Source organism: Lagenorhynchus albirostris, chromosome X, assembly GCF_949774975.1.
Source record: "Lagenorhynchus albirostris chromosome X, mLagAlb1.1, whole genome shotgun sequence".
NCBI classification, from domain to species: domain Eukaryota; kingdom Metazoa; phylum Chordata; class Mammalia; order Artiodactyla; family Delphinidae; genus Lagenorhynchus; species Lagenorhynchus albirostris.
This window is the reverse complement of record NC_083116.1, coordinates 129,092,129-129,380,486: the sequence shown is the minus strand read 5'-3', so window position 1 is coordinate 129,380,486 and position 288,358 is coordinate 129,092,129.

The window sequence follows — 288,358 nt, the reverse complement described above, 5'->3', positions numbered from 1 at the left end:
GTGTCTTCTTCATCAGGGTGGAAACCAAGTTTGTCTTTTTTATCTCCCTATGCCTATCTCCAACAATCTATCTGGTCTAAAAAAGACGTCAGGTCAAATTACATGTAGATGGATAGACTGATTAATACTTTGTTGGTGGTGGTGATGAAGGAATCATGTAGATCATTACGAAGACATATAAACCTTATACTCCATTTGAACTGCATCAACTAGAGGCATGGACTTCTAGCTTACAACAAGCTTGCTTCATGACTGGCTGGCAATCAGGTGTTGATATACCTACACTTATCAGACATATATTGAGGTTACTCATGTTTCTGAATTTGGTAAGTATCCAACAGCCTCTTACGTTGAACTTAGCACCTCTAATTAATAGATCATCTGGAGCCTCGGAGATTCTTGGTGAAAACAATTTATAAACAGGATGAGATCATTCACTCACTTCTTAAAAACCGTTGAGCATTCACTCTTCTGCACCAAAGGCATTTGAATTCTAGAATAAAATAAATTCTAGAATAAGAATAAAAAAGATGGCCCAGGTAATAACACAAGGAAGTATCCATGCATTCCTTGATTTAATCATTCCAGAAGTAATTACTTTTCTTACAAGCAGCCACTGAGCTGGGCCCTGGATGCTTAAATGTTAAGTAAATATGGACCTGATCCCTCATCCTGGATGGGAGACAAACATGTAACAAGATACTCAAGACAGAGTAAGAATTATACAGAGTGATCAAACTATGCTCTGAGGAAATAGGCAATCCTATGGAGCCCGGCAGGATTAGGAGATGGTCAGAAGAGGAACAGGTGAGCTGTGTCTTTACTTATTTATGAGATTCTCCAAGGTGAAGAGGGTGAACAGCGTTTGCTTTTATATGGAGTGGGGTCAGCCTCAGCAAAGCCACAGAGCGTAAGTGTACACTTTAAGTACAGCCGTATGAACCCTGTGGGAAGTGGAAAGGCAATAGGCTGGCGCTGTGGGCTTAGTGTCCAGGAGGCTATTAGGAGAGGTAAGTAGGGGCTTAGATCATGAAGGGTCTCGCACCAGTGTAGGCATTCAGCTTCTCCGTAGAGATGGCAAATAGCTACCGATGTATTTTAAGAAGAAAAGCGACAGGGTCAGATAGATAATTCAGATGCCTCTGAGGTTATGCACGTTTTATTGGTCTGATTGAAACATTTTTTTGAGACCTTGGAAAAATGCCGATTGGCCTCAAAACTGTCTGAGATCAAAAGGAGCATGACGGGGCTTCCCTGGTGGTGCAGTGGTTGAGAATCTACCTGCTAATGCAGGGGACACGGGTTCAAGCCCTGGTCTGGGAAGATCCCACATGCCGCGGAGCAACTACGCCCGTGAGCCATGGCCGCTGAGCCTGCGCGTCCGGAGCCTGTGGTCCACAACGGGAGAGGCCACAGCAGTGAGAGGCCCACGCACCGCGATGAAGAGTGGCCCCCGCTCGCCGCAACTAGAGAAAGCCCTCGCACAGAAACGAAGACTCAACACAGCAAAAATAAAGTAAAAAAAAATAAAAAGGAGCATGACATTCTGAAATGGATGTTTTTCCATCTTTATAATCTTTTTTTTTTTTTTTCTTTTTTCTTTTGCGGTACGCGGGCCTCTCACTGCCGGGGCCTCTCCTGTTGCGGAGCACAGGCTCCGGACGCGCAGGCTCAGCGGCCATGGCTCACGGGCGCAGCCGCTCCGCGGCATGTGGGATCTTCCTGGACCGGGGTACGAACCCGTGTCCCCTGAATCGGCAGGCGGACTCTCAGCCACTGCACCACCAGGGAAGCCCCTTTTTTTTTTTTTAATTCAGCATCAAATACCTCTTTTGTCTTCATTTTATCCCTGAACTTCTGTTTCACCCTGTTTCTGACGATTAACTAAAATTAAAAGAATCCTAATAACACCCAAAGTTTAACAGTGTTCTTTGAGTCTGTGTCCAATTTTTCTCACTTTCAGTTGCTGCGCTGAAACAACTGGAACTCATCTCGCCGCTGACTTGTCTCTGACTTTGTAAAAGAATCCCAAGGACTTTGAAGTGCTCTTTTCATGATATTTTGATAAAACTCCGAATCTGCTACTACAGCAGGGCGCTGGCTGGTATTTAATACAATAGGCATAATGATTGCCCTGTACAAAGAGATACCATTCATTTCCTCATCTTACAGCAAATCCTTATACTACGTAATGTGTAAATATATAGGATGTATTTACATAGCCCCGGCATTTATTCTTCAGTTGGCAAAAGAGAACAATTATACAGTGAGCACTACTTCTGGCAAGGTAGGAAAGTATGAGTATAAATGGTCCTACAAGTGTTTAAGGCTGAGAAACATCACTGTTGTTGATGCAGAAAGCAAAAGGTGTCCATTGACAGAGTGGTGAGAGCAACTCTGTGTCTTCCCATCCTTCTTCTGGATAGAAGAGTTAACGGTAGAAAACGACACTCATTCTCCACTGCCTTTCTGTTACCCTGGAAGAAATCTCCTTCCTCTTATCATACGTCATTCCTTACTTACTGATTTATTCCTTATTGATTCTTTCCCTGCAATGTGAATTCTTCCTTCCTATGGTGAAATCCGCAGAAAAATGTCAAGTTTCTGTCACTCTGTGGGCAGGCAGACCAAGAGTATGACTCATTATTGAAAATACACTGCAACTATGCAGCAGAAGCTACCGCCATCCCAGGGATGGTGGTCCTTATCAGAGAAGCCTGCAGTGTGGGCTGCGCCTCCACAATCAAACGAACACCGTACTAGTCCATGCTGCTGACATGCGCTTACGTGGATGTGATCGTCTGCAACTGAGCACCCGCACGTGTGGAGCATCCCTGAGAATGATCCGTGGGGGAAAAGCATATAATTGACGTGGGTAGGGGTTGTCATTAAAAAAAAATAACTTTAAAGAAATAACGTTTCGTTTAAGACTTGAAGGATGAACAAGAGGGATTCAGGCAAAGACTGAGGCAACCCATATTTGAGGAAGAAAATAGGACATGGTGGGTAAGAAACTTGGAGGATGGGGAGGCCTGAGTAGCTGGGGAAGGAAGAGATAAGCTGAGGTGACTGGATTTAGTCCTGAGTTCACTGTGAAGAGATGCACAGTTCTACAGAGTAGAGCAACATAGTCACATAGACACTTTTCAAAGAAATATACTGCTCAAGTTCTGTAAAACACAGATTAGACAACCACCAATCTGTTCTCTGTATCTGTGAGTCTGGGTTTTGTTTGTGTAGATTCCACACATAAGTGAGATCATACAGTATCTGTCTTTCTCTGTCTGACTGATCTCACTAAGCATAATGCCCTCAAAGTCCATCCATGTTGTCACAAATGGCAAGACAGCCTTCTTTTTTTATGCCTGAATAACATTCCAGTGTGTGCACGTATATGTGTGTCTGTGTGTTATAAGTGTGTGTGTGTATATATATATATGTGTGTGTGTGTATATATATATAATCTCCCACATATATACATCTGTATATCACATATATATGCATGTACTTTATATATATGATCACATTTTCTTTATCCATTCATCTTGAGGCAAGGTGGGGCGGTGAGCAAAACAGGTGAATAAAAAGGTACAAACTTCCAATTATGAAACAAATAAGTCCTGGGAATGGAATGCATAGCATAGTGACTATAGCTAATAACACTGTGTTTTTAAATATTTATTTATTTATTTTATTTATTTGGCTGTGCTGGGTCTTACTTGCGGCAGGCATGTGGGATCTAGTTCCCTGACCAGGGATCGAACCCAGGCCCCCTGCATAGGGAGTGTGGAGTCTTAACCACTGGGCCACCAGGGAAGTCCCTAACACTGTGTTTTTATATTTCAAAGTTCCTGAGAGTAGATCTCAAACTTTCTCATCGCCAGAATAAAAAATTTATAACTAGACTTACTGTGGTGATCATTTCACAATGTGCACCAATATCCCATCATTATGTTGCACATACACTAATATAATATGTTAATTATATCTCCATTTTGTAAAAGACAAATCAGGAGGAACTCTGAAAACACCAAACAGACAACACATCCAGACCCCTGGAGATGACACAGACCGGAAATCTGCAATATTTTCTTTTCCAGAAAAGCCAAATAAAAAGTAACTATTTTAGGTTTTGTGGGCCATATGGTTTCCGTCAACAAGTCTCAACACTGGAGCTGTCGCGTGAAAGCTACCGGAGACGTGTAGACAATACAGACACGGATGGTCACGGCTGTGTGCCTAGAGAACGATCTACAGATACACGCAGCTGTCTGGGTACGGATTCTGAGCTGTAGTTCGCCGATCCATCACCTAGATGATGGTGGAGGTCTGGGAGCTGGAGGGATAGAGTTTGAAGGTGAAACTAGCAGGAAGTGATTATATCTACTTCCAACTCTTGGCTGGAGTCCTGACAAATGGAACCCAACTGGGGGTGATTCTGCCCGTAGGGAGATTTGTCAAAGTAGAGAGAGACTCTGGGTCCTCACAGCTCGGTTGGCAGTGCTCTCATGGGAGAAGACCAGGGGTGTTGCTCCACAACCTACAATGCCCAGGACGGCCCCCCATCGGGGTTACCTAGTCCACAATGTGAATAGTGCTGAGATGGGGAAACGGTGCTTGAGACCAATGGGTTACCAAGTGGACTCGTTCTGTGAGCAACATTTAAAAGGAGAGTTCGAGAGGAGAAGAAAAACTGAGATCGTTTCAGAAGCTGGAAGGGAGCTCCCTGGCGGTCCAGTGATTAGGATTCCGTGCTTTCACTGCCGTGGCCTGGGTTTAATCCCTGGTTGGGGAACGAAGATCCTGCAAGCCATGCAGGGCTGCCACAAAATAAAACAATAAGAAGCTTGAAGGAAATGGATAGAGGACACATAAGTGGACTTAAAAATGCAATTCTAAAGAGAGAAAACAAGATACTTGATATAATTTCCTCTATTCCTTAAAATCGCCTTGTGAGATCATGTCCTAATGGTGAGAATCTGGACACAGAAAAGATAAGCATTCTGCCTTGTCCTGTTAAGACCAGACAAATTCAATCTTGTGGAATAAATCTGATGACACAGAGAAAGGACCTGATACAGGATAAACCACCCATGTCCCTGCTGTAGGAGGGGAATTTCACAAGATGGACACGCTTCCACGTAATCTGTCCTTGTTCTGCTAAACGGGATACAACAATATAATGAAAAGCAATCTATCACCTCAAATGGATCTGTCCAATCCCATGTCGATAAACTCCCTAACGTGGCTCTTAATTATGCCCGGACAATGGCTTAGTTGTTTCCTGCAAGCAAATGTCTCCCAGCATGTTCGTCTTAAATGTTTACAATACAAGCAAATGCGATTTAATTGTACTTTGTGTCATATTCTACTTTGTTTTGATGCAACAAGGGATCTTATAATCTGAGAATGGATTGTGTCTTGGGGAAAATTTGGCCAATACTTGTGTACATAACATGCTTTTACTATTTGTTACTGGTGGTGGTGGACAGAGTGACGGTGTGTGTATTTCAGAGGAGGTGGCAGGGTGAATACACTAATCGGTAAAACTTTTAAGAAAAAATAATAATGACATATTTCTGTACCCCAAAATATCATGGTTAGCAACATCTGTGACGTTTAAAACTTACTGCTGAAGTATCTGGAAATGTTCATGGAAATTCTAGAAAGCTGGGGGTGTTTTAGAATCAGTTCAGACATTTCGTAGAAAAAAAATATGGCCAAACAATATATGAAAAATTTACTATCTTCAACATGAGGAATAGAAAATAAAAACTACAGTAAGACATGTTTCCGCCAACAGACTGGAAAGAAATCAAACTGCCCCATGAAAGCAGGTGTTTGTGAGGACATGAAGAGTGGCGTCAAAACACCTTCAGGATATACTGACTGTAAAGTGTATTTCCTGGGACCCAGCACTTCCACTCCGAAGCGTAATACCCAGGACCAGATTCTTAAAAACTTCAGTAGGAGTTCTGGAAAAGAATCCTCAAATCAGCACACATTCAAAAACTAATTTTTTAGGAAAATAAAACAAGGAAGATGTTCAAACACAAGAGAACAGAAAAGGCTTGTTCTCTTCCTATTTTGGAATGTTATATGTTGGTGAAGTTCGCTTAATTGCTATTACATGAGAGTGCATTTGTAAGCATAATGCTGAGTAAGAAACGCAGTTGGCGTAAGTTTCTACACAGTTAAGGCGAATGTATACAAACCCATAGCGAACCTAAGAATATAGTGTTTAAGGATATATACGTATAGCCGAGAGCAAACAGACAGTCAGCAAAAATCCATCACCTTAATAGGCAACAAAGGGATGTTTCTGGAGGTGCCCTAAAATACTGATCAGAGTCTGAGGCTCCATTTTGATTTTAGATATAACATGGTTAATGTTTACTCGTTTTTATGCATGTTATATATGTCATATATAATTTTACATGTATGAATACTTCAGAAATGTTTGGTAGTCATCACATGGATTTTGTCACTTACAGTGAGATGGCTACTGCCTTCACTTATTCAACATCTCGACTTCCAGCAAAACTACTTGAGTTTCCTTTTGATACATGCTCCATCTTTTTTTTTTTTTTTGGAATTGAAGTATGGTTGCTTTACAGTGTTGTGTTAGTTTCTGGTGTACAGTGAAGTGATTACATATCTTCCATGTATATATAGGTGTGTGTATATATGTATATATATATTATTCTTTTTTCAGATTCTTTTCCATTATAGGTTATTATAAGATGTTGAGTATAGTTCCCTGTGCTATACAGTACATCCTTGTTGGTTATCTATTTTATATACAGTACTGTGTATATGTTAATCCCAAACTCCTAATTTATCCCTCCCCCCTCCTTCCCCTTTGGTAACCATAAGATTGTTATCTATGTCTGTGAGTCTATTTCTGTTTTGTACATAGATTCATTTGAACTATTTTTTAGATTCCACATATAAGAGATATCATATGGTATCTGTCTTTCTCTGTCTGACTTACTTTACTTAGTATGGTCCATTCATGTTGCTGCAAATGGCATTACTTCATTCTCTTTTATGGCTGAGTATTATTCCATTGTATGTATGTACCACATCTTCTTTATCCATCCATCTGTCGATGGACATTTAGGTTGCTTCCCTGTCTTTGCTATTGTGAATAGTGCTGCTGTGAACATGGGGGGTTCAGTCTCAGTATCTGACCTTTACTGTAGAGTGATCCTACTTAAGAGATCTTGGGGCTGTTCATATCCCATGGAAGCACCACCACATTCCATCCCATCACTAACAAGTTTAGAGGTGAAGGTGGTCCAAATTAATCCAAGAGCGAATCCTAAGCATTTTACTGAGAAAATGAAGAAAGAAAATCTACAGCCACTGGATCTGCTTCTCTGTGAGCTCCTTCTGAACAATTTGTCTCCACTCCCCAGGAAAGTACCCGATGATTCATGAAGATGATACAAATGAAAGCAGAGTGGCAACTTGAAAGATTCTTGTCCATTTTAATGGATAACCAGCATTGTTCTTGAAATTTCTAACTTTCTAACGTTCTCCCATTTTTAAAATGTTTTTCTTCACTAGTTAGAGTTTAGTTTTTCATACCTACATGAAATATAGCCTTGACTTATACTGAATATTATGTTAAACTTAATGTCTCCACAGCAATGCAATGCTTAAGATCTTGACACTGGATCAATATTATTCAACTGAAGCAATAAGATATTTTAAACACTTTACCTGCTCCATATGGCTTATTCCATAATTGATGAAATTTTTCAAAACCAGTAGAAAGAATTTTAAATATATCTTGCTGTTGGCATGTTTGATAATTCATGCTTGTACTAAAGCAAAAAAAAAAAATTATTTCCCTCTGGAACGCCACATACACTCAGAAGATTCCTTTTAGTGATGACAGGAAATAATCCATGAGGGTATGAGTTTCAGGATCATTAATTCACATCCTGGTGGCACAGAGGATGTTGACACACGTCATAACAGCAGTGCCAGCCCTCTGTGTAGGTCAGGTTTGCTAACTGATTAAACAGTGGCAGAATTCAGGCATAACGTGGGTCCTGTGAATGGCAATAGGAAACTGCTCAAAGACCATAAATGTGTGATCAAATTGGGCAAGTTCATGTAGGCGAATGAAAGAGAATTAAATAAAAAGACTGAGAAGACATAAAGTTGAATTTAGACATCACATTATAAACATTCTTTTCCATATTTTTTTAAAAAGGAAGATTGTTAAGGGTTTATCATAGTGACCATATATCAAAGTGATTGATATGATAGTGGCACATATAGTAATTGTGGCCACTTAAATTACTGATAAGCAAACAGTCATGCCTTCCCACCTGTACTAGTCAGTTTTCCAGAGGAACAGAACCAATAATACGTGTTTATGTAGATAGATAGATATATAGGTAGATAGATAGATAGATAGATAGATTTATTATGAGCCATTGGCTCATCTGATGATGTAGGATGGCGAAATCTGTAGGGTGGTCCAGTGGGCTTGACACCCAAAGGCCAATGGTGCAGATGATGTCCAAAGGCCATCTGCTGGACAATTCCCTCCTGCTTGGGGAGGCCCATCTTTTTGTTCTATGCAGGCCTTCAGCTGATTACACAGGGCCCACCCACATTACGTAGGGCAATCTGCTTTTCTTAAAGTACATCAGTATAGATGTCAATCTCAACGCAAGACAGCCTGCAAGTGGACACATATGATTAACCTTCATGGAACCTCAAAATAAAACCTGCTGCTGGACATAGAGATCAGACTTGTGGTTGCCAAGGAGTCGGGGAGGAAAGTGAGGGACTGGGAGTTTGGGGTTGGTAGATGCACACTATTGTATATAGAATGGATAAACAACAAGGGCCTACTGTATAGCACAGGGAGCTATAATCAATATCCTATGATAAACCATAATGGAAAAAGAATGTACATGTATACATATATATGTGTTATGGAATCACTTTGCTGTACAGCAGAAATTAACACAACATTGTAAATCAACTATACTTAAATTTTTAAAATTATAAAAAATAATTAAACAATTAAAAAATAGCAATGTTTAAAAAAAACAAAACCTGCTGCTGAGGTGTATACTCTCTCATCCCATTAATGCCTGACATGGTCACATGTCTTGCCTTGGCCAACCAGACTACGCAGAGGGTCAGTGTGACAGTTTCTCTTAATAACCTAAAGATTCAATGTAACCCCAATAAAAAATCAGCAGTTTATGGGCAGAAGCCGGCAAGCTGATTTTAAATGTTATTTGTAAAGTCAAAGGACCTAGAATATCCAAAGACACTTGAAAGAAAAAAACAAATGCAGAACTTACACCCAGTGACCTCCAGAACTACTACAGATCAGCAGATGTCAAGCAATGTGGTATCAGCATTAAAGACCACCCACTCACTAGATCAACAGAACACATTACAGAACTCAGAAATAGAACTCTATACCCATTTGGCTTTTGTCTAAGGCTCCAAAATAATCCACTGAAGGTAGGGTGGGTTTACGAATGATGCTGGAATAACTAGTTATCTTTATGGAATTAATGAACCTTAACCCCTGCCTCCCACTGCAAACAAAAGTTTTTAAAAATTAATTTGAGGTGTATTATAGACCTAAACATAAAAGATAAAACAAAGGAGATTACCTCCATGCATTGGGAAAAAGCACGTCATAGGTCACAGAAAACAATAACCATATAAGAAAAAGATGAACAATTTAGACTTCATCAAACTTAAAAAAAAAATCTGATCATCAAAAGTCATCATAAAGAAAATAAGCAGGTGGTCCCCAGAGAGCCTGGGATAAATTTATATATTATGTTGTATGCCATACGCCATGAATTATACTTTAAATATTACATGCTATAAATTATATATGCATTAAATACATTATATATTGTATGTACAGCTCAAGATTGCTTAGAGAGATGAATAGAGTTAGATATGAAATAGATACACTGACAGATGATAAATACATGGATACCTAGGTAGATAGATGATATATAGATAAATAGATACAGATAGAGCTAGACAGAAGATAGGTTTATGGATGGATACACAGATGACAGATACAAAGATTCACAGATAGATACATAGATAGATGTTAGTATACAGATATAGCTAGACAGAAGATAGGTTTATGGATGGATACACAGATGACAGATATAAAGACTCATAGATAGATACATAGATAGATGTTCGTATATAGATAGACAAATGACAGACAGATGCAAAGACAGACAGACATGTGATTTGAAAAAGCGAAGTAAAAATGTTAGTGGTTTAAACCAGGTGGAGTATATAGGTATTTACTGTAGAAATATTTCAATTTGCTGCATGTTTTAAATTTTTCAGAATGAAGTATCAGGGTAGAATAACCCGTTTGAGCACATGCTGCCAGGTAACAGCAAAGGAGTAGATTTCCTAACACTTTTTCATTATCCAGCTTAATTTTGATACCAAACCCATCAAAGGCCAGCATTAAAAAGGAAAATTACAGGCCACAATTTTCCAATACCATAACTGATAAAATTCCATGAAAAACATTTTCTAGAAAATATACCATAATATGGAATTCTAATTTAGGTTATCATTCATTATCAATCAAAATAATTCACCACTTTAGTTTAATAGAGGTAAAAAATCATCATTGAAAATTCTGTATCAATCCCTGATAAATAATGCTATTATATTTCTACTCTGCTTTTTATGAATTGATAAGTAGTACATATTTTTTAAATACCTATAACAAAGTTCCTAGTTATTCGGGAAATATTGGAAACTTTCTCTTTGAATAAGGAACCAGATAGGCATGCAAAAACGTATTCTATTCAGCGCTGTTCTAGAGATTATTTCCTGGGTGATTAGGCAAGGAAGAAATCTGTGACATAAACTAGAACTCCAAAAGCAGCTAGGGATATAGTAATATAATTAATACGGGAGTTTAGCAGCAGCGTTAGGCTCAAAGTCAACGCACGCACAATTTACTGAATTTTTACGTAAGAGAAATAAAAGGGAAAAAAATGGAAAGAAAATACCATTTACCATGGCATGACTGTAATAATTACCTATAACAAATGTAAACAGAATACATTGGAAGAAGTCCTCACAAAAGCAAATTGAAACAATCATAAGGGAAAATAAGAAAGGCCTAAATGAATGAAGGTTCCTGAACTTTTTAATGGTTAAAAGAATCAATATTGTAGAGGTTTGAATTTCCCACCAACCGATCTATCCCTATGGCCAACCACCCAACAGGTTATTAGGGAATCTGGTCAACTAAATCTACAATTTATATTTAACTGCAATTAACAAAGACTAGCGAGACTTTGTCTTGAAGAGGAGAACTCGGGGAGTACGGTGGTGTTTTCTACACCAAGAACAAATTCTCTGAATCCAAAGGTGACCCCCCGCAGGCGATGGGCTCAGTCTCACAGCAATGCCCCCGTTTCAGATACCAGGTGTGAGTCTCTAGGGCCACCTGTACTTTGGATCAACTAGATATAAATTTGAGGGTATCCACAACCCCTACTCAGGCACACCACCCTCCCAGCATTTCCTTGGGTTCACCCACTTCAGGTTCTCCAAATCCTATTATCTATGGGATTTCATGGAGGTTGCGTTACATAGGTATAAATGATCACGTCGTTAGTCGTTGGTCATAGAAATCAATCTCAGGTCTCTCCTCCGTGGAAGTCAGAAGGGAACGCTCCAAGTTGCAACCCTCACATCTCCCGGGTGGCCTTTATGGCAACCGGCCCTCATCCCGAAGCCATCCTGGGCCCCTCTAGCCATCACTCGTTAGCATAAACTCATTAGCATAAACGCAGGTGTCCTTGGAAGGGGCTTGCCGTGAATTACAAGGAAACTCTTATCCCTCAGGAAATTCCAAGGGTTTTAGGAGTTCCCTGCGAGAGTGTTAGCTGTCTTATTGGACATAAAGAGATACTAAATTGTCATTAAAACAGTATGCAAAAAATCAGAAAATAAACCAAGGGAACAGAATGGGGAGGTCAGAAATAGACGCATTTTACACGAATAAATGATTGCTCAACAATGGAAACGCTATGAATGAGAAACGTAAAACCATAAAGCCTCTAGAACGTCACGATTCAGTAAGACACCCAGTGGCCACAGATGCCAATTCAAATGGAACTAACCAAGTTAAAGTTGAAATTCAGTTTCTCAGTGAAACTAGCCCCATCTGTGTGCTCAGAGCCAGCACTGGACGGCAACAATCAGAACATTTCCATCATCTCAGAAAGGGGAAGTGAGCAGTGCAGTGCGGATGTACAAAATAATATTATGGAATATTTTTAGGAGCTCACCGTAAAGTGAGATTTTAAAGCAGGATACACAAGGCCTAAATATTAGAAAGATGTTGGTAAATCAAGGACGTTATGTTTCTGAAGCGCTCCGCATCCAGCGTGAACACAGGGGTAGGAAGCACAGCCGTGCCATCAGGTAAGGACGCTGCAACATACGCAACCACCAAGAGCTCACAAATACCACCTCGGAACCAAGAAGGAAAAAGACACAGGAATCGGAAAAATGTCAAAGAGCTCATCAAGGGCCTCACAAACAAGAACACCGTATTTGAATAACCAATACACATACGAAATGGTAGCCAGTTCAATGTGCCCAAGAAAATACATGTCGTAACACCCATGATGTACATCAAAAGACCCTCCGGCTAAAGAAAAACAGTTTGACAATACCGAGTGCTGTCGGCGACACGGGGGAAGAAGAAACTTCCAGAGACTGATGGTGAAAAGTCAACTGGTACCCAACTTCGAAAAACATTCTTGCATCATCTCATATATCTATGTACCAGAGACTCCATCCGTGGGTGCAGACCCAGTTGAAATGCGGGAATGATTTCTACACTCTATCCATTGCACGTTTCTTATTTTTCATATCCTCCACCTGGATATGATCCAAAGGTCCACCCCCGCGGCTAGCAATGGCCATAACGCTCAGGATACTGTTATTTTTGGAGGGAATGGAAGAGTTGATGTTTGTGAAGCCAGGGGTGCTGTTGAGGTCTTATTTCTTTACTTAGGTGCCCACTCTGTAAGATACCGTTGAGGTCTACGTTTGTGTTTTATGCACTTTTGGAGCCTATGTTATATTTCACAGTAAAAATTCACTTAAAAGACAAGATAAGGATTGATTGTGTTACCAGGCAAGGACTTGTGTGTCCACGGTGCAGAACACCAAACTCGGACAGCAGGGGTTTACAGCAAAGGAAGGGTTTATTTGCAGGGTGTCAAATAAGGCTCAAAAGACCCTAACTCCTTGAGGCTTTCAGGGAAGGAAGGGTTTTGAAAGGCAATATTTGGGGTGAGGGTTTCAGGGGGCATGACTTTCTTTCGACTGGTTGGTGGTGAGGTAACAGGGTGATGTTTTGGGAATTTTCATCATCAACCTTCTGGTTCCAACCAGCCTGGGGTCTACATGCTGGTGGTCAGCACATGGTCACCATCCTCCACCGGGGTAGGGGTCTTAGTTTCTGCAGAAGTACTCAGAGATAGGCATCCGATTATTATCTCTAACCCTTGAGGAGGAACTAGGAGAGCTGTGACTCTGTAATTCTAATCATTAACTGCTTGAGTCTGCTCTTTGGAACATGGGGAAGGCCTAGGACAGAAAGCCTTTTTGTTTTCTATAAACAAGAAAACAGGGAACATGGAGGGGGTTTTTGTATGAGGGAGGTTCCCTGCAGGGTCCTGCTTGGTTCAATCCCCCCTGTTCTTCGATAGTTCTCAATCCCGAGTGGAACAAGGATAGGTCAAGAAAGGGAATAGAGTATTGGATAGAGAGGTTAATCATAAACTCGGGAAGGGAACTCAGTGTTCGGGGGACTCGGTTTCACTTCTTTCTGTAACCCAGAGTGTAAATGTTTCCACATTATGTTCACCTCTAGATTGTGACTGCGAAACACAAAGATCACAGACGCACTGGGGATGGATGTGAACATTAATTCTGGACTGTAAAGCACAGATTTGCAACTAGAAATTCCCAATCATTTTCTTGCATCCCTTACCCTCCTACAAAAAAATTCACACCGAATTACCCCACCTCCCCCCTCTCTTTTTTTCTGTTTTTCCAAATATTAGTGATAAAAGATCTGAATTGAAAGTCCGTGTTTTGAGTTCCACATGGCAATGAAAAACTTTTTGTCATAAGACCTTGGACACATTTCTAGATATCGGTGGGGATCAGTTTTCTCATCTTTAAAACATAGTTAAATAAAATAATCTCTAAGACATAATTTTCCATCTTTAAACTGTTATGCTTTCAATTAAATATATGTGGCTGCCATTGTGTTTAAAGAGAAAAAAACAAGATGCCAGTATTCCCTGGATATTTATTTATAAACATATTTATATTTTCAAGCAATTGTCACAAATCAAGGACATTATGTCCGAGCATCAAGCTTTAAAATTGAATCTTGCCCCACCACCCTGCCCTGCCAGTTCTCATTGTAGCAATGACTTGTACTGTACTGATTGGAATGATTAGTCCAGCATTCAGAGAAAGAGTAAAAATATTATCTAGCTGGACCACAGAGAGGGGTTGCGTCTGATAGGAGAAAACAAGATGAGTGATGTTATCTATTTGAAGATACACATTGAGGAGCTTCTGTTAAGCTGCTGTCCTGTCCTGAGACACGCACTGTTTTTGCATTTTAAACAGACCTGTCCTCCTTACAAAGTAAGTGAAATGCAACTACCGTGACCTTGTTTGTGGGGTTTCAGAAGCTAATTAAAAAGGAGCCTAAAGATATTTCCTAAACACTCCGAGTACGCCCATCTGGCTTGAGGATGTTTCTAGGAGGGTTATTCATCCACTGTCTCCCTAAGTGAGGAAAATGCATTGTCGGTTCTCCATGGAGGGCTTTTGCTAATTAAAATGCTGATTCCACCAGAGATGGCAGCTCCGTATTTTCTGCTTAAAGTAATATCTGGTGAGCCAGCTACACTTGACAGTACTAAGTTATTCAATAAGAGGAAATTCTCTAGGAAGCTGGGGTGAACCAAAGGGAACAGTTCCATTAACTGAGAGTTAATCTTCTCAGCCCTTTAACAAATCTGAAACAAGATCACCATGCAGAAAGCAAACGGGACACGGAGATGAGTCAGGGGAGGTCGGCTGGAATTTCTTTGGAAGGTTTGACAAGAGGATGCAGACACCCAGCTTTGGGTTTCCCAGGACTTGGGTTCCCTTGAGAATGGTTGGATACCCCGAGTGTTACTCCTTCTGCTGTATCTATATGTTTGTATCAAAATTATGTTGCCACATAAAAGAACAAAGTTCTGCTAGATGCTAAAACATAGATGGACCTTGAAAACATGATGCTAGATGCAAAAAGGGTCACAGAGTGTATGATTAACCTTACAGAAGATGTCCAGAACAGGTAAATTCTTAGAGGCTGAAAGCTGAGTAGTGGCTCCAGGGGTGGGGGAAGGAGGGTAGGGGGTCTAGTGCTAATAGGTACAGGGTCTCATTTTGGGGTAATGAAGAAGTTCTAGGACTAGACAGAGGGGATGTTTGCACAATATGGTGAATGTACTAAATACCAATTCCTTGTACTCTTTCAAATGGTTAACATGGTAAAATCGATATCATGCGTATGATGTCACAATTAAAACATATATATTTGTGTAGATAGATATGATGGATGGATAGACAGATATGATGGATGGATAGGTGGGTAGATAGATAGGTAGGTAGACAGATAGATCCATATGCGAAAATAAAAAGGTCTCCAAGTGGATGGCAAGAGTGAACACTGGATGATATTTAATTTTAAAAATGCAGAAGGCGTTCCCAGTGGGATTCCAATATGAAAGAGGGGCATGCTTCTTTCATGCTGTCAATATTCTCACTGTCCAAAATTACGCTCTCGCCCTCAACACAGGACTTGCACGGCAAGGGTAGATTCAACTTTTCGCAAATCAGGGAAACGATATGTTTAAGACAAAACTCCTGACTCTTCCTTTGACGTCTACGCCTCCCAGCTGGCTCCGAATCAATAAAGCTAACATACGCTCCACGCTGGTTTTATTTCTCACTAAATCCACAGGGTTTCGAACATTGCCCAGCACTGAGTAGGAAGTCAATACCTAACTGGTATTGGATGAGTGGGTGGGTTTAGTTCTAAATCATCTATATTTTATGAATATTACTCTTCGCTCAATCACTAAATAAGGAAGAAGACAGCAGTATGTCAGCTTGGCAATATTGCAGGCGATGTTTTATTGATGATTCCCAACCTGGAAAACGTGTTAATCCGAAGTACAAGAAACAGGGGATTTAATTTACTCTTTGTGTTGTTAAAATTCATGTACCTGACAATCATCTTCTGATTTCCAAGTACTTTAAATGTGTTTTCCTCTTATACCGGCATTGTTTTTTTTATCAGAATTTAAAAAACTGAAATAACGCAGACATGATGTTAATAGATAATAATACCACAGGGTGGATGAGATTTTCTGTGCACAGGACCACACATCATCTACTTCCTTGCTCTGCCATCAGACGTTTTTCTCCCCAACCGTCCGGAGGGGCTCAGGCCACAGCACTGTTCTGACTGTCCTTTAAGCAGATGAGCTCTTTCTTGGTTTCTCTAACGCCCTCTGGAAACGTCCCCGAAGTCCAAAGGAGAGCAGATCAGCTCGACAGCCTGGGATCTGCGACAACGCGGGGCGCATCCTGTTAAATGGGAGAGATCTCGCAGGCGGTTCAGAGGTGAGTGTTCGCCCAATTATCAGAAACAGGACCCATGCAGAAAGCTTCTCCAGGTATTCAGAGCCTAGAACCGTAGTTCTTTGGGCAGGTTTTGTGGAAATCATCTCTGCATCCTTTGATCGCGTTAACAAGATGATGCGCCGTGGAAACATACAGGACAGGACGTTACTTTGCGTGCTGCTGAATTGGTCTCATTTCCCTCCATCTTTCCAGGCATGAACTCATTCTACCGTATCTCTGTCATGGGCTTTTCACCTGTTCACCTTTCACAGGAAGACTCTGCGACCATTTTAAGGCAATTCTGCTTTCAGCGCCATTTTCTAGCAATTTATTCAAGATGGGTACATACAGTGACTAAGGACCTGGACCTGTTTTGACCCTCACCGAGACTGGCCAGAACAACTGTTTTAAAAGGACGTTCTATCTTTTGTGTTCGTTTGTTTTTTGAAAGATGCATTTGGAGCAATTCATGATTCATAGGTTGCTTTAAGGCCACTTCTACAGATAGCACCCTTCCTGAAATTGCATGAGTGAATATAGGATATTCATCTATGGGGTCAAGTCCCCACCATGTCTGCAAAACTTGCCTGATTCCAATTCTGATTCAAGCCAGGGAAGTTTTAAGCAAGGGACGGACTGTGGAAGTTTGCGTATCCTGAGTTACACTATCACCCTTTTCTCTGGGAGGGAACACGGTATAATCGTCAACGATTATAGAGTATTTGAATTTCCAAAATAGAAAAACCTAATAGAAACAACAGAGAATGGAAACATTTGGTGTTTGAAGGTAGCAGAGCAGATAGAACAGAAATAAAACAAAAATGAAGAAAAAAATAATCTTGTTATCATCAAGCTTCTCTCTTTTCCTAAATTATTTTCAGTGAAGGAACAATCTCCCTGCTCGTTTTTCCCCATGCTAAGGGAAAATAAAATGCGTGGCACATAATCCCAGTCAAACGTTCACCTTTATCTACCAAGCAGGATCGTATTTAAAACGCGGAATAGGCACCAGGGTTCAAATTAGTTTTGAAGGGTTACCAGGAAACTCAGCATTAGTTTCCTTAGCATCTTAGTGGTAGAGGAAGAACTGTTACTTCCAATAGAATTTATACTTGCAACCTGGGTAGAATTTGCTCGTAGTCTGTCTTGAAAGAAAGGTTTTCCAAGGAAAAGCCTTTAAAAGAAAATAAAACATCATTTTCCCTGAATTTACACAGTTAAATGTCTTCTTCCTTGAAAATTCAATGTGTATAAGAACAATTTGAAACATTATTTGTATTCATATGTAAAATGGGGTTTAATTAGTTTCTGGACTCAGAGAGAGCAATATATATATATACACTGCATGTGTGTGTGTGTGTGTGTATATATATATGTGTGTGTGTATATATATACACACTGTATATATATTTGTACACACAATATATATAGAATGTATATATACATATATACACACACTGTATATATACAGTGTGTGTATATGTATAATATATATGTATATACAGTGTATATATATGTATAATCAGTATACATACGCTATACAATCTGTATATATACAAAATCTCTTTTTTTTTCCACTTACATGTATGTCTGGGAGGACATGTGAAAGTCATGAGGGAAAAGGGACAGTTCTTTGAACAGAACTCTTCTGTATCCTCAAAATGGCTAGCATACCTAGGCCCTGACCACTAACATATCAGAACAGACCTCACAATCCTTGGGTCAACCACCACTGACCCTGAAGGTTTCCAAAATGTTAAATGATTATATGTGATATTTCATTTTTTTCGTTTAAGAAATCTTGACCCTAAAGTACCCCCTTGTATTAGTCAGATGAGTCAGGGTTCCACAGAGAAAGAGAATCAGTAGGAGAAAACTGCATATCTATGTCTGTCTATGTATCTATCTATCCAGTTATTGATCTATTCATTTATGTATGTATGCATATATCTATCTATCTATGTATATATGTATCTATCCATTTATCTATGTATGTATGTGTCTATATATCTATGTATCTATCTATTTATCTATGTATCCATTTATCTATCTATTCATTTATGTGTGTATCTATGTATGTATCTATCTATCTACATCTGTCTCTGTCTCTACATATCCTGTGGAATTGACTCATGATTTTGGAGGCTGACAAGCATCAAAATCTGTGGTTGGCAAGCTAGAGACCCAGGAGACCTGATGGTGTATTTGGAGTCCAAGTTCAAGTGCAAAGGCAGGAAAGGATTGAAAACCAGTTCAAAGAGAGTCAGGCAGAGAGAATGAATCCACCCTTGCCCTTTTTGTTCTGTTCAGGCTCTCTGTGAACTGGGTCATGCCCAGCCACATTAAGTACAGTAATCATGGGCTTGACTCAAATGTGAATCTCTTCCAGAAACACTCTCACTAATACACCCAGAAAGAATGTTTAAACCAACACCTGGGCAACCCCATGGCCCAGTCAACTTGACACAGGAGATAAGCCATCATGCCCCCAAATGAAAACAGATGTCGTTTGTCCACTCCCACCACACTCAGTGGCTAGCTGGGATCTCCAAAGGTGGCTGTCTGTGGGAGTCTGGCACCACCCTGGGGAGGAGTGCTATACCTACCCCATCATCTCAAGCTGACACACGGAGACTGGAAGTGACTGATATTTAGCAACCATGATGTGGAAAGAGCAAAGAAAACATCCATGAAGACACGACGCCTTCTCAAGTCCTTTAGGGGCACAACACGGAAGACATTATTCTGCATTGTTTTACCTAAGACGATAAATTTGAGTGCCTAGGGATAAAAGAATTTGGTCTTCTCTTTGAGGACAGCATTAACAAACATTGATCCAATTCCAACAATCAAATTAACTTTTTTGAGCTGTGAATGTGCTGAGACCCCCCCCCCCCAGTTCAAGGCTAATTCAGAAACAGGTAGTCCGTACAACTATTATTTCCAAGAGCTGGCCTTCTTATGAACACTCACCATCCTTAAGGGGGATCACACGTACTTGGCAAACGATCTTTGTTTATGCTGCAAGAACGAGTTTAAAGAAATGGCATTTTTCACTCTGATCCTGCAGACCTTGGAGAAATACTTTAGAATATTAGATAAGAACAGGTGCTTACATGTCAGCTTACATGTCAGCAGTCGGTACTCAGTCTATTATGGCCTCAATCCACTTAGCTACAAACCCTATGCAGACTGTGGAGGATATACGTTGGAGAATGACCATCGACTTACAAAAAATATGAGGCTAACAAACAAAAGATGAAAAATACATAACACCATTTTTCTATCTTCCCTACTCATTCTACATATTAACGTGACCTTTTTGGTGACCGATCATAGCTAATCTTCCTCGCGCCTCAATATGTAAATAAAAGTGTGTTTCCAAGAACATAATTTTACATCTGCAGTTCCTGTCATAAATGGCAACAAAGTTTAGCTGCAATGAACACTTCTAAAATGGCCACATCTGGCAGAAATCATAAAATAGTCCATTTGCCTTAACTTTTTAAAAATAAAATTGACAGTATAATTATTGGATACAGGAATTCTCTTAATGGAATTTCTTTTAAACCAATTAAAGAGAAAAGAATCTCGTGATAAGAACAATATCAATTACTCATCCATTAATTTAATGTCACTGTGAATCCCAAAGACTTTCTTGGATAGCCTCTATGGGTCATAATTATGTGACAACCTAAAAAGCCCATGTGAGATCGTCCTATAACTTGCATCTGGGAGGGATGTCCAAGTAATTCTATGTCTGGCTTTGGACACAGAAACTCCACTCATTCTTTCTGTGGCCCAATATTTGGATTATTATGTTTCTGAAAGAGATTTATTATGTTTCTCTATAAATACAACCTGATTATACATTATATATAGGTATATATATATATACACACATATGCTTAAATATACTGTATATACTATAAAGATTTTATATATAGATTATATTTATATCACATAGAGATTATACAGATTTTATATGTAAACAGATTATATATACGTATATACAGTATGTACACTGATGATACATATTATATATTCAGTGTATATATATATACATGTATGTATATACACTGTGCATATATGTATATATTATACATATATACATATTATATACATATTATCGATATACACGATGTGTGTGTATATATATTATATACATACAATAAGGTATCTTTGTAATTTCTCAAAATATTAACAGCTATGTTAAGATGGTCTATCCTTACTGGTGTACAGAGGTTTGACTCAAATTTCACATTCTTTGCACCTATATCTGATAGCGAACCTGTTACAAGCAATACATTTTCTTATGACCCATCATAAGCATCCTTCTCTTTCCCACGGTTCAGCTCAGTTGCCTGAACATCTTCTCTGATCTGCATCTAGGGATCGCTGCTTATTTTGAATTTAAAGGTAACATATCCTCTGTAGTTTCCAGAAGACCCTGGCTTATTTTATAGTTAAGCGTGTGCAGCTCTTGCTAATAAGACATCATTGGCTCCCAGGGGCACTTCACCCTGCATCTTGAAACACAAGTGTGTGGACAGGTAAATATATATTTTTATTATGGTTCCACTGTTTGACCATTCGCACCCTGAAAATGAGTTTGCTATGTTGATTTCCTAAGACTTATCCTAGTTTTTTGGTTTTTTTTTTTAAAGTACCTGCATTCTAATATTATTCTCTACATTATATCATCATTTTCTCATGATTAAAGGATCCCTAGTTTACCCTGTGCATCCTGTATTCCATGAATATATTATGAAGGTTGTTTTACTATAATTACACAAAAATACAGTCAAAGTAATATAAATTATAATATTGATGTGGATTACAAATGTTAAGATTGTCTATAATTGTCAAAATTCAAAAAACAAATTCCAGAAGTTTGATAGATGGAATTTCTGAATTTATAAATATGCTCTTTCATAGCAAACACTAATTCACATGCATAACATTTAAAATGTAAATACCTAGTTCATGGAAAATTAGCATCTGAGGGCCAACAATTTCAGTTTCATGTCTGGCCCTGACATTAGCTAGCTGCTTCACCCTTAATAAGCCATTTAATTCTGAAGCTATAAAATGAAGGAATGATAGGGAAAAAAATTTTTTTGGTTTATTCTATTTTGTTTTGTTTTGTTTTCTGTTTCTAGTGAATCTGGAATATAGGCATTACTACATCTTGAGACAGAATCTTATACTACTAAGCAGGTCCAACTGTTGGAAAGTTCTACTTTCAAGGCAGCATGTGAATTGGTTAGAGTGAGCAGATCTGGCTTCAAAATCTGGTCTCCCCATTTCTGACCTATGTATTCCTTCAACAAATATTTAATCACATCAGGTCTATGTTTCTTCATCTGTAAAATTAGGATACAAATTTCTACCTGTTAGTTGATACACGGTAGGAAATTTATTCCCCATACTTAAGGTTATGTGATGAACATATATATTTGTGTTTTTCACATAAAATAACACCTATGACCAATTTTTCCTAATTTACCTTGAGCTGCTATAAAAACAACCCTATTCCATTTTCCTGATCTCTTCATTTGGGAAGAAGCAGAATATACAATATGTAACATAACTCAAAAAATGATGAGCTATGGTGACTGGCTTCAAATTGTACCTTATGTGTGGTCATTTTGTGATGAATCTCAGGAAAGAGAGGAGAGGCATATAATTTAGGAAGTAGAGATTATGCGGTAGGTAAACTGCAGGAACTCATCCGAAAGCAAATTTAATGGTATAATTTTATAGTGATATTGACAATGTCATTTAGACATCACTTCAATGAAAGTCATTTTGTTCAAAGAGGCTTCCTAAATAGAAAAAAAAAAAGAAAAGAAAAGAAAAGAAAGAAACTAGAAAAGCTTTCCTAAAAAGCACACTCTTTGTATTTCAGTTATTGGATGTTTCAGGGTAGAGTTCACATTTTTCCTTTCCTGGTAGGCAATTAATCTCTAGTTGCTTCATTTCAATCTCTGAACTCATCTGTGTTCATTCTCTAGCATCTACTTCTTAAATCTTTTGGTACCTGCAGTTCTTCAAGTTGAGATCTTTAAAAGCAAAGCATGTCTAGAGTCAGAACTCACTGAACACAAATGTTCATCTCTGACAGGATAAAACGTTTAAACTTTTAGAACTGTGTATGTACAAGCGTATATACACACATGTATGCATAGCTACATACGTACATGTATGTGTATGCATGTGTGTATGCATGTGTGTATATGTGTTTGGACACCTACACATATGTAAATGTGGGTTTATCCTGTTGTTTACAGATTTATGAATTTGTTATAAGAGCATCATACTCTGTTTTCTCTTAGGAATATTTTTTAATCGATACACATGCTTACTCATGGGCATTCATGTTTGCAAGCAGGCAAGTAGTTAAGATGATTTATGTTCAAGGCTCTATAATATTCCATGATGTGAGTATAATATACTCTTTATATCTATCTTTTTTCCAGTGTGCCTTTCTGGGTTTTGTACCACTTTGCAAGGCTGCTAAAAACATTTTTGTGTTACTCTCCTGGTACACATGACCAGAAGTTTCTCATGCATGTATAGCTCGGTCCTAAATATGACACCTGGATTCATCATGAACAGAAGAATGCAATGGAATGACATTTTCGAAGTGAAGAAAGTTATATTTTCTGGAACCAGTAAACATATCTTTCAAAAAATGAACGTTGACACAAAGCAGCTCTCATATAAAGGCTGATGGAATTTCTCACGAGCAGAATACTAAGAAGGATTCTTCTTAATAATTATAATGGACACGGAAAAGCAGCAGGATATGAAGAACCAGCAAAGGGCTAATATATTCATATATGTCAATAAATATCAACCACAAAACAATAACTCTGGTTGTCCTTGGACTTCAAATTTTATTTAAACCAAAAAGTGGAGGGAAGTAGTAACCCAAAGAAAGAGGGTATGTGGGTAAATATGTTTGTAGCTTCTAAGGTTTTAGCTGCATTGGGGAATTAGTAATATTGTAACATTTTATATTAGAGTGTTATAAGTCTCAGTTGTGTGTTACCTTCTTTGCATTCATTCTAGACCATTAAAATCTATAAAATGTTAAAAGAAGGAACAAATAAAATAATAAAACAGTGTCAATCGATCTCACATATGTTAAGAAAGAGGAAATAAAACAACATGCAATAGATGGGCCAAATAGGGGAGAAAAAAATATATATATATATATTTGTATTATTGTAAAGGAAAAAATTAGCATTTACATAAAATGTAAATGAAGTAACAACTCCAAATAACATATCAAGCTTGTCAACTTGGATGAAAAAGAACAACAAACAATCACAACAGTAACAACAACAAATATATTATACTGACTACAAGTTGTACATTATATATGATACTGACTGAAACATGAGGACAGAGGAAGTTTGAAAACAAAAGGGTGGAAAGATATACCATTAAATCCATAACCACAAGCTGGTATGTAATAGGAAATTAAAGTCATCCCATATTTGCATATTTGCACCCACTAATACAGCTTCAAAATACATGCCTAGTGAATATTAAAACAAATTTCAAAAGTTGCAAATGTACACTCCATTCAGAGAGGACACATGAAGTGCTCAGAGTTATGCAGGTGCATAGGAAACACTTAACACATGATCACTATGTTCGTTTTGGTAACTAGGCTTCCCTTCTGAGAGGGGACAGACCCCCTGCGTAATGGCTCCACAGGGACTGTAAGAGGCTAGACCTACGAATCAGAGACGTGAAATGATTTAGAAGAAACACGCACACAAACACCAATGAAACAAAACACAAACGACTTTTGAAGAGACAGAACAGTTCTGGGAGAGACTTCACAGTACACAAGCTGCACATGGCAATACGACAGGACGTATTACATCCTGAATTCTCTCTCTCCCCCGTCAGTATTTAAGCTGGGTTGACCCCATTGAAAGTTAACTCTTTCATAGGGGGAACACATGGACACCTGCTTGGATGGCCTGACATGCTAGATCTCTATGCTACTACAAGTTTATTTTTAAAGATTGGATATTTTTAGAGTAGTTTTAGGTCCACAGCAAATTTGAGGAAAAGGTACAGAGAGTTCCCACGTATCCCCTGTCCCGCACACACGCACAGCCTCCCCTATTATCCACATTCCCCTCCAGATGATACATTCTTTATGAGCGATGAACCTCCATGGACACATCGTCATCAGCCAAAGTCCATAGTCGACATTAGGGTTCACTCTTGGTGTTGTACTTTCCATGGGTTTGGACAATGTATCCATCATTATGGTGTCATACAGAGAAGTTTAACTGCCCGAAATTCCCTCTCCTCCATCCATTCATCCATCCCTCCCTCCCCGCTGACCACAGGTCATTTTACTGTCTCCATAGTTTTCCCTTTTCCAGGATGTCACAGAATTGGATTCATAGAGTATCGAGCCCTTTCAGGTTGACTTTTTCCCATTACAATTATTTTTTACATGAAAAAAAAATGTGACAAAATTTACCTGCTGGAAGTAGGTCGATAATTTATATATCCTCACCTGATTCAACATTACTTAATGTCTCGTCACCTGGATATCTGGAGTTGGAGATAGCAGGGAATTTACGTAACAGAGCTAAAATAAATATTCATCCTTCATTACCAAGCACTAGAGTTTAATGAAATTGCAGGACAGTATGAGAGAGAGAGAGACGAGGTCATTGAATGTGAATAACGGATTACATTCTTGCAATGAAAACATGAATGAGGTAAAGAAGAATTTAAAAAATAATGTTTAAATAATTGTAGGTAATTTTATTTTGCGATTTTAGTTAGTCTTCTTTATGATACTAGGAGAGGTACTGGTGGTCCCCTATTGCCTATGAGCTTGTTGGAGCTTAGAAAATGTTACCATGGAATTTACACCCAATTCTGTCTGCTTTTATGAAAGACGTCTTTCTGTGGATTTGTCAGTTAGCCCCTGTAAAGTATATGGAAAAGGTCCTTATGTTCAAGAGTATTTTTCTGTAGAGAGAAAATCTGGAGATTTTTTTACCCTCCACCATAAATATGAATATTTAGTTGTCTATCACAAATTACAAATTCTGCTTTACGGAAGGGGATCCAGTAGCAGGGAATACTGAATTGGCTTAATTTTAAAACAGTTTAACCACTAAAACATCAAAACCTAATAGGACTTTGAAAAGATACATGCACCCCAATGTTCATAGCAGCATTACCTACAATAGCCAAGACATGAAAACAACCTAAATGTCGACTGACAGATGAATGGATAAAGAAGATGTGGTACATATATACGATGGAATACTACTCAGCCATAAAAAATGAAATAATGTCATTTGCAGCAACATGGATGACTTAGAAATTATCATACTAAGTGAAGTAAGTCAGACAGTGAAAGACAAATATATGATATCGCTCATAGGTGGAATGTACAAAAACGATGCAAATGAGCTAATTTACAAAACACAAACAGACTCACAGACATAGAAAACAAACTTATGGTTAGCAAAGGGGAAGGGGAGAGGAATAAACTAGTATTTTGGAATTAACAGATACACACTACTGTATATAAAATAAATAACTAATAAGGACCTATTGTATAGCACAGGGAACTATACTCAATATCTTGTAATAACCTATAATAGAAGAAAATGTAAAAAAAAGAATATACAGGGCTTCCCTGGTGGCGCAGTGGTTGAGAGTCCGCCTGCCGATGCAGGGGACGCAGGTTCGTGCCCTGGTCCGGGAGGATCCCACATGCCGCGGAGCGGCTGGGCCCGTGAGCCATGGCCGCTGGGCCTGCACATCTGGAGCCTGTGCTCCGCAACGGGAGAGGCCACAACAGTGAGACCGTGTACTGCAAAAAAACAAAAAAAAACAAAAAAAAACATATATGTATAACTGTATCACTTTGCTGTACACCTGAAACTAACACAACATTGTAAATCAACTATATTTCAATAAAAATATCTGAAAAGGAAAAGAAACAAACAAAAAATGACAGGACTTTAAAGACTCACTAAACGCGAGGCCCTAGTATTTTTCAGGAACTCTATAACCCTTGACTCATTAAGTCAAAATAAGTCATTGTGATCAATCTTCTATAAGAGAATGTTAGCATTAGAATCTCCCACTGTGAAACACGGTTATATTTCACTCTATTTCTATGTTATAAAAAAGTCACAGGGAAATGTTAACCCTGTTGTACAGCTCCACTGGCCTCTCTGTGTGGCATGGAATCTTTTCTGGACCTTCAATCTGTTCTTAAACTTTATATCTGTATGCTAGTGCAGTGTTGGAAGTCTGCATTGAACATATGCCAAACCATCCTATTACCATTCCCTGTGATATGCCACACTACCTGTGCATGCATATGTGCCATTATCCAAGCCAAATTAGTTTGACATAAATAGAAGAACTCTAGCAATCTACCTTCCATGCTAATACCTATTGCTGGCTTCACAGTATCTGCCAGAGATTATATATGGAGACACAGAAACTGTAACTTTGCTGTTTAATGCTTCAATGTTTATACAGATGTCTATTTTCTTATTTAAAAAAAACAGGTAGTTCTACTATTGTCTCATGAAAATATTAAAACACTTATAGTCTTATTTTTATTATTGTGAACTCAAACCAAGATTTTTCTAATTCCAACACCTTAAATCCTTGGTTTATTTCCTTAAGAAATCTTCAGTTCTAATAGCTTCCTTTATGGGGCATCGGTAGTTAGGGTAGAGCTAATCACGGTCTTCTTTATTTTTTATTTTAGGGAAATAAAAGAAAACAAAACAAAAGGAAAATCCTCCTGTGTCCTAAGCTGGACATGAGCATGAGGAAAACGGTCTCTCTTCCAGCTTCCCTTGCAGCTGCGTGGGTAGAGTCTGGATGGTAAGAGGGATGGGAGAGGGATGCCACAAGCTCCAGGGATGCCACTGAACGGATGAGTGTGCCATGTACGGGCCAACTCCTTTCTGGCAGGAATAAACGAAGGTAGGGAGCATGAAGGTCCAATCAAAGCTGAGGGGCAGGGCTTCCCTGGTGGCGCAGCGGTTGAGAGTCCGCCTGCCGATGCAGGGGACACGGGTTCGTGCCCCGGTCCGGGAGGATCCCACATGCCGCGGAGTGGCTGGGCCCGTGAGCCGTGGCCGCTGAGCCTGCGCGTCTGGAGCCTGTGCTCCGCAGCGGGAGGGGCCCCATCAGTGAGAGGCCCGCGTACCGCAAAAAAAAAAAAAGCTCAGGGGCAGGCAGAGCCACAATACAGAAGGAGCCTGGGTTCCAGCACCATGGATCTCCTGCATCAGTGTGGAAACCTTGTTAATGAATAAAAGTCCTCTTATCTTACTCAACTTATTGTGCTCCTGGTGATTATTCAATCAGCAAAACCTGTTCCTAAATCAGTGCTTCTCAAAATTTCCCCTCCCCCTCATCTTGGCACATTAGAGCCAAGAATGCTACTTCTCCAAATCTATGAGCCTGTTGATATCCAGAAGCTTATGAGCTGGAGGCAATGGCTACTCCATACCCTGACTTGTCATTACACAGGCGAAAATGATAAATAACGAATAACAAAGAGGATAAACAATCCCTAATATGCAACAAACAACATTTCGGAAGCTGTGTTCCATGAACAGGATAGCTATTAGAAATACTACACCGCACAATAATTGTGTACACTTAATTAGCTAATCGCAAGATAGGAAAAATAATCAGGATCCAACTAAGAATAAATTTTGTTTTCGAATAATAGAAAAACACTGAATGATTTTCACCAAGAGACTATGATGTGATAAAAGAAAATTTAGGGATATAAAAGTAACAATACTGTGTGGAAATATTAGAGGTCAGAAAGAGGTCTGCTGTGGTAGAGCAGATAAGATTTTACTGTCTAGATTTGAGTAAATATAAGAACAAAAAGACAGATTTGAAAGATATAATAAAAAATTCTGATTAGTAGATTGTAGAAAAATATTAACAAGTTTAAATTTTTCTAATTTTATTCATGAATTAGTAGGAACATGAAAATAAACAAAGGGAGTAGCTTTTTTTAGATGATGACTTCATTTATGAGCAAAATTTTGAGGTGATTTCAGAATTTTAGGTTAGCCTTACCTACAATGGAAATGGAAAAAGAAGTGCTCAAAGAAAAGATGAATAGCAAGATGTGTATTTGCAGAGAATAGAGAGTGAAAAACACTGGGGTGCACTGAACATTAGGACCGTCACGTATTTTTTTTCCTTACACTCCACTGTTACAATTAACAGAAGCTTCAGAGAGAAAGCTGTACTTGAGCTAGTCCACTGAGAATTAGACAGATGATAGATGATAGATAGATAGATAGATAAAAGCTAGCTAGCTATATAGATAGGTAGCTAGCTAACTAGCTAGCTAGCTAAACAGATAGCTAGATGGATGGATAGAAGGATGGATGGATGGATGAATAGATAGATAATAGCTAGCTAGCTAGCTAGCTAGAAGGATGGATGGACAGATAATAATAGCTAGCTAGCTAGATAACAGACAGATAGATAGTAGCTAGCTAGCTAGATACATAAATAGATGAGATAGTGATAGATATATTGATGACATAGACAAGTGATAAGCAGATAAAATACAGGACACTCCACCTGCACTGTTATTTGTCCATGTACGTATTCACAGGAAAGTATGAAAGAAAATCCAATGCAACATTAGCAATGGCTAAACTCTATGTCCTGTGTTATTTGTGAACTTTTTGTTTATGTTATGCGCTCCTACGTTTCTCAAGTTTTCTACACTGAGCATTTATTATTTGGGGCTGACAAATCGATAAAATATTTTTGTTTTGTTTTGTTTTTTTTGCAGTACGCGGGCCTCTCACTGTTGAGGCCTCTCCCATTGCAGAGCACAGGCTCCGGACGCACAGGGTCAGCGGCCACGGCTCACAGGCCCAGCCACTCCGCGGCATGTGGGATCCCCCCGGACCGGGGCACGAACCCGCGTCCCCTGCATCGGCAGGTGGACTCTCAACCACTGCGCCACCAGGGAAGCCACGATAAAATATTTTTAAAGGAACTTTTCTTCCAACCATCTTTCCTCTTTCTAACAATGAAATTCAGCCTTATACAGCCTTGAGTTGTAAGTTGTTTCTAATGACAAGTGGATTATAATTCTTTGGTAAAAAGTGGCGACTGTTTATGCCAGCTACATTGATTTCCTATGTGGGAAACATCCAAGTGATAATGCTCATTGGTTTTTCTAGTCAAGCATTTCCAAATATCATTAACCAACTAACTTTATTTAAAGATTTATCATATTAAGTATGACATTTCATAGGTGCCAAGTTAATATTATTTTTTCAAGGCAGAATCTCCAGTGGGCCTTTTTAAAGAATTATCCATCTTAGTGCATTGTTCATGAGATCACATTTTTTAAGAAGCTTCTTTTTTTCCTACATGTATAACTTCCTTTTACTACTTGCAATCAACCAAAAATATACATTAAAAGATATAATTTTTTCTGGAACAGGTCATATTTCTGATGCCCTTAACTGAAGCAACCTGCAAGAGTAAAGAACACTCTTGGGGCGTCCCTGGTGGCACAGTGGTTGAGAATCTGCCTGCTAATGCAGGGGACACGGGTTCGAGCCCTGGTCTGCGAGGATCCCACATGCCGCGGAGCAACTAGGCCCGTGAGCCACAACTACTGAGTCTGCGCGTCTGGAGCCTGTGCTCTGCAACAAGAGAGGCCGCGATAGTGAGAGGCCCGCACACGGCGATGAAGAGTGGCCCCCGCTGGCCACAACTAGAGAAAGCCCTCGCACAGAAACGAAGACCCAACACAGGAAAAATTAATTAATTAATTAATAAACTCCTACCCCCAACATCTTCTTTTAAAAAAAAAAAAGAACACTCTTACCAGGGCAGCTTGGATTTGAAGGGATATATATGTTATTTTGCTATTTATAGAAGAAAGAATTTTCTCTTAGCACAATTGGCAAACGAATATTTTCTTGTGTAAATTGTGTGACCTTTCCCTAACACCTGGGATTTAGTTCTATGAATCTGAAAAGCCTAGAAGAACAACTGAAGAAACATGAATAACTAATAAGAACCTGCTGTATAAAAAAATAAAATATTCAAAAAATTTTTAAAAAGAGTGCTATAAGTGTTGAGTCCTGAAAATAATACAGTTGAAAAATAATATATTACTATAATTACTATAAATTACATATTTGCTTTGACTTTGTAATAAACCTGAAACCTAACACTCCAAAAAAAAAAAATCAAATCAGGCACTCCTACTTTGCATTCTTTTCACATATTATCCAATATATATTATTTTATAAATCTATATAAAACATATATATAATTCATATATATTTACACAATTTGTACAAGTACATATACAAATGTATATATATACATTCAGTTGTAAAATGGTATAAAGACATGTAATTTATATGTACATATAAATTATATACTGTATACAGTACTTACACAATTTGTATACATATATAAATTTAAATAAATTTAATATAAAATATAAATTGAGTATCAAGTGCATTGTGATTCATTATTAAGAGTTCAAAAAATTTTTTTTAATTTTTATTGTAATATAGTTGATTTACAATGTTGTGTTAGATTCAGGTGTACTCAGAATGTTTTTTTGTTTTTTTTTTTGCAGTACGCAGGCCTCTCACTGTTGTGGCCTCTCCCGTTGCAGGCTCCGGATGCGCGGGCCCAGCGGCCATGGCTCACGGGCCCAGACGCTCCGCGGCATGTGGGATCCTCCCAGACCGGGGCACGAACCCACGTCCCCTGCACTGGCAGGCAGATTCTTAACCACTGAGCCACCAAGGAAGCCCCTCAGAATGTTTTTAATACGTATTTTTTACTGTACTCTAGGGGAGCAAATATTGCCACCCCCAAATGTCTCCTCGGCATGCGGATTATTGTGAACTGAAAATAATCAAGGCCCCCCCAAAATCAGGAAGAATGTGTGACCTTCCCCTAACTGCCTGAGGAATGGAGACAGAGGACCTGCCCCAGGAAGGGAGCCGTCACCCTAGATACCTGTACTGTGAACTGGGCGTGTAGGTGGGGAGGAACCCAGCAAGGTCTGCCTGTCACAATCCCTCCCTGTGTCCCCCTGTCTCTGCAGGCCCAGCAAACACTTGTTTACAAACACTTGCTTCTCCGTCTCCATGGGAACAGCCTTCTTCCCCTTTGAGGTCCCAAATCACTATCCCAACAGGCTCTTCTGTCTTAACTGAAGATGGTATTTAAGGGGAGGGGTTCAGTCATCTTGGTGAGTGACTCAGTTTTCCCGGGTCTCTCCCATGTGTACGTGTGATTAAACGTTGTGTGATTTTCTCCTGTTCATCTGTCTCATGTCCATTTCATTCTTAGACCAGCCAGAAGAGCCTGGAAAGGTAGAGGGAAATTTCTTCTACCCTGACAGTACCTAGTAATAACTTTAGGACATCCCTGCAAAAAACCAAGTGACAGGGCTCTTAGGATGTTTTTAGATAAAGGGAGGATAAATCACACAAAAATGAAGGAAGCAACGTGGAAACCCATTCATGCCGGAATAGAATACTGAAAAGTTTATTAACGTCAAAACGTAAAGCTATCAAAGCCAACGCAACTTATTTTATGTCTAAAATGATAAAGTTTAAATGGTGACCTTGATCACATTCCGGTTTGCCAGGGGGACAGACAGGCATTAAGCTCAAAGAGTTCAAAGCGTAAGGTGATAATCCTGCAGTCAATGTGTCTTAGGCTAAGCACCACAATATTCCGAAGAATGAGATCTAATGGAGGGTGAAATTGTTTCCTGGGGGCAGTGGGCTAAGACCCCCAAGTAAGGCCATTTAAAACAACGGGAACAAGCCCTGGAGAGAACGAGGGGTTAATGACCACTTACGGACAGAAGGGGCAGTTCTGTTCTCTAAATGCCTTGATTAACAAGTCCCAAGCTTTGGGCTATGAAACTGCAGGAAAGGCAGCACAGAGACAGAGCAGAGGAGAGATGCCTGGTAACTTCCTTTAACTCATTACTGACCGGGGTATTATTTGCATCGTCTGAGTCAGAACTATATTCTGAAGCACTATCATCTTCTGAGACACTAGTATATATGGCACTCGGACCATCAGAGAAAGTATCTACCTAAAATTCACCGAAAGATCCTTCTTCACTCAGAATTTCGTCAGTTTTGAAAATTGTCGGAGCAAAATGTGAATGATAACGACAATCATACGTTGTATAATGAACCCTTGATCAACGTTAAGCTCTAGCAACTTCGCACGGTGATGTTAATTGTATCCCTCTCTGAAAACGTACTGATACATAACGTTCGGGTAACGAAGGACATATTAATATGTCTCCGGTCAATAATGAGATGGAAATATTTGAGACGGAAAGACAACATACAAAAAAGATCCATTTTCTTCTTTTCCCCAGCTTTACTGAGGTATAAAGGACAAATAAAAATTGTGTATATTTTACAGGGCACAAGTGGATGTTTTCATAGACGTATACGCGTGAAATGACCACCACAGTCAAGCTAATTAAAGCATCTGTCTCCTCACGTGGAAAGGAAATTCCACACGTCCACTTTCTCATCCACAATGGCTGGTGAGATTTACTGGCTGCAATTATCACTCTTGAGTATTTTAATATCTGGATTTCTGCCATGCGTGGGTTTTTATCATCTTAGCCACAAAGTGGAATCTTATGTTCCCATCCATCCAGTTGGGCTATGGGAACAACTACTTCTCTACTGTCAAGACTTTCATTACATCGTACATGATGTTTCTTAGACTTCTATATCTTTTAGCTTTCTGAATATTCATTTTAATGAAAAATGGAGATCTCTCTGTATATAACCTAGTATACATCTACAGTATAAAGCTATAAAGTCGTACTCATTACTATAATATTTATCAAACACTTGTTAGGTTTGCCATGCCTAAGTAATTTATCTATATTGTTACGTATCTCTCATTACACACCTCTGAGGACAGCAATTGGTTTCTCTATGTCCTGACAGAAGAAAAGAGGTGATGGAGTAATCTAACCACATCACGCAAAATCATCAGAACTGGGGGTGCAACGTTCACAGGCAGAGAATAGCTGGAGATGATATTCTGAATTTAGTACCATCAGTTAGTTGGTAGAAATTCCTGTTGAGAATTGTACCATCTGTACTGTAGATACAGTCTGGAAACCAAGGCATAGTGACTGACAGTGATTCTTGGAAAGAGACCCTGATAACTTAAATATTTCAAGTGTGACAATCTGTGCCATTCGATGAGAGGATTATCCTTCCAGCAGTTCAAGTGGGAAAAAACCTTACTACAAGCTCTTTTGCTAAAGAAGAAATTCTACTCCACTCTGTCAACGCGTAATTTGAAAAAAAAAAAAAAAATACCGGAGAGCAGTCTTGGTTTAAAATTTAGTCCTTGTCATTTTCTAATGAGTACATCTCTGGTTTCGGATCATTTAATTTGTGATGCCCAGGTTCATTTCAATTATAACCTAAACACACTAATAATGATATTTGCCATTTCCATTTCTTGACTTTATGATAATTATTTATTATTTATGCTGACAAAGCATGCACTGAGTTGCTTGCTTTATTCCCACGTCATTTTTTTCTAATAAGTATCTTATGATGGCGGTTCTAAAATGTCATATTTTACAGGTAAAGTAAACAAAGGCTCGAGCCAAAAGGTTTCGTAGAAAGAGCCTGGATTTAAACCTATTTGAGATACACTATTTCCTCTGAATTCAATTCTACATAATTTATACAGCCTCTTCTCCGATATAAAGCAAGGAGATGACTGATGTTGAAACACAGAAGCAAATGCAATGCACGGGTGAGAGGAAACTGTAACTAATGGAATCTAAAGAACTACAGAGTTCAGTGAAAGAAGTAATAAGTGAACTAGGTTCAATGAAGAAAGTAATAAACATATAGAGATACACTATAATAAAAAAATAGAGCTATACACACATAATTAGGAAGTAAAGACAGTGCTGGTCATTTATTGAAATAAATGTCATGGCCCACAGTGTTCAGGTGGATGGTGTAAAATTCTAACGATTAACCCATCAGCGAGCCTAAGAAATTATTTCACTGAGCTAATTTCACTTATATTTGTAAAAAGTGACCATGGAAGAACGGCTACTTCTGAATTTTCAATCACTCCTACGAATTTTTATGTGCCTATTATTAATGCACTTACTGTGTATGTATATCACCATTGAAATAAAAATGCATACCCCACAAATTATCTAAAATTACATTAGATACCTTCACACTGACAACACCCCAAATTAATGCCGATTTCTTCCTCCCTGGGACAAGCTATCGTTGTCTAACTTTCCCAGAAATATCTTATAGCAATCAGTTGTCTCTTTAGGAATTCTTCATTGATTAAAAAAAAAAAAATTTGTTCCTTCTTTACTTTTCCCCTCTTAAACAAAAAAGGATACTTTATGATTATAAAGACAAATGGCTCAATTCTCAAAGCAATAAATGAATTCAGAAAATACACTTGGGTTGATTATTCTAAATTAGAGAACTTCTTTTCTTTTCAAGATGAAGTAGAAAAAATTATTCTGACAGAAAGAGAGACATGTCATCGTGTCAGCCTCTGGCTAAAGTTTTAAGAACTGAACATTTTTATCTTTAATCCAGATAAGAAAGTAAAAAGAGAATGATCTAAATATCAAAGGATTTAGGCTGACAATCATGACTTTGAATATTTCTAGTAATAATCAACAGAATGCAGAATGCAGAATTGGCTCTTACACTATTAACTGTTATCAGCAGTATATATTTTGACAGCAATTAGACCCTGTTCCCCTGCCCTACACTGTGGGACAGGAAAGTTAGATATTATACAAATTCACAATGCAATTATCTACGTGTCCTTGGTTTTTATCTAAAAAATACTACTTTAAACTTTGTACTTCTTTTTGTTTTTTTTTTTTGTGGTACGCGGGCCTCTCACTGTTGTGGCCTCTCCCATTGCGGAGCACAGGCTCCGGACGCGCAGGCTCAGCGGCCATGGCTCACGGGCCCAGCCGCTCCGCGGCATGTGGGATCTTCCCGGACCGGGGCACGAACCCGCGTCCCCTGCATCGGCAGGCGGACTCTCAACCACTGCGCCAACAGGGAAGCCCTGAACTTCGTACTTCTTTACTGGAATACTGACAGCCCTGTACCTGGCACTTGCATTGTCGCTCTGTTTTTCTGCGTTGTATATTATTACGTTAATATGATTCCTATTTATTTTTGTCTATTGTTCAGAAGGTACGTCAGATCACAAAATTCAAACCATTTTTCCTTTTAATGATCTAAAAAGAACTCAATTTAAATAGACATTTCCATTTATCATCCCCAACATAAATGGGAAATGCATTATTTTCATGAATTTAAATATCTTCACAGTATATACGGAAACAATCCTAGCCAAAGCAGTATTTGATTTCTGACTCCAAAAAGTAAACGGCATTATGCACTGGACCTGGATAATGACAGTATCACTAACAATTCATGGTATGTAAAATTCGATCCATTTAATTTTGACGGGAAATTAACATAGGCTTTTCAACACAGTTTCAGTTATAAAGTGCTCTTTTTTTTTCTGTTTCAATTTAATGATTGTTTTTAAGATACAGAACCTGTCATTGGAAATATGTGCAGTCGACAGCCTAAAATAATGTCGGAATTTCAATTAAGGTAAAGCCATCACATTCAAGAACAGGGAACTATCACACAGTTTACTGAAAGCTAGGAGTCAAGCTAAAGGGATGTGAACTGCAGTAGGTTAGAAAACATTGAAGATGCAAGATAACACATCTTTTAAAATGGAAAATTTTTACTTAATGTACTTGTTGGCTTATTTTCTGACCTCTCCCACTGAAATACAATCTCCAAGAATGAAGGGAACTCATAGTATTTATTTCTGTGATCCCCGTTGCTAAGAGAGTGGGTGATGTACTCAAGGCTCCATAAACAATTCTAAGGTGAATGACTAAATTGTTAAAATTACAATGCAATTTACAAAATAGAAATGCCAGTAAGGAATTAACCACCCGGAAAATGAGGGAGCTTTTGTTAGGGCATGGTACAGAAAGCAGCATTTTCTAAAAGCCTACCCTAAGACAGAAGTGATTTAACAGATGCCCAAATCTAACTATGCCTGAAGCAGAATGAAGAGGGTCACCGGGGATATTTTGGTGGTTAAGAGAGAAAGTGGCAACTTTCAAATATGCAAGACAGTGTTATTAACTATAGTCACCATGCTGTACATTAGATCCCCAGGACTTACAACTGGAAGGTTGTGCCTTTTGACCCCCTTCACTCATTTTGACTACCCCTCACCCCCTACCTTTACCAACTGCCCATCTGTTGTCTGTTTCTATAAGCTTATTTTTTTTTAGACTCCACATTTAAGAGAGATCATACAGTATTTGTCTTTCTCTTTCTGACTTATTTCACTAAGCATAATACCCTCCAAGTCCATCCCCGTTGCTGCAAATGGCAACATTTCGTTCTTTTTTATGGCTGAGTAGTATTCCATTGTATATATGTACCACAACTTCTTTATCCATTCGTCTGTGGATGGGCATTTAGGTTGCTTCCATGACCTGGCTATTGTAAATAGTGCTGTAATGAACATTGGGGTACATGTGTCTTTTTGAATTACAGTTTTCTCAGGGTATAAGCCCAGGAGTGGGATTGCTGGGTCATATGGTAGTTCTAGTTTCAATCTTTTGAGAAACTTCCATACTGTTCTCCTTAGTGGCTGCACCAATTTACATTCCCACCAACAGTGTAGGAGGGTTCCCTTTTCTCCACACCGTCTCCAGCATTTATTGTTTGTAGATTTTTTGATGATGGCCATTCTGACAGGTGTGAGGTGATATCCCATTGTGGTTTTGATTTGCATTTCTTACCATTTTTCTCTAAGTCAATTCCTAAGTTGCTGTTTGGTTTATCATCCACTCTTGATTTCTTCTGCCTTTCACAAAAGTAAATTTCTAAACAAATAACGATTGGTGACTTTTTTTTTTCCTCCTCTGAAATTAACAGAATGAAAAGAAAACAGTAAAAGAGAGCTCCAACAGTGGTGTGAAATGGTACCTCTGATTGACATGAAGCCCATCCTCCCTGGGGAAACAGCTGTCCATCACTGACAGACTGGAAGTTGTTAACACACACCTAACCTCCTGGTTCCCCGGCTGGGGTCATTGTGAGCCACACCTACACTGGATACAAGATTTCCACCGAGAGAGGAGTTCTCCATTTCCCCCAAGTGGTAAAGGACAAGAAAAACGGGCCATTATTGGCTTCACTCGTCCTCCAAATGGGGTTTTCTGGGGTGATCTATCAAAGTCCTTGTGAAACTGATGCCTGGACTCAGGATAGTTTTCTGGGACAAGCAAAATAAGACCTTTTCAAAAGACGGTTGCTTTTTTATATTTGTATTGGCAAAAACCAATACCTCGCTTTCACTGAAGCATGGCTTTGTAGGAATAATAATATATCCCACAATATATAGGATTTTATTTTATGGAACATATAAAACTATATATATATATGACTCATTCATATAAGCAGCAAAAATATTGTTTGACATTCTTTATGATTCATCAACATTTTAGTTGCTAAAATGGGAAATATTGGTTTCTACCTTTGGGGAGACACATTCAGTAAAATAATCCTACTTTTAAAACAGAAATACATGAACAAGTAGATACTTGCAATGTCAGCACACAAATATTCATGAGGAAATAAGTTACCCAATCATGGGAGGATGGCAGTGTTTTCTCAGGGCTACAAACAACTTCTTACAGAATTTTCCTTAAAATATTTTTAGTTTCGTATTAAGAGGACAGAGTGCTGGGAAAAAATAACATGTGTGGCCTGGTTGTGTGCATTTGTCAAGTCCTGATATAGATAGATAGATATAGATTTTTTTTACATTGATAAATGCATACATATGATATTGTCATTAAAACATCAAAATAGAATAGCTTAGCCGCAAATATTTGAGAAATGTTATTTACAGACGACACATCAGCCTCTTCAGAATGACCGAGGTTTCCCTAGACTACAGAGCAAAGGTACAGGCACTTGGCTTTAAAGAGGAAGATGCAAATAAGAGACCAGCTTTTGATGTGAAGCAAAATTTGAATGTTAAACAGAAGATGATTTTTTTCGAACTGGTAAGGTCTAGTGTGTACATATTCTGCATTTCAGAAAACTATTTTAATTTCTCTGCATTTAAAAAAATATAATGCAAAAAGTAGGTAAATTTTAAAGTCAGATGTGATAGACGGATTAATTATATCATGAAATAATCTTCTGGGAATGTATTTAGGAAAGCAAGCTTCCCCAGGACATTTAGAATAAGATTAAAATGTTCCAAAATACATCTTATGCGAGCACCCTTACACTCATGTAGAAGTTCTGTGTCAATCGTACCAGTTTTGCTGTCCGTTTAAACTACTAGTTTTTTTGTTTTGTTTTGTTTTTTACACCTAAAGCCATTTCTTTTTAATCGAAGTATAGTTGCTACACAATATTATATAACTTACAGGTGTAGAATACAGTGATTCAATGTTTTTTACAAGTTATACTGCATTTATAGTTGTTATAAAGTATTGGCTGTATTCCCCGTGCTGTACAATATATCTTTGTAGCTTATTTTATACATAATAGTTTGCACCTCTAACGCTCTATCCCTGTCTTGCCCCTCCCCCCCTTCCCACTGGTAACCACGAGTTTGTTTTCTGTATCTGTGAGTTGGCTTCTTTTTTGTTACATTCACTAGTTTTGTTGTATTTTTTAGATTCCACATAAAAATGATATAGTATATGACTTTTTCTGTCTGCCTTATTTTATTTAGCATAATGCCCTCCAAGTCCATCCATGTTGCTGTAAATGGCAAAATTTTGTTCTTTTTTTACAGCTGAGTAGTATTCCATTGCATATATACCAGATCCTCTTAAAGCAATCACCTGCTGATGGGCACTTAGGTTGCTCCCATGTCCTGGCTATTGTAAACAGTGCTGCTATGAACATAGGGGTGCATGACTCTTTTCTAATCAGTATTAAATACTAGTTTAACTGTTCTGTCACAAATGTATGGCCATTTATTTACTTAGCTAAGATGCTTCGATTGCTTTGATTTGCTTGGTTTCCACAAACTTCCCTTTCTAATGATGCTAAATAATGCTTTTTGTTACAATTTTTCATTAGTAGTTTACTGCTGCTTGACAGCATAAGAATAGATACATACAGTCATGGAGTGCATTTTTCAGCAGTTTCCTTGAAATAAGACACAACACAAATTAATATTTCAATTACATCTCAGAGCGCTTATTACTCCATTGATATCGTTTAATGTATCGCTGGGTTTAGTAACCATGTTTCCTGAGGCAAAGTGATTTCCACGCATGAGGATGCTGTTTTCATTTAGCGGTCATTGAGCAGTTACCCAGCTTAAGAAATAAGTAAGTAAAATAAAATAAATTTAAAAAGAAACTAACCAACTTAGGCAGCAAGTTTTTATCTAATAATCCTTGGGATAAATTAATACATTCATGGGAGCCGATGTCATCCTTTTTACTTTAAAAATTATTCGAAATTTAGATTTCCTTTTACTCAACGAGCGGTTCTCAAAATACGGTCTCTGGGCCAACAAGGTCCGCATCACCTGGACACTCGTTTGAAATGCAAATTGTTGGGCACCACCTTAGACCAACTGGCGTTGTTAACTGAGTAGACCATAGAACAGGTCCACCTACTTCAATGAAATTCAGAAAGACTAGGAAGGTTTGAGATCATACACGGTATCTCTGACGTTATCCTAGGGCTTTGCTGCTGCAGGTTAAGTTGCACTGATTTGACGTTTGTCTCATTAGACACGTAAACACAGGTAATAACCATCGGGATCCTGACACAGCAGAGCAGATCACCCTGCAGCTGTGCCCATGAGCAACCAGCAGTGCATATCACGGGCTTTTACCTTTTGGATAGATTTATATCCCAGGTGATACAAGCATCAGGAACGTTCCGGGAATCAACTCAATAGCAATGCAAAGGACAATGTGGGAACAGAGGTAATGATTTCAGAATGGCAATGCTTCTCAGTTTTGAGAAGCAGCTGCTTTGCTGTTCTTCTCTCAGAAGCACCCATGCATAACCCATAACTGTGGCGCTGCAGGGCTTCCCACGTGAAAAGTATCTCTTCCTTAAATCTGCATGGCCAAGTGGAGTACCTGCTGTTACTAGTGGGCTCTGTCCAGCTGGCAGACTTTAGCAGGGCTGCTACTGGAAGGCAAGTAGGGTTCAAGGAAATCCGACGCACGCTGGTAACAGATATTAAATTCCCATGCCTGCACCTAGTGGAATGGGGTATTTTAACTCTCAATACCCTTAGTTGATGGTGTTGTTCTTTTGTCAATATCTGGATTCCAGATATTGATGTCACTATCGTCTGAATGTTTGTCTCCCCCGAAAATTCGTGTATTGAAACCCAACCCCAAGGAGATGGTACTGGGAGATGGGGTTTTTGGGAGGTGATGAGGTCACAGGGGTGGAGCCCCCATGAATGGAATTAGTGCCCTTAGAATAGAGATCCCAGAGAGCTCCCTCACCCCTTCCACATGTAAGGATACAGCAAGAACCAGGAAGCGAGCCCTCAATAGACGCTCCATCTGCTGGTGCCTTGACCTTGGATGTCCAGCCTCCAGGACTGTGAGAGATAAATGTCCATTGTTTAAGGTGCCCAGTCTGTGGGACCTTGTTATGGCACCTCTGACAGACTAAGATAGTAAGATCCTCAGCAACTCTGAACTCTGAGGAATTTGTCCCAGTGTCCCCCACCATGGGGAATGCCCTTTGCCCTCTGGCTCACCTTTTATCAGGGTGAAACCACAGTGACATTCCAAACCCTGAACACGTCAACGGTTCCAGTCTCTATGCACACCAAGTTGGGGGCTGGAACAAAACTTGTATTCTACGCATACGTGGTGATGGTCTTTCACTCAAAAGGCAAACACCACTGGGTGTGCCCTGTCCTTAAAGGTTAGTATAAACAAGAATACCCACTTCAGGGATTCCTGTCGTGTATTTCCCGTAATCGCTGAGCAGGGCTGCAACTCTCCGTGGTCCCTCACCCGTTTCTCACATCCGAATACATCGCCTTGGCCGTCGAGAGAGCTGGTTCTGCTGCTTTGGATTTCAGGCATATTTTACAAACCTTTTACTTTATTTGCACAGAAAACCAGTTTTCTCAAAAGGGTGTAGCTGAGGATTTGCGAGTGAATTTCTTACACAAGAAACTGGTGTATTTTACATGTTATCACCCCAAACATTATTCTGGCCATTTTGATATGAGGTGAGAAAAGACACAGGATAAGCTGCATATGTTTAAAAAAGTAATGTAGGACTTCCCTGGTGGCGCAGTGGTTGGGAGTCCGCCTGCCGATGCAGGGAGCGCGGGTTCGTGCCCCGGTCCGGGAGGATCCCACATGCCGCGGAGCGGCTGGGCCCGTGAGCCATGGTCGCTGTGTCTGCGCGTCCGGAGCCTGTGCTCCGCAGCGGGAGAGGCCACAGCAGTGAGAGGCCCGCGTACCGCAAAAAAAAAAAAAAAAAAAAAAAAGTAATGTATATGTTTCTTCAATATAGGTCTAATAAGGGAAATTGTATACGGCAGATATTTACATTAATAAATTAGCAGCCAGAATATTTAAATTTCAAAAGTACACCAATACATTTTGAAGTAAATCATCCCACCTGTTGACCAGAATTACCTTTTCATTGAAATCACACTGTGGTTTTTGTTAAAGCACTGATTCTCCACAGACCCCCTTAATGTCGTATGTTTAATTTTTTTTACAGTGCATACTTACATATACTTCATGTTTTTATTTGTATGCATGAAATGTCATACGAAACATATTCATTTTTACATACAGATTCACAGACACTTCCAGTGTTACATGAAAATTCCAAACGACCCTTATGTTTATAATATTTCAGAAAACTATGTTAATGGAAAATCTCTTGCATAAATTATCTTGCTTTTCGCGAAATCTTTATGAAAATAATTCCAAATGAAACTGGAGCTCAAAGATACATTGCAGACCTGATGTTATCATCATGCATTCGCCCTGATTTCCAAGCGTCATTTTGTAAATGGGTTCCATCCAAAATGTTATCATTTTAAGCATGTTCACTGTTCTCGCTGCATCTGAGTTTGAGACCCAGAAAATTACACGCCTTTCACTAGGGATTTGGAGATTTGAAAATGTTTACATCGGAACCAAAAGTACACAGGGGGAAAATTACCAAAATCACTACCAATCAAAATACAATAATCGAGACAAGACGCCAGTGGGTTGAAAACTGCTGCCTTTCTCTTCTCCTTTCTTCTGATTCACTCTTTCCAACAGGAACACCTACCCAAACGCACATCTCTCTTCTCTTCTGATGCTTTCAAGCTGTCCAAAATCTAAGCTGAAACCTCGGGCTCCGGTGGGACTAGCCTGTGTCAGGCAGCCCTATTCCTCGAAAATTGCCTTCCAGTTCTGAACATGGAGGAGGTCCAGTCACCACACAAGCTTCTGGCTTCCCAAGAAGCAAGAGGGTCCAGATCTGAAGTGCAGAGGGGAACCCTGGGCAATGGCAGACGGGGACAGGACCCACCTGGGCAGGTGGGTATGCCCTCCTTTCTCCTAACTGGAGACTTGATGGGATATGGATTTGGGGGTGGCTGGAAATACCTGTCTTCTTCCAGAGATGGCCACATGTCCTAATCCCTGGAACCACATGCATGTGTTACCATACATGACGGGTGGATTAAGGCTTCTGAGGTGGGGAGATTATCTCAGATTCTACAGGAGGGTCCAATGGAACCCCAAGGGATTTATAAGGGAAAGAGGGGGGCAGAGATTGGAGGGATGCATCTGCTGCCTGGAAGAGGGCACCTAGCCAAGGAATCTGGGCAGCCTGCCCAAGAAGGAATATCAAACGGAGACAGATGCTCCTCTAGGATCTTATGGAGGGATGCAGCCCTTCTGACACCTTCATTCCGGCCTGGTGACACACATCGTGGAGTCTGACCTCCAGAACTGTAAGGTACTAAGTCTGCATTGTCTTAAGCAACTAAGTGTGGGGCGATCTGTTACAGCAGCCATGGGAAACTCACACGGGGCCCACCTATAGGTGTTGAATAAAGGAACCCGCATGAGTCAGTTTGTCAATCGAGGCCTTCAGACGAACGTCTGCTCTCCTGGAACCTGCAGTCTTATCTGGGAGCGTGGGCAGCCCCTGACCGTGCATCTCCACCACGTTGTATAACCTGGGAGTCATCAGACAGCCTCCAGGTACAGCTGCTGGAGTGAGCGTCAGTCTTGGTTTAAGAAGTCACGTTGATTTTGTGCTCGTTGTTGTTTTGGATGGAGGGTGATTTCCCTTCATCCTTATAGGCATTTCAGAGGGGAATTGGAGACACGTGTCAGGAACGGTAAGAAGGCTTTCCTCTCAGTGAGGAAGAGGTGAGAGGTAGGCAGACTTCCTACCCAGAGGGATGATAAGTACCTGTATCTTGATGGTTAGAGGTCTTCTCTGGGGCTGCTCGGCCCTCTGGGTGTGTGCTGTCCACGCGGTCACTGGTTACAGCTGAAAGAGGGCACAGATGCAGGTTTTCTCCTCAGTTTTATAGGGTCAGCACATCTGCAGAGCCATGTGCTGTCGCCTCAAGGCTTTTTGTGAAGCAACGACCAAAAAGGCACCGTGCAGCTTTGCGTTTCCTGGGTGCCCTTCTTCCCAGGCCTTGTGTGCTTCTTGCTGACCACCACCCCCAGGGCTTTTGCCCCTAAAATGCGTCAGCACTTCGATCCGTGTCTTGGGCTCTTCTTGCTTGAAATATTGAACTAAAACAAGGATGAGGCACCTGCAATAAACGCTGTACTTTCTTTCGCCACTTCCCGGGGTCAGCAGATTGGCTTTACTGCACCTCTGGACCCGAGTGGACCCAAGTATGGTTCGGTAACACTGGCATCTCAATGTTCTTCTATTTAAGATTCAGGGCTGTCGTCTGACGAAAAAATCTATGTGTTCAGAATTCAGGAAGTAGTTAAAGTTGTTGTTATGCCCTAATTATTGTACAGCCCTTTGGACCTTGTTTGATCTGTCACGAGCTATTGAAAAACAGAATTACGTCATGGTTTGTCTCTATCCAATGAACACACCAAAAACGAAAAGGCAGACACGGGTAGAATTAGAACATAAGCAGAATAGGAATTTGGTCGTGGATGCCCTAGAATAGTCAGCATTTCCATTAATGCTGGGATATTCTACCTATAACAGAACGTAAGGGTTTATGTCCATGTATAACTTTACTTGGAAGTGATCATAGCAGTGTACGATTTTAGGGCCAAAAGGGAGTTGTTAGAACACATCCCAACCTCAACAAGAGCCAAGCAAACTAAAGACTGAAGATGTGAACTGCTTGCTCGTGGTCACGGGGGCAGCATGAGATCAAGGATGAATGTCTCGGGCTCTTTGCTTTTCCTATACTATGCTGTTCCTGTCCTTTACCTGCCACTGGATAAACTTCTTAGTGAGCAAATGATGCTGCTTCCCCCAAATTACTCCTTTCTGTTTCTTCTCAGAAACTAGCACTTTTTCCTCCATCCATAAATATGCTTCTCATGCCTAGAGACCTGAGTTTTCTCAATTCTAAAATAATAACACCTTCGCCTACAATAGTATAATCTCCTTTTGATTAATAAAGCATAATAAATCGTGCAAGCATATTAAACTGCTGGAGTGAAGTATTACGATTTCCTTTAATTCTAGGAATTGAGTCCATACTGATTGCATACATGAGTACAGTTATGACATGTGGACAGACGCAGTACAGCTGTGCTCTGCAGGAATCGTCCCATTCTGTTTATCCTTTAAAACCTAATTTACACAGCTCCCTTAGAGCCTAATTTACTCAGTGGAATATGTTAAATGGGATTAACTATAAATTAGGTAGTCCTCCAGAATTGGGGGACATTAGATGGACACAGTGCAATGCTAAGAAAATGGTATGTTAACCCTTTTCTCTGACTGTCAACTTATACTAAATTTGATGTAGCATGTAACCATTATTGGATTAGATGCTATATTTTGAAATTAGTTCTGTTATTGTGGTAAATTTGTATGACCTCTAATTGCAAATGAGTGATTCAAAGTTTCATATTGATTAGACAATTAAAAATAATTAACGATGGATATTCAGAGCATTATAGAGCTTATCTGCATTATGGAAAGCAGATGCTTCTTCTAGGCTAATATTTTCCTTTATCAAACTGTTATTAAAGTCGGTACTCATGACCATTTGAATAATGGTTATGGAGAGATGGTAAGAATTTATGAAAGTCGTTAACATGGGGGTTTGTATTCCCGAGCAGAACACAAGCAGCTGGACACCTGGTGAGCTGCTTCCGTTCATACACCGAGATGCACACGTTTGTTATCTATAGCGTGGACCATGACTGTTGGTCGTGAACCAATAATCACTGGTTGAATCATTTTTGCATCATTAACCACTGTTAGGAGACGAAGCACCGTATGTTGTACCCGCCAGGTGCACTAGCAGGATACAAATACAACACCAAAAGGACGTGCTGAGAACAACGTTTTCGTAATAACTTAGAAACAGACAGAAACTACACCTTGAAAGACGACCTGGGTCTTATTCACAACTCTCATGAGACACTTACTGTATATATGTGAGCCTCACATTCTTTATCCGAGAGGATGCAAGCTGGTTTGTGGATTTATAGGTTTCAAATATTTTCACATAGACCATGTCATTGGATTCCCCCCCACACACATGCACACAGTACAGATTACCAATATGACCTATTTAAAAAAACACACTAACTCACTGAAAATATAAATATGCATACATAACTATTAAATTGAGATAAACTCTCTTTTCACAAGTAATATTTAATTTTCACTTCAGGAAATATAGATATAGATAGATGTAGTAGAAGATGTACATGGTTCACCTAAAAGAAAGGTATAGGTATAAAGATTATACACTTATCTCTCAAGTAAAACTTTTGCTTTTATATATAGAATGCATAAACAAGAGCCTACTGTAGAGCACAGAGAACTATATTCAATACCCTGTGATAAAACGTAACGGAAAATAATAGTAAAAAAGAATATGTGTGCGTGTCTACATAGGTAAATATAACTGAGTCACTTTATGTACAGCAGAAATTGACACAACATTGTAAATCAACTCTACTCCAATAAAACAGTCTATGACAAAGTTTTCTCTGCATGAATTAATTTGTGCACAGAGGAAGTTAAGAGGAAAGTCACTATCGAAATCTTGTTGTGTATGATAAATTTTCTTTTTACCTTGCCAATTTCTTTATCTTACTTTCAGACTGGAGGTTTCGCTTGAATTTTCTCTGCACTGCCTGAGCCAGTTTTTTCTTCATGCCTTTTACTCTACAAAAATTATGTCAGCCTCAGAGGTTTGGTCATTGTTCAAAACTTTGCACCCAGCTTTTAAAATATTCACTTTACTTAAACAGCTGGGCCTAAACCTCGAAAACAAACCTATGAAGAAGTTAAGCTTTGACATAACACCTTTTCTTTATCCATTCACCTTTGGGGTTGCTTCCAGCTCTTGGATATTGTAAATAATGGTGCAACGAACACAGGTGTGCAAATACATCTTCAAGATCTTGCTTGAATTCTTTTGCATATATACCCGTAAGTGGGATTGCTGAGTCATATGATAACACAATTTTTAATTTTTCGAGGAAATTCCATACAGTTTTCCATAGAAGCTGCACCATTTTACATTCCCACCAACAGTGCACAAGTATTCCAATTTTGCACCCTTGCCAACATTTGCTATTTTCTGCTTCTTTTGTTTTTGATTATGTTGTGTTTATAGTAGGCATCCTGATTGGTGTCAGGTGATATCTCACTGTGTGATATCTCATTAGAGATGTACATTTCTCTAATCATTAGTAATAGTAAGCATCTTTTCTCATGCTTATTGGTCACTGTCTTTTGGGGTGAAATGTCTATTTAAGCCCTTCTGCACGTTTTTAATCAATTTACTTGTTTTATTGTTGTTGAGATGTAGAAGTTCCTTATATATTCTTTTTTAAATTTTTTAAAATTTTATTTTTTTTTAAATTTAAAAATATTTTTAAAAAATATATTCTTAATTATCACCCCTTATCAGATAGACGATTTGCAATGATGCTCCCGTTTCACAGGTGGCCTTTTCATTCCTGACTGTTTCTTGTGATGTGCTAATGTTTTGTTGTAGTCCCACCTGTCTATTTTTCCTTTTGTTGCCTTTGGTTTTGGCGTCCTATCCAAGAAATTATGTGGCCTTAAAAAGGAAGGAAACCCTGTCAGCTGCTAAAACAAGAATGAACTTCGAGGACGTCATGCTGAACAAAATAAGCCAGGGACAAAAGGACACACACTGTGGGACTCCACTCACATGAAGTATCTAAATAGTTAAAATCACAGACACAGAAAGTAGAAAAGTGTACACCAAGGGCTGGGAGGATGGAGCACGGGAAGTTGGTACTGAATGGCTACAGAGGTTCAGTGTTGCAAGATGAGAAAGTCCCAGAGACCTGTTGAACAACAATATGACTATACTTAACACAATGAACTGTACACTTAAAAATGGCTAGGGTGGTATATTTATTGGGTTTTTTTTAACCATAATACAAAAAGAAATTAAGCTTTAGAAAAAAATTAAAAAGAAAGCACACGAAGAAAACTTTGGAAATAGAGTGTGCTCCCTTTCCGCATTCCTGCTGGATGCAGAGACCTTAAAATCACAGGGGGTTAACCATCACACACGTAAAATACAAAGGATACAGGTCATCGTAACGGGACCATTTTGAAGGGCATTCCTGTGAAATATGATATCGAGGCACTTTTAAGGCAGTTACACTACCCTATTACGGCTTACGAAGACTGCCAAAGCAACAGTTAGAACATCAGAGAACAAAATGTTCAATGAAATCACTTTCTTTATGAATAGCCTAGCTCCGTCTATTAGAGAAAAACGTGAAGAACTGAGTGGCTTATACGGCAGTTACGATAGTCCCATTGTCCTATTAAAGAGCAATCATTTGATATTAAGTTGGCTATTAACAGATATTAATTTGTGCTTTTAGATTACTAGTGACTGAGATAATTCATCATTAAAATAATTCACTCTCATAGTGTTAATTGATGTACAGATTTCATCGTCCCACTTTTTTAAAAATCGAAGTATAGTTGATTAACAATGTTGTGCTAGTTTCAGGTCTACAGCAAAGTGATTCAGTGATCATATATATATATTGTATACATGCAAATATATAATATATCTATATTCTTTTTCAGATTCTTTTCCCTTGTAGGTTATTACAAAATATTGAGTAGAGTTCCCTGTGCTATACAGTAGGTCCTTGTTGTTCATCTATTTTATATGTAATACTGTATATCTCTTCATCTCAAACTCCTAATTTATCCCTCCCCCCACCCCCGCTTTCCCCTTTGGTAACCGTTAAGTTTGTTTTCTATGTCTGTGGGTCTATTTCTGTTTTGTAAATAAGTTCTTTTGTATCATTTTTTTTTTAGATTCCATATATAAGCTATATCGTGTTATTTGTCTTTCTCTTTCTGACTTACTTCACTTAGTATAATAATCTCTAGGTCCAGATATGGGAACATATGTATATGTATAACTGATTCACTTTGTTATAAAGCAGAAACTAACACACCATTGTAAAGCAATTATACTCCAATAAAGATGTAAAAAATATATATAATAATAATCTCTAGGTCCATCCATGTGCTGCAAATGGCATTATTTTATCCTTTTTTATGGCTAATATTCCACTGTATATATGTACCACATCTTCCTCACCCATTCATCTGTCGATGGACATTTAGGTTGCTTCCGTGAATTGGCTATTGTAAATAGTGTGGCTATGAACAACAGGGTGCATGGATCTTTTTGAAGTCGAGTTTCCTCTTGATATGTGCCCAGGAGTGGAATATGACGTCCCACTTCTTTTAAAATCTTTTAAATGCCTTCAATCTTAAGGCTACTATTCTATGACAAACTTATTCTGTAATAGAGATAGAAATAAGCAAACATACATATGCACAAATGTGTGTTGGGTGAGTGTGTGCGCTGAAGGTGTGAGTTACACAATTAGACACATTTCCGCAGTGACTCATTGTACTTTATACTCTTTAAATAATCACCATGGTGTATAAGAATTTACAAAACACAGAGACATATTTATTGAATCTTCAAACACCTGTGACACATAAACCCACACTGTGCTCTTTATCAAATGCCAACATTCCACGTCTGAGTAGTGGATATAGAATCAGGAGAAATGAAGTCAGGAAGAACACTGAAAAATACAATAAAACACGTATGTGTTTGCTCTTATTTGGTGCTAGGTTAAGACATATCTTTGAAGATTATAGGAGGCGGTGACCCCAAAATTAACGGTAGGTACATGAAGAGGTATCTCAGTATTGACTAAATTTCATAATTGTACACAATCATTTGATGGGATGCTAATCTCTCACATTTTTAAAGTACAGATTTTTGTGCAGTTCCTAAAATTAAGGTGACGTTTGAGATTTCTTTGTCCACTTTAAAATTTTAAAGCACAATTCTGCAGTTGGTTATATTCATTTAACCAAGAGGGAGTTTGATCCAGATGAACTAATTGAGTCGGTTTATGAAAATCACTGAGTGGTACAGCCAGAATTGCAGCCATGCCATTTTTGCTAAATGCTATCCAAACTCCAGAAGCCAAGAAAGTTAGTTATAGCTCATAAAGTGTCCTTGATGGTTGAAGACAATCCCCCAGAACTGCCCTCTCTAAGGAAAGAACGAAATGACTCAAGGTGGTAGAGTGTCGAACAACTCAATTTTTACACATGGAAAAGAAACATAACAGAAATGGAGGCATTCTTGAATAGTCTAGACTCTTCAAAAAACAATGGGATAGATTAGCAATGAATTTAATGAACCAAATCCTGTTTGTTCTTTCTTTTCTTTAATATACTACTTGCTATGAATGGGATCTATCGACAGACCTTAAAATGTCAATATAAAAATCACGGGTGGAAAAGAGGACTTAACAGTTTTCTTTAACACCTTTGAATTTTTGATGAATGATAAATTTTAAGGCTGCCTGAAAACATCTGTAAGTTCACATTTGTAATGCCTATAGAAGACATGGCTAGCTAGGGTTTCAGAAGATGATTTCTAAAAAGTGTCCCCAGTAAATGTCTGAGGTTCCAGCCACAAGGAGCATTCTGAAAGCCTAAGATGGTCTTCAGTCAAGGATAAGGGCTGTGGGTTGGCAACAGCACCAGACTGGATATTTTCCGTTTTTCAGAACACAGAGATTCACTCTATTATTAATTCCATAGAGACATCCAGTAAAATGAGAACCACGTGAAGGATTACGGACATACACCTTTATTACTCAAATTCTCTGCAACTTCCTCCTGGGATATAAAGTAATTCTGATATTCAAGTTAATTCATAACATTGCTGAATATGAAAACTGAATGTCGACATTCCACTTGGAATCTCCCTTTATTAAATTCACATTGTATGTCAGGCTCTCGATTGAATATTTCTACACAATTGGTCTAAATCGATTTCCACAGCCATTTTTGGAGCAAGTGCTATGATGTCTGATATGCTGACAGGAAGACTAGAAGACCGGAAGATCCCAGAACTTATCCCATTATACACACCTAGAAGGTTTTAAGGCTGGTTGTCAATACAGGTTCAAAGAATTCCATGGTAGAGTGTTCTCTTTCGACGACGCCGTATTCAAACCAAGTTTTAGCCGTAACATCCTGAACAGCCTAAGTTCCTTAATCATTTCCAAATTCCCACTTACTCTTGTCGTGTTCGTTCTTGCTTCTGCTGCTGTTGGTCTGCTGCATTTGGACTCCTCTCTTTGGATAAAAACCCTACCAGGAGCCATGACGCATCCCCGTTTCAGACTCTGTCAATATTAACTGTCGTCTTTACGGCCACACTGAAGATTGCACGGTGTTCTTCCCAGCACTTGCCAAAGAAGGCATCCTTTCATATCCTGTAAATGGTCTCCGAGGTTGTTTCTCCAAGAGAAATAGAGAATTTTCTCTTTTTCCGTCAAACACACTGAAGAGTGCATTAAAAATGTTCACATATTTTGCAAAAATTCAGGCTGGAAGATTTGAATATTATGATGGTCTTGGAAATAATCAAATTGCCAAAGGCATTGGCACATTGAATGTTGCAAGGTGATTTGGCCCTCTTTGATAAAAACAACAACAACAAAAACCCATAAAAACTTTTCATCAGCCAACCCTCTCAGAGGAAGATGTCTCTATGTAGAGTCATGAGGAAAGCAAAGCACTTGAAGTATTTCTGCCCACTGTCTGGTCTGATTCCTTACTCTGGAACTGTGTATTATTTCTTTGATCTGTAGATAAATACCAGCAGCCTCTGTACTGTTGAAAGTAATTTTTTTTAGCTTTATTCATTTATTTCTCAAGCAGTGATTACGTAGAATCTCTGGCATATTCACTGTCAGCTATAAAGCTGGTATTCTGAGTTTGGTAGATTCAAGGCATTCTTTGGTATTTCACACACAACAGGAACCCTTTTTAGTGCATCTTGAAAACACCAAAACGGTAGTCTTAGGTCAGAAATTGCAGTCTTTCAATACAAATAACAATCACCAAAAAACCTGTGGATTCCACCTACTAAAAATGTAATCTGAATGTGGATTAATATCTCTGCTGAGAAGTGACGGTTTTCCTATTAGCTCTATGGACAGTGACATAATCGATTAGAATAAATTTGGTTTCTTTCCAGATTGATTTAGGAGAAGACTATGCTTGTTTTCTACTTTGCATGTTTCAAGATACAATTATAAAGCTCTCTGTATGATTTTAGGAAGGAAAATGACAAACCTCAAATATTTCATTCTATCTTTAAGAACATCAATCTGGGAGTCTTTGAATTTATGTTCAACTGCTTCCCCAAAGGGATATGTGAGTTACACTGAAACTCAGGGTTCAGCATGTTTCCTGCACAGTTTATTCACAGCCTGACCAACGAATGATCAATGTTGAATGAATTTTACATATGAAATATGCATTTGCAGAAAATAAAGATATAACCAAAACCCCCGTCTTTCTCCTAATTCGCTCCCAAGGCTGCACATGGATTCTAAGGCAAGATCTACAGAGCCACAAAGAAACCAAGAACGTAAACAAAGGATGTGCTGAATCGAGTCTGCACCCCGTGGCTTGATGAAGCTGTGTCCCAGAAAGTTCTGGTTGGAAGACGAGACCAACTGCTTTCCACTGAGATAGAGTAAAAAGAACACACAGATTGATCCTTTAAAGACATGATTCAAAATGTGCAGGGGGTTGTGTTTAGTGAATGTTATTTTTCAACACAATACTGTAAATAAAAAGTATCCGTAGAGGTAAGTGAATAGGAAAATGGACGGCACAGCAAACTAAAAAATTCTGGGGGATTGAATGCAAGGATTATCCTGTACCACAAGAAAAAATATATATAATTAACAACAACAGCATTTAAGGAGTTTCAGCCCTAAAGTTATTTTCTGAGCTAATTTAAACTACTATAATTAAAAATATTCTGGGCTTCCCTGGTGGCGCAGTGGTTGGGAGTCCACCTGCCGATGCAGGGGACACGGGTTCGTGCCCCGGTCTGGGAAGATCCCACATGACGCAGAGCGGCTGGGCCCATGAGCCATGGCCGCTGAGCCTGCGCGTCCAGAGCCTGTGCTCCGCAATGGGAGAGGCCACAACAGTGAGAGGCCCGCGTACCGCAAAAAAAAAAAAAATCTGATTTTAAACATCACTGAATTAATTGAAAGGAATCCATTGATGACACCTGATTTATTGGACTGGACCATCAAATATGAACGTATCTCAATAAAGAGAGAATGAAAAAGTGGAGAATGATACATCTCACTCAATGGATAAGGCTACAGTCTTTGAATGAGTTTTCCAACTGCCAAAAGAGAATTCTTGAAAGAAGAACTATATACCTCAAGAGAAATTATAATAATGGACAGACTTGAGTGCCAAAACTAACTCAGTGAACATTTAGGAATTAGCAGAACATTTAGAAAGGAAGTTAATAATTATAAAACTAATTTTATTGATGGAAAAGAGAGTAGGGGCTGATAATTTTACAGAAATTCCAACTACATGTATTAAATAATTGGATGATTTTTGTAAACAGTATTTGAAAATGTACTTGCAGAGGGGAGCAGTCTTATTATCATGGGATAGAACATAATGGGAGAACTTACAAATTGGCAAAGTGGGGGGGGTATGGAACGAATAGTAACTGAATCAGAGCAACAAAATAGAAGAGGAGAACTTCTGATTAAATATGGCAGATTTTTTCACAACCAAAAGTCCAAAAGAGCTAAAATTACAGTGAAGGAATCAGTAAAGGCATCAAACCACATGGGCAAAGGATATTGTCTATAACATCAGATAAAAATATGACGAAAAATTTCCAAGCATGGTATGACTTAAGAAATCATGCCTTTCCCAGAAATGAAAGACAGGCTGTCCAGAAAAAAAAAAAAGGTTTAAATCCTCAGCATAGTAAATAAACTCATACCAATATATCATGATTCATTCTGAGGACAAAGCAAGATTATTAAAGCTAGCAGGGGGAGAAAATGGTTGACATAAAAGGATTGTACAGCCCAACATCACTGTGCCTTGGACGAACATCACAGAAAGTCAGAAAGAAAAGAGTTCACATTTCTGAGGACTTTCATGCCAAACTCGAAATTTCTACCTGCCTTGAATGATACTAAATACAATAGCTGATCGGGGTGTGGTTAATTTCAGAATCTAGTAAATATACCTTCATGTTGAAACAGTAATTATAATATTAGGAATCAATCTAAGATCAATACTCTTTATCGTCTCAAAAGAAAGGATCTTGGCACAAAGATTTAAAGTTGGTTACATTTCCTGAAAAGGGTTCCCAGACTCAACAGAAAAAAAAAAAAAGGCTAAATTTAAAAGTGCATCCAAATAACAGGTTCTCGAGTCACTGGTTCTTTTCTGTGGTCATTTCTTGCAAAACGATTAGCTAAATTACTAATTACCATATCAGTAATTTATTATTAATATATGAAGAAGACATGATTCAAGTGCTTTTTAGATTTGATGCTGTGTGTTTATTACACAGCACGTAATATGATTTGAATTAATTGTGGAAATTGTTTCCATAATATATCTCTAGCACAACAACCTCTAAAGAATGTCTGAGAGAGAAACGACTGGTCGTGGGAACTCATGGTAATAATATTTTTATATGCATGTACAAACAGCTGGAAGAATGAGCTTACGATCCAATTCACAGTAGGGTTCCAGTTTATAAATTCATGTAATATCTATATATTTGTGTTGAACAAAGAAACACGAATCTTCCTTGCACCATCATGCTCAGTTAAATGCAGATTACATCTTGTTTGTGGTTATGAAGAAGTCAAAAATATTCCCTCCAGTAAAATAAATGTGGCAGAAGTCACGTAAAGCGAACTCATCAACATGCCTCACTTGGAGATTCCTTAAAAAGAACAATTACCATCTCAAAGCTCATTTACAACACTGGTGTTCTAGGTAACTTATGCAAAGTTTTTTCTATTTTCTTGCCTCCACTGAAGTACAATGCTTTAGCTTTTTCTAAGATATGGTTCTGTTATTACATTATTTTTTTCCAATGTGGAATATTAAAATTCTCAAACACAACAGGAAAGCTGGAAGAACAGTACAGTCAAGCACATTGAACATCTGCAGAGAAGGACATTTTTCTTTAGTACATTTATGACATCGCTATCGATGAATTCACGCCTCTTTCTGTTCTTATATATTTCTAAATATGTATTTAGAAATATATCAATGATTTAAAAAATCAATTATTATATTATAAATATTTGTTTATGGGTACACAATTCTGAGTGTACCTGTCTATGGGTCAGGCACAAAGGTGTACACCTGTAGAATTAAACAAAGGTGTATACCTGTATAATTAAACTTCTGTCAAGATGCAGAATTCACCCTCACTCAGTTCCTTCACGGAATTCCCAATCAATTCACATCCCCACCCAGCTGGACAATAGCATTCTGACTTTTTAAACCACAGGATTATTTTGCTTTTTCTCAAAGTTCATATAAATGGTAAAATAAGAGTTTGGGTTTTGGTGTCTTGTTTCTTCCTTTCAGTATCTTTTTTTTTTTTTTTAATTCATCCATGTGATTTTGTGTATCGGTAGTCCGTATCTTTTTATTACTAAGTAGTAGTCCATTGTATAAATATACCACCTTTTTTTTTTTTTCACTCATCTCCCTATCTGTGAACACCTGGAATATTGAGCTATTATGAATAAACCTGCTCTGAGCATTCTTGGACAAATATTTGGTGGATATATTTTCATCTTTTCTTATGCAAATATTTAGGAGTAGGGCGGATTGGTCTTAGGGTATGTATGTTTATAGAATTATAGGAAACTGCCAATTTCTATCATTAAAATGTAAAAATTACTTTGTAACTTAATGTGTTTATGTTACTTTATTATTGTACACAGGATTCTTTCAAGTTATATGTTGCACAATTTCTTGTTACTTTTTAAATTATTTTTTATTTTTTAATAGAATTTTAATCTTGTTACTTTTTTAATATCCACAATCCTCTTTGTCTTTTACTAGGAAATTCATTGTGACAGCTTGCTGGTTACTTCACAACTTGGATAAATTTTAATTGACTTTCTGTTTTGTTTACACACTTTCATCCAGTTTTATTCCATGAGACATAATTTTATACACAAGCCAGTTTAATGCTTTATACATCAGGGGACATATCAAGTTCATTTTGTTATTGAAAAAGGATATTAAGCTTTCTAATTTACTACAGACAGCCTCACTTGCATTTTGTTCTGTGATATCCTCTACGGAACTACCTTAGTCTTGACAACGCTTTAATATAACAATATTTGGAAGTATTCATCCTAGAGCTCCTGCATTGATTCTCCCACATTGAAGGTAAAGCTTCTCCAAGACACAATTCTGGAATGTTCTCAGGCTGCAGACCAGGACTTTTATAAAGTGTGTGTGTGTGTAAGACAGAAAGAGCCAGATTCCCATTTGAGGGAGTGGTGATGGCTTTCTGACGTTAGAAAGTTTCTCTTACACATCCTTATGTTTCCAAGGCTTTGCACACTGCCTGGCTGGTTTGATAATTATCTCTAAAAACCATATGCTAGTGTGACATACCTACGCCTTCAAATCAGTGTCTTCTTGAAAGACCAAGTGAAGGTGGCCTCACCGTCATTCTTCATCATCGTTCAAGAAGCATGGAGAAGCCTACTCTCCCCCCTTCGCCCTCCCCTACCTCCTCTGTTCTCTTGTCCTCTTCCGTGTGGAGGACAGTGTTTAGCACGTGATTCTGCAGCTTCTCCTGTCATTGCATGGAAGCCTGGAGATCTGACCCTTCGACAACATCCTCTGCATCCTTAAAGACAGGAACTGTTGGGTTTTTATGGAGGATGAATCCAGGATAAATGAGCGTCCAGCTGAGGACCATGGAGCAAGGACCTCTTGATGAGATCAAGTCCTGGGTGGCTGTCTGGATGGGCTGACCCTACAACTGCAGGCGATCACTCAACCCCTGAGAAGACCCCATGTCCATGCTGACATATGACAGGTGGTTCCTTCCCCGAATTGAGGCTGTCTTTCCCTGATCAGCATGGTCCTTTGTGAAGACACGTGTCCCAGATGTGGAATGAGGCGATGTTGGGAGCTGTGCTGATTCTCTGCATGGTGTCTGCTGCTTGCCCTTTAACTCACCAGACACTTGGCGTGTCAGTGTTTGGCCGTCAGAGGACCCAAGAAGACTGCTGTTCCACTCAAGTGGGTCTGACACCACAGCAGCAAGTTCTAAAACCATTAATCAATACTACAGATTTTATAATGTGCGGGAGCTATGGATAAGAAAAAAGTACAGAATACATGAAAGGCATTGAAGTCTTATCAGCATGGGTCCCAGGTCATTAAGGTAGCAAAAGATTATTTTTTTAAATGGAAGTATTAAATGGTTCATTTTTCCTGTGCTTACTTTTAGGTATCTGGATTTTAAAAAGCAACGATAAATGGCAAAGCCCGCCACCTCCAGAAGGATGTGCGGTCTACGATTCAATGACCAAGCTGCGGACGTCTGCCCTCTGTGGCCCTCTGGTTCTGAGGCTGGCAGAGCCGCTGAATATCCCGCACATCCCTGGAACCTGGGACCCTTCCCCCAGAAGATGCTCAAATGCACACAGTGTCCACAGAGTTAAGTTGCACGCGGACACCCGTCTCTCCTGCTCTCAACCCTCCAAGACTCAGAACTTTTCGGCTTCCTTACAACAGAGCCAGATACAAGACACTTTGGCAAAAAAGGAAACACTTGCTGAAAATTTCGTGGGGCGATGGAACTGAGACTGCAGATTGCACTTCCCCATGCGATTCTTTCTAAAGCATGCCTGATGTCCTCGTTTATTTCCAAAGGAACTTCCTGTTTCCATATTTCTTCCTCTTTCTCCTCAACACTACCCTGCTCAGCCCCCCTTCCTGACTCAGTGTTTCTGCTAAAGCAGTCAGCTCCCACCTGTGCTGTAAGCAAGTTATAAAGTATCTGTTGAAATCAGTATAGATGTCTTTTTTGGTGGAGACTTTATGACACATACTCAAACTATCACCTACAAATACATCACCTGTACATTTTGGGTTTTCCAGATCTGAAAGGAACTGCTGGACCAGCTATTTAGGAACCTTTGGGAAATTTTATGATATCAACTCTGGTTAAATGACTAAAGATGCAGTGATGCTGCTTCTATGCCATCTCATGCTGAGGTGTGCAAACGGCAGACGCACGCACTCCCTCGAATTTCACTAAGAGTTTGGAGACTTCCCCATGTTTGCTTCTATACTCCAGGGCAAGAGAAAATTTGAATACAAATACTTAATGGTGAGGACCAAAGGGTCCATGGCGATGTCTTTTATTCTCTCAAGCTTTCAAGTTAAAGATGAGAGTGATGGAGAATTTTAGAAAGAGCATAGTTTCAGGAGGCCATGAGGTATGTAGTCAGAATCCACACCATCGGCTTTTCTGTAGCAACTAAATAAACAAAGAGTACGTGTATGTTTATCAATATGGTAAATAGTATTAATATATGTATGCCTTACTTCTCATTGTATTTCATGGAAAATGATGTTAAATATCACGTGATACTGAGTTTAATTTTTCCATTGTGATATTTAAAGGAACAAAAATATTTTTCCTCCGAGGTCTCCCTTTATAACCCATTACTTAGAATTAGAAGGTAGTTCCCACCCCTTACCCCTCCCCCCAAAAAAAATTCCCATCTCTACGATCTGGCTTGATCTTGCTGAACTTGAGTTATACTTGGAAATCGAAATATTGCCAAATGTTTTCTCTTTAATAACATAGTTTTCAAGGGGTTTGTTGTAGAATTGAAGGTAAAACAGAAATTCTGTAAAGATATATGAGTCTAACCCATGCTACCCTTATGAAACCGTTTTACACTCAGCAATTGAAGTTCAGAATTGGGGCTCCTGGAGGATAATCGGAGAGGACTGAAAGGCTGGAGGATGGATTGGGCTTTTTTTTTTTTTTTTTTTTTTTTGCGGGCCTCTCACTGCTGCGGCCTCTCCCGTTGCGGAGCACAGGCTCCGAACGCGCAGGCTCAGCGGCCATGGCTCACGGGCCCAGCCGCTCCGCGGCATGTGGGATCTTCCCGGACCGGGGCACGAACCCGTGTCCCCTGCATCGGCAGGCAGACTCTCAACCACTGCGCCACCAGGGAAGCCCTGTGTGAACCTTTTTTTTTTTTTTTTTGCGGTACGCGGGCCTCTCACTGCTGCAGCCTCTCCCGTTGCGGAGCACAGGCTCCGGACGCGCAGGCTCAGCGGCCATGGCTCACGGGCCCAGCCGCTCCGCGGCACGTGGAAACTTCCCAGACCCGTGTCCCCTGCATCGGCAGGCGGACTCTCAACCACTGCGCCACCAGGGAAGCCCTGGATTGGGCTTTTTATACTTGTTAGGAAGGTTTATGTTCAAATTCTGTTCTTTAGGTAATACACACTGAAAGTGGGTATGATGTGTGGGAAAATGTGGAAACACATGAGACGGAGGAGGAATTATTGCCAAAATCATAAAAATCAACAAAGATGGCTGTTAAACTGTATTCAGTGATTAAACTGGAGAACATTATGAGAGCACAATGCAGAGCTTACGTTTTAGCCAGTGGCGTATCTACTGCAAATGGTTCGACAGAAATGTCCACCTTGTTTCAACTGGTCTGCATTAGATCACCTCCACGTACACAAACCAGGGACTGGGCTTGAACTATATCCCCCCAAAAGTCACGCATTTAAGCCCTATGCCCCAGGACCTCAAATGTGGCTGGATTTGGACCTGGGGTCTTTAAAGAGGGGATGAAGGTAAAATGAGGTCATTAGGGTGGGTACCGATCCCATAGGACGGGTGGGTGTCCTTGTAAGAAGACGAGGTAAGGACACAGACACACACAGAGAGATGACCCCGGAAGGACACAGGGAGGAGACGGCCATCTACACACCCAGGAGAGAGGCCTCAGGAAGAACCAGTCCTGCCCACACCTGGATCTCAGATTCCAGCCTCTGGGACTGGGGGAGACAAACGTTTGCTGTTTAAGTGCCCCCCAGTCTGGGGCACTTTGTTACGGCATCTGGGCAAACTCATGCAGCCAGTTTCTAACTTCCATTATTACTTTATTACCAGCTTTCACAGACATTGGTCTACTGTTGATGACTGCCTATATGAAATCAGTTTAGTGAAATGTACTGAAGGAAAACACACAAAGACAACAGAGCCACGTCCACAAAAACTCTGAGGAACACACATCACCCACCCTCCCATATCTGCTTAGCTCTGTGGATTTATTTCAAGCGCTCAGCTGACCCACACTTTCTTTCTTTGGATTTAATTAACTTAGCACAGCAGTGATCAACAGATAAACCATGAGACGGTAGCTCAGGGACGGGTGTGTGTTTCTGTTATGTGTGCTCAAGTCACATGGACAGTTTTTACTTCTTCAGGGCACACCGAGGAGATTTCCGTGGCTACACACCAGTTTTCTTCCTACAGTCAAACCACACAGAACATGTGAACCTGGCCAAGTGCTGAGTCAGAGAGGCGAGGCCACTGTTGTTTATTGGGTTGGCCAAGATGTTCGTTCGGGTGTTTCCATAACATCTTATGCCATAATAATACCTAGGGATAAAATTTTCAGTAGGGAATGCATGACCCAACCCTCTCCCTGTCGAACATTTTGGCCAATCCAAATTTAACACTCACAACTCAGATTATAAGAACGTTAAATTCTTTTCCATGATTTAAATCCTGAAACTCCAGATTTCAAAAACTGTTTCTATTCTTAGTGGAGGAAAGTTAATATTAATAAAAGATTATCAGAAACTCTAGGTTATAAAAAACAGCCTCTGAACCCTTCCAAATGGGTGAATAACCTGACTGTTTTTTTTTTTAATGTCACCCTCCACGTCTAAATACATGGCATGTCATAATTCTTAGCTTCAGGAAAAGGTTGAGAAAACGATTTTTCATAAAGAATGTCTAAGGATATGCAGATTGACTTCCTTTGCCCTATAGCATCACCACTGCAGTAGCAAACTCATAAGCTTCCCACCTTGTTGTTTCTTTAGTGATAACCTGAAAGTTGTACTGAAAAAGGATGCGATGGAATACAGACATATTGTATTTTTTTGTCCTATTTACTCATTTAGTCTTTTTTTCCCCTTTTCTCTCTTCACCTTCCCAAATTTATTGTAAATGCTTCCCTTCTATCATGAGCGAAACGTGGAAATAAGGGTGTGAGTGGAAGAAACCAATTGGCCGACTAAGAGAACGTTTCCTCTGTGTCCATATATTGAACTAGTTGATGAATTCACGTAGCTGCATAAGTTAATTTGTGTTGCCTTTGCCGTAGTATCTAGGGATATCATTTTCAGTAGGGAATGCATGACCCAGCCCTCTCCCTGTAGCAGCTCTGTGTTAATCCAAGCGTGGTCTGCAGTGCAGCAGATGAATGAATCTGGGGAAGTTTAGAAGTTAAACTGTATGGACCCCACCCTGGACCTTTTGAATCAGAAGTTTTGCAAGAATCTGTGTGTTAACAAGCTTTCCATAGCATTCCTGACAACCACTGTTCTAGTGGGTTATCTACAAAATGAGAGGGTATATACAAAGCAAGAGTGGCCCTCATCAAAAAGTCTATGAACAATAAATGCTGGAGAGGGTGTGGAGACAAGGGAGCCTCCTACACTGCTGGTGGGAATGTAAGTTGGTGCAGTCACTGTGGAAAACAGTATGGAAGTTCCTCAAAAAACTAAAACTAGAGCTACCATATAATCCAGAAATCCCACTCCTGGGCATATATTGGGTTGGCGAAAAGGCTCGTTCAGGTTTTTCCGCAACATCTCATAGAAAAACCGGAATGAACCTTTTGGCCAACCCATTATCTGCAGAAAACCGTAATTCAAAAAGCTACATGCACCCCAAAGTTCACAGCAGCACTATTTACAGTAGCCAAGACATGGAAGCAATCTGAGTGTCCATCGACAGATGAATGGATAAAGAAGATATGGTACATATATATAATGAATATTAGCCATAAAAAAGAATGAAATTATGGCATTTGTAGCAACATGGATGGACCTAGAGATTATCATACTAAGTGAAGTAAGTCAGAAAGAGAAAGACAAATACCATATGATGTCACTTATATGTGGAATCAAACAAAAATTAAGGAAATGAACTTATTTATAAAACAGAAACAGACTCACAGACATAGAAAACAAACTTATGGTTACCAAAGGGGAAGGGGGTGTGGATAAATTAGGAATTTGGGAGTAACACATACATACTACTATATATAAAATAGATAACCAACAAGGACCCTGTATAGCACAGGGAACTCTACTCAATACTTTGTAATAACCTATATGGGGAAATAATATGAAAAAAATAGATACATATATATGTATAAAGGAGTTACTTTGCTGTACCCCTGAAACACAACATTATAAGTCAATGATACTTCAATTTAAAAAAAGTTTTAAAAAACCCCATAATGCCTGGCATGCAGCAGACGCTCAATAAATGTTTTACTAATATCCAAAAAAATATACTGTAGATAAGAGAAGGAAAATCTTAAACAGACGTGGCAAGGCTCTCCCCAGAAAGGTCCATCAAATTTGAGAGCAAACTCATTGGTTAGATATTAACCAGGTGAGGGAGGGAAAGTATCTTAAGAAGGCTGACAATTTGGAGTTAAAGTCTGCTGGTTTAGCCGCACCATCCTACAAACACTACACATTTTCACTTAAGCTGTATTTGATAAGTGAGTTCAAACTGCTCACCCTCTACTTTAATAAACTATAGACAGCGCATATAGCATAGGACGTCACTATGGAGACGGTACAAAAGTGCTAACCTGCGTACTCTTCCTAGTTCAAGTTGAAAGCTAAGAGAGAGGAAGTTGCAGGGATGTCGCCTGGCTTCCCGCCTCACTGTAGGTATCAACGTAACTAAACAGCTTCCACTGTTTGACAGAAATCATACGATGGAAACAGTGGGAGATGAAACAGAACCGCTTACACGTTCAGACAGAACACTCAGGGTTAAAACCCGTGAACACCAGGCGTACTCCTAAGTCCCCGTGCACCCATGGAGCATTAATTTGTGCAGGAAGATGGCAGGACATCTGTGAATTTACTCACTAGTGTGTCTGAAAGGGTAGCAAGTTTGGAAAATAGAGGAAGAAGCACTATCTGGAAAAATTCAAAACAGGAACTGCAACAGTTGGATGTAGAAAGGAGAGCTGGATTCAAATATTAAAACAGTTGTAACCAGGAGACCTTTACTGAAAATTTCTCATGTAGAAAACATGACTCCGAGCTTACTATAAATATCTGGGGGGATAATCTAGCTAAATGTACTTACCGGCGTGCATATTTAATTCTTTGTCAATAAACTGTAACGTTTTAAGGACTGTGGCATCTCCTTGGAGTAATGCCATGCATTTTCTTTTCATGTACTTTAGTGTACGAATGGGTGGCTATATGGACGCATCCTTAAAAGCCACGAGGCTGACCTTCCGCAATGGCTTATGTCATCACCAGCAATCACGAGGTAAACATCCGCTCACGGGGGAGAACATGACCATCTGACACACAGATAAATTAAGGGATCTTAAGAAATCCATGCGTACGTTCTACATAGAGACTTTCCTATTTGAGATATGAATTTAAGATTTATTTTTATAAAGATTTTTATTCAAAAGTCCATGGGTGATTTGACCCTTGGCCAAGTTCTGCCAAAAAAGAAGCCTGACGTCTACTTTATGGTAACATTCCTTACTATTGGCTTGGCCGAAAAGTTCACTCTGGTTTTTCCGTACCATCTTATGGAGAAACCCAAACGAACTTTTCGGCCAACCTGATACCTAGGCATTCAACCAGTGGAGGCTCCTTGCCAATACAAGGACACTCTATCGAGTGAGTTGCTAACAATGAAAACAGAAAATAAAAATAAAATAAAAACCACCACCTGTGTTGAAAGGATGACCTAGTAAACAACCTCCGGTGAACTATTTCTCACATGGATATGTTAATGTCATAATTAAGCGGAAGGACTCTACCAGCTCTGCACAAGGACTGTTTCATTCACTTCCAGATTTCTGTAACTGACAGGCACGGGAAGCAACCTGGTGTGGGCAGATAATGAAATGCTAGGTCCCGGACATTACTTTCATGCTCAGCTGCTTTTGGTTCCTGAAATAAACACTATCTCATGGGATCCATTAGGTTTATTCCCCCTCTGGATGAAGGGTAGCTGCTTTGTACTGAAAGCAGCCATGGAGATCATTTTATTTTCTAGGAAAATGAGGCATTTAAAAGAAAAAGGACTTGCCCAAGGTCATCAAGTTCGCCTCCCCAGAGTCCAAACATTCTGTATGCTACTTTAGACATGAGGCTTGTTTAAATAAAAGACTTTTAAGACGTTTTTCCCCTTTTCGAGCATGATTGTAAAAATCAAGGACAACTTATTTATCATTCTAAGAATTAGTTGGAAAACAATAAAAGATAGTTTACTTTCAAGGTTCCATTCTTGCTGGCCTATTTAGGGGAAGAGAACCTATTTCTTATATTTATGTGCTATAAACATTTTTTTTTAAATGATACACGTGTTGAAAAGAATCGGCAGATGGTTGTGTTTTGTTATGGGACACTGTTAAAATTCATTCAATGAAACGATGATAGGAACCCAGTGCATAATAAAGATTATTTAAGTGTACGACTTAAAAAAAAAAGAACATTTTTAAAAAATGAAATCTACAGGGTAGAGTTTATGTTAGGATGAAGTAGCTTAAGCAAGTCCAAGAGAAGGGAATCATTATGTAAAATCCCAAATGACTGAGCATTCCAAGAATCACTCAATTCTTAACACACTGCTTAGTATTTGCGATGCACGGGATAGTGTAACAGGTGAGGCAAATGCCTGTTTTAACTTTAAAATCCTACAATCTTATCGATTAAAACAAGATTGTGCAGAGGTTGAGAAAATAGAAAAATAAAAATACCAAGGCATGGGATTTTGAGTTCTTGCAATGACTAAGATGATATTATTGTTGTTAATTATAATTATACTCACTTACAAATATAGTTGGTTCTCAATAAATAGTTGCTAAATACCTGAATGGATCAATGAATGAATGAACTGCTGGGGGATGTGTTCAATTCCCAACTGTGCATCTCAGCCTTCTAAGGAAATCGGGTGAGGGACATTTCTGCCGAGCCACATGTTGAAAACATTGTAAGAATTAAACGTCCTGAGAACATCTGTTATCATTAATTATGTGAAGTGCTCATGTCTTTTTCAACACTAGAAACTAGAAAAAAGTATCACAGGGAAATGTATAATTCCAAGCAAGGCAGAGTAAGAACACAGTACGTGTAAAAGTAACCCAGTGGCTAAAGAAGTGGCAATTCAATTCCAATTCTGGCTTCCATCTGTAATTGCTTTATAATTGTCTTAAATTTGAATTTTATTATTTTCATATATATCTCTAGAGATTTATATATATGTAATAAAATAAAAATATAATACTAATTTATAACATATAAATACATAACATAAATAAAAATATTATATGTATGTGTATATATTCCTCTCTCCTCCCTTAGGAAATAGTTGCAGATTTTGGGTTTGTTTTTTTTTTTTTGAGATATATTTGACATACAAATATACATACAAATGAGATAAATTTGACGTACACTGTGTAAGTCGAAGCTGTGTAACATATTGATCTGATACACTTATATTGCAAGATGATCTCCATTGTAGTGATAGCTAATACCTCTATCATGTTACATAATTACCATTTCTTCCAGTGTTGGGAACAATTATATTCTTTTGGCTTTTAATGCAGTTCACCTTGGTTAGAAATGAAACATTGACTGAAGTCCTATTTCTGAGAATAACTGATGTAGTCCAATCGTGTGATCCCTGAATAGCAGGTAATGCAACAAAGTTGAACTCTGAGCATCTCGATACATTATGAAATTATATCTAATTCGCTGCTGCACGCTAAACTTTATATGTGATCTCATCAACTGAAAATCATCTTTCAAAGCAGAAGTCTTGATTCTTTTCCTCACCTTTCCACAAAGTGTCCTTTTCGCTAGGTTTTCCTGCTTTAGTGAAAACTGTATCATCCGGTTGACTGATAACAAGTAACTGAATCTGTCCTACATTACTCATGTATCACCACATCCGGGATATGCCAATCATCCTAATTTCCACAGAGCTGCCAGAAAGCACATTTTAAAATATAAATCTTAGCAGATACCCCCCTATTTCAAACGCAGACTGTCTTCTCATTACACTTGAGAACTCCAACCCCTTATCTGGCCTTATTCACCCTGAAATAGGGGTGATGGTGTAATTCTCATATCCTCTTCCTTACCACATGTGGTCTGCTCTCCTGGATTTTCACTCCTTGAAGTTACCATGGACCCTACCTCAAAGCCCCCCAACCCCATTTTTCAAATCTGTTTTCTTCGCCTGTTAGACTCCTCACTAGGACTTTGCATGGCTGGCCCCTACTCCTCCTTTGGGCTCAGCTCAGTTGTCTCATTCTCAGACCCTGGAACCTCGCTGACCATCTTATCATTCTGTGAGCCATCTCCTCAATTACACTTATCAGACATGCCTGCTTTATTTCTTCGCAGAACTGTCTGTAGTTTCTCTGGTCGGCTCATGGTGTGTTAGCTTTCCATCCCCCGCACAGGAATGTAAAATTCACAAGGTGGTGTCTAGTCTTGGGTTTACCTTCACTTCCGTATCGCCAGCCTCTAAACTGACTTAGCACACACCAACCACTATAGGTAGGTGCTTGTTTGGGGCTGGATGGTATCTCCCCCCAAATTCGTATGTTGAAATCTTAACCTCCAGGACCTCAGAATGTGACTGTACTTGCAGATGGGGTCTTTAAAGAGGGAATGAAGGCAAAATGAGGTCATTAGGGTAGGTCCCAATCCCATAGGACTGGTGTCCTTATAAGAAGAGGAGATCAGGACACGGACACACACAGACGGACGACCCTGGGAGGACTCAGGGAGGACACAGCTGTCTACAGGCCCAGGAGAGAGGCCTCAGAAAGAACCAGCCCTGCCCACACTTGATCTCAGACTTCCAGCCTCCAAGACTGGGAGAAATCAATTTGGTTTTTTAGGCGCCCAGTCTGTGGTATTTTGTTATGATGGCCAGAGCAAACTCATCCAGTACGCCCCAAATATTGAACCATGTTCATCAAATATTCTTTCTATGTAAAGAAAATAGAACTTTATTTCTGGGAATGATGACACTGTTTTCAAAGCTGGCCCCTTGTTTAATTTTGTCGTACTGTCATCCCATATGACATCATTTTAATCTGGAAATAATTTCAATGAACATTCGCAAGAAAACAGCTCTTGGGAAATTGTCTTGACCCCAGAACGTCACAGCCCAGAATGCTGACTCAGTGTATGACAGGCCCACCTGCGCAGAAGAAGCAGTTGCATTAATAAAAGCATGTACCATCTGACTTAGAGAAGAGGTCTGCTTTGCTGATTTTAATAGATTCTAACATCAAAAAGCACTTTTGTGTTAAGCTCTAATAAGATGGAAGCTTGCACACAGAAAACTGTGTCTGTGAGTCACACCATCTCCTAGCGTTTGATCACTGCTGATGGAACATTCGACAGTTCTGAGAGAGAAGTCGGTGACAAAAGAGCTCATTTTTTCATCGGCTTGTGCTGCAGAGAGGAGTGATCACTAATGTCGGGACTGGGAACTCAGAAGCAGCTCCTTGTGAAGTGAAGCAGGTCAGCGAGGTGTTCCAAGCTGACGAACTCAACTTCCAGGAGAATTCTCTGAGTGGTGTATTTGCAAGATAAGTTTTTATGTATGTGACTTTAATTTAAATGTAACTCACTGACTACGATTTGGTAGGCAAAGCAATGGAAATGCATCCGAAGACATGGAATTAAGCACTACATTCTCCCCTTTATATCTGGATGACATAGGGTGAATCATTTCACTTCTCTATTAATTTAGTTTTCCGTAAGTGTTGAATGGGACAAAACTGGCCTAATTTTAAGGTTGCTTACTGCTCTGCAGTTTTATGACTTTAAGTTCCCGACTGGCCCATCTCAACAGACAGAGGTACCTGTCTCACAGGTGAAAAAACTAGAACTGAAGGGACATTTCAAAATACCATGCCAATGGAAACGAATTCAATGTCCATTGACAGACGAATGGATAAAGATGTGGTACATATATGCAATGGAATATTACTCAGCCATAAAAAAGAATGAAGTAATGTCATTTGAAGCACCATGCATGCAACTAGAGATTATCATACTAAGGAAAATAAGTCAGACAAACAAATATCATATATCACTCATAAGTAAAATACAACAGAAATGAACATAACTATGAAGCAGAAACAGCCTCACAGATATGGAGAACAGACCTGTGGTTGTGCAAGGGGAAAGGGTTGGGGGAGGGGTATATTGGGAGTTTGGGATTAGCAGATGCAAACTGTTATATAGAGAATGGATAAACAAGGTCCTACTATATAGCACAGGGAACTATATTCAATATCCTGTGATAAACCATAATGGAAAAGAATATGAAAAAGAATGTGTGTGTGTGTGTGTGTGTGTGTGTGTGTATCTGAATCACTTTGCTGGACAGCAGAAATTAACACCACACTGTAAATCAACTATACTTCAATAAAATAAATAAATAATCACGCCAGGGCTTCCCTGGTGGCGCAGTGGTTGAAAGCCCGCCTGCCGATGCAGGGGACACGGGTTCGTGCCCCGGTCCGGGAAGATCCCACATGCCACGGAGCGGCTGGGCCCGTGAGCCATGGCCGCTGAGCCTGCGCGTCCGGAGCCTGTGCTCCGCAACGGGAGAGGCCACAGCAGTGAGAGGCCCGCGTACCGCAAAAAAAAAAAAAAAAAATGTTCACGCAGGGCTTCCCTGGTGGCTCAGTGGTTGAGGGTCCGCCTGCCAATTCAGGGGACGCGGGTTCGTGCCCCGGAGCGGCTGGGCCCGTGAGCCATGGCCGCTGAGCCTGCGTGTCCGGAGCCTGTGCTCCGCAACGGGAGAGGCCACGGCAGTGAGAGGCCTGTGTACCTCAAAAAAAAAAAAAAAAAAAAAATCATGTCAAGTTGCATAGCAGAACTGTGAAGTTAAGTAAGATTTGCCCTCCTTTTATAAGTGAACGCTTTCATTCAGTTCTCTTTGGGCTGATGATGTGTAGTATATGATGATATGGTGATGAGGATGACTATAATGATGATGATGGTAGTGCTGGTGGTGGTGAGGGTGTTTATGACTATATAGCTGTCAGGTATTTTGTTAGGTCCGTACTTTTCCAACTTGAGAACATGCAAGAATTGCCCAAGCATTTTTTGTTTGTTTGTTTGTTTGCGGTACGCGGGCCTCTCACTGTTGTGGCCTCTCCCGTTGCGGAGCACAGGCTCTGGACGCGCAGACTCAGCGGCCATGGCTCACGGGCCCAGCCTCTCCGCAGCATGTGGGATCCTCCCGGACCGGGGCACGAACCCGCGTCCCCCGCATCGGCAGGCGGACTCTCAACCACTGCGCCACCAGGGAAGCCCCTGCCCAAGCTTTTATAGAAGCAAATCATGGGCTTTCCTTCTACAGATTATGAATCTGCAGATCGATGAAGCCCAGAAATCTCTCAGTCATTATGGTGGATATAGTATACAGCACTTACATAGAGAAACAGTCCAGAGAATGTACCCTAGTATCTCTTAACGATTGATATTTAATGGAAAACACAAACTACAGCATCTCCAGGGATGTCCATAGACTTTTACACTGACTACTTTTTATCTGAAGGGACGCACTGGTTTTCGACTGAACTGAACATAATTCACATCTACTGTTTCCCCTATAGAAGACTTCCTTCCTCACTACTTACTAAATATCAAATCTCAATACTTAGAAGTCTGTTCTCTCTAAATGTCCTCTCTTCATCCTGTCCACAATGAGCTCAGAGGGATACTTTTGAATTATGATGGTTTCACTGACTAGCAGATAAAACCCACCAGAATTATTGGACCTAGAACACAGTACGGAGGATGGACCTTTGGGAAATCCAGTCTCAAACATAAAGCACGTTTTTTCCAGTGCCTATGATCCAGCATCCAGAATCCAGCACTTAACGATCATGGTTTCAACTCACAGGTCAGGAAAGAGAAAGACAGCGTAGCATGACGTCAGAGGTACTTATTGGTTAGTTTTGTGAGCAGCGTCCATCCACGGGTCACTGGAAACTCACAGGTCAGGAAAGAGAAAGACAGCATAGCATGACGTCAGAGGTACTTATTGGTTAGTTCTGTGAGCAGCGTCCATCCACGGGTCACTGGAAACTCACAGGTCAGGAAAGAGAAAGAGCATAGCGTGATGTCAGAGGTACTTATTGGTTAGTTCTGTGAGCAGCGTCCATCCACGGGTCACTGGATAGAACCCGATCACGTGCCATCCCGAACTGTAAGACAGGATGACAGACGTGATTTCTCCGTGTGTCGAGAAGGTAGAAGGAATGGGTGTGGAGGGATGCTGGAGGGAGACTGATGTGAAATGTGCATTACAAGCTTTCTAAGTAGCCCAACATGACTGGAGTCTAATACACGTGTAGACACAGAGGATGACAAGACGACAAAATACGTGAAAGGGAAAAATCACAGAGCCCCTTGTATGTAACGGCAAGGAGTCTGACTTGTATTCTATAAGCAGAGTAGAATCCGGGAATAATACGAGTCTTAAGATTAAGGTCTGATTTTCCTGAGATGATCCTCAAAACCTTTTCACTAAGGTGCTGGGAAACTCTTAAGTGTGCAGAAGTGGATTTCCTGAAGAGACTTGTAATATGGTACAGCCTGGACCCTGCATACGTTTCTATAAGCCTTTTAAGAATTGGTAGATCTCCTAACAAGTGAAAGAAAATCCCAAGGTATTTATCCAAAAGGATTGAAATCAGGATACTGAAGAGATATTTGCACAACCATGTTCACTGCAGCATTATTCACAAGAGCCAAGTTGTGGAAACCACCTAAGTGTCCACCGAGAGATGAAAAGGAAAATTTGCTAGATCCATACAATGGAGTACCATTCGGCCCTTACAAGCAAGGCAATTCTGCAATATGGGACATGCAGGAACCTCGAGGACACCGTGCCAAGAGAAATAAAACGAGTCACAGAAACACGAGCACTGCACGATCCCACTTACATGTGGAATCTAAGACAGTCAAATCCATGGGCTCAGACTGTTCTGAGCTGCCTGGGGCTGGGAGGAGGTGGAAATGGGGAGTTTGGAATCAAAGGGCACAGAGTTTCAGGTAAGCAAGGTGAGTTCTAGCTCTGCTGTCCAACAGCGTACCTTGAGTCAACAGTACTGTCCACTTAAATTTTTGTTAAGAGGACAGAGCTCATGTGAAGTGTTCTTACTCCAATAGAATAAGAGTTTTTAAAAAAGAAAGAAAATCCCAAGAACCCCAAACAATGTGAAACCGAAACAACCAATGAAAAGCAAATCCTATGAGTTGAAACCGAAACGTAGGCTGTGGGCAAGGTCAGATTTTTTTGTTTGTTTGTTTGGTGTGTGTCTGTGTGTGTGTGTGTGTGTACAATTAAATACGAACACTGTGGAAGGAACCTGGAGATTCAGGCCGGACCCCATCGAACAAGAGCAGGACCCGGGAGCCCTCTAGCAGGCAGCATTCTTGGCAGGAGCTAAACTGGTCTTAGGTCAATATTTATCTTGGCTTCCAGCAAAAGCCAAAGCAAATATCTCTGGAAGAAAGCAATTCCCACTGAGGGCACAGATGCTGCAATTATGTTGAATCAAAGATGAGATCATAAAATAAATAACCAAAATCCAAGAGGAGAAGCCTCTCTGAGTGACAAAAGGAGAGGATTCGGGAACACAAAGCCATACTATAATTGGGATTATCATACAAAGAATATAAAAACCAGGTCTGGAATGTTTAAAAGCATTCAGAGGATAAGGAAAAATCTGAGGGTGTGAGTATCACTTTTGAAAGCAATCGGTGTCACGTCAAAAAGAACAATACTGACATTTTAGAAAATCTTTGAATTTAAAAATCCAAAAGATGGATAACAATCAATTTATCTATAGCTTAAGGGAACGAATATGAAAATCAAAAAGTACTGAAAAATGCAGTTCAGGGATATAATATGAGAAAAATAAATAGGACGTAGAGAATGTCAAGATCCGACACACACCTAATCAGTCCCAACAGAAGAGAATATGCAAATTAGGAAATGGGCAGCACTCAAAGATTTAATAGCTAAGGATTTTCCAGAACTGGAGAAAAACATGGACCCACAAAAATGGAAAGGAAACCAAAAAAAGGCAGTAGATAGACTCATCACAGTGAGACAAAATAGCAAAAGGGAAGATCTAAAAAGACCAGGAAAAAAGGCATACTTAAGTTAGACTCAGCAACTTACAAAAGCAACAACTCGACCGGATTCTGCCTTTGCCTTTGGGCCATTTAGAGCTATTGCCCTGCGTGGCATAGAGGTTTCAGAGGATCCCTAATCATGAATCCTAAAAAAACAACTTGTGTGGGTTTTGTTTGGTTTTTGCTTGTTTTGTTTTACAGGGAAAGCGCCACTTGTGACACAGTCTTGATCTTGCAGGACTGATGATTTTCACTACTTCCTTTTTTCTTTGTTTTTGTTTCTTTTCTCTCGGCAACGAATCTCCAAGGTGTATCTCTCTCTCTCTCTCCCCTAATTCCTTCCCCCAAGGACCCCCCCCCCACAAATCATAGTCAATATCTATAATGACTTGCGTTTTACTGTCAACATGCAATTGAACAAAAAATAGATAACTCTGGCATCAGAGAACAATAACAAAAGAAGTATAAAGTACCTTTATTTCTATGAGTATTGATACACAGTTTTTTTTTTGTTTTTTTTTTTTTTTTTTTTTTGCAGTACGCGGGCCTCTCACTGTTGTGGCCTCTCCCGTTGCGGAGCACAGGCTCCGGACACGCAGGCCCAGTGGCCATAGCTCACGGGCCCAGACGCTCCGCGGCATGTGGGATCTTCCCGGACCGGGGCACGAACCCGTGGCCCCTGCATCGGCAGGCGGGCTCTCAACCACTGCGTCACCAGGGAAGCCCTGATACACATTTTTTTTAATGGAGAAAATTCTCACATGTAAAGTAGGACATTCATTTAATTGGCTAATGAAATGATTCGGGATGAGAGAGAATTCTCTGGGTCTGCGATGTTTCATGCTATCTGGAGGGATTTTTATCTTATGATTTTTTTCTGGGGGTGCCACTAATTTTCAAGGATAATTTACTCGTAGGGACCCTGACCACACCTTTGAGAAGAAGGGGATGTATCGGAGTTCCTGACAGCAGCCTCGGTGGAGTCAGAAGACACGATTCCGAGATGTAGGAGTCCATTCGTGTGCAAGAGGCATAGGTGTTAGATGAGGATACAGCTAATGAGAGATGGGAGGTTACGAAAGAGGAACTAGAAAGTGCAGTCGGCAATGCTGAGCTGGGTCCCCAGTGTTCCCCCAGGATCCCCTCATCCTAATCCTTTGTTTCTAATTCCCAAGGGATGTCCAGCAACACAGGTGTCATTGACAGTCATTCCCAGGTCCATTTCTAGCCCAGATTTGACAACACTGAGGCTCTGTCCCAGCTGTGCTTTCAGTCTTAGAATTGGGCAGAAAAGTAAAATCTAAACAAATGAACAGTTCCATTCAAAGTATAAACATGTATTAGGAGGTTGGGATTGACACAGACACACTACTATATATAAAATAGACAACTAACAAGGACCCCTGTAGTGCACAGGGAACTCTACTCAATATACTGTGATAACCTATAAGAGAAAAGAATTATAAAAAATTTTATTATAAAATTATAATTATAAATTATAAAAATTATAAAAAATTATTTAAAAAGTTATATATATATATAACTGAATCACTGTGCTGTACACCTGAAATTAACATGACATTGAAAATCAACTGTACTTCAATAAAGTATATATTATTTAAATGACACACCACAGTTTTACAATATTTAGTGGTGAAGAATGAAATAAATGATATTGAGGGAAAAAGAAAAAAAGTCCTTGATACAGAATTAAAGCTATTTGAGATTGTACTTACTTCTATTATTTTGTCTATTACATAATTTCCTGCAGATAAACAGAAATGATACATTCTGCATTGCCTTCTGTTTCTGTTTTTACTTTACTTAATCACTAGCTTCCTAAAGAGAACACACCATATTTCAAGATATAAATATGGGTGGAAAATAAGAAATGCAAAGTGTCACCCTGACACCAAATATTTTATTGCATTGGCACTTAAAAAAAAACAAACAAACTACAGTGAATTTCCACATTATATATGCTTTAAAGCAAACCAAAGCATTTATCTTGGTGCCAGTAATGCTCTGGAACCCAGATCCCGGAGCTACATCTAAACCAGGGTATCTGTGTTCCATGAAAGTTCATATTATATTCAGTGGTTACATTTTAAATAAGAACAGTAATAAGAAAGACATTGTTAAATTGTTTCTGAAGATTTAGGAGAAACATGGATAGACGATAGTGCAAATAGAATAAAATAATATAATGCCAGGTATACTTTAAATATTTGCTACACAGTCCAAGCTTTCTGTTGGTTCTGCACTAGATGGCAATGTGTTTTCCTTTAGATAAGGTGTGGTGATTCTCTCAAATTAGTAACCTGCCTCTTCTGCTGCTCGGTATTAAAAATAGGTCAGTAATGACCCTCTTTTACAGATAATTCTTTATCATTGAAAATAGCTCTTCTGATTCCAGGCTTTCCATGTTCAGATGAACATGGAAACGTGTTCATTTCCATGTTCAGATGCTTTAAAAAGTGACTGTAAAGAGACACTGTTCTACACGCAGTGAGTTAGGCTTCATTAGAATCATGCATGTCACAGAACGTCTGCGGACGCCTTTATTCATCTAATTATGATATTACCTGGAAGAAAGGGGTGTGTGTGTGTGTGTGTGTGTGTGTGTGTGTGTGTGTGTGTGTGTGTGTGTGTGTGTGTGTGTGTGTGTGTGTGCGCGCGCGCGCGCATGCAAATAGGTAATGATATCCTTTATTTGAAGGATGCTGTTCTTTATTTTATTGAAGTATAGTTGATTCACAATGTTAATTTCTGCTCTACAGCAAAGTGATTCAGTTATACACATATATACATTGTCTTTTTGCATTCTTTTCCATATGGTTTATCACAGGATATTGAATACAATTCCTTGTGCTATACAGTAGGTCCTTGTTGATTAACTATTTTACATATATTAGTGTGTATTATTTTAATCCCAAACTCCCAGTCCATCCCTCCCCCAGTCCCCTCCCCGATGGCAACCACAAGTCTGTTCTCTATGTCTGTGAGTCTCTTCCTGCTTTGTAGATAAGTTCATTTGTGTTGTATTTTATATTCCACATATAAATGATATCATATGATATTTGTCTTTCTCTGACTTCACTTAGTATGATAACCTCTAGGTCCATCCATGTTTCTGCAAATGGCATTATTTCATTCTTTTTCATGGTTGAGTAGTGAAAAATGCTATTCTTTTTTTTTTTTTTTTGGTTGCCTTGGCTCTTCGTTGCTGCGTGCGGGCTTTCTCTAGTTGTGACGAGCGGGGGCTACTCTTTGTTGCGGTGCGCGGGCTTCTCATTGCAGTGGCTTCTCTTGTTGCTGAGCATGGGCTCTAGGCACATGGGCTTCAGTAGTTGTGGCTCGTGGGTTCTAGAGCACAGGCTCAGTAGTTGTGGCTCGTGGGTTCTAGAGCGCAGGCTCAGTAGTTGTGGCGCATGGGCTCAGTAGTTGTGGCTTGCGGGTTCTAGAGCACAGGCTCAGTAGTTGTGACATATGGGCTTAGTTGTTCCACAGCTTGTGGGATTTTCCCGGACCAGGGTTTGAACCCATGCCCCCTGCATTGGCAGGTGGATTCTTAACCACTGCGCCCCCAGGGAAGCCCAAGAATGCTATTATTATACATGGATTGTACTGTCCTGCACAGTGACCACAATAGGAATAGATATTGCTGGGGTGCAGGCAGGCCACCCCAAAATGTGCCTCCCTGGCATACTGATTATTTTGAATTAAAGTTACTTAAGAAACAGCCGATGCAGGAGGGACATTCTGACCCTCCTCTCTGTCCCCCTGAAGCAGGAAATACATCCCCCCTGTGAAAGGTTCCCTCCCTGCATCTGGACACAGAAGGACATCCTTACGGCCAGAGACAGGGAGTTCGGGCTGAGAAGGCTATTCTTTCTTTAACTAAGTACCTCAAGCCCAAACTCTGATTAGATTCTTCATTAACTAAACACCGGTGTTCCTTTGTCCTGTTAATTCCTCACAAATGTAATGTTCCTTTGTGTAAAAAGTATAAAAGCCACCTGCTTTGGCCACTTCTTAGGTCCCATTTCTAGGAGACCTCTGTGCACACAAATTAAAATGTGTTTCTTTTTCTCCTGTTCATCTGTCTTGTGTTAATTTTATTATTAGTCCAGCCACAAGGACTCAAGAGGGGTAGAAGGGGAAATCTCCCCCTCCCCTACAATATTATAAGAGATTAAAGATAATAGACAACCATTTTCCTCAAGTTGTCTATAAACACGTCTCATCACATGATATTGACAGTCAGAGTCATTTATTCAGCACAACAAATATGTATAAAAGCGCTCTGTTCTGAAACAGCAAATATTTGCCTAAGAAATTCTAAGACTTAATGGTCATACACATAAAGTATTTAATTTCATCTATGCTCCTGACACATGGTTTAGGACCTTATTACACTTAATGGAATGTGGGTTTTTTTCTAACTGAAATTATATTCATAAAAAGAAAATCATTGTTTCATTTCAATTCTATTCTATTTGGCATTACTGTGTTGCAGTCAAGTAGAATTTCTGAAAGCGAAAGGATATAAAAATCGTCTTAAGGCAAAAGCAACTGAGAAAATTAAATAAAAGGTCTTCTCATAGATACTAACAATTTTATCACATAAATGCATTAGGCACTTTGTTTTATTGGTCACAGAAAAGCAAGTGTTCACACTCTACACACACACACACACACACACACACACACACAGTCACACATGAAGATATCGGTTTCATTTACAAATGTAAACATCTTGTTCTTTCTGTGTCTGAAGGCTCAAGTCTCACGATGTAATCCACACCTCATTTCCTGTTCACGAACCGGGCTGTTACAGACCCCTGAGGACGGATGCCATGGCAGATGCCCCGGGTTGTATCTGTGGCCGGGGGTCTCCCAGACAGCCCTGAAGCCGCTCAGGTTCACCCTCTGGGCTTGAGCTGTGACCACCCCTCTGTCATCACCGACTGTGACAGCTCATAGCTTTGTGATGTGTGACCATTGGGCTGCTGGTCATTTTACCCTAATCAGGAGTTCCCACCTGGGCTGACACAAGCCTCACTTAACTGTGATCATGGATTCTGCTGGGGGAGAAATTTGGAAAAGATGCAGTCAGGTGGCTTGTCTCTGCAATGGCTACATAAACAGGTCAAGGATAGAACAGCAAAGGCTGGAGAGTCTACGTACAAGATGTGAGTCTATGTACTCGGATGCCCAGCTCCTGGAGTGGGCTAACTCAACCAGCACTTAGTCAACAGGGTTGACCAGAACACCAAGATGTGCTTTACCATGTACCTCGGGCTTCTCATGGGATGGAGGCTGGCTACCAAAGATGCAGCATCCCATAAACGTGTGGTCCTCACAGCCAGGCAGAAGCTGCAGGGTCTTACATGGCTACACAGCATGACTTCTGCCCTACATGATGGATCCAGAAAGACGCCATCCCTGAGTCAAGGGGAGGGGACCTGGAACCCTCATATTTGATATGGGGGGTGGCAAAGAATTTGTGGGCGCTTCTTAAAGTTGCCACACACAGCTACACCCACTGGATTGCCCCTCCATGGTCTGCTATCACAGTAAATCGAAGTACGGGTCAGCACTGCTGTTAAAAAAAAAGATTTCCAAATTTCACAGCACTTCTCAAGGATCTTGAGGAATTCAAGAAAGAACTGTGAAAATCCACGGGAATTCTGGAGCACAGGTATTATCGATTACTCCAGGATGGCCAACCTCAGGTTTCCTGTTACCCAATTCCCTTGGAATCACAGGCGGTTCAGCAATTATACGCAAGAAAGCAGATAACAGACCGTGAACGGTGGTAGGTTTTGTCTTTAAGAGGAAGTAAAATGAGAATAACCATTGGCTCATTCAACACAAGTGCTTACTGTTAACCCTGAAGATGCATACTTCTTAAAGGAACATTTAGGGACATCTCTAAAGACGGGACTTTTTGAAATGCCTACATTTCCAGGACTACACAGTGCTAAATGAGATTCTTAAGATTCTTCACTTTCAGAACACACTACATAGATTGTAGTACCTCTACGTAGATTCTTTATTTAAAATTTATTTCATTGAAGTATAGCTTATTTACAATGTTGTGTTCATTTCTGCTGTACAGCAAAGTGATTCAGTTATACATACATAGATTCTTTTTCATATTCTTTTCTGCTATGGTTTATCATAGGATACTGAATATAATTCCCTGTGCTCTACCGTAGGACTTTGTTGTTTAGCCACCCTATATGTAATAGTTTGCATTTACTAATCCCAAGCTCTCAATCCATCCCTCCTCCAACTCCCTCCCCCTTGGCAACCACAAGTCTGTTTCTGTTTCACAGATAAGGTTCATTTGTGTCATATTTTAGATTCCACATATAAGTGATATCATATGTTATTTGTCTTTCTCTCTCTGACTTACTACACTTACTATGATCATCTCTAGGTCCATCCATGTTGCTGCAAATGGCATTATTTCATTCTTTTTTATGGCTGAGTAATATTCTACTGTATATATGTACCACATCTTCTTTATCCATCCCTCTGTTGATGGACACTTAGGTTGTTTCCATGTCTTAGCTATTATGAGTAGTGCTGCTAGGAACGCTGCGGTGCATGTATCTTTTTGGATTAGAGTTTGTCTTTATATATGCCCAGGAATGCATCCCATATTTTAAATAGGTTGGGTTTTTAATACTTTTGTACTTTCTTCTATGACCCATGGACCAAGCAGACCTATTTTTCCTAAATTGCCAAGTAGTCAAGGACTTCCAAGGTAATTGCTTTCATTGATTTTAACTTAATTCTGTTTGATCAAAGAATATACTTGATAGAACTCCAGTCTTTGAAAATGTGTTATGATTTATTTTATGGCCCAGAGTATGGCCGATCCTTCTGGGTGTTTCATGCACACCTGAGGAGAGGATGTGTTCTACACTTGGTGGGGGGGGGTGAATGTTCTGCAGAGGTCAGTTATTTCCAAGTGTTTGAGGGGGCAGCTCACATCACCTTTACTCTTAGCGATATTCTACTGTTACACCACTTACTGAGAGGGCAGGGTCAAACTCTGAATCTGTAACTGCGGATTTAACTATTTTCAACTTTAGATCTCTCAGAATGGTGTTGCCTCTATTTTGAATCTCTGTTACTTGTGTATACACATCTGTAATACGTTTATATTTTCCTGATGATTTAACCCTTATTGTTAGGAAATGTCCTTTCTTTTTTTAAAAATTTTATTTATTTATTTGGTTGCATCAGGTCTTAGTTGCGGCTCCCGGGCTCCTTAGTTGCAGCATGGGAACTCTTAGTTGTGGCATGCATGAGGGATCTAGTTCCGTGACCAGGGATCAAACCCAGGCCCCCTGCATTGGGAGCGTGGAGCCTTATCCACTGCACCACCAGCGAAGTCCCAGCCTCACTTATTTAAAGTTTAAGTTAAGTGATCATGGTCATGTAATATTGAAGATGGACAGTTATTTCTGTGGACAGTTATTTCTCAGCATCTTCCTCATGATAGATCCAAAGTGACAAGAGTTACTTCTGAATGAGTTTCAGAAAAAATGGGCAGGATGAAGACTGGGTACCTTGTGACACGACCCTTCTCGGTGACACACAACATCATTGCTAAGATTCCTGACAAACCTACAGGAGCAGGGTCCTTGCGGGAACCAGCCAAGGAGGTTTTCTGTACGAAGATGGTCCTGTGACACAGCAGTAGGCTTGTGTGTGGGCACCGGGAAGGTGGAGAGAAGCATGGGACAGAGCTGGGGACCTCTTAGAAACCACAGCTTTCTGCCGTCCTTCTGCAAATGTCTACTGGGCATTTTTAGAAACATTGGTATAAAGTATTGAGGAAGCTTAGAAGACCCTTCCTTCTCCTGGGGAGCTTCCCATTCATCTGGGAAAAGCATGCAAACAAGTAAATACATGGCTATTAGGTCAGATGTCGATGAGTCGTGGTGTACAAAATAAAATAGAGAGAACAGCTGCGACAGACTACAGGTTTGAAGGAGGACGCCTTAACATAATCGAAGGAACATTGCTCCACACAGAAAGAAGGGCAAGGGCAGACACCTTGGGATGACCATGCTTCTGCCACTGGGAGATTAAGTGTGGGTCCCGGGTGGAGGGCTACAGAGCCTGTGAGGTCATGGAGGGTCTGGGGACCCGGTCAGCTGTGACCTTACAAGATTTACATGGACTTTGGGAGAGAAGTTTTCCCTGGGAAGACTTTGGAATTTTCTAGCTGGTGGCTAACATCACAATATTTGTACCTCTTCAGTGGTCACGATGCTTGCTTTGTTTGCAATAATTTTGCACAGCAAACAAGTTGAAACAGAAGTGCTTTGAAAACAATTCAAAAGTCTAGAAAAGATCAGGGTTGGAGCCTTTGCAATTTAGCCTGTGCCAAAGCTGTTCATTAATGCTTTATGGAGGGGCTTCCCTGGTGGTGCAGTGGTTGAGAGTCCGCCTGCCGACGCAGGGGACACGGGTTCGTGCCCCGGTCCGGGAAGATCCCACGTGCCGCGGAGCGGCTGGGCCCGTGAGCCATGGCCGCTGAGCCTGCGCGTCCGGAGCCTGTGCTCTGCAGCGGGAGACGCCACAACAGTGAGAGGCCCACGTACAGGAAAAAAAAAAAAAAAACTTTATGGAGAAGGCAGGGGAAAAATTATTTAGTCTATTTTGCACAAATTTTTGAAACCTCTGAAATATTTATTTTAAAAATAACAGGTGATTTTTTTATTTCTTTCTCCCTTGCAGAAAAATAAACAACACTGTTCAACCAACTGCTCCCTCCTTGGAAACAACTGTCTTGGCCACTTACCATCTCTTACTTAAAGTATATTATAAACAGAAAGCCAACATGACATTTTTTTTTAATATCTTTATTGGAGTTTAATTGCTTTACAATGGTGTGTTAGTTTCTGCTGTATAACAAAGTGAATCAGTTATACATATACATATGTTCCCATATCTCTTCCCTCTTGCGTCTCCCTCCCTCCCTCCCTATCCCACCCCTCTAGGTGGTCACAAAGCACCAAGCTGATCTCCCTGTGCTATGCGGCTGCTTCCCACTAGCTATCTATTTTACGTTTGGTAGTGCATATATGTCCATGCTGCTCTCTCACTTCGTCACAGCTTACCCTTCTGCCTCCCCGTGTCCTCAAGTCCATTCTCTACGTCTGAGTCTTTATTTCTGTCCTGCCCTTAGGTTCTTCAGAGCCTTTTGTTTTTTTTTTTAGATTCCATATATATGTGTCAGGATACAGTATTTGTTTTACTCTTTCTGACTTACTTCACTCTGTATGACAGACTCTAGGTCCATCCACCTCACTACAAATAGCTCAATTTCGTTTCTTTTTATGGCTGAGTAATATTCCATTGTATATATGTGCCACAGCTTCTTTATCCATTCATCCAATGATGGACACTTAAGTTGCTTCCATGTCCTGGCTACTGTAAAGAGAGCTGCAATGAACATTTTGGTACATGACTCTTTGAATTATGGTTTTCTCAGGGTATATGCCAAGTAGTGGGATTGCTGGCTCATATGGTAATTCTATTTCTAGTTTTCTAAGGAACCTCCATACTGCTCTCCATAGTGGCTGTATCAATTTACATTCCCACCAACAGTGCAAGAGGGTTCCCTTTTCTCCACACCCTCTCCCGCATTTATTGTTTGCAGATTTTTTGATAATGGCCATTCTGACTGGCGTGAGATGATATCTCATTGTAGTTTTGATTTGCATTTCTCTAATGATTAGTGATGTTGAGCATTCTTTCATGTGTTTGTTGGCTTATACCTTCTTTGGAGAAATGTCTACTTAGGTCTTCTGCCCATTTTTGGATTGGGTTGTTTTTTTGATATTGAGCTGCATGAGCTGCTTATAAATTTTGGAGATTAATCCTTTCTCAGTTGCTTCATTTGCAAATATTTTCTCCCATTCTGAGGGTTGTCTTTTCATCTTGTTTATGGTTTCCTTTGCTGTGCAAAAGCTTTTAAGTTTCATTAGATCCCATTTGTTAATTTTTGTTTTTATTTCCATTTCTCTAGGAGGTAGGTCAAAAAGGATCTTGATGTAATTAATGTCATAGAGTGTTCTGCCTATGTTTTCCTCTAAGAGTTTTATAGTGTCTGGCCTTACATTTAGGTCTTTAATCCTTAATCTTTAATTTTGACTCAACTTGCCACTGGAACTTATTTATCTTTTACATATAGATCCCTAGTCCATAAATGATAAGAACTGCTATTATACAAAGAAACTGAACATAGTCCCTGCTTCCTGGTATTCAATATTTAAAATATTCATGATTTGGGGCTTCCCTGGTGGCGCAGTGGTTGGGGGTCCACCTGCCGATGCAGGGGACACGGGTTTGTGCCCCGGTCCGAGAGGATCCCACATGCCGCCGAGCGGCTGGGCCCGTGAGCCATGGCCGCTGAGCCTGCGCGTCCGGAGCCTGTGCTCCGCAACGGGAGAGGCCACAACAGTGAGAGGCCCGCGTACCGCAAAAAAAAAAAAAAAAATTGCAACCTTACATACAAAGAAAGTGGAAAATAGAAAGTGGAAATAGAAAGTGGAAAACCTTCTCAAGGAAAGAGGATTTGAGAGGCTATTTGAATTACAATAAAAAGAGGGTTTTAATTTTTTTTTTTTAAGGAATCAACAGTAAGCCCACACAAGCATTTGGTGTGTTTATAAAGAAGTCTTAAGCGGCTGAGGAGGATGTACTGAATGAAGTTTGGAAAGCCAACTCTTTCGAAGAGAACATCTTGTCTTGGGAGTATGACTTCAAGCAGCTGCCTCTTACTGTGAATTCTCTGGTACTGGCATTTTAGGGAGGCTACTTCATTGAAGATGTTTCAATGAAGACGTTTCCTACAGATTACTGATATGATCTATAGGTTTCAGGGAAAACTTGAGAAATTATGAAGACTTAGCTTCGCTGCCTTCCCTCTATTGAGTGTGACCCCAAAGATATGGACATGATTGCCCAGAAGAAGGGCTCTTATTTTCATGTATAGACACACAGGGATGGAAATGGTGGAAGCACTTCCTGATTGTGCGGAACTTTAATACTAAGACCTGCTGAGCCACCGCAAAACACACTCACGTGACCCTAATGCCCAAGACAAAAGGAGCAGTTCTACAGGTTTTTTAATTTCTTTTTCTCCTCATCAAATAGACTCAGCTCTAGTCTTGCCTTCAAAGATGGTTTCAATCCACACTTTTACATCCTGCTGTGTATGGAAGTTTGCTATTGAGTCAGCAGGCATGTGCTCAGAGAAGAAAAAACGTTACTCTAATGGGAAGAAGGGCAAGGAAATAGACCTCAATAGGCATTTAATGGATAAATGGAACATTTCACACTGAAGTGGGAAAGTATGCACTCGATAGGTGCACAGGAGAGAAATCCTCGTGTAGGTTTGAAGCCAACAGTCTCATCTCAGCCAACGCATTACCAGAGCCATTTGTTACACGTACAACTGGTCGACCCTTTAACCACCCTTCCTTCCCTACAATGTGTTCTCCTGCTACCAGCTGCATTTACTTAGTTGATTTCCACTCAACCTCAGCTTAAATACCACCACCCAGTATTCACTCATTACTCACCCTCGATGATTTTGCAGTACCCCTTTATAACACTTTGCACGGTGTTCACTGTGGATTGCCGTGAAGATGGCAAGTTCTCAGTCACTGTATTCTTCACTACATCCCTAAATGCTGCCCAGAGATGCAAGATCTGGATGACAGTTGTTTACGATGGAAGTGCCAAGTCCAACAAACACCTCACCTAGCCTACCAGGCCTTGTTTCAAACTCACAGCAATACAGGAAAATCAGCGTCTTGCAATGTGATTTACTGTCCTGGAACTCTTGCACACAACTGGTGAAAATTAGATGTGTTTCCTTTAACCTTCCAAAAATCTGTCCTTCCTCACATGTACAGAGAGACGTGGGACGTGTAATTTCTCTGGTGTTTTTGTTTTGCTTTGCTCAACCGTAAGATACGAATAAGTGAGACCTTCAAAGGATGGATTAGTGAGAGCTTTCATACCAGTAAGGAGACATTTAAAATTTTCACTAAGTTTCTCTATGCACGCAAAAATACTCTGCTTGGTTCAACTTAAATTTTATACATAATACTTATAATCAACATGTTTATGTTTAATATTAAAGTATATTAAATATTATATAAAAGTATATATTATATTATATATTATAAAAATATATGTGATATAATATATATTAAATATTTTATATATTTATATTAGAGACATTTATTACGTATAATGTATATTTGCTATATATATCTTATATTCGTTCTGTTTCTCTGGAGAACCCTAATACAAGCTTCATGAGCAATTATTAAAGAATGCTTTTTAGATTTGCAAACAATATTATGGGGTTTGAGAAACATGTATTTGCTATATTTGATTGTTGCCCTCTCTTCTGAATCAATTAAAAAAGTGACTTTAGCACCTATTCCTCTCCAAATATGCCACGCTTCTCTCTTCTCCTCTTGCCAAATTCTTCAAGAGAGTTGTCTAAACAAGAGTACCCCTATCTCTCCTTTTCATGTCTCTCTGGAACGCACCTCAAAGCCAAGGGGAGGGTGGGGCTTATGGATGTCATACGGACAGGAGCTGACATGATGAGTGACCGGGATGCACCCACATTTCAACCATCTCCACACCGTGAAGTACGACAGATCATGTCAAGTTCTGACCTAATGACACGCCACATGCCACCTCTGAGAAGGAACTTGCAATGTCATTGTGGGGTTCGGTGCAAACTCCTGTTTTTCCCTTTGCCCCGAGAAAGGGCACTTCCCACAGAAAGAGCTATTTCTCCTCTGGTGTCCTGGAATGAGGAAACATGGAGCAGAGCCTTCCACGAGCTGCCGCGTGCATGGCCGGGAGCTGAAATAAACACTGACCCGTGTCGACTACCACTGACGCTGGGTGCTGGGGCCACCAGCCAAGCGGGCTGAGGAGGACGTCTGGTATGTTCTCACACATCACGCGTCCACACACAGACTCCACCACGTGCCCCGAAACGACCCAAGGTCCATCTTCTGAGTGTCAGAAGCCTGCAGGCAGACGTCTACATCTCCGGCTGTTCCTCCTCTCTCCCGATCTGCGCTCAATCTGCAAGCACCTGACGGAGGCTCTATTTCAAAGTGTTTGCAGAAACCAAACATAAGTCATTACTAATACCAGGACCACCAGGAACAAATACCACCCTCTCATCCATTGCTCTGATTTCCAACAAGACCCCTGAGTGGTCTCACCCGGCCCAGCCGCCGTTAAGAAGTGAAATATACAATCTGATTAAAGTTAACGTTACAGCATGACCTTTCTCCACTCAAAACTCACCGGGGGCTTTCTGTTTTGCTAAGGGTTAGAGACCACATTTCAAAAATGCTTCTGTGTCTCCACAATTCTGTCTGAATGTGACTTGCGAGGTACAGAGGGAAGCCCTGAGAATTTATGACCAATTGTTATTTAAACAGCTTATACATTACCTCAATATTTACGGTAATTCGATTTATGCCTTACCCCAAAGTAACACCTGTGTTTGGTCAAGTTCATCTGTAATGTAAGGATAATAAGGGTCCTTATTTCAGAGGGTGGCTAAAAGAATCCCAAGAGATATGCCGAAAACATTTAGACCAAAGCTTAATATATATCCTCTCAATAAGCTCAAAATATTTTCAAATTTCCAATTACTTTTTCTTGGGTACACTTTATTAAAAAAATTCTAAATTCCAAATATATACGCACGTTCCAGTTCTCTTTTTACTTATGCTGCACTAAATTCAATGTTAAATGCACAATAATCTGTATGATTTTACTGTTGTGTCATTTGTGAGACTCCCTCGAAGTTTCAGCAGATAGAAAATTTTGGTTTGCTTTTTTAAAGTTCAAGCATTCTCCCATTGTTCTGCTAAATGTTTTAGACAGAATAATTAGTTAAACTTGATGAATCTTGTTTTCCAAATGTTTCATATGTTTTGTGATAGTTTATTGAAATGTTCTCTCAGTCCTGAAAGAAGCGTGTTGAACTCTCCCTCTCTAATTTTGCAATCGTAGTTCTGTCGATGTCTGCTCCGGTGATTTCAGGATTTAGTGTTCCTCATATGCTCTTTTAGGATTGTTACACCTTCCTGGTGTGTTTCATCTTTTACTCTTCTCCACTGCTCCTTTTTTCCCCCCTTTCTTGCATGTTTTGCTAATTCTGTCTGATATTACTACAGCCATAACAGCTTACTTAAACTTAGTGTTTGTTGGGTTTTTATTAATTTTATCCTGAATGTGCACACAAGGTGTCTTGGTTCAGAGGTGGATTTCCTGTGAAGAATCTCACAGGAAATAATAAGTGCATTCCTGGGGTTTGCCCCAGTCCTCACCCAGGGGGGATGCAATGAGAAACAAGTCAGTTGTTCAAAGTAAAGAGCCTAACGCCCTGGGGGGCAGGAAAAATGAGTTTTCTTTGTGTGGACATGTCAAAGGGGAAGCTGTCCTCTGAAGGAGTGGCTCCTTCCTCCAGCCTTTGGAACGTAAATGAAACCTCCCCAGGAGCCTGAGACACCTGCCTTTTTTATCCCTACCAATGGCCATAAAAGGTCATGGGATCATTCCTCCTTGAAGTGTAAAGACCCCAAGTGAATACCAGTCTTCTAGGGACCTTGGGGCTTAACCAAAAGATAAGTCTGAGTTCTAACCACTTATCTTCGGGGGAGATAAGAGAAGTTTTATTATCCTGTTGGATCAGAACAAGTATTTCCTTCATTAGAGAAACAAATGGCTACACACCTAACCCTTATGGCATGTGAAAATGTTTCCAGGATAAGTGAAAGGTAACATTTCCTAATTTTATATCATATATACTTCAGTGTCCCACTGACTGAAGCGTTTCTGTTTTGTTTTGTTTTCTTTTCTTTCTTTTGTTTTGTTTTTTCACTGAAAAAGCCAGAAAAGTTTTCTTTCTCCAAAATGATTTTTTTAGGATTTTCATGGTATATTCCTTTCCAGTGTGTTTGCATCTTTGTATCCAAGAAGTATATCTGGTAAAGAACAAACATTGTACATTTTTCACAGAGTCTGATTCTCTTTGTATGTTATATGGAGATGACAGTAAATTTTGAATAAGTTTATTACTGTATATGTATGTGCAAACATAGATGACAGATAAATTTAGGTAAATTATATACTATAATATAACATTTAATAGGATCTACCTACCTAGCTAGCTATTTGTCTATCTACATACAATTTCATTTTATCAATTTCAAGTTCTGTGTATTTCACCAAAATTAACAAAAGAAAAAAGGTATTAGGCTTAGTAGTCACTCTCTCGGGAATCTTTTCACTCAAGCGACTGTATGACTTGTTGTCTTCCACTCATCAGATCTCTGCCCGGGTGCCCTGTGTTATGCTTCTATATAACTCTCATCAGTCTCCTACACTGTGGGTTTATTTCTCTGTTTCCTGTCTCCCCTCCCGGAACAGAAGCTCGGTGGATCTGTACCTGTGTGGGCCGCTGTTTTCTCTGCTGCAAGCCTAGAACAATGGCCTTCCCCCAGCCTGGGCTCAACAGAGACCTGCTGAACCCTCGGTATTGGCACCTGTGAAAATACCCACTTTCTGGACAGTGTGCATGGGGTAAGTGACTACTCTGCTCTCTGCTGTACTTTTTGAAACTGGAGCAGTTAATTTACAATGTTGCGTGAGCTTCGGGTGTAGAGCACAGTGATCCAGTTATATATATACATACTATACACTCTTCATACATACATTTTAAAAAATTTTAATTGCAGTATAGTGGCTTTACAATGTTGTGTTAGTTTCTGCTGTACAGCAAAGTGAATCGGCTCTACGGATACATCTATCCTGTCTTTTCTGGATTCCCTTCCCATTTAGGTCACCACAGAGCACTGAGTAGAGTTCCCTGTGCTATACGGCAGGTTCTCATACATACACGTTCTTTGTCAGATTCTTTTCCATTATAGGTTATTCCAAGACACTGAACATCTGCTGTACTTTTTAATAGTTATTTTTTAAAAATCTGAGACACCCATTCATTCCACAGACACTGAATTTGTCTCCTAACACAGCCACCAGATGGCTACAATCTAGGAAGGTTCATTAAGTGCTGTCCTTGAGTGCAGGTAACCTGCTAGGCAGGATTTGAGAGGAAGCTCTCATACGTTTCCAGCGTGACTTATTTGTGCTGAGAGTGGCTTTTTCCTCAAAGGCGGCTAGCTAATATGGAACTGTAACTCAGGGACGGGGAGGGGGAAGCAATTCCACAGTCCATGGACAGTAAACATGGTGACAAACAATGGAGCTCGGAGCCATGGCCCCACAAGAACGCCATACCCGCCATGTGGCAAAATAAATACACACGCCGAGACGAAAATAAAGAACAGACACTATGCACGTTAAAAGCAGTGCACGGATAATGGGGGAGACAGTGGTCCCTGCCCTTCCAGAGGGAAGCTGCCCCTCTGACATTTGTACAAACTACGGGACTGTCTCCTCTAGTTGGGTCAATACCTATTTTCATGATTGAAACGGGCCACATGCGTATCTTGAAGTTAGCACAGACACTGGAGGTGTGACCAGGGTTTGCATTTTTCCCCACCTGCATGGATGGATCTGTGGGATTCTGGATGGCCCGAGGGGCGCACAGGAGGCTTGGGGAGGAGAGATTTCTGGAGAGAAAACTGCATGGCAAGATGAAGACCCTTGCTCCTGCTATCCCCTTTTGGAGACCTGAGCCCGGCCCTTTCTGAGCCTGAAAACTTCTCCCTAACAATGCTAAAGTTAAGACTAAAACATAATAATAGTAATAATAATAATAACTATTATTAGAATATGAAGCAACGAGTAGGGGCTGCTTTGGCTACACCAGCAAATGCCTGAGATCCCCTTGGAACGATACAGTGCACTGTGGAATCCACGTAATCAATTATCGGGGGCATTTTTCTAGGACATGCATTCTCAGTGGTGGCAATACTGCCCCTAAAAGGAGCCCAAAAAGGATTCCTTGTGGGTTAAAAAGAATCACGTTCTTGTATCTACAAAGCCCAGACACAAACAGTGTATGTAACCAGACAGACAGTTACTTCTGCTATTAAGATTTCATGGAGGTGGGGCTGGCTGAAGAAGAAAGATCTCAAAAGGCTCCTTGGAAAAAGGGGGTGTGATGGCTGTTTTATGGATGTGGATGTGTGTGTGTGTGTGTGTGAGTGAGTGTGTGTGTGTGTGTGTGAGTGTGTGTGTGTGTGTGTGTGTGTGTGTGTGTCCCTTTTGGGGCTTTATATACGTGTATCCAAATTTATCTGCCCCAAAGCCTAGCCATCTCCTCTGACTCAGAATTACTCCATTACCTGGGTCCATATACACTTCTACTGAACATGTCTTCCACGGTCTCTGTGTATTTATATCGTCTTTTAATTGGGTCCTCGTCCATTTCTACTCTGCTTGTAAAAGAGAAGGTGAGCCAGCCAATTACCAGCTGCACTGCAGTTCTTGCATTTGATAACACAGTGTAAGCTATTTCAGGAATATTTCCATTTCTTCCTTTACCACTGATTTGGGTAGTCACACAAGCTGATAAATCCTGCTTTGTTCAGTAAAGTTAGATAATTTGTGCTGATGTGCAAAAGAGAAAGGAAGCTCCTGAGGGATGATGTCAGACAAAATTAAAAGAGAGGAACTAAAATTTCTGCAGAAAATTTTGCTTTCACCTTTCAGGAGAATGGAAAACCCTTTACGTCGCATCCAATAACCCAGAGAAGACCAGTGAGAATGGGCCATTCAAGGTTTATATGCGTAATATTCATCTTGATGATGAAAATGACAGAGCAGCCTTCAACTTTTTTGTCAAGTAGCAAAAATAACGTAGAAGGAAACCACATATAAATCCCGAAGCCTGAGGGAGGGTCTGGCTTGCATGTTTGCAGGGAATTATCAGGATTATATGTCAAAAAGCATGACTCCCTGAGTTATGGGGCTGAGAAGGGTCTCTGGAGTTGTGGGATCAGGTCCGCTCTACGCCTCCAGGGAATGTCCTGGAGCCTTTGCTTAGGGGGAGGAGTCCCAGAAGCTCCACTGGCATCAACTCATGACAGGAAAGAGGGACACAGCAGCGGGAAGAGGATCCTGCCCTCGACCCCGACAGTCCCACTCAGGGGCTTGAAATCCTTCACGCGGAATTGGTGAGCAATGGTTCCCACTGTGCCCCAGAAGCTGTGGGCAGGTAGAGGACACGCAGTGCGCTCTGCCCTGAAAGGCTTACACACAGCGATGTTCAATCACGACTAAATTTATTAGAGCTGTCAGAGCCCCAAGTACTACCCATGGAATGCTGACTATACTGCAGGTGGTTTACTAAGAACTCAAATGAATAAGAGAAGATGAAGAAACACGCTTCTGACCTTCATTGGTGAAAGGAGAGTGAGGGATACAGATTCACATGCTAATAACAATACTGGATGTGAAATTCTACGATAACGTTATGGATGAGGTGGAAAGACGGCACCAGGAAGCTGGAGAGGGTGGGAACACGGGGAGTCTGAAACATTACATGAGGAATGTGACGCACACAGGATGCTTTGAAGGGGGACTGGGATTTCTAAACAAAGAGCTCGGAAGAGGGAGAAATACGGCCATCCTCAGAGGCACCCATTCATTAAAAAACCCAGGAAATAGCAAATAGCATCAGGGAGCTGGGATAGTATGTGTGGAGGTCACTGTAAAAGCGGAGATTTAGAAAAGAAATATCAGACTTCGTTCTGAAGACTCTTATATGCCCAACGACTCTCAGTTTCAACTTCGCCACAACAGAAATGGGTATCTATTGAGTTATGCAGAAGCAGTCAAATTCCACTTCTTTCTGAGAATGCTTCTCCTATAAACTCATGAAATATAAAAGAAACAAGGTTTGGATTCTCAAATTTAATTCTGAAGTTTCAGCTTCACCATATAGATCAATGGCAATGCCTTAAAGTAAAAAAGAAAATTTTAGGAATTGTAGATCTTGGTGTCTGTCCGTCTGTCTCTCTCTCTCTCACATTTAAATTTTACGTTAAATTAGTAATAAATGTAAGCACATAATTTGATCATTTCACCCTCAAAAGAACAGTTATTCCCATGGTAACATTTAAGTTTAAGCAGAAGAATCCAAATGTAAAGAAATGAAGCAGGAGGAATTATTTCAATCAAAGAAATATAGGGTATCCAAAAATATCAAAGAGTGCCAAGAGGTCTCTTGTCAATAGGATTAAAACATATATTTACGTTGTAGGTGTAAGTTATGTTAATCTTTATTATCTGTCATTTAAACCCAGATATGATGGCATTCAGAAATACAGCTTAGTATTTCAAAAAACGGCAGTAAAAAGAAAGAGGGGAAGTGCAAAGAAGAAGTCTAGGAGGAAACAGAAGATTTGAAGGAAATATTTCTATCAGTATAAACACCAGGGCAAATTTACTGTCCAAAATAATGTTGAGAATAAAGGGTTGGATCCACCAGAGGGCAGAGAGCAGAAGCAAGAAGAACAACAATCCTGTAGCCTGTGGGATGAAAACCACGTTCACAGAAAGAGAGACAAAATGAAAAGGCAGAGGACCATGTACCAGATCAAGGAACAAGACAAAACCCCAGAAAAACAACTAAATAAAGTGGAGATAGGCAACCTTCCAGAAAAAGAATTCAGAATAATGATAGTGAAGATGACCTGGCACCTTGGAAAAAGAATGGAAGCAAAGATCAAGAAGATGCAAGAAATTTTAACAAACACCTAGAAGAATTAAAGAACAAACAGAGATGAACAATACAATAACTGAAATGAAAAATACACTAGAAGGAATCAATAGCAGAATAACTGAGGCAGAAGAACGGATAAGTGACCTGCAAGACAGAATGGTGGAAATCACTGCCACAGAACAGAATAAAGAAAAAGAATGAAAAGAAATGAAGACAGGCTAAGAAACCTCTGGGACAACATTACACACACCAACATTCGCATTATAGGGGTCCCAGAAGGAGAAGCGAGAGAGAAAAGACCCGAGAAAATATTTGAACAGATTATAGTCAAAAACTTCGCTAACATGAGAAAGGAAATAGCCACCCAAGTTCAGGAAGCGCAGAGAGTCCCAGACAGGATAAATCCAAGGAGAAACACACCAAGACACATAGTAATCAAATTGACAAAAATTAAATCCAAAGAAAAATTATTAAAAGCAACAAGGGAATAATGACAAATAACATACAAGGGAACTCCCATAAGGTTAACGGCTGATTTCTCAGCAAAAACTCTACAAGCCAGGAGGGAGTGGAACGATGTATTTACAGTGATGAAATGGAATAACCTATAACCAAGATTACTCTACCCGGCAAAGATCTCATTTGGATTTGACGGAGAAGTCAAAAGCTTTACAGACAAGCAAAAGCTAAGAGAATTCAGCACCACCAAACCAGCTTTACAACAAATGCTAAAGGAACTTCTCTAAGTGGGAAACACAAGAGAATAAAAGGACTGACAAAAGCAAATCCAAAACAATTAAGAAAATGGTAATAGAAACATACATATTGATAATTACCTTAAATGTGAATGGATTAAATGCTCCAAACAAAAGCTCACTGAATGGATACAAAACAAGACCCATATATGTGCTGTCTATAAGAGACCCACTTCAGACCTAGGGACACAAACAGACTGAAAGTGAGGGGATGGAAAAAAGATATTCCATGCAAATGGAAATCAAATGAAAGCTGGAGTAGCAATACTCATATTAGATAAAACAGACTTTAAAATAAAGAATGTTACAAGAGACAAGGGAGGATACTACATAATGATCAAGGGATCAATCCAAGAAGAAGATATAACAATTTTAAATATATATGCACCCAACATAGGAGCACCGCAATACATAAGGCAAATGCTAACAGCTATAAAAGAGGAAATCGACAGTAACACAATAGTTGGGGACTTCAACAACTCACTTACACAAATGGACAGATCATCCAGACAGAAAATTAATAAGGAAACACAAGCTTTAAATGACACAGGAGACCAGATAGATTTAATTGATACTTATAGGACATTCCATCCAAAACCAGCAGATTATACTTTCTTCTCAAGCGCGCACGGAACATTCTCCAGGATAGATCACATCTTGGGTCACAAATCAAGACTTGGTAAATTTAATAAAACTGAAATCATATCAATCATCTTTTCCAACCACAACACTATGAGATCAGAAATAAATTACAGGGAAAAAAACGTTAAAAACACAAACACATGTAGGTTAAACAATACGGTACTAAATAACCAAGAGATCACTGAAGAAATCGAAGAGGAAATCAAAAAATACCTAGAGACAAATGACAATGAAAACACGACGATCCAAAACCTAGGGGATGCAGCAAAAGGAGTTCTAAGAGGGAAGTTTATAGCAACACAAGCCTACCTCAAGAAACAAGAAAAATCTCAAATAAATAATCTAACCTTACACCTAAAGGAACTAGAGAAAGAAGAAGAAACAAAACCCAAAGTTAGTAGACGGAAATAAATCATAAAGATCAGAGCAGAAATAAATGAAATAGAAACAAAGAAAACAATAGCAAAGATCAATAAAACTAAAAGCTGGTTCTTTGAGAAGATAAACAAAATTGGTAAACCTTCAGACAGACACATCAAGAAAAAGAGGGAGAGGACTCAATAAAATTAGAAATGAAAAAGGAGAGGTTACAGTGGACACTGCAGAAATACAAAGCATCCTGAGAGACTACTACAAGCAACTCTATGCCAATAATATGGACAACCTGGAAGAAATGGACAAATTCTTGGGAGGTACAGAGGTCCCCGATTGAGAACCAATATCCTACAAGCAGTTTTAGAAAACCGTCCCAGATCTGGTCAAACCAAAGCTCCTGGGTAGGAACGGAGACATCTACATAGGGAATCAGTACCCTACTGGATACTTAAAACAGGACAAGCTTTGCGAAGTGTTTTGGGAAGACTCTGTCGCTGAAAAGTATGGTTTGAGATGAGAACCAATGACATCTCCTGGGGTGTTTGTTAGAAATGCGGGGTTCCAGGCTCAATACTAAACATGCTCCATCAGAACCAGCAGCACCAATAAATTTCTTTGGGGGGGGGGTCACTGAGCATGTTCCCATTTGAAATGCACTGTGTAGACAATGTCACCAGGATCAGATCTCAGAAAGTGGGCTTGTGGTTAATTATATCAGGGTAGATTCTAAGTACATTGGAACCTTGGTCAGGAATCCTTGAGGGAACCAGGTGTGTTTAGGGGCGAGGTTCAAAAGCTTCCCTGCATTATTTAGATAGGAGTTGTGAAATCTAAGACGTGAAAACAATGATCATAGAGAAAACAGGAAAACAAGACAGAAATTTATAAACTGGAAAAAGGAGGCTTCACAGTTACAGAAACCTGGACAAATTTGAGAAGGAAACCCAATGTTCCTTGCAGTACTAGTTACAATAGCCACGACATGGAAGCAACCTAAATGCCCATCGACAGAGGAATGGATAAAGATGTGGTACAGGGACTTCCCTGGTGGTGCAGTGGTTAAGAAACTGCCTGCCAATGCAGGGAACGTGGGTTCGAGCCCTGGTCTGGGAAGATCCCACATGCCACGGAGCAACTAAGCCCGTGCGCCACAACTACTGAGCCTGTGCTCTAGAGCCCGCGTGCCACAACTACTGAGCCTGTGAGCCACAAATACTGAGCCCACGTGCCTCAACTACTGAAGCCCATGTGCCTAGAGCCCATGCTCCACAACAAGAGAAGCCACCGCAATGAGAAGCCCGTGCACCGCAACAAAGGGTAGCTCCCGCTCGCCGCAACTAGAGAAAGCCCACGCGCAGCAACAAAGACCCAACACAGCCAAAAACTAATAATAAATTAAATTTAAAAAAGAAGATGTGGTACATATATACAATGGAATACTACTCAGCTATAAAAAAGGATGAAATAATGTCATTTGCAGCAACATGGATGGACCTAGAGATTATCACACTAAGTGAAGTAAGTCAGAGACAGACAAGTATTATATGATACCACTTATATGTTGAATCTAAAAAATAATACACATGAACTTATCTATGAAACAGAAACAGACTCACAGACATAGAGAACAGACCTGTGGTTCCCAAAGTGGGCGGCGGCGGCGGGGGGGGGGAAGAGAGGAAGGATGGGAGGCTGGGGTTAGCAGATGTAAGCTTTTATACATAGAATGGATGAACAACAAGGTCCTACTGTAGAGCACAGGGAACTATATTCAATATCCTGTGATAAACCATCATGGAAAAGAATATATTAAAAAAAGAATTTATATATATATACAACCGAATCACTTTGCTGTACAGCAATAATTAACACAACACTGTAAATCAACTATACTTCAATTAAAAAAAGAAAAGAAAACCTCCTATTCTATAGCTTTCACAGTAGGAGATTAGATAGGAAAATGCAAACAGGAATATGTGAAAGAAAGAGAAAAAAAATGATAGTGGGACCAAAAGAAAAGAGAAGACAAAGTAAAGAAAGATAATATTATTTAAGAAACAGTGATGTCCCTTCTGAGAATAAAGGCAAGTGGCCATTGAAGATGTAGGCTGAAGTCTCCTTTCAGCCAAGCTCTCCTCAAAGGTCAGACACCAAATGAAGAAGGATTCTGAGGCTCTGATGTGTCCCTGGAGTAGCAAATACTTGAGTCAGCCCTCCGGGTGTTTTCACTCAGCTGAACTGGAAATCATAAAAGTACCACTGTTTTTTCATTTCCATGGTAAGAACAAAATTAACAAAATATATCTCCATCCGATACGTTGCTAGGAAAGAAAATAACACACATGGAAATGTGAGAAAAAAACAAAAAAACCAAAAGAACAAGCTCTTTGGCTGTTTCAGTGTCCTTGAAAATAACCAGCTGTACAGAGATAGGAGGGCTGGACTCAATGAATAGACAGGTGTGTTGAAGATTAGATTGTTAAAAAGCTGTTTAGAATGTGGAGCAATGAAAATAAAGTGTTCATTATACTTTTCTTTGACAAGGTTGTTGAGCATTTACATGGTAAGTCCTTTAAGTAAAAAGGATGAAAGTGCCTGCTTTGGGGAGGAAGGAGGAGATAAATGCTTTGTGCTGATACGGTCATCACACCAGAGGAATAGGTGACTTGCCCGGGATCTCTTAGGGAATCTAAAAACTGAAGAAGTTTGTCTACTGTCACCAAAGGAAAATGGAAATAGGAGTTATTCTAGGAGATGGTTGTGATGGGTCAGTCTTTGGAACTGAAGTCTTATGTTATTCGTAAAGGAAGTCATATGACAGTCACGTTCTGTCTTTAACACTGTCCAAAACACAAGTAAGGAATGTGGAAAAACAAGCCAAAACAAAACAAAACCTGCTCCTGGGGAACGGACAGGAATACATAGACAAATGGATTTCTGATAAAGATACAAAGGAGATTCAGTGGAAAAGAATCATCTTATGGACAAAAAAGTTGATGGAAAAATTGGATATCCATATGCAAAAAACAAAACAAAACTTCAAGCCATTCATTCATTGCCCCATGTTTTAGAACTAACATAGAGTGATTCACAGACCTATGTGTAAGACCTAAATCAAGGAAAGGTCTAGAAGTAAACATGGGTGAAAACTCTTGTGACAAAACACTACACACATATCGATTAGAAAATACAGCACGGCATGATTATTCAGTGAAAACAATACTTTCATGACATTGAACATAAAGATATTTGTGTCTTTGAGGGATACCCTTGAGGGAAGTAGAAGAGAAACCACCTACTGGGGAAAAATATTTGCAAATCTTCTATGTGAAAAAGGACTTGTATCCAGAATATATTTATTTATTTAAATAAATTATTTATTTATTTAAATTTATTTATTTATTTAAATTTATTTGTTTATTTAGTTTGGGCTGCATTGGGTCTTCATTGCTGTGTGGGGGCTTTCTCTAGTTGTGGCGAATGGGTGCTACTCTTCGTTGAGGTGCGCGGGCTTCTCACTGCGGCGGCTTCTCTTGCTGCAGAGCACAGGCTCTAGGTACTCGGGCTTCAGTAGCTGCAGCACATGGACTCAGTACTTGCGGCGCATGAGCTTCAGTAGCTGTGGCATGCAGGTTCGGTAGTTGCGGCGCATGGGCTTAGTTGCTCCATGGCATGTGGGATCTTCCTGGACCAGGGCTCAAACCCATGTCCCCTGCATTGGCAGGCAGATTCTTAACTACTGAGTCTCTATGGAAGTCCCCAGAATATATTTAAAACCTCCAAACTTCATTATAAAGAAACAAACAACCTGGGGCTTCCCTGGTGGTCCAGTGGTAAAGAATCTGCCTTCCAATGCAGGGGACGTGGGTTTGATCCCTGATCGGGGAACTAAGATCCCACATGCCATGGGGCAACAAAGCCTGCACACACCACAACTACTGAGCCCACATGCCCTGGAGTCCAAGGGCCACAACTAGTGAGAGAAAACCCACACGCCACAACTAGAGAGAAGCACATGTCCCACAAGGAAGAGCCACGCACCACAATGAAAAAGATCCCACATGCCTAAACAAAGATCCCATGAGCCGCAACTAAGACCTGACACAGCCGAAAAAATAAAAGAAAATAAATACGAAATAAATAAAAATTAAGAAAATAGAAACAAACAGCCCAATCAGTAATGAACAAATGATGTGGAGAGACACTTACCAAAGAAAATATACAAATGGCAAGTAAACACATAAAAAGGTGTTCCACCTCTTTATTCAGGAAATGTAAATTAAAACTGTAACTGGATACCATTACATACTACTTACAATGTCTGAAATGACCACCCCAAGTAGTGGCAAGGATTTGGAGCAACTGAAATTCTCATCTACTGCTGACAGGAGTGTAAAATTAGAAAGGCACTTTGATCCAGCAATTCTGCTCCTAAGTGTCTACCCAGGAGATAAGACAGCTGAGTTCCTTACAAAGATTTGCCCGTAAATATGCACCCATCACCATTTCAGTGGATAAAACTGGGACATATCCATATAACACTATGCAGGAGTAAATGGAAATGCAGTCTACAAGAGCAATATAGATAATGATTAAAATAAATATGCTAAGTGAAAGACGCCAAAAATGTGCACACGTGCTCACACACACACACACACGTTCAATTTTTTATTATTAACATGATCATCAGAGGGCTGGTCTCATCCTAAGAGCAAACTGTCCAAATGAGTGTTATTTGGAGAGCGGTTGCCCATGGTTTCTTTAATCTAGTTGGCCTGATGTGTGGACAGTTCAGGAGGATGGTTCAAAGAACATGGGTCTTAGTGTCAGGAGCTACACACACATAAGGCAAAAATCCCATAAACTGTAGTGAGATTAGGTTATACACTCAGGACAAAATGAAATTGTAGAGATGAATTTGGGGGGGATCCTTGAGTGGGGTAGGAGGTGAGAATTTGTTCTTGTTAGAAATATTTTGTTAAATTTAAACATAACGATATAAATATAAAGAAGATGTAGTGTACACACACACACACACACACACACACACAAAATGGAATACTATGCAACCATCAAAAAGTTGAAATTTTGCCATTTGCAGCAACATGGATGGACTTGGAGGGTATTATGCTAAGTGAAATAAGTCGGACAAAGACAAATACTATATGATATCACTTATATGTGGAACCTAAAAAATACAACTAGTGAATATAAGAGAAAAGAAGCAGACTCACAGATATAGAGAGCAAACTAGTGGTTACCCGTGTGGAGCGGGAAGAGGGAAGGGGCAAAATAGTGGTAGGGGATTAAGAGGCACAAACCATTAGGTATAAAATAAGTGAGGTACAAGGATATATTGCACAACGTAGGGAATATAGCCAATATTTATTTTAACTATAAGTGGAGTATAATCTATAAAAATTATGAATCACAAATTATGGTACACCTGTAACTTACATAATATTGTACAGCAACTATACTTCAAATAAAAAATAAAAAAATAAACACAGACTCCTGTGAGGAATGCCTTGATAGCCAATTCATGGTATAGATGCCACGTATTAAGCTTGTTAAACCAGTAAACAGGAACATCTTTAGTTTTAGAAAATAAGCTTCAACAGACCTCTTCAGAGTTAAAGAAATAATACAGGAGTTGGGCATATGTGTCTTGGACTGCTTATTCCATTTTGGAAACTCAGCATAAAAAGAAAATAAACCTTACCGTCCTTGAAATACTTCATAGGGACTGTGATTTCTCACTAAAGGCCAAATGTCCGGATCCACTTAGGCTTCTCTTAAAACTCATCTCTTTATAAAAACAACAGATGGCCAGAAAAGCTCAACGGCCAACCAAGATACTGTAAGATGATTTATACGTAACCAAGGTCTTGTGATGAACAACTGTTCATCATGTGTTATGACAAGAGATGTATACTATAAAGAGTGGCACAAACTCACATTCTCTCCAACAACTGGGACACCCTCAGCTTCTCCAGAAGCAGGATTATGAGAACCAACAAGATGAAGATTCTGCTGCTGAGTCTTGTCTTTGGTCTGGTGTGTGCTGACCAGGAACCTCCATCTGAGGAAGCTCTCTCAAAGGTACCCAAAAGGGGCTGATCTGGGAGGAGGTCTTGATTGTGCATGTGTGTGACAGACTCATGTTTACATGTCTGATCAGATTACATATATATATCCCTTGGTCCATGTATCTACATGAGGATAAAACAACCCTTCTGTCTTTCAGCTCTTTATATTTTTTCATCTTATTTGTCTGCAAATAGCAAGAAAAAATTATACGCTATAGTTTAGAAAGCAATGAACTGTCATCATCTTTAATGACATTGTTTTAGCTATTTCAAGAAACTCTGAATTCTATCCTTTATGCTTGAGTAGGAATCATTATTTCATTTCATATTATTCTGCAAGGTAGGGGGTAGAACCCTACTTTGCTCAATAAGATTGAAATTCTTTGTCTTCTGAGGTAAAGCAGAAGCAAAGATTATGCTGGGTACTGGTGAGAAAACAGTAAAGAGATTGACTAACATTTCTTATAGAAACTTTCCTTTTTAGATTACAGGAGAATGGCGCACCATTTACATAGCATCCGATGACGTGGACAAGACACATGAAAATGGCCCATTAAGGGGTCATATCCATAGGACTGAATGCAGCAACAACTGCGAAACAACCTACATTACTTTTTATACCAAGTAAGTGGAAGTTGCCTAAACGTAAAGCAACAAAACTATTGACTTTTCTTTTTTTTCTACCAAATATTTTTTATTTTTATTTATTTTTTGGATGGGAAGAAATATTTTTTTAACATCTTTATTGGATTATAATTGCTTCACAATGTTGTATTAGTTTCTGCTGTACAACAAAGTGAATCACATGTATGTATACATATATCCCCATATCCCCTCCCTCTTGTGTCTCCCTCCCCCCGTCCCTATCCCACCCCTCTAGGTCGTCACAAAGCACCGAGCTGATCATGAGGTCCAAGCTCAAATTTGCAGTGAAAGGTCTCTGGATGATGTTGTCGAATTTGAGCCTGTCAATTCTATTCATAGAAGAGCATTTTTGGTTTGGTGTCATATCCTTAGAGCTCATCACAAACCCCCTCCCTGCACCTCTGCCTGTAGCCTCTTCTTAGAGGCCATACTGGTTGAGCAGCTCGGTTGGAATTATGTCATTAATAATTCAGATGAAGGCAGTAAGGAAAGACTTGTCCTGAATGCCTGAAAGTTATGGCAATAGCATTCCTATCCCTAGGATCTGTGTGTTTGATTCTTCAGGTTTTGCATATATTGGAAAGAGATTATATACAGTTGCTTTCATGGTATACTTCAGTGTGAAGGGTTATACACGGAAGATTATTCACCTGGCATCTTAGCGACAAGTTTCCATCAATAAATTAATACTTTCACGCAGTAAATGAACATTTATGGAATGTTTATTCTATTGGAGGCATTGTGTAAATGTGGGAATAAAAAATGACAAATTAAAAAATATGTCTCACCTTACAGTTCAAAACTGAATCAAGGTCACAGACGTCCATGTGCAAAAAATAACAAAAAGACTCACTGATAAAGGTCAAACTGAAGTACTGATAAGTGAACGACTGTACCAGTCATGGGGGTAGGAAACGGTTTGCACGGGGTGGTGCGTGTGGCATTTATTCACTGAACACTAAATGGAAGTTTAAACCAAGAATCAGAGAAACAGAAGAAGTGTGCACAGAGGCATCGCGAATTCAGGGGACGTTGGATTTTCAGTGCGGTCACGTCCTATGTGTATGAAGTGGATTCCAGAACACCGACTGGAAACAAACCTCAGCCTTTGTTCTGGAGAGTTTCCTACATCAAAAGTATTAATTTCATGTTTACTATGTAGGAAATCAGCACGGACGTAGGTTTTAAAATAAGGGAATCATAAGATTCATTTTCTAAGTATTAGTCCTCCAGGAACTCACATGGTAGGGACTGTACTCAGTAAAATAATTTTGGAAAATTTGAGCAATGGAAGAAGTAGATATCGGGGTGACTGAAATCAACATTTTAAGAAAAATTTAGAGTATCAACAGTTTATGTTTCAAATTAAATGCTCAAGTTTGAATTTGTCCATCTGTAAAAATGGTGATGCCATTAAACCAAAGGACAGACTAACATATACGGTGGAGAAAAACAACTGTGACAAAGAATTAATAATAATAAACGTGCCTGTGAGGTATAAGTTTGAGATGTGGTTAATGAATTTATACACAGCTGATGTGTGCATGGCGTGTAAATATATATTTCCATTTCTTTCTGTGTCTGTGTGTGTCTGTGTCTATCTCTGTCTGTATGTCTATCATTCATTGATATTCTATTTGAAGCTTCTTACTTAAATAAGTACTACCTGAATTCACAGAAGTTGAACAACTTGCTTCAGGAGAGAGATGACTTCAGAGTCTGTAGGAGCACCAACATTTATGGCAGAGGGATAGACATGGTCTTTGGAATGGAGACAAAGGACAGAGTGGGACTGTTTAAAGGAATGGACCAGCAATCCTAAATGTGGGGCGTGGCTCTGTCCTCCCTCCCCGGATGGTACGTGGCCATGTCCGGAGATATTTCTGGTTTCACGTGGGAGCTGCTGGAATCTCCTGGGTAGACACCAGGGATACTGCTCCACACCCCACAGTGATCAGGACAGTCTCCCTTCCCCCAACAAAGAATCATCCTGCCAAAATGTCAATGGTGCTGTGGGTGAGGAACCCTGTAATAGAACAAATAAAGCACCAAGTAGTGCGGCTCAATTACATGAGTCTAAGATTTAAAACATCTAAAATTTTTAGCAATTAAAATGCATTGTAACTTTTGCAGTTCCTCAAGTGTTGAGGAATGGATGGGGAATCAGAAACGTCTTCTCTGTTTGTTTCTAAGGATTAATGGGATATGCCAAGAACACACAGCAATGGGAACAGGAAGAGAAAAAGATATTTACGGAACAGACTGTGAATGCGTGACCTTTTCAGATGGGTGCATCTTCTCAAAACCACAGAATGTGTTCAAATGTACAGTCTTAGCGCCATCCAAGACATCTAGACGTCTGGATCTGTAAACAATTTTTTCTACTAATTACAAATGCAACCCTGAAAAAGACATTTAATTTTCCAAGCATTCATTTTGTTACACAACGTCAGGATAAGGTCCAGGTTTGGAATGTTCCTACTGACAGTATCTGAGAAAAAGTCCCAGAGCATTGATTTCATATGTTCCTCAGGCATGCGGAAGTTTTTAAAGCTATTTAAAATTATACCATCTCTTTCAAAATTTTTTGTATCTTTTATTTGACCAACATGATCAAATATGCTCTAACTAAAAAAATTCTTAAATATTAAAAGTTCTGTATTAACATGTTTAAGAAGTATAACCTGATTAATTTAAATCCAAAAGGTAAGTATGAGAATAGTTAAAATAACAGCAAAAATTTGAAACTAATTTTTACATAATTTAAAAGCAACGGGGGCACTGGGACAGACTTCTATCTCTATAGTTTAAAATAACTGGAAATGATTATCAAATATCAATACTGTAATATTAAGTGATCAAATGTCTACATATTTGATTTTCCTGGAGAAAAATGTACAATGTAGCCTTCTAATCTTAGTCTGATGCGTATTTTTCATTTTAATTGTGGATAAGCAGCAACAAGATCTACTTAGGAATCATTACAGAGAATATATTTCCAACATTTTGCAATACCTTCATTTATACCTCTTTTATTACCTCTTATACTAGGAAATAACTGTGGTTATGTTATGCATAACTGTGTTACGCATTAACTTTTATTTTAATATGATTCATTTAAGTTTATAGAATTACTTTTTAATAATGGCTGTACTCGACAATTCGGTCACAAAATTCCTGAAAATGTAACACAATCATGTGTTCTTGTATGAGAGGGCTGCAGTCCACCACCAATCATATATCTACAAATTCTGCAATAAGCAACTTTGCTATTGTGCACAGACTGTTCAGTCTCAAGGACTGGAAATCTTTACCATCTTCAGAAGAAGGGTTGTGGAAGAAGCTTGCCTACTTCAGTAGCTCTCATAACTCATTATTGACCAGGGGGTTTTTGCACAAACTAACGCCTGTGACCAGCGATTTGTTATGTAAATAAATACTGAAACATCTCCGGTCAATCACATTCGGGGTAACAAAAGGCATATTAATACATCTCTGGTCAAAAGTGCGTTAACTGGTTCTAACAACACACTATGAGAAATATCGGTGAGACAGAGATCATCGTTGAAGGAAAGACTGACCACAGCGTGTGAAAAATAAAGCATGTCAATTTGAAAATGAAAAAAGTTAACTGTATTGAGGTTTGAATTTTTTTTTCTATCACCGTCTCGGGTAGAAATTATTTCCAACTGATTATTGTATCAAAGAACGTGCTGGTAATCTATGCTGAAAGCATCGATGAAAACAAGACCACACACCTGACTGAAGTAGTCGGTACATATTGTAGCTTATTCTATGCAAACTAAATATTCATATTATCTGTATTTTTATCTTAAGGACAGAAGTGCATATATACCTTATTTTGTATTAAGTACGCTGGAGCAGAAAGGTGTTCACACATGGGAATTCAGACTTCATGCTGGCTGAGTCAGGGATGCTGAAAGGTTGTCTACTAAAAAAATGAAATGCATCCACCAGGGATTCTATCAAGTGGCTTCTTAAAATATGATACACACTTACTCTGGAGATCCGATAAAATATTCCAGGATGGTCCATGAGTTTCTTGCCAAATATCACACACTGGAGTAGCCAGGTCCTGACACCTAAGTGAGCCAAGATTTAAACTCTGCGTTCAGCAGAGTCACCAGTTTCCAGGCATCACTGCCTTCCTCTCAACCACAAATGCTTTATTTTTGTCACAATCGTTAAAATAATGGTTGAGACTTGAACCCAATATTCTGCAAATAACCACGGAATCATACTGAATCCTTCAGATGCAATGTTCTCCGTCAACTCAATCATTCCGCCCTCTGGCCAACCACACGGGGCCACTGATAGATCCCGTTCAGCCTTTCCGATATTATATCCTCACTGGAGGTGCATGGGGGTTGCAGCTTGTCTTGGACAATGACGAAGCGTGAGTTTTCTCCCCGATTAGCATGTGTGATGGGGTTAGTATGCTTTGCTGAAAAGTCCAAAGCATTTTTTTTCTCATTCACTTGATTAGGGTTCAGGAAAGCCAGGAAACAAATTCTAGAATGTAGACAAAACTCAAAAGGAACAGAGTTTGGAGGAATTCTGAGCTCTCAGGCCCTGCCATTATGTTCTCTGATGTACCTTTAGAGACTGTATCCAATGTGGGGCTTCTTTAGCTCACAGGTGAGTGGTCTGTAATTTTCTCAGTAGTTGTAAGAACAGGAAAGTGATAAAGTGTTCAATATTTGGACACTACCACATGGTACCATCTGAAGACCTGATGCACCTCCCTTGAAAAATGACCTGGTGAGGAGCATGGCGGGGCTGGGGGATGCGGTGGTGGTGATGGTGAGATTTATTACACAGTATTAGACAGTTATGACCCAGGTCATACTTTATAAACTATGGAGGGTTCTAACGGACATCTCTTCTGCCTTATTTGCTATGGAATCCCGCCAAAGGAAGTAGTCTCAGTGAAGAAGAATTCAACAAGTTCGAGGAACTGACCAAAGACAAACGTGTCCCAACGGAAAACACAGAAGATGTCATTGCAACAGGTAAAGTCCCAGAGGCCAACGTGTGTCCGAGATGAAAACACACCACTGGGATACTCGATTCAAATTTCCTATTCTCACAGTCGTCTTTTATAAAGTCTGTTATGAAATGATCCTTTGAAATAGAGGAACTTCAATGATCATTTCCCCCCCATTCATGCTCTTTCACAGACAACTGTCCTAACTAAGAACTGAGAACATCAGTTGGGTGGGTAGAAACATGATACATACACCTCCTGAGTTTTTTAGTAGGTTAAGGCTTTTTTCCTGGGGCTTACTGCTTTAAGAATGGGATACATACACAATGGAATACTACTCAGCCATAAAAAGAATGAAATCATGCCATTTGCAGCAACATGGATGGACGCAGACATTACCATACTAAGTGAAGTAAGTCATATAGAGAAAGGCAAATATCATATGATATCACTTCTATGTGGAATCTAAAAAAAGAGCTCAAGTGAACTTATCTAGAAAACAGAAACAGACTCACAGACACCGAAAACAAACTTATGGTTACCAAAGGGAAAAGGTGGCGGGAGGGATAAATTAGGAGTTTGGGATTAACTGATACACACTACTATATATAAAATACATAAACAACAAGGACCTACTGTAGAGCACAGAGAACTCTACTCCATATCTTGTAATAACTTATAATGGACAAGAATCTAAAAAAGTATATATTTGTATTCATATATGTATCACTGAATCACTTTGCTGTACATCTGAAACCAACACAACATTGTAAATCAACTGTATTTCCATAAAAATTAATTTAAAAAAAAAGAATGGCATAACAAAACAGTCCAACTTGCAAGGTGGCAAAGGCCAGGACTTCGATAAGTGTTTGGATTTAAATATTCAAAAGAATCACACTGATCTAGACTCTACAGTGGGATGCTTTGAGGACAAAGGGGGGAAATTCTGCGAGGCACTAAACTGTGAGATACAATTAACCTAGTGAATCCCAGTGTGAACGAATCATCTTGCAGCCACAACACGTTTTATAATTATAAATAAGATTTAGAGAAGCTGTAAGCATCTCAGACTTACACCGTATGTAATTTTCTCTGTCTTGGAGCCGTGAACACGTAACTTAGAAGCTCTCAGCATAAGACCCGATACAGGATCACTCACAACTAATTGCAGCTGGTGGAAGCGTTCTCTCCAACCCCACACAGGCACATGCATAGACGGAGCTCTGTGAAATGAGTCCTGTTGGAGAATTTTTCCACTGTTTCCCCCAGCAATCGCTTGTATTTTTTTCTTTCATACTCTAGCCAATATCATATTAAACATAATCAGCTCAACCACATTTTTAATTTTTTTCATGTTTGTAGAAGACAACGACCTAAGGCTATAAGCAGCATTAGCATCGCTAATGCATCAGAATTACCCATATGAAGATAAGAACAGCCTTTCCCTTCACATCATGATTTCTCCTTTCCCAGGAAGTCATGATCCTGGACTCACGGCTTTCCTTCTGTGAATCGCCTATGCCCTTGTTGATGTTACTGGATTCCTAAACGGTTAAATACATCGATCAATATACCTATGAAGAAAGGGAGCGTACTTGCAATGCACAGAAAACTTGCACACAGCTCAGCAGAAAACCGAGTAAGCAAAGAACCAGGAGATAATTCTGTTTAGGATGTGTAGCGTAAATCCTGGAAGTGTCTTGGTGAGAAGAGAAAATACATCACAGATGCTGCTTTTATAATGGGATATAAATCTCCCACCAGATGAAGCTTGAGAGGCGGGACTGGTTAGTCAGACTACTTCAAGAAAGAGCCTGTGCGTTCCTCACTAGAACCAGAAAACACCTCAGTGATTACGGGGTTGAGCTGCATTCGTGTGCTATGGGGGTGTGCGTGTCCCTAAGGATTCGGCAGGATGCAGTATAATATGACCGACACTGTAATTTAGAGGAAGCACCAGCTGATACCCTCTCACCGCACCTCACGTGCTTGTAGCTCTTTCCCGAAATGAGATAACTTCATTTTTCCTTAGAGTGTGATGATTAGTCATCAAAGACGAGAAAGAAGCTAAAATCTGATGAGGTTAAGCCATAGGGAGAGCGTCTAGTTAAGATGCAAAGCAAAGCCCTTGCACATGTGATGCACAAAGCCCGATTATGATTAGATTATGATTAGTCCAATGCTCTACAGAACCCGTTATGATCAGGGGACCACAGTACCAGGATACCTACATACAGTCAGGGTCGCTTCTTAGGTAGATAGAATTCCCAGTGACCTACTAGCAATGAACAAAATGCTTAGCATGTAGGAGATCATCATTTTCTTAACCGAAATCCACCAATGGATTTCCACCAATCCACCCGTGGGCTACACGAGCAGCTTCAGGGGACAAAAGCCCGAAGGCTGGTACAGGACTTCTGGAAGACTGGATGAGGAGCCCATAGAATTCTCTCCTCCAACGAGATAACTGTGAAACTCACAAAACTATGAACTTATCACAGACAACTATGTTAGGGTTCTGGAAATTAGTTAAGGGTGTACAACAAATACGAAAAATATTTACTCAAGAAAAAGTACTGAATGTTGGTTAAAAAGAACAGGGTCTGTGGTGTCTGACTCAGGGCTGCTGCTGTCCCGCCTTCTCTCCAAAGACCAGCAGCCTTGCTGCTGATGGAGTGCGCTGACTGATTTGCAGCTGTGCATAAAAATCCTGTATCAGGGGTGTTTTCAAAATCAACAGCAATTGATTGGTGGGAAATGATGGGAAAAAGAGCCTCATGGCTACCCCAAATGATCAAAGTGCTGGACCGGGCAAGAGACTAGGTGAAAAACGTTAAGGGAAATGGGGAAGATGAGACAGTCCTGGACAACTCTGGAAACCTCTGGCATGTTCCCGGGGATTTAAAAGGCTGTATGCACATGCAGGGCTGCAGCAGCGTCAGGAAAGACACAATAGGCGTTGGTTACCTACTTGCCCAGCGCTCCCTGTAAACCGCGTGCACTTTGAATGCATGTTGCAACCCACACGCGGGTCTCCTAGGGCAAGATGTTTGTGCCTTGTTGACTCAAGCTGTTTAAAGAAAACGGAACAATCAGTGGTTGACGACTAAGCTAGGCTGACTCAGGGCTAACCCCTAAGAAGCCAGCCTTAAAAATAAAAACAAGAATTTAAAAGAAAGGGGTGGGGGGTGGGGGAACTCCCTGGGGGTCCAGTGGTTAGGACTCAGCGCCTTCAGTGCTTTGGCCCGGGTTCAATCCCTGGTTGGGGAACGAAGATCCTGCAAGCCATCTGGCAGAGCCAAAAAGAGAAAACAAAAAAGAAAAGAAAAGGAAACAAACTGAGCAGAGACATCAGTGGCTTCACACTGCAGGGAACAGAGACTCTATAAAACTATTACAGGCAGGTCACTAAACAAAAAACAAAGTTTCCTGAGCCCCTCATTCAAAAAAATGACAACAGTAAAACAAAAAAATGGAAGCAACGGAAATCCCAGAGAAAGTCAGAATTCAAATTTGTTACTCTATAATGATCTAAAATGTCCAATTTTTCAACAAAAAATTTATTAGATATAAAAACAAAGAGGCAAGGATAGTCCATAAATAGAAAATAATCTAATGGAAAGGCCCAGATATTGTCCTAGGAGAAAAATACTTAAAATCAGCTATTACTAATATTTTCAAATAAGAAAAAAAAAAGCTTTTTAAATAATGAGTATAATGACAGTAACACACCTCCAAAAAAGGCTTCTGATAAAGAGATCAAACTTCCTTTTAAAAAAGAAAGAAACTGAAAATCTGGAGTTGAAAGTTATAAAATAAATGAAAAATTTACTAGCATGACTAAGCGGCAGATTTGACCTGAAAGAAGAATGAAATCAGTGAATCAGAAGCTAGGTCAGTAGTTATGATCATGCTGAGGAAGAATAAGAATAAAAAATGAGGAAAAATGAACAGAGCCTCACAGACTTATGGAATTCCATTAAGAATATCAGCATACATCTAATGGAGTCGCAGAAAGGAAAGAGAGAGAAAAAGCACAAATTTAATTAGAAAATGTATTGGGTGAACACTTCCCAAATTCAATGAGAAAACAAACAACAAAAAACTAATCTCTACTCCCAAATGCTCAAGAAACTCCAAGTAGAACAAATATAAGGACATTCACATCTAGATACATCATAGGAAATTTTCCAAAAGCCAAAGATAAAGGGAACATCTTGAAATTGGCAAGAGAAAAATGACCCACCAAGTAAAGGAACCTCAAAATGACTGACAGCTTAGTGTTTATCAGATGTGATGGGGTCTAGAGAACAGCGGGATGGCATATTCAAAGTGCTAAAAGAGAGAAAAAAAGGCTACCCAGCAAAAACCCTGTATCCAACAGAACTATTCTTCAAACAAGGAGGCCAAATGAATGCCTTCAGAGATAAAGGCGTAGAGAATTGATGACTAGCATACTTACCTCAGAAGATAGACTAAAAGAAGTCTACAGCTGAGCATGAACAAATAAAGACATACAGACTAGTCATAAAGGTTTCTATATAGGTAAGTATAAGAGAGAGTGTAAGTATGTATTATACAGACCTGTATCCAGGAAGAAATTAGTGTTATGTGTTGAAATATGTCCCCTCCCAAATTTCCTATGTTGAAGCCCTAATGCCCAATACACCAGAATGTGACCATATTTGGAGATGCAGTCTTTGAAGAGGTCATTAGGTATAATGAGGCCATTGGATGGGTCCTACTCCATCTTATAAGTGGTGTCCTTATAAGAGGAGGAAATTTGGGTACACAAAGAGACACCAGGGATTCATGAGGACAGAGGAGAGGCCATGTAAGGACAGAGAGAGAAGGTCAAGCCAAAGAGAGACGCCTCGGAGGAAACCAGCCCTGCCAACACCTGGATCTTGGACTTAGAGCTTCCAGGACAGTGAGAAAATACTTTGTCATTTAAGTTGCCCAGTCTGTGGTAATTGTTATGGCAGCCCTAGCAAACTCATTCAATTTCCTATAATCATCTCAATACATAAAGAAAAAGTAACTGGCAAAATTTAATATATTAATCATAAAAATTATTGGGAGGGCTTCCCTGGTGGCGCAGTGGTTGAGAGTCCGCCTGCCGATGCAGGGGACACGGGTTCATGCCCCAGTCCGGGAAGATCCCACATGCCGCGGAGCGGCTGGGCCCGTGAGCCATGGCCACTGAGCCTGCGCGTCTGGAGCCTGTGCTCCCCAACGGGAGAAGCCACAACAGTGAGAGACCCACGTACCACAAAAAAAAAAAAAAAATTCTCATAACTATAGATGCAAATACCCTCAGCATAATAATTACAAAAATTATATATCTGTGTATATATATGTGTATTGATAGACAGATTTATACATCATGACCAAAGGGGATGTATTTCAGGTATGCGAGGGTGATTAACATCCAAAATTCAATCAAAATAACCCATCAGATCAGCAGGCAGAAGAAAGTCATATAATCATATCACTGATGCAGAAAAAAAGGACTTGAAAAAAAGTAAAAATTCATGGAAAAAACCCAGTAAACTATTAACAGAGGGGGAATTTTCAACTTGATAGTAACCATCTTTAAAATGTCTACATCTAACATCATATTCAATATTGAGAAAGTGCATGATTTTAGCCTAAGATCAGGAACAGGGCAAGGGTGTCCTATTCAACATCGTGCTAGAAACCTACCTAGAACAATATAATAAATCAAGGAAATAAAATGTTTACAATTTGAAAAGAAAGAAAGAAAGCTGTCCCTGTGTGCAGATGACATCACTGTTTAACTAGAAAATCCCAAAGACCTGACAAAATATTTGTAGAACTAATAAAGGACTGCAGTCAGGTTGCAGGATATAAAATCCACATAAACAGCTCCCACGTGGGGGTGGGGTCAGCTAACTGAAGTCTGGAGTGGGAAATTTGAACCCAGCAGAACAAGCTACCATTCACGAATGCATCCAGCTCATTACAAACGCTGTCATCTTACAGCAAGAATTAAGACCGTGTCTGCAACCTGAACATGTGGCTCTGCCCATGAACCAGAACCAGACCATGCGCTGTCTGGTGAGGCCCCCTTTCTGGATCACAGACCTCTCCGCCTGTGTCCTCACATGGGGGAGGGGCTGGGGGCTTTCCGGGGGCTCATTTTAAGGGCACTAATCCCACTTATGGGGGGCACCCTCATGACTTCATCACCTCCCAAAGGCCCCCAACAGCATCACACTGGACTTGAGGATCCAACATGAGTTTTGGGGGGACGCAGACATTCAGACCATAGCAGAATGACCCCAGTAACCCAGCTCCAGGTTTTGTGCTGATGACAGGCCCGGGGCTCAGACCTCACTCAAGGGAGGAAGCGGGGTGAAGACTCTGATCAGTTATCGAGGGTGGTCTGATGTTGAGCCTGGGGAGCTGTCGTTCAACTGACTCAGCAGGAATCTTGCTAAAATCGGAAAATGAAAAGACAGACGCTGCAGCCCAGAGTCAGCGCCTGGAGCCCGACTAGAGTTCGGTCCGGGAGAGACTGTGACCCTCCTCTGCTCCAGCCCACTTGTCACACTGGTACAGGCTGTCCCTTCTCCACAGTGCTGGGCGGGTTGGTGGGGGGCCCTCAGTGATCCTGGACACCCATTCCTGCCCCCAGAACTCCACAGGATCCCGTCGGGGGCGTGAGACAGGCAGACTTTGCAGAGATCTTGGGTTCACGTCTGTCACAATCACTCCATCACAATAACGCGAGTCACACGAATTGTTTGCCGTCCTCGTGCATACAGAGGTTGCCGACACTATGCTTCAGTCTGTTATGGGTATAGACTGATGTCCAAACAATGTACACACCTTAATACTTTATTGCTAAAACTTGCGAACCAGCACCTGAACTTTCTGCAACTCAGAGTAGTGAGACCACTCATCACAGATCAAATAATGAAAGTCTGAAATATGCCAAGAATGACTACCAGGTGAGAAAGTAAGGCAATGCCGTGGGAAAATGGGCACCAGAATTGCTCGACGCGTCGATCTGTGAAAAATGCAGTATCTGCAAAGCACAATACCGAGGTCACCCTCAACAAGCACTGACCAGGGGGTGCGCGCCCACCTGCCCAGCAGTGAGCACCAGGTCAGGTCAGGTCCAGCCGTCCTGACCCTAGAGCCTGGGGGCACCCTCCTCCTCAGCTGTCCCGGGACACTGCAGAGAACCCTATGCTCTGGGAGGATGGGGTCTACTTCTCTTCCTGGAAAAAAAAATTCTTTCCCCAAAGGAGGCTTTCCTGGGGTGAGACCTCCCTGCCCCCGCCTTTCCACCTCTGGCTCGGGGGTCAGGAAACAAGGCACCGGGATCGGCCAGGAGGTGACAATGCAGGGCCCTGGACAGAGTCTGAGTGTCAGATGTGTCACCTGCATTTTCATTAGGATTAAGAAAAACAGGCTCCTTTGCGTTCCCTGCTGGATCCTAACTTCACACCTCACTGGCACTGGTTTATTCTGATGTGATAACATCAGAGGCTGTACCTCAAGTATTTCAGCCCATTTTTCTTCCCGTTTACAAAATAAATCTAGTTGCAAAGTTGTACTATAACTGAAGGGTCTATATTCAGGCCTTTTTGCTCTGGAGCCTAAAGGGTAGTGTGGCCATGCAGTGTTAAGAAAAAGGAAGGAAGGAAGGGAGGAAGGGAGGAGGAAGGGAGGGAGGGAGGGAGGGAGGAAGGGAGGAAGGAAGGAAGGAAGGAAGGGAGGGAGGGAGGGAGGGAGGGAGGAGGGGGAAAAAACAATCCTTTCCTTTCCTATAGATTCATGACTCAAAGTCACCCAGTTCTGGAAGGAGCAGCCTAAAGGGAATCACAAGAGGAAGGTGATTTACCATCTCCTATTCTGTAGGGGCTTTGCTTCCAAGTGGTCACAGCAATGAAATCTAAGGGTCCTCGCTGCGGTCACCAAAAACCTCAGTCCCCAGTAGCCTGTTCTTAACAACACAACCAGATATAAGGATCAGGGACAAATGAGACCAAAACAAGACCAAAAAGCAGAGCCTGGCCTCTCCCCCAGCAACGAGGACCTCAGCAGCTGAAACCTTTTCTCTCATCTCCAAAACCCCGCCCGCTGGGCCGCCAGCCACGACCTGCATAGAACTGCAAAACAATCTAGAGCCAGGTGCGTTGGTGTAACAAGAATACTCACCCGAAGGCGTCTTCCTACACAAACCCGAAAGCCGCTTCTTCCTGGGAGACCAAGGCAAGCTCTGGCGCTCGGTGGCCCGTGGAGGGATCCGGGGCCGGTGCTGGAACCAAGGGACCCGCGGCCACCGCTGCTCACGCAGCAGCTCTCAGTGCCCCCCGGGGGCCACGACCCTCGGGCAAAGGTCCCTCTGGATTCCCTCCCGCTGGCTTCCCAATGGGTCACCAAACCAAGTTTGTTTGGCCCGACGCACAGCAAGCAGAGATGCTGCCCGTGTAAGCGAGGAGAGGGTCCCTTCGGGAGGCACCAGGCGAGGAGCGGGGAGGACAGGCATGCAGTGCGCCTGCGGGAAGGCTGGCCCGGAGGTTGATGGGTCAGGACGACGCCGCGGCGTGGCGTGAGCGCGGGCGGCGCACGCAGGGCGGGCACACGTGACGGGGGTCAGGCGCGGGAAGGCCCTCGTGCGCAGGCGGGACGAGGCTCCGGGCCCGGCACGTTCACGAGGCTCCGGCGGACATGCGCGCAGGCCCAGGGGCGGGGCCCTCGGTCCCATCCAGTCTCGCCCAACTAGACGCGGCTGAGACTAAAGAGTTCCCGGAAAGGAACTCCTGCAAACTGCGCCCTGTTGAGGTTCCGTGACTTTGATTAACGAAGGAGGTTTTTAAAGCCATAATAAATAAATACATAAAATAAAGACTTATTAGTCCGCAGTGTGGATGGACGGCATTTTGTTTATCCGTTCATCCTTTGATGGGCTTTGGGGTTGTTTTAACCATTTAGATACTGTAACCGGTGCCGCTGTGAAGGGTCGTGTGCAAGTACCTGTCTCAACACCTGTTTCAATTCCCTTGGATGTGTGCACAGGACTGGGATTGGCTGCCATGGGTCTGGAAGGGGGAAATTTCGAGAATGCTTAATGTGACTTTTCTGGGGGAGAATGACGAAATGCCTTGGAACTTGAGGGAGGTGATAGGTGTAGAACATTGTGAATGTACAAAAAGGCACTGAATTTTACACATTAAAGTGATTAAAATTATGAAAAATAAATCCTTAAACAAGGTGTTATGTCTGGTTGCTGCTCCTAAATTAGACAAAACTTTTTTTTTTTTTTTTTTTGCGGTACACGGGCCTCTCTCTGTTGTGGCCTCTCCCGTTGCGGAGCACAGGCTCCGGACGCGCAGGCTCAGCGGCCATGGCTCACGGGCCCAGCCACTCCGCGGCATGTGGGATCCTCCCAGACCGGGGCACGAACCCGCGTCCCCTGCATCGGCAGGCGGACTCTCAACCACTGCGCCACCAGGGAAGCCCAAAACTCTTCATTTTAATAGGGGTTTAAGATCTAGTATAATATCTAGGCCAAAGATGATCAACAAATCCTGCGGGAAATATTGGGTGTATTTTCTATGCTCCAAACCATGGCATTGGTTTATGCTATTTATAGATGCTGTGTAACAGTGTAGGTATTTTATTTCGTGTACCAAGTTCACTGAGACTAGCTCTGTAGAGGCACTTGGAAAGACAGCTCATGTGTCCCTTCCTCGGTGTTTCTCCTGATAGAGCCTACAGAGTTCTGAAAAGGGAGGCTGCTCAGCTGTCAGGCCCTGCGGGTGCGGATGTAAACCAGTTCAGCCACTTTGGCAAATTCCTTCCTTCTTCTGTTAAATATCTAAGCGCCTCTCTTAACTCAGCAGTTGCCCTCCTAGGTATTTACCCAAGATGATTCAAGCCACTGTCCACAAACACACTTGTTCTTGAATGCCAGCTGCGGCCTCATCCGCCACAGCCCCAAACTGGAAATATCCCCATACAGAGAATGGATCAAAAAGTGATGGTCTATTTGCACAATGGCGTTCTACTAAGCAATGAAATAGAGCAACCTACCCACAACTTCCTAAGACCCCTCGGAAAGAGAGTCTGTGCAGCAAAAGATGCCATGCGCTGCTATTAGAATACATGGAGCTGAGTCTCCCTTTTTAAATCCAAAATGTCCATTTCTGCCTTCTAATTTATCAGTGTTGAGTTCATTTATTTATTTATTTATTTATTTATTTATTTTGCGGTACACAGGCCTCTCACTGCTGTGGCCTCTCCCTTTGCTGATAACAGGCTCCGGACGCGCAGGCTCAGCGGCCATGGCTCACGGGCCCAGCCGCTCCGCGGCATGTGGGATCTTCCCGCATCGGGACACGAACCCGCGTCCCCAGCATCAGCAGGCGGACGCTCAGCCACTGCGCCACCAGGGAAGCCCAAGTTCGTTTATTTTTAATGAAGTTAATTGCATGGGTGGGTTTGAGTCTGGCGTTTTTCAGGTTTCTATTGGCCTGTTGATTCAGTTCTTCTGTCCCTTGGACTTCATTACCCTGTAGACACCAACCTCACCTGTATCAGGTTAGTCAAGTAATGTTTAAGGTTTTATTTTAATTTGTCTACTGTTGTTTATCTGTAGCTTTTAAAATGATGTTTGTGGTTGCAAATACATGTGTAATTTACCCAGTGTGTTCCCTTATTTCAAGAGACAATACCTGGCCAGACTTGGTGTGCTTTTGTTCATTCCTCAGTCACTTCAAAGAGTTGACTGTGTTTTGTTTACAGCTCTTATAGGTTGAATGAAACGTCTGATACAAGCTAAACTATCATCGCCACTTGAAAGATTGATTTCCCTTTAAAAAGCATTCAACGAGGGTCACTGAGAGGGAAAATGAAGACATGGTCATTTCTATGAACTGAGAAATCAATGATAAAATTCAACAGACATTTATGATTTTTTTTAAAACATGACTTTTAGCCAAGTAGTGATGGAAGAAACTTTCATTAATCTAATAAAGACTGTTGGCAAAAAATGTATTTTTTTAAATCACTGAAAAAGGATGGGGCCATATGCTATACATATGTATTGGAAAGGAAGATAAACACCCACATTTCTGCCTGAGGACAGACTACCCATCCTTTCATGTTTAATCCAAATACTTTCTTCTTCTTTATTTTTTGGTTCTTCGTGATGTGTTCATCCTTTGTATTCTTTATCTCCCTTAAAATATTTTATAATATAATTTTCTAGTTTCTTTTGTAAATAGACTACACGCCCCTTGAGGTGAGTATGGTACTGCAGAATTCTTTGCTTAATAAAGTATTTCTCAGATAGAACAAATATTTCAAAACACATTATTTTGTGCAAGAAAAACAAGAACATTTTCAGTCATTAATTGGGGCAGAATAGAATTTGTCTTCTGTGTCACCTGTCATCACCATTGCTGCTGTCTCCTCATTAATCATATGGGGCTCCACCCCTGAATTCCCTTTTCTGAACCTATACCTATTGCCTGAACATCATTCTTTCAATTGCTCTGCTCTTAAAGTGGAAATCCGTAAAAACATTTTGAAATTTAGCATTCTGAACTATTTCATTGTTTGCTCCACATCAAATGCAAACTACTTAAAAAAAAAATCCGGAGTTTCATTTAGGTGTCTATGTGCTATCTTATTCCCCAAATATATTTTGCCAGTAAAGTCTATGGGAACATGTGTCTCTTGTACTCTCCACAACTCTGAGCTCTCAGTGAATTTGTTTGCACCCAACGAAAATGACATCAAGAGCCGATGAAGGATAGGAGGCAATAGGTCACAGGAGAAATGCAGCCAAAAACAACAACACTTACTAAAGACAATGAAGCTCTGCTGATTTAAGTAGATATTATTGTGTGGACAAACGCTGATTCATGTGTTAATTATACAACCCCTTTTCCCTTGGGGTATAAGGGTGATGGGAAGAGACACTATTCAAAGTATTTGCAATATAAATGGACTTCTTATTGAATGAAAGCAAGGTTTCTACAGTTGTATTAAATATAATGATGACAGGGACTTCCCTGGTGGCGCAGTGGTTAAGAATCTGCCTGCCAATGCAGGGGACATGGGTTTGAGCCCTGGTCCAGGAAGATCCCACATGCTGCGGAGCAACTAAGCCCATGCGCCACAACTACTGAGCCTGCGCTCTAGAGCCTGCGAGCCACAGCTACTGAAGCCCACGTGCCACAACTGCTGAAGCCCGTGGGCCTAGAGCCCGTGCTCCACCACAAGAGAAGCCACCACAGTGAGAAGCCCGTGCACTGTAATGAAGAGTAGCCCCCGCTCGCTGCAGCTAGAGAAAGCTGGTGTGCAGAAACCAAGACCCGAGCCAGCCAAAAAGAAACTAATTAATTAATTAATTTAAAAAATATATAGAATGATAGATACAGTGGTTATAAGAAGTTTGACCAGTGAGACAGACCATCAAAATAGTTTTAAGAATTTTAAGTGAAATGGTTGCAGTTCGAATAATGGAAGCAACCTTAGGCACCAGGGAGGAAATATGAACCATTAAAAAAAAAGTTATCTTTAAAAATCATTTTCAAGGATCTTTCTCGAGTTGACAATATATCAAATCCTGGAGAAGAGGTATCTATTGCAACTGGATTGAGCTTATATCAATGTGGATCAATGAACTCTCCCAGGTTACAGGGAGTTAAGAAGCTGTCAGGAAGGATTAGTCAAAGACTAAATGGTACTTCCTGTTTTAATAAGAAACAAGTGAATTAACATCTCCTCGCATAGTTACTGTGTATGCGCGCGCGCGCGCGCGTGTGTGTGTGTGTGTGTGTGCGTATGAGATAAGAACACCTAACATCTACGCTCTAAGCAAATGACAAGTGTATGTGCAATACTATTAATGATAGTCACCATGCTGTTCATTGCGTCTTTCTTTAAATCATAGAAGCTGTTCTGGTAATTATAACTTTAAACAAAACTAGGCATCATTTTAATTTATGTCAGTTAAAGCTTTGAAACTGAATATTTGCTTATGTTGAGGAGTCAGCAAGTCCCAGGCATTTCCTTAACGATTGTTTGTCAGAACGTGTCATGTTGTTTCATGTACTGTGGCTTGACAACATGGGAGCCTACAGAATGAGTGTTCACGCAAAGATGATGACAGTTCATGCAACAGTCTTAAAAGGGCTCCACAGAAGTCTCTTTGTGATCTGGGGGTGGGATGGGAAGGTCTCTCAGTCTTGGAAACAAAGGGTTGGTAAGAGAATGACCTTGGATCGGGGTCTAAGACTGAGCAAAAATAATGTCTTATTGTTTCAGATAGCCCATTGGGAAGATCAGTAGAAATATATGATACTGTAATTATCTATAAATGCATGAGCAATTCTATTTTCACACGTTTATGAACTGTGAACTGTTTATGCTTTTGACACCCATTTGTTGAAGGATAGTCTTTGCGTGTCTCAGGAAATTCATATTATCTCCTTAAACATTTGTGCTGAAGAAATATTTTCTGGTATGAGGCGAAGTGACCCATTTTGAAGTCAAGCTCCAGGAGACATTAGCCCTCTACAACAAATGAAAGGCATTTAATTACAAACTCTCCCCTTTAAACGTGTTCTGCTGTCTATTAGCAAATGTCTCCTTTTAGCTTCACTTTTTTTTTTTTTTTTAAAACCCCAGCCATTAACTGCTTGTCCAGTTGGAGAGCAGATGAGAGTCTGTCCAAATTCATTTGGCGGTCTCCTACAATTCAGGACCTTCTGTTAAGTGTTCTGTAGGTGGCCTACTGGGAAAGCACTTCAACAATGAAATTAATAAAAGCTCCAACTCTATCATTCTTAGAGCAGCCACACTGAATCAGACCCCTTCAATGACCAGAATAAAAGAAATGGACAGGCTCTTTTTTTGATAATTTATTAGCTCCAGGATGAACAATTTCTTTCCAGGGCCCTAAGAAAGAGAAAACGAACCAACCAACCAACCAACCAAGAACTAAAAAGAGAATACCTAATATTTCAAATGTAAGCATTCTTGCTTTTTTTTTTTTCGTGGAATCTAATTTTTAGTTATGTCTTAGTGTAGAAGCCATTCAGACATTATCTTTAAAGATTATCAAAAACAGAAGGAAACAAACATGTGTTAAACAAACTTCACTGAAACATACAAAATTGGCTTTTATGAGTTCCCTTTGCCTCTCTCTTATTCTCTTTGTAAGTGAATGCTGTTTCTTATGGCAGCTTCAAGTGTGAAAAATCAAAATTGTCTTTTTAATTAAGTCTAAAATTTCCCTTTTCCTTCACTTTCTTTCTAAAATAAATCGAGACAAGAGGTGAGAAAAATCAAGTCCATACTGAGTGAGTCAACTGCCAACTGCAGAAGCCTAATAAGTCTTTGTGCTAACTTTCAGCTGACTGGTACCTATTTGCAAATGTCATAATTTCCAGGAAAACATCATGGTCTACAAACCCCCGCTTCCTGGAATGAAAAAGAAAGTGGTATGAGGGAAGTTATCTTTGGATGATTGTCGGAACATTTTCTGCTTAAACGATTGAGTTAATAGTCTCCTATTTAAATACTCATTTTTCTGATAATCTAAGTGAAATGTTGAGAACGTATGAGAATGGCTCTCTCCATCATTTGTGTGGCTGGTGACCACACGGAGGAAAATTAAAAGGAAAAAATGACGTGTGTCTGCAGATATGCAAAATATACAATGCATACATTCCTGTGTGGACATACATAGGTTATACACATAAGAATGTACATAAAACAACAACATACACAATGATATATATGATTACATACATAAAAATGGGTGTCTGTACATATATGTGTATATACACAAAGAAGTATACATACAACATATATGCACATCTATATATCCCTGTCCAAAAGGATAAGAATTATAGAGTATATATAGTTTTTCATGAGTTTTAGGTACGCATGTAAAACAGATTTAACATTTAAGGGTTTTTCTGATAACGATTATTTAAACATGCGCCAAGATCTTCTTTATTTATTACTTCTCTATTCAGTCATTCAAGAAACATGTATTTATCAAATACTCTAAAAAAAAAAATGCCGTTTTCAAGGACAGTACCACAAAAGTGTGGTTTCTATATAAATGTATAACAGTTCTTGCATGGAGTCATCTAATTTTAAAATAAATGTTAAAATCCTGGAATTAAAGAAAAATTAATATGTTAAATATGTCCGTAGTGAATTAAGACATACAGTGCAATTCCAAATCCACAGGAAATTACTAAACTGAGCTTAGAGTGGGAAATGTCAAATTTTGGATTCACTTGAGAGTAGAGTGGCTTCAGATGTAGCCATGAAGAGACATATTGGCTCCTGGTTAGTGCAGATGAGAGAAACCATGTTTGATAACTCTCCTGCATCCTAGTGTGTTTTCAAAGACGCTAGCAGCTGGTTAACAAGCATAACCAGAATATATAAGAATTTGTTATCCTGTGATAAACCGTAATGGAAAAGAATAGGGAAAAGAATGTGTATATATATATGTACAACTGAATCGCATTGCTGTACAGCAGAAATTAACACAACACTGTAAATTAACTCTATCTGAGTAAAATGAATTTTTAAAAAAGAATCTATTATAAGTTAGAAAAATCTGGTTACATAGCTTAAGCTAGAACGTAGCCCAAACATGAGATTTGCTGTCCAAGCAGGCTTCCAAAGTTTTCACCAATTTGAAATCATAGAGCATAATGGCCGTTTTAATTTTTTCTTCTGGGAATTAAATGTGTCCAGTAATAGACTCTCGTGTATGAACTGAGAAAAAGCAGAGGGAAGAATGCTAGCAGGACCAGACATGAGGAGATGTTGTCACTAGGTCAAAGGACAAGGGATGCCGTTTCCATGATGTTACTTATTTACATGCCATAAACGCTGCTAAAAGGTGACTAGAAGAACAGATACTATTAAAATTGTGTAGAGGGAGAGGGAAGGAAGGGTCACATATGCAAACAACATGTTCATCAACCACAGCAGGAAGGCATTACATTGTCCTTTTTGCTTTTAATGGTGACAAAACCGTATTAGTATTACTGAGACAAAGACCAGAAAAGCCGTGTGATTATGGAAACGATTCCATTTAGTTAGTCAGGAGGTTGGTGCAGAATGAACCTTTGTAAATAAATCTTTTACTTTACTGCTTTTAGCCGTGCCCAAGTTTTTTTTTTTTTCTTTTCTTTAAATCACCTTTACCAAAACTGAACTAATTGAGTTTTAAGAATTTTAGCAAAGAGAAGGAAAGGGAGAGAGAGAGGAACTCAAGACTGTCAAATGAATTGCTGTACTGCTTTATAAATAGTACCTTGTAAGGGACAGTGCAAAGGAAGTGACCAGAAAGGAACAATTGGAACATAAAAATTGCAGTAAATTCTGATCCCAAAGACAGAGCACGGCCCCTATATCCTACTCTTGGCCAACCATGAATAATTAGATCATGTATCAAAAATTCTTAAAATCACATACAATAATGCAATAATCATGAATATGATTATGATTCATTTACTATAGTTAGGGAACGAAAGTGACCCAAGGATATGTGCGTATTGTATACAAGAGTAAAACTGTGTATGGTTGGGTTTAAAATTTTAAATTGTTTGGATTTATCCATCAAGATCGATATATAAATAAACACTGCTCTAGATGTTTTTCAGTTCCTAAAAAAAAGAAATCATGCTTTTGAATGCAAATACATTTTTCTTATTTCCTGGAAATAAAGCCACAACATTGGGTTGTAAACTTCTACCAATATTCCTCGTACATATGAACTCCTCATTTCTTACTCCCAATTCTTGGTTTAAAGTTAAGAGAGCCTATTTACAGAATGGCTAGAGACCATGCCTTATTTCCAGAGCACTAAAACAGAAGTTATTTTATATATCTTATGGGGAGTCACTACTATAGCATCAATATCACATTTTAAATGGAATTTTTCCCTTTCCTCTCTTATGCATTCCAAAATAATATATACCTTTTTGACATAAACATAAAACTCAGGCAATTACAAAGAAAAAAAAGAAAAGTCTTTCCCAACTATAATATTTACAACCACCTATAAAGACTTTGGTTATTTATCATCTCATTGCAGATACAGATTAGATAGATATGGATAGACATAGATGCAAACATAGATGGCGATAGTGATAGATACCTCAATTAAGGTTTCTACAGATACAGATTTGATGATTACAGTTTTACTCATGGAAACACACGCAATGTAGACACACACAAAGATAAGTTATGGTAAGAAATTTATCTAATGATGACTTTGTAAGAAAGCGGTGTGGTAAAGACCTTATTGAAAAAATATGTGAATGGCAGTCTCTATGACCTTGAGAACTACAGTGGGTTTGAAAGTGGAAAAAACTTAAATTTGAGAGTCTATCAAGACCATCAGGGCTTCCCTGGTGGCGCAGTGGGTGAGAGTCCGCCTGCCGATGCAGGGGACACGGGTTCGTGCCCCTGTCCGGGAAGATCCCACATGGCGCGGAGCGGCTGGGCCCGCGAGCCATGGCCGCTGAGCCTGCACGTCTGGAGCCTGTGCTCCACCACGGGAGAGGCCACAGCAGTGAGAGGCCCGCGTACCACACACACACACACAAAAAGACCATCAGTGAAGCAGAGGATAAATGAAATATTAATCAATATTGGTCTTGACTATATAACAAACCTATAAGCCATAAATACATAAAGTTATGAAGTAACATTTTTTCAGTAATCTTAACAGAAATAGATCAACTTAATATTAAACTACAAAGATGGTAGTATTCTAATCCAGCTTGAAGTTGCCCTTGAGAAAACCTTAGCTGTCCCTACAATAGACTCTACCACTTACAGAGAGGCAAGTTTCTGCTTATGCATATATATGCACACATTAAATATGGGTTGAATAATTTCAGAACATATCTTAACGTCATGCTCTTTAAAAATCTTGGGAGGAAAAAAGAAAAAAAAAAATCTTGGGAGGTAGTTTCTCGAGAAGAATTTGTCCTACAAAGTTCTGAGCACCTAGGTTGTTTGCTTGTGGCTTAAAAGATTCTTGAAAACCAAGTTTTCGCAACAAACCAAAATTAGATACTCAGTACCATTGTAATATTATTTGCTTCTCAGTGACCAAGAAGTGGAAATGATTTCGTGTTTGAGAATTAATGGGACACAGATGAAAACAAAACTTAACTCAAGGAGGTGAGTCCTTTCATGATTTAATGGTATTCTTTAAATACGACTTTTAAAAAAGATACGCCTAAATTCATTAGAAGATTTTTTATTACCCTTTTCTAAATGTGAACATGACAAATTTTCTCCAGCCCAACTACTCTAAACTTGAGACATGATACACAAGACAAAAGACAAAATTAGAGATTGGTTTCCTGACTTGCCTAAGCAAAGAAGCTATTAATAGATTTAAAGCTAAAGTACATTTAGAAATGGGACTGCAAAATGTGGTTACATGTTATGTTTCTGTTCTTTCATTTTTAATTCTCTACTGTCCTGCCTATTCTTTAGGAAGAATCATCTTTTCGTTGACTCTACAAAATTTGTCACCTATGGCAGATGTAAAAATGAAAGATACTCATAATGAAAAGGAAAATAACTGTCCATTGACAGTTCTACATGGGGAAGTAGATAGCCATGAAATTTGTCTCTGAAAAATAAAGGCATCAAGTATACACTGGTAATATTTATAGGGACATAAACTGTTACAGATGTCTCACTTTGATTACCTTCTTATCAGTATGCAAGCAGGGAGATGATTATGTTTGAAATTAGAAGATAAGGCATTTATATTTGCTATACCAAGATGATGAGGCCAATTTCAGTGATAGAAGTTCAGGTTAATCAGAGGAAGGAAGGAGGCATGTTTAGCAGTCTTCAATAAAAATCTAAATTTATCCTCACAAAGCAAGTATAATGTGAGTGGTTTCCAGTACATCAATTATGTACGCTTATTCCAATTCAGGTCCTGATCAGTACAAATGAGATAAATTTCTGTTACACGTATTTGATTTTTTTCTTCGTGTTATGCTGCAAAATTGGTGTGTATTCTTGGCTACCCTGTTGGCTAATTGTGGAATGTGGGCTGGATTCCGCATCCCCAAATAAGCTTTAACTCCTGAGCTGAAGGCCGCATGGATTTCATTTCCTGTTTGATGCCCTGTTATTTCAGGGAACAGGGTAAACAGTGACCTTTCTGCTCCTTGATCAGCGTTCCATTCTGCCTGGATCAAGAGGACAGGAGGGCTTCCCTGGTGGCGCAGTGGTTGGGAGTCCGCCTGCCGATGCAGGGGACGCGGGTTCGTGCCCAGGTCCGGGAAGATCCCCCGTGCTGTGGAGCGGCTGGGCCCGTGAGCCATGGCCGCTGAGCCTGCGCGTCCGGAGCCTGTGCTCCGCAACGGGAGAGGCCACAACAGTGAGAGGCCCGCGTATTGTTAAAAAAAAAAAAAAAAGATAACAGGAAACAGGGCTGCAGTGCCCATCTCTAGGGCAAGCAGGTGTGCACACAGCTGGGGAAGATGCTCCCTGGCAAGAGGTGAAGCATAGTCTCAGAAGGAGGGAGTACGTGTGTCCTGCAGCCACGTACGGAAGAGTTTTGCTGAGGACGTGAGTGTGTTGGTCCTGTCACCTCTCTTGGGTTCTTACACACAAGGCGCTTTCATCTTCCACATGTGCACCCCTGTCTGATCCAACAAGGCAGGTCAGCCATTGACGAGCCGGTACCGCGAGGAGTAAAGCCACAGTGCAAAGCTTTCCAAATGGGGCTCCACGGAACCTGGTCTCCGAAGGTACATGGTGGGGAAAAGACGCTGGGGAAACAACATTCCCTATCCCACCCATGAAGAGTCACGCGGGGCAATGGATCTGGACGCCTGAGAGGAAATAACCATGTCTCATAGGTTCCCAGACCTAGTTAATCGCAAAACACTGATTTGTTTTTCTAGTTACACCTAGGAGCACCTGAAAACATTTTGAGAAACATGGCTTTAATATATTAAATTTTCAAAACTTGGAGTCCCTCACTGAAAACAGTGAGACAATTATGTAAATAACTTGACATATGTATACATTGTTTTGTATAAAAATAGATGTATATACAATTATTCAATCTGTGTTAACCTATTCATAGCGCAGGGAACTCTACTCAATACTCTGTCGTAACCTATATGGGAAAAGAATCTAAAAAAGAGTGGGTATATGTATGTATAACTGATTCACTTTGCTGTGAAACGGCAGAAAGTAACACAACATCGTACGTCAGCTACGTGCTAATAACAATTAATTTTTAAAAGTCTGTTTATTTTTAATAGCAATACGTTCCTATGCAAAACAAATGCAGAACATCCGTAACGGCTGACAGAGTTTATGCGTCTGAGACAGCGGACGTTATAAAATATAGATATTTTATCAGCCGCTTTCTAACTACGTGGTGGATGAACGGGAGTAAAGCAGGAACACTGAACACAAGATGCGTGCCACTTTAGAAGTGCCTTCTCTTGATAATTGGAATGAAAATCTTTGAAGAGTAGATGGAGAGAGCAAAGATGAAATTGTTCGACTGCGTTGTTAAAAGTGAATCAGAGGGACTTTCCTGCTGGTCCAGTGATTAAGACTCTGCGCTTCCACTGCCAGGGGCGCATGTTTGATCCCTGGTCGGGGAACTGAGATCCCGCATGCCGCATGGTGAGGCCAAAAAAAAAAAAAAAAAAAGTGAGAAGTCAGTCAAATGCGATGCTCCTTTGCCTAAGACAGTAAGCTACTGTTTTATCACTAAAGACAGCACCCTCAGAACAACGTTTATTCTGTGTAGCCATTCCAGGAGCTCTGCACCCTTTCCTGAGCATCCTCTACATGCCTCCACGCAGATGTTTTCTCACCACTGTAACCTGACGAAGACCCCGATAGAACCTTCAGCGTATTACAGGTAAACTCTTCACAACAGCTACTTGGCATTTCCCGATGGTTACAGATTACACTGCACAAGCTAACCACCCGTTTTTATATTCCAGCAATCCGTCTCTGAGTGTTTTTATTATGTCAGAAATAATTTTTAGGAGATGGTTGAGTGGCCCGCATGTGAGGTCCGCATGGGTCACTGACTCATTCCTGAGTCCTTTACGCTGGCAAGAGATCACAGCTACGAGAAGTTGATGCCAGGGCGAGAGAACCCATATTAATTATCCTTCCTTAAGATCAATGGTTGTTTTGGGGTTTTTTTGCTGTTACATTTATTTGTTTGTTTGTTTGTTTATTTATTTATTTATTGGCTGCGTTGGGTCTTCGTAGCTGTGTGCAGGCTTTCTCTAGTTGCGGCGAGCGGGGGCTACTCTTCCTTGCAGTGCGCGGGCTTCTCATTGCGGTGGCTTCCCTTGTTGCGGAGCACGGACTCTAGGCGCACGAGCTTCTGTAGTTGTGGCACGTGGGCTCAGCATTGGTGGCTCACGGGCTCTAGAGTGCAGGCTTAGTAGTTGTGGTGCACGGGCTTAGTTGCTCCACGGCATGTGGGATCTTCCCGGCCCAGGGCTCGAACCCCTGTCCCCTGCATTGGCAGGCGGATTCTTAAACACTGCGCCACCAGGGAAGTCCCAGATCAATAGTTTTCAGTTTATTAAGAAATGTAATCAGATTACGGTAACCACTGACAAGCAATTCGTTCCAAACATTGAGTTTTCAGCATGTAGGATTAACATAAGGCAGGGACATTTTTAATATTTAATGCAGCATATGTTCATGGTTCTTCAGTTCATAATGTTTATGCAGACACTTGCACATGTAAATCGAGTAAAAATGTATGCCTACTAGTGAAAGTGATTGGCTTGGTCACCTATGTTTTCCTATGGCTGTTTGAATCATTCATCGAAATTTGTGAATTTAATCAATTGATATACTTTGTTTAGTGTCTCCTCTATGCTTTGCATTAAGTAAAGGGGAGCAAGCTATGGCCATTTGGACTTAGTACATGGAAATATTAGCAAAAGGAGTTTTCCCAGTTTTACTGTAGGAATTTGTATTCCCAAACTTCAAATCTGTAGCTGGTGGATTCCAAAGGAAATGACCCTTTTCTCTCTCCCTCTCTCTTCCTCTCCCTCTGTCTCTCTCTCCTTTTTGTTTTGGTTTTGTTTTGTTTTGCATCTATTAGCTATTCATGTTACACAAACGTAAAGAGAAATGATCTTTTGATGTGCAGCATCTTCATTTCTTTCCGTTCTCCTTCACTTTTTTTGTTCCAACCTAGCTCGAAGGAAACACTTGAAGTGGTATCAGGAGAAAATAAAAGAAAATTGAGGGAGCAGAGAGACATGGTGAAAGAATGGAGAATAGAAGCGAAGATACGTATTCCCTCTTTGCTATGGATTTTAGAGTTTGTGGATTTTAGAACTGTGTACTAAAGGGCTGTCTGAAATAGTAAACAGTATGCATTTCACTCCTTTATGGCTTGCTCCTATCAGCACCTTTATCCTTCAAGGTTGCCTTGTCATCGCAGTTTGACAAGCACATGGGGAGACCATGTTGCCATCACAGAGGCTGAGAGGTGATGGAGCAGAAATCCCTCCGAGCTAAAGAGTGCCCTGATGTCAGAGTGTCGGAGATGTCGGTCATTCTCTTGACGGGAGAATGTGGGAGCTCTGATTTGGATGTGAAATATGTATTTTGTGAAAAGTAAACATTTTATAAATGTAAGAAACAAAGGGATCTGGAGAGATGATAGTGCAGGTTTATGTTCCTGGATGCCTACTTTTTGCAGAGGAACTCGATGACTAAAGAGAGAGAGAGAGAGACAGAGAGAGACACACACACAGGATACAAAGAGTGAGTCAGTCGGTCTGTGGACGACAGCTTGATCCGTGCCCATGAGCTGCAGCCTGTGAGGTGAGTTTCTGTTTGTGAAAAGCTGTCTATGGTTTTTAGACTGAGGACGTCACCACATTCACCTGAGACACCTGCTTGTATACTACATTATAGTATATCTAAGATATATTTTATACATAGATAATATAAATGTATTACAATTATTGTAATTGTATTACATTAATACATTATGTATTACCTATTTATATATCTTTACTGTTTCTGCTCATCTGATTGAACCCTGATGGATATATCCACCAATATTTCTCTCTATATCTATGCTGCATTTATTTATCAATACATATATGATTGATATATTTATGTCCATTATATATACATCTCCCTATATATGCAGCATACACATAGAAAATACTAATACTAAAATATTAATCAATTGTGTGCAATAATGGAATAAGTTAACTAATAAATGTATAGCAATAAAATGTACCTGTTTTTTAAATAAGCTTATTCCAGTCTAAAATCTTATGAATGCATTATTATACAAGAAACTCTCTCCATTCATTTATTCTGACACTTTTTCATCAAGAACGAATGCCTGCCTAGTGTCTACAGCACTTTCAGAGACGTGACTGCAGCTAAAATGAAGAAAAGATTGACAATGTCCTCCACCATCATAAATTTATTTATAAAGAGAACCACGACGAGACAATTATGAAAGACGCTGTAAGAACGTCAGAAAGACAAATTTAAGGAAGCACAATAGTTAGATCAATTGATTCCAACTGAGATCATTGAAAAACGCGACCATTTTCACTGGCAATCACCATCTAAATGTTAAGGGAGAAAAGTCATAAAGGAAACTTAAAAGATAATGCTATTAACTAACACTTGTTCTTTAAATGCCAAGTACCATGGTCTATTTTTCGTGAATAGTTCACTCTTATAAAAGTCACTATGATTCTCACGTTTGCAGGTAATGTCATAAAAGCCTAAGAAATTCACATAGTAGATAGCAGAGCCGAAGGTCATCTATGATGGGTGTAATTTATCGCCCACGCTCCTACGTTCACTCGCCCAGTAATTATGTCTGATTGTCCACTTTGCATGACGCCATATTTTCCTGCTCCAAGGGTGTGTGTGGGGAGCATCTGAGTGCGGCCCCAAATGGTAAAGACTAGTGTGTTGAGATTTTGCAGCACCAGTAGATTTGGGACAAATCACAGAGATCCCTGCATTTCACTGCCCAAGTGATTTGACTGCACTTGATTCTCTAAGGGGCGTCAAGCTGCCCGGACTCCATGTTTTTGTAAAGTGGAGTCATTAAAATCTCCCTGTTACGTGAGCCTCTTCTAAGGTTAGAAGAGGACCATTCTGAAGGAACAACCACACCATTATTCTAATGGATGGCTTTCTGGAGAAGTAGCGATTATCAACTCTGATTTGAGAAGAATTAGAACACTTAGTACAGTCACTGACACGGATAAAATACAGCAATATAATCTTAGGACAGCAGGTGAAAATGGATTTGAAGGTGAATTCCATAAAACCATCCAGGAAGAGATGATCACCATATTATATGCAATACATGCTGCAGACAGAGGGGTGTGTGTGCAATTTGCCAATGTGTTCATGAGCCTTCTGTAGGCTACAAAACGACAGCGTGTGACCAACCACCTCTTGTGAGGGAAAAGATTAGGAGAGGCAAGTTTTTTCTTAAAGAGTTTGTTTTCTCTAAGAAGATGCAGAAAAATAAGGTGGCTGTGAACATTAGAAATGGGCCTCTGAAACACGTTTCTTGTGTTCTGACATGGAATATAAGAGAGCATAATTATTTGCTGATGAGAAAAATATATATACAGATGGGCTCATGATGAAAAAGAGATAAGAGGTCATCTTCATGGTGGAGAACAGAGAAGGCTATCAGGGAAGAAGTCCACAACCAAGTGGATGTGGGAAGTTTTGATAGAAGTGGTACACGTGGTCCATTATAACAGCAAGGGGTAAAGTCTGAGTGAAGATTGATGGAACTGGGACCACGAGAGGTCCCTTCCAAAGAGTTTCATTTTCTGAGTGCGGCACAAGGCGGTATCTTTAGGGACAGCACAGAGGGTAGAAAGGGTTTGAAGGGAGAGTAAGAGTATTCATCTCAGAATGAGCTTGTTCACTCAAAAAGCATCCATGGACATTTCCAAAGCATGCGTTTGATATCTGTGTTCCTGCCTTGGAGGTTAGATTCCCCTTCAATTGTGTGTTTTCTCTAGCGATGTTGACACATTCTGGGCAGGTCAAGGATTGGTTGAACGGCTGGCTGAATCAGAGATATGGTTTATTCAGGCCAGTCCTATAGAATAGGAAAGCCCTGCTCATGAGGGAGTGACTTTAATGGAGGACCTTCGCTTTTAGGCTGAGTAAGAAGGCAAACATAAATGAGCTGAAAAGAGAGAACCATTTGTAGCAGCAAAGGATAGAGGTATCGGTAATACGTGGAAACGGTAATACATGGAAACGCTGCACCAAGTGCAGGGGCGTCGAACATCAAAATTCAACTTAAGAGCTGAATATTGGGCTTCCCTGGTGGCACAGTGGTTAAGAATTCACCTGCCAATGCAGGGGACAAGGGTTCAAGCCCTGGTCTGGGAAGATCCCACATGCCGCGGAGCAACTAAGCGCGTACGCCACAGCTACTGAGCCTGCGCTCTAGAGTCCATGAGCCACAACTACTGAGCCCATGAGCCACAACTACTGAAGCCCACGTGCCTAGAGCCCGTGCTCTGCAACAAGAGAAGCCACCACAATGAGAAGCCCGTGCACCGCAACGAAGAGTAGCCCCTGCTCGTCGCAACTAGAGAAAGCCCACACGCAGCAACGAAGACCCAACGCAGCCAAAAAATAATAATAATTAATTAATTTTAAAAAAAGAGCTGAATGGTGACCGTACTTGTGAGTTGCAGAGCATTTCTTTTTCCCTTGCTTCACACACAGTAACATTAATCCTCATTTTGGGGTCTACCATTGCCTTTATTTATTTTTTAAAAAATATTTATTTATTTTGCTTATTTTTTTTGGCTGTGTCGAGTGTTAGTTGTGGCACACGGTGTTTTCACTGAGGATCTTTCGTTCCGGCATGCGGGCTGTTCGTTGCAGCGCACAGGCTTCTCTCCAGTTGTGGTGTGCGGGTTTTCTCTCTCTAGTTGTGACGGGCAGGCTCCAGGGCACGTGGATTCTGTAGTTTGCAGCACACGGGCTCTCTCGTTGAGGCACGAGAGCTCAGTATTTGTGGCGCGAGGGCTTAGTTGCCCCGCGGCAGCACGTGAGATCTTAGTTCCCCGACCAGGGATCGAACCCACGTTCCCTGCATTGGGTTGCAGATTCTTTACCACTGGACCGCCAGGGAAGTCCCTTACCGTGGCCTTTAAATGCAATTTTGCACCTCTAGTTATTTACAGCTATTTTGTGGGAAGTGTAGAAGAGCAAGAGACAGTAAATATACATTTTGAATATGTTAATTTTCACTGTAAATCTTAATGTTCTTTCTACACAGAGGTGAAGGCAAGATGTTTTCTCTTTGGTGTCATGTTTGCAATGGTATTTTTCAATACGAAGTTGGCCCTTGAACTGCACGGTCTGCTTGTCTGTGGGCTTTTTTTGGTTTGTTTTTCATTAAATGAGGACTGCATGACCCACAGTTGGTTGAATACAGGGATGCAGAACCAGAGATACAGAAGGCTGACTGTAAAGTTAAATGCGGATTTTCCACTGTGTGGAGGGTCCGAGTTTGTAACCCCCGTGTTGTTCAAGGGTCAACTTGAACTTGTTTGATTAGATATTTAGAAGCAATTTAAGAAATATTATGATCCCTGATAGAATATATAAATAGTAATGTCTACAGTTTAGAACTTTTTTCATGTTACAACATTCTATTTCTATTTCTATATACCCTACAGTATACTCACCAACAAAACTTTAGTTTTCATCCATCACCATATAGGAGAACTCTTCAATAACCTTTAGATCAGGATACAACTGGACTCTAAAGAGTGGTGTTGACAAATTTCAAGAGTTTGGAAGGATAGATGTGGGGCAGAGGGCAGGGAATGTGCACAGCCTTGTTAAATAAATAAAAATTTCGTATTCAGTTTATTTTCTAGAAGCCAGAGAGATTAGAGGGTGAGACATTGCTCCCATGGGAGAATGACATGAAATTTAAAAAAGGGCATCAAGAGCTTCCCTGGTGGCGCAGTGGTTGAGAGTCCGCCTGCCAATGCAGGGGACACGGGTTCGTGCCCCGGTCCGGGAAGATCCCACATTCCACAAAGCGGCTGGGCCCATGAGCCATGGCCGCTGAGCCTGCGCGTCCGGAGCCTGTGCTCCGCAACGGGAGAGGCCACAACAGTGAGAGGCCCGCACCGCAAAAAAAAATAAAATAAAATACGGCATTGTTTCTCATCATCAAAAAAGGGCATCAAGATGTCAGCCAGATGGATTCGATAGAAGCGATGAGGCTGAGAGCTGTGGAGCAAAAGGCAGGGAGACCTACGGGGTGACAGTCAGGGGACCCATCATTAAATGTTTCCATAGAGATACAGGAGAAAGGGGAGGTGGGTCCTGGAGCAGGGTAGGGCCCCCACCTTGACCCACGGTGATGGAGAGAGGGCAAAAGCAAGGGGACCTGTGCACCTGGGATGGCCACGTGTGACTCCAGGAGCCTGAGTCCTCTGCATCCGTGATGATGGGGAGGTCGCATTTTAAGCGCCACATCCTATTTATTACTTTTTCTAATGAATCGGCGACTTTCCTCACTGGATGACATGACATAAAACCTGCACATGTACTCATTTTTATAAGAAACCAACAAGGATGAGAACAATTTCTTATTCTTTTAAGCATTTCTTTTTTTCTTCTTCCAGTTTTATTGAGATGTAATTGCCACCCAGCACTGTGTAAGTGTCAGGTGCACAATGATTTGATTTACATGCAACATGAAACAATGACCACAATACGTTTAGTGAACATGTGTCCTCTCGTACAGACACAAAATTAAAGAAATAGAAAAAAAGGTTTTTCCTCGTGATGAGAACCCTTAGGATATACTCGCTTAACTTTCATACACAACACACAGCAGTGTTAATTATATTCACCAAGCTGTACAGTCCGTCCCTAATCCTTATTTATCATATAATTGCGAGTTTGTATCTCTTGACCCACCTTCATCCACTTCCGCCTTCTCCCACCCTTCCCTGTGATCGCAAATCTGACCTCTTTTTCTATGAGTTTGTTTGCTTTTCAAGTATGATTGACCCACAACACTGCGTTCGTTCCTGTTACACAACACAATGATTTGATACTTCCATACATTTCAAAATCGCCACTGTACGTCTAGTTACCATCTGTCACCATACAAATATATTACATAATTATGGACTATGTTCCCCATGCTGTACATTTCATGCCCAAGACTCCTCTTTAATGAGTTTTTGTAGAGGACAAAGGGCTTCCAATTTATTTCACACAAGGGATTGTTTCCATAGTCTTGATACTTAAAAAACAACTATAAGCATTCTTTTTTCCCTTAAGCTCTTGTTTTTGCTTCAAGGTTATAATATTCATTTGAATCCTGAAAACATTAAATGAACATGTTATTGTGTATTTAAGATATTTCCAACGAGGCCAAATACAGTTGAAGCCACTATTTACAATTTGCATTTGCTCTGAATTTTAAATGCTAATTCATTCATGAAAAGGTAGATCATTGAAATTCTCACAGTGTTGTTTCTGTGTATGTTATCGACTGAGCTATGTGTTAGTTTGGGAACACACAGGGGCATGTGCACTCTACTTGTTTTTAAAGAGCCTTTTTGTGTAGGAATCGTGAGCAGTTTGCGGGCGTCTTGGGAGTGTCCTAACCCTTCTCTTGAGATTTATGTGTTTACGTAGTGCAAACCCTTATCTAGACGTCTCTGATATGACTAAAGGATGAGTGTACACAGTTTAACTTCCTTGACAGGATAATGGGGAGCCGTTCGTAATCTCCGTGACAGTGGTATTTTGTCCACTCTGAGTCCCGATGTCTACACTGAGAATAATTCATCCGTGAAAGGACTGGATACAATGGGACGTACAAACACACCCTTGCTCTGACAGAAGCTTAGTCCATCTCCGTGCTTCCACGTGCCACCGCCCCTCACCCCCGTTTCCTACGGTGCTGATCTACTACCCTGGGGGAGTCTAATTGCTATATGGGTTTCCAGGGGACAAACTATTAGCAATTTTCTGTATATTTCCCTCTCTCTATTTCTCTCTCTCTGTCTTTCACTCTCTCTATCTCACTATGCACTTAATCTCATACCTAGAGAAAAGAAATCATCTTTACGCTTTCTGATTCATTTCAAAATATTACAAACGTACGTTAACTTGCTTTTATCTCTCTTGCAGCGTGGAGGCTGATAGAATCATATATAAGATTCCTCTATTGAATCTGACATAGGAGCACAGACCTAAAATTTTTCCTTCTCCAAACCTACATCAGTTCATCCACGACCAACTTTATTGTTTTTTTAGCACTTTCTGACAAAAAAGGAAAATGGCGCAGTCCTAGACTTAACTCCTTTTTTTTGAGACAAAACACAAACTTTCTCAAGGAAAGTTCTCTAAATTGTAAAAGACAGATGTATCGTCTCTGAGCCTACTTATTAAATGAACCGACACGTCTGACACTCCACACCTGCCCCAGAAAAACAAGACTTAGTTCTGTGGCGTTTCCAGATAAGTTACTGTGCAATTTAAAAAGCTATCAGGCCAAACCCTTTTATCATAATTAATTGCAAATTAGAGAAGCACATCCATTTTTAAACCTTAGCTCATTTCCATACAGATCATATGTATATGAATGCAGAATATGTATTCTTTCTTTCCACTTCAAATTCTGTTCACTTATAGCAGAATATTCCTTCACTAAGCTAGAGTTTTTTCCTCAAAGTTGAGAATGATTCAATTAAAAATATGCTCTAGTCTTTACTAGAATAAGCTTTTGGAAAGCATCCTAAAATCATTCCTCCTTCCGCTAGGAAGGTAAAAAAATATGAAGCCAACACACACACATACATACACACACACACACACACACACACACACACACACACCCCAAATCTAACAAGAAAAATGCTTTGGAAGAAATAAGTATTTTTATTACTTTTAACATTAGATTCAATTTCTCTCCTTAGAAGTCATAAAAAATTTTTTTTTCTTTTCAAATTGATTTTGCTTTAGAAAAGTATGGACTTCTGCATTTTCATGCCAAAAGAAAAAATCCTTGGTGAGTTCAGAATGGCATATGATACAAAATAATTATCTTGGACTTGGATTTGGAGAGAAAATGATATTTCTATAAATACAATAATCCCCAACCCTGTAAATTGAGCACATTGAAGGTACCACCCCACTAGCTTCAGACATCCAATTTTGATTTGAGGAACTAAACTGCTAAAATAATTGTCACTTATTTCAACGAAAAATATTTGGTAGCTTTACAATTTTATTATTTTAATTTTCTGCTTACTTTTTCATGTTTGAGCTTCCAACTTAGACATTATTCTTCTATTCTTGAGGACAATAATGCTTTAAAAAGTGCATTTTTCCTCCAAAATTCAAGTTGTTTTTAGCAGAAAGTTGGGTCTAAATAAACTATTAGACCATATCATGGAATAAAAACTCACTATATGGGGATCTTAGCTCTACCTAGTCAATATGAAGGATTATTATTTTCCAGACACCATGAAAAATAACTAATTCTCCAATACACTTTAGCTTTAAAATTGTATATTCCATTAATGACTTGATGTGTTAACATAATTTGCCTCATAATAGCATCTTGGCCAAAGAAACTGATTTCAGAGCCATTTTTCTTTAAACATATGGAGAGATGTGTGCTGACTGCTTTCTCCAGGAAGCTTAAAATGAACTACTTTTCTTAACTGTAAGCATCAGAGTCTGATACTCAGTTTCAGCCAATAGTCATCTATCTTTATCACAGATATTACACTTACAGACGGAGATTAAATAAAAATAGTATATGTTCCTGGTACACATGTTAAATAAATATTTTATTATGGCAAAGGAAAAGAGAAATATAAATTTGTGTTATATGTTTAACAAAAAAAATGTTCACCCGAATTACCATAGGTGAAAAAGAATGATTCGTTTTTATTTCATGAAATTAAATAGTGAATAATATAGTGGGAAGAAAATAAATATGTAAAGGTATGCATACACATTCGTATTACATGCACTGCAATATAATATATGACATTATAAATTGTACATATTTTAAAATATATATAATTTATAAATAACTGTAACTTATAATTTATTATATTTTATTTATATTATTAATTATATTAGATAATAGATATAATTATATATGCATTATTAGATTATATGTTGTATATGTTACAAATCAAATATGTGTTACATATATTCTTATGTTATACATGCAATATATATATCTGAATATTATAACATATATAACATATATTTGTTAGAGATAATTTTTGTCTAGTCCTGCTATTCATCCTTTTTATACAAAATTGATTGGTAACTAATAAAATAATAAAGCTGCAATTCAAAGAGCACAGTGAATTTACAGGATAGTAATTACTGAGGAACATAAGCAACTGCTTTCTCTATTCATTTGTTACTAACATTAAAAATGATAACTGTAACCTTTGTATGGTCTACCTGCTCTTTCTGCCTGGAACACTGGCCCCATGGTTTTCTGCTTGGTCTCTTTATTCACTGATAATTCCCAGGTTACTAGAATACTGTTCAGTACAGTAGCTGCTCAATAAATAGCCATTGAATGGATATATGTCAAAACGCCATTTTCCAAAATTGTGCTTGTGAATAAAGTAGGATATAGAGAGCTTTTAAATCCACTCCACTGATGTTAAATTCAGTGAACTGAAGAAAAAGTCAAGTGGAAGAATCACCTGACTCTAGGTATTTCTCATTGTATTTCATCTGTGATGCATAAGGAGAGTGCCAACTTCTTCCTATTTTCCATGTCATTATCCATGTTACTTTGGTTACCCATTTAATAATAATATATATAGGATTTGCTTTTGTGTTGATTTATTAAACTTCACTTAATTCTGTGAGCACACTGATGGCCTCTGGTGTAGGTAAAATTGTGTAGTGATTCCATGTACAGGAAGCACCCACCCTGCTTCTGGATATGTAGACTGGTGTCTCACATTTTGAGGTTGCTGTCTTGCCTTTACTAATTAATCAGATATTTCTGTGTGAGCACAAACTACCTCTATGAAGAGTAAAATTTATTAAAGTGTATACAATATACTAACGTACAGTGTAACATAATGTAATCTATATAACAACCCTCATTTCTAGGGCTCACTATTTGGTTCATTTTCAAAAGTTTTTATCGGGCTTTCCTGGTGGCGGAGTGGTTGAGAGTCCGCCTGCCGATGCAGGGGACACGGGTTTGTGCCCCGGTCCGGTAAGATTCCACATGCCGCGGAGCGGCTGGGCCCGTGAGCCACGGCCGCTGAGCCTGCGCGTCCGGAGCCTGTGCTCCGCGACGGGAGAGGCCACAACAGTGAGAGGCCCGCGTACCGCAAAAAAAAAAAAAAAAAAAAGTTTTTATCAATTCCCCCCAAATAAAATTCATACCTAGATTAAAAACAATAAGATCTCATATAATGCTGTTTTCTGAGGAAGATTTATTTCCCAGGTCTAGAACTTTATAGAAAAGGTATTTATCCAATGAGTAAAGGAGGTCACATGTTACAAACTTCCAGTTACAAGATAAATGCTGGGGTGTAATGTACAGCATGGTGACTGTAGTTAATAATACTGTATTGTATATGTGAAATTACTGAGAGTAGATTTTATTGATAAAAGTTCTCATCACAACAAAAGAGTTTGAAACTATGTGTGGTGGTGGATGTTAACTAGACTTATTTTGGTGATCAAATCACATTGTATACAAATATTGAAATCATTATATTATACACCTGAAATTAATATATTGTGATATGCCAACTATACCTCCATTAAAAATATATTTTAAAGGGTACTTATCTGAGAAAACTCCAAAGTACTAAGTGATATAACATGAACTATAAAATCACCTCCCTACCTCTTGGCTCACAAACTCCTAACCCATTTTTGCTGTGGAGACTCACTCTTTAAAGTTATTTTTTGAAATGGTTCTGAAGAACCGAGGGGCAGGACGGGAATAAAGACGCAGAGGTAGAGAATGGACTTGAGGACGCGGGGAGGGGGAAGGGCAAGCTGGGACGAAGTGAGAGAGTGGCATGGACATACATACACTACCCTGAGCAATCCTGATTCTGCCATTGCCATCGAGTTCTTGGGAATAATTCAGTGAATGTTTAAATACTTGACAGCAGACAGTCCCTGAGAGCATAGTATTCCCAAAAAAGGGGTGATATCGTCTCTGCCTGTCATCCACCTGAGGATGGAACTAGCATATGCAAATCAATCTCACACCGGGGATGAAACGGTGCTAGTATGAAGAAAAGCCTGTGGTGTTAGCGAGGAGACGGCAGTGAGCCCCTCTGCTTCAAGGAATTGTAATTAATTACATTTCACTATTTCCATGCCAACGCCGGGAAATTATTTAGCTCAACACGACGCCGAGTCCTTGAAATAATATTCTTTCCCTGGTAATGTTATTTTGGAAAAGAAAGTGAGATTTTTAGTTATTTTTAAAGGTAAGGATTACAGGAAAATATTACAGGTTCATTTGTGTATATTTATATATATTTATATATGTGGATATGTATATTACACTCTGTAATACTTATTTTGAGACCATTTATTTTAACTGACATAGATGAACTTCATGAAACACAGGATGGACAGTCCCTACATAACTAAACATAACATGAAATTTCTGCAGGGATTCAACTTCTTACATTGCAGAATAAATATTTCATCCTTGAGGTACAGTCTACGTAGGCAGTTTTATTTAAATAGTACCCATTGCCAGGATAATAGAACAGCAGGTCCTTACAGATTTCCTGGTAGGTGTGTGTCACTGTGTAACACAGTGATTACTGCCTGCTTGCAGAAAAAATAGCTATTGCTATTGTGTGACAAAACCCTTTGGTCAACTAAACCGTGTCTTCCTTCCCCTTGTACAGATCATGATGAATGCCTTGGGGTACAAACACATTCAACAATAGCATGTCTTTTGTGTGTCTGTACATGGTAAAGAAGCAAACATTGCTACTACGTCTAAGAAGGAAACATCCCTTCAGAGGATGCGACGTGTAAAAGCCTTTTCTCACCTGAACCTTGTTAATGGACACTGGTGAGAATGTTGCCGGTGCCGAGAGGTTCAACCCTGGAGTTCCTTCTCAGCTTAGGTGCCCCTCTACTGTCAGTGAACAAGCATGACCCCTCGGCGGCTGAGCTACGAGCCTGCCCACAAACAGCAGACAGTACAGACATACTGGCTCTGTGCACAGCTGGTTAAACAAAGCAGGCGAGCCAGTGACAGAGGCAGTGTCAGCCACCCAGAGAGTTAGGAAGCGAAGTCGCAACTTTCAACTCTGAAGTCTACCCTGTGACATTTACTGGACACTACTGAGAACATCCGTTTCCATGTCATCTATTCGTCAAGGACCGGCACATCCCACCATCGTAGATGAGCCAGGAGCAGGCAATGTGGAGTATTTTATTCCCCTCCTCTCCTCCCTCCCTCCCTCCCCTCCTATCTCTTCCTCCTTCCTTCCCTCCCTCCTTTCCTTCTTTATTTCTGACAGTGAGCTCACTGAATTGAACTGTCCAGCAGCTGATAGCAGAAGATCTAAAATCACTGTTAGATTACATCAAAATATGGGTTGGAGAAACGGAAATGGCTCATCTGGGGAGCTGCAGAGAATGAAAGAAACATAGAATTTTTTGGTGTTAACGTGATGCCAAAATATTACAGCAAGAACGAAAAGCACTCTTGTAATGGATCTTGCTGTGTCTTTTTGGTCTGCTACGTTTTAATTTCATGTGCTAGTGGATTTTATTTTCTTTATTAAAACACATCTAGGATTTGCTTTACAGCATTTCATGAAAATTAATCTAAGACTGAACATTTGCATGCATTGATCTGGTTGCTTTAAATCATTTAATTTTAATTAGAAATTAAAACTGAAAAATTTATACTTCTTAACTCATTTACACATAACAATAAAAACTCATGACATTTTTTCATTTATGACATATTGTTATGGAAATAACATTTTCTAAATTAAGAAAAAGTAGTAATAATATTGATATTATAGTTCACTTTGCAAATCTCTGTAATGTCTATCTTAATAGAAGGCAGTTAGATTCTTACCTCTGCTTCTGTGTTCAATCTATTGTAATGTCACATGGAACACAGCTTCTGGAAAACTCCAGTGATGGAATGAGGTCGCAAATGAAAAATAACATCTCTGTATAATTAAGAAAATAGAACTGAACACACAGCTGTCCTAGAAGTATCTGCGGGTGACCCAGGGCTCCCCAGAGCAAACAACTCACTATGAGAATTACTGATCTACCTATCTATGTATCTATGTATGTATGTATCTATCTATCATCTCAAAACCTAGCTATCTAGCTATCCATCTATCCTTCTATTTACCCATCTATCTGTTCATCCATCCATCTACCTACATATTGATCTACCGATCTAGATCTATGTAGTTATTCAACTATCTATCCAAATCTAACGATCTATCAATCTGTCCATCTATCTATCTAGAAATCCAGCAATCTAGCCATCCATCCATCCATCCATCTGTCCATCCATCCATCCATCCATCCACCTGCATGCTGATATACCTATGTAGATCTACGTAGTTATCTAAGCATCTATCCTGACTTTTATATTTACATTTATGTTTATATTTAAATGTGTATTGACCCTAAAATTGAAAGGAACTTTTAGAAAATGAAATTCCAAAGGAATAATATAGAAAACCAGTATTAAACACATGGGCAAAATGATGCCTTTTATCACCAGAGTATGTTCTCAGAATTCTCTCCTCACCCTTATATATTTCTCTTGTAATCAGGAAGTTTCTGCAAAAGGTGGTGAGGAGATTTTCCTCAATTATCTCGACACTATTTTGGAGTTTTCTCTGAACATTCTGCTTACTTATAATGGGACAGCCTGTCTCTTCAGTGTAGACATGTCAAGTAAACAATTCCGTGTGCACATTAACCAGTCTAATTCTGAGCCCAGGAAGAAATGAGCATTGTGAATCTATTCCAGATTTATCTCCCTCAAAGTACGCATGTTACATTTCTTCTGTTATTTGCTCCTTCATCCTTTTGCCCCTAATTGTTCAGACCACTGTATTTTCCTCATAAATTTGGAGGAATTTCTTATATATCTAGGTATTATTTCCTTGGCTGTGAGATTAAACATAGTGAAAATGTTACACCCATTGATCAACACTTTTTAAAATATTTACCCATATTAATCCTATATTTTGATGGTAAAAATACTCACCAATTTTCTTATCTAATACTTTGCATTAAAAAAAATGCTCTACAACCCTAAACCAGTTAGATATTTTCCTGTATTTTCTTCTATTAATGTATAACCTTTACGTTTCACAGGTAGGTTTATCCATCTACAATCCGACATTGAATATGGACCCAGAGAAAGGTGCACTGTCATTTCTTACACAGAGCTAGTTTTCAGTGTCGTATACGGAATGCGCTGTCTTTTTTCATTGATCCATGACACCAACTGAACTGTATATTAAGTTTCCAAACAGTCATAGTTCTGCCAATTTCTGGACTACTCTGTTAGTCTATTTCCAATCTTGGGAGCGTCAACAAATTGTTTTTAATACTATACATGGCTTTGCAAATATTTACCTGGTAAGACAGCTCTGTTCATCCTTACTTTTCAATTTTGACTTAGCTATGTTGTTTTTTCTATTCTCCACATAAACTTTCGGGTATGTTAACGGAGCTTCTAAAGAACCAGTGGGAATTCTGACTGGTATTTCTCTGAGAGCATGATCAAATCTGGAGGAGAATTTATATTATTATATTTGTCATGCTTTCCGAGATCTTGATGATCATTTGTATGAGTCTGTTTTCCTTTGTTGAACTGTACGTGTTTAGATAAGTTAATTCTCAGATTTTTAATACTTTTAAAATTGATATTGCAATAAATATAATTTGCATTATACTTAGCCCTTCATTATTGAGGAGCAGAAAAACAGTATAAAATTTTTAAAGTTGATTTTGTAAATGAATCCTTTGTGTAGTATTCTTGCTGGGTTCTCATTAAATTTGAGTCGTAGAGATACAGTATAATTTTTTGTCTTGTAGGAGATCACATCTTCTCTAATGGCCATTTTAACTCTTCCCTGACAATCTTTACTCAGCTAGTTTATTTTTCTTTCTTTCTACTGTTTACTAGGATTGGTAATATTATAATATACAGTAATAATTTTATATATGTGTGTATGGTAAAATAAGAATAGATGTGAAATGTGTATGATGAATTACACATATATAAAACCCTCATACAGTGAATGCTCTTAACCATAAAAGCTATACTCATGCATATTTATGTCTTCATATGAACAAACCAGATCAGAATATAATTAATAATAATATGTAGGTAATCATATATATATATATATATATATATATATATATATATATATATTTTTTTTTTTGGCAGTATGCGGGCCTCTCACTGTTGTGGCCTCTCTCGTTGCGCAGCACAGGCTCCGGACGCTCAGGCTCAGCGGCCATGGCTCACGGGCCCAGCCCCTCCGCGGCATGTGGGATCTTCCCGGACCGGGGCACGAACCCGCGTCCCCTGCATCGGCAGGCGGACTCCCAACCACTGCACCACCAGGGAAGCCCCGGTGATCATATTTTGATAGAGGCCTTGACACTCAAAGGAGAAATACCAGGAACCAAATATTATCTTTATTATCATAAAGATATATTTTTATTATTATAAAGAAAATAACTGATTCATATAACTACGTAAAAACCAATTTAAACACGTCTCCATGTCAAAAGACCCCAAATTAAACACAACACCAAATATGACAGTGTTGGGAATTTTTTCTGTTAAGGGCCAGGTGGTGCATATTTTAGAATTTGGGGGCCACATGTTTTCTTTAGCAACCAAACTCTGTGGTTATAGCTTATAAACAGTAGGAAGAGCGGTGTTCCAATGAAACATTTTACCAAAAAATGGGCCATAGTTACCCGCCCTTCACATAGAATGAAAAGCTTGTAATAAATACAATGACAATTCTGGGAAAATTTACAAGTGGGTCCACTATGAAAGTTGCAGAGGATACGATGGAAGTATATATGCATGCTCTTTGTACATGAATATTCTGTTCTTTGATAGAATAAATTCTATTTCTTTTATTCACAGGAATAACGAATTCACAGAACAATATTCATTTTCGCTTCCCAATATTTGGGGTGAGTGTTAGGGAACATGCACCTAGAGCTCTTATGTCACACACTCATTTTTTTTCCCCTTTTCCTGCCCTTTGCTTTTGGTTAGTGTTTAATTACCCTGATATGATCTGCCTAGGTTACCAAAAGCTAATCTGTTTAGTTTAGAGGGGTACTTTCAGCTTGGACATCAGAAAATCAGCGTCTCTATCATGGAAGCCGATTCAGCTTTTAATTGGTGTGCAGGCCCCAACGTGTAGGGTGAACGGAACTTCTTTTATGGAGACCAAGCTGAGGGGACTTCCATCCAAGATTTGCTACAAATTACAGGTGAGATGAAGGACCTGGGATTCAGACGAGCTCCTCGGAATGCGACTCTGGCCTGGATCACCACAGCCATGGAGTTTTGTAGGTTGGGTCTTTGCTACAACATTTCTTTTCCTCCACTTGTCTTTCTTTGACCTAAACTTTTGTTCACATGGTAAATCTGGCATTTGGTTACTACAAAATGAACATGTGAAGTGATAGTTTTACATAATCGTGAAGGAAGTGTTTTGTGATATCCCCTATATAAACCTGAATTCTGAGCCATTCAGCCCTGGCTGATGCCGCATCATTGGCCCGTGCTGTTTCTCCGTATATAGGGAGGGTCTCCCTGTAATATAAGCAGAAAGATTCCCATTACAAGAAATCACGAAAAAAGAGAAACCAGCACTTAGCTGACAGATACTGTCAAACTCCTTTTCCCTCCAGACTCTAATCTGGTCTTTTAATATATATTTCACCAGGCTGGTGGGAGGTTAATCATATTTTCTTTGTTCTCTTTTAGAATAAAGTTAGGAAAACAAAGGAAGAGAAAGAAAAAAAGAATCAGAAGGTCTATCATTATTATCAGGAGGTCTGATACTGAAAAACGCAGGCAGCCGTACAGTTCCTTTTTTAAAGCTACAAGTATAGTAATTACTTCCAATCATTAATCAAACGGCATGATAGTAATTAGCATGATGTGAAAACTCAGTCCTTCCGTTTAACATTTATTTACTCTGCTTTTGGTGGTGGATGATTTAATTCTAACACGCTGCTCTCTGCTTATTACAGAATCCAATGTTTACCCCAAACTGTTATTTTCACAGAGATGGAAATGTTGCTCCACTCTGCACACTGATTTTTAATGAGGAAAATCTAAAGAGACCAGAGGGAAAGAAGAGAGGAAGGAAGGAAGGAAGGAAGGAAGGGAGGAAGGAAGGAAAAAAGGAAGGAAGGGAGGAAGGGAGGAAGGAAGGAAGGAGGGAAGGAAGGAGGGAGGGAGGGAAAAATAGATAAGGTTTCAACTTGTTTTTAGAAGAAAACAAATAGAAAAAAACAAAACAAAATTTCACCAAGGAGATTAGAAAAGATCCAAGAAAGTAGAAATGTGAAAAGTGCGCGAATGGGAAACTCAAGATTTCTCTTCCCCTATGTACCATATTTATTTTCATGATCTGCATCTCGTCTATAACCCGACGGTTGTGATTTGCACATTTCACAGGACGTTGTCAGAGTATGTAGCACTGTAGTGCTTATCTCACCTAAAAAGAGGCACTTCTGCAATGTTGGACACACATACCTCATAAAGAGTAGCTTCAGCTGTTATCCCCAAAGATAGCTGTGAATCGTAGCAGGGCAAGAGGGTCAGATGTGCGACGGTCACTTGCAGACATTATTTATTTTATTTTATTTTTCTGGCTGCTTTGGGTCTTCAGTGCTGCGTGCAGGCTTTCTGTAGTTGTGGTGAGCGGGGGCTACTCTAGTGATGGATCTAGAAATTGTTTTAGGCCCAGATGAAGAGCTGTAGCAAACTTTCTACCCTGATTTTCTTTCCAAGTCATAAACTTGTATGTAAACATAAAATGGCACATTGGATTAATTTTTAAAACAATGTGACATGAAGAATATTGGCAAGACTTAAAAACTATCAAAATTTGATGGAAAGAATTTACTAGTTAGAATTCTACCAGACTAAAAAAGTGGTTCCAGTCGCTGTTTCAAAAAAAATTATCCGGACAAGTTTATTCTTCCTGAAAGGGTTCAATACAGTAGAATATAAGGCAGGTAATATTCATTAGTGGATAGAAATTGTCTGAAATATTTTACTTAAAAAAAAATCATCCAACTATTTAGACCAATAAACCTATGAAGACTGTATCTAGTTATACTAACTTTTTTTTTCTCCTTTGTATCAGAGATAAAGAAGACGTGTTAAAAACATCATACAACGATATAAATATAATGAAGTTGCTTTCTTCCTTAATAATAACTGCTGTTTGGAGTAATCTTTGCCAAAGAAAGCCTAGCTACTAGATTCATGGTCGTTACTTCATAATTTAAAAAAATAATAAATTTTTATGGTTAAGGAATGGTTAAAAAAGATGTGATATATATACACAGTGGAATATTACTCGGCTATAAGAAAGAATGAAATTTTCCCATTGGCAACAACATGGATGGACTTGGAGGGTATCAGGCTGAGTGAAATAAGTCAGACAGAGAAAGACAAATACTCTATGATATCACTTACGTGTGGAATCTAAAAAATAATACAAACTAGCGAATATAACGGAGAAGAAACAGACTCACAGAGATGGAAAACAAACTAGTGGTTCCCAGTGGGGAGAGGGAAGGGGGGAGGGGCAAGATGGAGTACGGGATTAAGAGGCACAAACTGGGCTTCCCTGGTGGCACAGTGTTTAAGAGTCTGCCTGCCGATGCAGGGGACACGGGTCCGTGCCCCGGTCCGGGAAGATCCCACATGCTGCGGAGCGGCTGGGCCCGTGAGCCATGGCCGCTGAGCCTGCGTGTCCGGAGCCTGTGCTCCGCAATGGGAGAGGCCACAGCAGTGAGAGGCCCGCGTACAGCCAAAAAAAAAAAAAAAAGAGGCACAAACTATTATGTATAAAATAAGCTACAAGGATATATGGTACAACACAGGAAATGCAGCCAACATTTTATAATAACTACAAACCGAGTATAACCTATAAAAACATTGAACCACTATGTTGTACTCCTGAAACTTATATAATATTGTACATAAACTCTACATCAGTAAAAAGATGAAAAGTAATAATAATTTGTTCACTTCATTCTACCAGCAGGGCTGGATCTCTGAAGAAGATATATGGCGGATATCTAGTCTGTCCACTAAGGGGCAGAGATCTTTTATAGAGACGTTTTATAAACTTTTCAAGAAGCTGCATGATGTTCAGAGACAGAAAAGGTATGTGTTAGTTCTTCCTCACGAGAATATTTCTAACTCACTGACACTCAAGCTGTTATTAAGTAGGACGACCCTGCTGGCTTCCTCTGCCGGGGAAGAACTCACATAGACTGAGAGTGTTTAAAGCAAACGGCACAGAAGCAACACACACTTTCTTCTTTCCAGGGACGCGGACGGGGTCGGGGAGATGAGGGAAGATGCTCAATGCCTTCAAAATCAATGGCACGAGGGAGACTGTGGGTTTTCTTAGGCCTCAATCCTCCTTGGCTTCCAGGATAAACTGAGAGGAGGGCTTCCGTCCCTCTCTTCTACCCCTTCATCACTCAACGCCATTGAGAGCCAAAGAGACACCTGCTGAAGTAGATGACAGCGGCCAGGGCTTGGGGAGGATGGGATATTTGGTTTCCCTTTGATGGAGTCTGCGTGTGCGTGTCTGTGTGTCTGTGTGTGTGTTCATGGGCACCGTCTCCTGCTGTTTGTGGGAAAACCATGACAAGGCTAAGATTGGATGCAGGCCATAGGGGATCAGCTGAAGAAAGCCTCTGTGCCTGTTTATATCTCAGCTCACTGCTCACGTCGGACCCAATACACCCACCAGGGTAGCAAAGTTCATAGAACTTCGGTAACGAATTGACCATTTTCCAAATGGTCTTCAGTTCCGTTGACATAAGTTATGAGGCTATCAAGTCACAGATGATTGAATGTTTTATTTTGTATAATTAACAATTCTAATTTTCCTACAGTATGTCCAACAGTCTAGGTGGCTTCAAAAACAGCAAGAGTGACAACACAATTATGGCCAATTGGCTCTTTCAGATTTTAAGGGTCAGTATGTAATGGCCATCTGCCACTTCATTTTAGGCGTCCTGAACAAATATCCTACAGAAAGGAGCTTTGCTGACTGAGTAATGAATAAGCTTAATTATTTCGGGTATTAAGGGTATACTGAGCGCTTTTGTCAACTAAAAAATTAGCTGTCTGTGCACTGGCCTTATAAAATGGATTTCTGCTTGTACTGAATTAATTTAGACATTTAAGTGCTTAGCAAAAGGTACTAGTTTATTGAATGAGATAAAGTCAGACCACGTTAAATAGGGCAGACAGTGGACATCTGTATACATTTGTGGAGAAAAATAAGTAATATCGAAAACATAATTTATTTTCAAACTTTATTTCTTAAAGTAGAAACTTATCTAAGAGCAATCAGCAATTGGGCATATACTTGAATCAGAGCATAGCAAATAAAATTGATTAAATATGGTTTTGTCACTTGCTTAGTAATTTAAAGTGTATACCCTTCAATGATTCAATAAAGAGTAAATTTTAAAATGAACACTCAGGGGGTTTAAACATTATTAAAAGAAGTAGTTTTAAGTTGCATTTGTTTAAAATGTCTCTTACATTTCTCAGCAGCTGTGCAAATGCCATTATTATAATTACTTATAGCAGACTTATTTTGTACAATCAGGATATAAAAATGATTGGCCTTCTGCTCATTCAGACTGAAGTATTTCAGTCATGATCCAACTAAAACTCATTAATCTTTGCCAAGCACCACTATTTTCCTCCAACTACAGGATACGGGTGGGGAATGAAAGGACCTCCAAGGTAACTTCCGTTTCCAGAATTCCTTGTTCTGCTAAAGCACAGGGGCACTCCTGTGCTTTAGGAAATGGATTTTCCCAATGCTGAGGTGACCTTGACTTAGATATTAAAATGCAGTGAAGACAGTCATCGATGTATTTATTCACTGTGTGAAAATGTGAATTGAAAGTACTTACTTAATCTAAACTGAACCACCTTAATGAATCAGAATTAAGTAAGGAGTATCCCTCGCAGCGAAGCACATCGTCCTGTTTGTTCTTTTTCATCTGCTACCCAGCTTTCCTCCTTCCATCCACCGTGGCAAGTCTGCATGGCATGAGTTACCATCCCCATCGACTCAGGATGGTACCTGCTAGGTTTGGGGCAAGGAAACAGAAGCTGCTCTAGGTACTCCTAGGAAGAAGGGTTTCCCTGCGCTGAAACAGAAGCTTACACCCGTCACAAGGGAAGAGAGAAGCTCTTGATGAATAAAAACATGTGCAAAAACTAAATGAGATTCCAAAGGAAAACGTTCTAATAATCTGGACACAGGCTAGCTTAGAAGGCCCTGTGGTGAGAAAGCTTTGTTTCTCAGGGAGGAGGATGCTGTTGAAAATCTCTAGGTGTGGCTGCCCAGGCACCCAAGTTATTCTCTATGTGGGTTTGCAGTGTAATCATAGGATCATAAATGAGTGCTATTCTGAATGGGAAGGACAGATAAACGCAGAAGTTTGACAGAAGATCTAACACATTTAATTAAAAAGCAGAACGAAATGTAAACAGGGAGTTTCAGAAGGCATAGGAAGAAGTTTGATTCTCAACCCACGCTGGTTATGAAAAAAACCTATAAGTTATTATTATTATTTTTGTTGTTGTTGTTTGTTTGTTTTTGCGGGCCTCTCGCTGTTGTGGCCTCTCCCGTTGCGGAGCACAGGCTCCGGACGCGCAGGCCCAGCGGCCATGGCTCACGGGCCCAGCCGCTCCGCGGCACGCGGGATCCTCCCGGACTGGGGCACGAACCCACGCCCCCTGCATCGACAGGCGGACTCCCAACCACTGCGCCACCAGGGAAGCCCTGTAAGTTATCTTTTTAAAAACATGTTTTGTTCCTAAATCACATTGCCTGTGGAATAATATGAACATTTCTGAATAGAACAGCTAATTTTCACACATTAATTTTCCTTCCTTCCTCCCTCCCTTCCTTTTAAGAGAGCATGTGTTCTCACTAGGATCAAATCTGTTGAAGAAATCTGGGTGGGAAAAGCTATAAATGGAATCACCCAACTGGGAACAAACAAACAAACAAAAAACCATTGTCTAACACCAAACTGACTTAGGAATGTAACTCCACATAAAGAAATAGCTGGGGGCTGTGGGTGTCTGAGCTTGGTTGAATCTCTGAGTAAAACTGAACTCCAAATATGGAAAGGTCAACCATGGGGCTAGAAAAAAATGATATAAATGTCTCTTTTTTGAACCACAAGGGCACATTTCTAAAACCGGCAGCTCCTTCACCAGAATGATAAATACATCTGAACACTGGCTTCAATGCCAGGAAAGAAAAGACAGTGATTTACTAATTTTCACCATCCTTGCTGTACTCAAACTTAATCACCTTTCTTCCACATTAAAAAAAAAAAATTCTTAGGGTCATCTCAGAATTTCAGTTCACTTTGGGAAAAGAGATTCTTGTGTGTGAAGCTGTAAGATATTAGTGCTGTAATATCACAAAGATATTAGTGCTGTAAAAATGAGTGGTTCTTTAAGGTCCAGGGTCAAAACTGCTGGCAAAGCTCCCTCTGTCTTCTTGGGTTCAAAAAAGCAAATCTTTGATACCTGCACCCCGAAGTTTGTTGCCGCACTATTTACAATAGCCAAGACATGGAAACAACCTACATGTCCATTGACAGATGAATGGATAAAGAAGATGTGGTACATGGAATATTACGCAGCCATGAAAAAGACTGAAATAAAGCCATTTGCAGCAACATGGATGGACCTAGAAATGATCATGCTCAGTGAAGTAAGTCAGACAGAGAAAGACAAATACCGTACAATATCACTTATGTGTGGAATCTAACAAACATAACAAACTAGTGAATATAAGAAGAAAGAAGCAGACTCAGAGATAGGGAACAAACTAGTGGTACCGGAGGGGAGAGGGAAGCAGGGAGGGTCAACATAGGGGTAGGGGCATAAGAGGTACAAATTATTTGGTATAAGTAAGGTACAAGGATGTATTGTACAGCACAAGGAATAGAGCCAATAGTTTATAACTATCCGTGGAGTATAATTTTGAAAAACTGCGAACCACTATGTTGCACACCTGGAACTTATATAATATTGTACAGCAACCATACTGCAATGTTTAAAATAAATAAAAGATAAAAATTAGAAAAATAACTAAAAATTTAAAATGAAAAAAATTGTTTTTAAAAGCACATCTTTCATTGGAGGAGATCCACATGGCAGGAGAGAGCAGGGACAGTCCCTGCCGTCCCCAGGGTCTGACACCTTAACGGGCTGACGACGGGCTTGCCACCTGCTGCAAGCCAAGGAGACTTCTCTTCCATGAGGAACAAGGTGATTCTTCCCTGCAGTGTGAGCACTGATGACCCTTTTACGTTCCAAAAACTGCCTCTAAGCAGGTCTGGGAGAAATTGGTCAGGAGCCTAAGGTGGGCATTCTTCAAGGTCTGTGGTCTCACCGAGAAACGGTTTCCCTTGTAACAGAGACTGGTTTCCACTGGGGCTGCGTCTTTGCTTGGAATGCTCCTGCCGTGGGACGTGCCGGGTGCTGGCGATAAGACTGCATCTTGACTACTCAAGGCCGTTCCCAAGTCGTGGTGAATAAGAATGAAATAGGGAAGACGCGCTGAGGAAGGTGACTTATATTACTCTTTACACAGCATCTCGGAAGCGAGACCCCCGGTGTGAGGGAAGTGGGAACACAGATGGCTAGAATGCCAAGTGGACGGGGGTCACGAGTGAGCCTTGGATGCCTAGGGGGTCCAGGCTGCATAGAGATGTCCTGCAACAACAATTCACTTCCGGTGAACTAGGCTTGTCCGCACGTTAAACGTTCTCTGCATGGACGACACAGCCTTGTAGTCAAAGAAATCAAGCATTCCTAAAGGGTGAGTCCCTTTTCATTGCCTCAATTTAGGGAGGAGGATGAATGCTGCTCTGATACGGTTGGAAAGTATGCCTAATGTAGTTTTAGGAATGGAAGCTTTTGATTCATGTGTTTGTCAGACAGCCAGAAAAAGCATTGCTGTATTCCTGTACCCTCCCAAAAAGCAAAACCAAGCAAAAAATCGTTGTTAGGAGGGCTTCACTGGTGGCGGAGGGTTAAGAACCTGCCTGCCAATGCAGGGGACACGGGTTCGAGCCCTGGTCCGGGAAGATCCCACATGCCATGGAGCAACTAAGCATGTGTGCCACAACTGCTGAGCCTGTGCTCTCGAGCCCGCCCATGGGCCACATCTACTGAGCCCGTGAATCACAACTACTGAGCTCGCGAGCCACAACTACTGAAGCCCATGCTCCTAGAGCCCGTGCTCCGCAACAAGAGAAACCACAGCAATGAGAAGCCCACGTACCGCAATGAAGAACAGACCCCACTCACCACAACTAGAGAAAGCCCGCGTGCAGCAACGAAGACCCAACACAGCCAAAAATAAGTAAATAAATAAATTAATGAAAAAAAAACTTTTTTAAAATCGTTGTTAGGAAATTTTGGACATGTGGCCTTTTCCATGCAAAAACCATCTAAATATCATATAATATCATTTGTATGTGGAATCTAAAAAAAAAAATTTTTACACAAATGAACCTATTTACAAAAGAGAAACAGGCTCACAGACATAGAAAACAAACTTATGGTTAGCAAAGGGGAAAGGGGGCGGGGAGGGATAAATTAGGTGTTTGGGATTAACATACACACACTACCATATATAAAATAGATAACCAACAAGGACCTACTGCATAGCACAGGGAACTCTACTCAATATTCTGTAATAACATATATGGGAAAAAAATCTGAAAAGGAATAGATACATGTGTATGTATAAACGAATCACGGTGCTGTACACCCGAAACTAACACAACATTGTAAATCAACTATATTCCAATATAAACTAAAAACTTTTTAAGTAATAATAATAAAATAAAAATTTAAAAAGTAAATAAATAAGAAGTCAAACAAACCAAAAAGCCCATCTCCTCCTTCATGATAGATCATATGCATTTTATTTTAAACCTGAATGGAGAGAGTCATATCTCAAAAATACGGTAAAAGATACCCAGGTAAAAGTTAGTTCTGTGTGCCTACCCTTCACTACTCACACAGAACACTTCACTTCCGACACTTCTGGTCACCAGATGTGTGTGGGGGTGGGTTTCTCCCACTAAGCAGTTCTCCACCACAGCAGCTGGGTGTCCTGTAGTTCAAGGATGACGCTAGCCGGGGTTGGTGCGGAACCCACCGGTGACGGGCTCGGTCCCACAAGACAGCCGTCACCAGGGGCCAAACGCAAGACCCAGGTTGTCACCTGTGCTTCTGGTCGACCAGCTATAAATCGGAGTTCCCACCACTCCCTGCGTGGGTTTGATCATTTGCTAGAACAGCCTACAGGACTCAGGGAAACAGTTGCTTAGGTTTACAAGTTTATTACACAATAAGGGGTTTCATAAAGGATCCAGATGAACGGCCAGAGGAAGGGGTACCCAGGGTGAGGTGAGGAAGTGTCCCGAGTACAGGAACTTCTGTCCGCGAGGAGCTGGGGTGCACCACCCTCCCGACGTGTGGACCCGGTCACAAGCCTGGAAGCTCTCTGAACCCACTACTATCGGGATTTTTGTGAAGGTTTCACCAAGTTTCGAGTCAAAACTCAACCTCCAGTCCCTCCACCCTCTCTTGAGGTGGGGAGTTCCAAGCTTCTAATCTAGCCGTGGTCTCTCTGGTGACCAGTCCCCACGCAGGAGCCCACTGAGAGGCACCTCAATAGAACAAAAGACGTTTCTATCACCCAGGAAATTCCAAGGGATTTAGGAGGCTTGAGTCTGGGAAGGGAGCAAAAACCGGATATTAGAACAAAAGATGCTCCTAAGATATGACATAAATGAACTTATCTACGACACAGAAACAGACTCACAAGCATAGAGAATAGACCTGTGGTTGCCAAGGTGCAGGGTGGCAGAGGGATGGATTGGGAGTTAGGATTAGCAGTTGCACACTATTATATATACAGGATGGATAAACAACAAGGTCCTACTGTAGAGCACAGGGAACTATATTCAATATCCTGGGATAAACCATCACAGAGGGGAATATAAAAAGGAAGCACGTCTCTATGTGTATAACTGGGTCACTTTGCTGTACAGCAGAGATAGGCACAGCATTGTAAATCAACTATCCTTCAATTAAAAAAAAATAGAAGAACCTCTTAGGAGCTTGTGCCGGGAACCTGGGGTGAGACCAATAAAATGTTTTCTATTATTTCACATGAGATATCTGAAGTCTTCTAAACTTTTTTTATACTCACTTAAGATTTTAAAATCCAGATGGAATAGTAATACCTTCAACACTCCCATTCAACTATGACACTAACCGCAGTTCGTGCATAACTACCTAATCATTCTCTTCCCAGGTTAAATAATAGCATTATGGACACGTGGTTTTCAAGTCACCAGAAGCTCCTACATTCTTATTTGTAACAGCGCAAAGAACGTCTCTCTCTCTTAGATTGTCATTTCATTCATCCTAAAATCATATTTGAGGGAAAATACTAAGGCTGCGTGTAAATACTCCAAAGCAATTTGTAAGAAGTTACTACATCAGGGAAACAACCCTCATCACCAATACAAGAGCAGCAGAACTCTCCTTACTGCTTAATTGACTCAACTCCTAACCAAGTCAATATCGTCAAACCAATTATGCATAAGTACATAGATTGAAATAAAGTCATACGCCATATTGCTCGGATATAACCAATATTAGGTACATAATCTTCTAGGCTACCTCCAAATACCTAAATGATTAATGTTAGTCAACACTGCATGATGTGTAGTCCAGAGCTGCCTACCCACCACACACACACACACACACACACACACACACACACACTCATGATATTTATTAATACCTGCCACTTATATATATTTCAGAATTAAAAAAAAATCCTGCGTGCAAAGAGTCAGACATCAATTGCGCTTTGGTCTATAAAATAAAAAGTCATTTTTAAAAGTCAGTGAAAATATCAAATAATATTTTGGCGACACAAAGTGGAGTTTTGGCACACACAAACAAAGAGTAAACCGTTGAACAAAGACTGGAAATCACAGACAGAAGAATGACTCATCGTTTTTAAGAACAGCTGCTATTCACTTTCCTGCAACACCCAGGTTAATTAGAGTACTCACCCATTTACATCAGGGATTCTCCGGCAACACTGTACATATATTACTACTCTAATTCTAAAGTTCTCACAATCTGTGAGACTGTGTTGACTGTGAGTGTGTCTGTCTATAATGTACCAATCACTGACCATTATTCCAGGCACTCGAGAGCCATAACTGGAAATGATCATGGCAAACAGGGACTGGCTCAACACAAGCGGGGGGGGCCTCACACTTCACGAGTTAATCTAAGTGAAAAACTGGCTTGGCAGTTCTCTTTACAGCTTTTCTGACTATCATATCGAACACTCAAATGACTTAAATTATCGGTCTCAGCAGCACGTATACCCCTCAGCTTTTCCAGTGTGGGTTCACATGGCCTCTCTTCAGATGATTGGAGGGTGGAGACAACAATGAACAAAAAACCATGAACCTCCCCCCTAGTATTCCTGATTCTTATAATCTCTCTGCAAAACGCAAAGAGCAAGAAAGTAAATGCAGACTGTAAGACCAAGAAAAACCATAGCAACACCATTTTGGATTGAATTGCTGTCATCCTCCTCCCAACAAAAAAAATTCACGTGTTGAACCCCTAACTCCCAAGACCTCAGAATGGGACTGTATTAGCAGATGGGGTCTTTAAAAAGGTGATAAATGTAAGATGAAGTCATTAGGGTGGGTCCTGATCCCATAGGAGTGGGGTTCTTATAAGAAGAGGAGATTAGGACACAGACACACACAGAGGGACGACCACGGGAGGACACAGGGAGGAGACGGCCGTCTACATGCCCAGGAGAGAGGCCTCGGGAGGAACCAGCCCTGCCCACACCTGGATCTCATAGTTCCTGCCTCCAAGACTGGGAGAAATAATGTCTGCTCTTTAAGCTGCCCTGTGTGTGGTGTTTTGTTATTGCAGCCCAAGGGCACTAATACACACACTATGAAGGAAAGCATTACTTTTATAACCATTTACAGTCAGTTCTCATTATTCATGGTTGTGATGCTCTATAAAGTTGCCCCAAATTAGTGAATACTGGACCACTGGTTCCAGGGGAACTCCAGGGTTAGGTTCCTGTGAACTTCTGGTCACCACATGTTCATCAATGAGTACCTAACCTTGTTTTACGTGTGTTTCTGTTTAAAGACACCTCAGTGAATCGGTATTGTTAATTCGACCACACCGAACTCACGGCCTATAACTCACACCTGAACAAAGCTTCTCTCTCACTCACGTATTTTCTCTGTGAAGCACATCACAGCCTTCTTGTGCTTAAGACAGTAGACAGCACCTCAGCCCTACGGTGGGGAGGGGCGCACTGTAAACAGGAAAATCACCACTCAAAAGCACAGGAACAGGAAATGCATGGCATTCAACAGACCACGAAAAGAACACTTTACAGGAAGAGGATTGACATGAGAAGACAGAGTAACTTTGTTCCGCGTCACTTGGAAACTTGCATGACAAGTGACAAATTTCTCCCCGCTCAGCGAATGCCTAAGAATGACCTCAAAAGTCCAAGCACTGATTTCAGGTTACAGATAAATTTTAGCAAGCTGGTGAGTTTGCAACTATGGGTTCAGCAAATAATAAGGATTGAGCATAGATAGATAGGTATATATAAGAGGATGGACAGATGGATATAAATACAGAGGATGGATGGATGGATAGATAGATATGATAGATGATACACAGATGATATAGTTAGATAGATAGATAGGTATAAACAAGAGGATGGATGGACAGATAGATAGATGGATATATAGATGATAGGTGATACATAGATGATAAAGATAGAGAGATAGACATAGATGATAAATAGATGGTAGATAGATGATAATCATGATAGATATACATATATAAAGAGTACACAGAGAAAATATATGTATAGAGGATACATATCTATGTCTATATCTATCTGTATCTACATGTCTATACTATAACTATAGCTATAGCTAAAATCTATCTCCATTGTTAAATAATTCTGAGGCCCAGTGATTAAAAAATGTGATACTAGATATTTAACTCCCTCTGAATATGGGAAATCACAACTTTGAAACTTTTGATTTCCAATTTTACCAAAATTACCCTGGATTTATTTTCACAATTTTCAGTTGAAATTTGGCTATTTTTGGTACAAATGGATGGAAGAATGCACCTGGTAAAGACCTCCATTTGTGTGGAAAAGACAACCATAAAGGTAGTTTTGATTTGGGTACATTCTCACTACCTCGGCACACATATGGGAGATTTGAGGATTTATTTTTTTTTCTCCAGGATGCATTTCCATCAGCTAAATAGAATAATATTGCTATTTTGTGCATAAATGCCCAATCCAGAGAGTGACTTTATTGCACCTTAAGATGTAGTGATGCCCCTTTCAGCAACCATTCTCCCCCAATTCTCTGCAGAGGATAAATGCATGCATTAGCTGGGCACGCATTAGCTGGAGGACACTGTCATACGTAGAGAGGACTGCAGAGAGGAACCAGCACCCACTGGGGACTGGACAAACTAAATACATTCACATTAGCATGCACAGCCTTTCTCTCTCTGTCCATCATTCCCCGTTTGAACTGCATCACCACATCTGATTCACAATAATGCTCTGAGTTATTCTACTCCTGCCACAGAAGCTAATTGGGGAATTCCAAAATCCCTTGCCCTATTCATGTTTCCTTGCTTGCCACTGACCAACTTCCAAACGTTACTCTTTCCATAGAATTTTCACTCACTAAAAAAATGGACCTAGAGGGGTGGGATAGGGAGAATGAGACGGAGGCTCAAGGGGATACGGGGACATTCACTTTGTTGTGCAACAGAAACAGACACGGCATTGTGAAGCAATTATACTGCAATAAAGATCTATTAAAAAATGGAGAATCGGGAACTGATTACTCCATGTAATTTTCCAGATTCTGAGCAAAGGAGTTCAAAAGTAAGAGTTAGTCATGGTGGACAGCTGGCAGCTCTTAAAACCCTCTTTCATGAATATACAGGTGGCCATCAAATGGCAGCATCATTTAAGAAAAGAAAGGGGGACTTCCCTTGTGGTGCAGTGGTTAAGACTCCACGCTCCCAGCTCAGGGGGGCCCAGGTTCAATCCCCGGTCAGGGAACTAGATCCCTCATGCATGCTGCAACTAAGACTTCACATGCCGCAACTAAGGAGCCCACGAGCCGCAACTAAGGAGCCCATGTGCCACAATTAGGGAGCCCACCTGCTGTAACTAAGACCCAGTGCAACCAAATAAATATGTTTTGAAAAAAGAAAAGAAAGGAAGGGAAGGGAAGGAAGGGAAAAGGAGGGGAGGGGAGGGGAGGGGAGGGGAAAAAGGAAAGGAAAGGCAAATTTTTAAATAGCCCCAAACAATAAAAGATAGCTTTATATATTAGGTGAGCTAATCATGAAAACAGCAGAGTTTATTTCAGTAGCATAACTCAGAGAACTAAGTTTTGAAAAACCAGTCAGTAGTTTAAAAGCCATTTCCCAAATCCTAATATTTTACAAGTGGGCTTGTGCCCTAGTTTTTAATTGAAACGAAATTTTACTTGAGGCATTTATTATTCATTAGATTTCAGTCCTCATTCTAAATCACTGTAATGAGGAGGCAGGAGGGAACAGATATATCCTATTATGTACTTTCATAGGACACGTTTAAACACCTTTCCCTTTACATTATTTAAAATATAGTAGCAAGAGCAATTTTGAAACACAATCCACCTGTTCTAGCAGCTACGCCACTGACATTTAAATTCGTTCAGGTTCTGCTGAAAGTGGGGCAGGAAAAGAATGAATCATGCCATTCAGACTGTTCATTAGGGGCTGTCTGGCTGATGGGAAGGAGTGGACGGAAAATTGAGCCAATTCATCACAAGGGACAGTCGTGATATAACAGCACAGGAGCAGAGGAGAACCCTCTAGTCCTGCATATGCCCATGGGAAATGACCAAATGAGTTTGAGGAATCCTCAAGGCAAATGTGAATTGGGAAAGTCATGGGAAAGCTGTAATAAGAGAAAATTAAACGAACAAATTGTCTTGGATTAGTGAAGGGGGTCAAAGGAGGAAAACTCGATATCTTAGGAGTTTGGGATTAACAGACACATACACATTACTAGATATAAACTAGATAAGCAACAAAGACCTACTGTAGAGCACAGGGAACTCTATTCAATATCTTGTAATAACCTATAATGGAAAAGAATCTGAAAATTATATATACAGGAGTATATATATATATGTGTGTGTGTATATATATATATATATATAAAACTGAATCAGTTTGCTGTACACCTGAAACTAAGACTACATTGCAAATCAACTATAGTTAAATTAAAAGAAAAAAAAATTTGAGTGATGTTGCAGATAATACTGGGAATGTCCTCAGAATTTCTCAGCCTTGGCACTACTGCTATTTGCGGCCAGCTGCAACTTGGTTGCAGGGGGCTGTCCTGTGTATCATGGGAAATTCACAGAAGCATGCGTGTCCTCCACACGGTAGATGTCAGAAGCTCCCCCTGCCCCAGTTATGACAACCAAAAACAACTCCAGGGGCTTCCCTGGTGGCGCAGTGGTTGAGAGTCCGCCTACCGATGCAGGGGACGCGGGTTCGTGCCCCGGTCCGGGAAGATCCCACATGCCGCGAAGCGGCTGGGCCCGCGAGCCATGACCGTTGAGTCTGAGCGTCCGGAGCCTGTGTTCCGCAACGGGAGAGGCCACAGCAGTGAGAGGCCCGCGTACTGCAGAAAAAAAAAACCCCAAAAACCAAAATAACCCCAACAACTCCAGCTCTCTCCTCAGGGGTAAAATTACCCAACTTGAGAACCACCGTCAATTGAAAGATAAAGCACGGAGCTTGCAATCTATAGGATAGAAGACAATTCATAACTCTAGGTCACCAACAGTCTACTGTTCTATCTACACTACATATTCTGTGGGTCTATAGCTAGCATTATATATACTTGACAGTCCATGTGTATACAAATCTAATAGCATATTTCTTAATACAGCTAATCTAGAAGGAATTCCTGGTTATTTCCTTTGATATTCAAAGTCTTAAAGGATTGTCATTTCTGATGCAATGTTTATTCAATGCTTACCCAATTTTGTCTTCCTAATTTGTAGAGTATTCCATTAAAATGTGTCAAGAGGTCACCCATTTCTGCCCCCTGCCTCATATATTTTTACATATATATTGAGGCAATTTTTAAGTTTGTGGGCGAGAATATGGATATTTTTATCACAATACTCAATATTTGAGAAAAACTCTTGGTGACTTCTGAAGTGAGACCCGACATGGTCTAATCATTTTTATGGACGGAATTGTGTATTCTCCCCTTCCCCCAAATTGTTGAAGTTCTACCCCTCAGGACTTCAGAATGAGACTGTGATGGAAGTTGGGGGTCTGTAAAGAGGGGATGAAGGTAAAATGAGTTCATTAGGGTGGGTCGTGATCCCATAGGACTGGTGTCCTTATAAGAAGAGGAGATTAGGACACAGACACACACAGAGGGGCGACCACGTGAGGACACAGGGAGGAGATGGCCGTCTACACGCCCAGGAGAGAGGCCTCAGGAGGAACCAGCGCTGCCCATACATGGATCTCAGATTCCAGCCTCTGGGACTGGGAGAGATACATGTCTGTTGTTTAAGCCATCCAATCTGTGGTATTTTGTTCTGGCCACCCAAGCAGACTAATAGACTAATATACTCATGTCCTGCATGACCAATGCTTTTTGATAAACTTGGCTTAAATTGGAATAAAACAAAAAACAGAATAGGACACTTTTTAACTGAAATATCTATTTCTTCACTCTCAATGATGCTTAAGGAATGAATAAAACACGAATAAAAATGATTATTGCTCAAGTTATGTTAAATTTAAATTTTTATATACATGAATTCATGATCCCAGTAGATACTTCAAAACACTTTTTATTCACAATCACAACTGTAATAGTATTCCCTCAGGTGATTATTGTATTTTTAAAGTAAAGTTGTTGCTGTTTCCTTAACACCCTTTATTAATCATATTTAGATTTGGTTCCTGTCTTTAGTTACTTTAGAATCCCGCTGACAGAATGCCAGACAATCATATTTCAACACTTTAATAAAAAAAGACTTAAGCTTGGGACTTCCCTGGTGGCACAGTGGTTAAGCATCCGCCCGCCAATGCAGGGGACACGGGTTCGAGCCCTGGTCCGGGAAGATCCCACATGCTGCGGAGCAACTAAGCCCCTGCGCTACAACTACTAAGTCTGCGCTCTAGAGCCCGCGAGCCACAACTACTGAGCCCACGCGCCACAACAACTGAGCCCGCGTGCCTACAGCCCGTGCTCCGCAACAAGAGAAGCCACCACAATGAGAAGCCCACACACCGCAACGAAGAGTAGCCCCCGTTCACTGCAACTAGAGAAAGCCGGCACGCAGCAACAAAGACCCAACGCAGCCAAAAAAATCTTTTTTCAATTAAACAAAAAGGCTTTGACTAAATATTGAAATAAAACCTCCACTGACTTCAGCTCTTTCCGTGTTTATGAATTCTTCCCATAACCGGTTTAGAAAACAAATGTCTATAGGTGTTGTGCATTTCATTTATACACATCACTTGTTTGTCAAGGTCAGTAGATGAGTTTTCACCTTGAAACATGGAAATAAGTGTCCATTTAGACTTTGCTAGAGGAAGATGCTTACAGGCCCAGGAAAATAGGAAGATTTAAAGGGACTTAAAGGAATTCCCTGGTGATCCAGTGGTTACGACTCAGCACTTTCACTGCAGGGGGCACGGTTTCAATCCCTGATCGTGGAACTAAGATCCCACAAGCTGTGCAGTGTGGCCATTGGGTATGCATTTCTTTTTTTTTTGCGGTACACAGGCCTCTCACTGTTGTGGCCTCTCCCGTTGCGGAGCACAGGCTCCAGACGTGCAGGCTCAGTGGCCATGACTCCATGGCAGGTGGGATCTTCCCGGACCGGGGCACGGACCCGCGTCCCCTGCATCGGCAGGCAGACCCTCAACCACTGCGCCACCAGGGAAGCCTTGACCTACCTTTAATACCTTCTCCACAATAACCTCTGATGAGCAATGTTTGGATGGTCACCTACTGTGGGCCAGCATTACAGTAAGCTCCTAAAACTTATTGTTGAACTTGAGTCGTCTTCACGCACCCTGGACCCTCAGGTAGCCTCTCATCCAAGCCCACATCATGGCCAAAAGCATGAAGAAATCTTCTTCTGGTTTGTTGACAGAGTCCAAAAGGCCCCGTGCAAGAGCTACCCCAAGAAGCAACAAATGTGTGATGTACACAGAGACTCCGGGTTCCTGCAGAATCATGGTACACTTCACATTATCAGTGGGAAAGTCACCCAACACAGGTTTGTAAAGTCATATCAGTGGTGATAAGGAAGTTGGAAAAGTAGTGATTGGTAAGGTGGAGAGTCACAATTAGTCTCAGGTGAGAGCAGTGCAGTGTATGGGCCGCTACACCGTACATCAGTTCTTTACAATGTGCATGAAAGTCACCTGGGCCTCTTGTTCCAACGTGGTTTTTTCACTCAGAACAGCTGAGGTGGAGCCTGCCTTTCTATCAAGCTCCCCTAGCGTGCTGAAAGCCACCGGTCCTCAGACTACACTCTGCATAGCAAGCCCATCGACCTCCTTGACGCAGGTTTCAAAAGGAAAGAAGGGAGTTGGCTTACTTGGATGTAAGTCATGCATGTAGGTAGCTCTAGAACCTTCCAACTAAGCTGCACGATCTTACCAGAAAAGTAATCATTCACAGAGGAAGAAAACCACGCCAGCACTGAGTCCCAGAGCTTGAGGGAGATGGAGCCTGGGGGTGAGGGGTCTGGAAACACACACAGAAATCCAGAGAGGGAGAGAATGGGCGGCCGTCATAGAAACAGCAACAACTGTTGTTCAACTGAGTAAACGATCCGGGTTTCCAGAGCAGAGAAGAAGGGAACCGGGGGTCTGTGAAGTGGGGCCCAGACACGCCCGAACCACACAGCAGACTCACCGGCGCAGAAAAGGCAAACTTCCAAGTCTTAACAACAAGCAACGGCAAGAAATCGGCACAGGCAAACCAAAGACGCTCGAGTGAGCGCAGGGTCACACGTGACCAGAAGGCCACCCGGTGAATTCCCAGATGTGGGAGGTGAACTTACCTGCTTGTCTTCAGCTTCCAGAAGGAGCGGAGCGAGGGAAATCCAGGCGTCCTGGTCTCAGAGGAAACGGCGGGCCCAGCGAGGAACCCAGGAAGCGATGAAGGACGGGAGACGGAAAACTCAGCCAAGGCTCAGGTCTGCTACGAACGCCAAAGCTGCCGTAAAGTGAGGACGTAAAGTTGGGCGGTGCTGACCCGCGTCCCCTGCATCGGCAGGCGGACTCTCAACCACTGCGCCGCCGGGGAAGCCCTCACAGGCAGCTCTTACAGGAATAGAGGAGGGACTTCCCTGGTGGTCCAGTGGTTAAGACTCGGTGCTTTCACTGCTGAGGGTCCAGGTTCAGTCCGTGGTAGGGAACTAAGATCCCGCAAGCCAGGAAGCTCGGCCAAACAAACAAACAAAAAAAAGAAAAAGAAAAAGAAACAATTATTTAAAAAAAAGGACAGAGGAACACTGACTACCACCAAATACATTGCATTAAAAATCACTATATTAGGCAGATAAGCGTCTAGACATATAAAAGACTAAAAGCATGTTGTGTTTTATGTTGATAAATGAATTATAGATACTGTTACTACGTGAAGTAAGACAGACCTTATGACATGGAGAGCCTTAAATGGTCTCTCGTGTGTAAAAAGAATGAAACTGATTGCCATTTGTTGCTAGGGCCCCTCTCCCACTGGGTCCTGCTGCATGAGTGGTTCTGAGCTTGGTTGTAGCCTAGGTGTTGCCACATCCCTTAGAACTGCGTAATTTCTGCATTCCTGGGCTCTATGTCCTAGTCCGTCACTTGAGTTGTGGCCATACTTTCCTTAGTTTCCTTATTGATCTGGCCAGCCTCCTTCCTGGCCCTCTCTTCAATCCATTCCCCATTTGAGCGAGACAGAGTGGTCCTTCTGAAGGTTGCGTCCCTTCCTGGTCCTCTGTGGCTCACCTGCCAGGATGACACCCAGGGCCACCATGAGCTGCCCACTTGTTCTCTGGCCTCGTCCCCTCTCCCCCCAGCCATTCCAAGCTTCCAGCATTTCCCAGAAGGCATTTTGCGCCTTCACATCTTCCCACAGCGCACTTCCTCTGCTAGGATGTTGTTCTTCAGAGTCAAAGTAAGCATTAATCCCTTTTGAGAAGAGTTCTCTGATGCTTTCTGGAGAAACTCTAGGCTCCTGTAGCTCCTTAGGCGAACTTCTAGTACAGCTCTGTCAACTCAATGTATTGTCATGTTGTCTGCCCCACCCTTATCGCTACACTGCAAGTATTTTGAAAGACGTTATGTTTTATTTGCGTCTTCAGTGTCTGAATAGAGCAGATGTCTAGCTAGTACTGGCTGAATTAATCTGTACACAGGCAGACTTTGGAGATGCTGCAGGTGTGGTTCCACAGCACTACAGTAAAGCAAATATGGCAATAAAGCGAGTCACAGGAACGTTTTGGTTTCACAGAGCCTATAAAAGTTATGTGTACCCTAGACTGTAGTCTATTGAGTGTACAATAGCATTATGTCTAAAAAAGAATGCACACACCTGAATGAAAACTTGCTTTATTGCTGAAAAATGCTCACCAACATCTAAACCTTCAGAGAGGGGCAATCTTTTGGCAGTGGTAGCATGAAAGACAACGGATCACCATATCAGATAGAATCATAATAGAAAAGCTTGAAATACTGCGAGAATTGCCAAAACGAGACACAGAGACACAAAGGGAGCAAATGCTCTTGGAAAACGGAGCCAATACACTCGTTCGATGCAGGGTTGCCCCAAACGTTCAATGTGTACAAAATGCCATATCTGTGAAGAGTAATAAAGCAAACACAGTGAGAAAAGGTGCGCCTGTAATGAAAGCCGTCGCATGTTGTTTTTGCTTTTTTTTTGGTCTTACACTTGTGTTTATACTTAAAATAAAACTCCTCAATATTTCTGTCAAACACATCACATTACACCACCACGTTAGTTTTCCTCAAGTTTGTTTCCCCCCTCTGAGAAGATCTCTTTAGAAGCCTGGGCAACAGATAGCACTTCCTTTCAGTGGGTCTCTTAAAAATACATCATGAGATGAACGGATAAAGAAATGGCACTGCGCAACTTCGTGGATCACTGAGGCTGTTTTACTAATTATGATCTTACATGATGTATCCTGGGGTTTTTTCTCCCTGTAAACAGGCTTTGCTGTTCACTAGCTCTTTAAAATGCCATCATCAAGCCCACTTATAACGACCGTCCTTTGCCACACCTGGCCTTGCGTCTCCCCCATGCTGCCAGCGGACTCTGCTGCAGTGAGCCTGCATCAGAATCAGCTGGAGGGCGTGCAGAACCACAGGCTGCAGGGCGCCAGCCCCGCAGTGTCTGACGGGTCGCTTAGGAGCAGGGCGGAGATCTTACGTTTCCTAACAGGTTCCCAGGTGACACTGATGCAGCTGTTATGGGACCTCCTTTGAGACGGGGCTCCACCAGCGTGCCTCGTGCTGCGTGCTGTGTGCCGATTTTCACAGCTAGAGCCACTTAGCTCAGGTGCGTTGATTCTGCCCCATGCAGTTAGGAAGGAATACAGGCCTTTCATTGGGTCAGCACCGCCCAACTTTACGTCCTCACTTTACGGCAGCTTTGGCGTTCGTAGCAGACCTGAGCCTCGGCTGAGTTTTCCGTCTCCCGTCCTTCATCGCTTCCTGGGTTCCTCGCTGGGCCCGCCGTTTCCTCTGAGACTAGGACGCCTGGATTTCCCTTGCTCCGCTCCTTCTGGAAGCTGAAGACAAGCAGGTAAGTTCACCTCCCACATCTGGGAATTCACCGGGTGGCCTTCTGGTCACGTGTGACCCTGCGCTCACTCGAGCGTCTTTGGTTTGCCTGTGCCGATTTCTTGCCGTTGCTTGTTGTTAAGACTTGGAAGTTTGCCTTTTCTGCGCCGGTGAGTCTGCTGTGTGGTTCGGGCGTGTCTGGGCCCCACTTCACAGACCCCCGGCTCCCTTCTTCTCTGCTCTGGAAACCCGGATCGTTTACTCAGTTGAACGACAGTTGTTGCTGTTTCTATGACGGCCGCCCATTCTCTCCCTCTCTGGATTTCTATGTGCGTTTCCAGACCCCTCACCCCCAGGCTCCATCTCCCTCAAGCTCTGGGACTCAGTGCTGGCGTGGTTTTCTTCCTCTGTGAATGATTACTTTTCTGGTAAGATCGTGCAGCTTAGTTGGAAGGTTCTAGAGCTACCTACATGCATGACTTACATCCAAGTAAGCCAACTCCCTTCTTTCCTTTTGAAACCTGCGTCAAGGAGGTCGAGGGGCTTGCTATGCAGAGTGTAGTCTGAGGACCGGTGGCTTTCAGCATGCTAGGGGAGCTTGATAGAAAGGCAGGCTCCACCTCAGCTGTTCTGAGTTAAAAAACCACGTTGGAACAAGAGGCCCAGGTGACTTTCATGCACATTGTAAAGAACTGATGTACGGTGTAGCGGCCCATACACTGAACTGCTCTCACCTGAGACTAGTTGTGACTCTCCACCTTACCAATCACTACTTTTCCAACTTCCTTATCACCACTGATATGACTTTACAAACCTGTGTTGGGTGACTTTCCCACTGATAATGTGAAGTGTACCATGATTCTGCAGGAACCCGGAGTCTCTGTGTACATCACACATTTGTTGTTTCTTGGGGTAGCTCTTGCACGGGGCCTTTTGGACTCTGTCAACAAACCAGAAGAAGATTTCTTCATGCTTTTGGCCATGATGTGGGCTTGGATGAGAGGCTACCTGAGGGTCCAGGGTGCGTGAAGACGACTCAAGTTCAACAATAAGTTTTAGGAGCTTACTGTAATGCTGGCCCACAGTAGGTGACCATCCAAACATGGCTCATCAGAAGCTATTGTGGAGAAGGTATTAAAGGTAGGCCTGGGCTTCCCTGGTGGCGCAGTGGTTGAGGGTCCGCCTGCCGATGCAGGGGACGCGGGTTCGTGCCCCGGTCCGGGAAGATCCCACATGCCGCGGAGCGGGTGGGCCCGTGAGCCACGGCCGCTGAACCTGTGCGTCTGGAGCCTGTGCTCCGCAATGGGAGAGGCCACAACAGGGAGAGGCCCGCGTAGTGCAAAAAAAAAAAAAAAAAAAAAGGTAGGTCAGGCTGGGTGAACTAACTCCACCCCAGAGCTTCTGGTCTGGACAGTGAATGGCCTTGTTGCCAGAAACCCATCCCTGAAGGAGCAGTGCTGCAGGCAGTGCCTGAGTCCACAAGTCAGGTCCAACAATTGCAGGCAGGGGGTTCATAAGACATATATGGCCTATGTCAGAGCCTCAGGCAAGGCTGCCCACGCTCAGGATAGGGCAACAACCCCCCAGAGCAGGAAACTTCCATGTAACCCTGGAAACCCAGGTGGTCAGGACCTTACTCAAAGGCAGTGCCACAGCAAAAACATGGGTTCTAGAATCCAAGCTGGGTTTGCATGACCCCGAGTAGCCTTATCCTCCGATGGTCTCTTCCTAGGCGAAAGAAAATGCGTGTCCACGGTCTAATAGAGAGCTCACGTAGTATGTGCTTAATTCAGTGTTGGTTACTCTTATGTTTGTTGTAGAGGGAATCGTATTCTTATCGGAGCCTCTGGACCTCAGGGCTGCTCCAGGTTCTTTGAATTCTGACGCAGTTGGTTGGAGGGCTGGGTAGCTAGTGTACCTTGTTCAGCGTCTGAGCAAAAGGAAGCATGCATGCTCAAAGCACACGTGCTTGGCAGGTATAGTGTTCACCGCGGTCAGAGTGTTTTCACGCTGACTTCGCAGCACTGAAATATCACTGGGAGAAGTGTGATCTTTCACTGATAGTCAGGAAGCCTGGACTCTACGCGTAGGCTGCTGTTGAGGTCTGTGGCTTGGGGCAAGTAGGGCTCTTACTCTGGACCTCAGCCTCTTCATCTGCATCTAAGAGAACTGAACTAGATGCCCCTGGAGACCACGGGCAATGCACATCCTGCCAAGTGATCTTCCTGATATAGAATGTAGTGGGATTTGTGTGTGTTGCCAGATGGAGCAGTGTGACTTTGGTGATTGTGTGTAGCCTCTGTAAGTGTGGCTGTTCAGACGTACATAAAATTCAAGGGCAGCCCACCTTAATACCCTTAGGTCTCTAGGCAATCAGTGAGGTGGCGCTGTGGTGATGAGTGAGACGGACTGAGGTCGAAAGTCAGAGTTGAGTCTCATGCCTGCTTTCAACTCCTGAAATTCTGGAACCGGTCCCTAAGATTTTAGTAGCAACTGGACTGAAAGGGACCTTGACTGTTTTTGAACAGAAATCATACAGATGAAAGTTAAATCTGAAAGCAGACTGAAGTGTTCGGTCTTTTTTACCATCAGTTCTTAGATGTATAACAACATCCTTTTTTATGATTACTGAAGTATAGTTAATTTACAGTGTTGGTTAGTTTCAACAAAGTGATTCAGTTCTACATATATATACATATATAATCTTTTTCAGATTCTTTTCCATTATAGGTTATTACAAGATGTGAAATATAGTTCCCTGTGCTCTACAGTAGGTTATTGTTGGTTATCGATTTTATATATAGTCGTGTGTATCTGCTAATCCCAAATTCCTAATTTATCTCTCCCTCCTCTTCCACTTTGATAAACATAAGTTTGTTTTCTATGTCTATGAGTATATTTGAGGTTTGTAAGTAAGTTCATTTGTATTATTTTTTAGAATCCACATATAAGCGATACCATATGATATTTGTCTTTCTCTGTCTGGCTTACTTCACTTGGTAACGGGTAATCTCTAGGTCCATCCATGTTATTGCAAATGGCATTATTTCATTCTTTTTATGGCTGAGTAATATTCCGTTATGTATATATGTACCACATTTTCTTTATTCATCTGTCGATGGACACTTGTTTCCAATGAGAACAGTGCTGCTATGAAAACTGGGGTGCATGTATCTTTTTGAATTATAGTTTGGTCTGGATTTATGCCCAGGACTGGGACTGCTGGATCATATGATAGCTATATTTTTAGTTTTTAAAGGAACCTCCATCCTGTTCTCCATAGTGGCTGCACCAACTTACCTTCCCCCCAACAGTGTAGGAGGGTTCCCTTTTCTCCACACCCTCTCCAGCATTTATTGTTTGTAGACTTTTTTTTTACATCTTTATTGGAGGATAATTGCTTTACAATGGTGTGTTAGTTTCTGCTTTATAACAAACTGAATCAGTTATACATATACATATGTTCCGATATCTCTTCTCACTTGCGTCTCCCTCCCTCCCACCCTCCCTATCCCACCCATCTAGGTGGTCACAGAGCACCGAGCTGATCTCCCTGTGCTATGCGGCTGCTTCCCACTAGCTATCTATTTTAGGTTTGGTAGTGTATGTATGTCCATGCCACTCTCTTGCTTTGTCACAGCTTACCCTTCCCCCTCCCCATATCCTCAAGTCCGTTCTCTAGTAGGTCTGAGTCTTTATTCCAGTCTTACCCCTAGGTTCTTCATGACATTTTTTTTCCCCTTAAATTCCATATATATGTGTTAGCATACGGTATTTGTCTTTCTCTTTCTGACTTACTTCACTCTGTATGACAGACTCTAGGTCCATCCACCTCATTACAAATAGCTCAATTTCGTTTCTTTTTATGGTTGAGTAATACTCCATTGTATATATGTGCCACATCTTCTTTATCCATTCATCCAATGATGGACACTTAGGTTGTTTCCATCTCCGGGCTATTGTAAATAGAGCTGCAATGAACATTGTGGTGCATGACTTTTTTTGAATTATGGTTTTCTCAGGGTATATGCCCAGTAGTGGGATTGCTGGGTTATATGGTAGTTCTATTTGTAGTTTTTTAAGGAACCTCCATACTGTTCTCCATAATGGCTGTATCAATTCACATTCCCACCAGCAGTGCAACAGTGGTCCCTTCTCTCCACACCCTCTCTAGCATTTATTGTTTCTAGATTTTTTGATGATGGCCATTATGACTGGTGTGACATGATATCTCATTGTAGTTTTGATTTGCAATTCTCTAATGATTAACGATGTTGAGCATTCTTTCATGTGTTTGTTGGCAGTCTGTATATCTTCTTTGGAGAACTGTCTATTTAGGTCTTCTGCCCATTTTTGGATTGGGTTGTTTGTTTTTTTGTTACTGAGCTGCATGAGCTGCTTGTAAATTTTGGAGATTAATCCTTTGTCGGTTGCTTCGTTTGCAAATATTTTCTCCCATTCTGAGGGTTCTCTTTTGGTCTTGTTTAAGGTTTCCTTTGCTGTGCAAAAGCTTTGCAGTTTCATTAGGTCCCATTTGTTTATTTTTGTTTTTCTTTCCATTTCTCTAGGAGGTGGGTCAAAAAGGATTGTGCTGTGATTTATGTCGTAGAGTGTTCTGCCTGTGTTTCCCTCTAAGACTTTGATAGTTTCTGGCCTTACATTTAGGTCTTTAATCCGTTTTGAGCTTATTTTTGGGTATGGTGTTTGGGAGTGGTCTAATCTCATACTTTTACATGTACCTGTCCAGTTTTCCCAGCACCACCTATTGAGGAGGCTGTCCCTTCTCCACTGTACATTCCTGCCTCCATTATCAAAGATCAGGTGACGATATGTGCATGGGTTTATCTCTGGGCTTCCTATCCTGTTCCATTGATCTGTATTTCTGTTTTTGTGCCAGTACCATACTGTCTTGATTACTGTAGCTTTGTAGTATAGTCTGAAGTCAGGGAGCCTGATTCCTCCAGCTCTGTTTTTCTTTCTCAAGATTGCTTTGGCTATTTGGGGGGTCTTTTGTGTTCCATACAAATTGTGAAATTTTTTGTTCTAGTTCTGTGAAAAATGCCAGTGGTAGTTTGATAGGGATTGCATTGAATCTGTAGATTGTTTTGGGTAGTGGAGTCATTTTCACAATGTTGATACTTCCAATCCAATAACATGGTATGTCTCTCCATCTATTTGTATCATCTTTAATTTCTTTCATCAGTGTCTTATAATTTTCTTCATACAGGTCTTTTGTCTCCTTAGGTACGTTTATTCCTAGATATTTTATTCTTTTTGTTGCAGTGGTAAATGGGAGTGTTTTCTTGATTTCACTTTCAGATTTTTCATCATTAGTGTATAGGAATGCCAGAGATTTCTGTGCATTCATTTTGTATCCTGCTAGTTTACCAAATTCATTGATTAGCTCTAGTAGTTTTCTGGTAGCATCTTTAGAATTTTCTATGTATAGTATCATGTCATCTGCAAACAGTGACAGCTTTACTTCTTCTTTTCCGATTTGGATTCCTTTTATTTCCTTTTCTTCTCAGATTGCTGTGGCTAAAACTTCCAAAACTATGTTAAATAAGAGTGGTGAGAGTGGGCAACCTTGTCTTGTTGCTGATCTTAGTGGAAATGCTTTCAGTTTTTCACCATTGAGGACGATGTTGGCTGTGGGTTTGTCATATATGGCCTTTATTATGTTGAGGAAAGTTCCCTCTATGCCTACTTTCTGCAGGGTTTTTATCATAAGTGGGTGTTGAATTTTGTCGAAAGCTTTCTCTTTATCTATTGAGATGATCATATGGTTTTTCTCCTTCAATTTGTTAATATGGTGTATCACATTGATTTACGTATACTGAAGAATCCTTGCATTCCTGGTATAAACCCAATTTGATCATGGTGTATGATCCTTTTAATGGGCTGTTGGATTCTGTTTGCTAGTATTTTGTTGAGGATTTTTTCATCTATGTTCATCAGTGATATTGGCCTGTAGTTTTCTTTCTTTGTGACATCCTTGTCTGGTTTTGGTATCAGGGTGATGGTGGCCTCATAGAATGAGTTTGGGAGTGTTCCTACCTCTGCTATATTTTGGAAGAGTTTGAGAAGGATAGGTGTTAGCTGTTCTCTAAATGTTTGATAGAATTCGCCTGTGAGGCCATCTGGTCCTGGGCTTTTGTTTGTTGGAAGATTTTTAATCACTGTTTCAATTTCAGTGCTTGTGATTGGTCTGTTCATATTTTCTATTTCTTCCTGATTCAGTCTGGCAGGTTGTGCATTTCTAAGAATTTGTCCATTTCTTCCAGGTTGTCCATTTTATTGGCATAGAGCTGCTTGTAGTAATCTCTCATGATCTTTTGTGTTTCTGCAGTGTCAGTTGTTCTCCTTTTTCATTTCTAATTCTATTGATTTGAGTCTTCTCCCTTTTTTTCTTGATGAGTCTGGCTAATAGTTTTTCAATTTTGTTTATCTTCTCAAAGAACCAGCTTTTAGTTTTGTTGATCTTTGCTATCGTTTCCTTCATTTCTTTTTCATTTATTTCTGATCTGTTTTTTATGATTTTTTTCCTTCTGCTAACTTTGGGCTTTTTTTGTTCTTCTTTCACTGATTGCTTTAGGTTCAAGGTTAGGTTGTTTATTTGAGATATTTCCTGTTTCTTAAGGTGGGCTTGTATTGCTATAAACTTCCCTCTTAGAACTGCTTTTGCTGCATCCCATAGGTTTTGGGTCATCGTGTCTCCATTGTCATTTGTTTCTAGCTATTTTTTCATTTCCTATTTGATTTCTTCAGTGATCACTTCGTTATTAAGTAGTGTATTGTTTAGCCTCCATGTATTTGTATTTTTTACAGATCTTTTTCTGTAATTGATATCTAGTCTCATAGCATTGTGTTCAGAAAAGATACTTGATACAATTTCAATTTTCTTAAATTTACCAAGGCTTGATTTCTGACCCAAGATATGATCTATCCTGGAGAATGTTCCATGAGCTCTTGAGAAAAATGTGTATTCTGTTGTTTTTGGATGGAGTGTCCTATAAATATCAATTAAGTCCATCTTGTTTAGTATATCATTTAAAGCTTGTGTTTCCTTATTTATGTTCATTTTGGATGATCTGTCCATTGTTGAAAGTGTGGTATTAAAGTCCCCTACTATGATTGTGTTACTGTCAATTTCCCCTTTTATGGCTGTTAGTATTTGTCTTATGTATTGAGGTGCTCCTATGTTGGGTGCATAAATATTTACAATTGTTATATCTTCTTCTTGGATCAGTCCCTTGATCATTATGTAGTGTCCTTCTTTGTCTCTTCTAATACTCTTTATTTTAAAGTCTATTTTGTCTTATATGAGAATTGCTGCTCTGGCTTTCTTTTGGTTTCCATTTTCGCGGAATATCTTTCTCCATCCCCTTACTTTCAGTCTGTATGTTTCTCTAGGTCTGAAGTGGGTCTCTTGTAGACAGCATATATATGGGTCTTGTTTTTGTATCCATTCAGCCAGTCTGTGTTTTGGTGGGAGCATTTACTCCATTTCCATTTAAGGTAATTATCGATATGTATGTTCCTATTCCCATTTTCTTAGTTGTTTTGGGTTCGTTATTGTAGGTATTTTCCTTCTCTTGTTTTTCTTGCCTAGAGAACTTCCTTTAGCATTTGTTGTAAAGCTGGTTTGGTGGTGCTGAAGTCTCTCAGCTTTTGCTTGTCTGTAAAGGTTTTAATTTCTCCATCAAATCTGAATGAGATCCTTGCTGGGTAGAGTAATCTTGGTTGCAAGTTTTTCTCCTTCATCACTTAGAATATGTCCTGCCAGTCCCTTCTGGCTTGCAGAGTTTCTGCTAAAAGATCAGCTGTTAACCTTATGGGGATTCCCTTGTGTGTTATTTGTTGTTTTTCCCTTGCTGCTTTTAATATGTTTTCTTTGTATTTAATTTTTGACAGTTTGATTAACATGTGTCTTGGCGTATTTCTCCTTGGATTTATCCTGTATGGGACTCTCTGTGCTTCCTGGACTTGATTAACTATTTCCTTTCCCATATTAGGGAAGTTTTCAACTATAATCTCTTCAAATATTGTCTCAGTCCCTTTCTTTTCCTCTTCTTCTTCTGGAACCCCTATAATTCGAATGTTGGTGCGTTTAATGTTGTCCCAGAGGTCTCTGAGACTGTCCTCAGTTCTTTTCATTCTTTTTTCTTTATTCTGCTCTGCAGTAGCTATTTCCACTATTATATCTTCCAGGTCAGTTATCTGTTCTTCTGCCTCAGTTATTTTGCCATTGATCCCTTCTAGAGTATTTTTAATTTCATTTATTGTGTTGTTCATCATTGCTTGTTTCCTCTTTAGTTCTTCTTGGTCCTTGTTAAATGTTTCTTGCATTTTTCTCTATTCTATTTCCAAGATTTTGGATCATCTTTACTATCATTGTGAATTCTTTTTCAGGTAGACTGCCTATTTCCTCTTCATTTGTTAGGGCTGGTGGGTTTTTATCTTGCTCCTTCACCTGCTATTTGTTTTTCTGTCTTCTCATTTTGCTTATTTTACTGTGTTTGGGGTCTCCTTTTTGCAGGCTGCAGGTTTGTAGTTCCGGGTGTTTCTGGTGTCTGTCCCCAGTGGCTAAAGTTGGTTCAGTGGGTTGTGTAGGCTTCATGGTGCAGGGGACTAGTGCCTGTGTTCTGGTGGATGCGGCTGGATCTTGTCTTTTTGGTGGGCAGGTCCACGTCTTGTGGTGTCTGTGGACTTATTATGATTTTAGGCAGCCTCTGTGCTAATGGGTGGGGTTGTGTTCCTGCCTTGCTAGTTGTTTGGCATAGGGTGTCCAGCACTGTAGCTTGCTGGTCGTTGAGTGAAGCTGGGTGTTGGTGTTGAGATGGAGATCTCTGGGCGATTTTCGCCGTTTGATATTATGTGGAGCTGGGAGGTCTCTTGTGTCCTGAAGTTGGCTCTCCCACATCAGAGGCACAGCACTGACTCCTGGCTGGAGCACCAAGACCCTTTCTTCCACACAGCTCAGCATAAAAGGGAGAAAAAGAAGAAAGAAAGAAAGGAAGGAAGGAAGGAGGGAGCGAGGGAGGGAAAGAAAGAAAGAAGATAAAATTAAGTCATTAAAATAAAAAAACAATTATTAAGAAAAAAATTTTTTTAAAGAAAAAACAAAAACGGACGGATAGAACCCTAGGACAAATGGTGGAAGCAAAGCTATACAGGCAAAATCTCACACAGAAGCATACATATACACACTCACAAAAAGAGGAAAAGGGGAAAAAATCCTAAATCTTGCTCTCAAAGCCCACCTCCTCAATTTGGGAAGATTCGTTTTCTATTCAGGTATTCCACAGATGCAGGTACATCAGGTTGATTGTGGAGATTTAATCCGCTGCTTCTGAGGCTGCTGGGAGAGATTTCCCTTTCTCTTCTTTGTTCTCACAGCTCCTGGGGCTCAGCTTTGGATTTGGCCCCGCCTCTGCGTGTAGGTCGCCAGAGGGCGTCTGTTCTTTGCTCAGACAGGACGGGGTTAAAGGAGCCGCTGATTCGGGGGCTCTGGCTCACTCAGGCCGGGGGGGAGGGAGGGAGGGTCACGGAGTGCGGGGCGGGGCTGCGGCGGCAGAGGCCGGCGGGACGTTGCACCAGCCTGAGGTGCGCCGTGCGTTCTTCTGGGGGAGTTGTCCCTGGATCCTGGGACCCTGGCAGTGGCGGGCTGCACAGGCTCCCCGGAAGAGGGTGTGGATAGTGACCTGTGCTCGCACACAGGCCCCTTGGTGGCGGCAGCAGCGGCCTTAGCGTCTCCCGCCCGCCTCTGGGGTCCGCGCTTTTAGCCGCGGCTCGCGCCCGTCTCTGGAGCTCCTTTAAGCAGCGCTCTTAATCTCCTCTCCTCGTGCACCAGGAAACAAAGAGGGAAGAAAAAGTCTCTTGCCTCTTCGGCAGGTGCAGACTTTCCCCGGACTCCCTCCCGGCCAGCCGTGGTGCACCAACCCCCTTCAGGCTGTGTTCACGCCGCCAACCCCAGTCCTCTCCCTGCGCTCCGACCGAAGCCCGAGCCTCAGCTCCCAGCCCCGCCCGCCCCGGCGGGGGTGCAGACAAGCCTCTCGGGCTGGTGAGTGCCGGTCGGCCCGATCCTCTGTGCGGGAATCTCCCCGCTTTGCCCTCCGCACCCCTGTTGCTGTGCTCTCCTCTGCGGCCCCGAAGCTCCCCCACTCCGGCACCTGCAGTCTCCGCCCACGAAGGGGCTTCTAGTGTGTGGACACCTTTCCTCCTTCACGGCTCCTTCCCACTGGTCCAGGTACCGTCCCTATTCTTTTGTCTCTGTTTATTCTTTTTTCTTTTGTCCTACCCAGGTACGTGGGGGGTTTCTTGCCTTTTGGTAGGTCTGAGGTCTTCTGCCAGCGTTCAGTAGGTGTTCTGTAGGAGTTGTTCCATGTGTAGATGTATTTCTGGTGTATCTGTGGAGAGGAAGGTGATCTCCGCATCTTACTCTTCCGCCATCTTCTTCTTGTCCCCCTGCCCCCCCCCCCGTTTGTAGACTTTTTGATGATGGCCATTCTGACTGGTGTGAGGTGATTGCTGATTGTAGTTTTGGTTTGCATTTCTCTAATAATTATTGATGTTGACCATGTTTTCATGTGCCTGTTGGCCATCTGTATGTCTTCTTTGGAGAAATGTGTTTAGGTCTTCTGCCTAGTTTTTGATTGGGCTCTTTGGCTTTTTTTTTTTTTTTTTGATATTGAGCTGTATGAGCTGTTTGTATATTTTGGAAATTAAGCCCTGGTCAGTTCCATAGTTTGCAAATACTTTCTCCCATTCTGTATGCTGTCTCTTTATGATTTCCTTTACTATGCAAAAGCTTTTAAGTTTAATTAGGTCTCATTTGTTTATTTTTCCTTTTTTTCCATTACTCTAGGAGATGGATCCAAATAAATACTGCTGCAATTTATGTCAAATACCTTATAGTTTTTGCAATACAGGTTGTTTGCCTCCTTAGGTAGATTTATTCCTAGGTACTTTATTCTTTTTTATGTGAATGGTAAATGGGATTGTTTCCTTAATTTTTCTCTCTGTTAGTTCATTCTTAGTGTACAGAAATGCTACAGATTTCTACATATTAATTTTGTATCCTGCAATTTTAATGAATTCATTTATGAGCTCTAGTAGTTTTTTGGTAGCATCTTTAGGAGATATAGATAGATAGATAGATATAGATATATAGATATATAGATATAGCTATTGTCTTGCTACTGAACTTGCCTTGCCTATGTGAGTAGCAGAATCCTATACCAAGGAAAGAAAACCAAATGTCGCCCAAGGACCAGGTGGAGGCCCTTCCATCCTCCTGAATTCCTGCATTTTACCATGGATGCTACAGAGATGTTTTAATTTTTTTTATTGAAGTATAGTTGATATACAGTGTTGTGCTAATTTCTGCTGTACAGCAAAGTGACTCAGTTATATGCATATATACATTCTTTTTTATATTCTTTTCCACTGTGGTTTATCTCAGGAGACTGGATATAGTTCCCTGTGCTCTACAGTAGGACCTTGTTGTGTATCCATTCTAAATGTTGTAGTTTGTATCTAATAACCCCAATCTCCCAGTCCATCCCTCTCTCTCCCCTGCTCCCCCTTGGTTACCACAAGTCTATTCTCTATGTTCATGATTCTGTTTTTGTTTCATAGATACGTTCATTTGTGCCATATTTTAGGTTCCACATATAAGTGATATCATATGATATTTGTCTTTCTCTTTCTGACTTACTTCAGTTAGTATGATAATCTCTAGTTGCATCCATGTTACTGCAAATGGCATTCTTTCATTCTTTTTTATGACTGAATTGTATTTCATTGTATATATATACCACATCTTCTTTATCCATTCATCTGTTGAGGGACATTAAGGTTGTTTCCATGGCTTGGCTATTGTGAATAGTGCTACTATGAACATTGAGGTGCATGTATCTTTTTGAATCATAGTTTTCTCTGAATATCTGCCCAGGAGTGGGATTGCTGAATCATATGGTAATTCTGTTTTTAGTTTGAGGAATCTCTATACTGTTCTCCATAGTGACTGCACCAACTTACATTCCGACCAACAGTGTAGGCGGGTTCCCTTTTCTCCACACCCTCTCCAGCATGTATTGTTTGTAGTCTTTTTAATGATGGTTAATCTGACCAGTGTAAGGTGGTACCTCATTGTAGTTTTGATTTGTATCTCTCTAATAATTAGTGATATTGAGCATCTTTTTATGTGCCTACTGGCCATCTGTCTTCTTTGGAGAAATGTCTATTTAGGTCTTCTGCCCATTTTTCAATTGTGCTGTTTTTTGTCATTGTTGTTGAGTTGTATGAGCTGTTTGTATAATTTGGAGATTAAACCCTTGTTAGTCACGTCATTTGCAAATACTTTCTTCCATTCGGTAGGTTGTCTTTTCATTTTTTGTGTGTTTGTTCGTTTGTTTATGGTTTTCTTTGCTGTGCAGAAGCTTGTAAGTTTGATTAGGTCCCATTTGTTTATTTTTGTTTTTAGTTCTATTGCCTTGGGAGAATGACCTAAGAAAACATTGGTATGATTTATGTTAGAGAATGTTTTGCCTATGTTCTCTTCTAGGAGTTTTATGGTGTCATATCTTATGTTTAAGTCTTTAATCCATTTGGAGTTTATTTTTGTGCATGTTGTGAGGGTGTGTTCTAACTTCATTGATTTATACGCAGCCGTCCAACTTTCCCAGCATCACTTGCTGAAGGGATTTTCTTTTTCCCATTGTATGTTCTTGCCTCCTTTGTCAAAGATTAATTGACTGTAGGTGTGTGGGTTTATTTCTGGGCTCTCTGTTCTGTTCCATTGATCCGTATGTTTGTTTTTGTACCAAAACCACACTGTTTTGATTACTGTAACTTTGTAGTATTGCCTGAAGTCTGGGAGAGTTAGGCCTCCTGCTTTTTTTCCTCCTCAGGATCACTTTGGCAATTCTGGGTCTTTTATGATTCTGTATAAATTTTGGATTATTTTAGTTCTGTGAAAGGGGACTTCCCTGGTGGAGCAGTGAATAAGACTCTGTGCTCCCAATGCAGGGGGCCCAGATTCCATCCCTGGTCAGGGAACTAGATCCCACATGCATGCTGCAACTGAGAGTTTGCATGTCACAACTAAGGAGGCCATGTGTCACAACTAAGGAGCCATGAGCCGCAACTAAGGAGCCTGCAGGCCGCAACTAAGCTGATAAGCCACAACTAAGGAGCCTGCCTGCCACAATTAAGACCCGGTGCAACCTAAATAAATAAATAAATATTAAAAAAATATATCATGGGTAATTTGATAGGGATCTCATTAACTCACTATAGAGATGTTTTGAGTGCTTTTCATGCTTGAGGTTGTGCACAGGAATCACCTTGATGGTGGAGTGCTTCCTAAACTTAACCCCTGGGCCCCATCCTCAGATTTTGTGCCCTGGGGTAAGGCCTGAGAATGTGCATTTCCAACAGACTCCCAGGAGATTCGGATATTGGCCTGTGGACCCAGTTTGAGTGGCACAGCAGTAGGCCGTTTGCAGTGTGTCGTTTTCTGTCGTCTAGTTCTCCAGCTTACGGTGGTATGACTGGGTTGTGGGTGGGGGGTGCACACAACCTAAGAGCTGAGAGCTGTGTTGTATTCGGGGCCCTTACTGAGGACTGGAGTTCAGGGGACAGCCTCTCAGATAGCTCTGAGGTTCTGTGCCAAAAAGATAAGAAAGGAGTGGGGATATACAGAAGTTTTTGCTGGGGGCTGGGGGAGCACATGTAGTTTAACATCAGAAGGTTACTGCTAATCACACAAAAAAACAGACATCTCAAGTTACTGATTTTCGTGCTTCTCTATGTATGTGAAGATGTAAGAGTCTGGGTTCACTGAAGTCATTCCTTTGATTTGTACCTCAGCTCTCTGGGGCCAGCATCCTGTTTTCTCCATCCTGAATCCCCTCAGGGGGCACAGTCAGTGGGGCGGCTGAGGGCTTAATGGCTCCAACATCCTTTGTTTACTAAAGTGGCAGGTGACATTCTTTGTCTGCAGCGGCATCCTCTGTTTGTCAGTCAAAATAGGTCTTCCTCTTCCTTCTCCTCCTAAGGTGAGGGAAGAAATGGCTAAGGTGACCCTCCTGCCAGCCTGGAGTGGGTTTATCCCTTACTCTGAAGGCCCCCTGGCCTGGATGCGCTTCTGGGTGAGGCAGTTTTGATCATGGAAAATCAAAAGGTTTCTTTATGCAGAGGTTGATCCTCTCGTCATACCCTGGAGGCTGGCTGAAAGCATCAACAGGCAACCCAGTCACCAGATGTTTGTTCGACGTGTGGTTCGTGTGGTTCCCTTCCTCAGTCCTTTGGTTAGATCCCAAAGTCGAACATAAAAACTAAAGTGACAAATGTCAAACTTCACCGTCTTTCAGACTGTTCTTACGGCTGGCTTCTTAACCCTGCTGGGCGCTGGTTCTGCCCTAGCGAGAGCTCCCGTGTAGCCTGGGAGGGAAGAGTATGGAATACTCCCTGGTGACGAACGTGCTCTTAAAGATTAAACCATGAATCCACGAAGCAGCCGCGCTAGAGACGCCTAGTGTTTATTCTAGAAGATTCCTCACTGTCACTTGGTCCTCCGAGCAGATTCCCAAAGCAGAACTTCCGGGTTTTAGACCAGGCGCCGCCTTGAATATGTTGACCCTGACTGCTTTCTTTCTCTTCCTGGCCCCTTTTTCTCTGCACATCAGGGTCCAGTTCTCAGCCTGGGAGTTAGACTGCTTGTCTAAACCAAACAGATAGGAGACACTTGCTCCAGCTGACGCGGTAGAAGAAGGGGTGCAGGGTGATCTGCGTACAGGCTGTCCTGTAACTCTTGTCTAGCCTCATTGCCTTGGTCACAGGCCGATAGGGGCTAAGGGTCCCCATGCATAGGAGCAGCAGAAACCTCGAGGCCCTGTCTGCCTAGGACAGTGCATGACTAATTCAGATACCTACAGTGGCAAGTGATACAAAAAAGGGAAGTGGGCCAGGGGTTCCAGTAGGGAGGAGTGAGGACTGTAGTGAATGACAGAGCAGGTGGCTTGTCTCAAGGGGACGGCAGCTGAGGAGATCCAGCTGACTGTCACCATGGAAGCACCTCACCTAGTGCTGATGGATCTTCTGACTTTTCAGAAGCCAGAACTAAGGGATTCGTCCTCACCCTGCGTGAGATAACAGATACCGTGAAAAGTGGTCAGATGTTTCCGATACCTCCTTAGGTTGAATTTGGCTCAAAATACCCTGTTCTGGCGTCTAGACTACAGCAAATTGGGCAAGGAATTCAGCTTTTTGGCTACTGATAACCATTTATCAACATAGATATATCTTGTATCAGTGGCTTTTGAACTTCCTCCCCAGACTGAGTTTATTTACGCATTAGGTAACAGATTCAACAACAGATATCTTAGTGTTCACTAAAAGAGGACTTGGGGTTCTGTTCCAAGTTTGGTGCAGAATTGGATTTAGATGTGTGTATTCTATACTAGGTTTTGTCCTTTCCTGCTTTTTTCTCTTTCCAACAATTACCTTAAAGACTTTAACCCAATGGTATGAATGGCCTATGGTATTAATACAAATCTGACATTTCTAATTTGAGGACTGAGAAGTGAAGAGTGAACACCACTGGTCAAACAGCAATGAGTAAATCTAGTGAAGTGCTGTGACTCGACATTTTAGATGCTAATTTTCTCCCAAGATCATGTTGCAGCATTCTCCCAAAACACTTAGAGCAGAAGAATAAGGTAAGCACATGGCAAACGACAGACATCAGTGGGATAGAAGACATATTTAAAAAAGGAAATCAGGGCTTCCCAGGTGGCGCAGTGGTTGAGAGTCCGCCTGCCAATGCAGGACACACGGATTCGTGCCCCGGTCCGGGAAGACCCCACGTGCCATGGAGCGGCTGGGCCTGTGAGCCATGGCCGCTGGGCATGCGCATCTGGAGCCTGTGCTACGAAACGGGAGAGACCACAGCAGTGAGAGGGCCGCATACCGCAAAACAAAAACAAAAACAAAAACAAATGGAAAACATGCCCTCTCCACCCCGTTCCCACTGCTGTGGAACTCTGTAGCCTGGAGAGGAAAGAAGATAAGCAAGTCGGTACATGCACAGGTGAAAACACTCAACGTGGAAGTCTCCAGGTTCCGCAGTAAAGTCGAGATAAAGCCAAATAACTCTTCATAACTTATTAACTCAACATTGGAAGGCATCCTTGCTTATTTTTAAGGACTCTTTAACACCGAAAAATCCACACATGTCAGCATAAGTGGGTCATATTTGAAGTGTTTTTGAAGTCAAGGGCCAATGAATATTTCAACAAGTCTAAATGTCCAGATGTTTTGACTACTGGAATTCATTCATCTGGTCTATGTTGTATGTTCTTTTTTGTGTGTTCAACACACCAAACTTACAAAATATGGAAAACTTTGTAAGAAAGCCCGATTTAAGAAGTTGAGCTGAATACTTCAGACTAGGAGGGGCTAGGACTAAACTTGGAAGGAGTTCAGGCTCCTGGCAGCCAGCAAGAAGCACAACCGGGCTGGGGCCACCTGGATCTGTACGTTCTGACTGTCCCGATGCCATGTAAGCTGGGTGTTAAGGGATATACAGGATTGCCTATCTGATCTGGAAAGATAGCTGGTGGCCCTGAGCCTGCCTTGTCCTAGAATATTCCATAACTACATGTGACAGCTATACACTTCCGAAAGGCATCCTCACTCAACCACAGCCTTCTTTGAGCGTTTACCACTTCCCTAGACATCCGAGCTAGTGTATCCTTGCACTGGGGTACAGTAAGACCCTGACACACGAACCTTCACGTTGCGACCTTTCAAAGCTGTGAATGTGCGTTCCCATATCCAGTCACGTAAGTTAGTTCACGTGCCTGGCGTGCATTGTCACGTGCGTGCATCGTCCACAAGTACTTGTGCTTTTGTGTACTTTACTGCATAGAGTACAGTAGTACAGTATCTTTATAGATAGAATTGAATCCAGCAAGGAACCAGACCCTGTGCCATCAGCATCATGGGTGAGTGACATTGCAGCTCGCCCTCCCTCTCCTACTGCTGACGCCCCTTCAGCCCTACCATCTCCCCCCTCCTCTCCCTCCTGCAGTCAGGAACTCTCCTTGCCTGTTCCCTCGATGCCAGCCCCTGTGCCCGCTGTTGGACCGGACTGCTGTGCTTTTCCAGGGACTGTCGTGTAAGCTTAAAAATGTTTTCTTTATTTTTTGTGTGTGTTTGTCTTTTATGTGTTATTTCTGTGAAAAGTATTATAAACCTATTACAGTACAGTACTCTATAGCCGACTGTGTTAATGGGGTACCTAGGCTAACTTTGTTGGACTTACGAACAAAGTGCGCTTAAAAGCACGCTCTCTGAATGGAACTCGTTCGTGTGTAGGGGGGACTTACTGTATCGGATTCCCCTTACTATCACAGCTCATCAGGCACTCGGTAGAAACTAATACTTTCTCTAAGATTGTATACTTTATCCTGTGCCGTGGCATCCTTTAACTGTCAGGTCCGTCATTCTTGTCTTCCAGTTATTTTGGTTCTAACGGCTTTTTAAACATGTCTTTCCTAACTAAAATCACCTGTCCCTTGTCATGCTACAAGGTTCTATATCCTGTTCAAACAAATGTATATCACTTGCAGCTGGCTGGTCAGATGCAATGAATTAGTTGAAGACTAAAATATCCCTGCTGCTTTGCTAGTCAAACTAACTGGAGTTTTTCTGTACAACCAAGCCATAGGTTTTGACTAGTATCATTCGGCAACATCAGACTCGATCCATGGTCTGACGTTTAGCTACCTGTCTGCGTTCCTTGCTGCTCATCTACCTACGGCCCATCCCTCAAGGGGCAGAGCCCATCTGGTCAGATGTTGTTGGAGCCCCAGTATCTGAGAGCACAGCATCGTTGCCCAGCACTGCCGTCTATTCCTTCTCTGTGTTGCTGGCCATGCTGTCATACTCGTGACTGGGGTATCTACCTTCCACCCCAGACAGTGGATCCAATAACTATTACATAAATGCTATGTTTGATGTCCACAGCACCCTGTAGGCTACCACAGGATGGAGGGCAGATATCTGCCTCACACTTATAACATCATGGTGGCCCCTCTTCTCGGCTGTTCTGTGACGACCAGGACCATCCTGGGGGACAGGAGTAAAGGGAAGTTAGAGCTATCTTATGCTCTCAAAATAACTATAAATTATTGTTCCTTAAAATTGGAAGAAGTCTTTGGCAGGTAGATGTGGGGCTTCAATTAAGCCTCCTATATATTTTCAGAACAAGTGGGAATATAAACTAGAACAACGTATGCGGAAAGTAATTTGGCAATCATCCTGTTTAGTGATGTCTTTTTCAGGAATTTTTCCTAAGGGAAATGATGCTCGTAGGAACGGAGGTATCTGGACATGACTGATCTTATTTGTACAGAGCATAGTAAGACACAACAACCAAATAATTGTTTCTTGCGAGCCCGAAAGGAAGAAGTTAGGTCTCCTGACGCTCAGTTCTTGCCACTGCTCATGCTTCTGCTAAACTGCAGTACTCTCGGAAGGTCCATGTGGAGGCAGCATCAGACTCAGCGGGAGGAGTGGAGACAGATTGTGGCGTGTATCACGAGATGTGCCGTGGACCTTCATCTTTCCCAACCCTCCTTCTCTGCCAGGAAGCTGACCTGGATTTATCAATGGGATCCTGTGACTTGTGGGTTCCCTGGGGGTTCAGCAGAGGAGATCGGACAGGCGTTCCAAGGGTGAAGGGAGTTTGAAGTTAGCGATTTGGTTCACTGGCTCCCTGCTTGCAAGATCAGGCTGGGCCAGCAGGGTCCTTCAATCGCTGGCCCTCTCAAGGGGGCGCTCTCTCCACAGTCCATTCTTTGTAGGTTGTTGGTAGACGATTCCTCTCTTGTCACTCATCTGTTTGGATGTCTTACAAGCAGGTAATAACGGCTCTTCTGTTCGGCTCTATCTTTTCAAGGATATTTGCATAGTTAACTACCGTTTGACAACATGAAATGCTGGCGAGGATGTTGAAGCATAGGACCTCATTGGTGGGAGTGCAAAACGGTACAGCCCCTCTGGGGAACAATTGGGCAGTTTCGAAGTAAGCGTACTCTTACCATACGATCCAGCAGTAATACTCCTTGGTATTTCCCCAAAGGAGTTGAAAACTTATGTGCACACAGAAACTTGCATGTGGGTGTTTCTGGCGTCTTTATAATCATAAGTGCCCAAACTTGCAAGCAGCCAAGATGTCCTTCAGTAGGTGAATTGATTAATAAAATGTGGTGCATCCAGATGACGGACTGTTATTTGTCACTAAAAAAAGAGAAAAGAAAAAGAACCATCAAGTCATGAAAGGATGTGGGAGAAACATAAACGCATTTTACTCAGTGAAAGAAGCTAGTGTGAAAAAGCTACACTCTGTGTGATTCCAACTAGGCGAAATTCTGAAAAGGGGAAAACTATGGAGACGGTAAAAAGATCAGCAGTTGCCTGGGGTGGGAGAGGGATAAATAGATGAAGCGTAGGATTTTCATAGTGAAACTACTGATATCCTGGTGGGTGCATGTCATTACATATTCAAACCCATAGGACGTAAAACACGAAAAGTGAACCCCAATGTAAACTATGGACTTTGGGTGATGACAATGTGTCCATGTAGGTCCATCAGTTTAACAAACATACGACCCTGGGGGGGGAGGGGTGTGGATAATGGGGGAAGCTGTGCATATGTAGGGGCACTGGGTGTCTGGGAAATCTCTCCACCTTCTTCTCAATTATGCTGTGAACCTAAAACAGTTATGAAAGTCTTTAAACTCCACAAATATCTCTCATAACTTAAATAATTATATCACATTTAAAGACTGTCTTAAAAAGAACACACTGTGTCTTCAAGCCCAAAGTCTGGGCAAAGTGACCTACCTTATGACCTTTCCTCAAAAATTCAACGTCTTCCTATAATCCAGCAATTTCCCTCCAAGTATTTACCCAAACTAAGTGAAGTCGGAGACCTAGCAGGTATTTGTACACAAATGTTCATAGCATGATATACAGTAGCTAGAAGGGGGCAACAATATAACTGTCCATCCATGGATGAATGGATAAAGACTGTGGTGTGTCGGTACTGTGCAATATGACTCAGCCTTAAAAAGGAAAAACTCTGACACGGGCTACAATATGAATGAACCTTGAGGACATGATGCTAAGGGATACAAACCAGACACAAAGAGAAATATTGTATGATACCACGTATACCATCTACCTAGAGCAGGTAAATACGTAAGCGGAGTCAGGGGGCGGGGCGGGGGGAGGTGGAATGGGCAGAGTATCTAATGAGTATAGGGTTTCAGTTGTGCCTGATGAGCTCTGGAGATGGATGGTGGTGACGGTTGCCCAACAAGGTGAACGTACTTAAGGCCAGGGAACTACTCTTCAAACAGTTTAAAGTGATAAAAAAACTTATATATATATTTTTACCACAATTAAAAAAAAAACCAATGAGCTGCCCCTTGGGATCCAGAAGCCCGGGGCTGAGACCCCATGCGGTCTTCTGTCGCGGGCTGCATGTATTAGAAATAGCTACACTTCAAATGAAACACCCCCAGAAGGTGTGGGAGACATAATGAGACTTAAAAATAGGTACCCAGGAAAGAAAAGGATGTATTTTCACATTGAAGTTTATCTAAAAAAAGAATTTCTATTAAAAAACAAAAGCTTCCTGCTTCGCTCTCCGTTAGGTGCTAAAAAGGTCACACTTAAAAGGAAAATGCCTCTTTAGCATTTTACTCCTTATCTGCCGGTTATAATTGCTGCTGCACCATTGCTTTTGCGCAGTTATTTATATGCCTGTGTATACAAGCGTATGTTATTATATGCATATTTAATCTTATATGTTATTTAAGATTGTCTCAGTTGCTGAAGTTTCACCAAACCTGTGGCCACTGACATAAAAAAACATGGCTTACTTTGCTAGTTATCCGAAAACAAATGTTACGGAAACTCTGCATTTCTTTTTGTATTATAACACGAAGAAGGAAAGCCCGTTAGTTGAGTGCTGTAATGCTTAAGCTTCGGTGTTTGGGCAGATGCAGAGTTTCGTGGGTTGCCTGCTTCTCCATTGGGAGATTTTACCGGTGGAAGAGGGAGCCCATGAAGCCTCTTGAAAAGCCACCGTAACTACGGAGGTAGGTCTAGTATGTCTTAGTTTCCTGGGGATGCTGCCGGAAGTACCATAGGCCGAACATATTTAAAACCACACACGTGTCATCTCCCAGTTCTGGAGGCTGGAAATCCAAAATCAAGGTGCTGACAGGCCACCCTGCCTTCTGAAGTCTGAAAAGGAGACACCGTCTTTGCCTCTTCGAGCTTTAGCTGGTTGTCAGTGTCCCCTGGAGTCCTGGCTTTCGTGCACACGTCACCGCAACCTCTGCCTTCAACTCACAAGGCAGTCGTCCCCCTGCGTCTTCACATGGTCTTCCCTCTGCGTCCTTTTTTCCTTTTTTTCCCCACCGCGCCGCTTGCAAGCTCTTAGTTCCCCAACCAGGAATCGAACCCAGGCCCTCGGTGGACACCGGTTATAGTGGATTAGGGTCCACCTTAGCGAGCTCATCTCACATTGATCTTACGCCCCCCCAACCCCCCGTTCACCTCTGTTCATGACGATTACATCTGCTCAATAAGATGACATCCGTTTGGAAAGACCCTATTTCGAAAAAAGCTCACATTGCTAGATACCAGGGGGATTTGGACCCTCACATATCTTTTTGCAGGACGCGATTCAACCCACAACACCACCCACTTGAGTTTGGATGGCAATGAATATAAAGGATTCAGGATCCCACTGTCTTAGAAGCAGTGACTGGATTCGGCCGTGGTGTGATGTTAATCCTGGCTGATCCCTGGGGGAATCACCTCACCATCACTCAGACCATCACCCACGCAAGGAGTAGCACCGAAGGATAGCACGAAGCAGGTGTTCCCGCAGCTGCATGACCTGTCCATGTGTCCTCACTCCAACCCCAGCCCTGTCAAACCCTGTCCTCATTTACAGATTTGATACTTTGCTCATCGTGGATTTCTTGGCATTCATTTTACTCTCCACAAACATTGCCTTAAAATATTATTCTGACTACTGAGTTTTCAGAAGCCCTTAAATTGTCCACCCCAAATAAGACCCCTATCCCCTCACCCTAGTCCTAGCCCCTACAAATGACTGTCACATGTGTCCCCGGATATAAAATTCTAGCTCCCCCAATGCAGTAAAGTTCCCCTGCATGTCCCATTCTCCTAAAGCCACGCATCCTCTCAAGGCTCACATCTGTAGGCTGTTTCATACCCTCGGCGATTTATAACCTGCTTCCACACAAGCTGTATTATTTCAAATAGATATTAAAATAGGCATTTTAATAATTTAAGTGAGTATCTCAATAATTCATTGAGAGCCAGATCACTGGTGAGGGGCAAAGTGGGAACTCAGACTTGGGTCCTCACATTCTGAGTTCATTTCTTTTCAGCTCAGCATATCCAGATTCTGCTAAAACAAGAGGCGGGGATTTGGAGGTCAGCCAGGAGGGTATTTTGCTGGGCCCACCGGGGTTGGGTACTTGAAATTTCATCTTTAAGACTTATATTCTTTCTCTCACGTTGATTACATGGGCTCACTTGATCACATCAGGGCTCACTTGAGCACATCAGACTTGGGTCCTCACATTCTGAATTCATTTCTTTCCAGCTCAGCATATCTAGCTGTCAACACCATTGAAAAGAGATAATGGATACTAATAGGCAACATGATGTAAAAGTTTGCTGTGTGTCTGACAGATGCATCATCACAATTAGCTAATGAGAGAGAAACTTTCAGTTGTATGCTTTTTTACATGTTAGTTTTATTGAGGTATAGCTGATGTATTAGTTTCAGATGTACAATATAAGGGTTTGATATTTGTATGCACTGCAAAATGATCACAACAGTAAGTCTAGTTAACATTTGTCGCCATACGTGGTTCCAAAAAATTTTTTTAGTGAGAAATTTTAGAATCTACTTTCCTAGCAATTTTCAAATATGCAGTACAGTATTAACAACAGTGCCCATGCTGTACATTGCACCCCCATGACATTTCATAACCAAAAGATTGTACCTTTTCAGCCCCTTCATCCATTTCACCCTACCCCCAATCCCCTGCCTTTGACCACCATCAGTCTGTTCTCTGTATCTATAACCTTGGGGGTTTTTTGTCGTGTGTGTTTATTTGTTTTCTTTACATTCCACAGAGTGAGATCATACAGTATCAATGTTTCTCTTACTTATTTTATTTAGCATAATTCTTTCATTCATGTTGTCACAAATGGCAAGATTTCATTATTTTTTATGACTAAATAATATTTCCCACCCCCATACACCCCCACACACACACACCCACATCCACACCCACACACACACACACACACACACACACACACACACACACACACACACACACACACACACACACACACCACATTTTCTGTATCCCTTCATCCACAGATGAACATTTAGGTTGCTTCCATATCTTGGCTATGGTAAATAATGCTGCAATGAACATAGAGGTGTGTATACCTTTTGAAGTGACTGTTTTTGTTTTCTTTGGATAAATACCCAAAAGTGAAATTTTGATCAAAAGCTAGTTCTATTTTTAAATTTTTGAGGAACCTCCTGTCTTCCATAGTGTCTGGACCAATTTACACTCGCACCAAGAGTGCACAAGTGTTCCCATTTCTCTACATCCTGGAAGACACTTGTGACTTGTTGTCGTTTTGCTGACAGCCATTCTGACAGGTATGAGGTGATATCTCACTGTGGGTTTTATTTGCATATTCTTGATGATTACTGATGTTGAGCATCTTTTCAATGTACCTGTTGGCCATCTCTATGTCCTCTTTAAGAAAAACATCTATAAGATTCTCTGGCCAGTTTTAAATTGAATTATTTCTTTTTTCTTTCATGAATTCTTTATGTATTCTAGACATTAACCCATTATCAGATATATAACTGGTAATGCATACTTTTCCTATTCATTAGATTGCCTTTTTGTTAATGGTTTCCTTTGCCGTGCAGAACATTTTTAGTTTAATGACATCCCACTTGTTTTTATTTGTCTCTGTTGCCTTCGCTTTTGGTGTCAGATCAGAAAATCAAGATCAAGGCCTATGTCAGAAAGCTTACTGCCTATGTTTTCTTCTAGGGGTTTTATGGCTTCAGGTCTTATATTCAGATCTTTGATCCATGTTGACTTAAGTTTTGTGAGCGGTGTAAGATCGGGATCCAGCTTCATTCTTTTGCATGTGGCTGTCCAGATTTCCCACCACCGTTTACTGAAGACACAGTGCTTTCCCCATTGTGTATTCTTGGCATCTTTGTCATAAATTGACCATATATGTGTAGATTTCTGGCCTCTCTACTCTCTGCCATTGATCTATGTGTGTGTTTTTATACCAACAGCATATTATTTTCATTACTATCGCTTTGTAATGTAGTTTGAAATCAGGAAGCATGATGCCTCTTTTTTTGTCAAGGTTGCATTGGTTACTCTGGTCTCTTGTGGTTCATAGAAATCTTACAGCTCTTGGTTCCATTTCTGTGGAAAAATGCCATTGGAATTTTGATGGAGACTGCATTGAATCTGTAGAGAGTTTTGGGTAGTAGAGACATTTTTGTAAACTAAATTTTTATAGTTGATTTACAATGTTGTGTTAGTTTCAGATGTACAGCAAAGTGATTCAGATATACATATATATATACTCTTTTCAGACTTTTTTTCCCATATAGGTTATTTCAGAATACTGAGTAGAGTTCTCTGTTCTATACAGTAAGTCCTTGTTGATTATCTATTTTATAGATAGAAGTGTGTAAATGTGAATCCCAAACTCCTAATTTATCCCTCCCCCACTTTTCCCCTTTCATAACCATGTTTGTTTTGAAGTCTGTGAGTCTGTTTCTGCTTCGTAAGTCCATTTGTATCATTTTTTTTTAGATTCCATGTATCAGTCATAACATATGATATTTGTCTTTCTCTATGTGACATACTTCAACTTAGTATGATAATCTCTAGGTCCATCCATGTTTCTGGAAATGGCATTCATTCTTTTTTGTCGCTGAGTAATATTCCAGTGTGTATATGTACCACATCTTCTTTATCCATTCATCTGTGGATGGACACTAAGGTTGCTTCCATATCCTGGCTATTGTAAATAGTGCTGCAATGAACATTGGGGTGCATGTATTTTTTTTTTTTAACATCTTTATTGGAGTATAATTGCTTTACACTGTTGTGTTAGTTGCTGCTGTATAACAAAGTGAATCAGCTATATGTATACATATATCCCCATATCCCCTCCCTCTTGCGTCTCCCGCCCACCCTCCCTATCCCACCCCTCTAGGTGGTCACAAAGCACCAAGCTGATCTCCCTGTGCTATGCGGCTGCTTCCCACTAGCTATCTGTTTTATATTTGGTAGTGTATATATGTCCATGCCACTCTCTCACTTCGTCCCAGCTTACCCTTCCCCCTCCCCGTGTCCTCAAGTCCATTCTCTACGTCTGCGTCTTTATTCCTGTCCTGCCCCTAGGTTCTTCAGAACCATTTTTTTTCTTTTTTTTTAGATTCAATATGTATGTATTAGCATACAGTACTTGTTTTTCTCTTTCTGACTTACTTCACTCTGTATGACAGACTCTAGGTCCCACCACCTCACAACAAATAACAGTTTTGTTTCTTTCTATGGCTGAGTAATATTCCATTGTATATATGTGCCACATGTTTTTTATCCATTCATCTGTCGATGGACACTTAGGTTGTTTCCACGTTTGGCTATTGTAAATAGAGCTGCAGTGAACATTGTGGTACATGACTTTTTTGGAATTATGGTTTTCTAAGGGTATATGCCCAGTAGTGGGATTGCTGGGTCGTATGGTAGTTCTATTTTTAGTTTTTTAAGGAACCTCCGTAGTGTTCTCCATAGTGGCTGTATCAATTTACATTCCCACCAACAGTGCAAGAGGGTTCCCTTTTCACCACACCCTCTCCAGCATTTATTGTTGGTAGACTTTTTAATGATGGCCATTCTGACTGGTGTGAGGTGATACCTCATTATAGTTTTGATTTGCATTTCTCTAATGATTAGTGATGTTGAGCATCCTTTCATGTGTTTGTTGGCAAGCTGTATATCTTCCTTGGAGAAATGTCTATTTAGGTCTTCTGCCCGTTTTTGGATTGGGTTGTTTGATTTTGATATTGAGCTGCATGAGCTGCTTGTATATTTTGGAGATTAATCCTTGGTCAGTTGCTTCGTTTGCAAATGTTTTCTCCCATTCTGAGGGTTGTCTTTTCATCATGCAATTCTGATTTGCCCTTCTCTAATAATTAGCAACTTTGAGCACCTTTTCATGTGCTTTTTGGCCATCTGTATTTCTTCTTTGGAGAAATGTCTATGTAGATCTTCGTCTTTTTGATGGGGGTGTTTCTTTTTTTGATATTGAGCTGTATGAGCTGTTTGCATATTTTGGAGATTAATCTCTTGTCACTCACATTATTTGCAAATATTTTCTCCCATTCTGTGGGTTGTCTTTTCCTTTTGTCTATGGTTTCCTTTGCTGTGCAAAAGCTTTTAAGTTTAATTAGGTCCATTTGTTTGTTTTTGTTTTTATTTTCATTACTCTAGGAGGTGGATCCAAAAAGATTACAGCGATTTATGCCAAAGAGTCTTCTGCCTATGTTTTCCACTAAGAGTTTTATAGTATCTGGTATTACATTTAGGTCTTTATTCCATTTTGAGTTTATTTTTATATATGGTGTTAGAGAATGTTGTAATTTTATTCTTTTACATGTAGCTGTCCAGTTTTCCCAGCACCCACTTACTGAAGAGACTCTTTTCTCCATGGTATATTCTTGCCTCCTGTGTTGTAGATTAATTGAACAGAGGTGCATGGGTTAATTTCCAGGTTTTGTATCCTGTGCCATTGATCTATAGTTCTGTTTTTGTGCTAGTACCATACTGTCTTGATGACTATATCTTTGTAGTATAGTCTGAAGACAGGAAGCCTGATTCCTCCAGCTCCAGTTTTCTTTCTCAGGATTGCTTTGGCTTTTCAGGGTCTTTTGAGTTTCCAGTCATGTTTTAAATCTTTTTGTTTGAGTTCTGTGAAAAATGCCATTGGTAATTTGTTAGGGATTGCAATGAATCTTTAGACTGTCTTGGGTAGTATAGTCACTTTAAGAATATTGATTCTTCCAGTCCAAGGACATGGTATATTTTTCCAACTCTTTGTGTCATCTTCAATTTCTTTCATCAGTGTCTTATACTTTTTGGAGTACAAGTCCTTTGCCTCCTTAAGTAGGTTTATTCCTAGGTATTTATATTCTTTTTAATGTGATGGTAAACGGGATTGCTTCCTTAATTCCTCTTTCTGATCTTTCTTTATTAGTGTAGAGAAATACAAGAGATTTCTGTGTATTAATTTTGTATCCTGAAATATTACCAAATTCATTGATGAGCTCTAGTACTTTCCTAATAGCTGGTTTAGGATTTTCTATGTATAGCATCATATCATCTGCAAACAGTGACAGTTTTACTTCTTCTTTTCCATTTTAGGTTCCTTTCATTTCTTTTCATTCTCTGATTGCCACAGCCTAGGATTTCCAAAATTATGTTGAATAGAAGTGTTGAGAGTGGATGCCCTCGTCTTGCTCCTGATCTTAGAGGGAATGCTGATAGCTTTTCACTGATGAGTATGATGCTGGCTGTGGGTTTGTCCTATATGGCCTTTATTATGTTGAGGTAGGTTCCCTCCGTGTCCATGTTCTGGAGAGTTTTTATCATCACTCGGTGTTGAATTTTGTCAGAAGCTTTTTCTGCATCAATTGAGAAGATCATATGGTTTTTATTCTTCAGTTTGTTAATGTGGTGTATCACACGGATTGATTTGCGGATATTGAAAAATCCTTGCATCCCTGGGATAAATCCCATTTGATCATGGTGTATGATCCTATTAATTTATTGTTGGATATGGCTTGCTAGTATTTTGTTGAGGATTTTTGAGTCTACGTTTATCCATGATATTGGCCCATAATTTTCTTTTTGTGTGGTATCGTTGTCTGGTTTTGGTATCAGGGTGATGGTGGCCTCATAAAATGAGTTAAGTTGATCTCGTCTAATGTGTCACTCAAGGCCTGTGCTTCCCTACTGATTTTCTGTCTGGATGATCTGTCCATTGATGTAAGTGAGGTGTTTAAGTCCCTACTGTTACTGTGATACTGTTGACTTCTCCATTTATGGCTGTTAGCATTTGCCTTATATACTGAGGTGCTCCTCTTCTGGGTGCGTATGTATTTATAATTGTTATATCTTCTTCTTGGATTGGTCCCTTGATCATTCTGTGGTGTCCTTCTTTGTCTCATATAACAGTATTTTAAAGTCTATTTTGTCTGATGTGAGTATTGATACTCCGGCTTTCTTTTGATTTCCATTTTTATTGAAAACCTTTTTCCATCCCCTCACTTTCAGTCTGTATGTGTCCCTAGGTCTGAAGTGGGTCTCTTGTAGACAGCATATATATGGCTCTTGTTTTTATATCCATTCAGCCAGTCTGTGTCTTTTGGTTGGAGCATGTAATCCATTTATGTTTAAGGTAATTATTGATATGTATGTCCTTACTGCCATTCTATTAATTGTTTTGGATTTGTTTTTGTAAGTCTTTTTTCTTCCCCTCCTCTTTACTTCCCTTGTGATTTGATGTCTATCTTTAGTGTTGTGTTTGGGTTGCTTTTGTGTTTGTGTGTGTGCGTGTGTGTATCTATTACAGATTTTTGGTTTGCGGTTATTATGAGATTTTGACATAGCAGTCTATATATAAACAAGATTGTAGTAAGTTGCTGGTCTTTTAATTTCAAATGCATTTCCAATTCCCTGCACTTGTGCTCTCCTCTTCTCATGGTTGCTGGATTTGATATCATATTTGTGTGTGGATGATATCTTACCTTTACTGTAAGTTTGCCTTTACCACTGAGCTTTCCCATTTGTGATTTTCTTGTTTCTAGTTGTGGCCTTTTCTTTTCCACTTAGAGAAATTCCTTTAGCGTTTGTTGTAAAGCTGGTTTGGTGGTGCTGAATTCTCTTAGCTTTTGCTTGTCTATAAATCTTTTGATTCCTCCATCAGATCTGAACAAGAGCCTTGCTCAGTAAAGTATTCTTGGTTGTAGAGTTTCCCCTTTCATCATTTTAAATATATCATTCCCTTCCGGCCTGCAGAGTTTCTGCTGAAAAATCAGCTGATAACCGTATGGGGATTCCCTTGTACGTTATTTGTTGCTTTTCCCTTGTTGCTCTTAATATTTTCTCTATGTCTTTAAATTTTTGTCATTTTGATTAATATGCGTCCTGGTGTGTTCTTCCTTGGGTTTTACCCTGTATGGGACTCTCTGCACTTCCTGAACTTGAGTGAGTGCTTCCTTTCCCATGTTATATAAATTTTTGGCTGTTATCTCTTCAAATATTTTTTCAGGCCCATTCTCTCTCTCTCATCTCCTTCTGGGACCCCTATAATGTGAATGTTGGTGCATGTAATGTTGTCCCAAAGGTCTCAGACTGTCCTCATTTCTTTTCCTTTTTGTTTCTTCATTCTGTTCTGCAGCAGTGATTTCCACCAATCTGTCTTTCAGCTCCCTTATCCGTTCTTCTGCCTCAGTTCTTCTGCTATTGATCCCTTGTAGTGTAGTTTTCATTTCAGTTATTGTATTTTTCATCTCTGTCTCTTCTTCAAAGCTTATAGCTCTTTACCAAACATTTCTTGTATCCTCTTGGTCTTTGCCTGCAATTCTTTTTCCGAGATCTTGGATCATCTTTACTATCATTACTCTGAATTCTTTTTCAGGAAGGTTGCCTATCTCCACTTCACTTACTTGTTCTTCTCGGGTTTTATCTTCTTCCTTTGTCTGGGACATAGTTATTTGCCAACTCATGTTGTCTCACTTGCTGTGTTGGCAGTCTCCATTCCACAGGCAGCAGGATTGTAGTTCTTCTTGCTTCTGGTGTCTGCCCTCTGGTGGGTGAGGCTGGTCCAGGGGCTTGTGTAGGCTTCCTGGTAGGAGGGACTGGTACCTGCACTCTGGTGGGTGGAGCTGGGTCTTGTCCCTCTGGTGGGCAAGGCTGTGTCAAGTGGTGTGTTTATAGGTGGCTATTGGGTCAGGATGACTCTAGGAAGCCTATCTGCTGATAGGTGGGGCTGTGTCCCCACCCTGTTGGTTATTTAGCCTGAGGCATCCCAGCACTGGAGCCTGTAGGCTGTTCGATGAGGCCAGGTCTCAGTGCCAAAATGGTGACCTCTGGGAGAGTTCACGCCAAAGAATATCTCCTGGGGCCTCTGCTGCTAGTGACCTTGCCCCTACAGTGAGCCACAGCTGACCCCCGCCTCCCCAGGAGACCCTCTGAGACCCACAGGTAGGTCTAGCCCAGCCTCCTATGAAGTCATTAATTTTCCCTGGGTCCCAGTGCACATGAAACCTTGTGTGCGCCCTTTAAGAGTGGAGTCTCTGTTTCCCCCAGTCCTGTGGAGCTCCTATAATCAAGCGCTGCTTGCCTTCAAAACCAAATGCTCTGGGGGTTCCTACTCCTGATGCCAGAGCCCCAGGCTGGGGTGCCTGATGTGGGGCTCAGAACTCTCCCTCCTGTGGGAGAACCTGTGCAATATAATGATTTTCCAGGTGGTGGACCACCCACCCATCAGGGATGGGATTTAATTATATCCCCAAAGTTCCCTTCCTACTGTCTCATTATGGCTTCTTCTTTGTCTTTGTATGTAGAATACCTTTCTTTTTTTTTTTTTTTTGCGGTACGCGGGCCTCTCACTGCTGTGGCCTCTCCCGTTGCGTAGCACAGGCTCCGGACGCGCAGGCTCGGCGGCCATGGCTCATGGGCCCAGCTGCTCCGCGGCATGTGGGATCTTCCCGGACCGGGGCACGAACCTGCGTCCCCTGCATCGGCAGGCGGACTCTCAACCACTGCGCCACCAGGGAAGCCCTCAGTAGTCTTTTTTGTTGATGGTTGTTCAGCACTTAGTTGTGATTTTGCTGTTTTCATGACAGGAGGTGAGCTCAACTCCTACTCTGCCATCTTCTTTTTTCTTTCTTTTGCTTTCTAGTTTCACTTGCTCACAGGGTACTGTGGGCAGTGGCCCTGCACCTGGCTCTGCAGACCAGTGTCCATAGTGTGATATCTAAACATTTTAACACTATTGTTTCAATCCTTGGGCACAAAATATCCTTCCATTTATTTGGTATCTTCAGTTTCTTTCATCAATGTCTCAGTTTTCAGCATACAAGTCTTTCACCTCCTTGGTTAAATTTATTCCTAGGTCTTTTATTCTGTTTGATGCAGTTGTGAATGGTATTGTTCTCTTAATTTCTCCTATAGCTTGTCATTAGTGTACAGAAACACAACATATTTTTGTATATTGATTTTGTATCCTGCAACTTCACTGAATTTGTTATAGTAGTTCTACCAGTTTTTTGGTGGAGTCTTTAGGGTTTTCTATATACAATATCATGTCATCTGCAAATAGTGACAGATGTCTTTTAGTTCTTTTTCTGGTCTGATTGCTGTGGCTAGGACTTATAATACTATACTAAATAAAAGTGAGAGTGGGTATCCTTGTCTTTTCTTGATCTTAGGGGAAATGCTTTTAGCGTTTCACCACAGAGTATGATGTTACTTGTGGGCTTGTCATGTGCCCTTATTTATGTTGAGAGCTTTTAGACCCACTTCTGTACCCACTTTGTTGAGAGCTTTTATCCTAAGGACACTGACAATTGAAAATTTTTTTCTCCACCTATTAAAATGATCATATGATTTTTATGCTTCATTTTGTTAATGTGGTATATCAAATTGATATGCAGATGTTGAACCATCCTTGCATCCTTGGAATAAATCCCACTTGATCATGATGTATGATCCTTTTAATGTATTCTTGAACCCAACTGGCTAATATTTTGTGGAGGATTTTTTTAAATAGTTATCATTTTTTTAATTGCTTTACAATGTTGTTAGTTTGTGCTGTACAATGAAGTGAATCAGCTATATATCTCTATCTCTATCTATCTGTCTACATATATCTCCCCCCTCTTGGACCTCCCTCATCATCCCCCCCATCGAGGTCACCACAGAGCACTGAGCTGAGCTCCCTGTGCTATACAGCAGGTTCCCACTAGCTACCTATTTTACACACGGTAGTGTATTTATATCAAACCTAATCTCCCAAATCATCCTACCCTTCCCTTGCCCCCCCATGTCCACATGTCCACTCTCTACATCTGCATTTCTATGGCTGCCCTGCATATAGGTTCATCTGTACCATTTTTCTAGGTACCACATACATGCGTTAGTATACAATATTTGTTTTTCTCTTTCTGACTTACTTCACTCTGTATGACAAACTCTAGGTCCATCCACATCTCTACAAATGACCCAATTTCATTCCTTTTTTTGGCTGAGTAATATTCCATTATATATAGGCACCACATCTTCTTTATCCACTCATCTGTCGATGGACATTTAGGTTGTTTCCATGTTCTGGCTATTGTAAACAGTGCTGCAGTGAACATTGGGGTGCATGTGTCTTTTTGAATTATGGTTTTCTCAGGGTATGTCCCATTAGTGGGATTGCTGGGTCATATGGTAATTCTATTTTTAGTTTTTAAGGAACCTCCATACTGTTCTGCATAGTGGCTGTATCAATTTACATTCCCATCAACAGTGCAAAAGGTTTCCTTTTCTCTACACCCTCTCCAGCATTTATTGATTGTAGACTTTTTGATGATGGCCATTCTGACCAGTATGAGATGATACCTCAGTGTAGTTTTGATTTACATTTTTCTAATAATTGGTGATGTTGAACATCTTTTCATGTGCCTCTTGGCCATCTGTATGTCTTTTTTGGAGAAATGTCTATTTAGGTCTTCCACCCAGCTTTTTTTTTTTTTTTTTTTTTGCGGTACGCGGGCCTCTCACCGCTGTGGCCCCTCCCGCTGCGGAGCACAGGCTCCGGACGCGCAGGCTCAGCGGCCATGGCTCACGGGCCCAGCCGCTCCGCGGCACGTGGGATCCCCCCGGACCGGGGCACGAACCCACGCCCCCTAGAATCGGCAGGCAGACTCCCAACCACTGCGCCACCAGGGAAGCCCCCACCCGTTTTTTCATTAGGTTTTTTTTTTTTTCATATTGAGCTGCATAAGCTGTTTCTATATTTTGGAGATTAATCCTTTGCCCATTGCTTCATTTACAAATATTTTCTCCCATTCTGTGGGTTGTCTTTTTGTCTTGTTTATGGTTTCCTTTGCTGTGCAAAAGCTTTTAAGTATAATTAGGTCCCATTTGCTTATTTTTGTTTTTATTTTCATTACTCTAGGAGGTGGGTCATAAAAGATCTTGCTGTGATTTATGTCACAGTGTTTTTCCTATGTTTTTCTTTAAGAGTTTTATAGTGTCCAGTCTTACATTTAGGTCTTTAATCCATTTTGAGTTTATTTTGGTGTATGGTGTTAAGGAGTGTTCTAATTTCATTCTCTTACATGTACCTGTCCAGTTTTCCCAGCACCATTTATTGAAGAGGCTGTCTTTTCTCCATTGTATATTCTTGCCTCCTTTGTCATAGATTAGGTGACCATAGGTGCATGGGTATATCTCTGGACTTTCTATCCTGTTCCATTGATCTATGTTTCTGTTTTTGTGCCAGTACCATACTGTCTTGACTACTGTAGCTTTGTAGTATAGTCTGAAGTCAGGGAGCCTGATTTCTCCTGCTCCATTTTTCTTTCTCAAGGTGGCTTTGGCTATTTGGGGTCTTTTGTGTTTCCATAAAAATTGTGAAATTTTTTTCCCAATTCTTTGAAAATTGCCATTGGTAATTTGGTAAGGATTGCATTGAACCTGTAGATTGCTTTGGATAGTATAGTCATTTTCACAGTATTGATTCTTCCAATCCAGGAGCATTTATATCTCTCCATCTCTTTGTGTCATCTTTGATTTCTTTCATCAGTACTTTATAGTTTCCCAAGTGCAGGTCTTTTGCCTCCTCATATAGGTTTATTCCTAGGTATTTTATTCTTTTTTGTTGCAATGGTAAATGGGATTGTTTCAGTAATTTCTCTTTCTGATCTTTCATTGTTTTTGTAAAATAATGGAAGAGATTTCTGTGCGTTAGTTTTGTATCCTGCAAATTTACCAACTTCATTGATTAGTTCTAGTAGTTTTCTGGTGGCATCTTTAGGATTTGCTATGTATAGTATCATGTCATCTGCAAACAGTGACAGTTTTATTTCTTCTTTTCCAATTTGGATTTCTTTTATTTCTTTTTCTTCTCTGACTGCCATGGCTAGAACTTCCAAAAACATGTTGAATAATAGTGGCGAGAGTGGACATCCTTGTCTTGTTCCTGATCTTAGAGGAAATGCTTTCAGTTTTTCACCATTGAGAATGATGTTTGCTGTGGGTTTGTCTTATATGACCTTTATTATGTTGAGGCAGGTTCCCTCCATGTCCACTTTCTGGAGAGTTTTTATCATAAATGGGTGTTGAATTTTGTCAAACGATTTTTCTGCATCTATTGAGTTGATATTATGGTTTTTATTCTTTAATTTGTTAATATGGTGTATCACATTGTTTGCTTTGTGCATATTGAAGAATCTTGGCATCCCTGGGATAAATCCCACTTGATCATGGTATATGATCTTTTAATATGTTGCTGGATTCTGTTGCTAGAATTTTGTTGAGGATTTTTGTGTCTATGTTCATCAGTGATATTGGTCTCTAATTTTCTTTTTTTGTGTGTGATACCTTTGTCTCATTTTGGTATCAGGTGATGGTGGCCTAGTAGAATGAGTTTGGGATTGTTCCTCCCTTTGAAATGTTTTGGAAGAGTTTGAGAAGAATAGATATTAACACTTCCCTGTTTAATAGTGTTTGGTTTTGAAGCCATCTGGTCCTGGACTTTTGTTTGTTGGAAGATTATTAATTACAGTTTCAATTTCATTACTTATGATTGGTCTGTTCATATTTTTTATTTCTTCCTGGTTCAGTCTTGGAATGTTATACCTTTCCAAGAATTTGTCCATTTCTTCCAAGCTATTTTATTGGCATATAGTTGCTTGTAGTAGTCTCTTATGATCCTTTGTATTTCTGTGGTGTCAGTTGTAATTTCTCCTTCTTCATCTCTAATTTTATTGATTTGTGGCCTCTCCCTTTTCTTCTTGATGAGTCAAGGTAAAGTTTTATCAATTTTGTTCATCTTCACAAAGAACCAACTTTTAGTTTTATTGATCTTTGCTATTGTTTTCTTCATTTCTATTTCACTTACTTCTGCTCTGATCTTTATGATTTCTTTCCTTCTACTAACTTCTGGTTTTCTTTGTTCTTCTTTTTTTTAGTTGCTTTAGGTGTAAGGTTAGGTTGTTTATTTGAGATTTTTCTTGTTTCTCGAGGTGAGCTTGACTGCTATACACTTCCCTCTTGGAAATGCTTTTGCTACATCCCATAGGTTTTGGGTGGTTGTGTTCTCATTGTCGTTTGTTTCTAGGTATTCTTTAAATTTCTTCTTTGATTTCTTCACGGATCTCTTGCTTATTCAGCAGCACACTCTTTAGCCTTCCTGTGTTTTTGTTTTATAGTTTTTTTCCTGTAATTGATTTCTAATCTCATAGCATTATGGTCAGAAAAGATGCTTGATATGATTTCAATTTTCTTAAATTTTCCAAGGCTTGCTTTGTGACCCAAGATGTGATATACCCTGGAAAAGTTTCCATGTGCACTTGAGATGAAAGTGTATTCTTCCACTTTCAGGTGGAATGTCCTGTAAATATGAATTAAATCTATCTTGTCTATTGTGTCATTTAAAGCTTGTGTTTCCTTATTTATTTTCTGTCTGCGTGATCTGTCCATTGCTGTAAGCTGGGTGTTAAAGTCCCCCACTATTATTGTGGGGGACTGTTGATATCCCCTTTTATGGCTCTTAGCATTTGTCTTATATATTGAGGTGCTCTTATTTTGGGTGAATAAATATTTATAAGTGTTATGTATTCTTCTTAGATTGATCCCTTGATCATTATGTAGTGTCCTTCCTTATCTATTGTGACAGTCTGTACTTTAAAGTCTGTTTTATCTGATATGAGTATTACTATTCCAGCTTTCTTGTGATTTCTATTTTCATGGAATATCTTTTTCCATCCTCTGACTTTCAGTCTGTTTGTGTCCCTAGGTCTGAAGTGAGTCTCTTGTAGACAGCATGTATATGGGTCTTGTTTTTGTATCCATTCTATGTCTTTTGGTTGGAACATTTAATCCATTTACATTCAAGGTGATTATCGATATGTATGTTCCCATTACCATTTTCTTAATTGTTTTGGGTTTGTTTTTGTGGGTCTTTTTCTTCTCTTGCATTTCCCACCTAGAGAAGTTCCTTTAGCATTTGTTGTAAAGCTGGTTTGGTGGTGCTGAATTCTCTTCGCTTTTGCTTGTCTGTAAAGCTTTTGATTTCTCCACTGAATCTGAATTAGATCCTTGCTGGGTAGAGTAATCTTGGTTGTAGGTTTTTCCCTTTCATCACTTTAAATATATCCTGCCAATATTACTCAGCCATAAACAGGAACAAACCTGAGTTATTTGTAATGAGGTGGATGGACCTAGAGTCTGTCATACAGAGTGAAGTAAGTCAGAAAGAGAAAAACAAATACTGTATGCTAACACATATCAATGGAATATTAAAAAAATGGTTCTGAAGAACTTAGGGTCAGGACAGGAATAAAGACACAGACGTAGAGAATGGACTTGAGGATATGGGGAGGGGGAAGGGTAAGCTGGGACAAAGTGAGAGAGTAACATTGACATATATACACTACCAGATGTAAAATAGCTAGTGGGAAGCAGCTGCATAGCACAGGGAAATCAGCTCGGTGCTTTGTGACCACCTAGAGGGGTGGGATAGGGAGCGTGGGAGGGAGATGCAAGAGGGAGGGGTTATGGGGATATATGTATACATATAGCTGATTCAGTTTGTTGTACAGCAGAAACTAACACAACATTGTAAAGAAATTATACTCCAATAAAGATAATAAATAAATAAATACACACACACACATTTTTTTTTTTTTGCCAATCCCTTCTGGTCTGCAGAGTTTCTGCTGAAAAATCAGCTGATAACCTTATGGGGATTCCCTTGTATATTATTTCCTTTCCCTTTCTGCTTTTAATATTATTTCTTCGAATTTAGTTTTTGTTAGTTTGATTAATATGTATATTGGTGTGTTTCTCCTTGGGTTTATCCTGTATGGGACTCTCTGCACTTCCTGGACTTGGGTGACTATTTCCTTTCCCATGTTAGGGAAGTTTTCAACTATAATGTCTTCAGATATTTTCTCAAACCCTTTGTCTTTCTCTTCTTGTTCTGGGACCCGTATAATTCGAATGTTGGTGCGTTTGATGTTTTCCCAGAGGCCTCTGAGACTGTGCTCAATTCTTTTCATTCTTTTTCTTTATTCTGCACCTTGGCAGTTATTTCCACCATGTTATCTTCCAGGTCACTTATCCATTCTTCTGCCTCGGTTTTTCTGCTATTGATTCCTTCTAGTGTGTTTTTCATTCCAGTTATTGTGTTGTTCATCTCTGTTTCTTCTTTAGTTCTTCTAGATCTTCATTAAACATTTCTTGTATTTTCTTGATCTGTGCATCTATTCTATTTCCAAGATTTTGGATCATCTTTACTATCATTACTCTGAATTCTTTTTCAGGTAGGTTGCCTATTCCCTCTTCACTTATTTGGTCTTGTAGGTTTTTGCCTTGCTCTTTCATCTGTAACATATTCTTTTGTTGTCTCATTTTTTTGGATGGGTTGGGATGTATTTCTGTCTTACTGGTTGTTTGGCCTGAGGCTTCCAGCAGTGGAGTTTGCAGGCAGTAGGAGAGAGCTGGGTTTTGGTGCCGAGATGAGGACCTCCAGGAGACCTCACTCTACTTAATAGACCCTGGGGTCTGAGGTTCTCTGTTATTCCAGCGGTTATCTCTGTCATCCCCCAGCCTGGGAACCAAGATCCTGCAAGCCACGCAGCATGGCAAAAGAAAAGAGGAAAGGGGGGCGGAGGGAATGAGCCAAAAGGAGCAAACAATAACAAAGTATAAAGTACAAAATAAAATTAATAAAAGATTTATTAGAAATAAAATATAAATGAAACAACAAGCTAAAACAGAACCACAACCTAAAAAAGAAAGAAGAAAAAAGCTGGAAAAGGCCTTGGCTATGGTGGTAGAGCTTAGGCTGGGGCAGAGCTTAGGCTGGGGCGGAGCTTAGGCTCCAGACACCCTGTGGCTGGGAAACAGAGCAGAGTGCAGAGTTCAGAGGTTAGGCCTTGGGCGGGGGTGCAGGGGCAGGGCTTAGGCTCAGCACAGCCAGAGGGCGGAGGATCAGGCCCGGGACCTCAGCTGGCTCCACGGGTCCCAAGTGGGCAGGGGAAACACTGGCCACGTTCCCTTCTGATCTTCTGCTTTCCTGAGCATCTGGACCCTGTCCCCTTTGATCCCCTAACTGTGGGTGGGCCCCTCTGGGCTTGGGAACCCCTCCCCGAGCCACCCCTCCAGGGCACTGGTCCCATCCCACCTCCATTTCCCCCCACCACACGTCCTACCTGGTCGCTGGGGGTTCCTGCTGTCCCCTTAGGTGTCTGTGGTCCCCCACTCGTGCCTGGTAGGTGCCCTAGTTGTGCGCAGACCCGAATTCCCCGTCCTCTTAGTCCGTCATCTTGACTTCACCCCACCTTGTGGAGGATTTTTGTATCTAAATTCATCAGGGACATTGGCCCATAATTTTATTTTCTTGTGGTGTCCATGTCTGGTTTTGGTATCGGGGTAATACTGGCCTTGTAAGGTGAGTTTGGAAGTGTTCCCTCCTCTTAAAGATTTTGGAAGAGTTTTAGTAGGATTGGTATTAGTTCTTTGAATGTTTGGTAGAATTAGCCAGGGAGCCATCTGGTCCTGAACTTTTCTTGGGAAGTTTTTGATTATTGATTCAATCAGGGAGAAACTTATATTCAGCTCAACCTATAAATGACAAAATGAAATGGAGAGTTTGTGACAGGTCAAACCTCACCCAGGTAACAAGGGGGTTCAGCTGGATATAGATCTCAGTATTTAGGTTTCACCACCCACCTGAATGATCTATTACCACACTGCCTGTTAACTGGATACTAAATCCATGAACAGCTTTCTCAGGTAAGAGAATTAGGAGGTGATGACATCACAGAGTTTGGTTTTGGCAAAGAAAACTAGGCTAGACAGAGAAAGTAGGGACAAAACAGATATAACCAAATTAACCACCATTTTGCCTAGACCCAACCCATTTCCCATGCACTGAATCACTCCAAGAATGTCAGCATGTGATAGGCCTACAAGATCATGTTTTCGCTATTTTGGGCACTGTTTTCTTTGGCTTCTGTCTGTGTACCGTTACATATTTATGTCTTCCTTTTTCTACAATAAGAACTGTGGCTTCCACAATTATTAATATAATTAATTATCTGAATACTACAAAACCGTCAAATGAGTTTCCAAATGGGATTCTTGGTCCACGGTTTTTCCCAACAATTTCATATTTTTGATAAGCAAGATATTGGTCTGCAAATTGTTTTAAACTTTTGCCCATATGGCAGACAGCATCAGCAATATTTTTTTTTCTTGGCCAAATGTTGATGCTGTTTCTATGTTAGGCAAATGCATCCTATGTGAAAAAGACAGTCTTATTAAATGCCATGTTCAATGCTTATTTCTTCCTTACGTGTTTTCATTATGAAAACGTCACTGACCAGTATTCTTCCTGAGATAACATTTCATACCTCATTCTGTTTCACAGAGATTGATCTCTGAGTTTAATATAAGGATTGGCGATAGGCTGCTAAGGCAAAGATAACATTGGAATGTAGAAATTTCTTCCAGGTAGGTTTTACTTGTGGCTACATAAAAATATATAATAAATTAAAAAAAAATAAATTTTGGGTAGGGCCAAGATTTCTATCCTGTCCTTTACTGGAATAAATTTTGCTAGAATAGGAAAAATTACCACTATTTCATAGCTTTAGGGTTTATCTATTCATGCATTGTTTTGTGTGTGTGTGAACAAAACAATGTGAGGGTATAACAAAAGAGTATCTGAATATTTAAATCACTCGCATGTCTCAAGGGAATTAAGTTTTCAAAACTCCACACACATACACCCTGTGACCAACTGTATTTGTTCAGAATGTCCACAGCAATTTCTCCCATCCCCCAGCCCCTTCACAGAATGTGACTTTACCACTTGAAGCCTCCTCCCAGATAGAAGAGGGTCTATAATCCTCATCTTGAATCTGGGCAGAGTTATGAACAGAGAGGAAGTGATACTTTGTAATGCTGAGGCTGGATCCTAAAGGGTTATACAATGCTACCCTGCTTTCCTTAGGTGGTTTGTTCTTGAGAAGCAGTCGCCATGCAGTGGGGAAGCCCAAGCAGCTCCATGGAGGTGCCATGTAGAGCTATTCTCAGAGCTCCAGAGAGGTCCTAGCTGACAGCATTCAGGGACAGACATAGAAAGAGACTAGCCTTCACTGCATTCTAGCTCCCAGCCTTTATAAATTCCCAGTTAAGGTCCCAAACATCATGAGCAGAGACCAGCCATGTTCAATAAATGCTCTCCGAATTCCTGACCCACTGAATCCATTCACATAATAAAATGATTTCTGTTTTACAAGATTAAATGAGGGGTTGTTAGTTACACAGCAATAGAACAGGAAAATACACCCCAAGGGCAAATTCAAGTGAAAACTGAGAAGATGAAATAAGGTAGCAAAAGTATTTCTTACTAGTATGTTAAAAACTGTTTTTTTGTTCTTTGCATATGCATTTTCATATACATAATTGTACCTAAACATTCCTAGACAGCATTTATATTTATAGGATAAATGGGAAAATCAGTTTTTTAAAGGGAGAGAAGATTTTAAAATATATATAAATAATTTCCATTTATGATATTCAAGTAGTATGGTTGGTGAGTAAAATGGCATTTCTCATTTCTAAAGCTCTTCCTCCTGTGATGTGAATATTCAATATAACACTGAGTCACCTACCCTGTAACAAATTTTAAACATTATAAATGACATTTTCTAACCAGGAATGTTTCAAGCATAAGAAACTTCTTTTTTTTTTAATGAGAACTATTAGGGAACTTATGTTTAAAAGTAGGTACTATCGTATGTCACCATTCAACAAAGCAAAAAGAAATTTTTCAGCGCCTTGTTCCCACATTTTTACAAAACGATTTCTTCTGTAAATCAACCTGCGTGCCTACTGGCATAAGAACGTTTAATTAGAAAATAATGTATATTGCTGTCAAGTTTTGATTCCATCACTACATTTTAACAACCCGCTAAATTAAGGTGGGTGACAGGAACAGTTGCTTCTTGGTCTTCAAACAAGCTAGCAAAATAGAACAAGCCTGAATTTCCACTAGTTAGGAAAATCTGAATGATCAATAAACATGAGGAGTCTAATTTACTAGTAATGAAATAAAACATTAAAATAGAATTTCACGGCCATTAAGTTAGCAAACATGTAAATATCTACTGGAGGCACTGTTGAGAAATTGTAGCAATGGGAACTTTATACACAGCTTTTGAGGAGCAATTTGGTATCGTTTAATAAAAGGTAAAACCTCTTTTGTATGTTACTCAGCAAAACCTTTCAATGAGAAGCAAGAAATATTTAATCCCTGGGGGATTTTTTTTTTTTTTGACAGAGTCTGAGTTGGATCCCAAATTTTCTGCCTGCTGGCCATGTGATTTGAAAATGGAAATGACTTAGACCGAGCAAGTGGTGTACATAAGTAAATTCCAGTGTGTACTCTACTGCAGTTTCAAAGAATTGGCTAGATCTATGTGCAGAACAAAGAATAAAAAAAAATTGCAAAATATGCATCCATGAATGTACTTCTAATACATAATTTAAAAATATCCAATATGTATTTTTCATATTTTCAGGGACAATAGAAAAGTGTAGATTGGAAGACTCCGTGAGGATTTCACAAAGCAGTTAGACGACCACTATCTCTGCAGATAGAGGAAGCTGAATAGCATGGAGCCAACTTCAGATTTATCAATACTAATTTGACTTAATGGACAGAACCAAGCTACATTTGATCTTTTAAAAACTGTGAATGGTAGTAGGCATATGGGTTTTTGAAAAACCATACAGTAGCAGTGCACAACTTACCAACATTTTCTGAATTAAAAACATCAAATGCACTATATAAAAACTTTGTTCTAACTGCTTTGATTTCCAGGATGTTCAGCTGCAAAATGAAATATTTCTAAATAAGTTGAAGAAACACTGTAAGGAAGCTGCTATCCTTGGGGACAAATGCAGTACTTGTATATCAATCAGTAATTTAAAAGTGTAGTATAATTCCCTTTGACATCTCAGATTCAGAAAATGTGTGTGTTGCTGCTGGTTTAGAAACTACCAAAACAGGACTGCCTACATACCAATATCATCACTGGTCAGAGCACTGCACTCACTTTCTGTAACTGTAAAACCTAAACGAGGTTTTGGTGGCTTCAGACACTGAAAGAGAGACGTGCACCACAACCAATGAAAAGAGAATGAAAGCTGCACCACAACCAATCTTACTCAATACAATTATGTACGGGGCTTCCCTGGAGGCGCTGTGGTTGAGAGTCCGCCTGCCGATGCAGGGGACACGGGTTCGTGCCCCGGTCCGGGAAGATCCCACATGCCGCGGAGCGGCTAGGCCCGTGAGCCATGGCCGCTGAGCCTGCGCATCCGGAGCCTGTGCTCCGCAACTGGAGAGGCCGCAGCAGTGAGAGGCCCGCGTCCTGCAAAAAAAAAAAAAAAAAAAAAATGATGTAGAAACACAGAGCTAAAATCTAAACCTGGCTGCATGCCATATTTAACATATTTGTATATATGGATCATGTGTTGATATTTATTTCAGGCCTTAATTCATGTCACTTCTTTTTTAAAATTTATTTTATTGAAGTATAGTTGATTTACAATAGTGCCAATTTCTGCTGTACAACAAAGTGATTTGGATATATATATATATATACATATATATACACACACACACATATACATTCTTTTCATTATGGTTTACTATAGGATATTGAATGTAGTTCCCTGTGCTATACAGTAGGACCTTGTTGTTTATGCATTTTATATATAATAGTTTGCATCTGCTAATCTCGAACTCCCAATTCTTCCCTCCCCCACCCTCTCCCCGTTGGCAACCACGCGTTTATTCTCTATGTATATGAGGCTGTTTTGTAGATAAGTTCATTTAGGTCATATATTAGATTCTACATATAAGTGACGTCATAGGGTATTTGTCTTTCTCTGTCTGACTTACTTCACTTAGTATGATAATCTCTAGGTCCATCCACGTTGCTGCAAATGGCATGATTTCATTCTTTTTTATGGCTGAGTAGTATTCCATTGTGTATATGTACCACATCTTCTTTATCCATTCATCTGTCAATAGACATTTAGGTTGTTTCCATGTCCTGGTTATTGCAAATAGTGCTGCTATGAACACTGGGGTGCATGTATCTTTTCGAATTAGAGTTCTGTCCAGATATATGTCCAGGACTGGGATTACAGGATCATATAACAATTCTACTTTTAGTTTTTGGAGGAACCTCCATACTGTTTTCCATAGTGGGTGCACCAATTTACATTCCCACCAACAGTGTAGGGGGGTTTCCTTTTCTCCACACCCTCTCCAGCATTTATTGTTTGTAGACTTTTTAATGATGGCCATTCTGACCTTCGTGAGGTGGTACCTCATTGTAGTTTTGATTTGCGTTTCTCTGATAATTAGTGATGATGAGCATCTTTTCATGGGCCTGTTGGCCATCTGTGTGTCTTCTTTGGAGAAATATCTATTTCGGTCTTCTGCCCATGTTTTGATTGAGTTTTCTGTTTTTCTGATACTGAGTTATATGAGCTGTTTGTATATTTTGGAAATTAAGCCTTGTCAGTCACATCATTTGCAAATATTTTCTCCCAGTCCATAGGTCGTCTTTTGGTTTTGTTTATGGTTTCCTTTGCTGTGCAAAACCTTATAAGTTTGATTAGGTCCCATTTGTTTACTTTTGCTTTTCTTTCTATTGACTTGGGAGACTGACCTAAGAACACATTGGTACTATTTATGTCAGAGAATGTTTTGCATATGTTCTTTTCTAGGAGTTTTATGGTGTCATGTCATATTTAAGTCTTTAAGCTATTTGGAGTTTATTTTTGTGTATGGGATGAGGGTGTATTCTAACTTCATTGATTTCCATGAGGCTGTTTAACTTTCCCAAAACTACTTGCTGAAGACACTGTCTTTTCCACATTGTATATTCTTGCCTCCATTGTCGAAGGTTAACTGACCATAGGTCTGTGGGTTTATTTATGGGCTCCCTATCCTGTTCCATTGATCCACATGTCTGCTTTTGTGCCAATTCCAAGCTGTTTTGCTTATGGTAGCTTTGTAGTATAATCTGAAGTCTGGGAGGGTTATGCCTCCTGCTTTGTTCTTTTTCCTCAGTATTGCTTTGGTAATTCTGGTTCCATATAAATTTTAGGATTATGGTTCCATATAAATGGTTCTATGGTTCCATATAAATTTTAGGATTTTTCTAGTTCTGTGAAAAATGTCATGGGTAATTTGATAGGGATCACATTAAATCTGTAGATTACTTTGGGTAATATGGCCATTTTAACAAATATTAATTCTTCCAATCCAAGAGCATGGGATATCTTTCCATTTCTTTGAATCATCTTCAGTTTCCTTTATTAATGTTTTATAGTTCTCAGCATGTAAGTCTTTCATCTCCTTGGTCAGGTTTATTCCTCAGTAATTTTTCTTTTTTTTTTTTTGGATGTGAGTTTAAAAGGGATTGGTTTTTAAAATTACATTTCTGATATTTCATTGCTAGTGTAAACAAATGCAACTGATTTCTGTATGTTAACCTTGTATCGTGCTACCTTGCTGAATTCATTTATCACTTATTGTAGTTTTTGTGTGGAGTCTTTAGGGTTTTCTATATAGACTATCATATCATCTGCATATAATGACAATTTTACCTCTTCCTTTCCAGTTTGGATACCATTTATTTCTTTTTCTGGTCTGATTGCTGTGGCTAGGACTTCCAATACTATGTTGAATAAAAGTGGTGAGAGTGGGCATTCTTCACTTGTTCCCGATTATAGTTAGAAGGGTTTCCTCTTTTCATCTTTGAGTATTATGTTGGATGTGGGTTTATCAAAAATAGCTTTTATTATGCTGAGTTATGTTCCCTCTATATCCATTTTGGTAAGTTTTATTATGAATGGGTGTTGAGTTTTATCAAATGCTTTTTCTGCATCTATTGAGAAGATCATGTGTGTTTTGTCTTTTCTTTTATTGATGTGGTGTATCACATTGATTTGCGTATGTTGAACCATCCTTGTGACCCTGGGATGACTCTAACTTGGTAATGGTGTATGATCTTTTTATATGTTGTGGGATTCAGTTTGATAATATTTTGTTGAGAATTTTTGCATCTATATTCATTAGAGATATTGGCCTGTAATTTTCTTTCTTGGTGATGTCTTTGGTTTTCATATCAGGGTGATGGTGGCTTCTTAGAATGTCTTTGAAAGTATTCCCCCCTCTTCAATCTTTTGGAAGCATTTGAGAAGGATTGGTATAAATTCTTTGTATGTTTGGTAGAATTTGTCTGTGAAGCCTTCTGGTCCTGGACTTTTGTTTGTAGGGAGTTGTTTTTGCTTGTTTTGTTTTCTGTTTTTCAGATTCTATTTCACTTCTAGTGATCCATGTGTTCAAATATCTTTATCTTCTTGATTCAGTTTTGGTGGGCTGCAGTGTTTCTAGGGCTTGTCCATTTCTTCTAGGTTGTCCAATTTGTTCATAGTATTCTCTTATGGTTTTTGTATTTCTGTGGTATCAGTTGTGATTTCTGCTCTTCCATTTCTTATTTTGTTTTTTTGAATCCTCTCTCTTCTTGGAGAGCCTGGCCAGAAGTTTGTCAATTTTGTTTACCCTTTTAAAGAAGCAGTTCTTGATTTTATTCTATTGTTTTATTAATCTCTATTTATTTCCTCTCTGATCTTTATTTCCTTTCTTCTCCTATTTGTCCTTCTTTTTCTTAATTCTTTTAGGTGGGAGGTTAGGTTGTTTGAGATTTTTCTTGTTTCTTGAAGAAGGCCTGTATCACTCTGAACTTCCCTCTAAGAACTGCTTTTGTTGCATTCCACAGATTTTGTATGGTTGTGTTTTCATTGTTATTTGTCTCAAGGTATTTTTAAATTTCCTCTTTGATTTCATTATTGACGTACTGGTTTTTTTAGTAGCTTGTTGTTTAGTTTCCATGTAGTCTTTTTTTTTCTCATTTCTTTTTCTGTGGTTGATTTCTAGTTCCATGCCTTTGTGGTCATAAAAGATGCTTGAAATAACTTCCATACTCTTAAATTTGTTGAGGCTTGTTTTGTGCCATAATATGTGGTCAGTCCTAGAGAACGTTCTATGTGCACTTGAAAAGAATGTGTATTCTGATTTTTCTTTGGTGGGAGGGAATGTAACCTCCTGAAAATATTAATTCTAACTGTTCCATTGTATCCTTTACGATCTCTGTTGCCTTACTGTTTTTCTGTCTAAATGTGTCCATTGATGTGAGTGGGGTATTAAAGTCTCCTACTACTGTTGTATTCCTATCAATTTCTCCCTTTATGTCTGTTAGTATTTATTTTATGTATTTGGGTGCTTCTATATTGGGTGCATATATGTTGAGAAGTGTAAAATCCTCTTCTTGTGGTGATCCTTTTATCATTATATAGCGTCCTTCTTTATCTTCCTTTATGGCCTTGGTTTTAAAGTCTATTTTGCCTGCTGTAAGTATCGATACCCCTGCTTGCTTGTCATTTCTGTTTGCATGAAATATCTTTTTCCATCCCCTCACTTTTAATCTTTGTGTCTTTTAACCTAAAGTGGGTCTCTTGTAGGCTCGTATTTTTTATCCAATCTGCCACTCTATGTCTTTTTATTGGAGCATTTAGTCCATTGACATTTAAGGTAATTATTGATAGATATGTATTTATTGCCATTTTCAACCTTGTTTTCCCATTGAGTTTGTATTTCTTCTTTGTTCCTTTCTTTTTCCTTTTCTGGTTTGTTGATTTTCTTTTCTGTTATGCTTGTGTTCTCTTTTCGGTTTCTGTGAATCTATTGTATGTTTTTGATTTGTGGTTTCCCTGATTTTCAAGTGTGTTAACACCTTTTATCCGCTTGCTTTAGACTGAGAGTCGTATAGGCTCAAACGCATTCTGGAAAAGAAAAATCTACATCTCTTACTCTCCTCCCCCACAGTTTATATGATTTTGATGTCCTCTTTTACATCTTCACATTCATCCTTTTGCTGTTCATGGTGGTTATCATTGCTTTCAGTGAAAAAAAAATATTTTTTTAATCCGTGCACTGGCTTATTGAAGTGATTTACTTTCCCATTGTGATTTTCTCTTTCCTATAGCTTCTTGCTTTTTTTGTATTTAGAAAAAAACCTTTTAATATTTATTTGAGGATAGGTTTAGTATTGCTGTATTCTAGTTTTTGCTGGCCTGAGAAATTCTTTCTCTCTCCTTCTATTCTAAATGATAATCCTGGCTGGGTAGAGAATCCTAGGCTGCAGATTTTTCCCTTTCAGGATTTTGAATATATCTTACCATTCCTTCTGGCCTGCAGCATTTCTGTAGAGAAATCGGTTGATAGCCTCATGGGGGTTCCCTTGTAATGAACTCTGTTTTTCTCCTGCTGCCTTAAGAATACTCTGTCTTTAACTTTTGCCATTTTAATTACAGTATGTCTAAGTGTGTGTCTGTTTGGGTTCCTCTTGTGTGGGACCCTATGTACTTCTTAGACCTGGATATCTGTTTCCCTTTTTAGGTTTGGGAAATTTTCAGCCATAATTTCTTCAAATACATTTTTGATGCCCTTTTCTCTTTCTCCTCCTTCTGGAATTCCTATTATGCATAGATGGGCACATTTTATATTACCCTATGGGTCTCTTATGTTGGTTTCTTTTTTTTTTTCCCTCATTTCGCTGTCTGCTGTTCTGATTGGGTGATTTCCATTATTTCATCTTCCAGATCGCTTGTTTGTTCTGCATCCTTCATTTTGCTATTTATTGCCTGTAGCTCAGCTTTCATCTCAGTAAATGTGTTTTCTAATTTTTCTTGGTTCCTCTCTAGTGTCTAGTTCCTTTTTACAGTAATTTGCATTTCTATCGATCGTTTCTTAATTCCTTCAGTATTTTCATTATCTGCTTTTTGCACGTGCTGTCTATTAGACGGAAGAAGTCTATTTCATTGTATGTTCTTTCAGGGGAATTCTCTTGATCTTTTAATTGGGAGTGCTTCCTCTCATCCTTCATTTTACTTATTTCTTCCACTCTATGAGTTTAGGAGAAACAAATATCTACTGTGGTCTTGGAGGGCTATTTTCATGTGGGAGCATCCCTGCGTTGCTTGCATGGGTTTAATATTTTGGGTGCAAGGGCTGTTTTCAGTCTGGATGCCTGACACATCTTTTCTCACTGTGTGCTGGCCATTATCCCCTTGATAGGGGGTGTGAGTGGTGTTGTGGTGACCAGAGCCTGCACCAGATGTTGAGCAGGACCTCCTCTTTGTTCTGTGCTTGTCACTGCCCTGTTGGGGGTAGGGTCTGCTCTCGAGGTGTTGGAGTAGAAGCCCCCAGATCTGTTTCTGAGCTGCAGTGTGAGGCAGGTGGGACTGGAGCATTTCCACTGGTAGAGGAGCCACTGAGTATTCCCCCACAGAGCTGTGCACCCACCAGGGAGTGTGCTCTGTGGTGTCACCTGTCACCCACTGTGTGGGCTCACAAAGTACACTATTGTTGGCACTGCCCTCAGCCCCGCCTCAATTGTGGGAATGCCAGCAATCGTCCCTGGTTTCCTCAGGTGTTGTGTTCACAAAGCCACCAGTACAGACCCATAGGCACAGATCCACTGAAGTGACATACCAGGACCGCAGTAGTCGCACACCTGGACCCGCCGTGGGAGCTAAAGAAGCAGCCCAGACCCTGGCCCAGCCTCCATGCATCCACAAAGCCCACAGCTGCTAAGGCTGGACCTGTCCCAGCCAGGGGAGCATGCAGAGAGGTAGCACAGACCTTCTGTGCTGGTTCTGCCTGCTGCGAACTGGCTGCTGCACTCTCCTCCGAGTCTCTGAAGCTCCCTTTCTTTCCCAGATGATCTCCATGCCGGTGAAGGGGCTTCCCAGGATGAGGGAAGCTTTCCTCTTTCACAGCTCCCTCCTAGGGAGGCAGGTCCTGTCCTGGTTCCTCTTGTCCTACCCAGTTACATGGTGATCTTTCTTGCAACTTCGGTTATGTGAGATCTCCTGCCAGTCTTCAGTAGCTATTCTGTCAGAACTCTTCCACATGGAGATGTGTCTTTGATGTATTTATCGGAGGAGGTGATCTCCACATCCTTCTATTCCGCCATCTTGATTCATGTGTTGACATTTAAAATTTACATTTTAAAATTGGAGAATATTAACAGAACTGACGTTCGTATACATTTCTGTGTTATTGATCTTATTCACGTTACAGGATCTTTGCACAGAAAACGCACGCCTCGTCTACCCATCACATGGTATATTAAAAGCTGATTTATGGGCACTTTGGCAATTTCAATGTCTTTTTCTAACATTCTACTGAGTGTTGGAATTCTTGTTCTGCTCCAGGTTTTCCAATTTCTAGAAAGGTCCTCCATCACATCCCCTTTCCCATGATCAGCTCAGCTTATTTCTTAGTAAGCTGTCCCACCAGCCTCTCTTGAAAGAGATGGATACTCCTTAGAAATTTTTGGCTAACCTAGAAACTTCCTTGGAGAACCAGAAAACTAATTGGCAGGTACTGTCAAAAGAAATGTTCTGTAATCCTGCAGGGAATCAGAACATAATTCCTGTACTGACACTTTCATCAGATCTGAACTCCTAAAGGAAAGAAAAAAAGTTGATGCCCCCTACGGACTGAGTGTTACACATCCATATGTTTTACCCTCGTCTGAAGCAAGAGGGAGATGCTGCAGTTGGCATAGAGATATATTACCCTGAATGCTCCTCTCTGCATCAAGGATTCATAGAACACTGCAATATTTCTACTGAGCCAAAGTGACAAAAGTAGAAAGTGGCCAGATTCTGCAGTTGGAGGGCATGAAACATTCGTGTCCCTGGCAGTAACAATGGGTGGCTTTCTCAGGCCTGTTTTAAGGATAACAATTCTTGGAGAGTAGAGCCTAGAGCTATCAGAAACAGAAGTGACACATCACGACAGGTTTGGCGTTTTTCCCAATGAGGGAATTATTGGTCCAATGAGGACCATGAAGGTAGACGGATCCACAGTGGAGCTACCCGAGAACACCTCTTCATCGGGAACCCGCAGATTCAGAAAACACTGGCCTCAGGGTTATATCTGAAATTATTGTCAAACATTGTGGAAATACTTAGGAACCAGGAAGCTTTGAGAAATGTTTAAAACATGCTAAGTTCTTTTCGTGTACTTGGAATTGATAAGTACTCTTGATAGTGGATTCTCTACCTAAGCATATCCATGGGATAACTAGGGTCCAGGGGCCAAATCACATGTTTTTGTCAGTAAAGTTTTATTGGAACACGATCACACCCATTCATTTCTTTGTACCTTTTTCTTTAAGAGAGTCCACATATAAGTGATATCATGATATTTGTCTCTGGTTTACTTCACTTAATATGATATTCTTTAAGTCCATCCATGTTGCTGCAAATGGCATTATTTCATTCTTTTTCATGTTTGAGTAATGTCCCATTGTATATATGCACCACATCTTCTTTATCCATTCATCTGTTGATGAACATTTAGATAGTTTACACATCTTAGCTATTGTAAATAGTGCTGCTGTGAACATCTGGGGTGCAGGTATCTTTTTGAATTAGTTTTTAATTGAAATATAAACATTGATTGACAATCTGTCAGGTGTACACCAAGTGATTCAGTTTATATATATTGGGTTGGCCAAAAAGTGCCTTTGGTTTTTAAGTAAAAATAAAAGACACATTTTTCGTTTTCACCAAGAACTTTATTGAACATTGTATTCACCTTTTTGTTCCACTACCTTCTGCCATTTTTTAGGCAACTTCGTAATTCCATCTTCCCAAAACTTTTTGAGCAAAGAAGTGTTGCAGGTGCCTTTTACAGTCTCCCAGGAAATTGAAATATTTTCCATGAAGAGAATTTTGTAAAGACCGAAATAAATGGAAATCCGAAGATGCAATGTCTGGTGAATACGGTGGATGAATCAGAACTTCACAGCCAAGCTGTAACAGTTTTTGCCTCGTCATCAAAGAAACATGCGGTCTTGCGTTATCCTGATGGAAGATTATTATGCATTTTCTGTTGACTAATTCTGTATGCTTTTCATTGAGTGCTGCTTTCAGTTGGCCTAATTGGGAGCAGTACTTGTTGGAATTAATCGTTTGGTTTTCTGGGAGAAGCTCATAATAGAGGACTCCCTTCCAGTCCCACCATAAATACAACATCACCTTCTTTGGATGAAGACCGGCCTTTGGTGTGGTTGGCGGTGGTTCATTTCACTTGCCCCACAATCTCTTCTGTTCCACATTATCATACAGTATCCACTTTTCATCCCCCATCACAATTTGTTTTAAAAATGGAACGTTTTCATTATGTTTAAGTAGAGAATTGCATGCGGAAATATGGTCAAGAAGGTTTTTTTCCACTTAACTTATGTGGAACCCAAACATCAACGCGATTCACACAACCAAGCTGGTGCAAATGACTTTCAGTGTTTGACTTGGATATTTTGAGTATGTCAGCTATCTTCCGCGTGGTATAACGTTGACTGTTGTCAATCAATGTCTCGATTTAATCTCTATCAACTTCAACTGGTCTACCTGACCATGGAGCACCATTCAGTGAGAAATCTCCAAACTTCACAAACCACTCTTGACACGTTCAATCAGTCACAGCATCTTCTCCATACACTACAGAAATCTTTTTTTTTGCGTTTCAGTTGCGTTTTTACCTTGCTTAAAATAATAAAGCATAATTGGCTGAAAATGTTGCTTTTTCCCTTCCATTTTCAATATTAAGATGGCTACACAAAAATTCACCAACTCTGATAAATCTTTTTTTTAAATGCACGCTCATACAATTGATACAATTGTGATACAAAATTGTTTCGAATGAGGTTAAAGACAACTAAGTGCTACTAGAGCCATCTTACAGAGAAAAACGAACGTTTTGGCCAACCCAATATATACTGATATTCTTTTTCAGATTCTTTTCCACTAAATGTTATTACAAGGTATTAAATATAGTTCTCTGTGCTATAAAGTAGGTCCTGTTGTTTATTTTGTATATAGTAGTTTGGATCAGTTAATGCCAAACTCCTGATTTATCCCTCCCCCACCCCCTTCCCCCTTTGGTAACCATAAGTTTGTTTTTTATGTCGGTGAGTCTGTTTCTGTTTCATAGGTAAATTCACTTGTGTCATATTTTAGATTCCACATATATTCCGAATCATGATATTTGTCTTTGTCTGGCTTACTTCACTTTGTATGATAATCTCTAGGTCCATCCATGTTGCTGCAAATGACATTATTTCATTTTTTGTAATGGCTGAGTAATAGTCCATTGTATATATGTACCACACCTTCTTTATCCATTCATCTGTTAATGGGCATTTAGGTTGCTTTCATATCTTGGCTATTGTGAATAGTGCTGCTATGAACATTGGGGTGCATGTATCCTTTCAGACCACGCTTTTCTGTGGATAAATGCCCAGGAGTGGGATTGCTGGATCATATGGTAACTCTATTTTTAGTTTTTTAAGGAACCTCCATACTATTCTCCATAGTGGCTGCACCAATTTACTTTTCCACCAACAGTGTAGGAGGTTCCCTTTTCTCCTCACCTCTCCAGCATTTGTCATTTGTAGAGTTTTTAATGATGGCCATTCTGAGTCATGTGAGGTGGTATCTCATTGTAGTTTTGAGTTGCATTTCTCTAACAGTTATTGATGTTGAGCATCTTTTCATGTACCTCTTGGCCATCTGTATGTCTTCTTTGGAGAAATATCTATTAAGGTCTTCTACCCATTTTTCAATTAGGTTTTTTTTTTTTTTGGAAATTAATCCCTCATCTGTTGCATTGTTTGCAAATATTTTCTCCCATTTTGTAGGTTGTCGTTTTGTTTATGGCACCCATTCATTTCTGTATTATCTGTGGCTGCTTTTGTGCTGCAATGAGAGTTAATTGCAACATGATCTTTATGACTCAAAGCTGGAAATACTATTTGATCTTTTCCAGGAAAAATTTGACAATCCTTTTCTCACTGTTAACAGTACTAAAATATAAATTTTTTTCCATCCTCTCTCAACTTGCCATAGCTTTAAAAATTCTGTTATTTAATGTTCTAATTAAAGAAATAAAATAGTCATTGGTATACTTTTATATTCTGCCATGCTAGTTTTAAATTTGAATATCAGAGTATTTAGCTTGTATTGAGAGTCACTGGAATTACACAATTCAGATTTTTTGGGAGGTACCCTAAGACGTCGTTATGAGAACAGCGGAGCCACTGTATATTACTCAGTGGAGTTTATTTCACTTCTTGACACGCACATGTTTGCTGTAGCAACACTCTCTAACTTCAGCTTACTGAGGAGTAAGGAAGGATGAAATGGAAACGAATTATGGGTTGCCCACTTCTTTCCTATGCCATCTCTTTTTTTTTTTTTTGCGGTACGCGGGCCTCTCACTGCTGTGGCCTCTCCCGTTGCGGAGCACAGGCTCCGGACGCGCAGGCTCAGCGGCCATGGCTCACGGGCCCAGCCGCTCCGCGGCACGTGGGATCTTCCCGGACCGGGGCACGAACCCGTGTCCCCTGCATCGTCAGGCGGACTCCCAACCACTGCGCCACCAGAGAAGCCCAAGGCATGAAATCTTACAAGACATATCACCCCCCTTCATTTCTGCCTTGACGAGCTCCTTGGCTGCTCACAACCACTATTTTTTCTATACAAATTTAAGAAACAGCTTATCGTATTCCACAAAACATGCTTTTCACAGTTTTATTTGAATTTAACTGAATCAGTGGGTTAAATAGGAGAGAACTGACATCTTTGACTCTTATACATATTTATGCCAACGAAATTGTTGTTGACACCATCAATGATATGCTTATCCCACATTTTCTCAGTGATTATTACTGTTGCAGCAAAGGAAATTGACGTTTGTAAGTTGATCCTATATCTAACACCACCATTAAAATGCTCATATTGATTTGACCAGCTATCTGTAGGCTTCTGTAGGTTTTCTCTGTCTATTATCACATCACTGACATATGATACCTTTTCCTAGGCAGCACAGTGTGGAATAGAGGTGGTAACAGAAGACATCAGGGTATTTTTTCCCATCCTAAACATCATATGAACATCATTTTCTGCAGGTTTTCATAATGCCCTATCCCTTGTTAAGAGAGCTTCTTTGAATTCCAGTTTCGTAAGAGATTTCGTCATAAATGTTTGTAGGATTTAATTTTTTTCCCCTCTATTGTTAAAAGCATCAATTCAGATGAGCATTTACCAATTGTGAGTGAATTACTATATTTTAACAAATATTCCAGCATTAAGGGGGATAGTGCGCTTTCCCGAAATGGGCATTGATCGATTATAATGCAAATTATTTTTATACAATCAATGTGTGTGTTAATTTTGCATCTACCCTGATGAGTGAGAGTGGTCTGGAAGAAGCCATCTGATCACACTCTTTCCAAGTGATCCTCAATTTCACAAATTTTTGTCTCAATCCAGCATTGCAAAAACTCTCAGAACTCATAGCTGGGACAGACGTTAAAAGCAACTCCCACCCTAAGGACCAGTGTCAAAGAATAAATAATTTCTAATAATTTCCCTCACCTTAAGTTTCCCTGATTCTTGATATATTTTCAAATCCAAATGGATGCATGGTTATTATCACTATTGAATTAATGTATACATTTTGAAAAATCCATTTTGATGCCAAACATTTAACAGTGCAGGTTGGTTAACTTCAGTTATACTTCAAAGAACCCTCTAGATTATTTGTTTAAAGATACAGGTAGGCTGTTGGTCAATGGTTTAAAGATACAGGTAGGCTGTTGGTCAATGTTCAGCTAAACTTACAAGATTTTCTATTAAAAAATATTGTGTATCGGAGCTTTTGTTAACCTTTACTTCAGTGATTCCTTCTTGAAGAGTTAGTATGTACTGTTTTAATCCTTACAGAGTCTGGATGGATGGATGGAAGTGGTTTATCTTGTTGTTAGTACAGTAGTTTTAGGCAGAGTGTAGACACCATATAATCTTTTTGAACTGCATTGAACAGAAAGCGTTTTTTTTTAATGCCATTTTTCTAAAATTGAGGTATATCTGTTTTACAATGTTGTTAGTTTATATGGCAAAGTGAAGTAGAGTTCCCTGTGCTATACAGCATGCTCTCACTAGTTACCTATTTCATACCCAGTAGTGTATAATGTCAATCCCAATCTCCCAATTTATCCCACCCCCTCCTTTCCCCCCTTGGTGTCCATATGTTTGTTCTCTACGTCTCAGTCTCTATTTCTGCCTTGCAAACTGGTTCATCTGTACCACTTTTTCTAGAGTCCATATATATGCGTTAATATACGATATTTGTTTTTTTCCTTCTGACTTACTTCACTCTGTATGACAGTCTCTAGGTCCATCCTCGTCTCTCCAAATCACCCAATTTCATTCTTTTTTATGGCTGAATAATATTCCATTGTATATATGTGCCACATCTTCTTTATCCATTCATCTGTCAATTGACATTTAGGTTGCTTCCATGCCCTGGCTATTGTAAACAGTGCTGCAGTGAACATTGGGGTGCATGTGTCCTTTTGAATTATGGTTTTCTCTGGGTATATGCCCAGTAGTGGGATTACTGGATCATATGGTAATTCTATTTTTAGTTGTTTAAGGAACCTCCATAATGTTCTCCATAGTGCCTGTATCAATTTACATTCCCACCAACAGTGCAAGAGGGTTCCCTTTTCTCCACACCCTCTCCAGCATCTGTTGTTTGTAGATTTTCTGATGATGCCCATTCTAACTGATGTGAGGTTATACCTCACTGTAGTTTTGATTTGCATTTCTCTAATAATTAGTGATGTCGAGCAGCTTTTCATGTGCTTCTTGGCCATCTGTATGTCTTCTTTGGAGAAATGTCTATTTAGGTCTTCTGCCCATTTTTTGATTGGGTTGTTTGTTTTTTGATATTGAGCTGCATGAGCTGTTTATATATTTTGGAGATTAATCCTTTGGCCATTGATTCATTTGCAAATATTTTTTCCCATCCTGAAGGAGCATTTCTGTGTGTGATTTGATACTGAACTCTGGGTCTTTCCAAATTAACGAGACTGCATGACTGTATATTACTTATGCTCCAAATAGTTTCTTATTTTCATCAGCAGAAGGTATACAAAGATTGATAAATTGCTGTCTGTCACAGCTTTACATGGAGGGGAAAATGGGTATTTACACACTCAAGCAAACCTACATTCTCCCATTTTCCTTCCTGTGCTTGGGCATGCACTGAAGTTTCTGGCAACTAATATTAATTCTTATGACCCACTGCTCACCTAGAGTAAACCATGCCATTTAATTAAGGAAACTAAAATAATACTTAAGAGAAAGTCATCAGGATGTAGAGAGAGAATATTTTAAAACCTTTCACTAAATTACAGAATTAACTGACTACACACACAATAATTCATCATCCACGTAAAGGTGGCAGAGCCCAGAGCAATGTAACATACTGAAATTAAATTTTTGGTGGAGTCAGAAATCTCATAGCTTTCATTTATGTAAGAAGACTTGTATACGTATATAAATATAAACTTTATGTTTACATGTATATGTAGATTTTCTTCGTAATTTGGTGATTCTGGTTTATTTTGTAGTCACAACAGCAATTTGTTTCCTTATGTCAGATACTTAAATGGTTTAAAATGTGTTCTTTTCAATTCCCTAGCAATTTTGAATAGTGAAAACAAACACGCAAACCTGAAACATGGGCTTTACGAAATAATTAGTCCAATGGGAAACCATAGAATACATTCTCAAGTCTTAATTACCTGTCACCTCTGGGATGTTTAAATTTAGTAAAGGTGTTAAATCACTAGATCTGTTTCCTCAATCACTACACAGATAAAATCAACAACCATACAAGGTTGTTTTTAGGATAAAAAGTGTAAGTGTTCTTTAAAAGCTGACGTGAAGTATGAACCTCACTTTGGATATATATCACATAGTTTGATATTTAAGTGACCTGAACAGGAGATGATAAATAAACAAGTATTTGCAATAGTGGTGAAAATCTATGGGACTGCAAAATTGTAAAAGTGCATCACTTCGTTACTTGCATAGTGATAGTAGAGCTTAATGCACAGAAATGTGGGCCGATCTCTGTAAGGACAGAATCACTGGACTCTAAGGTGACCTTGCCAGCATGGCCTCCTCTACCTGAGTAAGTGAAGGGAAACAGTCCATGCCTCACATTTGCAGACCTCACAGCAATGCATTAAAATGTTGGCAGTGGGGCTTCCCTGGTGGCGCAGTGGATGAGAGTCCACCTGCCGATGCAGGGGACACGGGTTCGTGCCCCGGTCCGGGAAGATCTCACATGCTGCGGAGCGGCTGGGCCCGTGAGCCATGGCCACTGAGCCTGCGTGTCTGGAGCCTGTGCTCCACAGCTGGGGAGGCCGCAACAGTGAGAGGCCCGCGTACCACAAAAAAAAAAAAAAAAATGTTGGCAGTGAAGTGCCTTTTCCTGCACAGAATCTATAATTTTGGGGCCCAATAGCGCTGCAAAGCCATTTCCAAGAGGCGTTTTCAGGGTGAAAAGGAATAACAAGCCATCTAGGCAAATAAAGAGGGAGGAAAAATAATTCTCAGGCCTTGACATATCTCACTAAAATTTCTGGACACCACTCAAACACAAAATCCTATGTTTTTGGTGAAAAACATAGGTTTTTTTTTGAAACCTATGTATTTCGGGAAATAATACTATGATTACCAAGACTATCATCATGGCAGTATACCTACCTAAAACACTTAAAAGTATTAAATATTAGAGTTCTGTTGAGAATCAGTTGAGACAGATTATGATTCAAATTCATTAAAAAAATGGTGAAATCATGAAAGGATGCTCAACATCACTAATCATTAGAGAAATGTAAATCAAAACTACAGTGAGGTAACACCTCACACCAGTCAGAATAGCCATCATCAAAAAATCTACAAAAGAAAAAAAAAATCTACCAACAATAAATGCTGGAGACGGTGTGGAGAAAAGGGAACCCTCTTGCACTGTTGGTGGGAATGTAAATAGATACAGCCACTTTGGAGAACAGTATGGAGGTTCCTTAAAAAACTAAAGATACAGCTGCCATGTGACCCAGCAATCCCACTACTGGGCATATACCCTGAGAAAACCATAATTCAAAAAGATACATGTACCACAGTGTTCATTGCAGCACTATTTACAATAGCCAGGACATGGAAGCAACCTAAATGTCCATCGACAGATGAATGGATAAAGAAGATGTGGCACATGTATACAATGGAGTATTACTCAGCCATGAAAGGGAATGAAATTGAGATATTTGTAGTGAGGTGGATGGACCTAGAGTCTGTCATACAGAGTGAACTAAGTCACAAAGAGAAAAATACTGTATGCTAATGCATGTATATGGAATCTTAAAAAAAAAAGGTTCTGAAGAATGTAGGGTAAGGACAGGAATAAAGATACAGATGTAGAGAATGGACTTGAGGACTTGGGGAGGGGGAAGGGTAAGCTTGGATGAAGTGAGAGAGTGGCATGGACTTATATACACTACCAAATGTAAGGTAGATAGCTAGTGGGAAGCAGCTGCATAGCACAGGGAGATCAGCTCGGTGCTCTGTGACCACCTAGAGGGGTGGGATAGGGAGAGTGGGAGAGAGATGCAAGAGGGAGGGGATATGGGGATATATGTATACGTATAGCTGATTCACTTTGTTGTACAGCAGCAACTAACAACAATGTAAAGCAATTATACGCCAATAAAGATGTTAAAAAAATGGTGAAAGTTCAATAGCTAGCATTATACAGGAACCTTGATACTTTTTTCCTTGAAGGTGAAAGAAAACAGTGCAGCCTAGTACTTTGAACATGGACCAACTCAATTATCCTGTTTAAATCTCTTGAGGATGTTCACTGACAAAAAAAGTCTAAAAGTGATGGAATGTAGGTGAATATAAGGGTTTCAGAAGGGGTAATGAACAATAAATCTTATATAATGTTGTTAAACTAAATGTGCAAGGACAGAATAAATGGAACTTTCATAAAGGCCTAGAGAGGTAAAGAAGAGATTGCACAAGGAAACTATTTAGAGGTGGTACTTGTACAGTACATCTTACGCATCAAGAGGTGAATTGAGAAAGAACTGATAAACCACAATAATGAACACAAATTTGAGGGCTGTGATTTCCCTATAAGACAAATTTTCATACTTGTTATTTTTTATTAAAAAATTTTTTTATTTTATATGGGAATATAGTTGACTAATAATGTGTTAGTTTCAGTTGTACAGCAAAGTGATTCAGGTATATATATATATATAATTTCTTTTTCAGATTCTTTCCCCATTTAGCTTATTATAAAATATTGAGTATAGTTCCCTGTGCTATACACAGTAGGTCCTTCTTGTTTGTTTTTCGTATAGTAGTGTGTATATGTTAATCACAAAATCCTAATTTATCCTTCTCCCCACCTTTTCCGTTTGGTAACCGTAAGTTTGTCTTCTATGTCTGTGAATCTGTTTGTTTTGTGAACAAGTTCATTTTTTTAAGATTCCACATACAAGTGATATCATATGATGTTTTGTCTTTCTCTGACTTACTTCACTTAGTATGATAACCTCTAGGTCCATCCATGTTGCTGCAAATGGCATTACTTCATTCTTTTTCATGGCTGAGTAGTATTCCATTGTGTATATGTACCTTTTATTGATGCTTACAAACATTTATTAAATTAATTTTTTAATGGAGTATTGTTGATTTTGTAGATTAATCCCCTGTCAGTTGTATCGTTTGCAAATATTTTCTCCCATTCTGTGTGTTGTCTTTTCATTTTGTTGATGGTTTCCTTTGCTGTGCAAAAGCTTTTAAGTTTCATTAGGTCGCATTTGTTTATTTTTGTTTTTATTTTCATTACTCTAGCAGGTGGATCCAAAAAGACATTACTGCGATTTATGTCAAAGTGTGTTCTGCTTATGTTTTCCTCTAAAAGTTTTATAGTCTCTGGTCTTACATTTAGGTCTTTGATACATTTTGAGTTTATTTTTGTACGTGGTGTTAGAGAATGTTCTAATTTCTTTTACCTGTAGCTGTCCAGTTTTCCCAGCAGCCCTTGTTGAAGAGACTGTCTTTTCTCCATTGTATATTCTTGTCTCCTTTGTCGCAGATTAACTGACCATATGTGCATGGGTTTATCTCTGGACTTCCTATCCTGTTCCATTGATCTATATTTCTGTTTTTGTGCCAGTACCATGCTGTCTTGATTACTGTAGCTTTGTAGTATAGTCTGAAGGCAGGGAGCCTGATTCCTCAAGCTCCATTTTTTTTTTCTCAAGACTGCTTTGGCTATTTGGGGTCTTTTGTGTTTCCATACAAATTGTAAAACTTTCTGTTCTTGTTCTGTAAAGAAAAAAAAAAACTGCCACTGGCAATTTGATAGGGATTGCATTGAATCTGTAGATTGCCTTAGGTAGTATAGTCATTTTGACAATATTGTGTCTTCCAATTCAGGAACATGATATATCTTTCCATCTGTTAGTGTCATCTTCGATTTCTTTCATCACCGTCTTACAGTTTTCAGAATACAGGTCTTTTGCCTCCTTAGATAGGTTTATTCCTAGGTATTTTATTCTTTTTGATTTGATGATAAATGGGATTGTTTCCTTAATTTTTTTCCTGATCTTCCATTGTTTGGAGATAGAAATACAAGAGATTTCTGTGTATTAATTTTGTCCTGTACCTTTACCAAATTCATTGATGAGCTCAAGGAGTTTTCTGGTAGCACCTTCAGGATTTTCTATGTGTAGTATCATGTCATCTGCAAACGGTGACAGTTTTACTTCTTTTCCAGTTTGATTTTTCTTTTTCTCCTCTGATTGCCATGGCTAGGACTTCCAAAACTATGTTGAATAATAGGGGTGAGACGGGACATACTTGTATTCTTCCTGATCGCAGAGCAAATGCTTTCAGTTTTTCACCTTTGAGAATGATGTTTGCTGTGGGTTAGTCCTATATGGCCCTTATTATGTTGAGGTAGGTTCCCTCCATGCCCATTTTCTGGAGAGCTTTTATCATAAATGGGTGTTGAATTTTGTCAAAAGCTTTCTCTGCATCTGTGGAGATGATCATATGGTTTTTATTCTTCAATTTCTTATTGTGATGTATCACACTGATTGATGTGCAGATACTGAAAACTCCCTGCATCCCTGGGATAAACCCACTTGATCATGTTATATAATCCTTTTAATGTATTGCTGGATTTGGTTTGCTACTATTTTTTTTTTTTTTTGGAGCAGAGAAAGGTTTATTGCAAAGCCATGCAAGGAGACAGGTGCCTCATGCCCTAAAAAAAAGCCCAAGGTCCCTGAAAGTTGTTTTTTTTTTTTTTGATGATAGAGAAATGGTTTATTCTTTTTTTTTTTACAATGGTGTGTTAGTTTCTGCTTTGTAAGAAAGTGAATCAGTTATACATATGTTCCCATATCTCTTCCCTCTTGTCTCCCACCCTCCCTATCCCACCCCTCCAGGTGGTCATAAAGCACCGAACTGATGTCCCTGTGCTATGCGGCGGCTTCCCACTAGCTATCTACCTTACGTTTGGTAGTGTATATATGTCCATGCCTCTCTCTCGCTTTGTCACATCTTACCCTTCCCCCTCCCCATATTCTCAAGTCCATTCTCTAGTAGGTCTCTGTCTTTATTCCTGTCCTACCCCACGTTCTTCATGACATTTTTTTCCTTAAATTCCATATATATGTGTTAGCATACGGTTTTTGTCTTTCTCTTTCTGACTTGCTTCACTCTGTATGACCGACTCTAGGTCCATCCATCTCATTACAAATAGCTCAATTTCGTTTCTTTTTATGGCTGAGTAATATTCCATTGTATATATGTGCCACATCTTCTTTATCCATTCATCCGATGATGGACACTTAGGTTGTTTCCATCTCCGGGCTATTGTAAATAGAGCTGCAATGAACATTTTGGTACATGACTTTTTTTGAATTATGGTTTTCTCAGGGTATATGCCCAGGAGTGGGATTGCTGGGTCATATGGTAGTTCTATTTGTAGTTTTTCAAGGAACCTCCATACTGTTCTCCATAGTGGCTGTACCAATTCACATTCCCACCAGCAGTGCAAGAGTGTTCCCTTTTCTCCACACCCTCTCCAGCATTTACTGTTTCTAGGTTTTTTGATGATGGCCATTCTGACTAGTGTGAGATGATATCTCATTGTAGTTTTGATTTGCATTTCTCTAATGATTAATGATGTTGAGCATTCTTTCATGTGTTTTTTGGCAGTCTGTATATCTTCTTTGGAGAAATGTCTATTTAGGTCTTCTGCCTGTTTTTGGATTGGGTTGTTTATTTATTGAGCTGCATGAGCTGCTTATAAATTTTGGAGATTAATCCTTTGTCAGTTGCTTCATTTGCAAATATTTTCTCCCATTCTGAGGGTTTTCTTTTGGTCGTGTTTATGGTTTCCTTTGCTGTGCAAAAGCTTTGAAGTTTCATTAGGTCCCATTTGTTTATTCTTCTTTTTATTTCCATTTCACTAGGAGGTGGGTCAAAAAGGAGCTTGCTGTGATTTATGTCATAGAGCGTTCTGCCTATGTTTTCCCCTAAGAGTTTGATAGTTTGTGGCCTTATATTTAGGTATGTAATCCATTTGAGCTTATTTTTGTGTATGGTGTTAGGGAGTGGTCTAATCTCATACTTTTACATGTACCTGTCCAGTTTTCCCAGCACCACTTATTGAAGAGGCTGTCCTTTCTCCACTGTACATTCCTGCCTCCAGTATCAAAGATAAGGTAACCATATGTGTGTGGGTTTACCCCTGGACTTTCTATCCTGTTCCATTGATCTATATTTCTGTTTTTGTGCCAATACCATACTGTCTTGATTACTGTAGATTTGTAGTATAGTCTGAAGTCAGGGAGCCTGATTCCTCCAGCTCCGTTTTTCTTTCTCAAGATTGCTTTGCCTATTCGGAGTCTTTTGTGTTTCCATACAAATTGTGAAATTTTTTGTTCCAGTTCTGTGAAAAATGCCACTGGTAGTTTGATAGGGATTGCACTGAATCTGTAGACTGCTTTGGGTAGTAGAGTTATTTTCACAATGTTGATTCTTCCAATCCAACAACATGGTATATCTCTGCATCTATTTGTATCATCCTTAATTTCTTTCATCAGTGTCTTACAGTTTTTGGCATACAGGTCTTTTATCTCCTCAGGTAGGTTTATTCCTCGATATTTTATTCTTTTTGTTGCAATTATAAATGGGAGTGTTTTCTTGATTTCACTTTCAGATTTTTCATCATTAGTGTATAGGAATGCCAGTGATTTCTCTGCATTCATTTTGTATCCTGCTACTTTACCAAATTCATTCATTAGATCTAGTAGTCTTCTGGTAGCATCTTTAGGATTCTCTATGTATAGTATCATGTCATCAGCCAACAGTGACAGCTTTACTTCTTCTTTTCTGATTTGGATTCATTTTATTTCCTTTTCTTCTCAGATTGCTGTGGCTGAAACTTCCAAAACTACGTTGAATAAGAGTAGTGAGAGTGGGCAACCTTGTCTTGTTCCTGATCTTAGTGGAAATGCTTTCAGTTTTTCACCATTGAGGACGATGTTGGCTGTGAGTTTGTCATATATGGCCTTTATTATGTTGAGGAAAGTTCCCTCTTTGCCTACTTTCTGCAGGGTTTTTATCATAAATGGGTGTTGAATTTTGTCAAAAGCTTTCTCTGCATTTATTGAGATGATCATATGGTTTTTCTCCTTCAATTTGTTAATATGGTTTATCACATTGATTGATTTGCATATATTGAAGAATCCTTGCATTCCTGGAATAAACCGCACTTGATCATGGTGTATGATCCATTTCATGTGCTGTTGGATTTTGTTTGCTAGTATTTTGTTGAGGATTTTTGCATCTATGTTCATCAGTGATATTGGCCTGTAGTTTTCTTTCTTTGTGACATCCTTGTCTGGTTTTGGTATCAGGTGATGGTGGCCTCGTAGAATGAGTTTGGGAGTGTTCCTCCCTCTGCTATATTTTGGAAGAGTTTGAGAAGGATAGGTGTTAGCTCTTCTCTAAATGTGTGATAGAATTCGCCTGTGAAGCCATCTGGTCCTGGGCTTTTGTTTGTTGGAAGATTTTTTTTTTTTTTTTTTTTTTTTTTTTTGCAGTACGCGGGCCTCTCACTGCTGTGGCCTCTCCCGTTGCGAAGCACAGGCTCCGGACGTGCAGGCCCAGAGGCCATGGCTCACGGGCCCAGCCGCTCCGCGGCATGTGGGATCCTCCCGGACCGGGGCACGAACCCGTGTACCCTGCATCGGCAGGCGGACTCTCAACCACTGCGCCACCAGGGAAGCCCTGTTGGAAGATTTTTAATCACAGTTTCAATTTCAGTGCTTGTGATTGGTCTATTTTCTATTTCTTCCTGATTCAGTCTTGGCAGGTTGTACCTTTCTAAGAATTTGTCCATTTCTTCCAGGTTGTCCGTTTTATTTGCATAGAGTTGCTTATAGTAATCTCTCATGATCTTTTGTATTTCTGCAGTGTCAGTTGTTACTTCTCCTGTTTCATTTCTAATTCTATTGATTTGAGTCTTCTCCCTTTTTTAATTGATGAGTCTGGCTAATGGTTTATCAATTTTGTTTATCTTCTCAAGGAACCAGCTTTTAGTTTTATTGATCTTAGCTATCATTTCCTTCATTTCTTTTTCATTTATTTCTGATCTCATTTTTATGATTTCTTTCCTTCTGCTAACTTTGGGGGTTTTTGTTCTTCTTTCTCTAATTGCTTGAGGTGCAATGTTAGGTTGTTTATTCGAGATGTTTCCTGTTTCTTAAGGTGGGCTTGTATTGCTATAAACTTCCCTCTTAGAACTGCTTTTGCTGCATCCCATAGGATTTGTGTCATCGTGTCTCCATTGTCATTGTTTCTGGGTTTTTTTGATTTCCTCAGTGATCACTTCATTATTAAGTAGTGTATTGTTTAGCCTCCATGTGTTTGTATTTTTTTACAGATCTTTTCCTGTAATTGATATCTATTCTCATAGCGTTGTGGTCGGAAAAGATACTTGATACAATTTCAATTTTCTTAAATTTACCAAGGCTTGATTTGTGACCCAAGATATGATCTATCCTGGAGAATGTTCCATGAGCAGTTGAGAAAAATATGTATTCTGTTGTTTTTGGATTGAATGTCCTATAAATCATTTAAAGCTTGTGTTTCCTTATTTAGGAAAAAGCTTATGTTTCCTTATTTAGGAAAAAGCTTGTGTCCTTATTTATCTTCATTTTGGATGATCTGTCCATAGGTGAAAGTGGGGTGTTAAAGTCCCCTACTATGAATGTGTTACTGTTGACTTCCCCTTTTATGGCTGTTAGTATTTTCCTCATGTATTGAGGTGCTCCTATGTTGGGTACATAAATATTTACAATTGTTATATCTTCTTGGATCTATCCCTTGATTATGTAGTGTCCTTCTTTGTCTCTTCTAATAGTGTTTATTTTAAAGTCTATTTTGTCTTATATGAGAATTGCTACTCCAGCTTTCTTTTGGTTTCCAGTTGCATGGAATATCTTTTTCCATCCCCTTACTTGCAGTCTGTATGTGTCTCTAGGTCTGAAGTGGGTCTCTTGTAGACAGCATATATATGGGTCTTGTTTTTGTATCCATTCAGCCAATCTGTGTCTTTCAGTGGGAGCATTTAGTCCATTTACATTTAAGGTAATTATCAATATGTATGTTCGTATTCCCATTTGTTATATTGTTTTGGGTTCGTTATTGTAGGTCTTTTCCTTCTCTTGTGTTTGTTGCCTAGAGAACTTCCTTTAGCATTTGTTGTAAAGCTGGTTTGGTGGTGCTGAACTCTCTCAGCTTTGCTTGTCTGTAAAGGTTTTAATTTCTCCATCAAATCTGAATGAGATCCCTGCTAGGTAGAGCAATCTTGGTTGCAGGCTTTTCTCCTTCATCACTTAGAATATGTCCTGCCAGCCCCTTCTGGCTTGCATAATTTCTGCTGAGAGATCGGCTGTTAACCTTATGGGGATTCCCTTGTGTGTTACTTGTTGTTTTTCCCTTGCTGCTTTTAATATGTTTTCTTTGTATTTAATTTTTGACAGTTTGATTAATATGTGTCTTGGCGTGTTGCTCCTTGGATTTATCCTGTATGGGACTCTCTGTGCTTCCTGGACTTGATTAACTATTTCCTTTCCCATATTAGGGAAGTTTTCAACTATAATCTCTTCAAATATTGTCTCAGTCCCTTTCTTTCTCTCTTCTTCTTCTGGAACCCCTATAATTCGAATGTTGGTGCGTTTAATGTTGTCACAGGGGTCTTTGAGACTGTCCTCAGTTCTTTTCTTTCTTTATTCTGCTCTGAAGTAGTTATTTCCACTATTTTATCTTCCAGGTCACTTATCCGTTCTTCTGCCTCAGTTATTCTGCTATTGATCCCCTCTAGAGTATTTTTAATTTCATTTATTGTGTTGTTCATCGTTGTTTGTTTCATCTTTAGTTCTTCTAGGTCCTTGTTAAATGTTTCTTGCATTTTGTCTATTCTATTTCCAAGATTTTGGATCACCTTTACTATCATTACTCTGAATTCTTTTTCAGGTAGACTGCCTATTTCCTCTTCATTTGTTAGGTCTGGTGGGTTTTCACCTTCCTCCTTCATCTGCTGTGTGTTTTTCTGTCTTCTCATTTTGCTTATCTTACTGTGTTTGGGGGTCTCCTTTTTGCAGCCTGCAGGTTCGTAGTTCCCGTTGTTTTTGGTGTCTGTCCCCAGTGGCTAAGGTGGGTTCAGTGGGTTGTGTAGGCTTCCTGGTGGAGGGGACTAGTGCCTGTGTTCTGGTGGATGAGGCTGGATCTTGTCTTTCTTGTGGGCAGGTCCATGTCTGGTGGTGTGTTATGGGGTGCCTGTGGACTTATGATTTTAGGCTGCCTCTGCTAATGGGTGGGGTTGTGTTCCTGTCTTGCTAGTTGTTTGGCATAGGATGTCCAGTACTGTAGCTTGCTGGTCGTTGAGTAAAGCTGGGTGCTGGCGTCGAGATGGAGATCTCTGGGAGATTTTCGCCGTTTGATATTATGTGGAGCTGGGAGGTCTCTTGTGGACCAGTGTCCTGAAGTTGGCTCTCTCACCTCAGAGGCAGAGCCCTGACTCCTGGCTGGAGCACCAAGAGCCTTTCATCCACACGGCTCAGAATAAAAGGGAGAAAAATTAGAAAGAATTAGTAGAAGTAGGAAGGAAGGAGGGAGGGAGGGAGGGATGGAAGAAGGAAGGAGGGAAGGAAGGAAAAAAGAAAGAAAGGAAAAAGATAAAGTAAAATAAACTATAATAAAGTTATTAAATTAAGAAATAATTATTAAGAAAAAAATGGACGGATAGAACCTTAGGACAAATGCTGGAAGCAAAGCTATAGAGACAAAAATCTCACACAGAAGCATACACACTCACAAAAAGAGGAAAAGGGGAAAAACTCATAAATCTTGCTCTCAAAGTCCGCCTCCTCAATTTGGGATGATTCGTTGTCTATTCATGTATTCCACAGATGCAGGTACATCAGGTTGATTGTGGAGCTTTAATCCGCTGCTCCTGAGGCTGCTGGGAGAGATTTCCCTTTCTCTTTGTTCTCACAGCTCCCAGGGGCTCAGCTTTGGATTTGGCCCCGCCTCTGCTTGTAGGTCGCCGGAGGGCGTCTGTTCTTCACTCAGACAGGACGGGGTTAAAGGAGCTGCTGATTCGGGGGCTCTGGCTCACTCAGGCCGGGGGGGGGAGAGAGGGGCACTGCGTGCGGGGCGGGCCTGCAGAGGCAGAGGCCGGCGTGACGTTGCACCAGCCTGAGGCGCGCCGTGCGTTCTCCCGGGTGAGTTGTCCCTGGATCCCAGGACCCTGGCAGTGGTGGGCTGCACAGGCTCCCGGAAGGGGCTGTGGAGAGTGACCTGTGCTCGCACACAGGCTTCTTGGTGGCGGCAGCAGCAGCCTTAGCGTCTCATGCACGTCTCTCGGGTCCGGGCTTTTAGCCGCGGCTCGCGCCCGTCTCTGGAGCTCCTTTAAGCAGCGCTCTTAAACCCCTCTCCTCGCGCACCAGGAAACAAAGAGGGAAGAAAAAGTCTCTTGCCTCTTCGGCAGCTCCAGGCTTTTCCCCGGACTCCCTCCCGGCCAGCCGTGGCGCACTAGCCCCCTGCAGGCGGTGTTCACGCCGCCAACCCCAGTCCTCTCCCTGCGCTCCGACCGAAGCCCGAGCCTCAGCTCCCAGCCCCGCCCACCCCGGCAGGTGAGCAGACAAGCCTCTCGGGCTGGTGAGTGCTGGTCGGCACCGGTCCGCTGTGCGGGAATCTCTCTGCTGTGCCCTCCGCACCCCTGTTGCTGTGCTGTCCTCTGTGGCTCTGAAGCTTCCCCCTCCGCCACGTGCAGTCTCCGCCCGCGAAGGGGCTTCCAGTGTGTGGAAACCTTTCCTCCTTCACAGCTCCCTCCCACTGGTGCAGGTACCGTCCCTGTTCTTTTGTCTCTGTTTATTCTTTTTTCTTTTGCCCTACCCAGGTACATGGGGGGTTTCTTGCCTTTTGGGAGGTCTGAGGTCTTCTTCCAGCATTCAGTAGGTGTTCTGTAGGAGTTGTTCCACGTGTAGATATATTTCTGGTGTATCTGTGGGGAGGAAGGTGATATCTGCGTCTTACTCTTCTGCCATCTTCCTCTGTTGTCTCTCGGTTTGCTAGTATTTTGTTGAGGATTTTTGCGTCTATGTTCAGTGATATTGGCCTGTGATTTTCTTTTTTGTGTGCCGTCATCTTTGTCTGGTTTTGGTATCAGGGTGATGGTAACCTCATAGAATGAGCTTGGGAGTGTTCCTTTCCAATTTTTGGGAAGAGTTTCAGAAGGATAGATGTTAACTCTTCTCTAAATATTTGATAGAATTTGCCTGTGAAGCCATCTGATCCTGGACTTTTGTTTGTTGGGAGTTTTTAAATCATAATTTCAATTTCAGTACTTCTGATTGGTCTGTTCATAGTTTCTATTTCATCCTGGCTTAGTTGTGGAAGGTTGTACCTTTCTAAGAATTTGTCCATTTCTTCTAGGTTGTCCATTTTACTGGCCTACAGTTTCTTGTAGTAGTCCCTTATGGGCCTTTATATTTCTGTGCTGGTGTCTGTGGTAACTTGTTTTTCATGTCTAATTTTGTTGATTTGAGGCCTCTCCCTTTTTTTCTTGATGAGTCTGGCTAAAGATTTATCAATTTTGTTTGTTTATCTTTTCCAAGAACCAGGTTTTGGTTTCATTGATCTTTTGTTTTCTTCATCTCTATGATTTCTTTCCTTCTATTAAGTTTGGGTTTCGTTTGTTCTTCTTTCTCTAGTTCCTTTAGGTTTAGGTTGTTTAAGGTGTTTCTTGCTTCCTGAGGTAGGACTGTATTGTTATAAACTTTCCTCTTAGATCAGCTTTTACTGTCTCCCATAGGTTTTGTGCTGCATCCAGTAGGTTTTGGATCATCGTGTTTTCGTTGTCATTTGTCTCTAGGTATTTTCTGATTTCCTCTTGGATTTCTGCAGTGATCCATTGGTTATTTAGTAGCATAATGTTTAGCCTCCAGGTGTTTATTTTACCATTTTCTGCCAAGTATTACAGCTTGCTCCCTGGGTGGAGGAGGAAGACAGGCTTGCAAACAGAAGACTCTCAGAGTTAACAGTTCCCTAAAGCAAAATTATTAGGAAAGTGCCAAAAAGAAAATTTCTACTATATGCTATTTAAAAAGAAATCCTCAAACAAACAATGCATTAATCAAGAGAGATTATGTAAGAGATCCTGCTTTGCTAGGGATCTTTCCAGTTACTTTTCTTTTTTTCCCCTTTCCTCTTACAGTCCCTGGTGGCAATCCCTCGATTCCTGGATCAGGTCCTCACATCTTCCCAGGGCTGCAGCCAGGCCCAGTCACCTACTGCAGCATTTGCTTCTAGACTTCCTGAAGGTTGCCAGGCTCCAAAGGTATGAAGGTAGTAATGATGCAGGAACAGAGGTCTTTAAATAAATGGATGGTGGAAGCTGAATGCTGCATTACAGAAAGTAACAAAGTACAATCTAAAGGTATTTCAAATGCATACAAACTTTGACTCAATCTTATTTAATTAAATGAGGTAACAGTAAGAAAGTGTGTGTTTGTACAGATGTGTGTAAATCTATGCTTGTTTGTGGATGGATGTAGAGAGAAGGAAAGAAGTTTATACCTCTTTTAAGTATCTTGTATTATCTTCTATATCATTCGTGTATCTTGTCATCCATCCATCTCAACTTTTTTCATATATATTTCCATCTAACCATCATTTTTCTGTATCTCTTTCTTTCTTTTCTATAATCTGTCTTTCCTCCCTCTAACATTTACACACCCATATTCACACACAATCTCTGAATGTTCAGAGATTGGGGATTTCAGGGGAAAGAGGAGGAGAAAGATTGAAAATCCAAGGTCTTGGACGAGGGGAAGATGGCAGAAGAGTAAGACGCAGAGATCACCTTCCTCTCCACAGATACACCAGAAATACATCTACACGTGGAACAACTCCTACAGAACACCTACTGAACGCTGGCAGAAGACCTCCCAAAAGGCAAGAAACCCCCCACGTACCTGGGTAGGACAAAAGAAAAAAGAATAAACAGAGGCAAAGGAATAGAGACGGGACCTGCACCAGTGGGAGGGAGCTGTGAAGGAGGAAAGGTTTCCACACGCTAGGAAGCCCTTTCGCGGGCGGAGACTGCGGGTGGCGGAGGGGGGGAGCTTTGGAGCCGTGAAGGAGAGCGCAGCCACAGGGGTGCGGGGGGCAAAGCGGGGAGATTCCCGCACAGAGGATCGGTGCCGACCGGCACTCACCAGCCCGAGAGGCTTATCTGCTCACCCGCCGGGGCGGGCGGGGCTGGGAGCTGAGGCTCGGGCTTCGGTCAGAACACAGGGAGAGGACTGGGGTTGGCGGCGTGAACACAGCCTGAAGGGGGCTAGTGCGCCACGGCTGGCAGGGATGGAGTCTGGGAAAAGTCTGGACCTGCCGAAGAGGCAAGAGACTTTTTCTTCCCTCTTTGAGGGGATTAAGAGTGCTGCTTAACGGAGCTGCGGAGAGAGACGGGTGTGAACCGTGGCTAAAAGCACAGTCCCCAGAGATGGGCATGAGACGCTAAGGCTGCTGCTGCCGCCACCAAGAAGCCTGTGTGCGAGCACAGGTCACTCTCCACACCCCGCTTCCGGGGAGCCTGTGCAGCCCGCCACTGCAAGGGTCCCAGGATCCAGGAACAACTTCCCCAGGAGAACGCATACTTCCCCAGGAGAACGCATGGCGCGCCTCACACTGCTGCAATATCATGCTGGCCTCTGCTGCCTCAGGCCCGCCCCTCACTCCATGCTCCTCCCTCCCCCCTGGCCTGAGTGAGCCAGAGCCCCAGAGTCAGCGGCTCCTTTAACCCCGTCCTGTCTGAGTGAAGAACAGACGCCCTCCGGCGACCTACACGCAGAGGCGGGGCCAACTCCAAAGCGGAGCCCCCGGGAGCTGTGAGAATAAAGAAGAGAAACGGAAATCTCTCCCAGCAACCTCAGAAGCAGTGGATTAAATCTCCACAATCAACTTGATGTACTCTACATCTGTAGAATACCTGAACAGACAACGAATCATCCCAAATTGAGGAAGTGGACTTTGAGAGCAAGATTTAAGATTTTTTCCCCCTTTCCTCTTTTGCCGTGTGGATGAAAGGCTCTTGGTGCTGCAGCCAGGAGACAGTGCTGTGCCTCTGACAAGGGGGAGCCAACTTGAGGACACTGGTCCACAAGAGACCTCCCAGCTCCACACAATATCAAACGGCGAAAATCTCCCAGAGATCTCCATCTCAATGCCAGCACCCAGCTTTACTCAACGACCAGCAAGCTACAGTGCTGGACATCCTATGCCAAACAACTAGCAAGACAGGAACACAACCCCACCCATTAGCACAGAGGCTGCCTAAAATCATAAGTCCACAGGCACCCCATAACACACCACCAGACGTGGACCTGCCCACCAGAAAGACAAGATCCAGCCTCATCCACCAGAACACAGGCACTAGTCCCCTCCACTAGGAAGCCTACACAACCCACTGAACCCACCTTAGCCACTGGGGACAGACTTCAAAAACAATGGGAACTACGAACCTGCAGGCTGCAAAACGTAGACCCCAAACACAGTAAGATAAGCAAAATGAGATGACAGAAAAACACACCACAGATGAAGGAGGAAGGTAAAAACCCACCAGACCTAACAAATGAAGAGGAAATAGGCAGTCTACCTGAAAAAGAATTCAGAATAATGATAGTAAAGATCGTCCAAAGTCTTGGAAATAAAATAGACAAAATGCAAGAAACACTGAACAAGCACCTAGTAGAACTAAAGATGAAACAAACTGATGAACAACACTAAAATACTCCAAATGGGATCAATAGCAGAATAACTGCCACAGAAGAACACATAAGTGACCTGGAATATAAAACAGTGGAAATAACTACTGCAGAACAGAATAAAGAAAAAAGAATGAAAAGAACTGAGGACAGTCTCAGAGACCTCTGGGACAACATTAAATGCACCAGCATTCGAATTATAGGGGTTCCAGAAGAAGAAGAGAGAAAGAAAGGGACTGAAAATATTTGAAGCGATTATAGTTGAAAAGTTCCCTAATATGGGAAAGGAAATAGTTAATCAAGTCCAGGAAGCACAGAGAGTCCCATACAGGATAAATCCAAGGAGAAACACGCCAAGACACACATTAGTCAGACTGTCAAAAATTAAATACAAAGAAAACATATTAAAAGCAGCAAGGGAAAAACAACAAATAACGCACAAGGGAATCCCCATAAGGTTAACAGCTGGTCTTAGAGCAGAAACTCTGCAAGCCAGAAGGGAGTGGCAGGACATATTTAAAGTGATGAAGGAGAAAAACCTGCAACCAAGATTACTCTACCCAGCAAGGATCTCATTCAGATTTGATGGAGAAGTTAAAACCTTTACAGACAAGCAAAAGCTGAGAGAGTTCAGCACCACCAAACCAGCTTTACAACAAATGCTAAAGGAAGTTCTCTAGGGAAGAAAAACAAGAGAAGGAGAAGACCTACAATAACGAACCAAAACAATTTAGCAAATGGGAATAGGAACATACATATCAATAATTACCTTAAATGTAAATGGACTAAATGCTCCCACCAAAAGACACAGATTGGCTGAATGGATACAAAAACAAGACCCATATATATACTGTCTACAAGAGACTCATCAGACCTAGAGACACATACAGACTGAAAGTGTGGGGATGGAAAAAGATATTCCATGCAAATGGAAACCAAAAGAAAGCTGGAGTAGCAATTGTCATATCAGACAAAATAGACTTTAAAATAAAGACTATTAGAAGAGACAAAGAAGTACACTACATAATGATCAAGGGATCAATCCAAGAAGAAGATATAACAATTGTAAATGTTTATGCACCCAACATAGGAGCACCTCAATACATAAGGAAAATACTAACAGCCATAAAAGGGGAACTCAACAGTAACACATTCATACTAGGGAACTTTCACTTTCACCAATGGACAGATCATCCAAAATGAAAATAAATAAGGAAACAGAAGCTTTAAATGATACACTGAACAAGATGGACTTAATTGATATTTATAGAACACTCCATCCAAAAACAACAGAATACACATTTTTCTCAAGTGCTCATGGAACATTCTCCAGGATAGATCATATCTTGGGTCACAAATCAAGCCTTGGTAAATTTAAGAAAATTGAAATTGTATGAAGTATCTTTTCTGACCACAACGCTATGAGACTAGATATCAATTACAGGAAAAGATCTTTAACAAATGCAAACACATGGAGGCTAAACAGTACATTACTTAATAACGAAGTGATCACTGAAGAAATCAAAGAGGAATTCAAAAAATACCTAGAAACAAATGGCAATGGAGACACAACGACCCAAAACCTATGGGATGCAGCAAAAGCAGTTCTAAGAGGGAAGTTTATAGCAATACAATCCTACCTTAAGAAACAGGAAACATCTCGAATAAACAACCTAACCTTGCACCTAAAGCAATTAGAGAAAGAACAAAAAAACCCCAAAGTTAGCAGAAGGAAAGAAATCATAAAAATGAGATCAGAAATAAATGAAAAAGAAATGAAGGAAACAATAGCTAAGATCAATAAAACTAAAGCTGGTTCCTTGAGAAGATAAACAAAATTGATAAACCATTAGCTAGACTCATCAAGAAAAAAAGAGAGAAGACTCAAATCAATAGAATTAAAAATGAAAAAGGAGAGGTAACAACTGACACCGCAGAAATACAAAAGATCATGAGAGATTACTACAAGCAACTCTAGGCCAATAAAATGGACAACCTGGAAGAAATGGACAAATTCTTAGAAAGGTACAACCTGCCAAGACTGAATCAGGAAGAAATAGAAAATATGAACAGACCAATCACAAGCACTGAAATTGAAACTATGATTAAAAATCTTTCAACAAACAAAAGCCCAGGACCAGATGGCTTCACAGGAGAATTCTATCACACATTTAGAGAAGAGCTAACACGTACCGTTCTCAAACTCATCCAAAATATAGCAGAGGGAGGAACACTCCCAAATTCATTCTACAAGGCCACCATCACCTTGATACCAAAACCATACAAGGATGTCACAACGAAAGAAAACTACAGGCCAATATCACTGATGAACATAGATGCAAACAGAATCCAACAGCGCATTAAAAGGATCATACACCATGATCAAGTGCGGTGTATTTCAGGAACGCAAAGATTCTTCAATATACGCAAATCAATGTGATAAACTGCATTAACAAATTGAAGGAGAAAAACCATATGATCATCTCAATAGATGCAGAAAAAGCTTTCGACAAAATTCAACACCCATTTATGATAAAAACCCTGCAGAAAGTAGGTATAGAGGGAACTTTCCTCAACATAAAAAGGCCATATATGAGAAGCCCACAGCCAACATTGTCCTCAATGGTGAAAAACTGAAAGCATTTCCACTAAGACCAGGAACAAGACAAGGTTGCCCACTCTCCCACTCTTATTCAACATAGTTTTGGAAGTTTTAGCCACAGCAATCAGAGAAGAAAAGGAAATAAAAGGAATCCAAATTGGAAAAGAAGAAGTAAAGCTGTCACTGTTTGCAGCTGACATGATACTATACATAGAGAATCCTAAAGATGCTACCAGAAAACTACTAGAGCTAATCAATGAATTTGGTAAAGTAGCAGGATACAAAATGAATGCACAGAAATCTCTGGCATTCCTATACACTAATGATGAAAAATCTGAAAGTGAAATCAAGAAAACACTCCCATTTACCACTGCAACAAAAAGAATAAAATATCTAGGAATAAACGTACCTATGAGACAAAAGACGTGTATGCAGAAAATTATAAGACACTGATGGAAGAAATTAAAGATGATACAAATAGATGGAGAGATATACCATGTTCTTGGTGGGGAAGAATCAACATTGTGAAAATGACTCTACTACCCAAAGCAGTCTACAGATTCAATGCAATCCCTATCAAACTACCACTGGCATTTTTCACAGAACTGGAACAAAAAATTTCACAATTTGTATGGAAACACAAAAGGCCCCAAATAGCCAAAGCAATCTTGAAAACGAGAACCGGAGCTGGAGGAATCAGGCTCCCTGACTTCAGACTATACTACAAAGCTACAGTAATCAAGACAGTATGGTACTGGCACAAAAACGGAAAGATAGATCAATGGAACAGGATAGAAAGCCCAGAGATAAACCCATGCATATATGGTCACCTTATCTTTGACAAAGGATGCAGGAATGTACAGTGGAGAAAGGACAGCCTCTTCAATAAGCAGTGCTGGGAAAACTGGACAGGTACATGTAAAAGTATGAGATTAGACCACTCCCTAACACCATACACAAAAATAAGCTCAAAATGGATTAAAGACCTAATGTAAGGCCAGAAACTATCAAACTCTTAGAGGAAAACATAGGCAGAACACTCTATGACATAAATCACAGCAAGATCCTTTTTGACCCGCCTCCTACAGAAATGGAAATAAAAACAAAAATAAACAAATGGGACCTAATGAAACTTCAAAGCTTTTGCACAGCCAAGGAAACCATAAACAAGACCAAAATACAACCCTCCGAGTGGGACAAAATACTTGCAAATGATGCAACTGACAAAGGATTAATTTCCAAAATTTACAACAGCTCATGCAGCTCAATAACAAGAAAACAAACAACCCAATCCAAAAATGGGCAGAAGACCTAAATAGACATTTCTCCAAAGAAGATATACAGACTGCCAACAAACACATGAAAGAATGCTCAACATCATTAATCATTAGGGAAACGCAAATCAAAACTACAATGAGATATCATCTCACACTAGTCAGAATGGCCATCATAAAAAATCTAGAAACAATAAATGCTGGAGAGGGTGTGGAGAAAAGGGAACACTCTTGCACTGCTGGTGGGAATGTGAATTGGTACAGCCACTATGGAGAACATTATGGAGGTTCCTTAAAAAACTACAAATAGAGCTACCATATGACCCAGCAATCCCACTACTGGGTATATACCCTGAGAAAACCATAATTCAAAAAGAGTCATGTACCAAAATGTTCATTGCAGCTCTATTTACAATAGCCAAGAGCCATCCTAAGTGCCCATCATCCGATGAATGGATAAAGAAGATATGGCACATATATACAATGGAATATTAGTCATACAAAGAAACGAAATTGAGCTATTTGCAATGAGATGGATACACCTAGAGTCTGTCATACAGAGTGAAGTAAGTCAGAAAGAGAAAGACAAATACCGTATGCTAACACATATATATGGAATTTAAGAAATAAAAAATGTCATGAAGAACCTAGGGGTAAGACAGGAATAAAGACACAGACCTACTAGAGAACGGACTTGAGGATATGGGGAGGGGGAAGGGTGACCTGTGACAAAGTGAGAGAGTGGCATGGACATACATACACTACCAATCGTAAAATAGATAGCTAGTGGGAAGCAGCCGCATAGCACAGGGACATCAGCTCGGTGCTTTGTGACTGCCTGGAGGGGTGGGATAGGGAGGCTGCGAGGGAGGGAGATGCAAGAGGGAAGAGATATGGGGACATATGTATATGTATAACTGATTCACTTTGTTATAAACCAGAAACTAACACACCATTGTAAAGCAATTATACCCCAATAAGGATGTTAAAAAAAAAACTTCCAAGGTCTTTTTCCTATAAACTCCATCCCCAATACCTCCCGTTATACGTCTTTAAACATAACTGGGTGACATGGCTCTATAAGTCAGGGCAGATTGAGTGTTTGCTGTGGTTTGTTTTGTAAAGAAAGGGGAAAGGGGTTGGAAATATATTTTGTACAGCTATGCTTGCCAGATACTAATTTAGCTTATATAATTTTATTTACCCAGTTCCATCCAATATATCTACTACCAGGTATTATTCAAGGTTTTTAAAAAATCATTTTCAAGTGGTCATAATGCTTACAGAAGTGCAGCCCTATGCCTTTACTGAAGGTTCTGTAATATCCCTCCTCCATTGAATTTCTAAAGCAAAGAGTTGGCTTTTTTTAGCATAAGTCTAGGCTATATATTACAGAGCAATTTTCAGTAATTTTACTAATTTTCTGAAAGAAGCATGAGGCAAATGAACACATGCCTTCATTACCCAACCATTATTTCAGAGTATAAAGATTGTTTTCTTTAAAGATAAAATTATTGTAATTCTGAGACATGATGGAAAAACCCAGATGAAACCTATTTTCTGAACATAAAAAAGTCAAAACACTCAGAAAACTGAATTACTGAAGTGAAGGTAGTTTGATATTTTAGGTCAATAAAATGATGCTAACATCTTAATACATGAATTGATGGAAGCTGAAAGTACACTGAATTTTATAATGCACTGCTTTAAAAAACCCACGCTTAAATAATTGGGCCTTGGTCATTTTTTTTTTCTACTGAACGACTGCTTTCACTTCAATCTGTGCCTTTGTAAGAATTAATTTGATCTCTGGCTCAATAAAGCCATACGTTTTCAACACCTATCTTCAAACTTCAACTGCCAAGCTTTGTGTTTAGTGCACTGAGAAACACAGGAACAGTTACATCCCTGTATTTTAATGAGATTTTCTCCCCCTCCCCTATTTTTGGAGAATCACTTGCACAAGAGAAGAATTTTGTAGGAAAATATTCTAAATAAACATGGACACAGGAGGCCAAAGATCACTGATGGGTGATCTTTGGTGATGGCTCTGGTACACTTGACTACATTGGAATAACCAGTCAGGTTTTAATTTTCACTTCTTGTGAAAAGAAGTTGCCAGAAATAGATGGCTACATTTATTTGGCAACTCAAAGGATGTTCTTTTTCTGGTGTCCCAAATGTCTGTGGCTTACTGACTCTAACATGGAAAGCTACAGATTGTAAATAAGCTTATATTTAATCCGTAGCAGGCGATCGCTGAGCAACTGTTGTCGTGACATTTTAAGATTAGTCAGTACTGAGGATTCCAATGATGGGTCCTTAGAGAGGAAATTAGGATAGAGAAATGGCCTTCAGTAAAGTTTTGTTGTTTTTGTAACTTTTTGTAACCCCATTAAATTATCAACATCAACAGAGTACTATACAGGTTACCCTACTGAACAAAATTCAAAAGTCATCATTCCTTGGATGGCTGACATATGGAAATGCTATGTCAACCTAAAATGTAGAGCCACCTCTAGAAATGAACGAGGCTGAATTTCCCCCAAGCCCTGTTACCCGGGAAAGCAGTAGCGATTAAGAAATAGCTCACCCTTTTGTGTTCTGGCAAACTCCTTCCTCACGGGACTTAGTAAGACTACGCCCCCGCCTTGTCTACCTATGTGACAGGGCCAGACACAGACTCTCCAGTTTCCTATCTGTCTGTCTCATAAACAATGCACTGAATTGTCCACACTTGCTGATCAAAACAAAATGCTTGTTAAAGTTTCAGTGTTTCTCCTTCCCGCCTCACCTTTAAAGAAAAAAAATTTTTTAAATTCACGTTTATTGGAGTATAATTGCTTCACAATGCTGTCTTAGTTTCTGCTGTACAACAAAGTGAATCAGCCATACACATACATACGTCCCCATAGACACAGGTCTTGCGGTTAGAGTTGTACCTACTGCAACAGTCTCTGTCCCACAGTTCAACATCCCCTCACCTTTCAATAATTCCCGGGGAAAGAGTCCATCTCCTCCAATACAGCTCACTCAGCTGCACAGTAGAGTTTTCTCCACATCAGCTCTTTACCTAGCCCTCATGTGCACACACCATTTAGGTGTGAAGGGTTTAGAAGATGCCCAGCAGAATTCCAGCTGCTTTATCACTTTCTTCTGATACCCAGACGATCTGTGCTTCGGCCTTAACGTGAAGTTATAGGAACCTGATTTACCCACTACCAGAAACAACGCGACCAACAATAGCAGACAAAAAATCTATGAAACCCTGCATCGCAAGACACAAAAAATCCCCTGAAAGCAAGAAAACAAGATTCTGCCTCGAGAGAACTTCAGGACAAGGAATGACAAGAGTGATAACTAGGCCACTGAATGATATAGACAACCTCTCTGCAGTGAGTGTAATACATAAAATTATAGCGAAAAATACATTGTTTGTTAGAAAAAGAGTAAAACAGCACATTGTTTTAAAGTTATTTAGGAAAAGAAGGGATGGGAAAAAAACAAAAGGAGGTTATGAGTGCAGGATTAGCCTGTGATGAAACAAATATGAAAATTTAATAACAATCGAAACAAACCAAGGGATTTTTCCAAGTACAGATATAAGATGGTACATTATTTCTCAAGAAAAAAATAAAGCTCAATCTCAGTCACCATTAAGCACTAAACATATCTCAGAGATATATGCGTATATCCACATATACAACTGGTATACATACATATACACACGCCAGATGCTAAACCTATCTTAGGGATATATATTTTTATATAATCTGTAAATTCTATATATATTTGTATATATGTGATATATAAATTCTATATATTCTATAATATATAAAATATATATCTGAATGTGTATACATATATATAAATCACATATATAAATATACCTTAGTGACATGTGGTTCACCATCCCTTTTTAAATCTAGTCAAAACACAGAGAAGCCGACAGGAAAAATAATTCGTCAAGAAGAGCCAATAGCAAAAGCAAATTAAATCTCAATGGATGAAAATATGTCCATAAAAGATCCTGTGACTTTGAATTACTTGAAACAGATAACGAGACAATTTTTAAACTTCACTTCCAAAACAAAGCACATATGGTGCACCTTAATTACATAATTAATTGGAAAATTAATTACACAATTTTGGTGTGTGACTAGAAGAAGGAAGAGGGATTTTTAAAGGTGCTAATTTGTATTTTATTTTTTTTCAGCTGGTGTACAACAGAGTCCATCTCCAACGGTGAAAAAACAACCGACGGTATTTCGGCATACAGTAACCCCACGGAGGGTATTATTTAGACACCACTGTGTATTAAAATCGTGTGAGTTGCTCACGAGAAAGATTCCAAAGCCCTTCCTTCCAAGAGAGTCTGGAAAGAGGGTCTCCTGAAATGGAAATGGTGGTGTTCAAACACCTCAGATGGTTTTGATGGACTGGTCCTTTGCCTCATTTTGAGAAATATTGAAACAGTTGAACCAAAACCTTAATCACCAATTCAGTCATAGAAAGAGAAACAAATATGGGCACATGCCACCACCACCACTCACACACCAAAAGAGTATGTCGAGTAGAGCCGGCCAATAAAATAAGGCATGTACTGTCCACTGAAAAACACAGATGAGGACAAGAGGAGATCATAAGATCAAGACTGTATTGGGCTTCCCGGGTGGTGCAGTGGTTGAGAGTCCACCTGCCGATGCAGGGGACACGGGCTCGTGCCCCAGTCCGGGAGGATCCCACATGCCGCGGAGCGGCTAGGCCCGTGAGCCAAAGACTGTATTAAAGCTTTCCACAGCATCACCAAACCAACTCTGTAACAAATCAACTCTTATGTACTCAATAGACACATGTAAATTGAATCAGAAGAGTTGCTAAAGAAAGGGCAAAGACCATGGAAATATACACGTAAACAAAATTAGAACAAGCCCGGCAATGCTAATGGCAGGCACATTGGCATCGAAGACTTGTATCATTAGATGGACATTGTATGGATTATATTACTCAGCCATTAAACGAATGGGACAGTGCCATTTGCAGCAACGTGGATGGACCTAAAGAATATTATGCTTTGTGAAATAAGTCAGACAGAGAAAGGCAAACACTGTAGGATATCACTTATATGTGGAATCTGAAAACTACAAATCAATGTACATGCAAAACAAAAACAGACTCACAAATATAGAAAACAAACTAGTGGTTACCAGGGGGGAGAGGGAAGAGAAGCGTGGGGATAAATTAGGGGTATGGGATTAAGAGATACAAACTACCATACATAAAACAGATAAGCAACAAGGATTCATTGTACAGCACAGGGAATGATACCCATTACCTTGTAATAACTATAATGGAAGATAATCTTCAAAAATACCGAATCACTTTGCTGTACACCTGAAAGTAGCACAGTATTGTAAATCAACTCTACTTCAATAAAAAATTAAAATAAAAAAACGAAAGTGCAAAGCCATGAGTAGGCCATGTCTGGGTTAAATAAACACCAAACTACATAGAGCAAACCTTCCAAGGGACCCCATTATGGGTCACTCCTTTCATTCAAGTGATAACAGGTCACTCCTTTCATTACTATGATACCGGGTCCCCGTGTCTTAGAACACAGTGTCTGTCTGTACTTGCAGCAGAATAATTTGCTGAGCTATTTCCTGCTGCTTGTGTGTTTCCCCGATGGGCTTTCTGTCTTTTTCTCTGGTTTCTGGGGTCTTTATGCTGCCCTGAGAAGACACTTCCCGTTAGGATTTTGCCATCCTGAAGCCTGAACTCAGCGGTAAAATGACGGTTAGTGAACGGCACACGGGGAATGCGCAAGCATTCTTACAAGCCAACGGGGTTAAAAAGGTCTGGTGGTAAGACACAGCGGCCAAGTGCAGATGGTGGCCAAGCCATACCTTACAGGATAAGACCTAGAGGAAGCATGAGGCCCAGCGGAGAGTCCTCGTCTCTAACCCTAACACCGACACAAAGAATCGGGAGAAATCGGGGGTGCCTAGAGAACAAGAGGCACACGCTGCGATGGGAGCCTGGTGCCACTGTCCTGCAAAGCGTGCAGAAGCCCACAGCATGGAACACTGACCGCGGAACGTGCTCTCCTTTGGAACGTAGGATTGGGACGTTACAGGGAAGGCATTTTCTTTCTTCACTGATTAACTGATTATAACTTTGTAAAATTATCAGGAGTGACGCTACCATTTCAATAAAAAGTAAAAAACAGAAAAATTAAAAAGGCTTTAAGTAAGTGCATATTCTACGTTGCTGCGTACATATCTGCCTACAGTTGCAAAGAATCCACGATGAAATTGTCGGAAATATAATTTGCTTGGTCAAGCCCTTAGGGAATTTGCCACGGTAACCCTCTCAGCATTAGGCTTTTTTTTTTTTTTAAACCAAAGCAACAATCCTTGAAGCAGGGCATTCTGAACATGATAAATGTTGTTCACCAGAGGTCAAGGATGTGATCACATCTAAAGACAAGAAAACAGTTACCCAGCTGCTGGCCCTTCACCCACTGAGGGGCAAAGGCTAAGTTCTCTCCGTTATTCCTAGAGAACTCACCAAAAGGGCAGCGACTGTACATTTTTATTACATGTCATCAGGGCCTCTGTGGTCCAGGACAGAAGCACTGATTAAGAAGATGACTCTGGCTTCTCTGCAAGGGTGCCTTTTTGGGATCCGGCCAGCAGCCAACTGGGAGGGCCCAAGGAGGGTGTCTTTTGTAGACTGTGAACAACGTACCCCAAGCCTCCACACACATGAGTGCGTGTGAGCCTCACAACCGCAGACGTGAATCCATTATCTCCTTTTTCATGTAAGAATACAGAGGCTGGAAAATCTTATGCCAACTTGCTGAAACCTTATAAATTCCAGGGATGAACGTGTGTCACAGGCAGAATGGTCCCCACCCACTCCATTTCCCAAAGATGTCCCCATTCTCACCCTGGACTCTGTGGACACCCTACCTTACAGGACAAAATGGGTCCGGCAGATGTGATGAGGTTAAAGACTTGAGATGGTGAAACTATGCTGGGTGACCCAGGTGGACCGAGTGTCATCACAAGGGTCCTGTACAGTGTGGAGAAGCAGGAAGGCAGATGAGTCAGACCATGAGATACAGCTTTGTGACAAAGACGTGACCAGCCATGGATGGCTTCAGAGACAGACAGGGGCCAAGGGTCAGCTTGCACCGAGCCCAGTGAGACCCACGTGAGACTTCTGACCGCCAGGGGAGTGAGAGTATCAGTGTGTGGTTTCAGCCCCTAGGATGGTAATACTTCGTTACAGCAGCCATAGGGAACTCATACAACTGGAAAAAGAGGTGCACAGCCCATGCCAACTAATCAGAACATGGTGTCTCCAAGTGATAAACAGAGTAGAATGAAGCAATGCCTGAGGCGCCCTATGGGTCTGGGTAGGCAGGCGACTCTCAGTGTTTCTGTAGGACAGTGTCAAGGACCTCAGAACTGCCCAGAGAACGGAACCATCGCCACATCAACCACGATCCCGGAATCCATACAACAGAGAACGGAGCCGTCCCCATGCCAACTACAATCTCGGAATCCATAGAACACCCTAATGCTGGAGTAGGGTTTCTTTTCCACACTGGGAGTCCTGATGAAGGATTCTAGGGCAGGGTTGAGGTGGACCGGCAAACATCACTTGCTGAGAACCACGCCACTGTGATGGGATGCAGTCCCACTCCAGCGTTGTCAATTTGGTGGATTTTACTGTTAAAGTGAGAAGATGATGCCATGAAGCCATTTACTTCACCAAAGAAATGGTGGTCAGGCACACAACGGGATCCTGTTCAGTGACCAGACAAGGCAAGGACATTTAAAAAGGAAACTTACGTGCATACTACTAAGTGAAAGAAGGCATTCTATATAATGGGAAAGAATCTGAAAAAGAATATACGTGGTTGCATATACTTATATATATGTATATATGTCTATAAACACACACATACATATTACTGAATCACTTTGCTGTACACCTGAAACATTGTGAATCAGTCATACTTCAATTAGAAAAAAAGGCAGTCTGAAAAGACTATACATTGTATGAGTCCATTTATATGACATCCTGGAATAGGCAGAACTAGAGAGAGGGTAAACAGGTCCGCGTTAACCAGGGTTTTGGGGCGGAGGAGTTTTGAATAGGTGAAGCATGGGGGATACTTTGAGGGTGGTGAAACTATTCTGTATGATACAGTAGTGGCAGATACGCGACACTAGCCATTTGTCAAGTCACAGAACTTTAGAGCACAGAGACCGAAACTAAGGTATGCAAATTAAAACAACAATAACAAAAATATTGAGAATTTTACGGGCTCCCAGGATGAAACACGTATGCTGTGTCAAGAGAATTTAATGGTGTTACCAATGGGTGAAGTAACCTTCAGTGAGGTGTGTGGTTAGGGGCCGGTGCTCGCCTAATATTTCTTTACGTATTGGTGGATCTGTAAGATGAAAGACAAAAGGACTTGCAGATAAGCAGTGAACTCTACTTGACAAAACTGTTTCCCACAGGGGCATGGCTTAACAATTCTGATAGTGCCCTGCATGTACACTGGGGTTGACCCATCGCTATATGGACTGCAGGAGCCAGGTAGCAGATGAGCAATGAAGGAGGTGACAGTGGTCCACGTGGTGATGGATCAGAGCTGTGGACACCGCCATGCACTCAGGTTCTGCTTAATATACAAACACATCCTCGCATAGAGCAATACTGAGAGACACGTGCAGAAACATGAGTTAGCACGCACACACACAGTCGGCCCTCTGTATCCGAGAGTTCATATCCTCAGATTCAACCAGCCATGGATCAAAGGTATTTGGGGGGTGAAAAAAATTCCAGAAAGTTCCAAAAAGCAAAATCTGAATGTGCCATAAGCCAGCAGCGACTTACATCGCATTTACAATTATTTACATGGTACTAGGTATTATAAGTAATCTAGAGATGTCTTAAAGTATAGAAGAGGTTGTGCGTACACTATATGCAAACACTAAACTATTTCATATAAGGGTTTGAGCATCCATGAATGTTCGTATCCCTGGGGGTCCTGCAACCAGTCCCCCACAGAGACCGAGGGAACCCCACATATTTCCTTGCTCTGTCAGCTGACAAGTTCCTGAAGAAATGACACTCTAGGAGCAACAGGCCCATCTGCTGCCCAGAACTTGACTTCTAACCCCACCCTCCAGTAAAAGGAACCAGGGCTCCTGGGAGAGACGAATGACTCTGGGAGTGGGACAAGAAATAGGATGCCTGTAGCAACGTGTAGTTCAGGAAGAGTGCACACCCGCACACACCAAAAACACAAGGATGGTTATGTGAAAATTAGTACCACTACTCAGGAAAGCAATTTGGAAATAGCAAAGTTTCAGGCAAGAACACCCTATGACACAGAAATTCCATCTTAGGTATAATCACCAGATAAACATGCCTGTATAAGGAGGATGCTTGGGGATCATCATCTTTGTACTGTTTTTAAGAGAAAACATTGCAGAAGGAGTAAGGTACTTTTACGAAGGATTGTGTAAATTACTGCTCTTAGTATCACACAATGCTTTACAACAGTTGACGACACTGAAGCAGACCCATGTGTATCAGTGTAGTTGAGTGCAAAATGTAAAATAATGCTGATCAGAATTCTATCATGACGGGGGATGCAGGTTTAGTCAGTATATGAAAATACAGATGAATATATAGTGACTGCCAGCAAGCGCTTACCTCTGGGAACGATGGAAAACATACGCAAAGGAAGGGTATTTGATTTATGTTTCGTTTCTCAAAAAAATGCTTTGAAAAATTTATAACAAAGCATCTCATTATCTAGTTGCTGGTCAGAGGAGCACTTTTACATTATTTTTAATTTTTTATATGGTTAAAATATTTTCTATGTTACTTTGCAATTTTAAATGAATGAAAGAAACAAACTGAGCATAGGGTAAAGAGTGTACGGTGATGAATCAGAGGATAGGGCAGATCTCTCAGTAAATGCGTCTGCAAGAAGGGAAGCACAACAGTTGAGACTGGGTTTATTCTGCTTTAGGAGGCGGTGATTTGTAAATTCTTGTCTGAAGGACTAGAAGGGTGAGTGAGTGAAAACAGATGCACGGAAGTTTTGGGCACAGGTTCCATGCAGATAACCGTGAGGACAAGAAATTTGAGACAGGAGCTCATATGGATTGCTGCAAATACTCAGAGTGATCATGGAAAGCAGCATATCGGATGGTGTCTCCTGTGACCGTTGAGCTCATGGAATGCTTGCTGTACTTTTTAAAATTTATTTATTTTTGGCTGCGTTAGGTCTTCGTTGCTGTGTGCGGGCTTTCTCTAGTTGTGGTGAGCGGGGGCTACTCTTCTTTGTGGTGCACAGGCTTCTCATTGCGGTGGCTTCTCTTGTTGCGGAGCATGGGCTCTAGGTGCAGGGGCTTCAGTAGTTGTGGCGGAACGGCTCAGCAGTTGTGGCTCATGGGCTCTAGAGCGCTGGCTCGGTAGTTGTGGCACACAGGCTTAGTTGCTCCAGGGCATGTGGGATCTTCCCGGACCAGGGCTTGAACCCGTGTCCCCTGTATTGGCAGGCGGATTCTTCACCACTGAGCCAACAGGGAAGTCCCGAATGCTTGCAATATTAATGAGAGGTATGTTATCTAGTTTTTTCTTACAATGCAATACCCTGATTTTTTTTTTTTTTTGGTTAAAGGTTTTCTGTAAGAGTTTATGGGGAGAAACCATTTAAAAATGCGTAGAGCAGGTGATAAACTAAAGAAATGTGCTGTGAGAAAGGAGGGAAGAAGGAAGAAGGGCCACAGTTGAGTTTGAGAGTGTTCTGCCGACTAAGGACGAATCTGATGTGAGTTCATTTTGAGATTTGAATGAAGATTGTAGTGTAAGGTGGTGGCTGAACTCAAGCTGTGTTAAACTGCCTGAATGCCCTGCTTTACTGTTTGTGACTAGAGATACATCAGAAATATATCTACACGTGGAACAGCTCCTACAGAACAACTATTGAATGCTGGCAGAAGACCTCAGACCTCCCAAAGGGCAAGAAACCTCCCAAGTACCTGGGTAGGGCAAAAAAGAAAAGGAAAAAACAGAGACAAAAGAATAGGGACGGGACCTGCACCAGTGGGACGGAGCCGTGAAGGAGGAAAGGTGTCCAAACACTAGGAGCCCCTTCGCGGGCGGAGACTTCGGGAGGCGGAGTGGGGAGCTTTGGAGCCGCGGAGGAGAGCGCAGCAACAGGGGTGCAGAGGGCAAAGCGGGGAGATTCCCGCACAGAGGATCGGTGCCGAATGGCACTCACCAGCCCGAGAGGCTTATCTGCTCCCCCACCGGGGCGGGCGGGGCTGGGAGCTGAGGCTCGGGCTTCGGTCAGAACACAGGGAGAGGACTGGGGTTGGCGGCGTGAACACAGCCTGCAGGGGGCTAGTGCACCACGGCTGGCCGGGAGGGAGTCGGGGAAAAAATCTGGACCTGCCGAAGAGGCAAGAGACTTTTTCTTCCCTCTTTGTTTCCTGGTGCGCGAGGAGAGGAGATTAAGAGCGCTGCTTAAAGGAACTCCAGAGACGGGCGCGAGCCGCGGCTAAAAGCGCGGACCCCAGAGACGGGCGGGAGACGCTAAGGCCGCTGCTGCCGCCGCCAAGAAGCCTGTGTGCGAGCGCAGGTCACTCTCCACACACCCCCTGCCGGGGAGCCTGTGCAGCCCGCCACTGCCAGGGTCCCGGGATCCAGGGACAACTTCCCCGGGAGAACGCACGGCGCGCCCCAGGCTGGTGCAACGTCCCGCCGGCCTCTGCCGCCGCAGGATTGCCCCGCACTCCCTGCCCCTCCCTCCCCCCCCCCCCCGGCCTGAGTGAGCCAGAGCCCCCGAGTCAGCGGCTCCTTTAACCCCGTCCTGTCTGAGCGAAGAACAGACGACCTCCGGCGACCTACACGCAGAGGCAGGGCCAAATCCAAAGCTGAGCCCCCGGAGCTGTGAGAACCAAGAAGAGAAAGGGAAATCTCTCCCAGCAGCCTCAGAAGCAGCGCATTAAGTCTCCACAATCAACTTGATGTACCTGCATCTGTGGAATACATGAATAGACAACGAGTCATCCCAAATTGAGGAGGTGGACTTTGGGAGCAAGATTTATGATTTGTTTCCCCCTTTTCCTCTTTTTGTGACTGTGTATGTGTATGCATCTGTGTGAGATTTTGTCTGTAAAGCTTTGCTTCCACCATTTGTCCTAGGGTTCTATCCATCCGTTTTTTTTTACTTAAAAATGTTTTTATTTTTTTATTTTAATAACTTTATTTTATTTTACATTACTTTATTTTATTTTCTTTTATCCTCTTTATTTCTTTCTTTCTACTTTTTCTCCCTTTTATTCTGATCCGTGTGGATGAAAGGTTCTTGGTGCTGTGCCTCTGAGGTGGGAGAGCCAACTTCGGGACACTGGTCCACAAGAGACCTCCCAGCTCCACATAATATCAAACAGCGAAAATCTCCCAGAGACCTCCATCTCAACACCAACACCCAGCTTCACTCAACGACCAGCAAGCTACAGTGCTGGACACCCTATGCCAAACAACTATCAAGACAGGAACACAACCCCACCCATTAGCAGAGAGGCTGCCTAAAATCATAATAAGTCCACAGACACCCCAAAACACACCACCAGACGTGGACCTGCACAACAGAAACACAAGATCCAGCCTCATCCACCAGAACACAGGCACTAGTCCCCTCCACCAGGAAGCCTACACAACCCACTGAACCAACCTAAGCCACTGGGGACAGACACCAAAAACAACGGGAACTATGAACCTGCAGCCTGCAAAAAGGAGACCCCAAACACAGTAAGATAAGCAAAATGAGAAGACAGAAAAACACACAGCAGATGAAGGAGCAAGATAAAAACCCACCAGACCTAACAAATGAAGAGGAAGTAGGCAGTCTACCTGAAAAAGAATTCAGAATAATGATAGTAAAGATGATCCAAAATCTTGAAAACAGAATGTAGAAAATACAAGAAATGTTTAACAAGGACCTAGAAGAACTAAAGATGAAACAAGCAACGATGAACAACACAATAAGTGAAATGAAAAATACTCTAGATGGGATCAATAGCAGAATAACTGAGGCAGAGGAATGGATAAATGACCTGGAAGATAAAATAGTGGAAATAACTACTGCAGAGCAGAATAAAAAAAAAGAATGAAAAGAACTGAGGACAGTCTCAGAGACCTCTGGGACAACATTAAACGCACCAACATTCGAATTATAGGGGTTCCATAAGAAGAAGAGAACAAGAAAGGGACTGAGAAAATATTTGAAGAGATTATAGTTGAAAACTTCCCTAATATGGGAAAGGAAACAGTTAATCAAGTCCAGGAAGCACAGAGAGTCCCATACAGGATAAATCCAAGGAGAAACACGCCAAGACACATATTAAACTGTCAAAAATTAAATACAAAGAAAACATATTAAAAGCAGCAAGGGAAAACAACAAATAACACACAAGGGAATCTCCATAAGGTAACAGCTGATCTTTCAGCAGAAACTCTGCAAGCCAGAAGGGACTGGCAGGACATATTTAAAGTGATGAAAGAGAAAAACCTGCAACCAAGATTACTCTACCCAGCAAGGATCTCACTCAGATTTGATGGAGAAATTAAAACCTTTACAGACAAGCAAAAGCTGAGAGCGTTCAGCACCACCAAACCAGCTTTACAACAAATGCTAAACGATCTTCTCTAGGCAAGAAACACAAGAGAAGGAAAAGACCTATTATAACAAACCCAAAACAATTAAGAAAATGGGAATAGAAACATACATATCGATAATTACCTTAAATGTAAATGGATTAAATGCTCCCACCAAAAGACACAGACTGGCTGAATGGATACAAAAACAAGACCCATATATATGCTGTCTACAAGAGACCCATTTCAGACCTAGAGACACATGCAGACTGAAAGTGAGGGGATAGAAAAAGATTTTCCATGCAAATGGAAACCAAAAGAAAGCTGGAGTAGTAATTCTCATATCAGACAAAATAGACTTTAAAATAAAGACTATTAGAAGAGACAAAGAAGGACACTACATAATGATCAAGGGATCAATCCAAGAAGAAGATATAACAATTGTAAATATTTATGCACCCAATATAGGAGCACCTCAATACATAAGGCAAATACTAACAGCCATAAAAGGGAAAATTGACAGTTACACATTCATAGTAGGGGACTTTAACACCCCACTTTCACCAATGGACAGATCATCCAAAATGAAAATAAATAAGGAAACACAAGCTTTAAATGATACATTAAACAACATGGACTTAATATTTATAGGACATTCCACCCAAAAACAACAGAATACACTTTTTTTTCAACTGCTCATGGAACATTCTCCAGGATAGATCATATCTTGGGTCACAAACCAAGCCTTGGTAAATTTAAGGAAATTGAAATTGTATCAAGTATCTTTTCTGACCACAACGCTATGAGACTAGATATCAAATACAGGAAAGGAATTGTAAAAAATACAAACACATGGAGGCTCAACAATACACTACTTAATAATGAACTAATCACTGAAGAAATCAAAGAGGAAATCAAAAGATACCTAGAAACAAATGACCATGGAGACACAACGACCCAAAACCTATGGGATGCAGCAAAAGCAGTTCTAAGAGGGAAGTTTGTAGCAATACAAGCCCACCCTAAGAAACAGGAAACATCTCGAATTAACAACCTAACCTTGCACCTAAAGCAATTAGAGAAAGAAGAGCAAAAAACCCCAAAGTTAGCAGAAGGAAAGAAATCGTAAATATCAGATCAGAAATAAATGAAAAAGAAATGAGGGAAACGATAGCAAAGATCAATAAAACTAAAAGCTGGTTCCTTGAGAAGATAAACAAAATTGATAAACCATTAACCAGACTCAAGAAAAAAAGGGAGAAGACTCAAATCAATAGAATTAGAAATGAAAAAGGAGAAGTAACAATTGACACCGCAGAAATACAAAAGATCATGAGAGATTACTACAAGCAACTCTATGCCAATAAAATGGACAACCTGGAAGAAATGGACAAATTCTTAGAAATGCACAGCCTGCCAAGATTGAATCAGGAAGAAATAGAAAATATGAACAGACCAAACACAAGCACTGAAATTGAAACTGTGATTAAAAATCTTCCAACAAACAAAAGCCCAGGACCAGATGGCTTCACAGGCGAATTCTAACAAACATTTAGAGAAGAGCTAACACCTTTCCTTCTCAAACTCTTCCAAAATATAGCAGAGGGAGGAACACTCCCCAACTCATTCTACGAGGCCACCATTACCCTGATACCAAAACCAGACAAGGATGTCACAAAGAAAGAAAACTACAGGCCAATATCACTGATGAACATAGATGCAAAAATCCTCAACAAAATACTAGCAAACAGAATCCAACAGCCCATTAAAAGGATCAAACACCATGATCAAGTGGGGTTTATTCCAAGAATGCAAGGATTCTTCAATATACGCAAATCAATCAATGTAATACACCATATTAACAAATTGAAGGAGAAAAACCATATGTTCATCTCAATAGATGCAGAGAAAGCTTTTGACAAAATTCAACACCCATTTTGATAAAACCTCTGCAGAAAGTAGGCATAGAGGGAACTTTCCTCAACATAATAAAGGCCATATATGAGAAACCCACAGCCAACATTGTCCTCTATGGTGAAAAACTGAAAGCATTTCACTAAGATCGGGAACAAGACAAGGTTGCCCACTCTTACCACTCTTATTCAACATAGTTTTGGAAGTTTTAGCCACAGCAATCTGAGAAGAAAAGGAAATAAAAGGAATCCAAATTGGAAAAGAAGAAGTAAAGCTGTCACTGTTTGCAGATGACGTGATACTATACATAGGGAATCCTAAAGATGCTACCAGAAAACTACTAGAGCTAATCAATGAAGTTGGTAAAGTTGGGGATACAAAATTAATGCACAGAAATCTCTGGCATTCCTATACACTAATGATGAAAAATCTGAAAGTGAAATCAAGAAAACACTCCCATTTACCACTGCAACAAAAAGAACAAAATATGTAGGAATAAACCTACCTGAGGAGACAAAAGACCTGTATGCAGAAAATTATAAGACACTGATGAAAGAAATTAAGGATGATACAAATAGATGGAGAGACATACCATGTTCTCGGTAGGGAAGAATCAACATTGTGAACATGACTCTACTACCCAAAGCAGTCTACAGATTCAATGCAATCCCTATCAAACTACCACTGGCATTTTTCACAGAAGTAGAACAAAAAATTTCACAATTTGTATGGAAACACAAAAGACCCCGAATAGCCAAAGCAATCTTGAGAACTAAAAACGGGGCTGGAGGAATCAGGCTCCCTGACTTCAGACTATACTACAAAGCTACAGTCATCAAGACAGTATGGTACTGGCACAAAAACAGAAAGATAGATCAATGGACCAGGATAGAAAGCCCAGAGATATACCCATGCAGATATGGTCACCTTATCTTGATGAAGGAGGCAGGAATGTACAGTGGGGAAAGGACAGCCTCTTCAGTAAGTGGTGTTGGGAAAACTGGACAGGTAAAAGTATGAGATTAGATCACTCCCTAACACCATACACAAAAGTAAGATCCAAATGGATTAAAGACCTAAATGTAAGGCCAGAAACTATCAAACTCTTAGAGGAAAACGTAGGCAGAACACTCTATGAAATAAATCACAGCAAGATCCTTTTTGACCCACCTCCTAGAGAAATGGAAAGAAAAATAAAAATAAACAAATGGGAATTAATGAAACCGCAAAACTTTTGCACAGCAAAGGAAACCATAAACAAGACCAAAAGAGAACCCTCAGAATGGGAGAAAATATTTGCAAATGAAGCAACTGACAAAGGATTAATCTGCAAAATTTACAAGCAGCTCATGCAGCTCAATAACAAAAAAACAAACAACTCAATCCAAAAATGGGCAGAAGACTGAAATAGACATTTCTCCAAAGAAGATATACAGACTGCCAACGAACACATGAAAGAATGCTCAACATCATTAATCATTAGAGAAATGCAAATCAAAACTACCATGAGGTATCATCTCACACCAGTCAGAATGGCCATCATCAAAAAATCTAGAAACAATCAATGCTGGAGAGGGTGTGAAGAAAAGGGAACACTCTTGCACTGCTGGTGGGAATGTGAATTGGTACAGCCACTATGGAGAACAGTATGGAGGTTCCTTAAAAACCTACAAATAGAACTACCATATGACCCAGCAATCCCACTACTGGGCATATACCCTGAGAAAACCATAATTCAAAAAGAGTCATATACCACAATGTTCATTGCAGCTCCTTTACAATAGCCAGGACATGGAAGCAACCTAAGTGTCCATCAATAGATGAATGGATAAAGAAGATGTGGCACATATATACAATGGAATATTACTCAGCCATAAAAAGAAATGAAATTGAGCTATTTGTAATGAGGTGAATGGACCTAGAGTCTGTCATACAGAGTGAAGTAAGTCAGAATGAGAAAGACACATCCCGTATGCTAACACATATATATTGAATTTAAGGGGAAAAAATGTCATGAAGAACCTAGGGGTAAGACAGGAATAAAGACAAAGACCTACTAGAGAATGGACTTGAGGTTATGGGGAGGGGGAAGGGTGAGCTGTGACAAAGCGAGAGAGTGGCATGGACATATATACACTACCAAACGTAAAATAGCTAGCTAGTGGGAAGCAGCCGCATAGCACAGGGAGATCAGCTCGATGCTTTGTGACCGCCTGGAGGGGTGGGATAGGGAGGGTGGGAGGGAGGGAGACACAAGAGGGAAGAGATATGGGAACATATGTATATGTATAACTGATTGACTTTCTTATAAAGCAGAAACTAACACACCATTGTAAAGCAATTATACTCCAATAAAGATGTAAAAAAAAAAGTTTATGGGGAAATCTCAAAGAGATTAATTGTAGAAATTTTATCAGGTTTTTTTTTAAACATGATGGTATAAAAATAAATTGTTATTGTGGGCATAAGGGGGTAGTAATCATCTTTTAGCATCTTATACAATTATGTGTTCTCTGTTGTTTATTTTTAAGCAATACTTAAAATTTTCAACCTCTCTCGCAATAATGTCAATTTAAAGTTGTATGACTAATTGGCTTCCTCTATTTTCTGTATATTATGAGAGACATATTGAATACAATAGAGAAAATAATTAGCCCACAGCAAAATCTCACATGGGATTAGCTTTCATGAACTTGACAAAAATAACGTATATTATCTCTTAGATATCTCTGAATTAAATGGACTAATCTATTCTCTTCATGTACACTAGTAGAAGCAATCTCTTCCAGTGGGCAAGAAAATTTATTTTTGTTATTATTGTTGCTATTTTTAAAAGCACATGCCTTAGACCTAGCATTGTTTCAAAGTATTAACTTGCTATTACACAGGGTAGTCCTCTACCCTGATATTAATAAGGTAAGATAGACATGAATGGTGATTACCAAGGACCAATGATTATCCTAAGGTCTTTACAATTATTACACTGTTTCATCATCCAAATAACCGTTCTGGAACCCGTATATTAAGAAAGAGTGGAATCTTTTCTTCACAAATGGAAAGTAGCTCAATATTAAATCTTCTTTAAGCCTCAGTTTTTACTCCTAGTTTCACTCTGGCCCAGGAAATCACTAAATCTTTAACAATAAGTAATGTTTTTCCATCACTCAAAGCCTCAATTTCCTCATCTGTGAAATGGGGTAACAATGACACCTAGCTTAATGGGTTAATATGAGAAGTAGACAAGAATGCTGAGAGAATGCTCAGAACGATGAATTCAGTAAGGAGCCAAAGGGTAGCATCTACTAATCTTTTTTACCATTAATAATAATTTGTGGCTTAGTGAAATATTTTCAGTAGATGTATTTTCTATTTCTCCCTTTGTATAGGTTGGATGCAGTATTTGTGTCATCATCAAGGGTCAGAATCACTGGATGACTGCTTTCTGCACCTATTGTCATCCCAGGAGGAGTGGTCCATGATGATGCATGCTTGGAGCTGTCCATAGTTGGTGAGGATGTTGCAAAGTATCTATTTCCCTGTCATTCACCACACTTCAGCATTATTCTACACATTCTCCTTATGTTAAATCACAAACTGTATTATAGATTAACTGGCATACAACGATTTAATAAAGCCAACACACAAGAAAGCCGTAACAGTATCTGGGAAAACACAACAAAGCCAACCTACAAATACATAATGAAGCATTCTGTGCTTGGATTGCTGAACATTGTAATAAACCAATTTAAAAACTTCAGACTGGGGCTTCCCTGGTGGCGCAGTGGTTAAGAATCTGCCTGCCAATGTAGGGGACACGGGTTTGCGCCCTGGTCCGGGAAGATCCCACATGCTGCGGAGCAACTAAGCCTGTGTGCCACAACTACTGAGCCTGCGCTCTAGAGCCTGTGCGCCACAACTACTGAGCCCGCGTGCGACAACTACTGAAGCCTGCGCACCTAGAGCCCATGCTCCGCAACAAGAGAAGCCACCGCAACGAGAAGCCCGCGCATCGCAACGAAGAGTAGCCCCCGCTCACCACAACTAGAGAAAGCCCACATGCAGCAACGAAGACCCAACACAGCCAAAAATAAATAAAAAACAAAACAAAAAAAACTTCAGATTTGTCATGAGAAAGTTATCTGACTTCCCCATAAGCCGTGGGTCACCTTTCAATCTACTTACCAATTATCTCAACAAAATTAAAACGAAGCAAGCTATAGAATACTGTTAGAAATATTCCTATTTATATGTGTGTATGCATCATTAAAATTGTATGCACTTACATTTATACTTTTGCCTCGATCCAACTAGAAACTCTACCATACACTTATCTGTCAAATTATGGCATTTTCATAAAGGAAAACTATTATTGTAAAGACCCGTGGGACAGAACTGGTTATATTATCTTTATAATACTTGGTAATTTACTGTGACAGCAGGGATAGTAATAAAACTATATGATAGAGTGGAAAAGTCAGTCTAATAATGTACTGCCTTATAAGAAAATATAAAAAGGAGATGCATGAGGTTCATGATTAAACTTGTTGGCGTGTCTATATGCAGTACCATGTTACTGTGTTTCTTTCACTGGATTATCATTAATTATTTGTAACACTGTGTAGTCCTTGTCTAGAATGAGGGTGGTTAATAATATCACTACATACAAAGACATGTTTCAGCATATTTTTTACTTGAGTCCTTCTCTCCTGTGTCCTGAATGGTTAGTATTTGGTTATGCTAATTGTTGACAATAACAATATTTAACTGCATATCTCAGCAGCAGTAATAAAAGAATATTTTAACAGACAGTGGTATGGATGGATCTGGTAACTGTATTAAATTTACAATGGAATCAAGATTTACAGTAACCATCTTTAGAAAAACCCCAAACTAGAACACATGTATGAGTTTTACTACAGACCTAACCTAGCAAAATGTGAAAGCTTTATCTAAGTGTAGCCCACAGACAATCTTTATTTTCACATGTCTGCCCTATGTCTAATGCACAGAAATATAATTAAATGCTGCAAATAATTTGATAAAAAATATTCTCAGACCACGAGAAAATGTCGGGAAATCTGCAAACTGAGGTCTTTAGTGGGATCTACTTTTATTGCATCATTTCTTCTTTCTGGTTTAAATCTTTTCTTCTGAGGAGGTGGAGAATTTTGTAAATCTAAGTGTAAATGATAAGATATGTGAATTGTAAATTACAAGTAAGTGTAAATTATATCTGTATACGTGAGTATATATACATACATACAGACATATACATTAATATGTGTATATATACACGCACACTCAAACACACACATGTATGCATATATATGCCATATGTGTACGTATGCAAATGGCATAAGACATACCATCCTCTCTTAATCTGCCTTCTTGGTTGGTAATAAAAATGGTAATTATACTATTTATAGAATCAGACTGTGTGTCTCTGGTATGTATCACCATAGACTCTTGACCTAAAATTCCAGGCGTCCTTTTAACGCCCATCGCAGTGATTTCAACAAGGACCACAGGAGGGAACAGATGTGTTGGGGCCAAGGGGACAAAGGTGAGCCAGCCCGATGAGCTTCAGACTGCTCTCCGCTAGCAGCTCCTGGGACAGCTTCTGGAAGCCTTTTGGAGCAAAATCAGCAGCTCCTGGCGCCAGCCGGTGGCAATTCACCTCTATGCAACATTTCTGAGGGATAGTGTCTCGGGCCAGTTTTGTCCCACAGAGAGCGGGTTCTGTGTTCTGCTCGAGAACATCACCAACGTGTCTTTTGAGTTTTTACCCATCATCTTGGTACTCAGTTCTGCTGCAAGATGAGGAAATCAGCTTACGGAATACCAAATTCCATGCAGTATAGGATTTAACTTTCCCTTCAACACGTATGGAAACAGGGAGGCTGTACTTTCCACGGCCCTCTACGTATACTTCGCATCTTTGCCTATAAAACTTTTCTTCTTTTTTTTTAACTTGGCTGTGTGGTGTATCTCCTTATATGTAGAAGTAAACTGGATGGGTTTTCAGAAATAGATTCACAGACCTAGAAAACAAACTTTCGGCTAGCAGGAGAGGTGGTAGGAGAAAGAGGAATTAGGAGTTTGGGATTAGCATAGACCCACTACTATATATAAACTAGCTAATCAACCAGGTCCTACTGTACAGCACAGGGAACCCTACTCGATATTCCATAATAACCCATATGGGAAAAGAAATCTGAAAAAGAATATATATATATATATATATATATATATATATAAACTGAATCACTGCTGTACACCTGAAACTAACACAATATTGTAAATTAACTATACCTCAATAAAAAAATAATCAATTGGATGGTTTTTGAAACACAAAGATAAAACTATATTGACATCTTTTATTAAAGTCTTGTGAATCCTAAAGCTAAAAAAAAATGGGAAGAGATTTGATACGTGCCAAGGAAAAAAAATCAGGCAGTTCTTGTATTCCAACCAAATCTGAGGGATCTATAATCATTCAGGGGGTATGGGGAGGTCCTGAGAACAAAAACAACACAAGTTCCTGGAGAAAATCTTCAGTGGACTTAAAGCAGTAAGACCCCACTATAGCAGTAACTCCATGAATTCAAAGTGGGGAATGCTGGTTATTTTTGTTTGCCTTGGCTGTACTGTGTTTCCAGGAGATTCTTAACTGCCATCCACGGACGCTTAGAATAATACAGAGATGTAAACAGGAGCAATTTTAGAGATTTAAGGACAATCAGAGCCACGTAACCATCCCGAGCTGAGGTGCTGGAGAGGACATTGCTTTTTCCCATGCCCCCTGGGTCTGTCGGTGCGGGTGACAAAGGGACCTCAGACACCCAGCCCTCCTTAGTCAGCAGCACGCAATCGCGATTCTGCTCACGGCCCGAATTTTCCATATCCTGGTGTCTCAGCTGGTGCAGGAGTCTGACCTCAGGCCGGCCCCCCCAGTCACCTGCAATCCGGTTCCCTGAAATATCCGGTGTCTGCCCTGTTGCCATGGCCACTCTCAGCCCATCCTCCAGCTTCACAGCCCACGTCATCCGATTACCTCACTTTTGTGGGGAAGGAAGGCATTTTTCTCTACCCTTCTAGGTTCTTAAGATTAAAATCTAAGAATTAAATTGACATGGGACAGATGAACAGGCGAAAATCAAACCAAAGTTGAAAAACATGTATCCACAGGAGAGACCCGGAGACCCTGAGTCACGTGCCAAAATGATCAAAACCCGCACCTTAAATATCATCTTCAGCTATAGACAAAAGAGGCTCTTGGGGTATTGGTTTGGGACCTCAACGGGGAGGAGGGCGTTCCCATGGAGACGGAGAAGCCAACGTTTGTAAACAAGTGTTTGCTGGGCCTGCAGAGACAGTGGGACACGGAGTGGACTCATCTCCAGGCCCTGCTGAGTTTCCCCACCCCACATGGTCCACATTCTTTGCAGACATGTCTGGTGGTATTCCATTCCAGGAACAAGCCCTCTATCTACATTCTTTAGGCAACTAAGGGGAGGTAAAAAGAAAGACTTCCTGAGTCTTCTGCTTTTTAAAATAATCATTCTGAAATAATCCTCATGTCAGACACACATTTTGGGGTGGATAATTTTGTTCCCATACACTTACATGCTCTTATAATCCATTTCATCATATTATTCTCTTTTCCTGACACCCAAATCCGTCCCTCTCGTTTCTCAACATTCTGCCTCTTGCTTTATTGTCATGGGCTCCAATTCTGCTGAGCTAATTCTTAATATTTATATATACATTCACCTGATCCTTTCACTACCCTTGCCCTTAGGTTCTCTGAAATCTTACCTGCAATGATGCTTTTCCTCCACCGAAGTCCCTACACACGATGGTTTCCAATAAGCACCCGTCCTCCATAAGTTCAAGGCTACAACTGCTTTCTCATCTTGAACCTCAACTGTTCCCGCTCACCACTAACTCCCCAATCCATTTCCAAAAACCATTCACTTCACCGGCTTCACCAATCCATCGAAGCTACTAAATTTTCACTGAAACTCACCTTTCTTGACTCCGTTTCCCCACTAAAATCCAGTGGTAAAACACCGTCATCACTCCTAAACTTACTCCCTGAATCCCTGGCCTCTCTCTCATTTTATTACACTAGCTTCTACCCCCAGGTCTGATTAAATACAACTCCATCTACACCCCACTGGCCACCATGAACATAACCACACCAACCACTGTGACTTTACATTTGTGATGGTAAATGCCAAGTGGGGTGTCCAGGTTCCCCCAGTTTACTTCCGCAGTCTAGTAATCCTCCAACTGCCTCTGATAGATATTTTGTACTTTCCTCTCCTAGAATCCTAAGACTTACCCCCTAAGACTTACCCCCTCAATCAGCTGAAGATTTTGTTTTGCGTTTCTTCAAGAACCTGGAAGCAGTGAGACCAAAGCATCCATGGGCTTCTACCTGCATCGCCACCGAGGTACCCACATCTGAAACCACATACTCTGAACGGTGACGGATGCTAGCCACCCTCCTCCTTTCCAAACACAACCCCTCCATCTGAGCAAGGATTCCCTCCTTCCTTGTGCTCTGAAGGATACACATTCTGCACCAATTCCCAAGTGGATTCCTCCCATCCACAAAAAAGCTGCCAGATTTCCCATCTTAGAAAAATATCTTGATCCCACTTTCCCGCCCAACTCACATCCGCTCCTTCTTGCTGCCGCGCACTGCGAAATTCCTCCAAAGGAATTGTTTCTACTCACACGCCTGGGACACCTGCACCAGCCCCTTCTGTCCTAAAGACAATCCAGGCAGGGTTTTGCAGCTTCCACTGTCTAGAAGTTATTCGTGTAAACCTCACTAATAACGTCATGGAGCTGAATCCAATTTTCAATTCTCAGTCTCCATCTCGCAAGAGTTCACCTCTTTGGCAGCTTGGCCTTCGGGACGACGATGTCTTTATTCTCATGTGACAGCTCCACTGGTTGCTTTTGATTTTTTCTCCCATGCCCACTGCTATTTCTCAGTGTCCTTTGTGATTTCCTTCTCTGTTCCCTGACCTCTTAATATTGTCAGGATCTAAGTCTCAGACTTCCGACATCTCTCTCTCTCTGGCCATCCCTCCTTGGGTGATCTCATACAGTGTCACGCCACTGAGTACCATCTGTACACCACAGATTCAGTTTTCGTTTCCTCGGCTACAAACGTCTCTTCCAAAGCCCAGTCTCACGTAACTAATAAATCTTGGGTTGCCCAAAAAGTGCGTTCGGGTTTGTCCGTAAGATCTTACGGACAAACCGGATCGAACTTTTTAGCCAACCTAATAGTATTTTAAAACGATTACCTTCGGCACTGTTTTCACTACCTCTGAAAAAATTCGCTATGTTGCATTTTCATCCTTTTTCAGTTCAAATAGTTTCTAATGTCCACGTTCATTCACTGTTGGATAAATTAGTTAATGCAAATTTTCTCAATACCAAGTATGTAGGATGTTTTAGCTGTGCATGTGTGTGTTCAGAGAAAACAACTCTGCATGATTTTATTCCTTTGAAAGTTACTGAATCTTGCTTGATAATCCTGAATATGGTCTATTTTGGTGACTATGTCGTGCGCCTTCTAAAGGACGTGTATTCTAGAATTGTGGATGTAAGGCTTTAGAAATGAGAATTACAAGTATTTGGTTAATAGGCTTTTACAATCTTACCTATTTATAACCTACTGATTTCACGTCTCTCTTTACCGAGAGAGGGTTGTTAAAATCTCCAGCCGTGTTCATGAATTCCTCTCTGCTTTGAGTCTCTGCAGCTGAATTTCAAACTGCACTTGTTAATTCAGAACTTGAGTAACGTCTGCTGTTGAGGAATAAAGAATGCTGCAGATTCTGATATTTGAAAGAAGGGCAGTGGGGTGAGAAGAAAGAAAGGAGATTCTTTCTCCGCGGGGCTCGGGGGAAAGGGCCGCCCCCAAGCGAGCCTGCATAGTGATGTCACCCGTCTTGCACAACTGATGTGTTATCAATGAATGTGTGTAAAATTGCTGGCAACAAGCATGGCACGGTGTACACAGTCATTAAAAGTTACCTGCAACTATCTTCATACAGAGACTGCAATGCCTGGGGTTCATTACATTCAGTGAACTTTTCCTCTGAATAGCCCTGAAAAGATTCAGAATTGTAACAAGGTCTTCCTTGAAATTCCTCCCATCTCAGGCTTCTGTAGATGTGTACCACCAAGTTTCTTCTCCTATATTTCTGTGCAATCAGTTTCTCCAACCTTTGCCTTGTACTCCTCCAGCGAACGTGCCCTTTAAACACCCACCCCCCATCTTTTCTGGAATCCCCATCACTAGGGTAACTGCTCTACCTAAATACATGGCTTCAGATTAAGTGTACAATCTTCTTTACGGTCATTTTTCTACATCTATCTGTTTAAGCACATCCAAAATACATTTCCTTGTCTAATAACTATATGTTTTTACAAGTACTTGTATTTGTACTTGTATAGCAACAAGTACTATTACCCTTGTTATTATTACATTTTGTGCAACCTCCTATAACTTGAATAACGTTTAAACTCCGGAGGGCAGAAGCCAGGGTTGCTCGTATACATGAGTCCCAGCATAGCGTGAGGGGCAGTTAGGGGTGAAATATTTTGGAGAAGCCCATGTATACAGAGCATGGTTCCCCTGAGTAACTTCCCTCAGGAGCAGTGCCTCGCTTCAGTAAATATTTTAGTGACCATCTACAGCACATCTGCTGCTTCCCCACTTACTGGGGGAAAGTGGTACTTGTAATCCCTTGGCAAATCAGCCGACAAATCAGTCTTTCTGTGACAACGCTCTAAGGAAGGCAAACCCCGTCACAGGGATGGAGAGAATGGAGAGGCCATTATTACTACTCATGGGGAGGGCAGAGAGTGGCTGGGGCAACGGGATGCTTGAGTTGGCGGCCACTCACTAAGGGACGGGTTTCTATTACGTCACCCTAACCTGTGACTAATTCATCTAAGGGTGGTTCATGATATGAGCAGAAGCATACACGTGGGGAAGCCTAGTGGATCTGATGTGCAAAGAGAAGCTGAAGAATGTGAAAAAGGCTGCCTTGCTTATTTTAGGATATTTGGTCCTGTCCAAAAGTTCCCTAAGACATTTGGTCCACACCAAAACGTCCTTGATATCTGGTCATATTTGGTCCCATCCAAAAGGTCCCTAAGACATTGGAGCCACACCAAAATGTCCTTGATACCTCATCTATTTCATCCTGTCCAAAACGTCCATAAGACATTTGGTCCACACCAAAAGGTCCTTGACATTTGGTCCTGTCTAAAACCATTTGGCATGGACCAAATACGCTCATGGATGTTTTGGACAGGACCAAATACCAAGAATCGTTTCGAGTGAAACAAATGTCTTATGGACATTTTGCAAAGGAACAAACGTCTGGTAACCACCTTGGTTCCTGACCTTTTCCAGATCCCATTCCAATAATATGTATTTTCACTATGTGTGTTCACGTGTGTGTGTACACACATATATCCGTCACACATACTACCAATTAAGCACTGGATAGGTGTTGGCAAAGTAATTCTGTAAACAAAAGGAATATATATATTATACACAATAAAATTTGAAATGTATAAATATATAATAAAAATGTGTGTGTATGAACATACATATACGTCCATGTACGTATCTTGTATGAGTTTCCTGTGGCTACTACAACATATTATCACAAAGTTGGTGGCTTAAAATTAGAGAAATGTCTAAAACAATAGAGATGTATTCCCTCATGGTTCTGGAGGACAGAGGTCAGAAATCAAGGTGTGGGCAGGGCCATGCTCCCTGCAGAGGCTCTGAGGGATGGTCCTTCCTGCCTCTTCCAGCTTCCGGGGGCTCCAGGCATCCCTGGGCTTCTGGTCGCCTCCCTCCCGTCTCTGCCTCTGTCTTCACAGGACTCCTCTGTATCTCTGTATCTACCGCTTCTCTCCCTTCTCTTTTAAGGATGCCGGTCAATGGATAGAGCCCCCTTTGACCCAGGGTCACTTCCTCTTACTTGTACCTACCCACCACATATCTATAAATGGATGCATACACATCCATCCCAATATTATGCATTAACCACTTGGACAGCTATTGGAGAAACCAGGCAATCCTAGAACAGATGCTGCAGCAGTTCAGAGCAATGAAATACGGAGGCAGAGGACGGAACACAGGTGTACAGAAAGGAGAAACGACTCTTTCCTGGAGAAGCAGCTCCTCCTGGGGAGGGACCCACAGCTGGGGTTTCCCCACAATCGAGGTTGACTCTCCAATGGAGAGGGCTATCCTAAGCTGGAGAAAAAGTGTGGATTTTTGCCGCTGCCTATAGCTTCTGTGATGATGAATGGCTGCACCTTGTTCATTGAAGCAGAAATATTTGAGGCTGGTAACTACCAGCATTCACAGATCGTTCTGTAAATAATAGTGTCATATGAAATCATGGGCATGTGTTGGCATGCGTGTGTACTGTATGTTGCGTGAAGTCCATACTCACGTTCGAGACCGTATTTATGGGAAGTGTGTGTGTGTCGGTGTGCGTTCTCTTCTGTGCAGAAAAATGTGGCAATTTTTATCTACCTAAATCCCCAGAGTCTTATACTTCATCCTCTTGAAGCAGGGATAACTTGTTTATGCCGATAACTCTGTCTACATCTCAATTACTCAGGAACCCGTGCGGGGAGAGGGCAGCCAGTAAGAGGCTGCATCCAGCTAGAATCAGGTACTTTGTGACGACAGACTGCTCTCTATGTTAGTTATGATACCGTGTAGCAAGCCTTCTGGACAGAGAAGTCTTATTATTTTTAATAATGAAACACCAAACCTCATCTCAGATGTCTCGGAGCCCGAGGGTTGCCATTTCTCCAGCAAGGCGCTATCAGAGTCGCAGAGCTGGAAACCAAGAAAACGTGCAGAAATTTGTAATAAAGAAAAGGCAGAAACAAAAATCACCAGAATTCTGATCTTGCTTTCACCTAACAAAATAGCAAAGCTCTCTCCCTCCCTCTCCCCCCCCCACACATGACACAGCCAAAAGTAAACAGAAAAACTGGCAAATCCAAAATCTGCCTTAGATTTAAATAAATCTTTCTCTGAAAAGGTTTGACAAGCAGAAAAGTATTTAGAAAAGAGACGCAGATACAACTTAGAATGTGAAAAGGATGGTACTGATGTGCTTTTCCAGAACACTGCATACCCGGCACAATGTGCAAACTTACTGCGCTAACCAGTACACACACTCTAATGCACAGCAACAAAATAAATATAAAATGATAACAAAACACCAGGGAAAAACAGATCATATGCTTGCATCATGAAACACACGCTTCTGAACAATTCAGGGGGTCCAAAGAAAAATATCATAGAAGTTGGAAAATATGCAGAATCCAAAGACACCGACAACATCATATACCAAGGCACGTGAAGTGTGAGTAAAGGGGACTCATTTTAATTTTGCTATGGCTCATTTTAACGAGGAAATATAAAAGACAAAAATAATTATAGGGCTTCCCTGGTGGCGCAGTGGTTGGGAGTCCGCCTGCCGATGCAGGGGACACGGGTTCGTGCCCCGGTCCGGGAAGGTCCCACATGCTGCGGAGCGGCTGTGCCCGTGAGCCATGGCTGCTGAGCCTGCGCGTCCGGAGCCTGTGCTCCGCAACGGTAGAGGCCACAACAGTGAGAGGCCCGCGTACTGCAAAAAAAAAAAAAAAAAAAAAAAAAAAAAATTATAAGTTGGAAACCCCACATTAAACACAAAGAGAATAGAAAGAAGGACTGAGAAGTAAACGCAGAGAAGAAAATAATCACACGGTCTGCAGTAGAATGCTAGAGAAAATCAACAGTATAGCAAATAAAATTTAAAATATTGGCATATGGGAACAGTAATATGGGAAAAGCACTGACAAGGCTGGTCAGGAAGAGAGAAAGAAAAGGAGAAACAGCCAACAGTATATTGAAACATGGGACAACATCTCAGACAGAGATTGAAGAAAATGATAATGGAATAAAACGTGTCATTTTACAGCCCACAGACTATTCATATAAATAATGAAACAGCCCAATACAGGCAAGAAGACACTTTAGTCCTGAAACTCTACTCATTAATGGCCCTCAATAATTAGCTACACTGTGTGACACTTTCCAGGGTGGTGACAGGAGAGGGGAGGGTAGTTGAAACACGCTGGTTCTAAATTGATAATAACTGAAGTTCAGCGGTGAGTATATTCATTATACTCTTCTGTCTACTTTGGTAAATGCTTAAACATCCACCTATTTTTAAAATTAATCTCCCCAAACGAACACCAGTCCCTGATTAATTTACAGGAACGTTTTCACCAGACTAACGCTATGAGGGGGCTTTTTTTTTTTTTTTTTTTTTTTTTTTTTTTGCGGGCCTCTCACTGCTGTGGCCTCTCCCGTTGCGGAGCAACAGGCTCCGGACGCGCAGGCTCAGCGGCCATGGCTCACGAGCCCAGTCACTCCGCGGCACGTGGGATCCTCCTGGAGCGGGGCACAAACCCGTGTCCCCTGCATCGGCAGGCGGACTCCCAACCACAGCGCCACCAGGGAAGCCCGAGGGGGATTCTTTTACTTCATAAAGGATTAACTTCTCAACATTCCGCAGGAATCAGAAGCATTCAGAGAAAAAGATAACCCTGCATCTATTCAATATTATATTTGAAAATGTACCTCCTGCCCAGAAAAGACTACAAAGTTCTGAGAGTTTTTAGAAAAAAAAAATGATTAATAGGCGACAGACTTACGACAGTCAACACGCCAGAGAATCCACAAAATACTAAAATTAGGGGGAATGCTGCGTAGTACACAAACATGTCTCTGCCATCTACAAGAGGAAAAACGAATCTAATAACTCATTATACTTACCGTGTAAAATAGCACTGAAAATACTAAGTTACCAGGGATAAAGTCCATGCATGTGAGTCCAGAGTGCCACTATTTATAACTGTTCCAAACTGGAAACAACCCAAATAGCTAGTGATTCTATTGATAGAAGGAATCAGTACATTGTAGGACATGAAGCCAATGAAGTATTATAGAGCCATGAAACCAATCATGTGAGCTGTAACCAACAGCATGAATAATCTTGAGAAATATTGAGTAAAAGGAGCCACAAAAAGCAAAGCTAACTGTACTGCTCCATTTTTATGAGGTCTGAGAACAGGCAGAGTTTACTGCAGGTAACTACGTGTGTAGAGGGTGAAGTGGGTAGTGACGACAGAGGCGTGTGAAAGACATTTCTGCCGTCCTGTTCAAAGTCTACCTACTGACCTGGAAGGTTACTACATGGGTGTGTTCTCTTTATGTTAACCTATCCAGTTGGTCACTTGGTTTTCATACTTTTCAGTATTTAGTTTATATGTCCATAGAAAGCTAAAGGCCACTTGGTCATATATTTATGAATGTCTGTTAACTATTCTATCTGCATATAAAAATTCATATTCGGGCTTCCCTGGTGGTGCAGAGGTTGAGAGTCCCCCAGCCGATGCAGGGGACGTGGGTTCATGCCCCGGTCCAGGAAGATCCCATGTGCTGCGGAGTGGCTGGGCCCGTGAGCCATGGCCGCTGAGCCTGCACGTCCGGAGCCTGTGCTCCGCAATGGGAGAGGCCACAACAGTGAGAAGCCCGCGTACCACCCAAAAAAAAAAAAAAAAAAAAAAGAAATGAATATTCATTGAGCAAATTTTAAATGGTTATTAACAAATGGAAAAGAGTCATTGTAAATTAAGGTCTTGCCTGTCCTGCTGCTTCTCTGACTGGTAAATATCTACTGGATTTGTAAATATGAAGAAAAAAAAAAAGAGAAAGCAAACTGCATTAAATGTGGACTAGTTGACCACTGCAGGGGTGGGCAAATGCAACTCCAGACAGATACAGATTTGATATAAGAAATCAATGACAGAGCTAAGATTGAAATACTATCATATTCATATCAATGTGTCCATGGGTCATCAGCTGACTAATAACATAGGTGACAGACAGCACAGTGATTTTTGCAAGTAATGAAAAGGAGCCATCAGGATCTGAATTTCTCAACTGGGCAACAAGTTAAGATGACTTAAAAAGTATTAAATTTATATACATTGTATGGCAGACTTTAGGAGAAAGAACCAAGAAAAAAAAATATATACATGTAGAACATTACCATAGATGTCATTTGGATTTAGAGAGATGCTTGGGAAATTTTTTTAAAAAAAACTACAAATTCTCTCAAGACTATCAGTACTTCAAAGGTCAATATTTTGTTTAAACTTAAAATATCAGTATTTTCAGATATTTTCTTATCTAAATGAGATAAAATTCTACAGTCTTAGACTGTGCCTCATTCTCTTTAGCTATAAATTAGAAACTCCTACAATGAACTGAATTACGTTTTCGAAACTGCACCAATTCTTAAAATGTGCAGAAAAGCGTACATCTACTCATCTGCTAATACAAGATTTAAAAGTTGAGTATGTCGGTTCTTTAAGCATTGCCTGTGCTAAACGTTTATTGGCATTCTTTCTAAAGTCTTGGAATGAAACTTTGGACATATTTTCTTTCTCGAAAATAGATACCGCTCTTGCACGTTTATGATTTGAGAGAATAACTGGAAAGAGGGTCTGCTGCCCTCATGTGGGCTGTGATTACAGACGCCCACTATCCCCATACGCAAGGACGCTCTTCCCAACTGGAACAAAAGCTGAACCATGTTTCATGCTTAGCTCCACAGCACACATTTGCCCCGCAGAGGCGGTGTAATTGGAGATATTCATCCCCAGGAAGTACCCTGGCTCAACATGTTGCCTTCACCTTCATACTCTCTCTCACACACACACACACAGACACAGACACACACACAGACACACACACACACAGACGTGTACCTATAACCACCCCCCCCCACACACACCCATTGCCATTAACAAATTGTGGGCACCCCTCTTTGGATGTGGTTATTCCTCTCTGAAGCTAAATTCACTTTTGTGTTTCTCTTCTAACCCAAATCTTCACTTGTCCTTTTTTTCCTCCTTCTTAAAAATAAACACGAGTTAAGTACTACTTAGTAGAAAATTAAAGGAAACTTCTTACAGGTTATTATAATTATTATATGTAATTATTATATGACTTAAGGCATAGATCTTATTTCTGATTAAAAATATCTTTAGGGGCTTCCCTGGTGGCACAGTGGTTGAGAGTCCACCTGCCTATGCAGGGGACATGGGTTCGTGCCCCGGTCTGGGAGGATCCCACATGCCGCGGAGCGGCTGGGCCCGTGAGCCATGGCCGCTGAGCCTGCGCGTCCAGAGCCTGTGCTCCGCAACGGGAGAGGCCACAACAGTGAGGGGCCCGTGTACTGCAAAAAAAAAAAAAAAAAAAAAAAAAACTTTAAAAGTTCAATAAGGTCCCAATATGTGCAACGCACATAGCCTGACGCTATGAAGTCTATAAACATTTAAGCCAGATTCTATCAAGGGTAGTTCAATTTCAATACTGAAGTCAGGTGTACACATACAAAATATTTGGGGCAATAATTATTTCATAAGAACTAGACATCAACGTTGTAATAGATTTTTTTCTATTAGTAAGCATTGGAGAAATATCAACTACTACATTAGACTCGGAGGAATGGAAGAGCGATACGTTTGCAATTGAGTTTTGTTGCCTGTGTGCTAGTCTCTAAGATGGTTTCCAATTCTGTGGGAAAGGACTTCTTGATTTCTTTTCTCTCTTTGGTAGCTACAATGTTTTAAAAGATGTGGTTACATTGGATCTCTAAGAAAAGACTGTCATCCAATAATCCTATTCATCTCTAAACACTCTTACTTAAAATATCGTTTGTTTTGATTGCTACATGCTTTTTTCTTTCTAGATGGTTCATGTATTGTCTTTATTCTCATATTTTTACATTTTAGACTCAGGAGCTGTCTTATTTTTGTTGTTGTATTTCCATAATGCTTCATAGACTCTAAATACTCAATGAACGCTTTATCAAATATTTAATATTGATGATTAAAAGGAGAGACAACAACTAGACATGGGAATATTGGGAAATCATTGTTTTTTGCTGTAATAATCTATCAACTTTAACTGAATTGCATTTTAGCCCAGTCCACTGGGTTAGAGAGATTTGAATACCCTGAAATCACCCTTTTTACTACTACTGCTACTGCTACAAAAACATACACACACAGACACATCACATAAGAGCAGGGGTTTTGTATTCATTCCTGACTTTTCAAAGTCATTTAATAAAGCATAAACCAACTAATTACAGTTACTCATCACTTTAGTGAGTTCAACAAGGAAAAAAAAAAAAAACCTAAAGCTTATAATAGATAAGACACAAAATTCCATTAGTCTCTACCCCAGAGGAACCAGGTAAAAAACACGCGTAAAATAATTAGACACAATAATATCAAATTTCACCAATGGAAGTATTGGAAGGTATAACTGCCAAAATAAATGACACTCAAAAAGGTAAACTGATATCATCAAGGTATCAGAAGTGTGAAATGAATTAGCAATGTCTTGCTACTAAGAGTGTATCTGTCTAAAATTTAAACCGTCTGAAATCACCTTCAGAGGATACTGCTAAAGTGGTCTTGTGAGATGAAGTCTTTGGGTAGAAAACTGGCATTTCACCACCATTATTGAATTCACTAAGTGCCTAAATGCTGGAGCTCCAGTCCTGTGAGGGACTGTTGGACAGTATCCCTGAATATTTCTACTGAAGGCTGAGGTGTGTGTCTGGTTTTTGCAGGTGAGCTGCAGAGTACGTATTGACTTATCAGGGTGGCAAACATCACAGAGCAAAGTGGCCAATTCTACAAAGGACACCTCAGCATGGCGTAGATGATCTTTCCATTTCCTTTTGCCTTAAATGCAACGTACAGCCAGGAGAAATGTGATGGGCGGGACATCGAAACTCCCATAGGAGGCATGGGATGACTGCCTGCTTCAGAATGATGCTGTCCGTGTGTTTTTATAAAGGGAATTTCAAGAGCCTTGCTAAAATAAGATGCCTGGGGACTTCCCTGGTGGTCCAGTGGTAAAGAATCCGCCTTCCAGTGCAGGGGTCGCGGGTTCGTTCCTTGGTTGGGGAACTAAGATCCCATATGCCACGGGGCAACTAAGCCTGTGTGCCACGACTACTGAGCTCGCACGCCTCAACTAGAGAGCCCGCCTCCCACAAATTACAGAGCCTACGCGCCCTGGAGCCCACGCGCCACAACTAGAAAGAAGCCCGTGCACCGCAACGAAAAGCCTGTGCCGTGAAGAAAGATCTCACATGCCTCAACAAAGACCCCACATGCCGTAACTAAGACCCGAGGCAGCCAGAAAAACAAAATAAAGTAAAAAAATAAAATAAATAAAAAATAAAGTAAGATGCCTGTAGTGAGCTAAACCATCTACCAAGTCAGAGATCCAAATGTGGATTAGCCCTTCCAGCTCAACCGATACTCACAAGTGAGGAATTCAATTGCCCCTCAGGACACAGTGACCCTCAAAATATCCTACACATCGTTGGAAACTTGGGGTACCAGCAGTATCATGAAGCAAAACATGTCCTATGACTAATTCATCCGACTAAAAACCAGCACACTTACTTAATTCACAGCACTGAGACTTAACTTAGTGGAAGAAAGTCTAATTTTAAACTGCAATGACCTTTTTTATTGTTTTCACCGTATTAAACAATTGGCTATTTCATCTAGCTGGGTCATCAAGCTATTTAAAAGTCTGCCATGTTGAAGCTAGAAAAAAGACACGAAAGTTGATGCCATATCATCCAGCTGTGTCTTGAGTGGAGAAACTCTAGTGGATACAGTGTCTTATCTTTATTCTCATTTGTGTTGGCATCACACACTAAGGACCTTCTGCATGTTTATTTCCATATTGTCTGGGTCCTAATCTCCTACCCCAAACCCTTCCCTCCCATCTTGTCTTCTTTCACAAGCCCCTGGGCTGTACTCAGGGAACTGCTCTCCCATGAGGAGCAGATTTCCCTGCACACGCTCCTTTTTCAAATAGATCTTCCATTGTTCTCCAATGTGTCTTACAACCCCTGCTCTCCCTCCTTCTTACTGAGGCAGAGAAAATCACAAATACAAAGCAATACAGAAGCCCTGTTTCCTTAGCATTCACATCTCTGCAAGTTTCATGGAGACCATCAGGTCTGGGACCCCTGCCATCTTCAAGCCATACCCATGGCCATGTGGTCAACTCACGGCAAACGGTGTCTTCTCAATTCCATGAACCCTGCACCTTTTCCTTCATTGCCTATGCAGGCTCCCCGTGAGCGTTTCAGAGAAACTGCCTTGTTTTCAAGAGTGGAAGGTTCATGCTAAGCAAAATATATCCTATCTTTTTCTGTTATTTCTAAGTACTTATTTTCTATTTCTATTCTTTCCATGTGGTCTACTTTGCTGTTTGATATTTGGATTATTTTTTCTTTTCCCATTTTTCCTGTTATCTGTTCTGTATCACAGATGATCCTATAGCTTTTTTTTTTTTTGGCCAAACATGCTTTAATTGAGCTCTGAATGTAAACAACAGACTTCCCCTTTTGCTAGACATCACAAGGATCTTAGAATTGTAAAATGCAGACATTCTCTTTCCAACGTATAAGCTGGTGCTGTCATATAGATTTAGGTAGATCTTGTACTTTCATTTCCGTAAGACATTCTTATTTTCAACTCATAACGACGGCGTTTGTTTCAATGTAACTCCACATTTTACCACTCTCAATAGTCTTCATTTCTCCTTGCGTCTCAGCCCTTTAATCTAAGATTATGCTCCTTCCTCTTGAGATTTGCCACTGTTATTAAAATAACATTAAAAGCCTCATTGAGACCTTGCTGTCATCGTTAACGTAAATTCTAAGGCCATCTCTTTGACTTAAAATATCTTTATTTTGTCCTTGCTATTGAAGGATATATTTTCCAAATTTAGAAATCTAGGTTGACATCACTGCTCAGAAATCTGATGTCAGACTAATCGTTATTCCTATGTTCATTTTTTTTTCTTAATCTTTTCCTACTTTTTAGGTCTTTTCTTTGCCTTGGTATTCTGAATTTAAAATCTGTAGTTTCTAGATCTCAGTTAGTTTGTACTTACCATGGTTGCATTTGTACAGGCTTTTCAACTAAAAATTGGTGTCCTTAATCAATCTGGCAAAATCCTTAGGTGACGTCTTTACAAAGATAGCTTCGTCCCCCTCCCCATTGTTTCTCACTTTATCTCCTTGAGTAGGTAAGGTATATTTTAGATCTTTTCATTCCATTCTCCATATTCTGTAACCTCACTTTCTAGTTTTCCATCCTTTCTCATAACCAGGGTAACTTTTGAAATACCCAAGTATTTTCATGTCCTCCTTCTTTCATTTCTTTAAATATATTGAGCATAATTCTATTTTGCATATGATCCATATGAAACTCATGATAAAAGTAGATGACGGACACCAGCTAGCACCCCAGGAATCCGATGATAATAATAGCTAAGGACTTAACTATTTTAACCTGAATGCTAGCACATATTTGAACAAGGCAGAGAGAGTGAATTCGGGCTGCCAAGGCTCTTGTGCATTTGGCATCGTTCTGTTGCCAGAAATTAAAGTATCAGAATATATGCATGAAGACGAAGTCCTTCCACCTGCGTAACTATGGTCTGAACATGTAGCCAGCACACAGTGGTTGCTCTGCAGATACCTGTGTGATGAACATAAATAGTGGGGATTCCAGAGTGGAAGGTCAAACCTGAAGCCAACTCCTTCTACCTTTTCACTGTAACACAAGACCAATGGATGTCTGGAGATACGGTCCAGCTCTCAGCTAAAGAAAATGGTGTATACTTTGCTTGTTATGAACAGAGAGTCCTTTCTGAAATGAGTATGCATTTATATTCTGCTCACGCTGGCTCTGTTGACTCTAGGAGAAAGTGGATGAAGACAAATACCTTGGCAGAAGACAGAAAGATGCGTTTGCAGAAAAGAGGAACTCCAGGGGCTCAGTGCTTTTCCATTAGGCAGTCAATTACTGTGAGCACGCTGCACTGGTCCAGAGCCTTCCAAGTGTGTGCTGTGCTGTGCTGAAGGGATCTGAGATCAGGGACCAAACTGCCCTCAGAGAAGTTTTTGATCTATTCTGAGCCACTTAAGACAAGCATGACAAAAAAACAAAAACAAAAACAAAAACAACCCACATCAATAATTTAGTACCATTTTAGGTGAATTCCACTACGCTGGGTTTTGAAAGTCGAAACTGCAAAATGGACGTATTTGGAATTGTGGAATACAATTCTTAGAAGTGTGGATTCACATGTGGTATAAATTTCTATTGCACATTTAAAAATTTAGTGGTGCTCCTTTTCAGAGATAAATATGTCATCTTGCAAGTGTGTTTAGTGCAGAGGTATACAGATGTAAAAATCAATGAAAATTAAATTTTAAAAGAAGAAATATCTTTTAGGCATATAAAGTGCTTTAAATCCACCTGTGTATGGCCAGTTAATTTATGACAAAGGGGTCAAGAACATACAATAAGGAAGGGACCCTCTATTCCATAATCAGTGTTGAGAAAACTGGTCAACCACATGCAAAAGAATGAAACTGGACCCCTATCTTACACCATACACAAACATTAACTCAAATGGATTAAAGATCTGAAACCACAAAACTCCCAGAGGAAAACATACACGGGAAGCTCCTTGACTTCAGACTTGGTGACAATTCTTCTGGATCTGACTCCAAAAGTAAAGGAAACCAAAGCAAAAAATAAATAACTGGGACTACATCAAACTAAAAATTTTCTGCACAGTAAAGGGCACAATCAACAAAATGAAAGGGTAACCTACTGAATGGCAGAAAATATATGCAAATCAAACATTTCATAATGGGTTACTATCCAAAACATATAAAGAACTCATATAACTCAATAGCAAAACCCAAACAATCCAATTAAAACACGGGCAGAGGATCTGAATGGACCTTTTTCCTAAGGAGATATACAGATGGCCTACAGGTACATGAAAAGATGTTCAACATCACTAATCATCAGGGAAATGTAAATCAAACCACAATTAGATAACACCGCATACCTGTCAGAATGGCCATCATCATTAAGTCTACAAACAATAAATGCTGGAGAGGGTGCAGAGAAAAGAAAACCCTCCTACACTGTTGCTGGGAAGGTACATTGGTGCAGCCACTAAGGAGAACAGTATGGAAGTTCCTTCAAAAACTGAAAAGAGAGCTACCATATGACCCAGCAATCCCACTCCTGGGCATATATCTAGAGAAAAAGCTAATTCAAAAAGACACATGCACCCCAATGTTCACTGCAGCACTATTGACAATAGCCAAGGTATGGAAGCAACTGAAATATCCATCAGCAGATGAATGGATACAGGAGATGTGGTTCATACATCCAATGGAAAAAAGAATGAAATGATGTCATTTGCAGCAACACGGATGGACCTAGAGATCATCATACTACGTAAAGTAAGTCAGACAGAGAAAGACAAATATCATATGCTATCACTTCTATGTGGAATCTAAAATATGACACAAATGAACTTATTTACAAAAGAGAAACAGACTCACAGACATAGAAAACACACTTGTTACCAAAGGGGAAAGGTGGGAGGGATAAATTAGGAGTTTGGGATTAACAGATACACACTACTATATACAAAATAGATAATCAACAAGGACCTCCTGTAGAGCACAGGGAACTCTCCTCAATATTCTGTAGTAACCTATACGGGAAAAGAATCTGAAAAAGAATAGATATATGTATACATATAACTGAATCACTTTGCTGTATATCTGAAACTAACACAACATTGTAAATCAACTCTATTCCAATATAAAATAAAAAGTAAATTAAAAAATAATGATAAAGGTAAAAAAACACCTCATAGATACAGAGAACACATTAGTGGTTGCCAGAGGTGGAGTCTGGGAGGGGGATGAATTGGTTGAAGGGGGTCAAAAGGTCCAAATTTCTAGTTACAAAATAAATAAGTCATGGGGATGTAATGTACAGCATGGCAACTATAGTTAATAATAGTGTTAGCATATGTGAAAGCTGCTAAGAGAGGAGTTCTTAAAATTCCTCATCACCAGAAAAAAAAAATGTGTAACTATGTATGCGGATGGATGTTAACTCTACTTACTGTGGTGATCATTTTGAAAAATATAGACTCATTACGCTGTACACCTGAAACTAATATACTGTCAATTATACCTCAATAAAATCTGCAAAAAAAGCAGTTTACATATATATATGTAAATTTACTTGGTGACAGAGCAAGACACACATACACACACAGGATGAGAGTGAAGAAGACACATATATATACATACATTTACTTGGTGACAGAGCAAGAAACACATACATACACAGGATGAGAGTGAAGAAGACACATCAGGAGGAAACTTTCCTCACAGTCTTGAGAAAACAACAAACACATTAGACACAATATTTGTGGCTTTTTTTTTTTTTTGCAAAAGAAAATAACAAATTCCACAATTTCCCAGTGGGAAATACAGTCATCTGTTAGGAACTTAGGTTCATACCAGAACAAGTGATCAAATGATTAGATACAGCATATTGGAATCTTTTGAGTGTTCGAGCCCTAATAAAGTTAGACACCAGAAGTATGTAAATCACTTCACTAACAGATGCAGGATGATTTACTTTGTATTGTATATGCTTGGAGCTGAGTGCCTAATCATTCCATGATTAATAATCACCATGATTTTTGCAGGTGAAGTCATCAAGCACAATATATATTCTCAAATGGAACTATAGTCAATTGTCGACAGTCCATAAAAAGTGGACACCTATATAAACATTATCTTGAGGAATGTCCTTTGATGTTGCACTCTTCTGATTACTTACCATACAAGAGAGCATTTTACTTGCACAGTCTCTAGTTGTTCTGAGAAAGTATTTTCAGTCTAGGTGATGTGTATTCATTGCTAATATGCTATGCAAACCAAGGGTCATGACCAAGATGACTAAGCAGGGCTGCTGTGCGGCTCCAACACTGTGTTTTCCCTCGGCTATGACGCTGACTGCTCTGAAAGCACAGCCCCAAGTCTCTTCTAAAATGGGTCATGGACGACTTATCAATTTTACCATCTACAGAGAAACAGTCAATCATTTCATTTCTTGAGGTTTCTATAGCATGTTCTACCTTTGACAATCTCTGGATCCTTGAATCACCGTGATGCCTCTGCAGCGATCACTATCATACCCTCCTGTCCGCCCTTCTCGATTCTTCGCAATTCTGTATCCTCATGTCTCCATCCTCCTCTGCCTATGTAGCCATCACGCTCATTTCCTCCTGTCCGTCCTTCTTGATTCTTCAGAATTCTATACCCTTATGTCACCATTCTCCTCTGCCTCTGCCCACAACATCAGTAGATGTTGACGCTCAACCTTCCACTGCTCTATCTTACGTATCAGGTTTATGTTTCTCTAGGGAAAGTTCTTTCCCTCCATGGTTTCCATGGGCATTTCTATGCTGAAGTTCAGCCCTACCTGGGTCTATGTGCCCACCTGCCCAGCAGACATCCATTACCATCTGATAAACCAAAGTCAGCTCCAAATCCGTCCACGTGTCTGCATTCAACTCTTCTTCTTCCACAGGTAATGTGTCACCTTTAATGAGTCTCCACTCAGGGAACAATGAAAAAGATTACCTCCTAAATCCTCAGGAAGTGAATGCATCCTCCAATATTTTACAGTGTCCTGTCAGCTTCCTTTATGAATCTCTCTCAAGTTCACCCTTTCAGTCCCATCACAAGGTACCTCTTAGTCAAGGACGCCATCATTATTTTTGAGGATTCCTGAGATCATCTTGTTATTGGTTCCCCCACCTCCAGACTCTCTCATAAAGAACTAAACATGATCAACTGTTCAAAACTCTTCTATGTTGCCTGGTTTCCCTAAGAAAATAATCCACATGATTGAACACAGGGTTTATCGAACGCTACGTGTTTCCAACCACAATTTTCTAGACTCGTGGATTAATTTCCTACTTGCTGCTATAACAAGTCACCACGGTCCTGGTATCTTAACACCAGTGTATTATCTTAGAGTGATGCAGTTTGGCCATCTGACAGGCCTCACTGGGCTCAAAAGCAGGGATTTGCCAGAACTCAAATAGATTGCTTTCTGGAGTTACCACGAGAGAGTATGTTTTCTTGGCTTTTGCAGCATCTAGAAGCCACCCCCATGCCTGAGTGTGTGCCCCCTTCAGCTTTCATGCCTGGGATTACACTCTACTCCCTGGATAATCCAGGGTAGTCTTTCCATCTCAAGTCAGCTGATCATCAACCCTAATTCCACCTGCAACCGCGTTTCTCCTTTGCCCTGTGACACGGCATAACCACGGTTCTAGAGACGAGGATGTGTACATCTTGAGGAGTTGTTTCTGCCTGGTACACATCATGGTCTTTACCCCAGTAAAAGCAAACCCCTGACAACTGACCACTTTCTCCCCACCTCAGATGTGCTCACATCTGTTCTCTTTTCACCATGCCCCTTCCTGGCTACACACACATCTTACAATGATGCTTATTAACTCTGGTTCATTCGTCAGATCCCACTCAAGGTGTCAAGGTTTTGAAGTTCCCTCCCCTGTGATCACTTCTCTATGGTCACCCTTTAGAGTCCTCTTGGGTTCCCATTTGGGGGAATGTTTCTTACCGGGGGAGATCCTGAGGAAAATTCCTAATAACGGTCTCAAGGCTCCTGAGAGCACCACCTAAGCCATTTTCATGCTATATGCAGCTGATGAGACTCTGTGACTGTCATTCTCCAAACAAGGTGATAGACAGTGTATGTGCAGAAAGGAGAACAGGTAAGGTATACAAACCTCACCTGAAAAGCATCTTTGTTTTTGTTTACATGTCTGCTACAGTGCAGGTACAAACCTGCCCCTCAGTGTCTCAAAGGCAGTAAGATAATTACGGTCAGATACCAGCATGGTCCCACTAGGACCTCCCAGAGAAGAGTGGTGTAACGCCTAAGAACACCTCTCCCGTGGTATATTAAACTAGTTGGCACACACGAAGGACAATTTTCTTTTGTCTACTTTCATGACCTATCAGACACTTGAGGTCTGGGGTCTGGAGTGATTTGAAAGTTTAGAATACCCTTCTCTAGCCATCGAGTGGAGAAGTGTCAAGATCTGGTGAATACCGGCGATGCATTTCATAGGCTAACTGAAGTGCTGTTTCAAACTGGATGCTACTAAACATGAGAGTGCGTCTGGGAGAACAGGGAAAAGTTCCCATTTTGGTAGAGCCTGAAGCAAACATTTTGTTCAGTAGCTTATTATTAATGTTAATATCTTCAGAACTTTCTCCTGAGTGCTTAAGATTCTAGTCTGTATTCTGGGCACCGTTTTATCCCCAGAAATTGCACAGTTTTTGCTTTGCAGGAGGCATAAAAATATTTGTGGAAAGAAGGAAGGGGGGTGTGGAGAGAGGGATAAAAGAAGGGAGGTAAGATTGAAGAGAGAAATACATACATCCGGGGCAAAGAGAAAAGAAGGACTCTGACCCAATCTATTCTGCCCAAACGTGAAAAATGGATTTTGAAAATGCACTGTTTTAAAACACAAGAGTGCCTGGATGAACGGGGTGGGTTCTCAACTGGGGGCACTGCACTCTTGCTTGTCTACCCAGGTCGTTTGGCAATGCCTGGGAACGTTTTTCACCGTCACCACGGGGGATGGGGGGACTGCCCCCAGCATCTAATGGGTAGAGGCCAAGGATGCTTTTTACCATCCTACAGTGCGAAGAACAGCCCTCCACAGAGAATGATCTCGTCCCAAGTGTCAACAGGGTCAATACTGGGAAACCCTGGAGTCATAACAAATTTTTGGTGAAAGCCGAACCGTTTTCTTTGGTGATTTGAGGCTTAACGTGTATATTTAAAGCACGTTTTAGACACCAGGCTTGATCCAAATACTGTATCAGCTGCTTCTTGGAGTATAGCTGTTTTCATTTCTGCAAAGTGTCAATGAGACAGAATATTTAGTTACTAGGAAGGCGTGTATCATGTTTCTACAGCGTGAGCTGAGTTTTGTTATTGCTGTAGCTATTTAAACAAGATGTCAATGAGACATAATACTGAGTTTCTAGGTATAAGCGAATACTTAGCTTCCAGTAATGAATGGGCTAAGTGTGTTTCATAGAGAATAAACATAAATGTAAAAATCTTGAGGCTATGTGGTATAAGGCTGGTTTTAAAATATTTCTATTTATCTCTCCTCCCTACACGCAGCCTAATAAAACTCATTCTGAGAAAGAACCAGATTGTATGAGACACCACCTGTGAATGTGCGAGGCAACTCCATGATTTGGTTGGCTAAACCCGCTTTTGTTCATTTAAACATTGGCAAGTAAGGCAGAACTCTCAGGACCCAAAGGAAACATGAGTAAGTCCACTTGTCCGTCAAACATGTGGTTGCTTCTCTCTTTCCTGTGTCCAACTGTGCTGCATTCTTGCTGTGGCAATATTGCCACACCACCTTCTGCCCTTAGCTTGTGAGATTTCCTCCTTCTTCCTGTGTCCAAACAGGATGAAACCTCCCAGCATGTGTGGACGTGGCCCAGAGTTTCCATTTTGCCTGTTTGTCTTCGTTTCGTTTTGTTTTGTTTGTCCGACCTTTTCAAGGCAGCTGAGAATGGCAGCGGTCTCGACGTCCAGTCCCCGCACCTCTTCAGGTAGATATGATCCTCTGGCTTGTCTCTGTTCCTTGGAATCAACACCAAGGAAGCATTTGCCCCAGGTCCCTGACGAGCAATTGTTGCAACAGGGGGATTTTTTTTTTCCTGAAAAAATAATGTTTACGTACGTTGATATGTCTAACTTGAGAATAATAGTTTTTTGTTTGTTTGTTTGTTTGTTTTGTGGTACGCGGGCCTCCCACCGCTGTGGCCTCTCCCGTTGCGGAGCACAGGCTCTGGACGCGCAGGCTCAGCGGCCATGGCCCACGGTCCCAGCTGCTCCGCGGCATGTGGGATCCTCCCAGACCGGGGCACGAACCCGCGTCCCCTGCATCGGCAGGCGGACTCTCAACCACTGCACCACCAGGGA